The following is a 243,793-nucleotide window of genomic DNA, read 5'->3' as shown; positions in this document are numbered from 1 at the left end:
TGCAGATGATAGCCATACCAGAAGTAGACATTTGTTGAGATAAATATCTATGTTGTACATTGTCCTGCACTGCACCGTTAAGAGGAGGCACTATAAAATCCTTCTATAGACCTTAATGTCTTGAAAACCTCTAGTTTCTGGATAAACAACAGTTGTAAATGCAATTTCATATTCTCCTCTGAAAATCTATCTATGATCTTCCATTCCATACCATATTTTGTGCACCTCAGGCTCGCAGGGAAGGTTACTGGTATCCTATTTTAGATTTCTAGACAGAGAAACATCTGTGGCTTGCCGTTTGCTTCGGTGATAAAATGTAACAGTCCATTAGACAGGATTGACGTTCACCTTTTATTCTACTTTTAAAATCTTGTAGCAGAAGCCATAAAAAGAAACAGTTTCTTACACTGCCTCCTCAGAGTTGCCTGCTCCTAGGCCTGCCGGGCCTGCAAGTTCCCCCCCTGTCTGGTGTGAGGAGGCAGCAGCGTCCCCAAGGGAAGGGCGAGGGCGGGAAGAGGGCAAGTAGCTGGGCCAGGAGAGAGATGTGTAAGGAACTGCAGTTTTCTCCAGCGAGTATAAGGGGGGGGGGGAAACCCCCAAACAGATGGGAACTGCTGTATGGGCAGGTCGAGCAGATCCTCAAGGCATGTGAACCCCCGCCTCCCCGGTTATTTTTGCTCGGGGACTCCACCAGAAGACGTGTCAGCTGCTCCTTGCGCCAGCTGTTTCCTCAGGGACACCTCGGACTTCCCCCCTGCTACCTCGGACCGACCCCCGGCCCAGCCCTCCCGAGGGCACTCCTTCAACTCCCTTCCCCGGCCCGCTGCCCCAGGGCTCCCCCCTGCTGCGCGCTGCGGGCACAAGGCCGGGCCGGGCAGGGGAGGCCGGGAGGGCCGCGCCGCCCGCGGCGGGAGCCGTGACAACACAACCGCCTTAACGCTGCCCCGGGGCCCGCCAGCGGCGCGGGGCGGCGGCAGGGCTCTGCCTGCAGACTTTTCTCCTCACGCTCTCGCCAGGCGCCGCCGGGAACCCGCCCGGCCCATGACACGGCGAGCGGCGGCAGGCAGGTGTCTGCCCGGGCGGGCGGCGAGCGGGACGAAATCGCCGCGCCTCCTCAGAAGGCGGCGGCGGCGGCGGCGGCATCCTTCCCTCGGGGGCAGCGGCGAGGAGGAGACCGATAGCGGAGGCCGATAGCGCATGCCGCCGCCCCCGCCGGCCGGCACTCGACCCCCACCGTCGGGGAGCCCCGATGCCCGCTCCGCTCCGCGCACACGGCGGCCCCTCCTGAGCGGCGGCGGCGGCGGCGGCAGAACCGGCTGCCCTAGCGCGCATGCTCGGCGCGGGCGCCATTTTGGTGGGGCCGGGAGTTATCCAGCGGGAGCGGCGGCGGAGCTCGCTGGGCCCGGCTCGGAGGCAGCGGCGAGTGGGTGCTCGCTGCAGAGATGGCTAACATCGCGGTGCAGAGGATCAAGCGGGAGTTCAAGGAGGTGCTGAAGAGCGAGGAGGTTAGAGCATCTCCCCCCCTTCAACCCCCTCCCCCGGCGTGCCGCCGCCACCCTCCCGTGTGTGTGTGTGTGTGAGAGAGTGAGTGTGGGCAGCGGGGGAAGGTGCGGGCGCCCCGCCGGCCTGCGCGGGGACCCCGCTTCCCCCTCGGCCCCACCTCCCCGCGCTGGGGGTGGGCCCGTCCCACGGCCTCGGGGAGGGGAATGGCGATTCCCGGGGAGACGGGACCCGCCAGCCGCCGGGAGGGGGGGGGAGGAGGGGGGCCGCGGAGCCCCTCCCCCAGCGGGCAGCGGGAGCCGCCGGCGGAACGAGGAGGGGAGCGGGGCCGGCGGGCCGGGCCCAGGAAGTGCAGTGGCGGCGGCGGGGGGCGCGGCCCCAGGAGGCCGGGCAGGCAGGCCCCCGGCGGGGGTCGCCGCCGCCGCCCGCGGCGGGCGGCCGGTGCCCGGGAGCGCGCTGCCGGGCCGGAGGGTGCGGGGCGGGGCGGGGCCTGCCCGGCGCGGGGCTCCCGCGGCCCCCGGCCCGCGCCCTCCCGCGGCCCGCCGCAGGCGCGCGGCCGGGCCCACGCGTCTCTCCGCCGGGGGGAGGCTTCTCCGAGCGGGCCGGGGGGTGATGAGGCGAATCGGTGAGGCTGAGGTGGGGGGGACGTGATCTCGCACGTCCCCTTTAAGTCACCCCTCCGGTCAGCCGGTGCCTGAGGCCGAGAGTGTGGGTTTATTTATTATTTTTTTCAAAGGGTTGCAGGTAAACCCCTGTTTATTTAGGTTACTTCAATACGGAACTTCCTTTATCCCACGGCGGGCTTACTCCCCTTCAGGTGGGTGCTTTGAAAGCCTCACTCATTTCAGTCATGGTACCTCGTTTTCTGAACCGTACGTTCTGAGGTACGTGGTGGTCAGTAAGAGAAGCTGACTGCTTTCAGGGGGACATTAAAGAAGTTCTGATCAGTTTGGGGGAATGTACAGCAGCGTTTGCAGGGTTGCATCAGTACAGCCTTTGCTGTGTCTGTATCCGACTTGGTGGACGTCAGCCAGATAGGTTTTAATGGTTGTGTCGTCATTGTCGTCCTACTTGGGATGATGTTGCAGGTTAGATGCTTGTGAGATGTTAATGTGAATATGTAACTCTTAAAGCTGTCTTTTTAGAAATCTGGACATATTCACAGAGGAAAAATAGAGAGGATAATTTTTGATACATACTAATGACTGATGGAAAATATGTTTGAGGTAGCAGTAGTAGATGTGCTTTTAAATTGTCTACTAACAGCATTGTTGCTATGCAGCTTGAACTAGCCCCTAGAAAAATGTAAGGGCCTTGTTTTACAGCTGCTTTCAGAGCCCAGGCTGATTTTTGCCAAGCTATTGCACAGCAAATACAGAATTGCATGTAAGCTAAGAGAAATTTCTAGGTGGATACCACTATACCAAAGCTAGAAAATCTAGACCTTGTACCCCATATAACCAGCTGATATTGTGGGAACAAAGAAGTCTTTATTTGAAAGTGCTGTCTGAAGGCTTCAAGACCCTTTCCCTTTGCTTTATGTAGAAAAAAGAAACGTTAACTTACATAGGTTTTGGGGGAGATCCATGCTAAATTTTCTTACTGTAAAGGTTGGATCTAGTGAGCACACTTTTCACTATTCCTGTTTGTTTAGTTTATACATTGAAGGGCTCAGTACAGAATCTTGGAAATAAATAACATTATTAAATAGCCTTTAAGCTGCCTAAAGCTTCCCAGAAATCAGATCACAATTCTTATGAAACTAAAATTATGGTATTTTAAGGTTACAACACAGAAGAGTTTGATATTTCTTTTTTCTGCCATTAGCAACTACATATGAGTGTTATACTGATATAGCAATATGTATAAAACTGCTCTTTACAGAATATACTATCTCCCCTGTCTTGAATGCAAAACTTCAGCATTACTCAATGGTTGTCTAAGTTGCAAGCAAAGTTTTTTGTGAATATTTGTACATTCAAAGGCAGTCAAACTACGGTGTTAGTACTACTGAGCATGAAAACATGGAGTGAGGTGGTGAATGGAGCTATAACTAAATACTACAAATCACAGAGAAAAAAAATGTGGGGTTTTTTTCTGTGATTTGTGTACTAAAATGATTATTAAACTTTGTTTCTTTAAAAAAACCAACCCTTTTTTATGAATAGTGATGCTAAATTTGTAATTTAGAAGTTTTAAGTCCCTCTCTGAAGGCAAAGTGGTTCACGTTATCTGCACTTAAATTATTCTTGATTTGATGCTTTGATCTACACCTGAACATGAAGAGCATCCCCTCTGCTTCCTTGCAGACGCTGTATGAGCACAAATGCCTGGGGGAGGGAGCAGGCACACTTGGAAAAAGTACATAGGAAGTTTGTTCTCTGTCTTCTACTACTCACCTTTGGGCTGAAATAGAGTGGTGGAACCAGAAATATTTTTAAAAGGGAGCAGCCGGATGGCAGTTAATTCCTTCTGCATTTGAAGTATGTATTGGAAGCACCAAATTTCACTTCTAAATATCTGTGAAGAAAGAGTTCTGAAAAGGGTGTTTATCCTTGCTATGGATAAGGATCTATGGATCCTTGGACAAGGATGCTATGGATCCTTGCTATGCATGTGACTAAATATACGTTTCGTATTACTTAGCGCTTTCTGTTTCCTTGACTTAAATGACATTTCTGGAAAAATCACTAAAATGTGAATTTTAGACTATCTTGTGGTCTGGTTTACAGATAAGAGATGAAGGATTTTTAATTATTTTTTTTTAAGTTGAGTCTGGGGCTTCTTGTGTATTTTGAAAAAGCATTTAAAGTCTTTTAACTCTTTAGCAACAGAAGCGTTTTTGCTCTGCTTGCTTTATTATTTCTAGTTTTAGTAAAAGCTCTACACATTAACTTAAGAAATGGGATATTGTGTATTTAACAGAGATCTTTGTAACTTTGTATCTCTTTAATATTTGAATGAAATAGATGAATCTAACAACAATTTCTTTGTCAGGAGTGCTCTCCAAAGTATGATTTAAATAAAACTTTTTACCTTTGTGTGTGGAAAAAGCTTTAAAATTCTAGGGTACATGAAGTACTGCATCTTTAACAAAGATGAAGCTGTTAAGTTAGTCTAGGGAGTAACTTGACTGGTTAAATATATGTTAAGGGTACTGTACTATGCTTGTATTAAAATTCTAAAATGAGTAAGCAGTACATTAAATCAGATCATACTCTGAATCGTAGTCTAGGCAAGGCATCAGTTGCTCAACTTTATCTCTTTTCTTGTTCTGCCATTTCATTAATCTGTTATGCCGTTGGTTTTACGGGCTGAAATTCTAAGGCCGCAAAATGTATTTTGAACAAAAGTATGAGGCTGCAGCATGATGGAGAAACCGATAAATAGGTGGAGGGAGAATAGTATCCCACTTTTGGTAAGTGGGAGGAGGCTTTGGTGAAGGTTAGCTGGCATTACTTCAGAATAGAGTTACTGGAATGCTGCAGTGGGTGACCAAATCCTTACCGGCTCTCTGTTTATAAGCAGCTGTCTTGTGAGAGGAAGAATCTGTCTGGCATTTAACAATGAATAGAAACATGTTGAAAAATCTTGTGGTCACTTAGAGTGATGCTGAGAAGCGGTTGTAGTTCATCAGGTATATTAAACAATGTGTGACTTATTTTCATATTTTAGTAGAGCACTGGTGTTATGCTTTAAAGAAATTATGTTATGATAGCATTGAAGGATTCAATGTTTAATTGGCCATCCGGTTTCTTTTATCATGTAGAAATGTAAGGTGTTTTCAGGCCATCTGTAAGTCTGTTTTCAGGCTAATAGATGCCTTATAGTGAAACCACTACTCTGGTACTGAAGGTAACACACTGGGGAAACATAGCTTCCTCCTAGCAAAAAGAGAGTTGCTGGTATCTCTACCACAAAATGTTCTTGTCTTATGATTATCAAGAGTCAGGGGTTTATCTGCATGGGAGGTAAACCCTGATAGAGCTGAGAATAAATTAAACTGAACTGCAGATATGGAATATGAATATCTGCATGTGCAGATATCTGAAGTAGCAGTTAAAATTTGTAACTTGCTTGAATCCAAAATAGCATACAAGCAGAGACAGTAGGTTAATGGCAAAATTTGAAGTACTTAATTTCCAAGAAGGAAGTGGGTATTTGTTTTGGAGTCTGCTATGTGTTTTTGTGATTTACAGGAGAAGGGAAGAAGGGAAAAGTAATGGTAGCCTGCCATATCCTGTCCTTTCTTAGGCTTTTAGAGTTTTAGTGAGTAGCTCTGCTGTTTGCTTTTATCGTTGCCTGTAGTGGTCTTGTGATTTGTGTCAGTTCGTAGTAAGATGCTAAGTGGCATCTCTGAAATTTTTTGCTATTTGGAAAAGCTGTAAGCATTTAATCTTCAGGCTTAGAAAAACTTAATTTGGTTTGTTTGTATTTGGGCAGTCTTGGGTGCTAGAAGTTGAATTCACTAAGATAGAAACTTTTATTAGTGATTGTGCTTTAGTGTAATTAGAAGGGCTTGTTGGAAATTGTGGATGCTTGTTTTTCTTCCCATTTATCATGTAGAACCAATGCAGATAGATAAGAATGAGATGTCTTCTATTATGGCTTCTGAATCAGCAACAGATTTTTTTTAAAGAGTGTCATTTTCTGCTAATACATATGCTTAACTTTTGATTCATAAGAATAGTCTCACTGAAGTCAGTAGAGGTTTAGTGAGTGCAGTGTGAATAAAGCTAGAGCTTGCCTAGTTAATTAAAAGGTGTAAAGTTAGAAAAGGCATAAAGATGAGAACTTCTAAACTGACTCTCGTGGCTTAACACCAGCCAGCAACTAAGCACCATGCAGCCACTCGCTCTTTCCTCCCCCCTCCCACTGGGATGGGGGAGAGAATCAAAAGAAGTAAAACTTGTGGGTTGAGGATAAGAACAGTTTAATAATTAAAGTAAAATAAATAAGAATAATAAATATAATAATAATAGTAATGAAAAGGAATATAACAAAAAAAGAGAGAGAGAAATAAAACCCAAGAAAAGACAAGTGATGCACAGTGCAACTGCTCACCACCCACGGACCGATGCCTGAGCAGCAATCAGCCCCTCCTGTCCGACTTTCCCCGGTTTATATACTGAACATGACATGATGTTCTATGGTATGGAATATCCCTTTGGCTAGTTCAGGTCAGCTATGCTCCCTCCCAGCTTCTTGTAGACCTGCTTGCTGACAGAGCATGGGAAACTGAAAAATCCTTAACTTAGGATAAGCACTACTTAGCAACAGCTGAAACATCAGTGTGTTATCAACATTATTCTCACACTGAATCCAAAACACACTGTACCAGCTACTAAGCAGAAAATTAACTCTATTCCAGCTGAAACCAGGACACTGACATTATATTGGTACCAATCTCTGTTCAGCCTCTTGGAAGGTTTGCACATGATAAAAAAGTGGTGGGGATGGGGGGTGTCAGTGCATTGGAGTGCAGGGCTGCTATGCAAAGGGATCTTAGTAGGCTGGAAAAATGAATGGGCTGACAGGACTCTTTTGAAGTTCAACAGAGGTAGGTAGCAAGTCCTGCATCTGGAAGGAAATAATGCCATGCATCAGTACATACAGACTGGAGACTGACTGGAAACAAAGCAGGCTAGCAGAAAAAGACCTGCATTACCTAGCAGAGAGCAAGCTGAACATGATTCAGCAGTGCTCTTGTGGCAAAGAAGTCCGACCACATACTGGGTTGCATTAGCAAGAATGTAGTCAGTGGTTTGTGAGAAGTGATTCTTCACTTCTGTGCTTATGAGAGCATATTTGGTGTACTGTGTCCAGTTTTGGGCTTTCCAGTGTATGACACATATACTGGAGTGAGTCAAGCTGAACACCATCAAGGTGGTTAAGGGGCTGCAGTACATGATGTGTGAGGAGAGGGTTAGAGAACTGTTCAAAGGGACATCTTCCTGTTATCCACAAACACCTAACGTGAGGCTCTGAAGAAGAGCCAGACTTGTTTCAGAAGTGCCTGGAGATAGGATGAGAGGCAACAGACACAAGCTGAAACATGGGAAATTCTGAGTAGACACTGGGGAAAAAAAATTATAATGATGGTTGTCAGACGTTTAAACAGATTGACCAGCGAGATTGTGGAATCTCTAACCTTGGAGATATTAAAAACTCCAAGTTCTTGAGCAACCTGCTCTCATTGGACCTGCTTTGAACAGGAGGTAGGACTAGAGGCCACCCAGGTGTCTCTTCCTACATGATTTTATATTTCTAGTATAATTTTGTTTTTTCGTTACTGTGTTTTTTCTGTTTGTGAAAGAAAACATACAGACAGGCTCCAACTCTGTTGCCACACCTGGTAAAACTTTCCCCTGTAAACAAATTGAAGAATTTTAAAGTAAACTTTTTAGTTCAGAAGTTTCCACTATTGTAAGACAATAATGAATCCTCTTCCTCTTTAAATCAGAAGCTGGGTTTTTCTGGGAGATGCAAAACTGTCAGGGTATTTAGGTTGAACAAGTTCTGTGTTGGAACCCTGAATATAGAACAGCTAGGAGATCCACAATGCTTCTTTAAGCTGCCTTTCTTCGAAATGTGAAGATTATCTTAACTTTAAAATAGTTGTTTGTGAGATCCTTTGTACGTTGCCAAAAGAACTTTGTCTACTGTGTACTTCAAACCATGCCTACGATTTTAGGCAAGACAAGGTTTATACCCACTTCCTAATTATTATATAAAAGGATACTGAAATGCCATTACTGTGCATCTGGTTTCTTTAATTCTGTCTATGGTGTTTTTGGTTATATCTTCCAGTTTGTACTGGAAAATAATGCAGAATGGATCTGTAGATCTTTGCCTTCAGACGAGTTTGTCCGTAAGTCACTTTTTTGGTAACTAAAGAATAGTTGGCTTAAGCCAAAATGCATTTACTAGGAAGTTTTAAGAAAACTGCTTATTATTCTCACTTCTAAGGTGATCTCTTTGAATTATTAGTTTACTTGTAGTTTTATGTCTGTTTATCTGAACCATGTGGCTGTTTTTCAAGTTCTATGAATATAATACCATTGCACTTTTAAGATCAGTATTGTGCAGATAATAAGCACTAGTATTATAAATATTACTTATATCTGTGACTCGAAATACTTAACATATAATGTTAGTGATCATTTGACTAGACCTATGAGTTGGCCAAGTATTGGTAGTGGGCATTTTTGTACAGGAAAGGCAAAGTCTATTGCTCATTCCTGTATTCAGTTAGTGGCATTTTTTCATGTTAACATGTATCCAGTTTGGTCCAGATCTCTCATGAATGGTCTATGTATGAGTTGGCAGAATCCTAAAGATTTTGGGAGTAAGTGGAAAACAGGAAAAAACCCCCTTTGTCTCCATTGGAGTCAGGGTCATTTGGTTGTCTCTGGTAATCTCTTAAAAACCTGAGGAAAGAGAGCAGTCACTGTTTACAGGACTGGGTTAGTCAGTTTAGGATTAGGGGTTAGGCTGCAGCTACCAGATGGTACCATTTGACCACAACTCTTCATGGACCTAAGGGGGATACTAGGAATGAGCCAATCCTTTAATCTTCCCAGTCTCCCGTTCATTCTTCTATGTTTGTTTCCAGGAGTTTAGCTTTAGTAGGAAAGAAGTGTACAAGTCCCAAGGTTATTTCATGTTATGAAATTTAAATAAAGTTGATGTTTTATCATAGTAAATTTGTGTAACTATAAACTGCAAGAAAGTGCTGGTTAACAGTCCAATTCTGAGTTGTCTAATGGTCTTTCGGTTGCATTAAACTTGTTAAACTAGTGTAAGTACTTAGTGTAGTTCTTTAATTTTTTTTACCTGTTAAATAGTTTCTAGCTTGTTTCATAATCCTAGTAAGGATTGTTGTTGTTACTATACTTCATCACTTTTACACTAATAATTGCTGCTGGCATTAAATTGAGAAAATGCTTTCGGTTAAACCTAATCATTAATATGCAGACTACTTTTTGTCTCTGACAAACTAGGTAAAAATATGCTGCAATTTAGATAAGGAAAATAACCAATTTAGTTCTTTTATGGCAAAGAGTGTGAATTTTGAGAAGTAGTATTCCATAAGGCACTCTAGGGATGTAGTCCACTTTTGCACTCCTGACTTAACCTAGCACTTTCCCTTCAGATTATATCAGTGTTAATACTTGTAATATTTGAAATGAGAGCACTTGAATATGCTTGCCATGAGTACTTAATAAAATACTATCTGCATAATAAATAAAGTATCTCTGTGAGCAGCAAAAATAAACTTGTTTGAGGACCAGATCTGTGTCTGTTATTCTAGTATGTTGTAACAGAATTGTACTAAGGCCATGGATTGCTCCTCTCTAGTCTTCAAAGTGTCTGCACAGGAGAGCAATGTTATGAATATCCCTGACTACAAAAGAAGCTTCATTCAGTGTTTTTGCTTTATTGGACACCATAAAACTCAGTTGTATGGTATAACTCCAATTTGGCTATGCTTAATGTCTAAGAGAGCTGAGCTAATACTGTGTATCATTCTTTTGTTGGAATGCTAATAGGGGCTATCCTGTCTACCTTTGTCTGTTGTCACAAGACGTGTAGGAAACGAATTCGTGTTCATTATTTCATAATTTCTATTCATTATTAGCCAGTAAGATAAACAGTTGATTGGGAAAGGGAAAATTAATGATTGTTTAAGTCTAGTTTAGGAATATGAAGGTTTAAGGTGACATGCCTTCAGATTCTAAATATGTTTGTACAGTGTTTTATGAGGAGGGGGCAGAAACAAACACACAAATGCATTAGTACATGTTTTACTTAAATAGGTAGTTTAGTTCAAGCAAAACATATATAACTTTTTATTTTTAGCTGAAAGTGAGCTGTGAGAAAGTCTTAAATTTTTGCCATGTTAGGATGTGTTTAAGTACAGGAGGCTATTATGAAATAAGGTAGCATATACAAATGGAAATCATAGTAGCTGTTTTGTATTTGCTTCCTTTCTGCAAACTCTTAGAACCTTCATGGTGTTTAGGTAAGCCCTTCCACTTTGGAATAAGGGTGTGTCCGTATGGGAAGCTAGTACAGAAAAACTGTTCGGATCTATTTCTTCAAGTTTTCAATCTCTGGGACTGTGACTGAATTAGCATAATTGATTTAAAATGAGCTGAATCCTGTTGATTCCTTCATAAATAGAATTACTAGCAACCAAGTAGGGTAGACTTACAGAATTGACTGCAGAAGCTGCATCAAATGGTTTTTGTGTTTACAGAATGATTAATTCAAAGTATGGTTCAAACTGATTATTAAAGCATACTTTATCTGCATGGTTTTTCAGTTGTTTTGAGTCAGACAGAACTGTGCATAAAAAGATAAGGAAAATGCATCTTGCATTCCTGCAAAATTGCTTGTCCATTTAGGCTTTCTTGAACAGGGTTATCTGGAACAGGAGTCCCTTACACTATGCCCATTCTGATGTTGAGTATCTCAGTGGCACTCAGATTAGGTTCGGGCAGCTCCTGCCCATGTTTAATGCTCCTGGGTACTGTAAATACCTTGCGTAGTTAGACATAGCCTATGACTGCGTAGGGATACTTAACACCAGCACGGGACTGTAAGTATGCTGTTAATGTACGCAGCTTTCGTGGCATAGCTTTACCAGTTTAACCACACAGACCCTTAGTGAGACAAGCAATGATTGTATAACTGCACTTAGGGCCTATGCCAGCATAGCTGTGTCAGTTACACCTCTGTGTGTCCGTGACTGATGCAAGGATTTTGTCAGAAATAGTTTAGACAGACACTAGAGCTGAAGTTTCAAAATTCTTTTAAGTTGTCCTAAGGTAGTGCCAAGAAGCAGTGTCACGTTCCTCCTGCAGTCTCGTCTCCTCTTCCCACTTTTGTGCTCCTTCTCTTACTTGCAATGTTTGTGGTGAATCAAATTAGGGAGTTGGGTTAAAATAAAAGAACCTTCTTACTAAGATAGTTCTGATTCATATGTTTGCTGTGCAGTTGTATGAACACTTGCACAAAATCCTGCCCCTCCTTTACATTACTTCTAGCAGGACCAGGAGGAAAGTAGGACCTTGGCAGCTGTTAGACTGGCTTAAGTTGCCATGGAAGTACAGTCTTATGTTTTTTTGGTAGAGTGATGTTTTAATAGTGGAACATTAGCAAGAATAGGTATTTAGATACCTTAAATAAAAAAAGTTTTACTAAAACTTGGTGATGCTCCAGGTCTAACTCTTGCAAAATGAAGATGTTTTTAATATTTGAGATGCTTTGTGTTCTGACAGGAAAAAAAAATCCCTCTCAGTATTGTTCTCATATGTAAACACATGTAATAATACAGAATTTTAAGGTTGGCGTGGGTTTACTCCCTTGTTAAGATATTTTATTAAAGAATCTTATCAAGATGCATTTAATATGTATAACTGTGATAAATATAGAAATTCTAGTCTGAGTCCATTACCATTACTATAGAATTCACACAGTATGAATATTTGTAGCTCCTTAGATATATTAAAATACAAGTTACATATTAGTAACATAGTATATTGATCAGTAAATGAAAAAATTAGTATGCAAAAATAATCTCACATTTTTACTAAAACAAGCATAACTCTAGAAAATACATCTGAAGACAGCGAGAGGAAATAGAATGTGAAATGTGGAGAACTTCAAGACTGAAATTGATAGTGGGGTCAAAGAACGTGGGAGCATTTTAAGAAAAGGCATTTCTCTGTATTGACCTTTTCTTATCTAGGGAAACTGCTCTTTATTGTGCCTCAGACAGACTTGTTTTCTCTCTTCTCCTTGCCCTGCCCCAAACATCTGATTGTTTCACAGTTGCTCTGTGCAGTGAAGGTCAGCAAGAGCTCTCTCTGAGAATGCAAATGTGATCTGCTGATCTCAACTGATAGTGCAGTGTGTATACTTAATAGCTGTGACTGTGGTAATTATGTGACATTTCTGCTTTTCTTAATAATAACAAGCTCAGGCTCTGGAGATGCACTTGATTCTGGGTCTTAAGCTGAAGTGAGTCTGAAGGAATACTTCCAAAATATTGAACTATTATTTGCTCTTGCTTTGGTAGCTTCTTGTGACTCGGGGGAGTGGGGAATCAACAATTTTACAGACCTCAATATTTTTGAAGTTGAATTTGCCATTTTGCTGCAGGACAGTGTCCTGTACTTTGTTTCCTAGTAGAGTGATATATCCTGCCTTTTTGCTGTTTTCCTATTTCTTGCAAAAGAGATAAGTGGATGCAATGTACTTATCCTGAGCTACTCTGAGGTAATAACGCGTTAAGAAGGTAGAGTGTTGGTTTCAAAAGAAGTAAGGCCAGGGAGATGAGAGGAGAGGCTGGTAGCTGACTTCTTAGACAGCAGCTTTAGAGGTGAGCTTTTGTTAGGTTCCTCTCTTTCTGGCACACCAGTGGAGAGAGCTGAATCATTTGGACTAAGTTGAGAGAGTTAATGGTCATGTAGCGAAAGATTATAAGAAAACAACGTGGCAATTGTGGCAAAACAAAATTACTTTAAATACTTACCCACAGATTTGCATGGGATTAGTAAATAGGATAAGAATGAACTTGGTTTTGGTTTTTAAGTTATTAAGTCGTTGTTTAATGGAGTAAACTGCTACTGAAAGGTTGGAGTTTTCTGCTCAACACTTATGTTGACTCAGTACTCATGTCCTTTTGCAAAAGTAGCGTATGGATTTCATTATGATAGTTGATCAGATGATCATTTTCTATAACTCTCTTGAGATATGTTCATGCCAGATTTTGGTGTATAGTAGGACTGTTGTGGTAGAATATAAAATGGGGGGGAGGGTGAGAAGAGTTTTATGAGACACTAGTAACTTTGTAGTACCATAGTAGTACCACTAGCATGGCTTCAGACTAGGGTGAAGTATTTCTTACTTAATTTGGCTTATTAAATATCGATCCTTATAGCGTCAGGATAAAATGTTTGTATGTTCAAAAGTACCTACTTTACATTTGTAAATCGTAGCTGTATTAAAGAAGTAACTAAATTTTTATTAATTTTAGGTAGGTTAAAAAGTATTTACTGCCAATTTACTCATAGAGTAATCAAAAAATAATTTAAAAATTCTCTTTGAAAGATAAATAAAAAAAGTAATTTTTCTTGTTGGTGTGATTTGGAAATATTAGTGATAGAAAACATTTTATTTTAAATGCACACCCTTTCTCACAAGTTAGTGGACTTTGTCCTAGGTTGAGAAAATTCTGGAGAAATTTTTCAAATTTATTCCTTAATCTTTGCTGAAATCTTGGCAGGTACATTCTTTAACATTTTTGTAACTTATTAAAACTTTTCCTTAATGTGTAAGTTGCTAGTCCTAAAGCACTGAATGGTTACAGAGTTTTAATACTTAGCTGCTTTTATTGCAACTAGACTTGTTTATCTATACACATAATTTATCATTTATATGTGTGTCTTTTCAGGTTAGGGTTTTTCGTGTTGTTTTTTATATATATATGTTTCTAGAGTTTTCTATGAGTTATCTTCTGTAAAACCAAAATCAATTAACAGAAAATAGTAGTAGTTTATGTGGTACAGAGTATTTTCCCCTTAAGATGGAGGAAGGTCATGTTACAGGACGTATAAAATCACAGACTGCAGATAGTGAATTGCTGTATGGAATAGCAGGATTTTGGGTTTTTGGGTTTTTGGGGTTTTTTTGGGGGGGGAGGGAAGGGTCCGCGCTCCCCCCAGTTACTCAGAAATAACATTGAGTTTTGAATTCCAGATCTAATTCTGTTTAAAATAGGGTGTTTTTCAGTTCTTGTGTGTGTGTTGTATTTTGTTTTTATAAATCCTTATTTACCATCTCAGCATTTATATCCAAAGATACTTGATACAAATTTTGCACGTGGCATCTGAATACGTACGGTGAAACAGATACACTTGGAACATACAAGTAATAAATCATTTTGACACTACTTTATTCTTTTTAAGAAAGTAATGTGCTGAATGGAAGCTATTGATATTGCTAATAAACTTCTTTTTTGTTCTGACCACAACAGTTTAAAACATAGTATGTATACTAATGGATGCATAGTGGAGATTTTGGCCTGTTACATTTCTTTAGAGTAATTTTATTATGCAGGGATCAAAAGTCTAATGTTAAGATAAAATCATGGGGGGGAGTAAGTAGATCTAGTTGGTTCTAGAATAACCTCACTCAAAATTTCTTTTTTGTATGCCATCAGCTGGTAGTAAGTTTTGTAGTCACGGCTGACATGGAAGCGTGAGGGATTTTGGGGGGTTTGGGGTTTGTGGTTTTTTTTCCTTCCACTCAAGAGGGTTCAACATAGATGTCTGTCATGGTTTAACCCCAGCCGGCAACTAAGCACCATGCAGCCGCTCACTTGCTGCCCCCCTGCCCTAGTGGGGTGGGGGAGAGAATTGGAAAAAAGTAAAACTCCTGGGTTGAGATAAAGACAGTTTAATAGAACAGAATGGATTAAATGACAATAGTAATAATAATAATAATAAAAGAATATACAAAACAAGTGATGCACAATGCAGTTGCTCACCACTCGCTGACTGATGCCCAGTTAGTTCCCAAGCAGTGATCTGCCCCTCCCAGCCATCTCCCCCCAGTTTCTATACTGGGCATGATGTCACATGGTGTCCAGTTTGGGTCAGCTGCCCTGGCTGTGTCCTCTCCCAACTTCTTCTGCTCTTCCGGGCTTCTTGCTGGCTGGGCATGAGAAGCTGAAAAATCCTTGACTTAGTCTGAACGCTACTGAGCAACAACTGAAGACATCAGTGTGTTATCAACATTCTCCTCATACCGAATCCAAGATATAACGCTATACCAGCTACTAGAAAGAAAATTAACTCTCTCTCAGCTGAAGCCAGGACAACATCAAAAACTGCTGGCTATTTTTTCTTAATAACAAAAGAAAAATATTTAAAAACCTCTTATTCCTGCATTTTTGGTTAAACCTACCAGTAGCTATCCATACATTAACAGCTCTGATAATAGGCATTTTTATGCTGATTACTTGATTTTTTGATGGCCTACTTATCAAAATAGCTGTAGAATTTGGAGGTTTTTTAGGAAGCATAAAAAATTCCAATGCACTTTTAATTCCTACTTCTAAAAAAAAAAGGTCATTTCATCTGCTGTCAGTCTTCAGGAAATAGACTTATCTCAAGATTGAACTTGGAATATGGTGGTTTGGTTTTTTTTTGTAAATGTAGTAAATAGTATTTTGTATGTGGGAAAGAAATGTTTAGAAGAACAGTGCAATTTTTATCATCTTGTCTTAATGTGCTCCTGTGATGTTGATATGTTATAGTTTTGTCTTGGCTCTCTTTTTGCCTCTTATCTTCTGTGAAGGAAAACTTGATTATTATTTTTTTTAATTTTTTTTTTAAGAGTGGAGGTACTGGACTAGTGAAGAGGATAATAGGCCATGAATAACACATAAATAAGAGTTTTTTAAAGGCAGATTGGAGAAGAAAGGAGATAGCATGGAAGGATCAGGAGAAAGGGTCTATTAACTGCAGAAAGAAGGCAGGCCCCTCTAATGAGGGACTCCTCGTTAAGGCCTGTAGACTATGATGAATAAAAAGAACAGAAGAGCTTGTTGTCTGCTGAGAGTAATATTACAGGGTCCAGAGCTGCTCTCTAAGAGGATTTTAGTGGAAGTGGAGATGATGTGTGCGATAAAGCCTTCACAGTGACAGAACTTCCTCTTCAAAGTTTATGCTGGAGTGGATTGTGTGTTCTATACAAGGAAGATATTCAGATATAAAACTAGGCAGTGTAGTTCTGGATTTTTTTTTTTTTTTTTAAAGAGGAGGCAGGCAAAGACAAATCAAAATATTATCAATCAGTAGCTACTGTGATAAATGTGATCGAGTGTCCAGTCTTCAGGAGATGCTTACAGAATGACTCTTCATGAAGGATTGATTCCTTTGGGTTTCTTTTTAGAGATAAGGCTTTTGTAACAGATGAAAGTGCCTTATATGCATCTTCCCCAACTTTTCTGCCTCATGCTTAGTTTGATCTCAGTGCTTGGTTTTAATCTCCACAAGGCAGAAGAAAATTGGATAAGCATGACCATAGCAATGCCTAAAGAGTCTCACCAGTTGTGATTGTCTAAAAGATGACAAATCTTTTGACTAGAGCCCTAGTGTGAAGCAGGGGATGAATTTAAGAAGAAAAAAAGGCTATGCATAATCCAACTAGAATATGAAGGAAAAAAGATGAGAGAATGGCATCATGCATTGTGTAATATGTTGTATTAACACTCCTTTATCTTTTTTTTTTTCAGTCTTGATCAAAATAATTTTCAGGTGTGGTGATGGGAAGTTCTGCTTGTGTAGTGTTGAACTTTTAGATTCCTAAAAAAGGATTTTGGTGTTGCTGGAGTGTTTTCATGTTGGTGAGAAATGCTGGTAGGAATTATATCGTTACAGAATTTAACTTCTTTGAGATTATGGAAATAAATGTTGCTAGTGATGTCATGACTCATATTTCAGGAATTGCTAGCCCAGTGGTTTAATCACCAAATTGTTACTGAATCAACAGGAGGTGATCCTATTTTAGACTTGGTATGGAAACGTAATGAGGTCTTTGTAGAAAAACTACTTCTGCAAAATCAACTTGAGTTCTGAGATCACAAGTTGATTCATAAATTCTGTGCTAAGATCATTGGTGTCAGAGGCATGCTTTTGGAGAACTCTGGTAACATTTTAGAGACAGCTCAGTTGATCATGGTGGAGGCCAGGGATTTATTCTGTTAGAGCTGCTACAATTAAGTAATTTTATGCTATGTGATCCTCATTAAGGGGAAATATTGTAGGAAAACACTCCAGATTTAATTGGATGAATAATCAGTACAGTTAAATATTAGTTATTGCTCCAGGGATGAAGGAAGAATCAAGAATTGGCAAGGTCAAGCTGAGTTGCACCTTGAAAAAGTCTTATCGGAATAGTGTGAAAAAGGTTCTTCAGCTATGTAAATAAAAAGATGCATTTATTTTATGGAGGGCATGGTAGAATTTAAGCATGAACTTGAAATTAAGTTAATCCTTATGCTGAAACAGTGTAATACAGCCTGCCATTTTTCCTCGAGGTTCTGTACAAAGGAAATAAGGGTATGGAGCTGTAGTAATAAAAGCAGTCATCTCAAATGGGGGAACCAGGATCACTGACTCTTGAAAGAAACTGAGTTTAGCAATAGGGTGTTTGTTTGTTTTGCCAAATTTATGGAGTCAGGAAGGATTTGTTGTGAAAAACAGCTAGTGTGGTACTAATTGAAATTGAATATGAAGGTGAATATCCAGGCTGCCAAACAGTGTGCAGCGCGCTGAAGAAAAACAAAATGCTAAGGAGAAAATTAAGCAAGCTGCAGCATGGGTTAACCATAGATTGTATCATTGAAATTCGTCCCTTTTGCTGTTGCTTCAGTCCTCAAGGTGGAAAGTTGTGGGTTTACTTGCAAAGAACAAGAACTCCTGCAGCCAACTTGGAGTTTACCAGGTGAAGCTGACAGCTTACTAGTTGACAGAGCGAGAGCAGGAGAACCTGAACGACTGCAGTACCTGAGCAGGTAGTTTTGGTGACTCATTAACTGTATTGGTTATTTAAACTAATGTGCTGCTTTGTGATCTAAGAGGTAACACACAGGGGCAGTACCTCTGAGAAGGCACGGTGCAGCCACTAAGAGGACAAAAACTTCCATAGGAAGCCTTGCTGGGACTCTGTTGCTTGATCTAAGCCTCGTGCCTTACCGCCACAGAAGGCGACAAATTAGATCTTGGGTTATGCTGGTTGCGATGTATTTTCAGTGAGTGCAACAGAGTGTTCGTGGCACTGATCCTGAGACTTCCATCTAAATTAGTTTACGAGGGCTAGTTAGGTGATCGTGGGATGAAGAGTGGAAAAATTTAAAAAATAAAAAAATCAGTGTGGCAAGATTAGAATTTCAGCTTGTTTAGAGCAAAATTAAGTCTGAAAAGGGAAATAGGTATAAATACCATATATTTTGTGAGGGCAATACTAGAGATACAAAGAAACTTGTTGAAGCTCTGAAACAGTGCTGTTACAGGTGGGCATAAATAGATTATAACTTTACCTAAACTGTAGTTTAGAAAGCTTTTAACAATTGTAAGGTTGTGGAATAAACTGCCAGTTGGAATAGTGAGAGCAAAAAACGTAAAAGGGGGGGCGGTTGGAAAACTTGCAAGAGGAATGTGTTGCCTATGATCGAGTTTGGATTTGCAGAGGGAATTTCTTACAGTGCCTGGCTGTTGGGGAGGGCTGTCTTGCTGGGATGGGCTGTCATGCTGCTGCTCAGTATTATGGAAACAAAGCTTTGAAAGAAAACTGTTTCAGTTGCTCTCTGGTCAGGCAACTTATATAAACAGTAGCAGGAAAGAAAATAAATCTCAAATATGTTTTAAAAAGTAATTTAATCAATTCTATTAACTTCCTTTCTCTGATGTCCTAGCTAAGGTCATGAAAGATGACACAAGATCTGATGTTAAGCTTAAAATAAAACCATAGTTTATAGATATACATTAGTAAACCAGAACCATTCCATTTAGTATTTAACTGGCTTTTTACTTTGGAGGTGCACGGTGCGTCCTTAATTTGTAGTGTGGTTGAATCTTTGTATTTTGAAGTGCAGTACTTGGCATCAACTATGCAGTTGCAGGTGCTGCCTCATTTGTGTTGGTTGAAGCGTTTTTACCCAAGTTTTAAAGACAAATATGTGTAAATATAGACATAAAAAAAGCTCCCAAATCACCATTGGATTAATTGAGTCTAGCTTCTAATTAGGGTCTTTGGCATGGTGAAGCTTTTACTTAAACTTTGATCTTTGTATCGGTGAGCATCTCTAGTCAGAAAGCACCCTCTTTGGTGCAGGGGGACTGAATCTATAGAACATTTACAGGAAGGAAATAGAGGTGATCTCCCAGCTGTTGTTCAGTGAATTCTGCATCCTTAAGGGTTCACATCATTGGTAGATCCAAGAACCAGTTGATGGCAACCATCAGCTTTATCTGACTTAACTCTTCTGTCATAGCTGTCAGCAACCAGGTTTACTCTGAGGCAGAAGAGAAGCGCAGCTGTACAGAGCTTTTTGGTGTAGAACTAGTTGAAACAATTTAAAAAGATTTGGGAAGATGATACGAGTTCTTGAAAAAAATAACATAGGATTCAAGAAATCTGTGTTGCAGTAAGTGAGCATGGTATACAGAAGTAGCAGAATGGACAAATGTGTAATTACTTACCTCTAAAAACTTTGTGGTATATCTTTCTAAAAGGAGATTCTGCTTTGCATCCCCCTTAGAAAAGTTACTGGCTAGAAGATCTGTGTGATTTTCACTAACATTGCTCCCTGGACTTGGAAAGCAAGTTCAATAGAACGAGTAGCTCCGGCTAAACACTTCTGAGAATCAGGTTCTGGAAAACATATGGTTTTTTCAGTATCAAAATACAGTGTTTTTCTGTTGTAAGCAAGTTGATATGGAGTGTGAAAATGTTGAGGAGGTGACAATGAAATTCAAGTGTATAAATAAATTGTACCTTACACCTAAATATTAAAGATAAACATGATCTTAAGCAAGACTACAGTGTTCTGTTTAGATAATTGTATTGTTTAAAAATAGTGAGCGCTCCATTTGGGGAAGTGTTTCTGTATTCCAGTGAAGGTTACAATCATGTCTATTATTAATTATATTACTCTAAACAAAAAAACCCCCAATGTATAACTCGGTCAATTTAATCTTGTAGTTTAAGATATGTGGAATTAATAGCTGATTTGAAAGCTTGTAGTCTTTTTAAAATGTATTCAGCTTAAAAATATAACTTTAGATATTATATTGCTGGGTTGCTTTGCTTATTTTAATGTTTGTCTAAATAATATTACTGAAGTTTCTAATGCTTCACAAATAGTCTATTTTCAATGAAATAAAATTCCAACTGGAAGATAGCTGTTCACTTTAGGTTACTATATATTTAAAATTCTTATTTGTATATATATTTTAAAACTATTCTAAAAATTTAAAATACCATATTTGTGGGGAAATCTGTATGTCAAATGCTTACTTACGATTCTTTTTCTCTGTTTATTTTTAAGACGAGCAAAAATCAAATTAAAGTAGATCTTGTAGATGAGAATTTTACAGAACTAAGAGGAGAAATAGCAGGACCTCCGGACACACCATATGAAGGCAAGTAATGTTTCTGTGTATGCAGTCATTGTACATTTCAAATCATGTGTCTTGAAATGCTTTGTTTGTAAAATTAAATTACAGCATAAAAATGTAGAGCTAAGTGTTTTAAAATAGCCTGATTTTTTTAAAAATACAAATTTTAAACTTGAAAAATATTTAAATTCAACTTCTGTGTTGCCTGAAGACATATCTGTTCTACAGTAGGACAGACTAACCCATATCTAAGGTTAATTTACAGGTATAAGCTGTGCAGTGTAACTGGTGTAATTCTGACTTTCAGTTGTTTGTTTACCATCTTGAAAGTTTAAGCTCCTGTTGTGGTTTAATCCCAGCTAGCATCTAAGCACCACGCAGCTGCTCACTCACTGCCCCCCACCCCCAGTGGGAGGGGGGAGAAAATGGGGAAAAGAAGTAAAACTCGTGGGTTGAGATAATAAAACAGTTTAGTAACAGAAAAGAAGAAACTAATAATAATAATGATAAAATGACAACAGTAATAATAAAAGGATTGGAATATACAAATGATGCACAGTGCAATTGCTCACCACCTGCCAATTAATGCCCAGTTAGTCCCTGAGCAGCGATCCCCAGGCCCCCACTCCCCACAGTTTACATACTAGGTGTGATGTCACACGGTATGGAATACCTCTTTGGCCACTTTGGGTCAGCTGCCCTGGCTGTGTCCCCTCCCAGCTTCTTGTGCCCCTCCAGCTTTCTCGCTGGCTGGGCATGAGAAGATGAAAAATCCTCTACTATATTTTAAACAACTGAAAACATCAGTGTGTTATCAACATTCTTCTGATACTGAACCCAAAACATAGCACTGTTCCAGCTACTAGAAAGACAATTAACTCTATCCCAGCTGAAACCAGGACAGCTCCTTAGCCATGAAACATCAAAAAACTGTGCTTCAGAATCTAATGTAACTGTACATGTATTTCTGCGATCTAATGTGGTGGTCATTCAAAAACATGTTGTATTTTTCTGTCTCACGGAGAGATGCCATTGCAAGTTAAATTTGGGATTAATCTCCGGCATCTATGTGTCCCAATATTTATCTCTCTTCAATAATTACACCGTATTGACTTTCTTGTTTATTAAAGCTGGTATCAGTAATTGTGCAGCTCTTCAGTCTGTAAAAAGCAAGATAACTTACTACATGTATTAGCTTCTGTTAGAGCTTCTATAGCATAATTCATCAGAGATACCAAATTACTCAATAGCGCTGGTACTTGTAAACTTTCTGTTTGCAGATAATATATGGAGTTGGCCAGAAACTTCTGTTAAAGTTCCTTGATGATAAATGAGGAAGTTTGGGTTTAGGTTTGGTTGGGGTTGTTTTTAAATTTTTGGTTACTTTTAAATGGTGTTTTATTAAAATTTTCCATGACAGGTATCTACTTGGAATTGAATTTGAACTTCCAGTAAAAAAAAAAAAAAAAGCCTTAAGGAATGTTACAGGCAAATAAATTGTTTGTTGGAAATTAAAACAATTTTCCAAGTTTTCAGTTGCTCTAGTTGCTCCATGCATTGGAGCTAAGAGTGGGACTTGAGTATTGTCCAGAGACCAGATGCATGCCATTTGTCATTATTTTGAAAAATAAATTCTCATCAAGTGGGCAAAATACCTGAAAATTGTTGTGTAGATATAGGTGTATACGTACTTGAGAGCGTTAGTGGCTAATGATGAAAATCTGGTTGTTGCATCTTCGCTAAGGAGGACATGTCTTGTGATTTCTTCTCTGGGCTAGGAGCTGCTGGTGCAGCAGCATTGGACTTGAGAGCAGGCGGTCTCCCTAATGCTCACTCCCCCTCACCCCTTCCATGCTGGGGCCCATGACAGGTAAAGGATGAGGAAACAGCCTAACAGAGGTTGACATTGGAGAATATTGGGCAGAGGTAGAAGGTGTCAGAAGCTGAGGAGAAAGGAAATGAGCCTGGAAGGGAGAGGACAGAAGAGTAGAAGCATCTGTACTGGTAAGGATGCTCCCATCCAAAACTTGAGACCCAGAGTTCCTGTGCTGTCTAGCAAATAATGGTGGTTGCGTCCCCCCTGCCGCCTCTATCTTCATCTCATCAGCCACTAGTGTTTAGTTGACAGAAGATAATGTCTGGAAAGAAGATAGTTTCTTCTGGTTATAATACGTGCCTTCAATTTAAAAGGAGAACTATGCTGTGGACCTAAAATACATAGTCGTGCTGGTGATGTATTTGGAAGTGGATCATTCTGTTTAGTGTAATAGTCCCTTTGCAAATATAGTTGGTCTTGTAAAACCAAGTGTTACGTACAGATGTTAAAATGTTGCAAAATTAAGTAATTGCATGCTAGGAAGCATCTGAATGGCACAGGCAGGGTGTTGTTTTGGGGGTGTTTGGTTTTTCTTCCGCTCAAATAGAATTAATCCTCTTTGGGTGAGTTGGTTTGTCACAGCTTGCTTTTTTTTTTTCTTTTCTTTTTTTCCCCTCCCTCTTCCTGGTCAGCATTATCTCTGCTCATAGAATGACCTTTTTTCGAGAATGTATTGGGAGTTACTTGAAATGAAAGATGTATTCATGTGTCACAAAAGTTAAAAACTGTATAGCAGTTCATGAAGAGGGTAAAAAAAGATTGGAATGCCTGTCTGCAGAACTGGGTTCTGTGTGATGCTCAATAATTCAGCTAGACCAAAATTTCAAAAGCTGAGCACTGTGTATTCACATATTCAGCATACACTGCTAATGAAAATCAGCAATATGTGTTTAGTGCAGAATTTATTGATGTGAAATGCATGCATGCATACTTACATACATATGAGTACATTTAATGATGAGGATATAGTAAACATCCCTTTTGGGGGGCTAAAACTATTATGTATTCTGATCTCATGGAAAAGCAATGCGATCGTATGCTTAATTTAATCTAGAAGGCATATGCACCAAGGAGTAAAACAAAAGTTACCGGCAGCCCAATTTCTGGTGTTTCCTGACACTTGAGTAATGTACTTTGGAATGTTAATATTTCTATAACATAGTTTTATGCATTTATTCCCTTATGTAATTACAAAGGGCTTGCCAGTGTGTGTAGTTTCCATTTTATGACTAATGCAGTAATGCATGCTGCATAATTACTGACTGGTCTCCTGTCATCTATAATCTGAACAATGACACAGCAAGAAGTGCTTTATGAAGAAAAACTAATTAATGCAGTAGGTCAGGTCAGACAATTCCATGAAACAGAAGGGAATTCTAGGACCATTGTGAAGTGAAAGAGCAGCAATATTTATTGTTGACCACAGTTAGTGAGGTATCTGAAAACAAACTGCTGCTGCAAAATTCTTCTGTGTGATGTCGGGATATTGGTTTGTATGACTGAGAGGAAGAATGCCATCTATTGTTCATAAATTTTACAGCTTTTTTTTTTTTCTGCCAGTAGTGCCAACTCATATTGATCAATTATCAGAATATTGCAAGACACAGCTTCAGCTGAAACACGTTTGCATCCCACATGAAAACATGTATGTTTGGAGAGAGGACCTTTGAAAGTCTAGATTAATGGCTCCTGGGTTTTACTTGATTCAAGAGCTTTTCAATAGATAGGTTGGGTTTTGGGTTGGTTTTGTGTTTTGTTTTTTTTTTTTAAAGCCTGTGTAACCATGGTATTAATTTCAGGCCAAGTTTGCATGTGAGCCACAGTAAGTGCAAAATTTATAATAGGGTATTTCTTCAAGGAAAATAGTTAAAACTTGCTCTAACTCTATTGTGAGACATATGCTCCAGTAGGAGTACAGAAGGAATATTCTGCCATTACTGTTTAATTTGATCTCAAGTATTACATAGCTATGAAAAAGCCATACATGTGCATACTCCTTTAAAAAAAAATAAATCCACAGAAATATTGGAATGCAGATGTTAGTCACTTGCATTTTAAATGTAGTTTTAAGGAAATTAATATCCCAATTTGTTCAGTTTAAGTCTTCAAGCCTATATTTTTAGTTGTAAACTTCAGTGCACAACAACAAGCTGTATAAATAATATTAACAACTAATTAGTGCCTGCAGTTTTAAAATGTCTTGGACTTGTACATTCCAGGTGGAAAAAATTGGTGGCTGAATAGCCTGTTATGCAGAAGGCTGTAATAGTCTGTCTTTTAAAGGCAAGTTTTAATGGTAAGCAGAAGAAAAGGTAATACCTAAGGATAGGTTTTATATTACCTTACTAAATGATGTGGCAGTAAGATCATGCAGGGACTGATGAATTTTTGCAATCCAGGAACAGTGTAATTGTTCTGTTTCTTAGGAAAAATTGCTGCTGAATTATGCTTCAATTCAGACAAAAGGAAAAGCAAACTTAAGGTCTGTTGTTAATGTATGTGTCTTCAAAAATATTTTGCCTGTGCTGTCCTGTAAACAGACAAGCAAACAACTTAGACATTAACTATTATAATTTTGGAATTTTTGGCCTTTCTTCTATTGTATTTTCTGATAAATTTTCTCAAGTTACTGTAACATTAAGTGAGAAAAAACAGCTGTAGAAAGTATAGTGTAAAATACCAAACTAATATTAACAGGTTTCAGGTGTAGTGTATTAGACTGAATCACATTTTAAAAGTGGGAGGTGTTAGTAGCTGCCAAACTGCATTTTGGCACAGATAAAAAGGTGCCATAGACTATAACTGTTCAGAGTATTCCTCTGAGGTTTTTTCCCTACATGTGAATCTTGCTGCCTATACTGAGACTACTTCAGAGCTGGTTTTGTATAGTGATTTGCAACAGAATAACTCACTCTTGAAATCCCAAAGGAAATAGATTGCAGATACTTCCACTTTAATTCAAGGAAATTTATAAATTGTAACAAAGTATATTGAGGGAGGGAAAAGGTTTGTTTCTGAAAAAACAGCAGTAGGATGAGGAAAAAAATTGCAAGTGAGTAGAAATGCTTTCAGTTTCTATAAAAATTAAATGTCTAAATTGGTGTGTATGTTTTGTTATACTCTGTTCTTTTTGTCATTAAACTGCCTGGCAAATGAGCTTCAGTGGGCAGGCAGAGGTAGTTTGAAATTGCTTCAGAAGACGTAAGTATTGATAGTAAACTTGAATGTTAACAAAACTCTAATTGAAATAGACGTAGGTAGTGACACTGTAACAGGGAGAGAAAAATGAGAAATGTTTGGAAAAGGGCAGTAGAAGGTGGTTCTGTCCGCCAAGCTCATACTATCTGTTATGGCATGCTGTAATCCTGCAAACTATATTAATAGTACTAGTGTGTCAAAGTGTTTGCAGAATTGGAATAGAAGTAACTACTTCAGACAGTAATGCAGAACATAGTGGAAGTAACATTAGAGCCTCCTTTTTTTTTCTTTTTTTTTTTTTTTTTTTTTTTCAAAGTGTGGGCGCTTTTCTTAAATGACTTAGATGAACATTCTTCAGTTCCAGAAAGTTTAAAATGAAATATGGTTAATTTAAATTGTGTAATCTGAAGAAAATTTATTGGCATGAGGTATCAGAAGAGTCAAAATAATGTAATATGCCACGTTCAGCCTATTGTTTCATCTGTTTGGGGGATATTTGGTTCATATTTTGGTATATTTTACTAAAATAGAGCATGGAAATTACAGTGTTTGAAACAAGAAACTATAGGAGAATGTACACATTAAATATACTTAAGATATACAGATTCTGATTTGCACAAGCAAATATGACTTCATTAGATTGACTTTATATGCATTTATTTATAAAATACATGAAATCTAGAAGTATCTTCTAGCTAATACTTCTGAATAAATGTGAATTACTTGAAAATCTGTCCATTCAGAAACATAAGCTTTATTATTGTGAAATACTAAGCTTGAGTAATGTTCTTTTGTTTTAATTTCTAACTGCAGGTGGAAGGTATCAACTAGAGATAAAAATTCCAGAAACATATCCGTTTAATCCTCCTAAGGTACTGTAAACACTTTTTTTGATAAAATAATTCAGCAAACAAGTTGATTTTCAGTATTCTTATTTATTTGCTTGCGTATGTAGTCTCTTTGTAGTAGCCATCTTCCATTTTTTTAGTCTCCTCTAGACAAGCACTGGAGCTGTCGTCTTTAGGTAGAATTAATGCAGGATGCATAGCTGTATCCAATCAGAAATACACTCCGATTATTCCTTAAAGTCCAAACTGGCAAATTCTGGGGACAAGCTTGTGCCTTATTATTGACTCTCATGTCATTTCTTTTTGGCAAGATAAATACAGTTTTCAGATAGCCATACTCTCTACATCAAGTAAAACTGTCTTCCCCCCCTTCTCAGTATCACTGAAGAAATGCTGTAATAGACAATTATTCTTTTAACTTCTTGGGCTCCCTAAGTTATATTTAGTAGAGTCTTGGGTCTAACCTACCAAGTTTCTACTAATAATTAGTGAGGTGTACAGTTGTGTGACTTGAAGAACCAATAGAGAAATATAATGGTCTTGCCGCAACTCTGTTGAAGGAATTCATAAAACGTGCACATGGATGAGACGAGAAATGGCTGTGGTAAAGTCACTCATAAATTTTTCACAACTTACTGCCCGTTCAACTTTACTGTATCTTTCTAGCACTTTAAATTTGTGATTCCACTTCCCTCCAAAATGGATCAATTTCAATAGTGTTCTCCCCAGCCATGTACAGCTGGAACTGTATATTCCTGTGCCCTGATTTAGTCCCTTCTTCAGTGGCTTTTGATGAATCAGCAGACTCCTGAGTTGTCTGACTCAGCTTCTTGATTGGTTTTCTGTTTGTTTGAAAGATGTCTTTGAACTAAGAACGTGTCCTAGATCCTGATTATGTTCATCCTGGTATGTATTACTGGGGAAGAAGAGGAAGGGAGAGATGCCAGTAGCTCATAGCTCCTTGGCTCTTGTCCTTTGAATGACTTCCTTGAGGCTGGAGTGAAAGACACAGAAAGTCTTAATGAAATGTCTGTTGGTTTCAGTTCTTTCATCTGCATGTGTTCTGGCAGGAGCTAAAATGAGAGCTGAAACAGGTTGTAGACACTGAAAGATGGGTCTGTGGACTGTGGTTTAATTGCTGCGTTAGGGCTTGGTGGTTTCCATTTCCAAAGCTTATAGACAGCTGTTAGAAGCTCAGTGCACTGTAGCATAGTACTGCTTATTCTGGAGTCTGTAGTCTTGAACTGGAGGCCTTTTGCTTGTGTTTAGCCCTGCCTTTCATCTGAAAGATTTCTTTATCTTGTTCAGTATGTGCTTTGGCAGCCATTGTTAGTTGTCATTCGCTGTGAGAAATTACCTAGTATTTACGTGGCTTTTTACATTTTCAAAGTGATCTAGAGAGTAGAGCTAGTTAATAAGTGGCTCAGCTGACATGATCTCTTATTTTCTGTCCTGGAAAGCAGAACTGTTATGGTCTTGCCTATTTATACACCATGATTGCACTGATTTTATTATAGCCCTGTATGTACATTCTTTTGCTGTAGTGCCTGACAAATAATGTGTTCTCTGCACTGATGCACTGATGCACTGATTTGCTTGCAGATCAGGGGCAAAAGTTGAAAGATTGCTGTTATATGTAAAATGTTTGCCAGGAGTTTGGGATGAGGAGGTAGAGATGAGAAACAGAGGCAGGTCAAAGTCACTAGAAGGCAGTTAAAGTGCAACCTGAAATAAGGGGTTTGAAGAGAATGAAGGAGAAGTTTCTAAAGGCATGCATATATTCCTTTCAGAGGACAGCTTTGGGTTTTCAGACTTGTAAAAGAAAATGCTGCTTTTAACTTTCTCAGTGTCTTTTTAAAAAAACCAAAACCAAACTGATTTTATTTATGCTTTGTGAGCATGAATATGCTTTAGTGTAAAAACAGGGACTTGATCAATGCGTGAATGTTGGGACTAGATCCTTTCAACAGCAAAGAAAAATAATTGTAAACTCGTTAGGTTTTGGTTTGTTGAAAAGCTTTCTGCGTATGGGTAGTGAGACTGCATGGTTGTAGAAGTAGTATCCACCAAGGAAATTTTTATAATGCTTCTGTAGCTACTAACAATTTAGCTGAACAGTGAGATCCAATGCCTATGTTAAGAGTTCAGGGACTTGGTTCAGTTTATTAAAAGTGGACTTTCTAGCATTTACAATGTTGGAAGCTTTAAGTCTGTATTTGACCATCTGCTTATATCAAAACACTGGTACTACTGGAGGATATTTCTAAATGGCTGTGTGATGCAGGGATGTACGTGCATGCAGTGTATGGGAAAGCAGTTAGGGATGAGCTTGGTGTCCTCAAACAGGCAGTATTCTGTCCTTGAGTAAAGCAAGACACTGTCTAAAAAATGGCCTTGCAAACTTGAAGCCTCCTGAAATAAGTGGTGTCAAATATCTTAGTTCTGTATTTTAGCTTGATACTTCCTAAATTAGTATTTCTTTAAAATATTATTAGAAATGGTGCATTTTAAATGTTTATGCATTTAATAACCATTTTTGTTTTCAAAAATTGTCTTGTCTTCTAGGTGCGGTTTATCACCAAAATATGGCATCCTAATATTAGCTCAGTCACTGGGGCCATTTGTTTGGATATTCTGAAAGATCAATGGTAAGATTCTGTATGGATTTCAATGTGCAAAATCAAATATACCAATAGGAGGCAACAGCTCATGTTGCTTTTCACTTTGCATTTGTAATTTGAGATGTCCTTAAAGCTTACGATATTACAGTATAGTATTTTGAGTTGAAAAGGTGCAAATGAAATGATTGGGTGGTAATTTTGGGAAGTATTAAGAAGATGATATATGCATAGAGAGCTTTTAAAAAAATTTTTACACTGGGGTTAGAGTGAACAGTTTGTTGTTGATGTTTTGGGTGTTTTTGTAGGAGTTAATTTTTTTTTTTTTAGTTCTTTTCCATTTAATAAATGGTATTTATTGCCTCCTGAATTTTGTCCTTTCAGCCTCCTGACGTGTAAGCAGAAAAAACCCAAAGTGTTTATCTTTATTCTGATTCTTGACTTGTGCTTCCAAATAAAAAATGGTTCTGACAGAACTAAAACAATTTATGAAGTGAGTCTGGGAGTATAGAAGGTAACAGGTCAATAACAGGAAAGGGAGAAGAATAGACTGACCATACTGATTTTTGTCTCATAGTTATCACTGATAAAACTTGATTTGCACCTCTGCCATTTGCCTTTTTAGTTGCTGGCCAGTTCCTGACTTTTGATTACTTAATGTTACTGTAAAAGTTTTAATAGCCAAAAATCTGTGGAATAGACCTGTAAGTGTCAAACTATTAACAGCTGAACTCATTGTTGATTTGTTTTTCCAAGTGATAACTTTTCATGTGGTTTGAAGGTCATTTGCACCAATTGTATGGTAGACATGGTATCTAACATGAATGGAATTCATCTTTGTTATTTTCCTCCATGTTTGCCCCAAAAATAAGACTCTAATTCCCCAGCAAATAATATCTAATCCATACAAGCTTCAAATGCTTGTAAATTCAACAACTTCATCAAGACTGCTATTGGCCAAGCAGACATCAGTTGGGTTTGAAAGATAAACTCTAGAGCAGGAAGCTTGAATTGAGGTCTTGCAGGTGACACATCCAGTGTATTCATCTTTTACAGAGTGAGAAGATTATGCAAATCATGTGGCACAGGATAGTGTAAATGACTAAAATGAAATCATAATAATCATAAGTTATTGTCTTGTTCATTTCTGGAACTGCATATATTTTTTTCTTACAGTCTCAAAGCACTTGATATTCTTTCAGGCAGTGGAATCTTTCAACATACGTACTGTGGTACATGGTATAATTTTTCTATCAGTAAAGCTAGTGCACTTTCGTACCTGCACCTAGCTATTCATACCACCCTACAATTATATTGGATGTTAATGACTCTGTGCAAGTACAGTTTCCTGAGAGATCATACTCTAAAACAGATTAGTGAATGGGCATGAGGTTGGCTGGTTGGTTGTGTTGGGATTTTTTTTTTTTTTTTAATTTTTGTTTGTTTGGTTTTGGGTTGTTTGGGTTTTATGGCAAAACAAATTTTGGAGGGTGTTTTTAACGGGGATCACTTCACGATTTGAACTAGAGCACATAAGCCTAGCTGGGAAAGCAGGTTTCACTCGGGACAAGGATTAAGTAGTGAGGATATGGGAAGGCAAAACCTCTTTATTTCTAGCAGCATGGGTACTTAACATGGAAGTGCATCCCAGTGTCATTAACCCTCTCCTGGGAAGAATTTATCCAAAGTTTTTAAGCTCAGGGTTTGTTTTTTTTCTTCCATCTTTTGGTACTGTTTTATGCGCTGTCTAGTTGCTTTACTCATAGTATCAAGGTCTGTGGTTTTTAACAAGTGTCTTCAAGGATAATCTTTCTGTACTGAAGCCCCTAAACATCATGTTTCCCAAAAACAATACTTATCTAGCATTTTCCCCTAGAAGCTTTGAGGAAAGACAGTCCCTAGCAGAAGTCATGCTTATTTATCGCATTCTGAATTAAAACCAAAGTAATGTAACAGCTGTTTTTTTTAAACATTTTCTTGTTATCTTCGTATTTCTTTAATATATTCCCTAATTAGTATTTTCTGTGGAGAAGGATGGGTGATCTTGCTTTTGTAGCAATGGACTGGGATTCAGCAGACCGCATTTTGGTTTCCAGCCCTGGGACAGGTCTTCTGTTGTCTTTCAGCGTTGCCAAACATTGTGACTTGAAACAGTCTCACAAAATTCAGTCACATCCCAAAACTGCCGCTTTGAGTGAAGCAGTTAATAGATTTAAGATGAAAGTTTCTGGCCTTTTCAGTGGCTGATCAAGCTAGAAAATATAAAATACCAAAAGGCAACAAAGACCTAAAGAAATCATGACGTTCAACTTTGTTGTTGTTGTTGTTGTTGTTGTCGTCAAACCATTGAGATTTGGAAGGGAAGAACAGGAGAGGAGATTTGACTTCTGTTCGTGTAATCTTTGAAAGTTAGGTCTTGCACAGATAACTTAATCTGTGTCTTAGTTCTGCCTGACGAAAAAAACCCATTAATACCTTCCTTCACCAAGATGTATAGAAAATAGGAGTATTGGAACAAGAACTTGCCTTCTGTGTATTTAAACTGGCTGGCACATGGAGCATCAGTATTATGCCACTTACATACTGTTAAACTCTTCCTTTTGAAACACTGTCTTCATCTGGAAGCGCTAAGGAAAGAATTTCACAGAACTTGGTGGTGGTGGTGGACGGAGGCTTCCTATATACTATAATTCCTTTTCAAATAATTCTTAATGTAGTGATCCCTTCATTTTCTAGTGGTGGTCTTTGTAAGTTTTGTTTGTTTTTTAATCATAAAATGGTAAATTAAAATCACTTAAGCATTGTTGAAGTGCTTTTCAAAGCCTCTGGTCCTTTGGAGAAGAGGAAACTTGTGGCTACCGCCATCCTTTCGTGTTTGAAGGACTTCAGTATTGTGATAGATAACACTTTTTTCCGAGTAGCTTCCTAAAACTTCCTAAGCCATATGAATGGTTAATATTGTTTAAATGAGTTGTTTATTGTTCTTCAGTATATGCTGGTTTAGTTCTTTAAACTGGGAAATACCAGTGTCACCATGTTTAAGTTTTCTGCACATGTAGGTTGAACAATGTTTTGAATAAAGTGATAGCTTCATTAGAAAACAAACAAACAAAACCCAAGCAACACCTCCCCAACCTTGATAATTTAATGGATTTCACCAGGTATTCAAAGCTAAAAGGGACAAATGCAATTCTGAAATATTCTAATGGCTGTGTTCTAGAAAATATATTTAGTTTTGCAGTCTCTCTTGTCAAATCTTTTAGTAACAAGCTATGTTTCTGAAGTGTCACTTCATTGACTTGTAATGTTCTTAACTGAATAATGCTGCTCTTGTTGCTGTGTTTAAATGTAAGTCTTAAAAACACAGATATGCACTGGAATTTCAGTGAGGTCAGTGGGAGCTGAAGGACAGAATTTGGGCCTGTGGGACTTAGGATTTCTTAGAGTTAATAAATGATAAAATACTCATATATGGTGAATGCAAATACAAAGATTTTAATGTGTTTGTATATTTAAAAAAGAAGTGTCTTCCCTACTTACCCATCCCATGATAATGATTTTCTATTCTAATGAGCATAGTTGAGGTATTGTTCTGCATATTGGCAGGAGGTTTTATCAGTTTGCTAAGTAATGTCTTTAAATGATTTTATTTTTTTAATGAGTTTAATGAAATTCTTTCTCCACAGTATATGCTTGATACTGAAATGCTTGGCAGATGTGGATTTTCATCATGTTTATGCCAGTTTGTTTGCAAAACAGCTACTGTTTGCTGGTAGAATTAAAATAGGGATATGACTTTGTATCAGATCAGCATAAACAGTATTCCTTCTACAACTTTTGTTATGTGGTTTCACTTACTGTAGCCTATATTTATCTTCCAGGCTAGTATTCTGTCTCAAAATTTTATTCTTAAATATAAAATGAATCTAATACTGTTCACTTAAGCCTGAGAACTGAATTACTTGAAAGCTGTTTTGTATAAATCCCTCGAGCAGTGATTATTGAGCAAATGTGTTGTGGCTGTATGTTTGGCTACAAAAAACTCTTGGCTGTTGTGGTTTTGACCATCAAAATAAAAAAGAATATTAAGAATTTTTTTTCATAGTGGCTGTACTGGAGGATTCACACTTCGGTTTTAGTTGAGATGCAGAAATCATTATTATAAGAGAGAATACAATTTTAACAGATAACATAAGCAACAGCCAGCTTGTAGTCATCATCTTCTTGGGCATCTAAAACTGCTGGGTTTTGCGGAGCACTGAGCCTCTTTAAAGCTTTGAGGAAAAATGCAGAGAATATTAACATTGTTTGAGGGAACTCTTCAGCAAACAGGCTGTCTTTCCCCCCTCTGCACTATGTCAGAGCTGTTCTATTATTCTCTTTTATTTCTTTCCCTAATGGGTGCCCAGTCTTGTATTTCTCCTGTAAATAGTGACTATACAATGGGCTTCTACTCAAAGACCTTATTCATTTCCTCCCTCCTTCCAGATTCCATAAGCCCTTGGTACAAGTTCCCAGAGCTTTTCTCTTAGATTAACAAGCTTAGTTATTTCACAAATGGAATAAATATTGCAGATTATTTTTTAAAATATAAATAAATAAAAAAAAAATGTTCCCAGTAGACATGTTTGGTTGACAGAGTGGAGCAGCAATCTGCTGGCTACAGCTGTTCCTGTTGTTCTGCTGGGTTACCTCTTGGAGTAACTAGAGAGATTGTTTCTGGAGAGGAATATATAGAACACAAGTAAAGCTTCCTAAATGGAAAATTACTTAGCCTTTTAAAATGAAGAATTAAAACTGGCAGTGTTTTGTAATCCTCTTAGGACTCTTTCTGCTCATCGAAAGGTAAGAGATTTCTTACCTCAGGCATGCTGGGCACAGCTGGCTTGCCGTGCTGTTTTTATGTTAGCACTATATTCACCCAAACTAGGGGTTTTCTTTTTTTAATGGAAATGCCCTAAGATATTACCTAAAAAAAAAAAAAAAAAAGTGTAAGTGAATAAAATATATATCAGCTTTCTTTGTTCTGATTCACTCCAGGTTTCCCTTGATGTTTAAGAACTGTAATGCCAATAGAAAGCCTGTTTTCTGGTTAGGATGTCCAGAGTGGAGGCTTTTAGTCTGACATTCTCAGAGGGACAGCGCTTCCCTGTAGTCACCTTTCTGCAGCTCACTGGTAGATGTTACTGGCCTTTCCTCCGATTTTGTAGATGTCAAACTTGCATGCCCTGCATAGTAGTTAAGCAGCATTTTGGGATGGAGGCGGGAGTCAAGGGTTATTGTAAACTTCAGGAGAAAACAGGAGCCAGCAATGTCATGGGACAAAGGCAATGTAATGTCATGTGCAAGGTGATTAGGATGCTGGGATGTAGGAACTTTTACCTGCAAAACTCATGATATAAGCTGCCTGCTTTTTATTTATGATTGGTCAGACTTCCATCGGAGTAATGTACCCACTTTGAGTGTTGTATTCCAAGAAAGATGGGAACCATAGGAAAAATCCAGAGTAAAGCAGCAAGAATGATGGTCTAAGCAAATACGACCTACAATGAAAGATTGGAAAGCCATTTTAGCATGCAGAATATCAAGCATGGTGAAGCATTGAAATAGATTTTCCAAGAAACTTGTGAAGCTCCAGTTAAGAACAGATTAGACAGAAGTCTGTCAGGAATGATAAAAACCCTTGCCTTTGGCAAGGAGAGAAAAAACTTAAAACCCCAAGCAGGCAGCTAGCTTGAGTTTCCAAAGGGAATTGCTTGAACTCCATGAGATGTGCATAAATCCACACCTAGAAATAAACCTAAAATATAAGAAAAGTTGGAAATCTTTTTTTTTTCAGGATTCTATTCTGGAAAAATAAACCCTTGAGGAGCACCTGAAAATGCAGAAGACATGTATCTTTCCACTGGAAGTTCATTTTAAGAGAAATACAACTGTTTTTGTAACACATTCTTCTCTAGCTTGTGGGGGGTGTATGTTGAGTTTTTTCAATTTGTGCCCCTATCAGCATAGATTTTCCTCCACAATTGATGGTTAGAATTGTTTTTGCTCTTTGCTGGCAAGGAACAGGTCCTGCCTTACTAGTGTCTGTAAATGTAGTTCTGGGCAGTCATTTCCATTCACTTTATTCTCCCAAAAGAAGGTAACGGGAAGGAAGAAGACCTTTTTAAGGTACTTGGGGAAATGAGAATCTATTTTTAGCTGTCCCTCCAGTTTCTTCTGGGAATCTTAATTTATGTCTGAAAAATTAAGACTAAGCTACTTAGAAAATAACAAGACTTTTTTAACTTTCTTTGATCAGGAAAACTAATTGGTGTCTTAAAAGTAGAAAATATTACATGAGCATACAATAGTTACATGAAGTATGTCAGATTTTCTTTACCTTTAATCACAAACTTTAATTTTCTTTTTTTAATATAAACAGTAGCTGAAGTTGTAACAGGTTTTCTTTTATGATTTAAGGATACCTCTTCTTTAAACATTTGCGTCCAATGAAGACTTTGTCTTATTATGTGTGAGATGTGAAAGCCATTTTGAGATGTGAGGCTTGAAAATAAGTTGTAAACTACATTTTTAAACCTTTTTACATATGTGGCTTAACTAGTCTTGTCTATAAACATTATTATTTTAGAGTTTGAGTTCTCTGAGCATATTGCCATCTGTATATCCAAATGGATGAGGTATTTATTTTTATTACTAATTTTGAAATTGGAATGTCAGAACAGAAGTTCAAGTCCCAGTATGCTTTATATAAAAATGTACAAACGTAACAGATGAACAGGGACTGAAAGGCCCTAGCAGTCTTGAAAGCCGAAGACAGCTGGAGCCAGCACAGAACTTGTGTTCTAGACGTCCATGGCACTTTTGGTCCTTAGTAATGCCCCCTGCTCCCCAAGGTATATTTTCCACTTTTAGAAGGTACAGTGTAAATGGAAGTAAATTGCATGTAAAAGCGGCACAAGTGGCCGCGACCCCTTTCATGTCATTTTCTCTACTTTAAGTAATGGCAGGATTTTCAGATGTCTCTGAAGTAGAAGGATTTCTGTAAAGGAAAGTGCAGAACAGCTTTTATTTGGTGAAAGTAACTACACCATCAGTTACAGTTGATAGATATTTCATGTTTTTAAAGTCTGCCATTAAAACTACAGTAAATAGCATAATAAAATTACTTAAGTGGGAAAAAAGACTTTAGGTTTTATAGCGTGTGGTGGATGTGGTAGTTCCTGAAATTCACTGCATAAAAATAAAAATGGGTAAATTCATTGGAGCATAGTAAGGCCTGAAAGACTTGGCATTTAGGTGTCACAGAATGCTGGAATAGTAAACATGTTGAATTACATTTATTTAATATTAGCAGATACCACTGTGACTTACGTCGTCAATGCATACATTAAATAGATTAATTTCAAGACAGTATAAACCAGTAGAGATCACAAAGAACAGGAAATTATAAGAGTGAAATAGCATAAGTACATGTAAAGCAAAAATATTTCTATGTTCTTTCAGTGAGGTTTTTGTATGTGTGATTTAGGTGTGGAAAAATGATGCTTTTTTGTACTCTTCAGTTTACTATGTTAGCTAGGCTCTAATCATGCAACTGGGGATGTTTCAGTAACTAGGTGTTCTTTATCGTATTAAATATAATCTTACTAGTTAATCTCCAGCTTTGTTAAAGAAACATTCTTTGGCTTGGAAGAAGCATTTAGCTTGGAATCTGAAATACTTAAATTTAACTGGAAGAGAATCTGAAATTCTAAAGAAAAAAATGTTTAGTTAAGAAGGAATAGGTTTGGAAAAGGAGGCTTATATGTTGTGAAGGTTTTGTGATTTGACAGAATTCAGATCTAAAAGCATGAGGGTTTTTTGAAGATGTAAGTCTGCAAAGTTCAGCTTGAGGGACTTCAAGCTGATGTGGCAGTTGGAATGAGACAATATGTGCTAATTAAAATCTCTGTCGCTTGGGATGTTTCTCACTTGCGTTTTGATGTACAACACTGCACTATGAAAGCTCAGTGGTGATTATCAAGCTAAAAAAAAAGTAAGTTTCTAGGAAAAATCTTCTAGAATTAGAAACAATTAAGGAAGAATGCTGTATTTGGATGGTTAGTGACATAGCAGGAAAGCTGTAAATGTGAGCATCTAGGAATATAATATTCATGTGTCACTAATGTAGCTCTGACATTTTACCAGCACCTGTTCTCTGTTCATCAGTACACTCTGCTAGAGTACCTCAGTGCAGTGCCTCAGTGCTGGAAAATACATAAATTTCTGAAATCTGAGACTGGAAATAAACTTGCAGACTGTTTCCTTTTGATTCTGGACCATCAGGTCAAACTCTTCCCCATGCACTCTAACAGACACTCTGCATTTACTTCCAGTCTTCTGAAAAGAAGAAACTATTTTCTCTTGATTGAAAATTGAACAGTTTGTCAGTAAGAAATTGGATGCCTGTGTTTCACAACTTTCCTCTGGCATCTCATGTGCTATAACCATTTTGCTCAAATCCAAGATGTCACATTTTCCCTGCTTACCTTTCTACTAGTACTTAAGCAGAGTAAGCATTTTTGTGTGTTGGCTTGAACATCTGTGTGTGCCTTTGCCACAACAATTAAAAGTCTACTTAACTCTTCAAATCATCTGAAATACTGAACTGTCACAGATTCTGTGGGGTCCTTATTTGGTTTCCAGTGTGTGCCAGCTGAAATGGTAGATCAGAGATGGTATTCATGATCCAAATCTAATTAAACTGTATATTTTAGATGTTACAACTTTCCAGACTTACAGCATGTAACAGTTTCATACTTATACTTTTCTGAGTGTTTATTGCCTTCTATAAACATACCCGGTTTTCCTTACTAAATTATTGAAATCAGTATTCTAAATATACTTGAGAACAGGATAAATGATGAGTACTTAGAACCTTAGAAGTTCCAACTCTAGAATTATGCTACCTTCAACAGGGTTTTTCTACAGGGGCAAAAGAGTGACTTTAAAGCACCATCATGACTACAGAATGTTGTCCTGCTTCTGACAGTCATGTCGGGTTGAAATGAGAGGAAGCTGAGATAATATTTTCAATTGCACATTCTGTACTAGCCAAACCTTTTTATTATTATGGTAGTAATTTGCTATGTAAATTGTTAAATTTTATTGAAAAATGTCATATTAAAACTGATGCAATGCAAAAGATATCTAATGTATAAAATTCCTTATCTGTTACAAGTGTTTGAAATATAGGTCACTATTTCTGTATATGCTATTTCGCTATGAAGAGTGCCAGCAGAGGGAGCACACATGGGCTACCAGTTCAGTACCTAGACCTTATGCAAGGTGCTGTTACTGGTAGTAACTTCAAATTGATTGCCTTTTTTTTTTTTTTTTTTTTTTAGATGAAATTAATTCTGTTAAGTGGGCATGGTCAAATCTGTAGGTCAGTCAAGGACTGTATTTTCCAAAGGCTTAAGAAAGCATTGTTAATAAGAAAGTCCACATTTAAAACCCTATTTAAATATATATATTGAATGGTATTCTATACCTATAAGCTGCAGCAGTTTCAAATTATGATTCTTAGACTTAGAATCTGTATGTGTACTCTTATATCATCTGTTATACTAATGCAGTAGCAAAGATGAGTACAGGTGTGGGATTTGGTATAGTCATTTTCAAATTTTTAATTTTAGGGCAGCAGCAATGACTCTAAGAACAGTGTTGTTATCGCTGCAAGCGTTGTTGGCAGCTGCAGAACCAGATGATCCACAAGATGCAGTAGTGGCAAACCAGGTAAGATCCTCAGTTGACTGTAAATTTGTAACACTTTTGTAACCTTGCTAACTCAGATTAGGTCCTAAACCTTGGGGGAGATGAAGAATTTAAAGAATTTATTGGAAAATTGCCATACACTAAGTGAATTACTATGGTGTTTTGTGCTCTCTACTCTTTGGATTCCAGAGTAAGCAGCAGTTATTTTACAGTGTCAGGAGGTTTATTTTGGTAGTTTTGTTTCTTATGTAGCTTGTCACAAATGTCAGAAGGTAACAGCATAGTAAAATGAATTCCAGTATAACTTGCCTTTTAAAATCAAAGGCTTCTAGTATAAGAAAAACAATGTTGTATTGGTTTAAAATGTGTTTTAACTTGATGGTGTTCATTGGATTTGGCTTGGTGTGCAGCTCCTATTCCAGATTAATATGAATATTGTTGAGCATTGTATTTGTTTCATGTCAAAATTGTATGAATAGTGACTTTAGCTAAATTACTGTTGCATTTAATCCTGAGGACTAATTTATCTGAATGAAGCATCCTATGTATTTTACCTTTGCAAGTACTTGGGATAAATATTTTAATCACTGGTTGAATTGGTATCAGTAGAATTCTGTAATCGGCAGGGTTTTTACTTTTCAGACAGTAGTAGTAACTTATAAAAAGTAATAACAATAAAATGTCAATTGGATCTTATGCCATACCAGGACCGACACGGTTCTATTTAAAGTGTTGATGAAAGATAGGAACAGTCATTCCATAACTTAATAGTCTGACAATTTTCAGCAAAGTCCCAAGTATGTGCATGTTGTTTTCCTTTTTACTCTGGGAGAGAGAGAAGGAGAAAGAGAAGGCTTGTCTTCCCCACTGACTGGTAGTGAGGGTATATTTCACTAACAAAAGACGAAGCAAGTAGAAGGCTCTGCCAGCATCTATATCTACTGTAAGTCAGGACCCTCCGGGATAGGGTGGCAAAGTGTGCACTCCTTCCCTCTCAAAATCTCTGTAGGATGATAGATAAACTGCTTATCAAACCTGTCAGGATTTGGAGGGAAACATGGAGGTCAGAGGTAGCCCAGTGCACTAATGGGTGAGGGAGAGCTGTTTGCTACTAATATACTCAGGAGTAAGTACAGAAGGCTTTCTTGTGGGATTCTGCAATACTGTGAGGCTGCTCTGAACAAACATCCCCAAACAGTTCTGTCAGACTGAATTGCTCTATGCAGGGAGAATTGTTGTAAAGGCCAGCAAGGCCACCAGGCATGTCCCTGCACTGTTTTTTCTTGCCATATGCATGCCCTTGCTGTCACACTCTGTCTTTATTAAACAAAACCACTTTTTCCTTTTTTACAAAGAATAAAAATAGTGTTTCCCTTTCTGGCCCCAGCGGTAGATTTTCATGTGGGAATTGTAACAGTCTTGTAGAAGCATTTGAGCTGGAAAGAGTTTTTTCTCAGGCAAAACCTTCATGAGACTTCCTAGATTCTGCAGAGCAATTTTCCAGGCTGCCTCTCAGGTGCTTGTGGGGATGTGTCCAGTGGGACTGTGGCATGGCTGATACAGGGAGGATTCAGTTTCTCCTGTTCCTTGCAAATACCTGCATGAAAACTATACTGGGGTTTGGCCTTTAGTTACAAGCATGTGTATGTAAGTAGAAAGTGATTATAACATCTTTGAGAGATGTGGCAGTAAACACCCAGTTTCTTCCTGTGTTTTATTTGGTGGCGGTGTCTTTCTTAGTTTGTTTGGTGGTGGTGGTTTTTGTTGGTTTGGTGTTTTGGTGTGGGGTTTTTTCCAAAACAGAAATTCACCAGGAATTAGTTACCCTCCACATTTCATTTTTCATTATGTTACTTTACTAAACTATGTCTTAGACCACTAAGCTGTCCAGGTAAATGGCAGTGTCCTACAAACTCTTGAGCTGAATCCCAGGGAGAACACAGGGAGAAATCCTGTTTGAATAATGGTAGTATTTTGAGACACCAGCTGTCTGGTGTCAAAACTACTTCAACTAGTTGCTGTTTTTTTAAGTACAGCAACATTAACTGCCTCAGATTCCTGTTATAGAGACATCAGTAAAAGGTGCCTTAGGCTTTTCTCAATTCAGTGAAAAGCTAGATTATTTACGGATACCTAAGTAAAGGAATTTTATTTATAGAACACTGAAAGCTAGTTCTGAATAAAATGCAGTTATGCAGTTATGACTAATCCTTTGCACTTCAGCTAGGTGCTTTCTAGGCTTGGCAGTGTTCTCAAAAACATTTAAAAAAAAAACAGTAAAAAAATTGGGGGAAGATCTCTTAAGAGCAGAAGAATGTAGTACTTCAGGATGCTGCTGATGCTTAACTTAATCCTTCCTCTTTTCTAGTCATTACAACGAGATAAATTTATTACAAACCATTGTATTTTTAACACAGTGAGTTATTTCTGACAATAGATTGTCTCCCATGTTTGTTTTAATGCCATTAATAATCGGATAGTAAATACGCAAATTACTTCATGTGGAGAAGAACTAGTGGGAAGTGTACAAAGAACACAATGCACTGTAGTTGGTGTGTGTTGCTGTAGGAGAGGTAGGATAAAAAGTACAGCAGTAAAAAGTATTGTATTCACTTTGACAGTGCTTTATATATTTAATGCATCTAAATATTTGAATAATATATTTCCCAATATGTTGTCTTACTATTTAATGGTAAAATTTATTATATATTTAAAGATGGGAATACCTACTTTTTTAAAGTGTAATGACTAAAGGAAAGAGTCTTCTTTTTTTTAATACAAAACCCTCAACTTGATGTTACATATAAAAGTTGCTAAAATAGGAAGCTCATCTTGCTTTTCGGAGTACAATTTATGACAGATGACCCACTTTCTTGGCTTTTGAGTTCTTGGCGGAGGCTGAAAACTCTGTGATAAGGTCCATTCTGTTGTCTATTAGAAAACTTGTTAGTGATGAGATTGGTGCAAAACAATATTTACAAACCCTGCATGACTTTTTTTTCTGGTAAATAATAGCTTGCACGAAAAGAGTTGCAGCATCCTAGCATTTTGCACATGCTCACCCATTTTTCAGCCCTTCTTTTGTCATATATGCTATCAATATCCTTATTCTCAGGAGGAAGCCTGGTAGTAAAATGTCAGCCCTGACTGAAAAACTGCAGACCTACTTGCAGTGTATAAAGCCAGGCATATTTTTAAGTGATTAGAGAAATACATTAGATTAGTGTGCAGTATGTACATTCAGGAGATGTTAATATAGGGATAATTTGTGCTCTGCCATACTGAATATAAATTTTCAGTAGCTGTGCTAAATATAGCCGCTTTACTTTTGATCAGTGGAATTGAGAGCAGTACCTGATTGTGCACAGGAAATACCTATAGTGCATAATTTAGCCTAAAGGCAAATACATTAAATCAAACGCTTGCATAGGTTTACTCTATGTGTAATCCTCACCTCCAAATTTCATTTAAAAAATAGCAGTATGATCAGTGTGAAAAACTGTTGAAGATACTATAGAAAGAATGATGGATTGGAATCTGCCATATCATCTTGCTTTTTTGGTTGGATTGCTGAGTTGATTTAACATTCCCCTTCTCCCCCCTCTCTCTTTTGTGTAGTACAAACAAAATCCAGAAATGTTTAAACAGACAGCTCGACTTTGGGCACATGTGTATGCTGGAGCACCAGTTTCTAGTCCAGAATACACCAAAAAAATAGAAAACCTTTGTGCTATGGGCTTTGATAGGGTAAGTATATATAACTTAAGTATTTTTTTCAGTAGTGGCAGGGCAAGTGTAAGTGTATAAATACAGGGAGTCATTAGTATACTAAAGCAGACTCGCTACTTCCATGACCTTTAGAAGGTCTAATCATTCTGTTTTGCTAATTATTTTTAAGAATCAGTTTTAAAATACTATGTTATTAGTAAATCTTGTGAGATGCCTATGCCTTTTTGAAACAATTTTTCTATAAATTATTGGTTAGGATTTAACAAATGGTAAACTAACGAGTTCTGATTAGTCTGTGAACTTTTCATTCTGCTTCTCAGAGTTGCCAGTTCACACACTGAAAATATTATTGCTTTTGTTTTCTCATTGCAGAATGCAGTAATAGTGGCCTTGTCTTCAAAATCATGGGATGTAGAGACTGCAACAGAATTACTCCTGAGTAACTGAGCCATGTAGAGAAAGCTGCTTCAGTAGTCCAGCTTGCCCCTTCTGGAGGAGCATCACCATCTGTTATTTTTAGGATTCTATATAGATTCTCTTTTAAAACTGGCACTCTTGCCTGATGATGCTATCTAGGCACTATTGGAGACTGAAAAAAACCGCTCTGTAAATAAAGCTAATTAAACGTCTGTGTAAATTTAAAAAGGGGAAATACTTTAATTTTTTTTCTTACTAAATATTGTAAAAATTCTTTGAGCTCAGCTAAAATAATGGGGGAAAAACATGCCTACTTTAGTGTTTAGCAGTGTGACGAAGACTAGCAGGAACTTGCTTCAGGATTTTGATTTAGTAATTCAGAAAGCAACATTTTTGAGTGTTAGTCATCAAAATTGTTGGTGCCACTCATCACAGCTATCTTACTGTTTTTAACATGGATCCTATGTGCCTGTGGATTGACCTATATTTGCATGCTTGTACTTAATAGACATATTAGGTAGGGTCGCTGAAGAGAGCACCATTGAAATACTCGAGTGTTCTTGTAACTTTTTTTCCTGAAAGACTTTCAAGACTTACCCAAAGTTCCAAATGGTGACCTATTCAGAACCGGTTTCTTTCTAGCTTATTAATTGGGAAACCTGATTCTCCTCTCCCTGACATCATACAGCTGAAAATTCTCACTAGATTATGTTTCATCACCTGTGGGTATTGTGTGTGCCATTTACAGTAGTCTAGGTTGCCCTTTAAAAAATATATTTTGAGTTATCAGTAATGATTTTCATCCATCATGTTTTCTACACAATCTTGTAAGGAGTATGTTTCGATATAGCACAAAAAGATGGAGCTGGTTTTCTTTACTTTTTTTTTGTCTAAAATAGTTGTAAAATGTCCTTTAGTATGTTCTGGATAATATGATTTCACTGGGTTTGAAGGAGAAAAAAGCTGATTCGCTAGCATACTGAGAATTAAAAAAATTTTCTTTGAGTACTTGATATGATGCAATCAGCTGTTTTTTGCAGCGGTTTTCTAGCTTTATTTTGGGCTTCAATTTAAGGATTGCTTACCAGGTACTTTAAAATTCATCCTTGCTTGCATTTTTCTCTAGTTGACACATGGAGGCTGTGTTGGTGTTTTTACTGTACATACTTCAAATGCACATAGAAGTAGAAGTGTGTTCTCAATTTAGCTTTCTTTTGGATTGATGTTTCTGATAAACGAGAACTGAAATCTTATCTTGGCTTGTACATACAGTCAGTCTTTTTATTCGCATTAAAATGACATTTCATCCTGAGTGCAAAAGCTTGAAAATTATTAGTTTTGCAACTTCAAACACTAGTACATCTATTTAAAGAGAGCTGTAATGTCTTTGTGAATATGATGCTAACTTTTGAGAATATATCTGACAAGGAAGTTCAGAGAAATCCTGAGACTATAGAGCGGAGATTGTGGATAACGGAGTACTGTATAAGTCATCTTCTATGACTGTTTTTTCTCCTAAACTGTGGATTAATGGGGTGGGGAAATAGATGTCTGTCTGGGTTTTTTCTGGAGTTAATGAAGTACAAGGTGAAATAGTTTCACACTTCATAGACAGTCTGTTTATAAACCATACTAGAGGAAATCAGGAACATTATTGTATCTGTTAAATATCTGGAGCATAGTGGTAGGGGAACAGAACCGGAAAATAGAGGTGTAGAGACCTAGCTAGTTTAGGGATGTTCCCTATACTGCTCTGTCTGATGTGTCTAAACTTAAAATATTTCAGGCCACAGACAGTAAATACTTCGAACTCATATCAGTGCAATACTAAATGCATTTGCTTAGTCTTTATACTTACTGCTTTATAAGGTGTAGTCAGTGATCAGTTTTCTTGGGTTTTCTTGAGTTAGTGTAAATCATTTGCAATGATGCCAAAGGAAATGAGTTGTTTTTGTCTTTCCTTGTATTTATTTATTATTTTTTTTTAATAAGAAGCTGATACTGTTCGGCTGGTTTGCTAGGTGAAAACCAGGGACGGTAGGAAACTATGGCAGGATGCCACTTGTGTTAATCTCAAGTTGCTGTCTTTTCTGTTATACAGGCTAAGAACTTCTTGATTACATCAACACTTTTTTTTCTTTTTTTTTTTTTTTTTTTTTTACCCTGGTGGTAATTATAAATTACTGACTACTTTCCCTTGTTCTTCGCTGCTATTTATCAAAAGAAGGAAACTTGGAAATCATTGTTGGGGACATAAAACTTCTCAGTTACGGGCTTCTGAACGCATCTTTTGATAAGATTAGTCTCCTAAGAACAGCAGGTTTTTCCAACAGTATGTAAAGGGTAAAGGAAGCCGGGGGGAGGGGGAGAAAAGAGGAAATGGTTCTTAGGTGAGCATGGTCACCTCTGAAACAATGCCCTGTTACGTTTTACTTCTCTCATGAGTTACCTCATTTTCTTCTCTACTGAAAAACGCTCCTCTTCCCCTTTCCCCTTGTGTATAGATGTTGGATACTGGTTTTTGCCCTTCATCCACGTGCTTGGTAGCAAAGATGTCTTGGTGCTAGCTCAGGTGCTGGCAGGAGGGAAGCTTCACCAGAAGTGAGCTGGGAAGGAAACATGACCCAGCATTAAGGAGACATCTGTGGTCTGAAGTCCCTCTGAATTTTGACATGTGAGTCCTTTATAAGGAACGTTTTTGTATTCTTGGTAATTAACAGAGTTGAATATAGGGATAATGTTGTAGGAGGTTAGTTTAACTGCAGCTGGGGCTGAGCCCTAGGAATTTTGCTGTTAGTGTTCAGTTTATCATTGTGAGTTTGTACATACAAAATGGTAGTTCTGTTTTCTGTATGACTGAACATTGCTATATTCAGGGCCCTGTGCATTCACAGATGTGGAGTTGCCATGCAGTCCACTCCAGCTGTGGACTCAGGCTGCACATTTACCATTTTCTTACAACAAGAACATAAAACATGGGTACAGTTGCTTTCTAAGTACAAATAAATCCTGCATTGTCTTCCTCTATCGTGTAAGAAGACAGCTTGAAACAGTAATTTTGAAGTCTAAATGGCCCCATTTTTCTGAACAAGGTATTAGTAATGATGCTTACCGATTGCCAGAGCATCAATCACATTTCACTGCTGAACGTTTTAACATGCATCCAGCAAAGTGGTTTATCCCTTGTTTGTTTTGTTGGTGGGGAAGAAGAAACCCCTCTCTCATCCAGTTCCTCAAAAAGTAAAGTACAGCTTTGTTCAAAGGTAGAGAAATGCCCTTTCCTGTTGCCAAAAGCCTCCATTTTCTCGTGAGTGCCAAAAGCCCCAACTGTATCCTACCCCCACTCGCCAAATTCACAGCTTCCTCCTTTTGCTTCTGCGAACAAGCTGTGTTCTCAGTATGACAAACTGGTACATTTTGGAGACAAAAACTTAGGAACATAGCCTTCTGGAAAGATGTGGCACTTAGTGCTATTCATTCTGCATATTCCAAACTTAGATTTTTTTTTTTTTTTCAAACAAAACAAAAAACACACACACAAAAAAAAAAGCTTGCCACAGAGTACATGGGGCCTTGACTATAATTGCTCAGATAAATACTGCTGAACCAATTAGGTACTAATGGTGCAGGAATATGTCTTGGTTTTGTTTAATTATCATTGTATTTAACTGTTTTCCAAGTAAGTTAGTATTGGAACACTGACATAAGGAATATAGGATCTTTTTTTGTTGTTATCTGAAAGGAGGAATTAAATAGCCAGAAGGAAGCTTACCTTGTAATGCCAAATCTGCATTATATGGTGTGGGTAACAAAAACATTTAAACTATGCAAATTGAAGCTTAACAGCTGTGAATCAGGCTAGGCACTTCAGAGCATATGGATTGCTTATTTAATCGGGGGGAGAAGTGGGGGGTGTGGTGTGGATCAAAACACAGTTTCAAGCAAGAGTTCTTGTTTACTGCATTGGTCATATACTGTGAAGGTGAAGTGTTACATTTTCAGCACCGGGGGAAACCTAACTGTGTGCCTGTCCCTTGTTTCCTTCCTAAATACCAACAAAAGCTAGCTTAGGCTTGGAGGCTTGCCCAAAGGGGGAAACGTTTAATTTAGCAGTGAGTTACTGTCTGTTGGTGAGCAGACACAACAAGAAGATGAGGTGTCCTCTCCTGCCATGTTTTGTTGATAGAGTTGATGAGAGGCATCTCGATGAGCGTGGCCACTGATTTGTGATCAGGTGGTTGGTTTTGTATGGTTTTGATGAGCAATTGGCTCAACAATAGATAGCAAAAGTGCATTTCATCATACTGTCTGTTGCGTCACAGAACTAAAGCGTGAAAGTAAAGATGCTTACTGGGTGCCTAAAGCTTTTTCTGGGAAGACCATATAAATGTTTTCACTGTTACTGTCCACATTTTCCAGGCACAGCTTTCTCCTATGGCTAGGCAAAGTTTTCTGATCTATTCCAAACCCATCAATAAATAAATCATGGAGCTTGCTCTTCCTGTTTGTGGTGTTAGTGTCATCAGCTGATTTCATCATTAGACTCGCAAGACCAACTGTCGTTAATGCATTTTGCTTCTTGCTTGGTTATTCCAGCTGCAGTGCTCTGTAGGTAGCAATTCGACTTCAGATTTGTTCTCACTGGACAAACTCTTGCAAATCATTTGCACTGTACTGTGATGTGATGATGTTCCTTCTCTGCTGTTACCTGCTTTGTAGGCATCAAAATAGCTAGCCGATCGCTTATGGTGCTGAGCCATTCATCGATAATGTAAGTTAAGATATATGACTCAACAGACGAGGAAATGTACTGTGAAAATGCTGTACTTGTCCATTTTACGATTTGCAGCAACTGCTGGTGCTCTGTTGTGGTGTCTGAAGGAGGCTGCCATCATACGAATGCTGATGTCAACTGTTGAAGAACCCTGCTTTTCACTTACCTTTTCCATCCTAAATTCTGACTTTTCTAATTAAAAAAAAAAAAAAAATTACCAATAAAAAAATATTGCAGGAGGTTGGTTCCTGAGCATCAGACTTCCTGTACAGGAGGAGCGGGTGGGCTGGAATGCAGCATCAGTGTTTTTTGTCTTGAAAATAAAAACTACACAAACACTTTTGTACACAAATGATTTTTTAAATAAACACACATTTTAAAAGATGTTGATTTTCACTGGGAATGCTTAACAATAAATGCATGTTTCCCTGAAAACAGTTTTCATTTTATTTCTGGTAATTCAAATTGTTCTGAGATTACAGGGTATATTGCCTCCATGTCAGTAACGAGAGAGAGAAAGGGACAGTCATTTTCATGATGCACATTACAAATTTTTGAAGAAGAAAACTGTGTAAATATAAGCTGTGTAATGAAAGTGTGTGTTATTTCAACTAGGACTGCCTCATGTGATAGCAAGAAAAAAAGTTGGTAATTCATGGAGGAAAAAGTTTTCTTTTGGATTTTTCCAGAACCACTCATGTTCATCTCGTCTTTGTGCATTTTAAACTACATACTTCATATAAACTTATTTGGGGAGGTGGCAGCCTGTTGGGTAGTAACACTGCCCTGTTTCTCAGCTGTAGAAAAAAATCCAGTAGAGATGACGACTATGGATTTGTTTGCTACTATTAACTTTTTTTGGCATTTGTTAAATGGAGTAAAGCAGTTTGAAAGCTAGCGTCTGTCCAGCTGAAGCTATCAGCAGTGAGTTTGCTGTGAAGCTGGTTGTAATACTCTGTTTCGGATCTATGTCCCTTCTTCAGGTGTGTGTTTGTCCATGGGTGGGTTTTACAGGTTTCCAGGCAGGCTCTACCAGATGCAATAGTGCTGCACAGTTTTACAGTGTTAAAACAGCGGTGTAAGGGGGATTTTTTTGGTGGTTGTTTTGTTTAAATTTACTATGACCAAGAGCTATGTTCTATTGTGGTACCTCGTTCATTAAGAGGGAGAGGGAGCACTCCCCAGCCACTCTGCTGCAGCTGGGGGCTGCTTCTCTTTGCCTGCCCATTAATTTAGAAAAATTTAAACAAAAAAATCCATATTCCCATGTTCTTGTAGTTAAGACACTACTATGACATGAGTAACTACGAGCTGCTTTATACTGAAATACTTGCAAAGTTGTCCAACAGCCTTGTCATTTCTTCCAGCACCCCAAAACTGGAAGTGAGTTCACAGCTGAAATGGACCAATAGTGCTTACTGGCTCGACTCCTCCTGTACTTAATTTTCTGTTTCAATAGCTGTAATGCTGGCACGTTTAGCTCTCAGGCAGGTAACTCTGATACTGCCAATACAGCACATCCAGGATTTTAAATTGTTTTAAGGTCAAGTCTGGATCTGGAGCACTCGTGTCTGGTATAATGTCAAATAAATTACATTGCTTCACTTAGTGGCTGCTTTGTGTTGAAATACATGAAGTTTTTAGGTGGGTTTGTGACAGCCTGGTGTAAAATAAAGGGTAACTGGCTGGGATGGTGAGGAAAAAAAATGAGCCTGATGTTGCGGGGGGGGGGGGGGGGAGGTTGGAGAGAAGCTGTTTTGTACTGATGTTATCTGGGCCACCAGCCCCCTTAGCAACCAGAGTCCTTGGCTTACAGCCGCCTTTGTTTGGAAGTGTGGTGCAGGGCACGGGGTCGTGACCCCTTACTCTTACAGCGGGTGGGAAAAGGGACTGTGCACAGCCAGCGCCTTGCTTTCCCTGCCCTGGTCCCTTCCTCCGTCTTTCCCAAAATTCTTCTTCTCCCAGCTGGCAGTTTAAGAACATGATAGGTGGCAAGTCAAGGCTCCTGCTGATCCTGTTGGAGAGGTTTGGGAAGTTGCCCGCAGCTGAGCCATGTTACTGGATCAGGGGAGCAGCCCTTGCCTGTTTCGGGGCAAAGCCGGCTGTCCCAATTTTAAACAACTACCCACTGCCTGGGTGCGGAGTTGAGTATGAGGGTGGCTTCCTTGAAGCAGGAACACCTCACTGGTCACAGCCCAAAAAAAAAGGTGAGCCAGTGACACTCCAAGGTGGATATCGGTTCAAAAAGCACACCTAGACCTGGCAGGTCCCATTTCATGCTGCAGTCAGGAAGTTGCCTGGCAAATAAGGTGGGTTTTTTTTGGTTTTTTTTTTTTAACAAAGAGTGATCACTAGAAATCGTGTCGTTGCCACAGGTTTAAATTTCCCTCAATGCAAGGCTGAAGAACCACCAGACGTGGAGTGGGTCCCAGGCATTCCTGGAAGTGGTAGCAAACGTGTCTTCACGTCAGTGTGAGAAGCTGTGTTGGACGTGAGGTGGTTGATCTGTGTAGAAAGTGGTTTAAAGGATCCAAAGCTGTCGGTTCAAATGGAATGAAAACCCCTCACGTTTATGGCTTTTACTGTCGAAGAGGAAGCTCTGAGAAATTAATCCTGTGTGTGAACTTCAGAGGCGGATGACCTGTTGGGATGGGGGAAGGGGGAGGGATGTTCTCCCTCTTTTGCTTGGCATGCGCATTCCTGGTTATAGCATCTTCCACATTCAAGTCCTGCAATGGTCTGAACCACATCAATACTGCCAGGAGTAAACTGGCTCTAGGCCATACTTGTCAGAAGAGAGCTAGCTGGAAGTAGACACGTACGAACAAAGTAGGAAGTTATCAAAGTTCACCAAGTCAGATGACGCCAATGTGGGGAAAAAAAGAAAAAACCCAAAAGGTTCTTAAGAACAAGGAGGGGAGAGTTTTTCTTTGTATTGTTGTGCCGTTCTCACCCATGCAGAGTTCAGCAAGGCGAAGTGCAGAGTCCTGCACCTGTGGAGGAACAACCCCAGGCACCAGTATGTGCTGGGGCAACTGGAAAGCAGCTTGGCAGAAAAGGACCTGGGGGTTGGGGACCTGGACCAAGTCGAATGTGAGCCACCACCCTGCCCTTGTGGCAAAGGCAGCAAACAGTATCCTGGGCTGCGTTAGGCAAAGTGTTGCCAGCAGGTCAAGGGAGGTGATTCTGCCCCTCTGCCCGGCTCCGGAGAGGCCGCGCACAGCTGGTGTGCTGGGTCCAGATCCGCGGGGCTGTGCCGGAGGCAGACTGCTGTCTGCCCAGGCAATCCTGGACTCGGGGGATCTGTGTCTGTCAGTGTCTCTGCAAAAGAAGGAAATAAACAGACACAAAAGGGCCACAGCCTGTAGGTGTGAAATGACACAGCCCTCTTGAAAGCAAAAAAAAAAAAAAAAAAAAAAAAAAAAAGGTTTTAAAAAAGTGTTTTGGCTTAAAGGTATGATGGCTTGGAAAGAAAGCAGCTCAGTGATGCCGAATCAAATGAAATTCTGGTATCCTCTTGGCCAGCTGCTTTGGGCAGCTTCCAAAACCATCCTTAGGAAATTATGCATGCAAGCAGAAGCCATAAGAGCAGGAACCCTCCCTTGCTCCCCTGGCAGAGGCAACAACTGTCCTCGACGTGTGGTACAACTCCTTGGACGGAGGGTGGCAGGGAGAGGGGGCTCGGGCACAACAGGGTAAGTAAGTAAATAAGTAAATGGTCTTTTGGAGGAAGAACACCCTACCAGGACTGTTGAGGGATGTCAAGGCTGAAGAGTGACCAAATAACAAATGAGACTTGAGTTTTTGAGATCTGAACAAGATGGCAAGTCTGTCTTTCTTACTAAATCTAATAGGAAGGCCCCTATGCCTGCGATCTTAGCTCTGGAGGTGGCGGGTGCTCTCAAAAATGGCCAAACAGTATCTAATACCTGGTGGTTACATGGGAAAGGGTTGTGTTGGTCAGACACAATGTGCTTGGAGAAAGCGTATAAGGAGATGGAGTGAGGCGGTGGGGGACGAAGTGGTGCCACAGCACTGTGGTGGTGCCTGTCCCCCTCCCCACGGGCACGCGAAAAGCCTCAGGGAGCAGCAGCCTGCGGGAGGACGATGAGTCAAGCAGGTGGACGTGGGGCCGGGCGTTCCTCTGTGCCCAGGTCATGTGCAAGGGACATGATCTCAGGCTGGCATTAGTGGGTGAGGGGTAAGTTTGGCCTGGAAACAGGAATGTTTTCCTGGGGCCCCTTCCAGCCCTCTGCTCCCCTGGAAGAGGCACCTCTTCGTGCTTCTGCTGTAGGTTGGGTCAGGTTTTTGCCCCCAGCACGAGGTGGAGGTTCGGGACTGGGGGTCTCAACCAGGCACCCGGCCATTCAGGTGGCTGCGATGCTGAGGTGCGTGCTAAGAGTACCTGTGGCTTAGGGAATAAGCACTTGCCTCTTTAGGCCCTTAAAAACATGCCAAGGTGCACGGCGGGCGTTAGGTGCTTCTCTGCCCCAAGTCGCTCGCGAAGGCGGCACCGGGCTCTTCCTCCCTGCAAGGAGACGAAGCCGGCCAGACGTCCCTCCCGTCCAGCCCCACAGCAGGGGCCGTCCCAGGCAGCGTTGGGCTGCAGACCCAGACAGGCCCCCGGATGGGGTGGGGGGGGGGCGAGTGCCCGCCAAGACGCAGCTGCACGTTGGGCGAGCCTGGCACCTCCGCGCTACATGTCCCTGCAGCACCGCTCTCGCCGGTCCGCAGCATCCCGCCATCTCAGCTCTGCTACTCCAAAAGCTTCTGCCACGCGCGCAGCCGCTTGCACGTTAAGGAAGCTGCTGCCAGCCTGAACTGTAATAAAATAAATATATTGGTTTAATTATTTTTTTTTAAGTAGGTCAAAGCTCCCGCCATTATCCTACTTAGAAGGATTTCAGTAACATCTGCTGCGTCAGTGTATTGGCAGGGTCAGTGCCTGAAGGTTCCAGGAGATTATACAAAAAAGCCTTTGCGTTATTCCCACATGCCGTCCTTACTGGATCCGAGTGCCATCGACACGTTGAACTTGGTGTCACAAACTACTGTCGTGGCAAAAAAACCCAGGACCGGCAGGAAAAGAAAATGAGAGGAAATAGCTCCTACTGTGCCGTGAAGCTCCTGAAAAAACTTTTTATATAGCAGACCAAGTTCAAGTAATGCTCAATGGAAACAATCAATCATCATCGTTTTAGAGGACTCGGAGCCAAATGCTCAAATATATAAATCAACCCCCCATTTCTCTAGGGAATGTACCTCCAAGTACAACTTGATGCGTGTTCATTGAGAAGGGGCTGGCTCCATTTGTTTACCCTCTCCCATTTATGTATTTGTACACATTATACGCTATAGTGGATGACCTTACCAGGAAGATGTCTTTGAAGCTTGGAGAGCCAGAGAAGTGACCATGTCTACCTCACAGTCAAGACAACAGGACTGTAAATGCCACCATGATCTGGTATGTACAGAAACCAGAAAGGATTAAAAATACACACTACTTCTTTTGGGTGGGGGAATGCTGGATCTCCTGGGATAGCTTTTAATAGCCCAGATGACCAGAAAATTTCCCTAAAGCATTTAGAAATTTTGCCATCCAGTGCATGTCGACAGACTCTCAGGCAGCTCCTGAGATGACTGTGTGGCTCACAGACCGGGTGGCATTACAGTGACATACAGGTTACCAGAGCCAGAATCTGCATGGTAGGTGTGCTGTGAGAAACAACTCCCCACTTGATGAAGGGAGCAAGTAACAGCAGCAACCTGTGTTGAATTAGGGAGGACACCTGCTCTGAACACAGAGCATCCTTGTGGGAAAAGCCGAGTTTAAAATCTTGTTACTAAAGCAGAACCTGATAAACTGTGAATGCATCCCCCTCAGAAGCATCCGAAGTTTACCACAGCACAGAGCCCTCTTTCTCCCCAAATCTTTTTATGCTAGAAGCTAAGCTCACGTAGTGGAAAGCGAGAAGGTAACGCAATGTGCAAGCACGGATGGATAACAGCAAAGAGGGCCTTGAAGAACAGCCGGGAAGCAATGTACTGTGGCCGGAAGGTTGAGAAAAGGAGATGGGAAAGGGCACCAAGGGAAGGTACAGGAATCCTGTAGTCCTGTCCACTCCCAGGGTCTGCAGAGTGGCTTCCTTGTCCATGTCCCAGCCCGAATCCTGTCCTAGTGTAATGGCACGAGGAGGGATGAACAGCAGTTACTGCTACCACCATCCAGAATGATTTACCCAGACCACAGATTGTGCTCTCCTTTCATGGGAAAACTCAGGGATGGAAGCAGCCAAGAGGCGACGGCATGAATTACTTGGACAGTGACAACCTCTCCCAATTTCACAGAAAATGGAAAAGAGCATAGCTGCGGGCAGCAGGGAGCAGTGCAGTGTCCGTGCAGGGCACCCTGCACGTGCTCTGGAGATGGCACGTAAACCTGAGAGAAGACTGACGGCTCGGACCTCTGCCACGAGTGTAAGCCCACACCACTTCTGGTTTAGGGACAGTACTGAGATGGACGATGCAGAGGCACCTGAATATATAGCAAAGCAAATCTGAGTTTTCACTCGTACTGCAGGGCAAAATACTCTGAGCATCCCAGCTTTCCTTGCGGTAGGGTGCCAGACTACATGTCCACCGCACAGCCAGATGCTGGCTGTTGCAACTATGCCATGCCAAGGTAAGAAATCAGATTATTGCCTATGAAGTTTCTAGAGCACGCAGTGATAACCCATCTGCTTTACAGCAATCGGACCCCACGCCAAAGCAACTCAGCCATAATCACCCGCCATCTCTTGCTTCAGCAGCTTTGGTGCACCAGGGTCAACATACATCAATCTCCGCTTCCAGGACAATGAGAGGAGAATTAAACTCCTGAACTTAAGGAGCAAAACGTGTATTTCTTGTTCTGGAGCACGCCTGCCTTGCAGCATTACGAACACACATCTGAGCTCTTGTGGCTGGTGAAATAACAGTCTTGTTGTGGGAGGAGGACGCTCAGTGTACGCAAAGCTATTTGGTCATGCTGCCTGCCTCAGCTGACAAGCTGCTGAGACTACACTGCTGCCAGCATGATTCAGTGAATTACAAATTAGCTCGGGTAACTTCTGTGCTCCCACTGAAAAGCAGACATGTCTCCCGATGGCTGTCCCCCCTCACCAAGTAACACAGGACTCGGCTGCGCTGGCTGCCCGTCCGCGTTGCCCCTGGATGTCTCAGCTCTGCTGACTGTGGACCTAGCTGCACAGCTGGTGAGGAATCCACCAGGTTCAAAGTTGAACGGCTTCTTAGAATCATAGAATCATTTCTTGCCAAAGCTGAAGGGGTCACCATGAGTCCCGACTCTTCCTCCTGTTGGCTCGCAACACCCAGCCGTTGCACTGTCAGACAGTTCCCTGATAGAAGTTTGTCATGACTTTCGCTAGGCAGAGAGAAGATGCTCTGCTGCAGGTCAGACAGTCTTTCCATCAGGTTAGCAGGACTTCTTCCAAGGCAATGGTGTGGTGACTGCACGCTGCCAGCTGCAGGCAGTAATTCCAGTAACTCTGTGTGCAGTTTGTGTCAAGCACCCGTGAGCGACACCAAGGAATGCACTCACGTAGTCTTTAGGCACACGTGATGCCAGCTGGGTTCAGGCACAACGCTGCTCCTACCAATTACTGGAGCAAGCACAGCTGCTGCTTCGGCTTTTGTAGCCCGAGTGAGGGGGAGGTTATCTGAACTGGAACAAGCCTGAACCAACCTTTTGCTGTGGTCCCACTCGTTTCTTTACAAGCAGCTGCAAATGCCAAAAACCAAAATGTTCTCATTTCCTTTCAGACCACAGAAAGCAAGACCTGGAACTTGCCTTGAGTGAGAGATGTTCCTACTCTGAATTATTCTAGTAAGTCAGGTTTGTGAAAGCAGTCATCCCGCGGGTCACCACAGTGACTTGGTGCTAAGGAATCTCGGATGGGAGCTGTGGGACTGGCCACCTTCACAGTTAGAAGATCACAGAGTGTGAGATTGAAGGGAGAAACTGGGTCACTCACCCCCTTTGGTCTCTCATGTGGTAAAACTACAGAAATAAGAAATTTTGGATCCACTTTCCTGATCCAGGCTGTGCAGCAGGGAAGGGAGAGGCTGTCAGCCACCGCCTTTGCTTCTGCACCAGGACTTCCAAGTCCCGCTCCTGAGGAAGTCCAGTCTTGCGTGCTGCCTTCCAGGAAGCAAGGTAAATGGATCCAGGGAATGTCGGGCTTAACTCTTTAAGGAATGGAAGCTGCTGTCGGTCTTTGAAGTTCAGGAGTATTTTATCTTACTATTTGAGCTTCCCTCTGACTGTTTTGAGTACCTGGGGTACTCATCAGCAGGATGATTCCCTCCTTGTCAGAAATTTAAGCAGGGGAAGGCTTGAAGGGACGTATCAAGTGCTGCTGTACAGGACTTTGCTAATTGCTGTTTAACACCTTGCTATTCCCTGTGCAAACCTATTCCTGCACTGAAATACAATTCCTTGGGCTGAGACCAACTACTCTGAGTAATGCTTGGTTATCAGCTCTGCACACCTGCAGCCTGGCTGGCACATAGACTTCATGGTCCAGATGCTTTCGTTTGGACTATTTCCTTGAGCATCAATCTGGGACTTGATTTCCACGCACAAACCTATTACTGCTGATAAATAAAATAATGGAACACACATGCAAGTGAACTAGGATCCACATGGATGACCTCTTGAAGCAAATTTCCTGCGTACTGCAAATGTTTGGTGATCCCAGATATTTTCAGATCTTTAGAGGAGACAGTTCAGCTGTGATAGCCCCATCAGTTAACTTGAAACTCAAGAGCCAGTCTGATTTGAACTTGGTCCAACAACATGTGCTAAGTATCTAATGGCTGGAAATACATTTTAGATAAGGATTTGTTATTTATCAGTTCCGAAAATTTAAAGGCTTGTCAGCATGTGCAGAAAAGATTTGTAATGTGTATTATTTTTCCTGTTTAAGATTGCTCTAGAAAACATTATTATTTTGTCTAAAACAACTATTCAGATTTAATTTTGTTGAGCAGTAGAGGTTTAATTTAGTATGTTATAAAGTATGTTCTCAGAACAGCCTTCCTGTCTTACTGTTATGAAAGCTGTGCAGTCCAGGCATCAGAGGACACAAAGAAACAGAAATAAATGTATATCCGCTAAGAAACAAAGCCACACTTTTATGAAGATGGGAACTTAAAGATGATGATAACTTAGCTCTATGTAACTGAACGTGAAACCTCAGCACCTTTAAATCCTACACTGGATAAAAGCCATAAAGACTGGGTTTTATCTGGCTTCCTTTTATTCTTTATCACACATTAACAAGTGAGAAACTGAACATCAGTTTTCTTATTACAATGAGAGAATCCCCATTCTTATGTAAAATATTTTAAAACTCAGAGATGGCCAAATACAAAGCCCCCACCCTCTTTCTCTGGAATAATTTGCCTTCAATTCCACAGTTTTATATTGATTACTCTTTAATAGATTTTATTTTTAAAGCATCAGAAGAAGTACTAGCAATGCATAAATTATGTATATATAAAACTTATGCCTGTACTTCCCTGTATTTGTTATAAAGCCTGACAGTTCACGACTACTTGCTATCACAAGCGAGACTGCTGAAATGGCCCCTGGCCTTTAGGGGATACTGTTCTTACAGAAAGGCATCCATTGCTGAGGCAACTCTAAGCTGTACCATGGGTGCTCTCAGGATTTTGGCAAGGGAGTAGTGGGGGGCAGGCAGAGAAATTCTGTATGTAGCCCCCTCTGGGGCAAGTTCTGAAAAGAAACCAGTGGGCCACCACTAGACCTTTTCTATAGTTTGTATGCTGCATTTTTGCTCAGCCAATTATGCCCAGCATTAAGTTGTTGCACGAATGTACTGATTTTCTTTGACTATGCTGATAATCAACATCCAGAAGTAACTCAAACGTCCCCTTAAAAAAAACAGAAGAAAAAAACTCTACATAACTGTTTGTAGAAAGCCAAGTGAAAACCCTGCGCTGCGCATGGCACCGGACCTCCAGAAACCCCTTCTAACCTAAATTATTCTGATGATTCCTTGAGTAACTTGACATTAACTGATTAAAAACTGACCAAAAAAAGAAAAGGGAAAAAACCCCAACAAACCCCAACAATCATCCACTTCACAAAAATCAAAGCTTTTGGAAACAATTCTGAATATTTGCAAGATTTGTTAAGTCCAGATTTCAAATCATTGTTAGAAGCACACCACTAGGTACCAGAGCTCATTTCTAAAAGAGAATTTGGTTTTTAGGTAGCACCTAAATCTTCCAACAAAAACATTTTAAATTTGGTTTAAACCAAAATACTGTAACTTTTGCATGAGGGAAGTATTGGACCAGAGCACTGAAAAGAAACTGCATTATGATCAGTAAATCCATCTTGTGAAATTATTTCAGTTTTAGAAATCAAAACCCTGATGGAAGTGTAATTAAATGCTTTTAAAATCTCCCAGTCTCCCTCTGTCAAAAGCATTTCAAATCCTTCTAGTCAAAGCATCGCAGATTGCTTTAGAAAAAAAAGAGTTGCATATACTGCTTTGTAAAGAGAGTCCAATTTTCTCTTACAGAGGAAAAATAACTGTTACACCAGTTAAACACTCGATAAGACAGACTTAGTCATTATTCTACAGCACACAACTGCACCCTACCCATTTTAGGAAAGCAAGTAATCTTTATCTAATGTCAACAGTATCCAGCTCTTCTACAATGAATCAAGGGATTTCAAGACAATTTGCAGAAGAGAAATGGGGAACTGAGGCACAGGGAAACAAAGTGAACTGTTCACTGTCACTCTGCAGACCAACCTCCTTCTTCCCATACAACTTTACAAGATAAAGCACTAATTTCACCTAAACCCCCCCTATCTGTTAAACTATGTAACTGTCTGCATTATAACTTCTTTGCTCCATACAATATTTCTATGAACATCCAAGACCATGCACAGATATAGCAAGTAGTTTTCCGTGAAAGAAAATAAATAAATAAATAAAAATTAAAAAGACTGCCACATGACACCTAGAAGCGTTTATTTTATGCAACAAACTTAAATATGATCATGTGTACATAAAAGTGTACACTGTATCTATGCTGAACAATGCCAGGAAACATAATATTGATGCAACAATCTTCTAAAATAAACATTAAAAAATGAGCCTGGACAGGAAGACAAAATGCAAAACAGACTTACTTCCAATCAGCACAATGCTTAAAATTGAGAGCAATCCTAAACATCTCCAACTTTCCTTACAAAGCTGCCAAAGTCCAACTATTTTTAAAAATTGATTTTTTTTTTCTTTACATCAATAATAAAAATCTGGTGACAAACATTATAAAATCAAATGCTGGACTGTCTTTACTCCTTTAAAATTTAGAATATTCCAACAGAACCGCAGGAGTAAAAACACTTAAAAGTGATATATGTTTTTATAAAACAAACATCAATATGTACATTTATTGCAAATTATATTAAACTAAAATGGAGGGAAAATTAAAAAATGAAATGTCTACTTGCGAATTAATAATAATTTTAAGTGATTACTTTCCCACTCTGATAAAAATCAGAAAGCAACATTTATAAAATTGCCACCACATGACTTTTCATAGCAGGGAACTGAAATCTGTACATCTTATTTTTGCAGAAAAGTAGGCAGGCAGAAAGAATTATACATAAAACAGTCTCCAAAAGTAAAGCAAAAAAATTTTTTTGTGATTTTTTTTTTCCTCTCCTCTAGTCTTGTTTAAAATCCATTCAGTAGACTTCTACTTTTTCTGTGAAACATGGGAATACCTGGCTCTAGAATCATAAATTTGCAATGTCAGTGTAAGGACCTCCTCTGACTTTCTTTTAAAAAAAAAAAAAAAAAAAAAAATGCAGCATGAAAATTAATGGTGTAAATACACTTTTAAACTCCAGAATGCAGGAACTGGAACCAAGTGTTAAGCAATTTGCTTAATTATTGACTTTTCATAAAAAAAGTCTCTGGGGAAATAAGTACAGATGCTTTTAGCCTCTTTCTCAAGAGTTTCTGCTTTACATTTCCATTGAGAAGGATTAATTTCACGTGAAAGGGAAGCATAGTTTTCCTTCTGGTTTCAGAGCTGAAAGCTGTGTGTTTTGAAGTAATTTCAGTTCCTGTACAGGAAATTTCTGAATCCTAGTTTTTGCAGAAGCTTGGAGCATGCCTTTATTTGGCCTTCATTTCCTCCCTTTTCGAGCAAGTTTTCTTTTTACCTTTTTGGGGAGGGAGAAAAGGAAATAAAAGTTAATTGTAAGGACATGGAAATTATAATTCATTCTGAATCAAAATCCTACTTGTATCTTTTACATTTTAGCTTTTACACTCTTTATACTGTGATTCTTCCAATTCCATCTTGTATCTTCTCAATAATTACATAATTAATTGAATATAACTGAAATTCCTTATTGTATAGCACAAATTCCTGATAATCTTGGAAATTCACAAGTTGAATAATAATAATAATAATAATAATAATAATAATAATTCCATAACCAAGAAATGTTTTTTCAGCATAAACAGAAATCCATTTATTCCATAGCTTTCACTGGAATCAGAGAATAAGAATGGTAACTTGCTCTAATTAATTGTATTTAATTACCCAGGTTTCTAAAAATAGCCTGTTTTTACTTAAGAACAAGCACCACTTCAAATATTTTTCAAATATTTACAGTAACTTGTACATGTCTACTTAAAAGCAAAAAAACCCCCTATCAGATATTGTTATTTTTACATACATTTTTCTAGAAGATAGACAAACTTATTTGATTCCTTACTGTATAAGCTACAATAAAAACCACAGAATTTTCCTATACAAGATGCCTGCTACACCTTAAGGAAGCCTCCCTCTGCTATCTCTGTATCCTCAGTATCTTCCTGGCTGCTCCCACAGGCCTTAAAAAGATCCATTGCACTTTGGGAATATTCTGGACTTGAGTCTATCTCCAACAGTGAATCTCCATCACTTCCAAGCACCTGGCTTCTGAAAAACGTTAACAAGGTTTTGGTATTTTTTCCAAGAAACACTGAGGTATTACATATTTTAAAGAAGCTGTCTGATACAGGTGGCTTATTAAAGGCTATGGATAGTGCAACTTTTTATGAAGACTTAAAGAAATCTGATGTATAAAACAAGCATTGCATGGCAGTACACATATATTACCCTCTTGAAAGACTGAACAATTTAATAGTGTATGAACCTTGCTGCAAGAGGAAAAGGTAATTCTTTTTGCTCAAGGTTCTCTGTAAGATCTTCAATTTATAAAATCTCTAGCAAAAAATCATTCCAATGATTCTTTCTTCCTTTAGATTAATTTGTGATTTCTTCCAGCACACTGGTTTGCTGACCTTATCTTTTGCTCTACAACTTTGCATATTTGTGCATTAAAATTATTATCATATCAGATTCAGCTAAACAAATTTCTCAGTGTTTACGTGCATTTGTCATTTGTTTATATTGGAAATAAATTATCATCCAAGAGCTGTTTTGTAGTTTACACAGTTCCAAATTCTGCTTTTGATTTACTTAAAATATATTCTTCTTAATATTAAACAAGCACAGACCCAAAACACCAGAAAAGTATTACAGTTAGAATCATAATTTATTCTATTTGTTAAAGATGGTTGGTTTTTAAGCCTTTGTTATCAATGAACTGAAGCAGAGCAGAGCACCTGAATTCCTGTGTACCTAGCATTAACGAATGCACTGAAAACACCCTCAACTCTTTAGTTCTTTTACATAGCAATGCTAGTAAGGGGAACCAGGATGCAACAGACAAAAAAAAATTTGGTGAAAAAGGGCTAGATTATCCTGTTCTGACCAAACAAATTCCCTTCTCCAGTTCCAGCTACCCTGGTATTTACTTTGAATAATAGAACACAACACAATATATGTTGGACCAAGGTGTTTATAAATCACTGTGATTTAGTTGTGCCCTTTAACTATGCTAGATCTGTTACAATTGTAAATTCAGGGTCTTTCTTGAGACAGGAAAGGCCCACCCCACCCATGTGTTATTTTATTTATTTATTTTTACCTTTGTAGATCAATTTGCCTCTGTGCTGCTGCTGGCTTTTTTGCTGTGTCTTGCTGTTTTGGTGCTTTGGCATTACCTGCCTCTAAACTCCCTGGACTTTCTTGACTGACTGCTGCCCTTTTCCTTCCCCTGACAGGTGGTTTACTTGTTTCCTCATTTTTTGCAGTGGCACCCTGAGGTTCAGGTTTGGGTGGACGCCCTCTCCTGGTTTTTGCTGCGAGTGATGGTCCTGTTTCATCTACATTTTTTTCTTCTGGTTTTTGATGAATATTCTCAGTTCCAGATGCTGTTGCTGGTCTTTTTTTCCCACGTTCAGTGCTGTTTCCTTGTGTAGCCTGATCAGAATTAATCTCCTAGAAAATAAAAATCATGAATGTGAAGAAAAAATAGATTCCCAAAGGCAAACTCAAATTGTTACCTCCCTCCAGCAGAAACATGAGTTTATAAAACAGTAAGTGTTCTTATAAAACCACATCACATGGTCTTTGGTCTTAGACCTAGTATAAAGTTTTACTAAATGGGATTTCGGACATTAACCTTGCAAAAAGATTTTCTACACTGTGCATAAGTTTTCCTTTTAGTGTTCCTTTTAGTTGCTTGAAAGTGAGATTACAGTAAAACTAATCATCTCAGCTCCTCCCATGATGGTTCTTCAGGACAAGCTCCTTCTACTGCCTCTCTGCCAACTGACAGAAGAGAACCGAGGAAGAAGTGTAATAATTCTGGTACAGCAAATTATATTTACTTAAATATTTAATAATGACTGCAAATTTTGGGACCGGCCTTCAGTAAAGGTGCAGATTACTAAAGCCCTAAATGCCAGTAAAAGGAAACAAACAAACACCAAAAAAACCACCCCAAAAAAACAATGCTTGCAGGGAATAAAGGGAGTAAGACCTAGTCACAAATGAAACTTGCTATCTTTGTGAATTCTTTGTCATGTCTGAATAGGTATGGCCTACGTGCATGTTCTTCTCAAAATGCTGAACAAGGTAATGGAAGTAATTAAATTTCATGAAGCGGTGTCTGTATACGTGAAACAGAGAAGGTGGTGGCAACATAGGTCTCTACACAGGAAAGTATTCATATGGAAACAACTGGATGCTAGACCTTCATTTGAACACTGGCTTCTGAAACAGTTAGGAAGAGGGGCAGAGAAATGGGTACTGAAGAAGTATGGCTGGGATGACTTAGCAATTTCAAACAAACCAATTAAGGCCACTCACTATTATCAGTGCTGTGTCTGAACGAAGGACTTTTTTTGTTAAATATTCTTAAATGTTTAAATAAGTCTGGCAGCCTCTGTAATCTTTATTACTGTTCTAGCAGCTTCATAGCAGACATTTACAACTGCTATTCATAAGAACTTCACAGATAACCACTCTGAAAATTTCAACTAAAGTCAGGTTTCAAGAACCTAGCAAGCATTTTTGAAGATTTATTTCATAAATGCTTTGTCTAACTTCTCTAACTTTTCAGAAGAACCCTTTTTTGGGGAAAAAGAACCAAAAAAGGAACCATACATTGAAATTTGGGAAAGATTTTTTCTTCTTCATTAGCTCACGGGTGTGAATATCATGTGGATGTTATTTTAGAAGATTAAGAAAAACCTAACTTTTCTATGTGATGATACAAATCCAAACCACCTGCTTATTACTCTGATTTCATCTAATCAGAAAAGACTGAGTAGATATATAGCTTCTTAAAATGCATACAGCATGAACCACCTATGTATCCCTACATTATTACAAAAATCTATTTGATTTTAGAATCACAGAATCATGTAGGTTCGAAGTGACCTCTGGAAATCATCTGGTCAAACCTTCTGTTGAAAGCAGGGCCTCAGGGGTTATCCAGGGCCCTTGACAAGCCCAGCTGTGAACAGCAACATTCCATCACTTTCCAGGCAACCTATTCCAGAGTTTAATTTTCCTCACAATGTTTTTGGTTTTTTTTTGGCTTGCTTGCATCCAGATGGAATTTCCCCTGAAGCAACTTCTGCCTTTAGCCTTTTGTCCTGTCACCATGCAGCCTTGAGAAGAGAGTACTTCCATCTTCTCCGTAAATATGCTTTAGATATTGAAAGACTGAACAGATTCCCCCAAGGCTTCTCTTCTCTAGGCTGAACAAACCCAACGCTCTCAACCTTTCTTCATACGACAACTTCTCCAAGCCTTTATCATCTTGGCAGCCCCCTGCAAAGCTCTCTCCAGTTTTTCAGTATCTGTGTTGAACTGGCGAGGACACAGCAGTCTAGACACAGTATTCCAGGTGTGGCCTAATGAATGCCAAAGAGGATGGAATAATCACATCCCTCAATCTGCTGGCTGTACCCTTGCTGATGCAGCCCAGAACCCAGCTTGCCCTCACTGCTGCCAAGGAACACTGCTGACTCATGCTCCACTGGTCATCCATGGTCCCTCAGGTCCTTCTCAGCTAACCTACACCCCCTGCCAGGTAGATCCCAACATGCTGTACTGCTGCTTGAGTTTAATCTATCCCAGATGCAGGACTTAATATTTACCCTGGTTAACCTTCATGCAATTGTATGGTTTTTAAGTTAAAAAATCACTATGATTTAGGCATGATCCTCTCTCTCTAATGGAAGGGGGGGAAAGCATTAAAAGTCCTCAAAGTTTAAATAATATTTTAGTTGTGACACGATCCAAAAATTAGATGTTTATTTCATGCTAGAGGACCACTTGAAATTTTCCTGGCAATACCTTCAGTTAAAGCCACAGGTGTCAACCTTCACTCTGAATCACAGCCTTACTGGAAAACATAGAATAAAGATGTGAATCTTTTGGAATTTTAGAAAAAAAAGAAGGAATTCCCTTCCAATTTGCCTGTGTTATTTTTGAGCATATGAGCTCTATTAATTACTCACGATAAAATAAATAGTTTTGAAAATAAGGGGCCTTCTGTTGGGCTAGGAAAGTGATATAACTACATGAAATGAAATCGGACATTACCAGTTCCTCAGAGACGATCTGCAGTGATGTGTACTGAATAATCCCCCAATGCCAAGCTTATTATAGAGATATAGTCCATAAAATCCCCAGACATACCTTGTTTTTCACAGGTTCTGTCTTTGCTGGTGTGACTGAAATAATCCTCACGGGATTTTCATCATTTTCACTGACCCCAGTTTCTGATATATCTGAACTTTGTTCCCTGGTAGCATAATTGAAGACAAAATAAAACCAAAATATATCAAACAAAAGAAGAAAAATGTTTGCAATTATTAAAAAAAACAAACACAACCAAACAAACCAAAACAACAATAATAATCATCATCATCGTCAATGCAGGCAAAAAAAGAGTTGAATTTGCCCAAGTTCACACATTTTCTTTCCCACAACTGGAAAAGGTCAGAAAGGGATTGGCTAGTTACTGAGCCAAATCCCTTATCACATGCATAGTGCCATACAATTCTTTTTGCAAACTTATGAACAATGTTCTAAACAAGGTCGTGTTGTTTTTCCAGATAGAAAAAGATGATACTGGCAAAGGTAGTGAAGAAATATAAAGACCAGTAGTGCTCAAACTTCAAGTTAACTTACACAAACATACACTAGTTTTAAAACCAAAATAGTTTTAAAAAAAAAAAAAAACACCAAGATTATTACAGCATATATACCACGCACACTTACAGAACAAATTCTGAAATGACTAATATTTCCCTTCGGCCTTATGAAGTGTAGCAACTACAGTTGACCGTCTCTACTTTCTTTAACCCTTTATCTTAGCCAGTTAATCAATTCTAAAACAAATTAAACAATCTTAAGATGTGAAAGTGTAAGCTGTTTCTCCAGATTTATGACAAATTTAAAAACTCTAGATCCACATAAAAATCACACTTACTATAAAGACCGAATATTACAATCATATGTTGCATCTTTCCACTGAGATCCTGGTCCTCTTCAGCAAGCTCTTTTTAATTGTTCTTAAATAGGTCAGAATATTTCATCTACATGAAAAATGTTTCTTGCTACCAATCAGGATTAATCCTAATTTACACATCAAAAATGTCTAAATTGCAAAATCTGTTTAGTATTAATTATGGCTGGTTTCTTCAATTAATATATTTTCAGATATAAAAGTATTATGAATATTAACCATCAAAATTTCAGACACTATAGTGTCTCTTCTGTTGTATTACATGTTTAGGCCACACCTAAACTTTGTACTGAATTTTTGTCTACTGAAAAAAAAAAACCCAAACCAAAAAGCAAAGACGGAGATTTTACCTATAGAGAACTATTATATTTCTTTAAAACTTAACAAAATAAAGACACTCTTCAAAAACATAGGCACACACCCCAAATAATCTCCTGTCCTAAAACATGCAAGCACACTGGAGAATATGAAGTAAAGAGTTCATGAAAGAAATTTCAAACTCCTGTACCTTGATCTGTTTCCTGCAGAAGAGCTCAGCTCAGAGTTTACACTGATATTGCTTCCAGTCTCTGATCCTGTAGTTCTAATATACGGTCTCCTTCCAGTTGCAGATAATGGTTTGTTTACTGTACCTAGTACACCAGTTGGTTTTGGCTAGAAGAAAATGTTTAAATATTACAAAATGGGAACTACAGATACATATTTAATTTCTACAATATTATCTTTAGTATTTTAAAATACTTCTGGATTAACAGTCTCAATCACGATGCGAACCATTTAGAACTACAGACCTCATCTTCACTTAAAAAACACTGTCTATCCTACTTTAATTTCTCATAATTTAACAGCACTACATCAATTCCCTTCCTCTCTCTCATGTTTTGAAGAGATAGCAGCTGGAGGAGTCTCAATGAAAGCCAGAACATTAGGTAATATTAGAGGACTGAAAGGATGTGGCAATACCCTTTCAGTCTCAATACGGCTGGGAGCCTCTGGGTAAGGACAAAAGGGAAAGCAAATAAAGCGGATGTTGTTGTGGGAGTCTACTACTGATCACCCAGCCAGGATGACAACACTGATTAATCTACAAAGAATTAAGGGATATCTCTAGATCAACTGCCCTTGTCCTTATGGGTGATTTCAGCTTGCCAGACATCAACTGGGAATATACAGAGAAGACAAACAGGTCCAAGAAATTTCTGAAGCATGTTGAAGATAACTTCTTGGTGCAGGTACTAAGGGAGTTGACTAGGAAAGGTGCCCTCCTAGATCTGTTGCTTGTAAACACAAGAGGGACTTGTGGGCAAAGTGGTGACTGGTGGCTGCCTTGGTTACAGTGACCACAAAGTAGTTGAGTTTCAAATCACTGGTGATAGGAGAAAAACTACCAGCAGAACGTTGACCCTGGATATGGGGAAAACAGACTTTGGGCTGCTGAAGGTGCCAATTAGTAAGGTTCCCTGGGAATCTGTTTTTAAAGGTACTGGGGTCCATGAATGCTGGTCACTTTTTAAGAGCCATCTCTTAAAAGTGCAGAAGCAGGCAATTCCAAAGTGTCAGAAGTCAAACAAGTGGGGCAGAAGACCAGCTTGGCTAAGCAGGGATCTTCTTCTAGAACTTAGGCAGAAAAGGAAAGTGTACAGACTTTGGAAGCAAGGACAGGTGACACAGGAGGACTACAGAGATGATGTTAGCCACTGTAGGGAGAAAATTTGTGTGGCCAAAGCTTGATTAGAGTTCAAGCTGGCCAGCACTGTGAAGCACACAAAAAAGGCTTCTTAAAACATGTTAACAGCAAAAGGAGGATCAGAGGTAACAGTGGGCTGTTGCTTGACAAGGTCAGTCACCTCACAAATAGGAGGTGACAGAGCGGAGATATTTAATGCCTTCTTTGCCTCTGTCTTCAACACTGATGATGGGCCCTGGGACCCCCAAAGCCCTGTGTTGGAAGACCATGACTTGGGGGAAGATAAACTCCCAGCCAACCCTGAACTTGTTTGAAACTTGCTATTCCAGCTGGATGTGCACACAGCTATGGGGCCTGATGGGATTCATCCCAGGGTACTGAAAATCTGGCTGATGTCATTGCAGAACCTCTCTCGATTATTTTTCAATGGTCTTGAGGAGCCTGGAGAGGTCTCAGTTTACTGGAAGCTGGCAAATGTCTTCCTTCTCACCCTTCTTGAAAATTGGCACCCTAGTCTAATTACAGGCCTGTCAGTCTCACTTCAGTGCCTGGTAAAATTATGGGGAAAGTTATTGTGAGAGTTATTGAAAAACACTTCAGAGACAACACAGTCACTGGTCATAGCCAGCACGGGTTCATGAGGGCAAAGTCCTGTTTAACCTACTTCATTTCCTTTTATGACAAGGTCACACATCTATTTGACCAAGCAAAGCCAGAAAATGTGGTGGGTTTGAATTTTAGCAAAGCTTTTGATACTGTCTCATGGTATCCTTCTGGATAAACTGTCTAGCACACAGCTAGACAAGTCCATAATATGTTGGGTGAGCAATTCGCTGATGGGTCAGGCTCAAAGGTTTATAGTAAATGGGTTATATCAGGCTGGCAGCCAGTCACCAGTGGGGTTCCCCAGGGCTCAATTTTAGGGCCAGTGCCCTTTAATGTTTTTGTAAATGATCTAGATGCAGGAGTCGAATGTACATTAAGTAAGTTTGCTGACGATATTAAACTGGGAGGAGCTGTGGACTCCCTTGAGGGTAGAGAGGCCTTAGAGAGATCTGGATAGACTAGAGAGCTGGACAATCACCAACTGTGTGAAATACAACAAGAGCAAGTGCCTGATTCTCCACCTGGGATGGGGTAATCCTAGTTATACATACAAACTGGGGGACAAGAGGCTGGAGTGCAGCCCTGTAGAAAGAGATCTGGGGGTTGGGGTTGAGTCAACAGTGTGCCATTGCAGCCAAAAGGGCCAACTGTGTCCTGGGGTTCATCAAGCACAGCACCACTAGCTGGTCAAGGGAGGTGATCGTCCCACTCTACACTGCACTGGTGCGGCCCCGCCTCGAGTACTGTGTGCAGTTTTGGGCACCTCAATATAAGAAGGACATCAAACTACTAGAGTGTGTCCAGAGGAGGGTGACTGAGATGGTGAAAGGCCTTGAGGGCAAGACTTAGGGGGAGGAGCTGAGGTCACTTGGTTTGTTCAGCTTGGAGAACAGAAGGCTGATGTGCGACCTCATCGCAGTCTACAACTTCCTCAAGGGAGGCAGCAGAGGGGGAGGTGCCGACCTCCTCTCTCTGGTGACCAGTGACAGGAAATGAGGAGATGGAATGAAGCTGCTTCAGGGGAAGTTCAAATTGGACATTAGGAAAAGGTTTGTCATTGAGATGGTGGTTGCTCACTGGAACAGGCTCCCCAGGGAAGTGGTCATTGCACCAAGCCTGTCAGAGTTCAAGGACCATCTGGATGACGTTCTTAGTCATATGGTTTAGTTTTAGCTAGTCCTGTGAGGAGCAGGCAGTTGGATGTGATGACCCTTTTAAGTCCCTTCCAACTTGAGATATTCTATGACTCTAACATCCTATATTTGGCAAAGCAAAGCATCTCTGGGAAAGGTTTTCCAAAATGTAATGCAGAATTAGGTTCACAACAACAGTAGGAAACATGTACACGTTTACTACAGAAAGCTACTGTAAAAATATTTAACACCATCTATCTATTCTGGGGTTCTCTGATACAGTGATGGTATTTTGGGTCTTGCTACGGCTGGTGTCTGTTGACTGATTTGGTCAGGATCGGTGGGCAGCAGGAATTTTTTTATTTTGTCTCTGGTGAGGAATCAAGGAAGTTTTCATAACTGGCAAGTCACATTCTTCATGTAGTTTTACATTTCTTCAGAGAAAAAGTTAATTTTTTAAAGCATTCCCACAAGAAAAAGTAATTCCCATGTGTGGAAGTTATGAGGGAGCAGGCAGGACAGAGATACCGCAGATGCTGGCAAACATTTGGCTAGCAAAAAAAAAGCAATGATGGCTGTAGAAACAGCCTGTTACTGAGCACATGTTCAGTAAGTGCATCATCCAGTGCTAATACTGCACAACATTTACTTAAACATATTATTCTTATAATATTTTATTTGCTCAATTTGCTGAGTATTTATAAAAAGTAGGAAGCATTTGGCACAGCTAATAGGAGAGAGAAAATTGTTTAAGAGAGAAAAGAAAGTGCTTCTGCACAACCAGCAGGTTGAAAATTTCTGGCACCTACTGCCATAAGAGGTTGTGAAGGTAGAGCATCAGGATGTCCGAAACCAGAGTGGATAAATTTGGGAACAAGTCCATAAGCAGATACCAAAACCAACAGGCACAGATGCAGAGCCTAACATCCCATTATAAAAATTATGAATGCTGGGGGAGTAAGAAGGGGAATGTACTGCAGAAAGTGGCTGGATTTGCACACTCTCCCTATTCATGTTGTATTGGTCCCTCTGGAAAAACAATACCAGGCCAAAAAGGACTGCTGGTCTGAGTCAGTGGGGTATCCTTATACACCTGTGTTTTCTGAAATGGAAGTAGGCAGAAAAAGAAGCATGTGTTTGTGTATTCTATTAGAGCATGGAATAAATGTTTGTTTTCCCAAAACATTGAAAATTACCTAAATAATATTAGCTTGGTATGGTACATCCCTCCCCCCTAAATCTAACTCTGTTTTAAGAGAATGCAGGAGAGAAGCCTGTCTTATACCAGTAAGACTTTTTTTAGTTAAGACAAAGCTTTAAGCTACGCTGCTGAATGCCTTATCAAAAGATAAATGTAGTACACAGTCAACTTGCTTCAAAAGCTTAATTCATTATATTTGAATGTTGTCAAGGGTGAAACAATTACAGCAGTAGACAGATACCTTCTTCTAAGGATATTTAAAGCACCAGTCTGGTACTGGCTGCTGCTAAAGAACGGTGGTCTTCTATCTGCCTCCTCCCTTCCTGACATAACTCCAACCCAGCTCACTGAGTAGCATCCAGGCTGGTGTCATAGGGTGAATATGAAGCAAGGAGAGGCAGGATTCTGCCAACTGAGCAAACCTCACCCACATGAACTGCTCTGATAGCGGAAACTTTTTGTATGAAAATGAAAAATCAGTGTGAGAAGAAGCAATTTTAAATGATAGGGCTATTTACAGAGTGATCATTTGTCTCTACTCTTAAAATGAACAATTACCACAAAGTCCTGGTCTAACTGGAGACTTTAGAAACTAATGCTGTAACAGTTCATGGAACACAGAATATGAAAATGAATAAATGCACATGAAATTAATATTAAACCCATGGTTTATACTGTTCTCAGGATTTTTATATTTTATGGGTTAACCAGCACTCTTTCACTAAGCTCAAGAAAAAAAAAAAAACCACACCCAACTGCTAATTGTTTGAGCTAGACTAAAAAGCATTCCAACATAGTTTAACCAAAACCTGGGAAAAACAGCTACAGAATCTTAAGAAAGGACAGCTGATGGTAAAAGGTATAAAAATAGGTTCTGGGTTTTTTAGGATTTTTTTGTTGTTGTTGCGTCCATATTGTGTCCTGTCCCTGCCACCCTCCAAGACTCGGTATTTTCTCTCCCCTGTGAAGGTATCAGCCAAATTATGTCTGAAATAAAATGAGATGTTCAAAATGGTGTAGACATTTGCAGTTGAATTTAACAGCATTAACAGCTACATTAAAAACATTAAGACTGAAAATTTAAGACCTCCAATGCTTGAGGTGTCACAATTCAGTATCTGCATCATAATTTCATGCCACGCTTATCTGAATAATGGAAAAACCTGTAGTTAGGTGAAAAATTGTAGTTGGTCAAGAACCTGTGCCTCAGTGCACAGTTAACAATCTTGGTGGTGTGTACTCACCAGGTAGTATGTTAAAGGCATTAATTATGCCATCAAACAAAAGAATCACTAATTATTGTACACAAACTCTTAATATCATTTTTGAACCACAGCGGTCTAGGACGTTTAAAAAAAAAATCACAAGTAACTTCTCAAAATACAGTACCTTTCCTGTCAAAAGAAGAACCCTTGTCTCTTCTGAAATGTAATTCCTGTCATTGCAGAAATCCTGTATAAAAAATTAAAATAAAAATCAGTTTGTGTTTGATCTCTCAATCTTGCTGTTGTTTTTTTATATATACACAAATGACTTCTAAAATTAGATGCCATTATCAAGTGCTTACAGGTATTTCGCACCATGCAACCATGCAACCTGCTGACAAATGAATCAATCTAATAAAGATAGGTCAAACTAGTATTTCGGAGCAGATTTGTAGCGAGCATTACTGAATGACAGTATGCCACACTTGAAGTTGGGATTAACGTTTTTTCTTCTTGAATGACATGAATTGTTTGAAATGAAGCAAAACTGCGTTCCCTATTTTTTCACTTGCATCTTTTTAATGGGAAGTCCAAAGAGAGGAAAAGAGGTGCCATTTTCTCTAAAGTAAGTTGAAACTTGTTACCTTTGTCACTCTGAGTACAGTTTACACAGACCAAAACACTAAATCTGAATGCAGGTAGCTCTCACAGATACCAGGTCCCTGTTACCATGGCATCTCCCATTTCACAATTAAATAAGCAAACTAAATTTTGCTTAAACAGACTCTGGAAAGGCTGTTAATTAACAGTCTAAGATACTGAAAAAATGTGAAATGTATTCTTCAGTACAACCAAACCATCAGGTTTGGTCCAGAAAATTACTCTGGTTCCACTTACACTATTTAGAAGTATGCCTCTTGAAGAACAGTAGTGCTATCGCCGACAGTAGAGCTGTACTCACCAGACTATTACTATGCAGTAAGAGGACTAACTTGTACAGCAAGCAAAATAGCCAAACATCTACTGACAGATATAAACATACCACAGCTAAGATAAAAAATGTTCCCTTTTTCTTTTTTGTCTGCTTTGCTTTCTAATTCATATATAGTCAGAATATACATATAGTCTTATATATGCAGATGCACTTGTAAAACACTTCAATGAAATGATCTAGCAGTACATGCTAATATATCAGTATTTATTCTAATTAGCTCTCACCTGGTAACATTTGGCACACGTTCATAATACATAGATAGCATCGCATACAGCTGATGTTAAAAAAAAATTAATTGCCGAGGATAAAATATATGCACTTTCACCACTCATTATATTGTGTTATGGAGATAACCAGCTTTCAATTATAAAAATCAAAGTACCTCCCCTTATTACTTTGGAAATTAAATTAACAATTTTACCTTTTCAGGTTGTGTAAAAAATTTGGTTGGCAATACAGGGTCCTTCGGTGAATCTGCATTGCACAAAGCACTTTTGCTGTTGATTACACACAGTGCTACATCACACACCGTATAAAGTTTCTGAAGGAAAAAAGAAGTAGTATGTTTTAGGAATTATTTACTGTTTTTACAGAGTACAGAGAACGTAGTTCTTTAAAAAGTTTAATCTATGTGTTAAAATAACCATCACTAAGGACATATTTTGTAATTACATCATTAACCATACTGTTGGCTCTTCAAACACATACAGAAGTCCCCTTTTTTCATATGATACTATATAATAAAAGTTAGTAATACTTTACATGCCTATGCTATACAATAGAAGCTCTTACTCAATCAAATCACCATAAATGGTTTCTCATTTCTGCTAGAAACTAATAGATTTAACAGTAGCCATATAATACAGTATTTCCTCCCCGAACAGCAAAAGATACTTGTATCAGGAAACTACACAGTAGGAGTTAAAATAAGGCAGGCAGGCAGTAACAGGAATATTTAACAAATTTCGTTTATTAACTTCATTAGGTATTGTATGCTGGATAAGGTCAGCAAGGTTCTGAAAGAATGAGATTGGCAACTTGCAGACAATGCTCGCAATTAACACTCCCTCTAAAAGACCATAAAAATGTCTGAGCTAGTGCTTTCAGATTTCCTGCAAATCCTGTTCATCAACTGCTTGTGAAACCCTGAGCCCATCACCCAACACTTATCTGAATTGCATTTCTTACTTCATTGGCCTTTGGCTCATCAGGAGACTGAGCATCTCGGGTAAGCTTGATGTTTTCTGCCATCTTTTTCATGAAGGCATGGCTATTGTTCTCATTCTTTGTCATTAAAACTTCAAGCATGAACCACAGGCACCTAAAAAGCCATAAACCCACAAACAATTACATTCCAGCTTTTATACTGCAGCTCCCACAGATAGCAATGTCTTAAAAATTTTTGTCAGCTGTAGTAGCTTTTTCTTAAGAAACCACAATCAATTTGAAAATATCATAAAGAAATAAAATCATCTAAACGTGTAAACACAGTCTAGACCTTTTACACACAGAGTCTTAATTGTACTCTTCGGAATAAATCTGCCAAATTAGTGTGTTGCTTATTGTAACTGTAAACACTGCCCAACCAATCCAAGTATGAGAAGAAGCAAGTATTCTGGTGCTGCCATCATCTAGATGAAATTCTGTAATCACTACCTTGGGCTATATCTACGTTCCTATCAACAATGTACCATGACCACACTCAAAACAGGCTAAAACAAATCATACTGCTGCTAGACGACTAACCCGCACTACATGGTTTAATACTGGAATTCAAATAAAAGAGGAGATCCAAAGCTGAGCAGGTCAGATTCTTGCTAATGCTCCATATGGAAGGAAAAGAAATCCTTACAATTAGACATAATGGAATTAGCTTTCCCAGTTTTCTTTCTTTCAATCTAGTTTATTTACAGGAAGAACCCATTATATTTTGACTAAAAGTTTGTTTTAAGAATTTTTCAATTATGATATAAAGCACACCTGGTCCATCCACACTATCATTTGCTATCAAGCTTCACAGCTGCATGTGGCTAGATGGTCAACAACAGTCATTAGTATGGTAAAATAAGACTTAGTTGGGAAAGACATATGGGTGGGTCTGAGAAATGCAGACTTTGCCAGTAGCTAATTTAATTCTGAAGCTCTGGAAGAGAGATTACCTTGTAGAAAGAGGCTAGTAAAAAAACTAGAAAAACAGGATGACTGAACATTAGAATTCCCTGTCCACAAAAGACCCAATCTTCTTAACTGATACAAATTAAAGATTGTAACACAAGAGATGAAGGAATATTTCTCTCAAAAACTCAAAGTAAAAGAGGGTTGTGTTCCATCAACATGCTTAAATAGTTCTCTGGTGTTCAAATAAAATAAGACATCTATATTCGGACTTGCGTCAAAGAGCTACAAAGGCTACAGTAAATAAACCTGTTAGATACCTTTACATCCATCTATTCACCATTCTCAAGCACTTAAATGGCACAAATACAGGACTGATAACATACCACACTGACTAAGCTTCTCCAAAACCCTGTGTCGTCCAAAGATTACTAATGAGGACAAATTTTACTCCAGTAATTCCAGTTAACATGTGTTAACTTCAATAGCTTGATTTCCTCACTAAGCCAACAAATTAAATAAATTATTATCAACCCTGAACAAGACCTTTCCAGAGCAACAGTGTGATTTCATGTAGAAAAATATGCATCCAGAGGAACACAGTCACATAAAATAAGTTCATTCTCTGTATCCATTTCGGTATTTTTTGAATATGAATTTGGAAGAAAAAGACAAACCCAGACCCAAACATACCTCTGTAGGACAAGCTTAAAAAACTTCATAAGAATAAATATCACAGATTACGGTTAAGGAACTTGCTAAGCATGTATTTACTTTACGTGACTGTATTTAGGCCATGTAAAACCAAGATGAACTAGAGACACAACCACACAAACACAAAGCCAGTCTGCTTTTCCAAGTTTGCAAGCATTTATGTTAACACTTTAAAGTGAGCACTATGACTTTCAGAACTCTTGAAAGAAACACTGTATTACATTATATGAGAAAAATGTTTTGCATTTATCTCAGGAGACTCTTCAGAGAAGCATTCTTGCCAAAATTCCTGTACAGAGTATTTCTTTGTTTGGAGCAGTCCTCTCTGGCTAGTTCAGCCAGCCTGTGACAAAAATGAGGGAGGAAATTTGACAACAAAGGAAAGCTATACAAGGGGTGTCCAAAAAAGCTCTGTGCCCCAGACAGCACTTCTGATGTATATTGTAGTACACGGTTATACATGCCTTTGTAATACCAACACAACATTGCTCACAGTTCCAACAAAAATAAATACAAGAAAAAATCAAAACACTAAAACCAAAGCTGGCGGCAGAAGGGACACATTAACAATTTTTAAAAGATGTTAAAAATTAACTATTTTTTAAAATTCATTACAAGACACAAAGGAATACAAAAGTTAAATTTAAGGTATGAAAGATTACTGGAGGCATACAAGAAGGTCTCAAACTGGAAACAGTACAGAACAAGCTTCTGTATGACAGGCTTGTGTACAATTATCTGTGCTGAATTCATTAAGCACTAAGCCTGCACTGCAGATGTGCAGTGCAAATGCTAAATCAGCAGCAAACTTAGCATGAATTCTAGTAGGTTTGCATGGGGCGGGGCGGGGGGGAGTTTCCAGTGAAGCAGGACTCTGACCCAGCATCAGTGGCATTATATTTTCAAGTCTTGGAGAAGCTCTACATTTTATAATTTCCAAAATATTTGAACTGACATTACTTGGCATCTCTTAAGTGTGTTGGGAAATTCTACAGATATTCCTAAGCACAAATACAAGAATATAAAATCATTACTTCACTTTAAAAGAAGCCTAGACAACTCACTAATTTGGTATCCTATGAGCTCACTAATTTGGTATCCTATTGTGTGACCTACAGGCTACCATTTGGGCTTTCAGAATATACTAAGCAGTTGTTGATGCCTTCTTCCCCTGGTTAAAGTGTTACACATTTCCAAGACTACTCTTCTGCAAAATACTGTTGCTAAAACAAAGAGTTTCTCTTCCTAATTGTTTTTTTCTAAGCACAGAATAATTCTCAGCATAACAATGCTAAAACCGTTTGACACTTACTCTTTGACATCACGAAGCTGATCAACATCCTGAGGTTTTGTGAAATCTGGATCATGTGCCAGTAAATGAATCATATATGGTACCACATATTCAGGCAGCAAGGATAGCAATTTTTCTACAGTAACAAAAAAATCATAAATAATCTCTATTACACATATGCATCACAAGAAACATTTTTTCAAAGTATTACTTTTTCAAATATGGAATGTAAAATTTCAACTTGCATTTTCTTCCTACAGATTTTACTTTTAATGAATCATTAAAAATAAATGAACGAGTTTTACTACTACAAAACTACTTGGTCTTACTTCAGGAAGGAGGTCATAAAGCCTAAAACATCAGAAAACAAAATTTTATTTTTTGAGCAAAACAACCACCACAATAACAGCACTGTATTTTACATGCATAATTCTCAGTAATGTACAGAGAAGTATTTTATGGTTTATGCTAAACTAAGTAAATTTAGATTTGAATGTGTCTAATATAAAGATGAGAAACAAATTACTTGTCCAGTGTTTCTTTACAAAAGCTATTTCCTTAAGTTTTAATGATTACTCCTTCCAGTTCAGTATTTGACTATTGTATTCTTAACAATTTTACTGAATTACTAACCGTTAGCCATAGGGTTCTGCTTAATGTATTCTCTTCGTATACTGATGTTTTTGAGCAAGCACTGTCTGGCATGTGCTCTTCTCTCTTTCACAGGGTCTTTGGCACACAAAGCAAAGATTGCCATATATTCCAATGGGAGCAGTAATTTCACAAGTGCCTTATGCAGTTTCTGGGCAAATATCTGCCTCACTTGGTAGCACTCATCCTATAGCAACACAAAACATAAGAGTGCAACCATAAAAATCTTGGTCTTAAAAAAAAAAAAAAAAAAGCATTCAGTTGGAATTATGAGGAGACATTTAAAAAATATCAACTGGTGTAGCACAATAAATATTTGAACTTTCAAGAACTCTTTTGAAAGCTGCAGTGAAGAATAGAAAATACACAGTGTAGCAGAAACAAAAGCTCAGATGTAAGGACTGAGCTCAATTAATTAAGAGTCACTTCAACTCAAATCCAGTTACTTACATTAATGACAAGTGCACAGAGCTGGAACTGTTCTGGGGTAATTATTTCATGGTAACAGGGTTCCTGTGCAAGCTTCATTATTGCACTACCAGCAGCTAATCGCAGTCGAGACATATCCGATTTACTATACAAACATGAGAGAAAAAAACCAAAACAAAACACAACTCACCACAACTATCCTTAAATTACTTGCACATCACAATTTCTTCTTTTTACAAGATCAGTGAGCAATTAAGATTTTTCCTCTATCAGATCAGATCACAGTTCTATAGCTTCAGATCAAGCTAAATTAACCCAACCAAATTTGTGAAAATAAAGTGCTCTGCTTTCCCCAATTTCAGTAAAATAGTGAAATGAGAACAGTCAGGTGTCTTGTTTTCATATCACTGTCTAAATGAAAGCACTACTTTTGCCACAGATTTTCTCTTTCCTTCCTTCACCCTCAGAAGGAAGATGAGGTGAAAAGTTACCTCACTGTTGGAATGAAGAAGCTCCACCCAAGATCACTCAACTCTTACATGTATTAAATCTCATCATTCAATTGTTTTCAGAGATACTCCTGCAGGTCTTTTACTCTTTAGAATATCTTTTACTACCAAGATATCTACAGGGTTCTGAGCTAGATTATTAGTAAATTACAAGAAAGAATGTATATCAAGCATATTTTTATACTGCCATTCCACTCCTAATATTAGAACTCCAATCAGATCTGTTTTCTATCATCCCATTAGCCAGATTGAGCTCACCTTGGAATTCTAAAAAAGCTCCAAAAAAATTAATATTCTTTGAAATCCTACAACAAAATTGATAGAAGCCTGAAAAGAACAAAATCTGACCTGATTCGCTTCTGTTCTGTCAAGTCTCCTTCACTGACGAGCATAGCTGATAATAACCGGAGTGTGGAATTTGCGGATTTCGACTGGTTATTTTTCATACCCAACAGCCAGCGTACCAAAAGTTTAATTGCTTGCACCTATCAAAACCGAACAAATCAACAATGAACTTACTTCCTAAAGTTGATAAGGCACTAAAACCTACTGCTGTCAAATTGAAATTTCCATAGACTGCTATTTATTACAGCTGATATTTTTAAAGGAACAGAATGAAGCAGTAAATATTTACAGAGTGAAGAAGTAAGTAGCAGTCTTTGCAACATCAGGACATTTCAACTACAGTTCAGTGTGTTCTCACAAGTGCATCTAAAGGATGCAGGATACTTGCTACATGACTAAAAATAAAAGCAACTAGATAAACATTTCTAGAAATGGCCGTAACTAGAATCACAGTAAATAGCCTATAAAGATGAACGAATAAAATTCATCAGGGTCTCAATTTATTTCAAATCTGTTTACAGTCAGTAAAGTCAAATTACCTTTCTTGTAAAAACAAAAACTTTTGAATCTCTTCATTTTCTCAACATTCAGCATAATTAATATTGATAAGTGAAGACACCAAAATGCATAGTTTCTACCAGTTCTGTAACTGGGTGTATAATCCACAAAAAACTCTAGAACACTGCATATTCTAAGGAGACAAATATATTCTAATACTCTCTGTTGAACAACTTGGAAAAAAGTGAATTTTTAGTCTCAAATATACACATTATTACTGGCAGCAGATTATTCACCTTTGCTAGTACTTCTGGAGAAACTTCTTCATCTGGAGACCACAATTTTCCATTTTTCTCACCTGTTGACTACAGACATTCATTTAAGTTTAAGAACTGGTTCCATCCACACAGAAAATGCAGAAGTAAAAATGGGAAAAAGTCATGGACTAAACTTTCTTCATACAAAGATCTTCTATAATGCAATTATCACTGTACTAGCCATTTATAGAACGTTCTTTTATTGACTCATTGAACAAAAAAGCTTTATTCCCCACAGAGTTAATAACAGGCAAACAGAACTTACCAAAAAAAGAAAATCTTACCCTGTCATTCATTAGCAGATCTTTCACAATGAAATTTGCAACAACAGATTTCATTGGAGAAGCAAACTGGTCTGGAGCCAACATAGAAATATGACCCAATGAGACTAATGGAGTTATAAGTTGTTCTGGTACATCAGCATTCAAACTTCTACTTAGAGGCTGAGGAAGTAGTAAAAAAAAAAAAAAAAAAAAAAAAAAAAATGAACTATAGATAAGTAAGCTAGCATGCCTAGAAATCATTTATTTTACTGCTGGATTGCTTTCACAGCTTTTCCATAAGAATTAATAAAGTTATCAAATCAAAATGGAGAAAGAATGTTATTTCTTAATTAACAGAGTAACCAAAAATCCCACATGAGATAAGGGCAAAACAAATTTTATATTCTCTTCCTGTTTTAATGGTGAAACACATTCAAACCTGAAGACATGGTAAGAACTCTGACTCATTTCTATTCAGGAGTTGTGAAAACCTGAACTGTAACTGCAAATGGCAGAAAACAATAGCAGGTAAGAAAACCTCGGAAACCACCAGGGACTTCTCTATTAGTGATCAGTATTTCCCTTCCAGGTAACAGTCATCAGGATAATTCTGCGCTGCTGTATCACCCAGCACCCTCGTGTCATATTCAGGTATTAGGGAGAGAATGTGCACTCTCACAGAAGTCTAAGCAGAGATCAACTCTGTAAGCTTAATTCGAAGCTTCTCACACTTCTGAATTATGCATAGGTTCAACGACAGGCAAGATTAAGAACTTAAAATATTTTACAAGTACAGATTAATAATGTTATTATTTAAGAGATTACAGTGAAAAGTAATAACCTCTCTGCTCTGTATAAGGTGACCTTTTGCTTTACAACTTGTCTAAGCAAGCAGTAAGTGAGCAGTAAGCTAATGTCTGAGCTTATAGTCATGTAGTTATTCAGCACTAACTTCCTCAGTGAGGAAGTGCTGTGTGTACAAAGACCTTAAAGCATGGTAATTTAATACAGTTTGAAAGTAGAGGATGTTATCTCTCATTTAGCATCTGCTAAGCGTGTTCTCATGGGCTTTAGTGTGGATCATTCCAGCATATTTAGTTTATTTTCCCCTAATTTTTCCCATGTAGACAATAAGGAATACCTTATCTATCAGACATCAGAGTATTACAAAATTGTGATTGTAGGACACAAAAATTAATAATTTGCTATTGTAAAATTAATGACTTATCTCGACTACCATGCACCTGTAGGCTTCCTGACTTCATATATTGTTATCTGTTAATAAACAGTACGAATTAATGTTAATTACTAGTGTCAATTAACAACAACAGAAAAAAATCTTAAAAACAAAAAAGCAAGACATACCTCAAAGATCTGTGCAAGTTGCACTTCTTTATTTGAAAATATGGCATGTATACAGTGAACAGCTTGTTTTGCCTGATGAGGAGTGCCTCTTTTTGCTTTCTGATGCAAAATGGGAATTAGTGTTCTGTGAACATTAAACAAAATACTTCAAAATATAATTCGCAATCTACAAAAAATAAAGCTCTTCACCTATACAAATCTATCCTCACCGTCTTACAAATCAAGCATTCCTTTGAAGTCTTTTCAGGAAAAGATCATAATCATAAAGTGAAAAGCAGGATGGAATTGTATTTAGTAATACTTGTTGAACATCTGACTGTACACATTTACGCAGAAAAAAAGCCCACAGGGGAATATCAAACATGAAAGAAAATAAGGCTGTTTAGGAAGCCAAATATAAGGAGCATGGGGGGGGAACCTGACAGGTTCAGCTAGGGTAAACTCCTGGGCTTGTTATCCAAGCTTGGAAGTGACAAGGCTAAGGAAAATTCATGAAAGGTAGGAATAACCATTAAACATGTGTGTTTATAGGCCTTTACTGCTTTAACTTTGGTCTTTAATGGCAATGTATACTCAGGTGAACAACTGCTTTATTATGAGCTTTTGCATTTGAATCCCCTGAAATCTGTCTCCTGATCAGAGGCCACCAAAGGAAAGAGCAGGGCAGAAGCCACTCCTGAGACCAGGTCGAGGTTGGTCAGACTGTTTGGTTCCACTCCTGAGAGAGTGCTAGAAGGCAGGCCTGTCCCCTGAGAGGTCATTGTCTGAGAAACTAACTCATGAGGTTTACCATGCAACTCACCCAGCAACTGACACAAGAAAATAAAATTGCCTAGAAAGCATCTGACACAGAAACATCTAAAAAACCCTCCTTGCTTTCTCGAAAGGCTCAGTAACTATACAGTATTCAGCACACAGATTATTTTGCACCCAGCCTTCACTGACACATTGTACATAATCAAAATTAGCAACAAGAGGTGGAAGAAGAGCTTGCAGGGTTGAAGGAATGAAGTCTCAAACGTTTTCCTTAAAAACCACACAAAACCCCAAACCAAAGACCCCTAGAAAAATCTTAACAGTATCCTAAAGTAAGATTCCACAAATTGGATTAAATGAGAACCAAAATAGCAAAGAATTCAGTAAAACCTTCAGTTAAAATAAGCTTCAGTGCCTAACCTACAGTTTTCATAGTCTAAGTACATGCATGTTAAAGAGCCTTAGCCAAGCATCAGTGTATCAGTTGCAAACCATACCACATCACACCCCAACTCACATAAATCTGCAAAAGGTGAAACCTGACATGTTTACATGCCTCTTTACTTGTTTACATCTACAGGTTTACACATGGCCCACAGGCTCTCTTTGAGCATGACCAATGCTTCCATCAGACTCGAGTCATATTGCAGTCCTTGTCCATTAACTGGTGCACAAACCTATTCATTTTCCACACGAGGAAGAACTTGGGCTACTGCTGGTGAACACTACTTCAAAGGACAGCAGGCAGCCTGCTCACACAAGTGGTTTTAAAAACAAACAAACAAACAAAAAAACCAAGCAAAAACCAGGTCACTTGAAACAAACTATCTTGCTGATTATATCAAATCTTTCATTTATGAAAAAGATTTCTGAATATATGAGATCTGGAACATCTACTTGTCCTCAGACTTCTTTTTCTTTGTGTCAGTGTAAACAGTGACCTTGTTTTGGCTTTCAGAACGTTAACCTGACTTGCTTGCAAACCATGCCAAGGGCTAAGACCTCCATTTTGACAGTTGTATTTTTGAGACTGTCCGGACTATACTTCAGCAATACCTGGCTACGGCATGAAGCCAAAAGTAACGGCAGCAATACCAGCTCCTTTGACAGAAGACGATATACCCCAGGAATGCAGACTCTTGACTAAACTCCAGTAGAGAGCTGTAGACAATTGGGACTGTACTGACAATGGGGATTGCTGGGCTTTTCCTTCTTTTCACCCCTACAAATGTCTTAAAAGGCACCTCATATGTGAGCTTGTGACATTTTTCTTTTGCCCCAAATCTGATTCAAATCCATAAGAATCGCTGAGGTTATGTCTTCAATTCACTGAGAACTTAAGGTGTACCTTGGTATGCATTTTAGCATGGTAATATCCGAGATGCTATTTCAATATATGAGAACTTGAAACCCGTGCTTTATAATCTGGATTAGTTACTAACAGGCTAATTTTAAGGTTTTAGATGTTACCCACAAGGTTTTAAATAGCCTGTGAATACCTAGTAGATTATGCAGCTTTAATCAGCAGTTAAAGCATGAATTGCATAATGATGACTTATAGACAGCCAATTATTCTTTGTTAGAAATTCATGTCCGCTTTTGGATCTTGTTTCCCAACTTGTTTCATAACAAACAGAGCTGTTAACCATCAGAGATTATATTTTTGTTCCTTACAAAGATAGAAAACTTGCATGAAGGACAGATACGAGTAGAAATGACGCCAAGGAATTACATCTTCACCGTATTTTTGCTGTTGCTTATTTTGTAACCCGGGAAACATGCTACGCGCTGTTTTTAATGTGTCTGTTATAAGAAGATTTTTAAGAAGTACCTAACATCTTCAATAAATACACAAAAATTGTGAGAACATAGAATTTAAAAATGAAGAGATAGAAAGGTAGTGAAAAAATACAAAATGATGGAAGAGAAGCTGTTCATATTTACAAGACTATAAAGTAATTTTAGGGGCAACATATTGAATAAACTATCAAAGGGCAGAATTCCAGGTATGAAAAGCAGCATGTAATGAAATACACTCACGATCTTATCTGTGGCAAGTCTGTTTCTATTTTGTGACCCGTGTTTCTGAAAATCTGTATGGCTGCCTCAGCTACCTTATCATCTTCCATCCTGAGGCACTGCAGCAGAGACTCATAGGTCTCTGCAGAGTGGAACGAGGTAGGATGTGTAAAGGACAGAACCTGTAGATACACATTAAAACAAAGGTGTATTTATTCATGGTAAACAAATCATCAGAAAAACAAATTATGGCTGTTTATGAGCATTACCAACAACATAAAATGCTATTACATGTTCATATGAGATTATTACATTCAATAACTGCATTTTGGAGAAAGTGATACAGGCACTTTCAAATAAATTCATCTATGCTTTGTTCTTCAGGTCCTCCCCTCCTCCAAATATTTTATAAGATAGTACATTAGTTGAATATGTAAACATATTTATTAAAATGAACACTTATTCAAGCATATTCATTTATACTCCAATATACTTAAGAACACTTTTTTTCCAACTTAACTGAACTGATATCTTAATTTCTCCAGAATCTATAGTCCCTGAGCACAAAAGAAATCAAGAAGGTTAAGATCTCTGCAAACAAAATGTAGATTACTGTCCTTCTAATCTAAAGCTAATGAAATACAACACATTCTGTTAAATAGGAGAAATGTCAAATAATTAATGAAGCGTGCGGAGATTCAAGGCAGGACAACAAAGAACAAAAGCAAAACTATGTTAAGTATAGTAAAGTCCAGGTAACATAAGGTAGGCAGAACAATGAGAAGTTGCATGTATTTTGTGTTTTCTTTGGATTTATCTTATCTTGGTTTCTTTGATTAGAGTTGCCTGCTTGCATGAGCATCAATGTATGAAATAATATTCTCAAAGATATCCACCTCACAGCAACAAAATCTTCAACCTTGGCAGATTTCTTTTCTGAGCTACATTAGCAAACAGACATTAATTCCTTGCATACTTCTGTATAACTGTTTCCACCATGGTTGCCATTACAAGATTTGGTGTGATATGCTTCCATAAATTCCACCTCGCTCATTCACACTTCTGAAAAGTCTCACTTTAATTATGTAACCTTCCCCTCCACGCCCTCCTATATTTTATACTGCCCTTTGTAACATATTGAAAATAAAGTCTTATTAGTGAACTGCCAAATCCATTACAGACATTTTCCAGATATTTCAAATCCTTCTTTCTCCCCCAGCCATTTCTCATCACCACTGAGAACACAAGTTCCCCTGTCCCCCCCTTTTTTTTCTCTACAGAACCTGGCTCTTGAATTTATTGCTTTCTTTCCTTCCAGCACCATACAGGCCCCAAAGAACATGCCTCTCCTAATTTCCCCATTTCTCTTCCTCTCACTTTACCTCTGCACCTTCTTCTATATGACTTCCCTAAGCAGAAACCAATTTCTGCTTTAACATGCGTATTTCAACTCTTGGCACCCTTTTCAAAACATACTTCTTCAAAAAAACCATCTCTTTCATTATTCTTTTCTCAAGTGAGTATTAATAACCAAACACTTCATACATTAAAAAAGTAATTATCTAAATAATAACTATTAAAACCATGCTAACATTAATTCGTTAGTCATACCACTTTTGTTGCTTCCATTACAAACTATAGCTGCATTAATGTAGATTACCTTGAGAAGTTCAAGTCCTGCACGAATAGCAGTATCAGGACTTACACCCTCCTCTTCATCATCAGCTGTCCCCTCTATTGATTTATTCATTAGTTTTACTAGTGCACTGAAGTAAGAGACACAAAAAGAAAAAAGCAAATGAATGTGACAATGTACAATGTTAAAGGCTGGAGATATCAGCAAGATTACTTGTTTTTGACAATATATAAAGGGAATGCAATAGTCCATTGGCAGGGAGAGGTGTTGTGGTGTTTGGTTTTTTGTCTTTATTTTGGGGGGTTTTGTTTTGGGGGTTTGGGTTTTTTTTGGTGCTTTTTTGTTTGGTTTTGTGTGGTTTTTTTTTTAAATCAAACCATTCCATTATTGCTTCTCCTTCTAACTTAGCTTTCTGCAAAATTAATTCTTTAGGAAAAAAAAACCCCAAAACACAACCCCCCCCCCCTCCCCCCTCATTGGCAGCATTCAACACATAGTTGCATGAGTTTCAGAATGTAATTAGGTTGCCAGACAAGTCTCAAAAGAAATCCAAACATTCTCTTACACGATCCCACAACAGCTAATTAATTCAACTGCTGTACAGAAGACGGTGTTGCAGTTAACTATGTGAAAATTATGATCATCATTTTCACCTTAAGTCCCACAAATAGCAGTTTCACCAGGAACAACTACTATATTTTTTAAATCATTTGCAGGCAGCACTGCAAAGAAGTATTTAAAAAAAAAAAAATTTGCATTCTCTAGGCTGCTGGAAATGAAGACATCTACATAAAATAAAATAAAATAAAAAAAAAAAAAGCATATTTACTGCCAGGATAGACTAATCTAAATTCCAAGAAAATCCTCCTCCCCCCCCCCCCCCCCCCCATGTACGTGTGTGTCATTTAAATCATCTTTATCATCATTCATGAGTTAGCATGATCTTTCAAACTTACCTAATGGCTTCTGAGTCAATATGTACAGGGGCAATTCTTTCCAAAAGAAATTTGACCATTTCCAGAAAAGGATTTGTTGGCTGCTTAGGATTTGCAAGTTTCCGGGCTATCTCTCTCTATAAGAATGTTAGATACAAACAAGAATTATACTCGTTTTACTTACTTCTTAAGCATGCTGAATGAGCTAAATATAGCCACTTCTTTTAACCACAGAGATTGCCTATATAATCAGTGAAACATATATTTTAAGGGGTGCTGTTGTTATCTCCAAATCTATCTTTATCTCATTATATTGAAAGCAGACATACTTCACTAAACTATTTAAATGTAAGATGAATTTAGGTTTCTAGTGAGAGTTCTTCAGAGTTTCTTAAGGAATTGCAGGCCAGATCCAAAACAGAATCACGGCAGAGCCAAGTGCAATGTAGACAGCATTTAAGTATCTATGTTGACAAGAGTAATTAATAAATCTGTAGGTAACCCCGTGTGAGATTTCATAAGCAACAATGAAAAAATTGCACTAAAAGCTACACTACTGCAGATGTGCAGAAGCACTACACTACCTTGGCTACAACAGATGTTCAGACCCTATGTACTTGCCTATGATGTTTTAGATCCAAAAATCTGTTTTCCCCTCTGAATGCCCCAAATGTCAAGAACATTAAATTCAGCTGCAAACCTAGCAGAAGGGGGATAAGATGATATTTTTTGAACAGAAGTCTAAAAATTTCTCAAAGAAATGACTTCTTGACCTTCCTTCTAAAGGGTTGGATGCTGCAGATCCTACAAACTAGGAAATTGTTCCATCTGTTATGCTAAATTATCTTCAGGAAGAGGGAAGAAACCTTCCTCTTGAAATTGCATCACTGCATTCCCAAAGTGCAAAATTTACTAGTTTAGAAGGAGACATACTCTCTATATCAAGTGGTTAGGACATAGTTCTGAAGGTCATTCCATTCCCTTCCCTGCACAGTTTCAGAGCCACTAGACAAAACCCAAGAAATCTATGTTTGTTTATTGATGTTCTCTGTTGTGATGTCCATCAATGAAATTGCTTACTTTATTTTGGGGCCATAAAGGGGAAAAAAAAAAAAATCTCTGTTGGCACAATCTGTAAATCTCTGGAAAAGCGTGGGGGGGGGGGTGGGGGGGGGGTGGGTGCTGTGTGGGGTGGGGGTGGGGGGGGTGGAGAAAGAGAGACTGATCTCAACATCCTAGGAAGAAAAATAAATTAATAATATCTAGATGGTATAATACTTGGCTTGCTGATACTCAGAAGAAATTTCAGCAGTGTCAGAAGACAGTTTAGGAACCTTACCATAAAAGAGACACTTGAAATAAAATATTAAAAAAAATTAAATTAGTCTTTTAGACTTTATGCTTGATGTTCACAATCCCAAGGAAGAACAAAGCTAATGTTTTCTTAGGAAGCAAGATGATGATAATAAATTATATTTTCCATAATCTCTACAGGTTAAGCAAAAACGGTATTTTATGAAAATCGTAAATATATAAAAATCATGTTAAGGTATCAAAAGAGACTATTAACTCTGAATAACTGTTTCAAGCACAAATATTTAAGGTATAGATGTTTGCTTTTCCATTTCCTTACCACACAGACATCTGCCTGTTTACAAGAACATGTCGGGCTAATTAACAGTTCAAGCTGGGACCGAAGTTTCTCATCGTCACCCAGAACCTGATTGAATTTCTTCACAAAATCTTGTGCTTTTCCAGGATCTGGAAGGTTTTCTGTATGATTAAACACAATTTAACATAAGACAAATTTGCCGCTTCAGTATACCAGGATTCACAGAAATACAATTTTCAGAAAATCCATAACAACAGTTTATAGAACTTACTAACACTTACTTGCTATGGTCATCAGCTTTCCAAACATGGCAGCACTGTTTGCTTCTGACTGAGGACAAGAGCAAAAACAGACAAACAAATCACTGATATCTCCTTTATAAAATATACCTTTAAACTGATTTGTTAGCTCTTCTGCAGCACTACAATCTACTCTGGAATCTTACGGTTTCGTTTTAAGAGTAAACACTAGAATAGTATAACAGTATCATTAGCAGCTACTACACACAGAAAAAGGGGAAAAATCTTCTTGCAATGTCAAGGAACTTCAAAAATTCACTAATTCACATAACAGATCAAAACACATTGTTGGAAAAAGACCTCAAAGAAAACCCCAAACAAACAATTCCCGCAAGCCCACCTCCACACCAAAACCGCAAAGCAATGCCCTTCTATTTAAAGTTTCCGCTAATTTGAAGATATGCTTATAAGTAAAATTCCAGTATAAATACTTTAAAACTTTTTTTTTCAAACAAACAAACAAATCATTGCTTTATGTTACAATATATTCCATTCTCAAAATATGAGAAACAAAAGAGTCTGTCAAAAGCAAACAAAAAACTTGGAATTTTTTTTAAACTTTTTCCAAAGTTATTGACCAGTAATATAAAATAATGGTAAACATAAGGAGGCCATATACCTTTAAGCATTACTGAAAGCAACTTTACTTAATAAGAATAGAACATTGTCTACATATGGAAATCAACAGAATAATAAAGCCACACTGAACAAATAATATAGTATTAAAAAACCCGCAGTAAATTAGTCTAACAGGTCCATTGGATTTAGTATTAGTATTTTCAAAACCGTACAGTGGGCTGCTTATGCAAGTCTAGTAATTCTCGTACGTGACTCCTTAGCATGTTCTGGCACTTCCACATCTCATTCAGTGCTCTGCAAAAGCCAAAACCAAGAAAAGAAGCTTACCAATTCGTTCATGACAAGAACATACTGGATGTATTAGTAAACAAGATTGTTTATTTATTTATCTTACAAGTGTGACATCTGCTAGGTACAATCAAATCCTACCAAGTATTAAAAATAACTGTTCCAAGCAAGGTGGAACTGATTTTCTCTTTTTTACAGACCATCACTTCTCTTATTATTCTACTTGGAACAATTTCACATATGCAGGACAGCAGCAGTATGTCTTACAACCACCCAAATTATCTTGAAAATAACATTTTCAACATAAAAACCAGGCCACTATCAACCAGAATTCAGTTATAGATATCTTCATCATGGACCTGAATATAGAGCAAATCTAGAAGTCATTACTTGCACTTTTTTAACTCTGCATTGTTCTCATTGGATGAAAATGAATAGACAAAACCACTCTTCTCAAATATCAAGGTACCTTTTTGTCTAATGGACATGTAGAGTTTGTATATAAAAGGGAACTGTTTTGAAATACTACTTGCAAATAACATCAATTACTTATATTTTTATTTAAGTCCTGATGATACAAGTAAGATGATATAGATGTTGGAAAAGCCTGAGAAAGCAAGTATTTGCTGAATACAAACTATACTCACTTGACGGCGTTTGGATCCAAGCTAGCATACAAATAGTACAAGCACTTCATTCGCTCTTCTGTTTCCAAATTGTGTGGAACAAGATACTGAGCAAAGATTTTCTCTACCAGTAATCTGCAGGAAAAGAAGAGATAGAAACTACATTTCCGAAACTGGTAATACCTTTCAGACAAGCTGAAAGAACAAGAAATATGAGAAGTCATTGAAACTAGATTTTTCGACAGAGAAGAAAAAAAAAGTGGTGGTCTTTTTCTCATCTGTAAAGATCTCTTTTCACTGTTGATAGAAAGATAAGCAAGAACTGCTTCTTGAGAGCTTTTCCATGTTCTTTCTTTTTCACCTCTAAGAGGGAGTAAATTCTTTATTTGTCATCATCCAAATCCTCCTTTTTCTTCAGGCTCTGAGAATCTCCCTTTGTTCATTCCCATACATATGCGAATACAGACAGTAAAAAGCCCAAATAAAGGAGAAAGAATACAAGATATAACTTGAGGGGGAGGAAAAGTAAAAATCTGAAGTATCCTCAAGGGAAAGGTTAAGATAAAACTTTAGTATTTGAGAAAAAAGCAAAATATTTGAAATTACTTATTATTCTAATACAGAAGCTAAAAGTCAGCATTAAAAAGGTGGAGACAAAGTGACAACAAAACAACAGAAGGCACAAAATGAAAACTAAGTGAGATCAAACTTGACTAGCAAAACCATTCTCCAATTATCTCTTTTTTAAAAAACAATAATACATATTTAAAGTTTTACATAAAATACAAAACTTGACTACAAAATATGACTGTGCAGTTCATCTAATTATAGCCCCTCCCCACCAAGTAAAAGAACATTCAGGCATTAATTTAATCCATAGCAATGAGAGCAGTGCACAATATTCAGCTATACAACTTGATATTTATGGACAAATATTTTGTGTGTTTGAATTTACAAACTTTTTCGCCATGATTCCTAGTAAGTACCCTCAGAATGCCTTGTACAAAGACCATAGAAGGCAGCACAGGTCAAACACACCTTATTTCTGCTCAAAGAAAATTCCAATAGGCAAGGCAAAGGAATAAAAGGATGATCATGAATATGGATACAACTATCCCAAAGCACCCCATTAGTATTAAAGAAAACTTGGCTTTTCCCCTTTAAATGCACATTTTACTACTGATGACTCCAAGAACTAAAATGTTCAGGGAACAGGATCTTCAGATCTCAGGGGGCTCCCTCTCTGTTTAACACACTAGGAGACTGGAGGCATCACAGTTATCTAACTGATTTATGAACATTGCTCTATCCTGTGTCTCTGCAGATACATGTTCTCGAAAAGCTGCTAATACAAATGGTATTCATGCCTTCCCTTGTCCATGTTAGTTAGGGTAAAGATTTACAAATAGGGAATACCTCTGGCACACACTTTTCTCCTGCGAGGAAAGTCACTGACTAGCATATCAGGAGTGGGTAACAGGGCAGTGTTTAAGATGTGGTTATTTAACTCCATTCCCTATGCATTTGTTGTAAAACAAAGCAGCTAAGAGCACACAGGTGATAAGCAGTTCTTATGGTTAAAAGTTCTCAGTCTTGAGTAGACATGCACATCAATAGTCAAGTAACATCAAAAACATTATCAAGTGACAGAGTTAAGGACATGTGGAAAAAAATTGTTCTACTCCTCTTCATGCCTGAATACTGTGTGATACTGTCCTGTTATCTTTTGAAAGAACTAGTGTTGTCCGATGCACACAATGGAAAATACTACAAGGCTCAGAAAGCTGTTCCCTGTTACTTTTTATCCTCCTCCTTCATTATGGAAGGAAAATAGGCCAGAGCTGGCCAATTTTGATCTATGCTTGTGTGTTTAAAGGATTAGATGGACTTGGTCTTAAAAGATCATAGCATTTCTACAGCTCTTCAGGTGCTGAAAGTACTAACTTTATAATTCTGACACAGTTACATTGAAATGCATTTATTCCTCCACTCTGAGATGGGGAAACCAACCCAATGGTGTGACTGAGCAAGATCTTCATTGTCAGCCTTAAAAACTAGTAGAATTTGAATTAAAATTCAGGGTACCCAACTGAACTAGAGGAACACTGAAAATCAAGCCACCAATCTTTCAGTGTGGATACCCACAAAACAAAGAGCAAAGAATCCATACCTACTCATGAAAAGACCAGTTTCAATGGCATAATCGGACTTTCAGAAGAAATCATGTCAGAAAAAGAAACTCAGCTTTGATGACACATTCTTTCCTTAAAATTCCTTGCCTCATTTCCCTGACAGTGTTCTGCATTTCCTGCGAGCAGGAATATTGGAAACATCTGCCCTATTCACTATGGAACTTTGATTAATTCTGTGCTCACTATCAAATCTGTGTACTGTACTAACAGTGAGACATCAACAAGCTAGAAAAAAACACAAATGAACCTCTCAATGCAAATTAAATCATATTTGGTGCATATACATATGCAGAATTAGCTTTGTATAAACTATGTGAAGATTTCCTAATTTTTTACTGTTTGATACTTCTACTTCAGCAGACTTTCACAGTAATTTCTGTGGGTACAATCTCACAACCATATCTATCTTCTTAAAAAAAAAAAAAAAAAGACAGTGACTAATCAAATATGTAAATCTGGCCCACTTATGATCAGCCAGATGAACAAAATGAGAGCATTCACCACTGCAGTGGTAAGAATTCACTATCATAACTGGCAACTGAATGAGCCTATTAGCCCATTCAGACTATTCACTTAGATTACAAAACAATACTAGGTAGCAGACTCCATAAACAAGATGCTAAGAAACACTATAAAGAAATTTCCAAGTCTGCTGAAATTCTATCTTTGTGTGATCTCATAGTTTGGCTCTCCTTGTGAAAGACAAAGAATTAATAGTGAGAGTTGAAAACCATCTTCCAAAACTTTGGCCAAAATACTTTTCTCTAAGCTAAAATGGTATTTCAAAAATTAAAGGGACTGAGTGATAAAACAGGGAAGACTAGAGAACAGTGGAGGCACCCCTGATATTTCTTCAGCTTTTGATCTACCTAAAGGGTCCATTTCTACATATCATGCCAAAAGGAGACGTCTGTGCATGTCCTGTGGTGCATACATACACAATGTTCACAGATCACGGATTTTAACATGCTAGCCTCTGGAAAGTATTAAGGCAAACAAGAACTGGATACAGTAAATGCAAGATTTAACAATTTTTTTTATATGCAGTAGTTATTTAATGACAATCTACTATCATTGCAGATCCAGTTCCATCAGAAAATAGAATGAATACATGAACAGATTATGCAAGCATCCTGAATTTCTTAGTACATGTCTTACTGATTATTAAATATATCATACTTAAAACCACAACTACAGAATGTGATATAACAGCTGTCTTGGGATAAGCACGTATTTTCAGAGTATCTCTTATCACTATACAATTAATATTAGAAAGGCTTAGGTTGACTCACTTGTCATCAATGCTATTTTGATAATATATGTGCAAAAGTTTATCCTTTATCCAGCTCACTTTCTCTGCAGCATCTTTTCCAGCCTCGGCATGAAGACAATACTTCTTGTATAGCTGGGCAAGACCCATCATAGCTTCTTTTCTTACTCGCCACTTGAGGGGGAAGAAATGAAAAGGAGATGGGGAAGTGGTTTTGGTAAATAAATATCAAACATATACAAAATACAGTGAAGATGTAGAAGCGTGAAAGACAAAATGGCCACATTCTGATCTCCTATACTTAGACACTTCAAAAGCTGAAAAATGCTGTTTAAAGCCTCTAAATGAGAATTTCTGAAGCCTACATAAGGGGTTTCTTCCCGGCGCCATGCAGATTAAATATTGTCTGTACAGAGGAATCCAGTACTCTGCTGTGCTGAGTGAAGAAAATCTGGGAACTAGTCAGTATTAAAAAAGTTAAGTACAGCTTAACATGTATATGCTTGAATAAGCACCTTCTTGACCCAGGATTTGGAAGACTTACCTATTCAGAGACAGGCACCAATCAGAGGTGGCAGCTTTGTTTCTCCCCATAGCCTTACACTGCCTTACAGCAGATCTGGACCTTAGGCCTAGCTAAACCTGCTAGGGCTTGAACTCTTAGGCCACTTTCCAGGACAGTGGGAGAGGCCCTTTGTGCTGAAGCCTCAAAGTAATCGCTGTAAGACTCCAGGGACCCAGGAAAGAGCCAGACTACAACATCCACAGATGGAGTTCCTGGGCTCTCATCCTTGCTTTTTGGTGGTCACTACTTTATCCCCTCATGTAAACAGTAAATGTCCCATTATTAAACACTTTAACAGACAAGATCCATAAGCTCTGCTACACTGACTTGTGGAAGGAATCATACCCAAACAGACTGAGGATTCATTTAGAGAGAATAGTGTCTCCCCCTGAATGACTTACACAGAAAGCCTTAGAAGAAACTCGTTTTCCCTCACGATTTAAAAGAAATGCATGAAATTCAAACTGAAAAAGAAATCTTCTTCCAGAACACAGCAGATATCAATTTTGGCCTTGAGCTCCAAGGACTAACAATGCTCAAAACATTTCACCCTATCAAGCATAAATGTAGGTACTACTATTCACACTGTGCATAACTTCTTCAATGTTATTAAACTGAGGGATCGTTTTAATAACAGTGAGATAATGCACATTTAATTTCTTAATAGTTTTACTGAATGACTTCCTCTTCTTGAAGGGCAAAGAAAAGAAAAATCTTGAAGATAATATGGCTTATGTCAGCACAACAGCCTTAGATGCCACTAGCTGTTGGAGTAAGTTATATCAAGAAGGTGGAAAAAATAAAATTGTATTTTGTTACATGTCTTAAATATTAAAACCACAGGTAACAGTTCAATATAGTAATGAGTTTGACAGTATATAGTATAATACTTTGTTTTCACAAAAGAGAAAAAATTTAGATATAAATAGATGTTACTGTTTAACTTCTCTGCAGGTATTTGTTCACACCCATGGTGATCTAAAGCACATTTTAAAGAAAATAAAGGTCTGAAACAGAAACATTTTCAGAAAAAGTATTAGTATTTTTCTGTGTTCAGACATACCCCTCCAACGGAAGTGATAGCTTCATCTGATCTCCTGTATGAGACAGGAAGGATGGCAAAACTATTGTCAGAAGACAATGGAGAAGGATTAAAAAAGATGATTCTAGAAAATTGAAGCCTAAAATGAAAGCAGAGTACTTAACAAGGGGTTATAAGGAAAAGAGGTTTGGATTGTCAATAGATTTCTGATGACTGAAGTTACTGTAGAGTAGAAGTCAGAGCATGCAGAAAAGCAGTTTCAGGCAGAAGGTGGGAGACACTGGACAGAATCCTTTAGAAAATGCTTTGAGACACCACGGAAGCAAGTCACTTAACAGGAGATACCGGTAGAAAAAAAAAAAAAAGAGTAAGGTGCTACTGAGAATTAAAGCTCAAACAGTATACAGTAAGGTAAAACATGAAGGCAAATGAAAACACAGGGGAATGTAATAATCTGTTTCAAAGGGAGCAGATCAATAAACACAGCTAACAGAAGTACTGCCCTGATTTAATTAACAAAAGAATTTTGACAATCTTAGCTTCCTTGGTTAACCAGCATAATTAAACTCCTTCACTGAAGACGGTTGGGCTAGTGAAAAAAACCCTGGTATTGAAAGTTCAAGACAATCCTTTCCCTGTTGGAATAGCTAACCTATTCCTTCCATAGAGTTAAGAATATTAACATCTTAAAACTTTTCTCCTTCATCTGGAAAAAGTTTTTAGTACACACAGAGAAGGAGAAGTTAAAGCTAACATATGCAGAAAAATGCATAAACAGAAATAGAAAACAGGATGATGTGAAAGTCTGTTCGCACCAAGGGACTAAGTTTCTAGACCGCAAAGGCTGTTGGGAGAAATGGGAACCAAAGTCAGCTGTCAAAACTCTCATCTAACTTTTCAGGTTCTTAAGATTAGTCCAGTATAAAGGAAAAGTACCTGAATAATTTTTAGAAGCTTGAGATTTTGATTATTTTAATTTTTTTTTAAAGTCTCCTAAAACTAATTATTCTGAAAAGTGAAGACACTGGAAACACCCTAGAGACAGTGCTGCAATGGAAAATTCCTCAGAACAATTCTTACCGAAGACTGGATTCCAGTTTTTTGGGAAGCATCTGTTCCCAGAGTTATTTTTCCAACTGGACCAATAAAAATGGATTTGAAAACTATAGGTGGTGTTGGTGTTTGTTTGGGGCGGGTTTTTGCCCATAGAGATCAAGTTAGCTAAGGATGTTTTTTAAAAAACACAGTACTGTCTTTTTAGCCAAAAACTTTTACCCTAAAGAAGTAGCAAAGCTATCTTTGCTAACACTGGGACAATTAGAATACAGTTAGGTGAAAAAAGAGATCACATAAATGGTGTAACAGCATGCTTGAAATTTAATTTTTTCACATTGTTTTATAAAGAAAAAAAGGCAGAATTGAAATAACAGATTTGTGTGTTTAAACAATCAGCACTTTACTTCAGTCTGTTGGACAACTGTTCTTTTTCTAGTAATATCTATACTGATTTGATAGATGATTGCAGGCCTAAAAAAGAATTAGATGAAGTCAAGTTGATGAATGATCGCTTAGGGGTTTGCAGTACATTTGTCCAACAGAAACCTGGCTACAAGGGGTAAATACAGTCAGCAGAAAGTAATCAAGTTCTTTAAAGCAAAAGAATAATTAAAATAGGTATAATGCACGATGTCTGGAACTGCAAAAATCCTATACAGAAAATACAAAGACAGGTACATGGACATATCAATGCTCCTCTCCCAGACTGGAGAAAAATCCTAAAAATAAAAAATAAAAATTTAAAAATGCTGAAAATTTAAAATTCCTTGATACTCACTTTATAACTAATTATATTTACAAAGACATGCTATATTGTTAATGTCTACTTCAAATGTTAAGCATTTGTTGTAGCTGTTTCTAGTCAATCCTCCATTTTCATTTCTCTTCAGGACGTATTTTCATTAAAGCTCTCTCCAGAGATTTTTGTAAGAGAAACACCATCTAAAGGTAAAGTTACGTCTTCACTGATGAGTGCCTGAAAAGGCACCTAACCCTGAAATGCAATTTATCATCAAACCTATGACTGGTGTGAAATCACTGAGTCAAACATACTAGGAACATTAAGAAATACCACACCAGGTTTAAGGCTATATGAACTGAAAATCCTTAGCTCTGTAGAAATTAGTATTACAGCTGTACAACTGACTGCCTCTTACTGGTAGCAACATGCTAAAGGAGAACAGAGATGCTATGTAAAAGACACAGTAGCAATCATCCAATTCTGACTAGTTGGAAGTCCCGGTGGGAAGTGGTGGTTACACTAAAAGTTTTTAGACCTCATAAATGACTTTTTGGACATGTTTGTTTAATGGCTGAAAAAGAAGGAAGGTGGTCTTAACCAATCCTTAGAAATGAGCAAGGTCAAGCTGCAGGTACAACTAACTGAAGAGCTGCTTTATAATAGAGAACATACTCAAAATCGGTATTTCTCTTTGAGCAAGGATGACATCCTTTTCTCAGAATCCATTACAGTAACATTCTCATTTAAAAAGGGGACCATAAAAAAGAGAAATTATTTTAAAAGAATTAAAGTAACTAGCTAGAATGACAGAGGTCATAGAAAGGATGTCCTCTATCAAAAGGGAACAACAACAAGAAAAATCAACATGGCTACACAGCACAGTGAACTCTGCTATTAAAACATCACCCTCCAAAGAGCATGGAGCCACATTTGAAAGACTGTAAACAGGAAAGAGTATGAGCTCTGGCAAGTTGAAGGTAAATCCTTGATGAAACATGGCAAAAGTTTCAGAACCAAATTATTAAAATCATACTAATTAAACATCTTCACTAAAAGCCTCCAGAAGCAGGAAGCCTTCCAGACCCTTTTGTAGGGCTGAAAGACAAACAAGATTTCTTCCAGAAGAGAGATCTGAAGAGGTTTCTTAAAGTGTCATTAGAAGACATTTTAAAACAAATTAATAAAATGAGCAGTAACAAAATCATTAAGAACAAGTGGTATCCCATCCATGACTTCTACAGGAATTTAGACATGATACACCAAATACTAACTATTCTGTTATTGCAATCTGTCAATGAACAGATTGAACACAACAAATATGAAAAAAATCAAAAGGGTCCCAAAAGGAACAGAGTGCCACTCACCCTCCAATTTTGAAGGGACAAACATTTTGAAACAAAACAGTAACAACAACAAAGAGTAGAGACTGCTGAAAAAAAGAAGTTATGGGAATGAGTCATTACACTTCACACAATGGGAACTTTTGTCCAAGAAAAAATAAATTTTAGCAGACCCACAAGTATATCAGTAAAATGCATCAGGATCCCCCAAAACTTCTAACAAAGTCTCACACCAGAGGATCTTAAAATAAAAATCCTGTTGTGAATTAATTATTAACTAAAACATAGGGGACAACAGGTAGAAATAAATGACTGGTTTTCACAATGAAGGGAACAAAGGCCACCTATTGATGGGGTCAGAAAGGAATCTATGACACTTCACGTACGACAAATTATTAGAAAATCAACTGAACAGTATGTATAAAATTCACTGAGGTAGTCAGATCTAACATTATAATGAAGAACTGCAGAAAAATGTCAAGCAACTGAATTGTTACGATATGAAAAGAAAGAAATTCAGATTAAGGACAGATTTTCCCACCTGTATTAACTCTGCATGTATAGTATTAGGCAATGTGTCATCTAAAATTATTCAGGAAAGATACTGAAGTCAACATGGATGTTTTCCAAAATTGTCAGCTCAGTGCTCAGAAATAGCATAAAACACAGAATGTTAAAGAACAAGAAAAAAAATTTATCACAAAGTATGTACACAAGACGGTGCACACCTTGAATGCTACGGCTGAGTATGGTTGTCTTGGTTCCAATAGGATGTAAAACAACCAGAGAAGAATGATAAGAAGTATGCAATAATCAATTTGTGTGGAAGTTAATCAGGTGATTCTTTAGCTTGGAAAGCAAAGGCATGGAGAAGATATGGTATACATATTTATTAATCATAAAGGGGTCAAAGAATATTTATTATTTTACATAATGCAAGAACTATGAGATACCCAGTGAAATTATCAGAGAAGTTTAAAACAAACAAGCGAAGTTACTTTTCCACACATGCATTAAACTTGAATTTACTGATGCAGATGCCATGGATGCTTATAAAGTACAAATAAGTTCAAGGAAGAACTTGATAAATAAATGGAATAAAGTTCCATTGAAAGCTATGATGAACATGATCAAGCAGATTTAAGAAATCCTTAAATTACAAATTGCTGAAAGCCGAAACTGACCACCATGGGAATTATACTGGGCTATAGGGACCTTTGGCCTGAACATATGTGGCAGTTCTTATGTTCTTACAATATGATTGTGTTCCTCACAAGTCAATGACCGTTTTTTGCTTGACAACGCTTGATCGGTGCCTCCATCATACAGAATCTACATTAAGACATTTTGGTAAGAAAATTATCCCCCCCCGCCCCCAGCACTCTAGTTGACAGTAAACTCTAAGATTCTCTGTTTCTGTGGCTATTTTTTTTTAATGTTACTTTTACCAAATTATATTAGAAGCAGATATTCCTGAAAATAAACTGTTAACACTTACCCGTTTGTCAAGTGTTCTTTCCCTTACAAAGCCAAGCAGCTGGTCATTGACTAAAGAAAGATCTCTCTTGCCCGCAGTAATAATTGTAACAATAACATCATGTCGAATGGCTTCTTCTGGGTCATGTGATCTAACCTTCAAATATTCTGTTATGATCAGAAACAATTAAAAGCTTGGCTTTTTTATGTAGGCATGACATATTCTGATTTATTAATAATGTTAAAACAATTAAATGTCAGTCACATATCACAACCATATAATCTATGTAACTCCCTATAGGAAATATCTGTTCCAGCATTTTCTATGTTAAATATAAAACAATTATATAACTGTAAACATCAGAAGAATATAAAAGTGAATAGCTTTTACAATAACCTCATTTGCAACAAGCAATGAAATGAAATAAAGCTGATTAGAATATATTGAAAATAAAGGGGGGTGGGGGAGTGAGAAGAAATAAAAAGAGCAGAGACTCTCATTCCCAAAGAGCCAAGAGGGCAAATAATAAATGAAAATTGCTGTAGGTTAGCTTGCATCAAAAAAGAAGAGTATTTTCAGTTAGGTCTGAAATTCTGCTCATAGTTAAAATGATGCTGAAGTAAACTTCATAGTTTAGATCAGCGCAATGGTGTTTTCTAAACTCAGACTACTGGGGAACACACTGTGTTTTTGAAAATAAATCAAGATGTTGCCCCAATATTTGCTTTGACTTGCCAAAAGTATCATTAGAATCTGAAATTACTTTAACACTCATTCAGCAATGGGTAGCTTCTTAAAGACTCACTCTGACAAAGTCCACACAATGTCACACACTCTCCTCTTTTCAATAACTAGTGCTTGTCTTCAGCAGAAAGCAATTACTCAGTAGTGAGCTCTTACATCCAGCATGAAGCACTGGACTTGATACATTTTAGAACTATACTGCTATGTACAGAAATAATTACATTCTTCCTTGCTCATTTCTTAAATTATTCTAAACCCCTGTATGAGCATCTCACCAGTGAGGTCTTTTGCTAAGTCTGGATGGTTCATTAAACAATGACTGGCGAATTTCACACTCTCTAATCTCACAGGGACATGGATATCATTGAACCTAGAGGGATAGAAGATGATGAATGTTAATTTTTAATTAGCCTTGCAAATCAAGATTATTCTCTGTGTAGTAACATGTGTTGATAGTGTGTTCCATTAACTATTAGAATACTTTTATATGGCAAAATAACACAATAGAAATGTTTTGAATTTATATCCATAAAGTACCCCTCATACAAATTTTTATGTTATTTCTCACAAAATTAAGTCAGGACTAAAATTAAAGGATGAATACGCTATATACAGATGAAACGTTGACCCAATGAATCCTAAACATTGACTTTTGAACACAACTCTCCATGCACTGTCAATTGTGTGTTTGTATATATACACATATGAAATGAGAAAAATATGAATTGCCATATAACATGTACCATTTGAAAACATTCACTTTTTAAAAAATTATAAATTTCTATATTTCCTTAAAAGGAAATATCTCTTCACTCAAAAACATAAATACCAAATAAAACAGATATAGTTGCAGGTATAGCTAAACAGTATGAAATTTCAGACAATGCTGGCATATCTATTCTGTAATTTCTGCTATGCATGTAACATGCTATCTATCTAACCCATATTCCATAGCTGACGGCAATATAGCAGCAGTCCTTCAGGCTTCTTCATTCTAAAATATAACTGTATGCAATTCTCTGCTTCGAAGATTTAACGAAGGAACTCATTCAAATATAAACAAACAGTTACATCCTCTAAAAATGCAATGAAAAATGCAATACTATCAGAAAATTCAGAAGAAAAAAAAAAGAACAGAAATTCAGAATGCTATCCCCGTTTCTCTTACCGTCCAAGAAAGCACTGCCAAAGAGGACGATTTTGTGTGGCCAGATCAGAATCTTTGGAGCCAAAGAGTTTAGCAAGAAGTCGAACAACAGCCAAACGTTCTTCTCCATCATTGCTCTAAAATTCAAAACATGGAAAAGGAACTGTAAATCATTATCCGTAATATCGCAATAATAATTTCTGACTTCCTTCTGCTTTTATAAGTTAGATTAAAAAGTGAGTTTGAAATAATTTCTGATAATCCTGTCTCCTAGTTAGATTATTATATGAATATGAGTAAAAATATACAAATACCTACTAAGTTTACGTATTACAGCTATTAAATAGATGGCTGTGCTTTGAAAATTCCTTCTCTTTTTGGAATAAAAACCCGTGCACAGTAGTCTGAATAACATATATCTCTAACAATTTCAACAATGAATGATCTTATTTTTGGTTTAAAACATACTTCAAGACTATTTTATGTGTGTTGAAAAGACGCCAATTAAAGATGTTTTGAATACATGTGTACTAGCAAAAGGTATATGTAATTTCACCAAATACCTATTTGTTGGTTATTTTTGTTTGTTGCCACCATACCCCATATGTACATGCACACACACATAAAACTATTTCTCTTGTCCACCTGCAATCTTATGAAAGACAAGCAGCTTTTTAATTAAAAACAAACCAAATCAGGATAAATTAACTATTTCCAAGGATTCAAAAGAAGTCAGCTTACTTATTAGCTGATTATGACAAATCTGAGAAAATATTTGGAAATACTTCCTCTATTATTAAAACATTATTTCACAAAAAATTTCTGCAAATCAATACTGAAGCCAACACACTTGCATTTCATGAGATAAGCCAACCACAGCCTAATTACTTCATAAATTTCAGGTGAAATCCAAAGATTAAGTATATATAACTTTTGCGTTAGATCATATGAATTTATCATTATAATGATTATATATTTTGTGTGCATAATACAGGTTTGCAAGCACACAAGGCACACAATTGTATACAACATTCCAGTGTCCTTTCTTTAATATTGCATTTATCTTTAAAATAAAGTGATAAATATAAAATTTTTATCCCTCCAGTAGAACACTTACTAAATCTACAGAGCTGCACTTTTAACATCCACACAAACTGTATTACTTGTCCAAAGCTACACTGTAACCTACCTTCAGCTTGAATTCAAGCTGTGGCATGACAGACAGCAGTAAGTGAGGATCTATGGCAAAAAGCTCTTGTATCAAGTCAAACACATGTTCTGATAAGTCACTTACTGAAGACTTTCCCAGTACCAGAACCTGGTTAAAAAACTAGAATACAAACAACATTATTTAGCAGATTTCCCTTCACTAATGCAAACACTATTTTTTAAAAAGTATTTTATTGTAGTATCATTAGTACTTTAATTCTAATGGAAGGTACTCAATGCACATTTTTTCACCACATCAAAGCATTTCACCCTTACAGTTTTGGCTCAAGGAAATTACAAACAAACCTCCTTCACAGTTCCATCAGGATTGGTTAACTCACGGTAATTTGATAGTTTAAAATACAAATAACCATCTCCCCAGCAAAATTAACAGGTAATGAAAGAATTGTTAATTTAAAATGTATATACATCCAGTAGAAGTTGAGAAAAAAATTAGTATCTTATTTTTAATTTTCTTTTAATTTAAAACCAATCCAAATTGAAGATCGTCATATGTTGAAAAAGATGCTTCTCTACTTTTAATCCATTTGAAAGAATGTCAGATGACTTCATGATATGTCTTGTGATACTTGATCATAATGTATCAAGGTTGTTAGTGATCTAACAGAAAAAAACCAAAGTAGCCTAAAATATGAATAATTTCTTTTAGATTAGTTAAATTTTAATATGCTTGATATACTTCCTATTAGATACTGTGGGTTAATATTAATATTATTTGAGCAGTACAAATGCTACAAAGCTATTACACACTTGAGTAAGAAAGTAAGAAGAATAATATTAAATCAACTCAAAGGTCACTCTAGGCACTATCCTGTTTCCAGCTATGACTAATTACAAAAGCTTAAAAAAACCAGGGGAATTGGAAAGTGGTACTTAGTGAGACTCCTTGCGCTTTTAAATACTTACTGATAAATCTTTTATGAAATTGCCTAATTCCCTTTTTAAACTACTCTGACTTTTAAGAATTCTGTTGGCTTCAGCACCAAGGAAAGGCAATAGAATGAACTAGACTACATCCCCCACAAGACTGTAGTGGCTATTTTAATAGGTAGAATGCAGAACACTGACGTTCAACAGAAGGAATTATAGTAGAAGGAAGCCTTTTAAAAACTCAATTCTTTTAGTCTTTATGACCAAAACAAGTTTAAGAAGGAAAAAAAAACATTAGTTAAGTGCTAGTAGTTTGAAATGCTTCATCCTAAAGCTTGGTATGAAATGAGGCTGTCTGGTTGCTGGACATATGAAGTACTAACAATTCCTTTTGTTGCAACAGGATTTTTTGGTGGTCACCTATTTTCACAGCCTAGATTTAGGCTTAACTTTAGACTGACGTGGGTAAAAATTAATTTCCTCTTCACTTATTTGAAACACCTCACATACTTCTTTAACAGCCAAGCTAATAATAGCCTATTCAGAAAATGGTATTCTTGTAGCTGCATTACAAAATGTGACTTTTATAAACAATACTTTTAAACAAACAAACAAATCTCCAATAAATCAAGACAGTAACAAGAACCCTCGTTACTTGTAGGTAATATGGATTAATTCATTTACATACATTGGCAATACATGGTTCAATGGTCTGGACGGTCCTTTTCAACAGGACTTTTGCAAGATCAAACGCTTGTTTATTAAGGTTCTGAAATAAAGAAAAATAATAATAAAATTTTACAGATACGAACTATTTCAGATGACTTTTCTCTCCTAGCCTTGAAAGACCATAACTTTAGAAAGGTACGTTTTATCACCAATCTATTTGTGGTTTTCAAAGCTATCTAAGTTCAATTATGTTAATTCCACAACTACAGACTTAGAAACACCTCAATACTAGTTTTTCACACACTTAAAAGGAATCTAACCCAAACCCATCACTTCCTGCATATTCTTCTAAGACTTTTTCACTCCAGTTGTTACTTTTAGCATTGCATTCATATGTATAAAATTTTTCACATGCAATCACATTAAAAATTTTGAAGAAACATTACCACACCTCCATACTTTGATAATTAACGCGCACCAAATTTTGCCACTGAAAAATGAAGTAGTCTAACTTACTATTTAAATGTGCTTTTGTTTCCCTTTCATATACTCATTAAAGGTACACCCTGTAGCAAAGCTCAGCCTTGTCTAGAGGGTGAAACTGTGCACTGACTTCTCCATGGACTGTACTGTATACTCTGAGACAGTCCACAGAAAGCGCCTACATTTGGGCAGCGTTAGCTGCGAATTTTCCAAGTAAACATTTGATTGCAACATAACAAATCTGAACGTTGTTTTTTATTACACTTGAGCAAGATAAGGAATGTAACTGCACATCTGAAAAATGTGACTGTCCAAATCTGCACAAAATCCAATATGCAGTATCTCATCTCATCTAGGGATTAATGCAGCTTGGAGGGGAAAATAAAAAAAATATAAAAAAAAAAGAAAAGAAAAGAAAAAGAAAAAGGAAGGTGGATTAGCTGATTGCCCTGAAAATTACAAATGACTACAGACAAAATACAGGTAGAGCCTAAGGATAACCGATTCTTGCAAAGACAGTGTTTGGCAAGTCTACAGTGAGAATGACTCCTTCATGTTCTTTTAGCTAATGAGATGACAAACTGAAAGACAGTTCATCAACTGATAGTAAAGAGAAACAAATGGCCAAAGGCTCAAACAAATATCTCCTCAGTCACCACAGCACTAAACTGATGTCTCATTGCAGAAGACAGAAAGGTATGTATAAACTCTTCTCAAATACAAAACAGAACAGTTTCTCTCCAAACCAGACCATGATTAAAATCTCATTGGCAGGTACGTCTGTATTAAACTAAAGGACTGCCAACCTCAGACAGAAAAAATATTTTATTTGGATTTTCAACACAGCTTCAAAGATCTCTTGCAATGAAGTTATGTTAGCTTTTTTCCCCCTAGATGGGCTCACCAAAGCTAAAAACAAAACAAACCAACCAAACCCCCACAAAAAAACCAAACCAACAACCACCCAAACACAAAAAGACCGCAAAAAACCCTCCCAAAGAACCAAACATCAAAACAGCCTAGGAAAGAAATATATATTGATAAAACAAGCAACTATTAATACTTAACAAATAAATAAACAAATAATCAATCTGTTAGGAGAAAGAAAACCCTTGAAGGTCTGGATTGGCCATGCTGTAGAGGATGCAGAAGAAAACATGGATTTTAAAATACATGAAATACATGGTTTTAAGTAATAACCTTGATAATAAGAGCGTGAATAAAAATACTCACTAAGTAGCACTGGTTTTAAAGTTAATAAAAAGAACTACAGCTTGACGCCATAGGTGGCCTGAGCAAAATGACATACCATACTGCTATTGAAAACCTGGATTTACTAGAGGAAAGCCACATTAGCACACACAGAGAGAACAATGTACAGTAAAGCCACTTTACTGATAATGGAGGTACAAATGAATAAAATTTAGATGCTGAGGTAGACTCTACTTCATGTCTAGGTACTGGTATATTTCTCTCTTTTTATTGCAGTATTGTCTTACACAATGTAAGAGATTTAAAACAAAACAAAACACAAACCACCACCGCAACAACAATAACAAAAAACAACCAAAAAGGAATAGAATATATTATTCAAAACATGTATTTCAGCTCTTTTATAAAGATGAACTTTCGTTAAGTGTAGCAGTCTAGCCACACTGATACTTCTATTATGTCATAGCAGAGAAATGACTAGTATTCAATTGCTTTGCACAGACATAGAAGAATTGTTATTAAATGTTCTCTCCAAGAAAATAAACTGTGGGTTTCAAGCTTTTCAAGTTTTACGAGGTATGTAAATCTTTTTTCAAGATTTACATACCTAAGGACAAACAATTAATATAATCACAGAATTTCCTAGGAGATCTGTCCATGAAAGTAGAATGCAATTACCGCAGTCAAACTCTGCTACACAGACCAGAAAAAAGAACTTTCTGTTTTGGGTTGGTTTTGTGGTTTCGGGGGTTGTGGGGTTTTTTTTGTTTGGTTGGTTTTTTTTTAAACTACCATGGTAAAGCAGTACTTTAAGTTCTGTTGTTACAGGAAACAAACAAGTTAAAACAGACCAAAATAGTGACTAAAGTATGATATTGAGCACTGACTACAGCATTACTTGCTCAGTCATGATGGCCAAGAGCCAGTAAGGACTGGGCACTAGTCCTCTAAGAGATATTAAATATGCAGTACAATCCAATATTTGCACCAAGTTTACCTCTCTCTTTGTCAGAGCCTTGCTTGAGAATTTCCTTCACTAGGCAAAACTGTATGATTAAGCTAACAATGTTAATGCTAAAGGATCATATTCACTTTTACTTTGCCTACACCAGCTAGTCACAACACACTGTTAAGTTGTAGAAGGTTTACCAGGTCTTTGCTTCCTTGGAGCAATGCCCACCATTGTTAATAGCATCACCCAGCACCTGACATACACATCTCCACTCTTCTATTTCCACTCCTGATCTCTACTGCCTGTAATGGATTAGAAACAACTTACAAAGAACAGTGTATTTTCAAAAGGACTCTTTTTCTATTGTTATGAATAAGAGGCCTCCCTTCCTGTTAGCAGTTTTAATAAGAAATCATCTCATTGCTGTCAATAAAAATGAGTTGATAGAATGATATTCCCATCTCATGGTCACAACAAAAGGAATGCAAACTGACCTCAGACAATCGATACTTTTATACATCCACTGCTGAGATTTCACAAACAGATGACAATGGCCACGGCTTAGTCACTCCTGTGCTATACATTTCCATGAATTCTCCCTCTTAGGTAACCAAAGGAATAATCCCTGCTTTTATGTGCTAATTTAACTGTAATTATGTAGTCATGGATGGAGCTGCCTTAATTTTGTCATTAAATTAATAAATGAACAAACAGAAACACATACTTGGTAATCAGAGTACACAGTTCATTTACTGTAGCTCATAATTGAAATTTACTGTTCTCCACAGAATTCTCAGTAAGAAGCACAAGTGTTCTAGTAAGGGAATTTTCTTGGTCAATGCAAAGCAACACGAGCCTGCATCTCACTTTCCCTGATGTCACAACTAAGAGAGTTGTGTTTATTCTCCTTTCAACTTTATTTAGCCATTACAGTAAAGGTAGTTCAAAAGCTCAGCTGCAGACCCAGTGACCAGATAGTAAGTCACACAATGAAACCAGGACAGCAGCAGTGACAGTTCACAAAGCCAGCTGTAAAGGGGGAGCCTCTGAAAAACCTGTCAAAGTAGCTGTGGAGATGGCCTAAGACAACATCTGCATGACAGCAGCAATCTGCTAGGAGGGGGTCATGTAAGACTCCTCTAGGAAGGTGTGGGGGTGTGTTTGTGTGTGTGTCAGTTACGAGTTAAAGGGATGCTGAACTCTGCAAAGGGCAGAACAATTATAGAATTCGTAAAATAATATGGAGCACTAAAAGCAACCAAATAACTAAAAAAAAAAATAAAATACTACATTTCAAGTAATAATTAGGTTTTATTAAAATAAAAGTTTAAGGGGGAAAGCCACTGGAGGGGGGACAACTAGGGAGGTGGAGCAGAGTCTGACTGGCAAGCTCAGGCAAGCATCAAGTCACCACAGACATCTTTTTTTTTTTTCTTTTAAAATAAATTAAAAAAACCCAAACAAACAAACAAAAAAAACCAACAAACTTCACATCTTTTCAATTAAAAAACCCTCAACAAACCCCCAAACCAAAAACAACCAACAACCAACAACCCACAACCCGTAAGATCTTATGTTTTTCCATTACGTACTACATTTGCTGGAAAATATTTTATTTCTGTTTCAGTACAGAGCTCCTGAGGTGGCAAGTAGGCAGAATCTCTTGATACTGAATAATATAGACACAGCTAATGAACAGCACCAAATAATTCCCAGAGGAAATTTTCAATCCACTGTTACAAGGCTGGGGGAAAAAAAACCAGTCACGATGGCTAAAGTGTGTGAGGGAGAAACACCAAGCAAAAGGCAATAGAAATTATTGTTACAATGGTATACTGTTATAGTATTTTACTTTGCAGACCTTGTGTGCAGGAATGAGGTTAATCAAAATCGAGTCCAGCAGCTCCTGAGTTACTCCGTCGCCTTCCATGATGATAGAACTCATCAAATCCAGCATATGCATTTGTACCTTCTGGTTGTGGCTATTACTAAGATGATAAAGAATATTATCAATACTAAATTTTCAGACTCTGACAAATATTAACAGTACTGTTAAGAATCACTGTCTAATGCTGTCCAGCTTGCTCTCCCTTACACCCTCCATATCTTTATGTGCCTTTCCTCTCTTATAGAAAGCTTCAAAAACCTAGAAAACTCCAGCTTTGCCTTAAGAACAGAAACAAAACAAAAAGAAGAAAATAACAACCATGGAAATACAAATGTAGATAAATGAGTCAGAATGAAGTATACTGTTGCAACATGGACAAGGAATTTTAAAACATGTCTACTTTTAGACACACACCCCTCCATATTGTCAGTAATTCACACTCATTTGCTTTCCCTGTATCTCCTCATTTGGAGAAACAAAGACTTGTTCTATTCAGAGATATTTTATTTGTAGACCATGCAAGGATTCAGTCTACCCCTGAAACTGTGATATTTTGACAGTTTAATACAATTGAAGCAATTCAACTTACTTGATAACTGAAAAAAGAGTCCTAAAAAGCTGAATAAAAATTTCATTGCAATCTTCCAACTCAAAGCAGATGTTGTAAGATTTAACCCAAGCTAAATTCTAAAACAAAAATAGGATATTCAGGATATTACAACTTCACATTAAGTCACATAAATATAATCGTGTTAGTTACATCTTTTCTATTTAAGGAAAAATATTATACAATAGATTGTAAACCCTTTGGGGAATGAGACTGGATATTTGCTTTGCATATAAAGAGCTCTTAATACAAAGGGGCTTTGCAATATATATGCAGAAAAAAACCTAAATATAGAATAATCTGATTTATGTATAAAAGCAGATGGACAGAAATTGTTAATATAGTAAGTCCATGTTTCTATACTTTTTTCTTCATGCTATGAAACAATGCAGTATTAAACATCAATAAAAGGTTTACAAATAAGATACTATTTCTAAATGCACAGATAAAATGCCCGCACTTCTTGTCAAGAGGTTTTTTTAATCTTTTTAAACCAAAATCTTATATTCCTTTTCCTATCATCAATATAAACAGATTTGCATTTTAATCGGCATTTGAAATTCTCTCTTAATGAGGTGATATAACCTTAAGGGTGCATGATATGAAAAACAACTTATAGAATTGTAAGATAAAGGCTAAATGTTAATAAATACCAATCATTTTAACACGTCCTCAACTATAGGCTGCATGAACTTAGTAAATGCAAACAGAATTATTACTACTAAAATAAGCAATTCATTATTTCCCAGGCATGCTGGCACATCTGGAGAAAGACTGATTACATTTCTTAGGCTTACAGAGCAAATACCATCTACTGAAAGTTACAATTATTGTGTTACCTCTAACAAGTAAAAGTATCTGTTAAATTGAGGGCTCTTCGTGTCCTCCAAGCCTTTTAATTGTCTTGTAATAAACAAGAATATGTCCTGTCAAAAAATGATAGAATGTTTACAAGCTTGATTCAGCAGAGAAAAACACAAGCCTTTAGTAGTGACATCTACCCACATTTACAAACTCATGATATAAGAACATCAAATTGTCTTTTTTAGCACTGACAGGAAGCTATTACTAGCACAGATACTGGTTATCTGGTGTTCCTTTACACATCTCTGGCCCTTGAAGTACTACACTGACTCACAGAACTAAAGCAACATCTCTTTAATAAAACTGAACATCAGTATAAATGCGAGTTAAAAAATTTTCTTTCAGTTGGGTATTTTTTTTTGTTTGCTTTTGGAGTTTTTTTTTCTTGGGGGCGTGGGGGGGTGTGGGTGTGTGCACACACGTGCGTGCTGGTAGTGGGGTGTGTGTGTCCCCTCATCCCCCCACACCAGTAAGAGAACCAGGTAGGAAGAAAGCCTTTATTTTATAAAGCATTTTTACCTTAAGTTTGTCATGGGAAGTATATGGAGCTTCAGGAGCATAGATACGAAAGATATCAGCCAAGCAACATGCTACAAGGAGGCGCACATCTTTATTGGGATTCCTGAGGAAGAATTCAGATGCAAGGTGCAAGGCTAATGGGAGATACTGCTGCTTCTCATCCTCCGAGTCCTGGTCCATATCCATGAAGGTTTTTACCACCATCTGAAAAACACAGGAAAAAAACCCATGAGTGCTTTCTGCTTTTATTCCTAAACAGTACTTTCTAAAAGGATGCAGTGCTATCAATACATGTTCCACTGCATAATCACAGTGCTACAATTTTTTTGTTAGGACAAACATCAGAAAAAGAGAGGTGTTAATCTGATACTTAAAGGCTTATTGAACTTGGTATTTTAAATTAAGACACTGAAAAATGCGTTGCAGGTCTGCTTATTTTGCCAATCTTAACCTGAGGTGCAGCACAGAAACTGCTGCACACCAATAAGGTTGGAGATGGCAGCATCTCTTCATCAAAGCAGTCCCAGACCACTTCAAAGTGAGGACTTGCCTCAGTATAGACAGTACAAAGGGCTGCAAGCCATCTGGCCTAACGTATAGGCCACAGTATAATAATGGCACTGCTTTAAGAGCTATGACAAGACTTGAGAGGACCCTAAGAGGCCAATCTTATGTTCTGCCTGTATCGAGGCACAGAGCTCAAGAACTACTTTACATATGCACAATCCTTTTATCTGGTTTAAACAAACTAGATACCAAGTAAGAATTTAATCCCTCATGTAAAACATGTCTAACGCTGCCCATCTATTCTTCCTGCATACTCAAACCTCCATCTATAGCCTTATCTATATAATGAAAAAAAACCCCAACTACATCGTTTTCTTGTTTCTTCTAGTGCAGCTAAGAACTACTAACTCCTATGAAATGCCACCAAAATTGTTTAAGTATTATACAACCCCAGTTAATTGAAATATCTCAACCTAGTAATTTGGAAAAACTGAAAGTGAAAATTTAATTTGAAGAAATAAAAAGTTGTAGGTTTAACTTTTGGACTATGGTTTGTTAAAGGATGAGGATGACTTGTAGGATGTCAGCACGGAACTGGGAGGCGTGCCACAGATTCTTAGTATGACCTTAGTCAAATTGGTCTTTGTGTCCTATTCCTCCCTATCACTTGAGCATCCTTAGAGTTAGAATTATGAAGGACAGCAATATTGCATACTAGGAGGATTTAGTATACCCATTACACACACAGTATACACGTTAAAGAGATATAAGAGAGAAAACAGAATGACAAATCTTGACGGGTCAAATTTGCCTTTAGAATATTCACAGTAAAACATAAGAGGAGATTGAGCTCATGCAGCTAAACACATCTCTTACTTTCACCACAATTCTTTTGTCATCATGTCATTCAAATGATGCTAAGGGTGCTCCTCAGTTATTAACCATGCCTCTGCTTCCAACATGAAAACATTGCCTTTCAGCTTTACCTGCTCCCTGAGTTTTGTAACCCAGTTTTAAAGTCAGTAGATATTATAAATCAAATGTTTGATACCAATGTTTCCTGCAGTACATTACTTTAAACTCCTCTTCAATTTCTATAAATGTATAAGTATATTCCTTCGTGAAGCAGCTTATAGCAAAACCAAAAATCAAGAGAAGAACAGAGAGAAAAACAAACAGAATAAAAGAGAACTTTACAGCCACAACCCATAAAATTCAAAATTCTACCTGCATTGGCCTGTTTCCCTAAAAATAGTCTTAGGGTTTATTTTGAAGCACTGGCTGAAAGGACAAAACCATCCTTCTATTGACAGCACAGGTCTGTCTGTTACAGTGTCACACATCACCTGTCCTTCCCAGATACCACAATTAAAAAAAACAGATAACATAGTCTTCAAAGCCTACCAGATTCTTCCAATTAGGAAAGTTAAAAACAAACAAACAAACAAACAAACCCCAAAAAAACAACAACCAAAACCCAAACAAAAAAGCAAAACCACCACCAAACCAAAAACCAACATGATGCAAAACCAAAAAAACCACACAACACACTCTCCGCTGATGGCAGGACAAGGAATAATAATGGCCTTGACTTGCAGCATGGGATTCAGATAACCATTACTGAAGGCTTTAAGAACAGGGTAGAAAGGACCAAAAAAATCTGTGGATCCTTCCCTGGAGACTGATGATAAACTGTATCTGTACCATATCAACTTGTCCCACTGAAGTTCCTTCCAGTTGTTTTAATAATTTTATAGATAACCTTTATAAGCAATCTTCTGATCTTTCCCATAAGCCCAGTCTCCTTTCTCCCTACGAGTGTCGTAAGCTTCATAACCAGAATACCCTCCCAGATTCAGATCTCTCTTCGGGTTCTCATATTCATATGACAAGGTGCATAAATCTTGCATATATCCCTTCTCTGGTATGTCAAAAAAAGACAAGCTAAAGCAGCACAGTGCTGTGAAAACTCACACAACTTTCCCATTCAGTAACAAAATGTTAGGATATTGTGGGATTAAAGTAATGAAACTAGTTTTTGGCACTGCCTTACCTGTTTGAAAACACACCCGCGTTATGGATTTTCCTATGTTGCTCTTGTATTCAGCAGGAACTGCCAGCAAATATCCATAAAACTTCATTCCATTTCCCTGCAAAGCACTCCTTGATACTTCTTTTCTATTATAAATCAACACTTGGGCAGTAATTGGGCTATTGGCAAGCTGCAGCTGCTATTTAACATACTGATCTGTGTTTCCTCCATTGTTTCTTTATAGTCCCATATCTGCTTGTATTTGTGTTTTGCCTTTTGTTTTATAATAAAGTCTTTGGTGCATGATGTTCTGTTTATTGCACACACAAAAAATGAACAGAATACTATCTTGGTCTTTATCTAGGATCCCAGATACCAAAGCAAAACAAATAGTACATATGGGGTACACAAAATATATAGTATAACACAAATAATGGAAGTAATATATAAACAAACTACACAGGGCTATACCACGGTTAAAAGCACGATGTAAATTCTTCCTAGTGGCAGGATACATATAAGATTTGGGAAAAATGGAATTAATAAAGACTTGCATTTAAGTACCATCCATAAATTTGTTGGGGACTGTCAGCATAGTTCAACAAAATAATTCTATACATTTCTTAAATATATGCAATTAACTGTATCTAAAATCCTGCAGCCTTGGGAGTAGCCTCTATAGCCAAGCAACTACTGGCACCGATTAAAGGTATTACACAACAGAATTACTTCCAAATGCCTGCTAATCTACATATGAGATTAATTATTAAAATAGAAGAAAAGAAAAGAGGAAAAAAAAAAGTCCAGACATCAAATACAATATATGCTTGGCTCTTCACACTTCCTAGAAAGCCAAGAACTCGCTCAAAATTTCACCTGTTACAGGACTGGTACTCTTTCCTCCTAGTACAACTGAAAAAATAGCTACCAAGCAGCAATCAGGAGAGCAGCTTAAGTCTTTAGAAGTACAAGATATTATAAGTTTTATGAAATCACTTATTCATAACAGAACCACATAACCTTGAGTACAACACACTGATCAACAACAGTTCCATGATTTCCTCGGGTACTCCTGTCTTTCTCTCTGCAGCCATCCATTTTCTTGTTTCCTCTATAACAGTTACTACCTTCCCTTCCTCCCCCCATGTTTATACAGCATCTAATGCAAAGTCTTGATCTAGGACTGTAGTTCACAAATATGTCCATAATACAAAGAAATGAAATGACAACATACTGCAAGTTATTTTCCGTGTTAAGGTGTGACAAAGAAAAGTTACTTCTAATCACCTGGGATTGGTATTACTTGGGATACACAGAATCAATAGAAATATTAACATGTAAAGTTAAGCATACTTATCCAGCCCTTCCTAAAAATCTTTCTTAGACTGTATTGCTGTCATAGTTCCCACTCTTTGTACATGTCCTATAACTCCATTACATTTCCTGTTACAAATTATGGGCTTTCTCAGATGAATTTAAAGAAAAAAAAGCAGTATGCAAATTGCATGATGCCTAATAAATCCTGGTAACATCTTATAAAGAAGTTATAACATCTTATGAAGAACTGCTCATAATTGGTTCAAAAAGATTTTCATAGTTAAAATTTTTTAGCCATACTACTGCAATACCAGTATTAATTGTGACAGCTAGAAATTGATCTATTAAAAGAATCTGCTAAAAAAACCAAAAACCTGAAATAAACTCTACATATACAAAAAGACTAAAAGTCCAAATAACATAATGTTTTAAATTATTTTTAAACCCGAACTGAAAACCACTCGTATAACTAGTGATATACATAAATGCAACAATGAGGGAATATGACAAAGCAAGTAAGCCCCCAAAAATTCAAGGCTGTGGTTAATATTTCATTGAACCAGAGTAAAGAAAAAAATACAACTGGAGAGAGGAGACATGAATTGTTAATGCCCGACAGATTTTAGTACAATTACTTTTTCCAAGAATCTGCATGTTAAAAAAAAAAAAATCTAACTGAAGTTATTCATATTATAGGTACTCTATTAAAGCAAATTACATTCAAGATGTCATCTGATCCAACCTAACTACCCTTATTCTAACTGCAAATAAAGCCCAAACCAAACAAAACCCCACTCCAATTCCTCTTTGTATTAAGGTTTTCATTTTAAGTCTAAAAGGAGTTTCAATTTCCCAAAGTTTCGATTCAACCATCACATAAATATTTCTCTAGAAGAATGCAGTTATTTCAGAGTTAGGTATTAATTATTATCACACTAAGCCAGTTTTCATTCCAGAAAAAGTGATTAAACCATAACAGGAACTCGCTACTTTTTCAAATTACAATACTATTGTCTAACTGAAGTCTTGCTGCACAGTTGAAACAATCCTAGCTAGAGCACTAATATTCATTTATATAAAACCCTACAGACTTAGTAGCTTCCACCACAAAAAATTGTTACTGTCCTCTGTGCAAAAAGCAGGAGACAGAACAGCATTATTTAAACATACTAATGTAACATCATCCATTCTTTTCCAAACAATTAAGCACTCAATTTAAACACTAATTTCTAGCAAATGTAAACAAAATTTAGCTATTCACATCTACTATTAAATTCATTCTGCATTGCTTTTGCTTTAATGCTTCTCCATTAAGTTATCATATACTGGTACTTTAGTTACCTTGCAAAAATAAGTGTTAAAACTATTCTAGAAATTTTCATTATTGTCATTTTTACCATAATACCTCGAAATTTTAGTTATCAAACCAAGATTTTACTCTCCCAGGCTCTACAAACATGTAAGTGAAATGCTCTGATTATAATAACCCTGGAGATGGTACAGAAATGCAAACGCCTTCATTCAAACTAGCAAGAACAGTTAAATTAAGACTGCAAAGTTACTCTTAGCACATTATGAACATACTGAAAATTAAAGCTTTCATGGAGGTGGTCATCCAACAGCATAAAAACACGCACTGTGCAAGTCAGTCACTCTGGGCTACCCTTTCACTGACTGGAGAGAAATGCACAGATGTCTATGATGACATCTACAGACATCAACTCAGTTTTGCCCTGGAATTCTCCATGCTGACCATGAAAGCAGCTCAGTGTGACTAGATGCCTGAAATGAGGTGAGATGAACTCTGCCTGCAGCTTCTTCTGAGACTGTCAGCCTTTCAATTGCATCGAAACACAACAGAGGTTGCCAAAGCGTTGTTCACAGTCTGCCCACACTTCATATGCAGTTTACATGCAGCCTGTTTTCAAAGACAGTAAATCAGCATGGTAGCTTGCCCTTACATGGCTCAGCTGCATGTGGCTCTTGTGCAAGACCTATGCCTCAGACGGGAATACTAACTTTTGCTGTTCAGATCCTGGTTTGTGTTTATTGACCACGTAGATTTAGGTGCATTGTTTGTTGGATCAGGAAACTCAACTACTTCTGAAACATACTGATGATTCCAGTATTACAGGGAGGAGAGCTATAAAAACACAAAGAGAGGACAGGGTAAAAAGGTGTAGATAGAGAAGAGACTCAAAACAGTGCTTGCAGAGAGGAAGAAGCAAGCAGACCTAGGAAAGCCTTGCTGCAGTTGGCAGGACAAACACAAACCTCCAAGCTAGTCACAGCATGGGAAGATGTGTGCAGGCTGCATTTGTTCTACTGTTCTTACAATAGCTTATTCATAGTATTCCAAAGAAGTAACATTTAACCACCCTTGGCTTGAAAAAAGACCAGGGAGAGATACTCAGTATTTAAAAATTCACCTTGCAATCATCAAAAGAAGAAATTTAGCAATTGAGAGAATTTGACACCACTTATTATTATATTCCCCAAACTGATGTGACTCTTCAAGAGCTCGGACAGCTCAGGGAGAGATGCCAAGGGAAGGCTGAAATCAAAGTACATCCAAATGCTGCAATTTTCAACTCTGCCATCAGAGCGTTTTCACTTTTTTTCCTCACATGGTTTAAGCAGTATTATGGGTGACCCTTGCCATTAGCTATTAATAATGTTCTTTGACTGAGACCTAATCATAAACCATAGCAAAATCCACAGACATGTATCCAGAAAAAAAAAATATGTCTACATGGTGCAGATTTAGGATGCGAAGTTTTGGTCTCCCTCAGATATAGTCCTATCTATCAGACAGAACCACCAAACAAACATGGAAAAATGGAAATTACTGTGCAGACAGAAATAAAAATAAAAGATCTCAAAATATTAAAATCAGGATGAACAGTTGATTGTTATTTCAGAATCTTTAAATACCTAACAAATGAAATAATAAACTTTGCAACACAAGTCTTGTTTGCTTTTCTTTAAAAACAAACAAACAAACAAAACCACCACGGAAAAAAAAACCAAAACCCCCCAACAAACAGTCAAACAAGAAGGATACCAACTGGCTAGAAATTCGCAAATATTAACTTAATAATCAAGAAAGGAGATCCTGCCAACACATCCAGCAGGCTGACATCAACAGAATTTTATAATACAAACCTAATCTGGAAAGGCTCAATAAAGACAGAGGTTAAGAAAAACAGAGTAACACATAAAACCAGAATGACTTTGCTAACTCGATAAACTTCCTCTGATAAGCTAATCAACTCTCTAGACAGGGAAGAGCATGACAGGCAATTTGTCTGAGCGTCAAGAACAGCATCACACTGAGCCACACGAAAACTGAAGATGCTGGAAGAGATGAAGCTTAGCCCAACATTGCCTCCTCAGCCCCTTCCTAAGGTGTTAAACTGAAAGGAACTTTGGATATGAATTAATTTTTTGGTGGAGAATGGTGTTATAATTGACCCTATTTGCTATTTCCATACACAACTGTGGTACAAGAAGTACAAATGGAGTGTAATGTCAATGGCTAGGGACTGGCAGTAGAGGACAGGATATTATATGGGAAGAACAGAAATACCAAGAATTAATCATTGCTAAATGATTAGTCCTTAAAACCAAGAACTTACGCTATTAAGAGCTTATCAGCTGGAAACAACAGGAGAGGAGAAAGATGGACATTTATTAAGCAATTGTAAAGAGATTATGAACCAACAACAGGCTATGTGTATGAAAACAATGAAAATGCAATTGCAGGATATGACAAGTAGTATTTCCAGTCAAGGAAAGGAAAAAACAGCAATACAACTCATGAAATGCTAAAAATACTAAATGCTGATTTGAAACACATAATTTAGGTCTGATTACCCTCACTGATTAAAAAAAAAAAATTAAAAATGGGAAAGGTACAGAAAGTGACTACCAAAGAAGTCTCAAAAGCCTTTTCTTATAAGGAGACATTTACAAGGCTGTGGTTTGCTTGATCTACCAAAACAACAGCCAAAGGTCTCTTTTAATATGCCTTAAAAACAGGAGTGCCATTTATGCACTAGAAAAAGACCGCAAGTAGAAGTGAGTAGAAATGGGCCAGCAGCATCTTCAGCCTGAGAACTGGGGCTGCTTTCTGAACACAGAAGAATATACTCTGGAGCACCGTCCTCCCACAGCGTTTTGCTTCACAGCAAACAACTCCTTTTCAGGGCCCACATTTATCAGAGTTGTAGCTAGACAGAAGTAGATGCACAAATTAAGCAAGGGGCATATGTGAATAATAGAAACAATGAACTGGAAAGGAGCTGATGCATTTTTGTTAAGTTTTGCTGTTGTCATTAGTAAAACAAAAAGTAGCATTCCCTTCCCGGTACTGTTAGCAACCCCTGGGAAATAAATTTTATTGCCCAATTTCCACTACAAATTCTACTGTTAGTCTATACTCTCCGACAAGACACTCTACTGGCTCTGAATAACTCAGAAAAACAACCCCAAAGAGTTGAACGAAAGATTATACAAAGCATATTGTACGCTCTTTGGGGCAAAGACTATTTGCTTCCTCTTTATACCCTGCTCACCAATTGAAGCCAATGTCCAGGGTTTCTAGACGTGACTGCAGATGTATCATAGGAGATGTAAAGCTTATGCAGGAAAAGCAACAGTAGCCTGGACAGTAATACCCCTCTGACTAGGCAAACAGTTTAACTGGCTATCCTTCCCCTGGGGACTAACCTACACTGGGCTTTTCTTTGGAGGTCTGGCCAAATGGCAGATCATGTGCAAAGAAGTCATAGACTTGTAATTTACCACTATCTTCACGTTGTTAAAACAGCGTATTCTGTTTTATTTTACTTAATTGATCAACTCAGAGTATTTCCAGGAACCTAGACGTTAAATTAATCTGACATGAAAAAGCAGAAAGACTGACTACTACTTGTAATAAAAACAGTATACTGAGCAGTTCATGAATTATTTGAAGTAACTTTCTTGATACACGTGTTTTTAAATAACTACATAATGGACATAAATATCACACACATACAGCATCATAATCAAAACAGGACACATATTGCTATCAATTTGGGAGAAAAGTTGTACCATTACGCACATGTTGTATCTCCATAATTAACACACAGCAGAATTCCAGTTCTGCTCTAAATCTAGAAGATTCCTCAAGTAACATAAATGCAACACACGGGGGGGGAAAGGCAAATAGAATTAGAAAAATCAGATGCTTTAATCCAAAAATGTCTTTCACAGCACAAATTAGAACATGCTATTTAAATATTGGTGGAATATTTTGCCCTGCAAAATCAGTCACATAACACTGACATCTTGATCACAGTAACTTGTACAGATTGCTGCAAGGAAAGGTTGCAAGAAAAGTATGCTTCCCAAGATTACAACAGCACAAAAGGAAGTAAAATAGTGTCCTTCCTGCCCAGCAGAAGATAATCCTAATACTGTTATCACCGCATGTGATAATCTTGTACTCTTTGGCCATAAACAAGCCCATGGGAAAAATCAGATTCATGATGTGCAAAGAAAATACTACATGCCCTTCCTTATCACTACAACTTTGACAAAATACATCATCTTGCTCAGAACTGAGTATTTTAGTGTAATTGATTTAAAATTTTTATTGTAGTAAGATTTGGAAGAGTCAAAACCATTTTTATATAACCTCAGTTCCTTCACTACTATATGTAATAGCGAGGTGCTTTTTCCTCCAAGACAAATGAAACTTTAAAGCCAAGTGGATTTTTTTTGTCTTTAAGTAGATACCATTATGCTTCATCTAAGAATATCCTGCAAGTTCATTTATATCCACTGCTATTACAATATGAGATCTTTCTCAAGTCTTCTCTCATTTGAAATGAGGACTATTTTAAGCTGTTCAAATTAAAACAACAACAACCTACGTCCCCCCCAAACAACAATGACAACAAACCCCCCGCTCCATCGAAACAGGCTGTACTTTTGTTTGTTCTGAAGATGTTAAAATTTGTCATTAAGGAGAAAGTAGATTATAATAAGCTTTAATGGCCTGGAATTTAACAGAACTTCCCTTGTAACTTGCTGGCTGGAGTACTATCTTTCTTACAATTCTGTACACACTGACAGAGTAAAAAAAAAAAAACCGAAGGAAGATGAAGCACAGACAGAAATTCAGACCTCTTTGCCAACCAGGAGTTACAGCAGTACACAGTTCAAACCCCTCTCCCAGTAGCTATGGTTTTGGCTCCAGTGACACAGCAATCCAGTTTAACCACTTGCTGCCTCTATCTCCTCCCTTACCCATTACTCACCCTGCTTCTGACCATGCAGTGCCACTGCATGTTTTGTGCTGGCCCCAATGCTTGGTGAATAACTCCATGAGTCAATTTAACTTAATAATCTGGCTGAAAACCTCCTCAGAAAAAGTCCTGGATAGTTTTCTGACAGGCATAGTTAGATCATAGACAGATCTGATACATTCCAGAGCCAGTAGAAGGGCAGGTAGGAAGAATTCAATGGCCAAGATCAGGGAGGTAAGAAGAATTTAGCCTTCTGGTACATAAACTCTTAACAGACAACCTAAAAGTGACACAAATTCTTAACCTTAAAGAGTGGCAAGCACATGAAGCCTGAAATGGGCAGCTATATCTGAATCTTACTAGTCCCCCGGAAAATTTACCTTTACCCTTATTCATTAGAAACTGGCATAAGATGCAATCAATGATAATTTTAAATCCAAGGTCTCAGAAACTTGTTACAGTAATTTCCCAAACTTGTATCCAATGTATCAATTGATTTATTGATTTTAATTTAATGATATATTTCCTGGTTTTGTATCATGACCTGAGACAGCAGAGGTTCCCCACTTACCTTTCTAGGCCATCACTTCTAGGTTGCCTTCCAGGTTCTTATTCTCATCACATCCTCATCTCCTACCTTTGGAGGCAAAGGTTCACTAGAACTGCAATATTGCACAGAGTACATTCACAGAGTATTCAAACAAACACACATGCCTAACTCATATAAGGGAAGCATAATATCCATTGTGTTTACCATTTGACTCCTTATCCAATGTTAAGCTCTATTAGATTTTTGGACAGAAGCTGTTCAGTTAAAGATTTCACTGGGCAGCCTAGACTGATGCATCAGTCTTCCCTGACTTAGTCCTTTACAACTTCATGAAGTCAGCAAATAGTTTTGTTTTCTCTCATTATTCCTCACCTTGCTTTTACTGACATTAAGCCTAAAAGCTTCCACTGGATTCACCCCACTTAAATTATTTGACTTAATAGGAATTCTATGAAATCCTCCCAAACAGCTAAAAGGTTTTCAAGCATGCAGAGTACTATCTAACCTTAGGTCACTGTATGGTTTGTCATTAACAAAAATTATTTATTTAAATCTACTTTTTGTTTACAGTCAGCTTTTGATGAATGACAATACTTGGCTACTCAACCCAAGACCTTTTAAAGTAATTTTAACGTAAAAAACGTTGAGAAATATTGTTGGCTTGGCCTTACCATACTTTTACGTACCATACCTTTAAGTGTTTTGTTATCCTAGTTTTAAACTGTTTCACATGATTTTTCTATGACACAAGGTATAATATTGTGGATCAAATCATATGTTTTAACAATATATGTATATTTCTTCTCATAAGAGATCATAATGAGAAGTAAGAGACAGTGCACGTATTTATCAGCACATTATCTCTTCATACTCATGCTACTCACCATCTCTCTCACCCATGATATGAGTGTGGTGCCACAGCACTGATTTTTTTTTAAAGCAATTCAGTCTTCAGCAGTATCTAGTCTTTATTACTGGAAAGATTTGTAATGGGATGCTTTCCAGTTTTCCTGCCAAAGTCTAACAATCATTTAAGTACTCTAGAGAAGGTTAATAAATTAAAACACTGAAAGTCTTCTAAGTTCTTAGAAACTTTGCTTCCACATACATAGATACATAACAAAAGAGTATTTGCAGAGAGACTAAAAAGAGTCTATTCTTCAAACATTCTAATGATAATTCAAGACATCATCGGTTAGAATCATTTCATTAAATAGTCCTTTTCCCCTAGGTATAGTAGCAAGTGTTATATATGGCTGGGGCAAAACCAAAAGATTCTTAAACACATATTCCCCACCGTGAAAAAGTTTCTATTTCCATATGAAGTTTCCAAACTACTTTGATAATAGCCTCCAGATGGGAGAGAGAGGATTCTTTGTAACCAGCTCACTGCTGTGTGATAATTAATTTCCTCTTCTAAAAAGGAGGTGGTGCTGGACAAGAGCAACAATGGCATTTTCATTTCTACTGTGAATTGACTGTAAGGATTCATTTTGAAGTGAATATTTAGGCTCAGTTCTCACAACAAAATCATGTGTTAAGAGTTTCACATTAAAACACAACTAGAGGGCTATGCTTCCAACAATACTGATGTTTTAAAGACTATATCCACACCCATTTCTACACCATGGTGCAGGTGCATCCCATGGTACATCGCACAGTCTTCCTGACTCAGTCATCCAGAAGCAGGGGGTGTATAAAGCACATCATACTCTTTTCTGCTTGTGTTCCAAAACAACAAATAAATGAGACCAAAAAAGAAAATACAGTTTTTCTATTTCAGCAATCTTGTAAATTGTAGCGAGCTGAACACTTGCTATACTTACTGCAGCAGAAAATTATGCAAAATATTTGTACCTTGATCTTTAGCTCTGATTGCACAGTCTGCGACAGTAAGAGAAGAAAGAAATTAAAATTTCTTTCATGGAACTTATTTAATAACTGGCAATTACACATAACACGATCATACTCAGTAACACAAGGAGGTATCAAGGTGAACAAGAAAATACTCCTCAGCCATGGCATTCATTTTCTGGTTTCTTTAGGAGCCAGATTACACTGAGCCTTAGCACTGAACATTAGGAGGCAAATCATGTGAAACCCTAACACGAACCCGTATCTAGTGACAAAACTGTACTGAAGTTTTGTTGATGTGCCTATCATCTACTGGAGCCTTAATACAGGACTGTCATATTAACAACCATTATCTAGAACTGTAAAAAGTTTTGATATTTCACAATCAAAACTAATACTATCAACCAGCAACAACAACAAAAAACCCCTAACCGACGGTACATCACACCAGAACCTCCTCCCCAGAAGGCTCTGGCTGACACAGGCATTCCTGTTCAACTTACTGCAGCAAACTTCAGTCAGCAGCTGGTGGTATACCAGCTACTGCACCTACCAAACCAGATACACTTCTGCAAAGAATTTCTATTCAGACAAATTAGCTTTCTCCAATGAAGCACTATTTTACCAGAAAACTTTGCTACGGGTTGAGCACTATTATCTGTATTAACACACACACACAATTTTTCTCTTTAGGCAGCTACCAAGCTCAAAAATAAGGCATTCTAGAATAGACTGAAGGCAAAATGCAGAAATTTGCTTACTCTGTGTGTGGCTGGTGGTTTCATTTTATTTTTAAGTAGCCCCATTAAAAACAAAGCTTCTAGAAATTCTTAAAGCACAGGAACAAATTGGTGTGTGAAAAATTGGACCTGAAACGTATTTGGAATGGTTTCCTGGCTATAAGTCTTATTTAATTCTTTAATATGGAGGAAGAAAATTATGTATAATTAGTACATGGAAAGTATTGTATCGGTAGAATTCATTTCATAAGTTTAAATTGTTTTACTCTGGATAATAACAAGTATCCCTAGTAATAAATACTGATTTCTGATACATGTTAAAAGAATAAAAATATATTTTTAAGGAATTTTCCATTTTAAAAAATTTCTTTAAAATTATATAAGGATATGAACTTCAAATCCACAGTGCTCAACAACAGGATGATACTACAGACATAATGATTATATGTAGGATATTCAGTTTCTGAGAAATAAGCATGGAAAGGTAGCAAAGAATAATATGAAAGTCTTCAATAAATTCAACTTGTAATATTACCATCATAATTGCCAATATTAAAAGTGTGGAAATATTTCAATTTTAATATATTATTTACAGAAAACATTTTGGAGGACTTTACATGACAGCATTTAAAATGTTATTTTTAATGTTTTTACTCTTCATTTTATGATACAGTATTTCACACAAGAATGTAGACTTTTCCATTTTGGGTATGGGAATGAGGTGCATTTTTACATCCAGGGAAAAAGCAAAACTCAAAAAGGCAAAGGTAGGAGACTGAGGAAAAGAAAGGAAGGTTAAAAAAAAACAAAAGAATTTTGCTCATGCCTGTCTCTCTCATATCTGTTTTTATTTTTTGGATCTTGATGTTTACACCCAATCAGCAGTCACAGGACTATGTTTTCACTTGGTTCTAACTTTGCTAAACAGTTTAATAATATTTTCAAGCCATAGAGCTACAGTGAGCTGATCAGAAACTATGCCCCATCCAAAATATGTATTGTATTTCAAAAACCAAGATTTTTTTTGTCTGCCTAATTAAAGAAAGAAAATCAGCCTCCCAGAGCTGCGGTGGCTTTGTTGATTTTCTGCAGTTATTTTACCTTTGGGCTAATAAAGTCTTGTCTGGGAATCCTTCTCTAATATTTTGAGAACTTTAAGTAACTCCTGATTTCCTCCACAAGAGTTCTGCAACTATTTTGCCTATCGGTTCCATCAAATTCTTGCCTTGTGGATAGCTAGAATATGCCCGTAACTGCTGTACCTGTCCCTCAACATTCCTCGTATGTAATCACAGTTTTAGAGCTACTGATTTTGCCAAGATAAGAAGCAGGCAATATATGAGATTTAAAAAAAAAAAAAAAAAAAAAAAAAAAAGTCTTGCATTAACACTTTGTAAGAATATTTTCAAAACACATCTGACTTTAAGAAGTTCCAATAAGGAGTCGTCTTGTACTAAAACTTTCTTAGTGAAATATGTAAAGATCACTGATGTCCCCCAAATTAGAGAGCACTGCAATTTCCTTTCTTTGCTAGAAACAGAATTCAGAGGAAGAGTTCATGCTATGACCATTCCCACTACAGACATCAGGTACACACTGTTGGACAGATTCCCCAGACCATTCCTTGGTGACTCTACTCGCATCACCTGCATTGCACAGCATTTTCCCATTTTAAACTCTACATTCACTTCTGCTTTATTTTGAAGCTCCCCAGTTAGTATAATAATTCCATTATCTAAGAAAAAAATACGGGATTTTCTGCAGAAAAATCATGTAACTATGCAAGGAAAACTCAAATCAGGCAGACTTCTCAAAGGCTGAAAAGTCATTGTATATGATTTTTATTTAAAAATACACTATTTATATATTTAATTTATATATTTAAATACACTATTTAAATTCAGTCTCAGAGTTAACGATGCTGAATTTAGATGAAAATAACATTTCACTAAACTATGTTGCTGAAATCAGCAACCTGCAAGTACTAAATATCATTTAAATAGCTGCCAGCAACATTCTTATAAAGAATGCCTAAAACAGGAATCACAGAAAATTTCTAAAGGTCCAACATACTTTAAAAGGCATCTGAAGCACAGTAGCTCTTTATTTGCAAAACACTTTGTCATGTTCAACCAGAAAATCACTTATCCTCTACATGACAAAATTTGAGAAATTTCAATGCCAAAAGTACAAAACAATGTAAAAGTCAATCCACTTCTTGAGGTTGTGCCCCTAAAATTACTTTAACACCTAGTTTAATAGTTTATTAGAAGTCAAATATTTTGTTATTACCCACTAAATTTTACAGTTTCTAAGAGTCTCATAGTCCAGTTATTTAAACTTATTCAATAAATTCTACCAATACAACAGTACCACTGTCTCAAGATGGTGCATACACTGCAGCGGCAAGTAACTTTTCCCTTCATTTGAAATAGCTAGAAGATGCGGCTGATGCCCTTTGAAAGAACAGACACCTGAAACAACACTAACCTGTCCCCAAGCACAAACATAAATTTGGTACTCATTGGCAGAGGATTTGGTCATTTCACAAATGTCTGCATCTGTGACGTAGAGACAGTGCCAAAGAGAAATCTGAGAAGCTTACAGAGAAGGCAGCAAGCCTTGGCCTAAAAAATTATGATTGCCCAGAACACATAAGAAAGTGCACACTTCATCAAGAATACTGGATTGAAGTGGCCTGAAGCCACAAGCAAAAATAAGGCCTTGTTGTTTAAAAATGATCTTTGGTTTTGTTTCTCTGACTCAAAAATTGAACAGACTCAACTTCACTTGCTCAGCTGCGGTGACCTCAGAACAGCAGTCTACACGCATGTGCTGGAGATTTAAAAAACAGCTAAAACATAAAAAAATATTATAAAAAACAATGATTGGGAAAATTGAAAAAGGGAAGGGAAATGTTACCTATAAAAAGACACATCAGATCTCTCTCACATACAAACTCTACAGGAGAATGACAACTAGTTGACCAGGTGATTGTCAAAATAAACCACTTGATCTTTCTTAAGCATACATGAGACATTAGGTAAGCACAAAATTTAAGTTTTCTTATCCAAAACCATTCTAGACTGTATAGTTATTGCCTTCAGGTCCTGAACCCCATATAAAATTCTTATGCTTGTCTTAAGCTTGCATATACAAGACTTAAAATACATGAAGTTCCATTGTTTTTACTCTTCAAAAGCCAAAACAGGATGAAACTCAGTTTCATTCATGTTCTGTAGGCTGTTTTTCTGGTTTTTTTGTGTGTTTTGTTATATATTTTTTTAAATCACCCTCATGATCATAGCATACAGGTCAGTAGTATACTGAAATGAGTTACCAAAACTTGTGGAATGTTATCTTGCTATGTTTGTTTTCTCACATTTTCATCCTAAAAAGAAAAATGTAATAGTGCAATATTTTATTCTGATTTAATTGGTGTTGTTGGCTCTTTTGTTTTGCTTTTAAGTCAAAATCAAAACATTCCGCAACACGTCTTCATAGCAAGAAAGGAAGACTTCAGAAGTGCACTTTGGCCTACAGATTGTGGAGGCTTGCAACAGCCTTCAATAGCTGCAGGAGTTCATTGAACATCCTAAAAATGCTGTTGGCTAAGATATATGGTCAGGAAACAAAAGCTGTCAACTATAATCTTTAGGGCCTAAAACTCAGGCATTAAACTGAAGGCATTTAGCATCTTAAAGAAAAGGGTTGAAACCTAATATTTGACTATGAGTTTTACAGGGAAATTAGCGTAGGAGGAGACATCAACAAATTGCTGCCCAGGTAACTTATATTGAGGAAAATAATTCAGTATTTATGTTAGATAGTCCCAAAATACTGATGAGATTAACCACAGAATTCCGTTTCACATGTTGAGAATAAATAACCATAACCTGGATAGGGCTGAAATTCCTACCCAAGTAGAGAGGCCAGAAGGTGTTACTCCCAGATGCTACTATTGGCAGTTTCCTCACCAGTGGTAAGTACTTCCTTGCACTAAGGGCCAAAAAGAATTAAGTACTAAAGGGAAACATCCAGCAAAGGAAACTGAAGGATGGAGAAAAATGCTTCAGGCTGCCCACCTGAAACCACTGCCTTGCTCAGCTTTAAGTCTCTGTCTTTTGCCAGAGCTCTGACTGTTCACACACAGGATTATCGTGACAGTGGTAAAATCATGGGGTAACATTCTAATCAGGTAGTGGCCACCTCCATATGGTTGACAATGTGTCTACAACATTTGTTTTGAATTTGCTTAGGAGCTGCTTTCAGATGTCAAAAGGAGGACTTCAGAAGACTGTTGATTGTTGTGAGAGTCAGGTATTGACAAGCCAAGCAGTAGAATAGTAGTTTTCCATCACTGAATATGCTCTTCCAACTTCAGCATTTTGTATCCTGTATGCTTATCACTTACTTCTTTTGGGTGAGAAAGCAGTATCTCCTAGTCAGCAATCTCAGAGAAGCCCAGGAAAACCAGAACATCTAGCCCCCGCCTTATTTTCGGTGTGACAGTTTTGCATGCATTCTGGTCTGAATTAAGACAGTACAAACTCAGTTTATAGTAAAATTGATATTAGCCTCCATCTGACTTCCCTTTGCAACATGATTATTAACTAGAATCAATGTACCCAAGTTTCTTTGTGTTGGTCAAGCCTCTGAACATTTCATCCATTGGTCATGAATGGTATCAGTTACTCACAGTTTTTTTCACATACCATCATAGCCTTGAAACATAATTAGAGATTTTGAATCAAGACTCAACTAAGGTCTCCAGAATTTATTTACAAACAAAAAGACTGAACCCCAGGAATCCCAATATACTACTGACTGGTGAATATATGCAAAACATATCCACACATTCATTTCTTAAGCATTATTTTGAAGGTTTCTGAACTAGAGATTACAAATAAAGGTTTACTTCAATCATAATACAAAATGAAACAACTAAAACCAACAAGCCACAAACCCACTCAATAACATGAGATGAAATAAAATTATTTCAAAGTGAGGATTTGTATAATCAAAATTATCCATACAACTTCATCCAACAGTTTCTGGCAACATTCCCATGCAGCTATTCTCATAGAAGTTTCCATATACAAACTACTACTAGAAAAATGGGCAAAATTCAGTTCTAAGGTTGGCTGAAGCTTGGCAGCTAGAGAATTTCAATGCATACACCACCACAAAAGTGCTAGCTCCTTGTAAACAGTGTCTCTTCGAAGAATAAACAAAATTATGTTCAAACGTTTTTCAACAGCAGCCAGATTTTCAGCCTATCAAGGAGTCCTTAACAATATATTCTGCACAACTCTCAGACCCTGAAGTGTAAGAAATATCAGTTAAATGAGTAACACTTAAAGAAGAAGGCTCTTCACCTTCTACAAATAATTCTGGAAGAGTTTCATGTGCAACAGTAAACTCGTGGTCTGTCCCTGCTATGAGCCCTGTGGAGTGTTAAAAATGCTGGCTTTGGGATGACACAAAAGAAGATTTTACTACTTGCATTTTACCAGTTCATGCCTGGGGCAGGTGGAGGAAGCTATTTACAGCACCTGTCTGCTGGGTATTACAATTTTTTTTGAATGTGTGATTATCTGGAAAAAAGACATTAATTTCTGTCTATGTGTACATATGCATGCAGATATTACTGTACAGACAGATATACATCCTGTAAGTTAGCACAAGTCTTTGTTTAAAGAACAATCAACTACAGCAGGCACTGGGAGGGGGGGGGGGTTGGGAATGAGAGCTGGCATGAAGAGAAATCTGTTTGCTAGCACTGGCCTGTACCGCCTACTCTAGTTCAAGTCACAGCAGAAGACTCAGTAGTTTGGACTGCAGAACAGGAAAAGACCAGTCTAAACATCAAAGACCACATCTCATAATCATAATACTGGTACAGAACTGTGAGCCATCGGGCTTATGGAGGCCTGAAAGATACTGAAACCTCAAATTCTTTCTTTTGTACAAATGGGAAAGACAGTAAGGGGAAAAAAAGAGGAAACCAAACATCCTAAAGAAAGAAGTGTATGTAAGTACTTCCACCAAATATTGCCACACTAATTCTCAATTCCAATACAAAATCGATTTATTTTGAAGGCAATCATGTATTAGGATGAATGGTATGATCTATTACAGCAGCCAGTCAGCTAAAACATTAGAAAATTCATTGTGGACTCCACAACATTCACATTAGTTCAAAATTACTGCCACCAGCACGATCCGCACATTTGCGTATAAACGCAGCACTGTTTTCAATTGTTTCTAACATTCTCCTCTGTATCTTAATTTCTTTTTCAGATGTGGAAGGGTAGCGCACCATTCACTACACTTTCATTTGCAGCTCTCCAAAACAAGGGACACACTTCATTTTTCATTTTGTATAGAGTGCCTCACCAAATTGGGGGGGGAGGGGGAGGTAACGTCTGTAGAATTTCTTAAGGTGCAGTTTTATGGCAGTGTGGGTGAACCCAAATCTGTCAGACCTATCCCTCCATTACTCTAGCACACATGCAACTGATGAGTGACATTACTGAAAAATCCCTTTCTCTGGCCAGGTTAGATCCACTTCTTGAACCAGGTCACTACATGGCTGTAAAAATGCACAGGGGAAGGTGGGACTGCTTTGGCCCAATCTTGGGGTGCACCTTAATGAATCTTTAAGTTGATTTAATAAGGTCAAACCCAACAAATGCAGTGTTCCAAATTAAGCTGTCACTGGAAGTAACAGTTCTGCCACCCCAAGATTGTCATACAGCTGCTGCCAACACAAGGAGGGGGTAGTAGGCAACTGCGTAAGTCACATTGATCCAAATGAAAACTAACCTGGAAAAAATAAGTGGTTTTGAATCAGATCACTTCCACAATCCAGTATCCTGCAGGCCACAGACACACCTGGGTTGGCACATGGAAAAGGATGGCCCACAAGCAAGCAAGAGTACTTCACCGGCTCAAAGTGCTGGCTTTGGTGTTTGTGCTTCCACACATCCCAGTAGAGTGAGGCACACCAGGGTTTGATTCAGGGCAATCCTCCAGCTACTGGTGCAGCAACTCCATCCTTTCCAACTATTCCACTTTCCCCCTCCCTGCCTACAGTCACTATGCACCTCTATTTTTTACTTTTCTACTCTTATTCACAAACTTGATTTGTTTCTATGACTTTGAGAGTGCTGCTGACTCACATAAGGCAAACAACTTTGAATCATTATTCTCCCTGAACAGCAATGGCAGCAGCAGTAAAGATGTGTAGCTGTTTCCTTCAGTAGCAGTGTCAACTTAAGAGTACTCAAAGTAGTCAGGTGTAACAGTGTCAGGATTACAAGCTTTCAAAACACAATTCTGGCACTCTGTAAAGAGGACTTGCTTTATTTATTTATTTTTTTATTTTTTTATAAACTAACTTGCTTTTCGCTATGTTAAAATACCCGCTATGCAGGTCAACTCAGATTACTGAGCTGACTCGCAATACTCTGCAGAACTAACCTGTCATTACTTACCCCTCCTCCACCTTTTCACCTTCCCAATGAAATTATAGCCTTTAACTCAGTTTTCACTCCCAGTTCAAAGAAGGTTTTTTAACAATTTACTAGGTTTTCTACTGACCTACTTCAAGTTGTACCAATGCATATATATTCTACAAAGATACAGTTTTTCTACTTGGTGAACCTCCCATTTCCTAAAGCAAAATTCTCATATTTTACAGCAGTCTAGACTACCAGTTCCAACTGGAACAAAGCTGAAGTCTTATTTCCAGATTTCCCTTTTTCCCTTAGGCTGTAGAGTTATGCCTACTTTCATATTCTACATACATTTGCTAAGAAAAAACCTCACTAGCAGCTCACAAATACAACTCCTAGACCTTCATTTACTGACTTCACACAAGCAAAAATAGCACTTCTTTTCTTGCCACTGGAATTTTACTGGTGATAGCAGAAGTGGAAGCTTTAGAGAAGAGATGGATTAGAAGTTTTTCAGAAATAGTGACACATGCCAACTACATTTACAAAGGATGACTGAATAAGGTATTTATATAAACATGTATTTTCAGCAAAAAGTTTTAAAGTTCCCTTGCACTTCTTTGTTTTGCTTTGTAAGTGAATGAACGTTAACTCTGCAGCAATTCAGTGCTGAGAACCACCTGTCAAAAACCAAACATATAGGATAACTTTTTCCATACACACCCCAATGCTAATTCTGTTTCTACCATCAAAAGTAAGTACCAAGTTTACTTTATTTCATTCTTATTATTGCAACAGCTTAAGAATTAAACTTCCCTTATTCTATAATACATTGCACCATTGCGCAAACAAAGGGGCATAATTTCTGAATGATTCCTCTTCACTGTTTCATGTAAACAAAGTTTTTAAAGAAAAATTGTATCATTTCTGACTGACTAGGACATCAGGACTAAAGCCCACAGAAAGGCACTGCAGTCAGTGAGAGTTCAGTGATCCAGTATCAGCTTTTACTCTTTTAAATCACAAGAAAAGAACAAATTTCATATTCCTCAAAATTTTATTTCAAATAATTACCTACTAAATTATGAAAATGGTTTGTTTAAATTTCAATAATAAGTTTATTATGGAGAACCATTACTGCATTTTGGATAATTAGGTTCCTGCATATATTTTTGAACAGTAACAGAAGAACAACACAGTTAAAACACAATGATATTAAAATAACAGGTATTACCCTACTTTGACTACTCTATCTAAAGGTAAGAGTAAAAATTTTAAGGGTAAATACCCAACAGCATTTTCCTTCCATTGAATTAGTAAAACAAGTAAAATCAATCAGTTTATCTTTTTCAAGGAACAACTTATACTAACAAAATTCTTTTCACATCCACACTATGGCATCATCATAAGGCTCAAACTGCAAACCTTCTTTATATTAAGCATTTCCTAAGTTCAACTCTACTTTCACTGCACACATTTTGCTTTAGCATTTCTACCATAATCATTATTCTAAGCAGCCACAATAAACAGAAAAAACAGATTGTATAAGAAAAATACTATCAAAAACATTAACTAAAGAACTTAGTGATTGTCTTTTGAGATTTTTAGCTACTTTTGAGTGATTTTTTTTTTTTTTTTTTTTTTTTGCTTTACCCTTTCTGTAATAGCATATCACATAAGTAATTTTCATCAAGATGATCAAGGAATGCAGGTATCATTTTTAGTTGTTAAAAACCCACCACTTCAAGTTAAAAAATTCGTAATATTTTCCAATTACCATGCACAGCCCTCTACCAGTCTGTGGGTGAAGAGAGTATTAAAAAGTTTTTGTGCTTTATTTTAGCTATCTCCTTTACTGCTGCTATGTGAAATTAGTTTTATCATAAGCAGCAAAATTAACCGTGGCCGATTTCCAACAGATCTGTTCCCCATCACTCTCCTCTGAGAGGGGTGCCAGCTTGCTCCCTTCTGCATCCTTCGTTCTCATCCTCCTGCACTACCTGCCCACTTCCCTCTGGGTGCTGTGCCTGGTGACATGGGGAGGGGGCAGCACATCCCCTACAACATTTGTAACAATTAGTTGAATTTATTCCAGCTAGCACACGGGCTGCTGCCTTTTGAAAAGTTTAACAGTGCTGGTCCATTTTCCTTTGCATAAACAGAATTCGGAAGTCTCTATTCTCCTCAGCACCGATTAGACAAATCTTGCATCTCTGAAACCTTTGCCCAACTGCCAGCAAGTTTTGAACTAATGTAACTTCAGGGAAGATCAGTAACAAAGAAATTAGACAGGCTGATCAGATTAAAACCTTATTTCATTAGAAAAGCAAGCTAAAAACATTTGTCCAGACAAAGCACTATCACATACACAAAGTAAACTGAAAAACACAAATATGTTTTACTTCGATTTTTGAGAGAATAATTCTCAGGCGCTTAAAACTACAGTAATAAGATTTTCATAATAAGTACAAGTCTGAAGTTGGTCTTTTGATGGTCTCTCAAGTTAGATGCAGTGATAAAATAGTTTGAAGTTCATTAAGTTACACAATATTAAAAAAAACATTGTAAACCTGCAGCTCTCCTGCAGATCTAAAGCTATTCCCTGATGGTCAATCAGGTTATTTCCTTAGAGAGCCATAAGAAAGACAGAGACTACAATTGCAGCGGAAAGGGAATTCTTTAATGACTGCAAGCAAATGCTAATACTACTAAACCCTAACATAAGTACTTTTTTTTTTAAGCATGTGCATTTTTCAGGTGATGTAGCCAGCAATGAAGGGCGTGGGGGAAGACTCCAGAAATATTTGATTTCTCCAAACTCCTTCTAAAATGTTCTTTCTCCTTCACCTTCAATGTCTGAATCACTTAAAAAAATAATTTGTAAATAGAAAAGACGTTATGTCTCTCTTAATGCTTATGAACATATTTTGCCAGTACAAAACTTTTTCTCTGCTTCAACTGTTTGGAAAGTTTTGATAAATCTCCTGGAGATAGATGTCGTAATTTCTACCATGAGGTATTAAAATACAACACTAAAAACATAATATAAGGCTTAAAATTGCCAATGACTACCAAATAGTGTTTCAGCAAAAAGTGACAGGATCTATTCATGGAAGACTATTTAGAGTACCATTAAGATTAGGTAATATAACTGAACAGCTAGAAAGAAATGGGAACTCACTTGAGAATAACTAAGACATTAAAAAGGCTGACCAGTCTTCACAGTAAATTTGAATGGGATTTTCCCCCACCATGACTGCAAAACTGGTCCTAACACTGCAGCTCCGACATCTCCATCAGATAAGTATGTATCATCTGTCTCACATAAATAAAACATGTTTAGGATATCCCATGCTATCTAGGTACCACAAAGTTTTCAACCTTCATTTCTAAGCAGGAATGTATTTCCTGCCAATTTTATCTTTGTTTACCTTTAACAGTACTTCATCATGCTTAAGACATCTTTGCAACAGCCAAATTCTGATGTCAGCACAGCAGTGGGAATACAGTTCATTAGTTTACTGCAGCTGCAGAGCCAGCAAACACACATTGCTTTGAGTGACACCAATAATAAACATATGTTTTAGATTTCTAAGTAACAATGGTGATTAAGAAGATATTGCAGTCTGGAAAAAATTCATGTATAAAGAACATTTAACATAGATTGGGGACTAGTCAAAAGTTTGGTTTCTTTAACTACCAAAATGTCCATAATATATACTGTGAAAAAATGTTCTGTTAATTATTTTGTCTGTTGTTTTTCTTTTTGGTAGCAAAAGATGCACATAGGCATTAAGCAGACAAAATAATATGAATTGATTCAAGTAGACAAGGAAGAAAAGTAACCTCAGATGATGTTTGATTTCCCTTCCTATCAATCATTACCCTATTACTGTCTGCAAACCAAGGGATAATTTTTCTTTCACTTCATAGTGCAGTTGTGAGATTAACGCTTCATTTATGCGTCTTTGAGCAGAGCTAAGGCTCCTGCTGTTTTGCAAACTTATGGATACAAACTCCTCATAAGAATGCAGTGATATGTCAAGGATTTTGTATCCAAACTTTATTTAAAATATTTGAATACACAAAAAGTCTCCCTCATCATACCATAAAATACATACTGACAGGCACACCCACCTAAAGTAAGTGATTTATATGATTAAAGCATGTCACATACTAAAGACAACATCAGTTCAGCTCTGCTCTGCTGCAATCTTCCAATATGACCTCAAGAAATATTTAGCCTTCAACAATTTTTTAAGTTTCAATTTCAAGGAATGCTTTCTTCAGGAGACGGGGGCAAAACCAGAAAATCCTAATTCACTATCTGTCATTCATTATTTTGTATGTTTTTATCACAGCAGCTCTTATTCATCTCTTTTCCCAGGTAAACAATCCTATAATTCTCAAATCTCTAGTCAGTCTCCTCGATTCTAATGTTAATAAGGTATTTGGTAAGTGATTACATACCTTTTTTTTTCTCTTTTTCTTTAAAAAAAAACAACAACAAAAACCAAAAACCAAACACCAAAAAGAACCACCAAAACCAACCGCCCCCCCAAAAAACCCCAACCAAAAACTTGAAGCCATTACTTGATTCAGTCCACAGAAAGGACCTGCTCTGGAGTTAATCAAGGTGGTTTGGTAGAGGAGTGTATTGCCCAAAGGCCATCTTTCTTATTTATTGAAGCTGAAGACTATAACCGAAGGAAAACATTGCAGGTAAGGAATATTTTATGCCATGTTTTAAAACATTTAAGCCTGAAGAATTGCATGCTAGCCTCCTACTTATTATGAAGTTTCTGTATGATGCTTGTTAAACAGCCTATAACGAAGTTTTCAGAGAAAACATTTGTAATTTTCTAGGTTCTTAAGCAGAGATGATGAGGCTTGGTTTACAGAAGTGCTAGGCACTCAGGTATGTTACTGAAATCAAAGGAACTTGTGGTCTGAACATGTAAAGTGCAACAGAATGCACAGTCACTTCAGAAGCCACATTCTAGAAATGCCGAATCAGGCATATGAAGCCAGCTTGCCTTTCTTGGGTTTGGGTTTTACCCCTCCAGTAGCTCTTCAGTTCCCTATTTTTAAACTGTGATTATCATGTCCTCATCTCACAAAAAAGCATCACCACAAGAATTAAATTAATAATTCCTTGAGGTTTATAATAGGGCATAAGGACTTCTAAACTAGTCTGTCCATTTTGGTAGTCAGTCATCAGAAGTTATCATTCCTAATTCAGCAACTTCTGTTTTTCCCTCCCTTTCAAATTGGGGCTTCGCTTCTTTCACAATATATTTATCTTATTGTTGCCAGGAAACCATTAGAATAATATTGAACATGTGAAATTGCCATTAATTACTGATGCACTTGTAACAAAAGAAAATTATCAGATATAAAGCCAAAGGTTCTCATCATCAATCAATTTGAAATTCAGTAACATCTGGATGAACTGGGTGAGCCTATGTGGTCTATTTCTCTAAGGATTGATAAAATTGGGACATTTACAAAGCAAACAGCTAATATTCCATTGGAAAAAAAAAATTAGAACAAGATTTCTTCTTCTCTGACTAGTGGCCTGTCCTAGTTAATGAAAAACTTGATTGTTACAAGAGTCAAACTAATTAAAAAGATTAAACTATGAGCAAAATCAAATTAGAAATTTGACTTTAGGCTTATGTGACCAGCAATAGCTCAAGATCATTGCAAACTGCAGTCTGCAGTTAAATACAATTAATGGAAGTTTTAAAATTGTTAGAATAATTAACTGCGGATCATTTCTGTAACCTGGCTATATGACCTCCACAGAACTACTTAAAATTCTTAAATATAAGCATGTAAGTACATGCAAGTCAGAGGTCTAAGCAATGAAAATACCCATGTCATTTAAGTCTTGCCAGCAAATAATTAATACAATCCAACACACTTAATATGTATACCTTTTCTCCTCAAACATACCAAATTCTAGTGTATGACACCATAGAAAATAGATTTTCTTCTCCCAGATGATACTCTAATTTGTATTTTTTTAGTTTCCTTCAAAATAACTACTTAAGCATAACCAGGTCAGATCAAAGGCCCATCTAACTATACAATGTCAGAGAGTGGCCATTAACTTATGCAGAAATATCAGGGTGAGTAAAGAACAATTTTTTTTTTTTCCTCTCACATACCTCCAGCCTACTCAAACACTTTTAAGCAGCAAACAAGCAACCTTTCTCAATTTTAACATTACGTAACAGATGCCTAAAAAATCACCTGTACATAATATGATAAATTATTTGCATTAACTATTTCTAGTAATATGAGGATAATCTTCCAAAGATAAAGACACAACAGGCCCAACTACAAAGACGCCAACATCTAATAACCAGAGGAACACGAAGACGACAATGGGAAGAAGGAGAGGGAGTGTCTGTTTCACTCTGGCACAAATACATATCAGATAACTAAGAAATACCATGGGACAAGATAAGGAAGACTTTAAGGCACACTAGGAGCGCTAACTTCTCCAGATCATCGCAAACTAGGCCTTGGGATAGGGTGGCTGGGGGAGAATTGGGGAGAGGATGGAAGGGTGAATGTGTGTGTCAAAATCAAAAGAAACTCTCACAGAAAATGCCTTGCCAGACTGTCACCATGGGAAAAGCAACAAGATTACTGGACTGATCAAAAAACAAAAGGAAAATCACTTCCCCAAACAAAACAAAACCCAACCAACCAACAACAGAAACCAAACACAAAAACAACAAAACAAAACAAAACAAAAAAAACAGAAAACACAATACTAACCCCAGCTATGATAAAGAACAACTACATCGCTGTCAATAAATTCTAACCTATAAAACTCTTGATTTCACAAAACCAGGTTTTTACAGTGCCTTAAACCTTTGTTAAAAATCTCTACGCTGAAACTAATTTATCACTCCTTTTCCATCGGAAGGTTTCAGAATTTTTTTTTTTTTTTTGTACTTTTGTATCTTTAGTGTCTGATTAAATGTGCCTTTTACAGATTTTATGAATTATTATGCTTACATGCTTACACTGTCAAAGGCAAAAGAAAACACTGCACTGTTTTCTTTTTTTCTACAGACTTGTCATACGCTTTACCAAACTATAGTTCTTCGTACAGATATATCTGAACTCCTCATTATGCATTATTTCTCTTACTTAAAAAAATCTAGCAGCTGAGATAGTTTTGCAGTAACAATGCAAAAGTTCCCATCTCTATCTCAAAAGATAACATTTGCAAACTTTCACATTCAGATCGACTCTGAAGTTCCTTCAACACTCTAAGGCAGGACTGCCACAGAAAGAAGTTGCTTTTTCCCCTATGCCAGCACAAGTATTTGTGAGCTCTCATGATAAATCAGGCAAGAAAATGATTCATGCTAAATTAACACAGGTTTAGGTTTGGTTTTTTTCCTCCTAAATTTTAACCCAGATCTGTTCACCCATCCGTTTTGGCATGTGGAAAAAAAAAAAAAAAAAATGCTTGTAGAGAGGGTACAGAACAGAGTTCGGGACAAGCAGTAGAGAGCACCACTTCTTTCAGTGGCAGCTCTGGCTTTGCCTACAAAGGCTGTTTAAGTCAGCCTCTGAGAAAGTTAGGATTTATGCATTTTGGATTGATGGGGCTATTTTTAGTATGTCTGACAATTAAGTACACTAATATCAATCTGATTCATAATGATTACAAAGTTTTATATAAATGACATCAAAATATTCTCTTGTGACCAGAGAAAGTGATACCTGAGATGTAATAGTTTACTGACAACAATATACAAGTCTGGTGTTTGACAAGGCAGTAAAATACAGTCAATTTGGAAAAATTTTGGTAGTCATAGAGAAGCTTTGCAGCAAAGCAGATGCTGAATTTCTAAAACTTCTTTCAACCTTCAGCAGTCTTACGGGAAGAAGTATAATATTGCTAGTGCAGTTGTTCTCAACTTGTATTTAGTTGTTGGCTCGATTTTGGAACTGAAGGAGGACTACTTGGGTGCCTTAGAATTGTTTGTTGCTTTCCACTTCTATCACTTGGTTAAATAAAAGTTACCACCTCTGCCCACAAGCCTTACTAAATTGACAAGCATCTGACTTACAGCCCTAAAGCCAATCACTATATAACTTGAACAGATGCACTGTAAAGAGGAATGTTACCCTAAGAAAAAAAAAAAAAAAATTTTTTTTGGTAGTCAAAGTACAGTAAGCCTCAACTCTCTGTTACATGCTAGCTGCCTAGTTTGGTTAAGCTTAATTGCATCTATTACATGGACACGTATCCCCAGCCATAGCACACCACAGTTAAAATCATCATTTCTTCAATAGCTGAAATTATACATTTTATACCATCCCACTCTAAGAAGGCACCGACCCATCAATGTAATCTAACACACCAGAAGCCACCTTTGACTCCATTAAGCACCTGAACTGGTGTTTCATTCATCATACATATGCAACCTAGAGGCTTTTCCTTTCTACATCACTCAGAAGGCACATGTTCATTTTAAAATTCTCAATACTTCCATTTTCAGGACAGTGCTAATGTTATCATACAGATATATCAAAACACTGTAAAAGAATCTGGTCTACATTTTATTACCCACAACCCCAAGCAGAAGGAGGGAAAGGATAGAAAAACATTCTTTTTAAACGTCCTTGGCACAAAAGCTGCTGCTCAGGCACTCTGGGACAGGTGCCCAGAACGTCTCAAGTTCCAATAATAAGAAAAGCCTTCATTACAAGAGGAGGTCTGGACCCAAAAATGCAGATGTGATATCAGTAAAGTTGCTAATAAGGACACAAATTTGTAACAAATTAAGTTGACCATGACTTCAATAAGCTAAAAGAACAGAAATTTGTAGGAACTGACCCAAAGCCTGGTGGCCAAAACACCAAGCTACACACGCATCTTCTGTAAGAGACACATGAAGCATCTTTATATTATGCATGGCCAAGAAGGCGGCAAAAGCCCTACAGTTTCAAGGACTAATCCATGCCTGAGTTTGTACATTCTGCTAAAGCTGGCTTTATCATTGTCATATTTAAAGTTGTGGAAAGTTATATTTTAACTGAACAAAACTTTTTCAAGCATTTTCATCCCAAGCACTGCAACATCATAATATTCCACATACCCAAATGAATTTGTTTTTACAAATCAAGTTGATATCAAGAAGCATGGATATCATAAATGAAGATTATGTATGTCTATACAAAAACATAAAGAAAAAAATACTTCTTCCCATTTAAAGTTAGTCTACAGTCTTGAGGTCATCTGAATTCATTAACAGTAGTTCATAAGAAAATGACAGAAAAAATATCTGCTGTTAGCCTGAAAATTATGTCCAACACACATGATTCCAGCAAAACATATATGCATGACTTTGAAATTCTATTATTCCTATTATTTAGGAATGGCACAGCTCGCCATTGCAAGTTCTCCAATTGGGACAAAATTAAATACCCATTTCAACAAGCACCTCAAAACTGCACCCCTCCCCATTCCATACAGACTTTGATTCAAGGTCTCTGTCCAAACAATCAAACTCTAGGATCTTCTCCTGTAACTGGCAATACGCCACTGGAGTTTTGAAAATAGTAAGCTGGACTTGTCCATTCGGTAATTTTCAAAACTGTAACTGGACAATAAGACTTGTTTTCAAAGAAACAACTGATGTGCCTTGCTGCTTTGAAAGCAAAGCACAAAGCCTACATTCTCTTCACATCTGTAGGTAAAAGATTTTTCGATGTACTAACTGACTAGCCAAGACCATGATTTCTATTTTTCAATCTTTGTGGGGTCACTGTTGTGATGGAAAACAGATGATCAGATGAGAGAGTATCTCTGACGTCTAAAAAATTATTACTACATTTCCACCCTGGGCATGGGACCAAATCCCAGGTTACGACAACTTTCTGTTCCAAAGACCATGGTGTAACAAATGAGCTGTGTTAATATTTGATCGATGCTCACCTTTATTCTCCATTGTCAGCATAGAGTTAAGAAATAATATTACTGTATCACAGTAGTATTTCATGTTTCCAGTGAAAAAAAAAGGGATTAAAAAAATAAAAACTGGAGATAAGCCTCACAGTCCCCCAGGATGCTGTCAAGCAAGCAGAGAAGATGCTTTTGTAACAGCCCCTTTTGCTTATGAAAATTTAGCAACTTTGCCAAGCACCAGTTATACTGAATAGGAAAGAAACAATATGTATTGTATTAAACTGCAAAATCTGAGGCAGGTTTTACACACGACACGATTTCAAAATACCATCTACAAACTCCAGAAATTCATCTTTGCTGTTTGTGAACAGTGCTACTACCTTTTCAGTCAAGATTACCCTTAACTAGATCTACTTGTTTCCCCTGCTCAAAGTGCTGGAGCCCACAAAAACCTCCTAGCTCATGAGCAAAAATTTTCAGTAACATATATTGCAATTATTACTTATGATTCCACTTCAGATCTCTCCCCAAAAGTGTGGACGTATTTGACATACAAATTAGCAGTTTAATGTATCAACTCTGGCTTTGAGACAACTCGTGAGAGTAAAGTCACAAATTTAAAAAATGCTCCCTCTTTTAAGGAAAAGCAAGGAAGTGATATCCCCATAAAGCTCTGCAGGCAAGAAGGAGACATTTCAATTATGACAAGGGAACTCCGGCAGTTCTTTCCAGTGATGAAATGTTTACCTTGAGAAGCAAAAGTCGCGGGGAAGGGGGTGGTGGTCAGGATTGCTCACCTTTAACCGTTTAACCACCTCATCGTTGGTAATTTTGTCCGTAATCTCCTTCACTCCAGGAGGATAGTAGATGATTTTACCGTCGGCAGCAGGTTTTGGTTGGGTAGCAGGGAAGTCCATCCTGGTGCTGCTGGTTATAAACTTTCCTTCTCCACAGTCCTCTACCGGCCTCTATCGGTCAGAAAACAAAAGTTCAGCAGAATGGAAACGACTTTCTAACCCTCTTTTTCCATTTCTCACCCTCAATTCGCAGAAGGCCCCGGTTATCACCCCGCCGGCTGCGCCCCCCGCCGCTGCCCCCGCTGCATCCCCCGGCCCCGGGCGGCGCTGAGGCGAGGCCCGGCCGCCGCCGCCGCCGCTGCCCTCAACTCCGGCCCCTCCATTCCCCTCCGGCGCCTCCTTTCATTGCGGGGCTGCTCCAGCCCAACACTGTTAGTTCGGAGCCGACGACCTTACAATGAAATTTCCGACTCGATCGAAGGCTGCCCCGGGGCCGAGGGCTCGTTACGGCCCGAGGCGGGGGGCGGGGGGGGGCGATTCCCGGCCCCGGGGCGGGGGGGGAGGCTCGGAGCCGGCACGCCGGCCCCGGAGCCGGGAGACGAGGCCTAAACAGTTAGGCCTCAAAACTATCAGGAGGCAGAGAAACCAACAGGAGAGGGGGAGGGAGGGAGGGAGGCAGGGAGGCGGCGGCGAGCACAAACAAAACACCCCCGCCGGCCCCCCCGCCCGGCGCCGAGCCCCCCGCCCGGCCCCCCCGCGGCGGCCGGAGCCCCCCCCGGGGAGGGGGCCAGGCCACTCTCCACTTTCCATTTGTTCCCGCAACTTCATGCCCCCCCCCCCCCAACCCCTCGCCCCGCAGCCCCTCCTCGCCCCACCGGGCCCACAAAGAGCCCCCCCCCCCCCCCGGCTCCGAGCACACACCCCCGCCGGCCGCGGGCGACGGGGACGGGGGGACGAGGGAGGACGGAGGGAAGCGGGACCCGGAGCCGCCTTTACCTCATGCAGCTCCGGAAGGTGCAGCATTGAGTAGCCTCCGTGCCGGGTGGTCCTCGCCGCTCCGCCGCCACCCCCTCCGGCCGCTGCCCTGGCTGCTCCCGCCGCGTCCCTGCTCCGCGGTGCGGCGGCGGCGGCTCCTGCTCGGGAAGGGGTGGGGGGAGGGGGAGGCTGCTCGGTGGCGGCAGCAGCGGCGGCGGCGGCTGGGGAGAGGGGGAGGCTCCGGCGGAGCGTGCGCCGCGGGGACACAGTGCCGCTCTCCGTCCGGACGGGGAAGAACAGCCCGGGAGGAGGCTCCGCGCCGCCCCCCTCCCCCTGCCCGCCCGCCCTCGGGCCTGGGGCCGGGCCCGCAGCGCCGCCCAGCCAGGATCCCCCAGCCCCAGCCCCGGGGCAGGGGCGAGGCCGGCCAGTAAGTCTCGTAGCCCGCCAAGCCCCGCGCAGGGCGGCGGCGGCGGCGGCGACGGGCAGTACCGGGCGCGGCCGCCGCAGCGCTGCCTCCCGCTTGGCGCCAAAACCCCCGGAGCGGCCGGGCCGGGCCGCGGCCTGAGGGCCGCTCTCCGGCCGAGCCCTGACCCCGCGGGTCTCTCCTCCTGGGCGGCGGGGGGCAACGGCCGGCTCCGAGGGCGAGGCCTGGGCGCCGTGGGGCCGGCTGCCGGGAATGCCGGGGAGGGGGCCGGCGGGTTCCCGGCTGCAGGGCGGCAGCGCCGTGTGCGGGAGGGGGAGAGGCATGTTTGCGCTTCCTCAGGGAGCCGGGCTGCTCATGGCTGCGCGGTCTCCTCTGGCCGGTCCCTCAGGCATCTGGTGCCGGTGGTGAGGCCTGGTCGGCGTGATAAATAAGAAAATGGGGGGGAAACTGTGCGTGGGGTGGCACGGAGAGTGCTGTGGAGGTAGGAGTCAATGGCCCTTCTTCAGGCGGGGAGGGGGAGGTGGGGGAGAGCAGCATCCCCACCTCAACGTCCAAATTTTTCTTCCTCGTTGTTGGCAGATGAGTTTCTCAAACATTAATTCAGTTATAAATCTTCAGGAGAAACTTGAATATGCAGACTGAAGGAGCCCTCGCCAGCCAACTCAGGAAATCCTTCCATGCAAAATGTCTCTGTAATTTAATATTCTTTCATATTTCCAAGAGATGGAGTATGTCTGGAAAGTTAGTAGCAAAGTGGGATATATATCTCTCTGTTTTGAATCTGCATTATGTGCCCTGCATGTCTGAAGTATAGGTGGCTATAAAGTGTTTTCCAGATGCCCACCCTGCTCAAAGAAGGTGCGTGACAGCTGAAAGATGATATTTAGCTGATGAAGAGTAATTTGGGGTCTTCAGCTGACTATTCTTGGTTACTCAAACCAGCTAAAAGTATCATTTTTCTCAGTTTTTAAAATCTCTAATGAGTTTTCTACAGAGCAAGTTAAAGGTGGGAGGCTGGGACCAAGCTGCGTGGAGGGACAGGTTTCTCCCCAGGGGCAGCGCGTGTGCGACAGGGGCCTTGCTGGGCACAGCAGAGGGGCTGGCACGGCCTGCCATCCACACAGGAAAGATGCAGGAGGGTGAGGGGATGGGAAAGGCATAAATAAGTAAGATCATGGTGAAGTACGCCAAATTCCAGATTTACAAGGTGTGGGAGGAAAACATACTGAAGATGACTGAGGAGCTCTCCGGTACTTCTGGTGTAATAGCATGTGGGTAGGAAATTGCTGTCCTACCTGTGTTCCTTGTCTCCCTGCAGTGTTGTCCTAGGGGACTTAAAGCCTTGCATGTCCATAGCCTCTATGAAATCAGCTCAGAAGGATTACAGTGAAAATGGCTGAGAGTTGCAAGGAACACTTAGGAGATCTCAGACAGTGATTTGGAAATCTAGAAGGGTGCCACCAGACAAGACATTTATATCTGGCTGTGAGTCCAGGCTTAGATAAAATTATTCTCTCCAGGCTTAAGGATCGATGGATTTGGGCATTCACAGCAGGCAGGTGACCATAAGAGTGGGATACACCATGCAATTTTAACAAGGTTGTACTGATTTAATAAACAAAGCCAACACCAAGCGTTTAATCTTTTTCCTAATGCAAACTTCAGCGGCCATTTAGATTTGCCTTAGAGCTGAAGTACTCAGACCAGCTATCAACTCTTATTTGTTGTCAATAAAATAATATGTACTGTCAGAACTATTACACTTTTAACAAATTTGGGGGTTTTATCCTTATGTTTGTTACACTAGGTACTTTGCTTCCCAAATCAAATGACTAATATAAACGATTTGGTGTAGATTCCTTATTTTTAATACACTTGTATTAACACAATAAATCAGAAACAAATCCTAGAAAATTATTCTGTAACTAAAAAAAGAAAGCATGCATCAAAAACCTATATAAGCTGTCTTCAATTTAAATAGAAAAAGAGAGAATGTAAGTTAGTAAAGATGATGCAATAAATAAATTCAAAGTGATCTTTGCTGAGGTTTTTTTATGACCCAAGCATAAAGCTAGGAAGATGTTAGGCAGGCTTCTCTTTCAGCAGAATTGAAATGTTATGGGTGTTATAATCTAGAAATTTCACCTAAGTCCCAGAATGTCCGTTTGTTCAATGTTTATTTTCAAGTATTGTTTTATTGTTATTGAAAAGTGGGATTTTATGTATATCATTAATATGACCTACAATGTCATAATGTTTTATTGTAATCTTGTGGTTACAAGTTTTTCACAAACTGACACCATCTTCACCAAGAAATTTTTATACAACAGGTCATGAAGTAGGAATAAGAATGAAAAGGTAGAGTGCTATGCTCCCACAACTTGCTTTTAGTCTAAGTTAAAGACAAACACAGTGCAGAGCCTCTAGTACGCACTTCCAATCACTTTTATTTTCCACTGAAGAATAAGATAAACTCTTGCATTCTAAAGCATATGTGCACTGAAACTAACATGTAGTTAGATATGGCAGTTCAAAGATTTCACTTGAAAGTGCCAGGCAAAGTTTGCTCATTTAATTAAAATTTTATTTCATCTTGAGCAAGTTGTTTGTGAAGCCTCACACTGGAGTACTCTTGGTTGAGGACCAAGATCTCTCTCTGTCTTCTTGCAGACTTCAGACAAAGAATGAAGTTAGCAATTAATTACTGTGGAGTAATTGTTGAAGATTTTTAATTCTCAGGATTTCATATGTGTAGTATAACACTGAAAAAGTCCTGAAATGCATCAGTAGGAAGTTTAGTATCTAGGAGAGGTTCACACTAGATTTCTGCTTTCACAGGTAATGGTTAGTCAGCAGTATGAAAATTTTGACCACCCCTCACTGTCAAAGTTGTTGGAGTCCTAAGCCATCAGGTACAGTTTCTACTGGTAGACTGATCCATTCCTGGTATAATTTGCTGTCTGACTGTAGATTCTGGTATCAACGCAACCTTGCTGACATACCCTAGGTCCACAGTGGGAGTATTTTGCCAGCATACTAGTGTAAAACTGTCAGAGCACTCTTACGATAGCTATTAATTTAGATGCTGTTAGTCAGATACATGATGTTTTGAATGAGCCTTGGACAAATGATGATCAGCAAGGTGGTTGAGAGAGGAGTAGGTGCAGTTCTGTAATCATGGGATGATTAGGCAATGGTCCATCTTGTCTCAGAAGAGAAGCAGGGATTCATACTTCTGCACCATTTGAAGCTCTAAAGGGCTAAAACACAGCGTGTTGTTCTGATATCACACCCAATTAAGGGAGGTATGAATGAACACTTAACTGCCAATTAGCTTGAATATATGCATGGCATTTTCAGAATGTGCAAACATAAAAGCTTCAGATAAACTGACCTGTGGTACTCTTAATCTGAATAGTCCTAAAATCTGGTCCCAGATATGATTACAGCTGCTAGTGTCTGGTTTGTTGCCTTTGCTTGTTTGACCTTCACCCTTCTAATTTCAGCAAGCAGCTGAGATCTGACTTGGACTCTGCTTCTTGTACAGCTGTAGCCAGGTTCACATGATCCCTTGGATTTTAATGGATGGCTCTGTCTAATATTAAGACCCAGTCCTTTAGTCTTTACCCAGATTTTATTGAGTCCCTACCTGGACAAATTTAGATTGGATTTTATTTACTTTTACTCCCTTTATTTTTATTGGAATGCATTTACTCCAATCTGTTGTTTATTTGTTTATTAATATAATTTAGACTACTACTGCAAGTGTAGTCTATAAGCAGACTGAAATAAAGGGAGCTGAACACTCTTGTGGGGTGCTTCTTTCTCTGTATCATGTCAGGAAAGGTTAGAGGAAGGCACCAATAAAAGAAGAATGTGGTGTTTTTACTGGTGAGGGAAATAACACAGCACAAGGTTTTCAGAACAAAACGGCTTTCAGGTGAAACAGAAGAGAGTATGGAGTGATTACTTTAAGCACAGAAAATCCCTTAATTCATGTTGATTAAATTAAGCTATGCGCACATCTTTCCAGGAACAGCTTAACGGTTGTCCTCAGGTCTTTGTTAGTACAGTAAACCTGGATAGTAATAATGATCAAGAACTAAACAGTTGTATCAAGACACAACAGTGTGTCATGAACTGCAGAATAAGTCATACCTGTCAGTCAGTTGGCCAGACAAGTAAGAAATCCTCTCTGGTGGTTTAGGAAAGCACTTGTCTTCCTAATAATAGCTATGCTCTTGAAAGCTCCTGCTTTGCAGAACCAGGTGGTGGAGTGTGGTCCTTCACTATTAAATTTTTTAAGTCACAGTCAAATAGGTCAAGAGGGAAAAAAAAAAAGCTTAATTACTTGTTTTCAAGTCTAGCGTTTAGGCAGTTTTTGATATCTAGCAAGTTGCTTTCTCACAGGTTGCTTCCTAATCATGACTGCCCCCCCCCCCCTTAATGAAAACCTATTTATTTTTTGAATGATACACATTTTTTCCTGCAATACACCAGTTCCTCTGAACTCAGGAAAAATCCAACCCTGGAAAATATTTTTTTGTCCTCAGTTTTGCACTGAAGCTTTCTCCCTTAGCTTTTTGACTTTGGTATTGGTCCTTGCTTCCGGACATCTTTCCTCTTTGTCTGTTGATGCTCTCACATATGCGGTTGCACACAGCTCCTCCAGTTAAAATTATAGCCTCTAAGTTTGCTGCACTGGATCTTCAGTTATCCCTGAGGTTTCTAATTAAACTTTGCTGCATAATGTATCTTGGTAACAGCACCTAATTGTTTTAACTACCTATTTTATAAAAGAATTCATGGGGTTTTACAACTGCTGTAAATTGAGAACAGTGGTTACACTCACCTGAGTCAAAGGTGGGTTTCTTCACAATGTGGGTTGCAATAACAAAAGAGCCGTAAAAGGCGCCCTATTCCAGAGGATATTTGCAGTGAAATTACTCCCATCTAAGAATAGACCAAAAAGCATGTTTGTCCTGAAAACAGGGACTTAATGTGTCTCCCATGATCTACATTGACAAATACATAAAAGGGTGGAGGAGGACTTGTGTGTATTATCTCATGGAGACAAGCAGCTGGAGACAAAAAGAAAAAGAGAAGAGTCCCATGACTCGCTGACTTTTCATGAAGTGCCACTAGTTCTGAATTAAGGGGAGGACCAAATATTGTATGGATGATGCACTCCTTTGAAACGGATCCCTAGCCATAATTGTCTAAATGTTATTTTGCTCTGGTTTTGGTAAGGAGGGCTTTCTCCTGTACTGTCTGAGAATGTCCTTATTCTGAGTCTTACTCGAAGATAGGGCAGTTATACTTGCCACTGGACTTTTGTGGTATCAAGGCACATTCAGAAATGACAAGGATTGTCATTGTCAATATATTTAAGCCATTGTGAAAAAGTGTATACTTGCAAATACACTTGTCATTTACAAAATACTGTATTGACAGAACAGTTGCACTTGTTTCCTTTGCTTGCAAGTGAAGTAAAATCAATTTATTGGCACCTGCATATTGGTGATTTCATAGGAGAATTTTTAGAAGCTTCCTTGATCTGTTGCTAGTTTTGAGCATTCAGAAACTGAAGTCACAGCAGCCTACTGTGTGCCATCTATCCACCTCCTTCCTAGCTGCTCTCTATTATGATGACTTGTCACCATTCACTCCATAATTACATTCTCAAGGTTATTTCCATCTCTGCTCCCGATGTGTCCAAAGCACATACATTTACACCTATTCATTTCTGACAACCAAGTCTACTTTTCTCCAATAATATATTTAATATGAGCATTTATCATCTTTTCTGCCCAGGAGATATGCAAGGGTCTTCACTTGTGCCACATCTCAAAAGCTTCAATTTTCTTCCTGTCACTATCAATAATTTCTCAGAATTCACATTGTTAAGTTGCTACAGCAAAAAATTAAGCATTTCACCAGTCAAATCTTTCTACTTTTTGAGATAAAATATTTTTTTTCAGGCTTTTATAAGGGAAACCATGGATGGATCAACTGTTCTTCAAGTTTTTCTGGTTTCTATTGGACAGGTTCTAATTGGATAAATTTGATCCCAGGTAACTGAATTTATGAACATTCTTTATAGCTAGACCATTAAGCATGAAGTTAGCTTATATTCTCTTTTTATTCATTAAGTAAAGTTATTTTATTTATGAATTTACATTCAAGAATAGCCTGTATTTTTCATTAGCCTTTTATTGGCTCTCTAATACTTGCTGCACAGCAGAAGCTGTTTTGACAAAGAGTGTTATGTCATCAGCCGAAGGTCACTTAAAAGGAGTCCACTTCAAATTCAACTTTTCCATTCTGTAAACTCCTTCCTGGATTATTTTTTTCCCCCAGTGAGGCTGCAAGGAAATCTGCAGTTACCTGCAGTTGTAATGGTAGTGTATGGCTCTTTATGTTTGCTTGCTATTTTTTCAAACAACAAGGCAGATTTGGGGAATTTCTGAGTGAGAACTGGTTACAGGAAAAGCCACCAAGGAAATTGGGGAAGTTTGGTAATATTCTTAGCCCATGGTGGCTGCCTAGTGGAGAGAAGACAGTATGAGCAGAGTCTTTCCCTCAGCCCCATTAGATAAGAACTGTCCTATGATCTGTTGAAAAATGAGACATGTATGGTACTAACAAATTCTGATTAAGAGTCTCCTTCATGAAACGTATCGATGGTGTTTGTGATGCTGCTGTTCCTAATTCTTTCACAGATACATGTCTGCTGCTTGCAGTAAAGAAAAGAATGATATGAACCTTTGCAAATTAATATGAACTTGGAATTTACCATCATGGTCAAAGAAAGATGTCTGATGAATGGATGTGCAGTCTGAGAGCTGTACTGTAATGATGGGGTCATTTCACGATGATGGATAGGTATGTGGTGTACTATTCAGAGGCTTAAAAAGGGGTTGCATTTATCAAACTCAGGGAGGCATCAAAGTGTTTGGGTATGACTCTGTGAGCAGTAGAATCATTACAGTTTGCCTTTGAACAAAGTCAGGAAATATATTGATCATATAGGTTTATGCTGCTAGGAAACAAACTAATGATGATTCAATCCATGTGTTTTGTGAATGACTTGAGGCGACAATCATTAAAACATTACACCACTACACCATTTGGGAACTTGAATATGAAAATTGGAATTTCAAACCCTTGTAAAGAACAATTTGCGTTTGTATTTACAAAATAAAATTACTGCTTTGTATTGTGCAGCTCCAGCCACTTCATACTTATGATTCTACTTCAGTTAATGCACTGGATGTTTGCACCCACACAGGTCATCAGGCAGCATGACAGAGGAGCACACTGACAACATAGTGATCCAGCAGCAGGGAATCTGAGTATCAGTGGAGGAAGATTTTCCTAAATTCAGGATGTGTGGCAGCAGAGAAGGTAACTAAGGTTATTCGAGGCAGTACTTAAATGGGTATTTAACAAAGCAGACAAAGAATTGGTGTCCGAGACAGGACAGAATATCAGGTATTGAGTAGACAAAGCCATAAGTAGGCTAGACAAAGCAAGAGCAAATATAGAAATGAGAAAAGCGTAGTCTTGACAAACATGAATGTTTAGTAATAGAAAAGCTGTATTCACAATAGTCAGATCTCTAACCAAAAATTCTCCATGATGGAATATAAGAAAGTCCATGATGGTAGAGTGATTGCTGAAGGTGATGATATTAAATGCCAGCAGAGGGATTACTGCTTGTAAAGTAGACTGATAAGTATCCACTTACAATTTCACCAACATCTAATACGACTATTTATATCCTATCTGAATTTGGCAAGGCAGCTCATGTGTACTCTGTGTAATATACTATAACTACACTGTATCAAGCACATGAACACTTGCTTTCTGAAGTGTATCTCTGTGTTGTTCTTTTTATTTTCCAGACACTGCGTACTTATACCTAATCATTTATATTTTCAGGGAAGTGCATGCTAAAATTGTAAACTTCCTTTATCTGAGACCGTTAAAGAGTCAGACAAAGACTTTTAGCCAGCATGTGAACATGTAGGTCAGTACTTTAGATGTACTCAGTTTTTGCTTATGGAATGCCATTGATCTATATTTAATCAACATGTTTTAAACTTCCTTAAGATCTGCTCAGCAGCCAACCTCTAATCTAGCACATGGGGAAGAAAACTTGAGTGAACCACTTTTTTCATGCAGTTTTAGTATCATTTACGTTGACACTGCCTGGATGCACTCTGTTAGGCTTGTATCCTTGCTTCAAGAACTGTAACAATATGTTCTCTCACACAGCTTCATAGTAAAAAAGATGTAAATGAAAAAATATGTTGACAAGTCTATCAGATTCTGAATATAGTAAGAGAGAACAGTGTTACTTCCAGGGGAGAAAAAAATTTATCTAGCAATACATCCTTAAACCCCCTAAGGAAGCAGCTTCATATAGTAAGTAAGAAGTAACACTAAAGGAAGTACACAAATGCTGACATAATCTATGAATAAGAAAAACCCAAGGGCTTTATAGTTTCCTGAATTTAAGCAAATTTGCAGTAAAATTTTTTCTGTCTTATCAAACCCTTATTTTGGTGTTTGTCTCTGTGCTCCTTTCTAAAAGGTTTGTCCCTTGGCCTGTTGCCAGATATGAGAAATGGGAATACAAGAAAAGGTATGAATGAACAGGAGAAATGGGAAGAGCAAAGATGAACACGTGGTAGAGAATCTGCAGCTGGCAGAGCATTAAGGAGTTTCACGTGAGCAAGCAAAAAATGCAGAGATAGAAGGTGAAATAAATAGCCCTGAGTGAATTGCAAGTATATTTTAAATATAATTATTTGTGATCAGTAAGTACAATTTTGCCAAATTCAAGGTGAACTGGAGAAGCCAAATTCTGAGAACAATATGATTAAATGTTCTGTTATGTATCTTAAAACTAGTTACACCTACAGTTCATATTTACTTAATATAAAGGCTTCTTTTGAATTAGATTTTGGCTTTGCATGTTTGGAAGCTACAAAAGTAATCTTTTCTGAAATGAGCTGAACAGACTTGCAAGAAGATTTTTAAAAACCAGAGCATACTATTAAAATTCAAAGTTAAAAAGGAGATTGTTGTGGGTTGCTTTTGCCCCTTGTTTACACATGAAGGGGAGTTCCAGGTCAGCTGGAGAGCTACATCAAAATGTATTGGGAGGTTTTGTTTCTGCATGCATATGTCCTGCCTGCTGTTTTGATGCTGCCATGGTTAGCAAATGTCTTCTTATGGAGCCTGGGGAAGAACATACATGTGACAGTGGCTGCAGTTGCACTTGGAGTGATGCAACCTGCCATCCACAAAGGGGTGAACCTGACAGTGTAGCGTGTTGAAAGGTAAATGAAACAAGCTTAAATTATGGAAGTGTTGTTTGTTTTCTATTTCAATCCTAATAATAGGTTTAAACATAATCCAGATAGGGATTTACTTATATGTGCTTTTGATCACTATGGAATTTGAAAAGTAGATGTATAACCAGCAACAATTAGGAGAGTCCAAAAACATTTGCCTTTAAGAGTCTTCAGAGTCACAAACTGCATAATGCTGCTGAGGAAAATAATTACCAACACGTGTATGGGTAAAGGGAAAATTGGCAATTTGTTTTGCTGAGTATTTAACCTTTTCATTTTCTACTCTTTGGTACTGTGTAGTATATATAGATTATTTTTTGTATGTGGAAAATACACAAGTTCATAACACTGATGGAAAGATAAAATTCTTACTTGGTTTTGAGGTACACACTGTTCTCTCCTAACCATCACTGTTGCACAGAAGAAGAAATCATAGCTCAGAAGTTGAAGAACTACATAGAAAATACAAACTATTCACATTTCAATGTTCTTTTAAATTAGTGTGTTCTTTCTTCCAGGTTTTGGGGAATGTAAACAGATGAATAAAGTAATTGAAAGAGTTCAGTGTTTGATCATCTATTTGAGGAAAGCTTAAACATGTTTCCATGCCAGTTGTATCAACTGTTTTCAGGTTTTGGGGTTTTTTTCCTTTAATAAGCTGTCTATTACAGATGGGCCCAGATCCAAATTACACCACCTCTGCTCCATCCTGAATTGTGTGTGTGAGCTAAATCTGGTTACAGATACCAATCTGAATGTCATAAGCTAGGGCAGGGTGGGGTGGAGCTTGTCTTTAGATCTGACTCCCTTGTTCTCTGGACTTGGAATTGGCATGAATTTGGCAGGTCTGAGCTAACTAATTTTTACCTAGTCCTCAAATAAATCGGAAACTGTTGTGACTGTCATTTTATGTCTCTGAAACTGTAAGGTGGTCCTTAGCTGCCTGCGGCTTCCTAAATTTGAGTTTCTTTAGTTGCTGGTGTTATTCACTGGGAAAGAACGTGGCGTGGCCCCATTTCCAGTGACAGAGGGTGTGAAATGTTAAAAAGTAGAAGCGATAGGTGGATTTTAAAGGGACACACACACACAAAAAAAAAAGAGGTCAGAATTTACAGGAAAGCAAAAGAAGGCCTTATTCCCCATTCAGCAGCGACCAAATAGCCATGGAGTCGGCTTCCTAGCTAAATAAATAGGTTCTGTCATGTGACAGTTACAAAGAATCACATACTGAACAAAGGATTTCCTTTAAAAACAAAAGTAGTCTATACAGCTGTTTTTAAATGCTCTTCACTCTCTGCTCCCTTCCCCCATCTCCTTGGCTTCTTGTTTCAGCATAAGACATGCAGCATACAAGTTATTCAAGTTTAGAAACTAGTTAGTGAAATTTAATTAATAAATGAGTGCTAGTGGGTTTAGACCATAACAAGTTTCCTAATTTATTTTTATAAGCAGTTGGAGTAATTTCCAGATATCCATGACAGAGGTCAAGTGCAAGGGTTACTGTAGCTAGCCAGCTTTTGTGTAACAAATGGTGAATGAGGAAAATTGACACTAACCAGGAAACCTGCAAGATACTTGTATATCGTAGAATTTTGAAGCCATTGAGTTGTGGTATCAGAAAACTTTATAAAGTACACAGGTCTGGATAGGATCTGTAATTGGAAATAAGGCCTCTATGAAACTCTTTGGAGAAAGAAAGAAAATAGATTTTTATATTGTTTTAATCTTCTATTAATTGAAGGTCAGTCACTGTGAGGTAAACGGATTCGTAAATCACTTATGATTGGCAAGCAATTAACTTCTGGTAAATGAATTGTACAGACAACAGAGTCGAGTCTGTCTTGACAGGTAAAAGCATTTGTTCATTCAAGTGACATTAATAGATGATTGAAACTTGCCTAAAATTCAGGATCATACTTAACATTAGATCTACTTAGAAATTTCATTCTGCAGCAAGGTCCAATGTTTTAACATTTAAGAATTTCTGAATCGAGGCAAACAATAGACAGGTTTTATTTAGAATCACTGAAAAGTTTTAATGATTTTTTTTTCCAGTATTTTAGTAAGGTGAAATAGACTGATAACCTTTAACATCACAAAACCCATAGAATATGAAAATATATAAACTAAAAGAAGCCAAAATTTTACTTGAAATAATATTACATAGTCAAAAGAAAACAGTAACTTACAGCTTTTTTTCTGTTCTTTATAATGTCAAATTGACTTTTTCAGTAAATGGTTTGTTTTCAAGTGTTTAATTCTATATCTCACCATGACTTGGTCACATTAAGTAAACTTGGGAATTAATGTATTTGAGGAAATGCATCTGTTTTGCTCTAAGGAAAACAGTTACTTTAAGTGATACAGAATACCTTTATGTGATAAAATCCTAATATGAGCAAGGTAGTTTGTCCTTTTACATGCTATAGAGGTTAACGTAAACAGGTAGGAACACAAGATTATTTTAACCCTCTAATACATCTAATATGATCTTGTTCCAACTAAAAGAAACAAACTTATTTCCTTTCCTGCCTCTGCCCTATTTTATCCTTAGTGAAGACAAAGTCCGACATCAGATGATTTGGATTCAGTAGCTATCACTTATGTTAGGGACTTGACTCTAAGATATCCCAGACGAAGCTCAGCTGCCCAAGAAAATAAAACGCTGAAGTCTCACTGCAAATTTCTTGAATTATGTTAGTTCTGTCTTAACCTAGAAAATTTTAGCTCAGTTCAAAATCAGTGCAATTTCTTCTGCAGCCGTGGCCGTCTTAACAACAACTGCCTGGAGGCAGTTATCTTGCATACTGGAAACCTGGAGATTTTCTGTCCCGGGGCAGTTTTGTTCTTACAGCTCTGGCTTTACCAACGAATGGAGGCCATTAATGATACTGTTCCTTGGAAACGCCCTCTTTCTTGATCCCCATACAACAATTGTGTTGTAAAAAACAGTGAGTAAACTTTCATGTCCTGGTCAAATTCCAGTTCAGATAACAGCACCCTGCTTACAGAGTTCTACAATTTCAACTGAATAGTAACTGTCTGTTAACCTGCTCTGTGATACTGAATGGCGCAGTTAAACAGCTGTTGCATTTTGTTTGAGACACGTGGTCTCAGCTAACTGAGGTATAAAGTGGATCCCCCATGATTATTTTGGTTTTTTTACAAGACATTTTGGGGATGGTAAAAGTTACAGAAGTGTCAAACTTTATTCATTTTTTTTCTGTTAAGCTTGGTCTAATTACTGCAGTGACATAAATGAAATCTGATTTTTTAAAATAATACAGATATGCAGTTTTACCGCTAGCCTTGTTCTTAGGCCATGTCTTAAATATACTGATCTCTTAAGATCTCTGATATTAAATTTTGCTATGGGATAGGATCAGTGCAGTTTTTGAAAATAAAGGCAGTGATACTCAATAGATAAAAACATGACAGTTACAATGAAAGTCAGCTTATTACTTTTTATCATGCGCCAAGGAGGCATATTAAGCATCGTTTGTTTTTCCTGTCTGCAGTTTAAACAAATCAGGATGGATTTTTGATAACCATGAAATTTGACATATCAGATTGATAAAAACTGCATAGCAGAGAACATCCAATACAGGAATCAGATTCACCACAAATCAAAACTGAAGTGTGAGCTTATTCCAAATTCAGAAGGTCCTTGTAGCGGTGAGGCTTCTGTCAACTATATACGCATGACCTCATCCTTTGCCTGCAGAGAAGATACAATTAAGTATAATTCTTTACTTCTTGGATTACAGCATTTATTGTCATCATCTCTCTGCATCTTCTTTCCAAAAACCCAGTCATCTTTGTAGTGCACATGTTTTGGCGATGTTTAGTGTATCAGGTATAGTAAGCAAATTTTATTTCTGTTCTGCAATATACTGGAGTATCTCATTAAAGTACAAGTACTTTAACTAAAGACTAGTAATATGCTGCTTTAGAATGCTTTTAAACAAGAATTTGAAAATTTACAACTATTAATGTTCAGTGGTAACCTTATAAATTCCTTTGATAGTTTACTGATGGGCAGGTGAATCAAAGTACTGATTTGTTAAGTAACTTCTCAATTCATTAGTGATAATGCTGGAATTACTGTGACCCACTCACCTGAAAACCTGATCCTATTGAAACCAGCAGAATTTTTGCCGTTTGCCCCATGAGCTAGATTTTTGCTGCTTCTAAATACTATTTTTTCCCTGTTTAAAATAATGCTGAAATAGAACCCTGTATAAAGGGAATTAAGGCATTATTGTAATATAAGTGTAGTAAAAATGTACTGTTTGGAATGAAAAGATATATATGTGAATTAACTAATATTACTGCAGTGATACCAACCTGTTTCTACATTTAACTATGGAATTGTTAGCTATATGGAACAGAAGATCAATATACTTCAAGTATAGAAGCCAGATGTGGCGTACCTTTATGGAGATAAACCACCACAATTCACTATGCATTTGACTTAAATCTGGAGAGGGGTGGAGGAGACAAGACATTTATGTGAGTTATTCTACGAACATTTATTTTTATAAAACTTCTATCCTTCCTCCCCTACCCCTTTTTTTTTTTACTTAAAGAATTAAATTGCTACTTCGGAAATCAAATTCTGGCTGAGGTAGGAGTTATCTTTCGTAAGAACACAAACTCCAAGATCATGGAGAAAAGTAATATTAACTGGAGACACAGACATTTCAAGAAGCCAAGTTAAACATCTTAAATCAGCATTAAGGTAAATCCATTAAAAAAAAGGGGGCGGGGGGGGAGAAAAGCTAATACTTTTTATTTCCCCCAATGGTAAATGAAACCTAAAGCTGGCAACAGAATGTGAAAGGCTCCTTAGGAAGAGGAAGGGTTATAGCATGGAGGGACCGAATCAAATTGTATGAAAATGGTTTCTGCAGGAACTAGATGAGGGCTCTTTTCATCTCTCCTTTCTGAAGAAAGGAAAAACCCATGATAATTTGGGGCTTTGATTGTATATATTAATGGTCCAAAGTAGAATTCTGAATAATGATAAAAACTATACCTTAAGTTCCTGGAAAGATAACTTATTTCAGATTTACTGAAAGCAGTCATGAATTTTTAATGCACTCTAATTTCTCAGGCATTTTCCTACAGTATTTATTATGGTATATTCAACATGTTGCTCTAAGTAAAAATAAGTCTTTAAAACTGACAAAGTTAAACATGTCTTTCATGCCACACCAAAATGTTCTTCACACCCAAAGTTTAGCTGCAAATTGTTCTTGCAAATCAAAATCTAATCTTTTTTAACTATAGACCCTCAAAGACAATTTGAGCATAGAAGAAAGGAACTGACTAGACTTAGGCTGTATATAATCAGAAACATTAAAAGGGACTGACATTTCCTTGTTTTTATGGCCCAACTCTGGTAATAATACTATTTTAATGTGATATATAACATAAGCAAGAACATAGTATTTTTACTTTGAGAAGGCAGCATTGTAGAAACTAAAATGGAAAATCTGTTGTTAAAGCATTCAGTGAAGACCAAACACTTGAGCCAAACGGCACAGATTACATGCTGTATGTTCAAGCCACTCCAAGTAAAAACAAGCCAACTGTAGACATAAGGAGAGACAGAGGAATTAAAAAAAAACCACCCCAAAACAATAGCAGATAATAGGGGATTATGTGTTATGTTTGAAGAAGTTGTGTGAAAACTCAAAAAAAAGGACACACGTACTTGAAAGAACCTCTATTACAGTGATTATAATCGTCTAGATACCAAAATCCCTCCTATTTAAAGTGTTAACTGTGGTAGGAGGAAATCTGCCAGTACCCAAATTAGTCTGGCATTTTCATGGTGTCATACACTGTAATATATACAACTGGCAAAGAACAACATAGTTTTATGCACCAAGTGCCAGCAGCAACACCGCACTAGCAGTGCAGTTTAATGGAGGCTATTAGATTCAAGTGTACTGAAAACCTCTCTTCCTCTTTTTTGGCAACCTTAAAAATATAAAGACACAGTCATTAGACTGGAATTTACATGACCTGTTTTTCCAAACGTATGATTAACACATTACCAGCATCACACCCTTAAAGAAAAATGATTTTTTTTCTGATACTTGTCCAGACGCTGAACACACAAAGTAAGGAAACAGCTCCTGGTACATGCATGAAACCATCACGTGACAGCACACACGCACACAAATTCTGACCAAGGCTTTTCCTCCAGATTTCTGGACATGTACAATATCAGTGTATTGAATAATTATTTATTTTCCTTTTGTGAGTCATAGCAAGAGACAACATTTTTGAAACTTATCAGCACATCCTGTGAATATGTATACGCTTTATGTATTGTATTAGAAATGTAAATGTTTGTCCTTGTTTATTTAAATACTGCACACCATGTAACTACAAGGTAAGCACTAATATAGCAAAGTGACAGGCAAACTCGCAATGCCTTAATCAGTTTAATTCCTAAAACATTGAATGCTTTGAATACCAATTTCAAAATTTCTAACATTACTTTTGTTACAAAATATATAGAATCCTACATATAAAACCTATTTGTCTTCCCGTTGCTGTGCTACCAAATAGGCAGCACTTGGGGACTGTAATCCCTACAAGCTCTAGAGAAATTACTCTGAACACCCTTCTGTAGTTTTCACAGTAATAGTGAGCTACCCATGCATAATTAGTTCACCTTAAAACTAGCTATTATTTTTGCACTTGCTTGTTCTTTATTGGCATTAAAACTAAAGTGACATCTCTAATGCAAACAGGTTGGTCCTGGTGGCAGAGGGAAAGACTCTCCAGGCCCCAGAAGGAAGCAGCAGCAGGAGTGCGAGTGACTTGTGAAGCATGTAAGATTAGGTGCTAAATAAGCAGTGCTGAAGGCCACTTCTTGTTTCCCTCTTTGAAAGAAAATGAAGGACAAGTGAGGCTCAGAGATGCCACCTGGTCCTTGAATGGGATGAATCACAATGTGAGGGATCTTCGGGGCTGGGAGGCAACCTTACCACCCTCGGGGGGGGGGGGGGGGGGGCGGTAAATGCTTTTCCCCTTTCACAGGAGTGTGGTTGCTTCTGTTCCCTAGGAAGAGCACAGTGGGACACCTCCAGCCAACATCTTCCTGAGGCATTGTGCCCTGATGGGGGGGCACTTGAATACAGATGTCGGGGAGGTATCTCGAGACAATAGGGCATAGGAAGGCACCCATCTCCTTCTGGGAATCAGATGAACAAGCAGGAAGCAGTGGAGACCCTGCCTATTATTTTGCTCAGACAGGCAGGGAGACAGAGCTGACAAGGATGCCTATGGCTATGTAATAAAGTCCTATTCTTAGAAATCAGTAATGGGTTAACTTCATCAGTAATTTTCCAACTATATTTTAATGCCCGTTTGTTGACCATGAAATTTCTCAGATCAACAAACTTCTATAAAATTACAGAAAAGTTTCCCAGTAGAACCTCCTCATCTTGAGTGTTGGGTTTGGTTTTTTTGTTGTTGGTGGTGGTTTGTTTGTTCTAAAGAGCTTTGCTCCTTTTCTTGTGTTGCAAAACTTTCGTTCAAGTGCCTAGTTCCCTTCATGGTGGCTTCACAGCAGTTCTCATTTAAGAGCTGCTTATCATCATCTCAGTCTGTCAGGAGCAGGTCTCTCTTCCCTTTCATCTTTCCATCATCTTCCATTGTCCATCTCCATCAAATGCTCGTTCCTTGTTGTAGATAACGAAACCCTCTCCTAATCAGTTGCTCCTCATTTCTGTTGCAGCTCATAAGCTCCACTGCAATCACTGATGTCAGATCCCACCAGACTCTCCTCAGCTTCCTTAAAAACTCTTCATCTCTTGTCTGCCGCATGCATGCCATTTCTCCTCCAGCATCAGTCCGCAAATCCACTGCATCATTCGGGACTGCAGGACCTTTCTCTTCTGCTGCGACGTTAGAAATTGCTTAGTAAAAAAGGGCAGCGGCCCCAGAAATCAAACACTCATCCTTTTTTGTTACAAATTTCAAACCTGCGACTACACGGCTAGTAGGATTTCACCATACTCTTCTCGACCTCCGTCATCTCCAGCTGTTGGCTGAACTCACCTGCGTCCCGTAACCAGCAATATGCCCTCTACAGGCAAGGTCTATCTTTTCACCCTGGTTTTCCCATACCGGCGGAGCATATAGTTACCCTTTTCCAAGCTAAGCACGTGAGGCTGTATCAGCAGTCAAGTTTTACCGGCCACCACTGGAAAAGGTGGCGAGGGCCGCCTCCCGGGGAGGAGAGCTGCCCTCCGCCGGCCCACGGCCCGGCCCTTAGCTGGCAGGAGGCGGCACCCCCTCACGCTCCCGGGTTTCTTCTCCATTTCCTTTTGAAACGGGCCGTTCGCGGAGGGGGGGGGTGTCAGGTGCCGGCGACCCCCCCCCCCCCCCCGCCCCGCCTCGGCACCCGAGGCCGGGAGCGGCCGCTTCCCCCGCCCACCGCAGGCCGGGCCTCTGAGGCGGCCCCTCGCGACGCGGCGGCGGCTGCGGCCGGGCGGCGCTGCGGGCCCCGGGCGGCCAGCGGGGGGGGCAGGGCGGCGCCGAGCCGAGCCTCCTCCCGGGCTGTTCTTCCCCGTCCGGACGGAGAGCGGCACTGTGTCCCCGCGGCGCACGCTCTGCCGGAGCCTCCCCCTCTCCCCAGCCGCCGCCGCCGCGCAGCTCTACAGTCCCTGCGGCCGCCGCTGGCGGAAGCGAGCGAGTCGAGCGGCGGGAGGTAAAGGCCGGCGGGGTCTGGCGCGAAAGCGGCGGGACCGGGGAGGAGCCTCGCCCTCCCCCTGCTCCCGATAGGGCGCGGGCCCCCCGCCGTTTCGGGGGCGGGGAGGCGGCCGCCCCCCGCGGCGGCTGCCCCCCGCGGCGGCTGCGGGCGGCTTCCCCCCCGCCGGTGGGCGTGCGGGGGCCCGCGTCGCCGTGCCGCGGCGGCTCCGGTGGCGCTGAGGGGTCCGTAGCCCCAGCTGGAGAGTTGCCGGCGGATGGGAGGGGATCGGAGGGGAGGCAGCGGGGCGGGTGCTGCGCGGCGGACCCGCCCGGCAGCCGGAGGCTTGGCCGTGGGTCACGGGCCCCCGCTAGCAGCTCCCCCGCGCGGGGAAGGGGCCGGGGCCGGGGGAGCGTTGGCGCAAGCGGCGGGTGGGCGCCGAGGCCGCTGCCCGGGCCCGCCCGCCCCAGGGGCCTTCCTGTGGGCGTCGTGGCTGGAGCTGCGGCTGGGCCCTCGCTCTCCGCCGCTGTGGCGAACGCTACGGGCGCTCCTCGGCGTGAGGTGCAGGCTGCCAGCCCTGCTCCGCCGGTGGCTTTTCCTCGCCCGTCGCCGTGTAAGCGTGCTCGGCGGCGGCCGAGGTGCCCGGTCTTCCTCTCAGAAACACCGACTCCGGCAGCCCCGGAAAGGGCCGCGGCCTGCCCTGCCGGCAGCTGCGGCCTGCGTGGCGGCACCGGGCGCTGGAGGAAGGGTCAGGGCTGGGGAGTCGGTGGAAGCGATTCGCCCGTTTGTCCCGAGCAAACAGTGTGGTGTACCCGTGAACTTTGAAAGCGTTTTGCAAAGAATAGAGCCCCGCAAGATAAATTCACCCAGTGCAAAATGAAATCAAAGGGGTTTTAGTACTTAAAGGGTCTCTTCGTTTTGAACAGTTGAGAGCCTCTGAAATGTCTTTATCGTGTGGTTGGTTGGGTCCTTCGTAGCTTAGCAGTCCCGTGTGCTTTGGACTCGGTCTGCAGTTCGGCTGATCAAGTGCCATAGGGTTACTGGGGCTTTGGAGTAGCCTGACTTCAAAGGAGAAAAAAAATACACATATTTACTATTACTTTTCTTAACTCTTGTTCTACATGGCAAAGAACAGTTTGACTCTCAAGAGACACTTAAAATGATCCTATACAGCATCTTGACAAAGTTCAGTATGCATCTCAAGTCTTTCAGTAGGACCTTGCCGTGAGAAGATGAGAATAATTCACACAGAACTTAAGCAAAAAAAACTCCAAGAGTGTTTTGGATATTTCGGGTAAAGCAAAAGAACAGAGAAAATAATCAGGTTCCTCATTATCCGTTTCACCTTTACTAGAATAAAAACTTCAGATAATACATCTTGGAATGTGATCAGAGAGACGAAGGCTAAGCTATAAACCTGAAGTAAATTATGGAAGGGCAGAAAAATTTAAGTATAGTATACATTTGTAAGCATAAGAGTTTTAGCCCTGATTCATCTGGGTACAGTCACTGTGACTAGGGCAGGGCTTGCTTGTGTCATGTGTTTGCAGCATGTCCAAGTTGCAATAATTTGTGTTCCTATAGATTATGTGAAGCGCTTGTGAAGGAAATTTAACAGCATCAAAGCACATCTTAAAAATCCATTAATTTCTTCTTTATAGGCTTTCTCCTGTTGTGTTTTGGTTTATTTTTAACTGTGGAGTTGCCCTGGGTTTTTTTGTGGTCTTGTTTACACTATTTTTTTTTTTTTTTTTAAGAACCCTCTCTCTATTGTATTAACATTAATGCTTTTTGGCTGGGGAAGGCACTGATGTAGAGGGAAGCGAGGTTCTTAATGTGACCAATGTGAAAGTGCAATAGTACCTGACAAAAATGATAGCCTAGGCACGATGTTAGGAAACATCCATGGTATACTGGCAGCTGTTTCACTTTATGGTGTAGATGGATTGTTACCTGTGACCTTGTCCATTTTACAAAAGAATTATGTTGTCTTGAATTAGTGTATAAATACATTGTAATAGGGGCTTCGGGGGGTCATAGTCCTGAGGTGTTGCATGGGTCTCTTGTTTTTCACTCCTGCCTGTGTACTGATCTGTAGTCTATACTAAATAGCTGACATAATCTGTCTAGTTATTATTTTAAACAGAGTTCTTCTGCATGTGAATTTAGCTCTGGTAAAAGTTTCTGAATTATTAATCCCTGAGTTTTAGGAAGTTGCTGCCTTTGTTTTTCTTACAGAAGCTTTTTACAGAGTTACACTGCCTCTCAAAATTAAGTAAGGCCGTATGTTGGTATTTTTTCCTGAATCGAGCTGTGGTTATGGAAGAGGTTAAGTTTTCTAGCTGTTTCTTCTCACAACTCCACTGGGGATTTGTGATCTACCAGTGGGTTTGTTTATGTAACTGATCCATGTTCCATCTCAAAAAATTGTCTGTTTTAACTCAAACCACCATTTAAAACTATTTAAATGAACCTGGCTGACTTTGTTTACAGTCATATAAGGTGAACTCGTGAGCTACTAAGTCTCTATCAAATAAGTAATGACAGTCATTTGGAGGCCATAAGCTTTTTGTTGATGTACCTAGATCATGATGAGGTCATCTATCTGTGGTTTACATTAAGCTGAGAATAGTTTCTATCTTTTTAGTAGCTGTGTAATGGCTGTGTGTGCTATGTTCAACTGCCCTAGCAGCAATGGAAGCACATTTGAACATAGGAAGTAGATATAATTGCCCTGGTAGGTCTGTGTAATGTAGTTTCCAGCCTAGGACCTGATACGTGATTTTATTTATTTATTTTTTCTCAGAAAATACTTAGGAAATCTACATGAATAAGCTATTCTCATTCCTATCTATCTTTCGTTATGTGATTTGGTTTCTTGCTTTCTTTTTTAAGCTGTAGTTTTATGATGAAACTTGAATCAGTGTGAGTTGGCTAAGTGTATTATGTGTCACTACAGTATGTTTCTCCTTGTGAAACTCCGGAGTGGTTGTCATATTGCTGTTGTATGTGGACCACCAGCAAAGTTCACAGACTGCATTATGTCTCTTTCCAACCTGACTCCTCAGCTTCCTGATGTGGCTGCTACTGTTCTGAGGTCACTGGTTAATAGATAACACCTTGATGAAGAATCTGGCTTATGTTCCAGTGTACCTTGTGCTCTGATGCTCCAGCAGTCATGATCTCATCGGTCTCCCGTTCTGCAAGTGCTTTCTGCAAACCTGTTTTCTGTATTTGAGCCCATGCAGAAGTTCAAAAATTTCTTGTGCTTCAGCTTTGTCCCAGTGTGCAACAAACCTTCATTTAGAGCCACAGAACTGAAAACTGTATGAGTCTGTTACGAGGGAAGTGGTAGCTGGGGATCACCAGAGTGCAGCACTGTATACATCACGGACTTGAAGGTCTTAAGCAGATCTTCAGGTAGGAAGAGCTTATACTGCAGAAGGTTGGCCAGATAGTGCTGCCTTTGAGTTGTTATGTATATCACACGTAAGGGAAAGGTGTGGAGCTGAGAAGCCTTTGTATGTGGAAGCACCAGAACCAAGACCTGGTCACATTGCAGAAGCCCTGTTAGGTGTCTACATAGGTCTGAAGAGTCATGCTCTGGAGTCTGAGTCTTTGACAGGCACTTCCCTTTGTTCCCAGTCACATTAGAGTTGCAACATTGTCTATAAGAAGAACGTAAACTTCATTTGCATCAACAGCTAGAGCAAGCTAAGATTTGGAGAAGTAGCGTTTGCATTTATTGCCAGTCCTGACTGCTGCCAGTGCAGAAAACTCTTAAGTATTCTTTTAATGTTCTGCTTTTGCTTCTTCCATAGTGCCACTTGTGTGTGTGTGCCCATAATAATAAACATCACCTGTGATCTTCAGTAGCACTCCTCTTTTACAGTATCTTCTCATCTTGATGGAACCTGTTCTCACCCTTGCTGGCTTTCCAAGCACTAAAATGAATGCTCATCCTTTGGCCAGATCTCAGTCACAGGAAAAAAACAAAACAAAAACAACAAAGCCCCCAAATCCTTAAGAAACAGGAAAATAATATAGCAGAATACAGCAGTATCAAAATTAACCTCATTAGGAGAGTCTTGCTCAGCTTTATAATGTTATATTTTCCTTTTTTTTCATCAGCCTCAAATATTTTGTGCATTAGACTATATTGTAGCTTCTTAGCTAGATACTGCCAGAGTTGCAATTTATAAAATATTACAAGCTATTTCCAGCAACTCAGAGAGGCACGAAGTCTTCAATTACAAGATGCAGGCACTGCTGTCTGTATGAAGGCTTTTCAGAGACAGGTATGAAAGTTCATCTGGAGGGGATGTGAAAGGAAATTCTGTTGTGCTGAGGAACTATAATTCTGCAGAGACATGTTACTTCTATTCAGTGCCCTTCAGCCTGACTTTTGGACAGAGTTTCTGGAAACGTGTGGGCAAATCGCAGCTCCATCTGGCAGGAGTTCTGTTTTGTCTTTCCAAATAACTCTCTCTCTAGCTGTTTTATAATGTGTAGCAGCAATACAATCTTACGCAGTAGTACTGATGGCAGGTGTGAATGTGAAACTGCAGAAGCACCACCATAACCACAAGTCTGGTCTCCTTTGTTGCAGCCTGTTACGTTGCTCTGGGGGCCGGGCATAGGTCACAGCAAAGCAGCGGATCTATGTGGAGTCTGCACTGGGGACAGCCCAGGAAGTGTGAGAGCTCTGCCTCCTGGAAGATCTCCCCTCGAAGCTGAGTTTGGCATGGGCATGGGTAACCCTTACTTCAGCACGCTCGAGCAGGGCTGTGAGCTGTATGGGAGGCTACCAAAGAACATAGGAGGGAAGGTGTGAAAGGATCCGATATCTCTAAGCTCTCCTTGGGCTGGAAAGGCATTTTGCAGATACTCTTACTACTTTATGAAAGACAAACCAAACAAAAAAAACTCAAGCAACAACCCTCTCCACCTAAACAAGGAAAACAACTGCTTGTTGATTTTTCTAGCTTGTGAGGCTGTGTATCTGCATGCTCCATAATCCCAAGGCCACTTGGGGTTTTTTGCCACATCCCAAGCTTTGACCTTCAGCACGCAGCAAAGGGAAGGTGAGTACAAAAGTACTTCTTACCAAGCAGACCTGATGCTGGAGAATGTGCTTACTGGTGGCTCTCCTCCTCCTACCTCACTGCTTTAATCATGTGCGCCCAGCAGGAGATCTACCTGTGTTTGAGAGAGTGCCTTTCTGGGAGCTTGTGCTCGCCTGTATGGAGGGTCCCTAGCAAGAGCAGCTTCCCGGCTTAAAGGAAACTGTGTGATGTGGAGTTTGACAGCTTCTGTCACCTGTCAGACACCAGCTGACTGTCACTGCAGGTTGATTTCTTATGACATGGCATGTAGAGAAGAGCCTTTAACTCCTTAGCAAACGGGGCTCTGCTCTTCCTGAAAGTTGTATTTACTTCCTAAGCATCTGCTTCAGATGTGTTTGTGCTGGTTTTGTACTCTTGAACTGTGTGTGTAGTTGATGGACAAAGTTTTTGTTTCATACTCAAAGCAAGATTTATTTTTTGCAGCTGCCTCCAAAGAATCTGCCTCTGGTTCAGGCCATACGCAAGGCTTAAAAATCACAAAATTGGAAAAAGCACCTAGTAGAGCAGATTGCATAATGCAAGCGTACTGAGACATATGTATTGGTGTCTTGCACTTCGACACAATTTGATGTGAAAAAGATGACCTTAGTTAAAACTGTGGAAATAGCCAAAGCTCTTGGATCAACCAGTGGGAATAATACTGAGTGGGAGAAGGAAACCAGCAGAAAATATGCTTGAAGGGTTCTTAAAAGTGCTTTGTCTCTAGCTGGGTATAGATTGTCACATTAAATAACAAAGCGTTTGGGTGGCCTGTTATGTTGCTTACTGCTGGCAGAAATCAAAGAACGCAAAAGGCTCCTGGATGGTCTCCTTTGTTACTCTTATGTTTATTGAGAAAAATCTGCTGGAAGGTATTTCCTTTTTTTCTTCCCCTTTTTTACCTTCTGGTTTTTAGAGAGGGGACTTGAACATTGTCTAAAAAGAAAAGCTGCTTGTTTTATAAATACAATTAGAGAGTACAATGATTGGGTCTCAGTTTGATTTCATTGGCTGCTTGTTTGTCTTGTGCTTGTATTTAAATACTTAATTGTTTTGCTCCATTTATGAGACTTCAAAGTGCAAGTGAATGAATGTGGAAATAACCTTTGTGTTTTAGTGCGTGTGTTAGTAGACCCTGATTCAGGAAGCAGAAATCTGAGTAGTGGAAATAACGTAGCATTACACTGTTATCAGGTACATTTCAGCCTTTTTGTTCTGTTCTAGGCTGAATTTATATTCAGAGATGAAATGTTCTGTAAAATTGCTGAATGGCTTTTCAGCCTTTCCTGGTGTGGTTTTTGTGAAGCCTTGTGTTTGAGAGTGGGGTGAATAGCATTCTCTGCCTGCAGCCTGACCTTTACTTTGTAGATTTGGGTTGTCATCAAGTTCTTGCTTATGTGAAGTGCTCTGTATGGTCTGATGGCAATTCTTAGTACTTTGGAGCAGTGGAATGAGGTTAGATGCAAAATGGGAGACGGGTTTCTCCATCTCTTATGAAGACTGCTGTAAAGTAATTGAGCCAGCAACCTGTCATGTTAGGAGTACAACAGGATATTTGTTCCAAATTCTTTACCTGATTTAGGTGTGTACACTCATAGGTTGTTGGGTTTTTGTTGTTTGTTTGTTTTTTAATCTATTTTAATTTGATTGAAAGCACAAGACTGTTGTCAGGGAAGTGAGCTCTAGGCTAATACATAAAGTGGAATTAAGTCAGGCTTTGAGTAGACCTAACATCTTCAGTGTGTACACAGTGGATTAGGAGTTTGCAGCTGCTTCAATGAACAGAAGTGCAGTTTTTTAGCATTGGTAGGGCATTGCAAATTAGTGGTGTAAGTAACATACTCTGATTTTGATGTACCAGGTTTTCTTTCCCTAATTTCCCACATGATGGAACGAATCTTTTCTTGACCAGGATGGATATATAGACCCTTTCAAGATGGTTAAGAACTGTGGTGAAGAGCCACGTGGAATGACAAGTGAGGAAACTTACTTTTATTCCTAACTAATTCTGCTGCCATTATGTTGTTTCTTTACCTGATATAAGTCTGGTTTTTTAGATGAGAATCAGTAGCTGAAATCAAGTAGGTATGCTTATTCTTGGGAAAAACTTCCATTTGAGCTTAACTTGACATGTTGGTTGCTTTGTCAGTAAAACATTAGCTGTGCTTAATCTACTAAAAACAATTATGTGCATCGCTCAGTGTTAAAGTTGTATGGTCTATGAGCAAAATAGCAATTTTAATTTGTGTTCTGATCATTCCTTTGTCAGGAGGGAGCATCCACTTCTGCTGACGTCTAATTTGTATGTTTGAAAGTATGGTTTCCTGACAGAAGAGTGCATTATATTTTTTAACAGCAGATCTTTATTAAATGTGCCATCAGTGGTGGTTTTGGAAAGATGAGAAGGGACCCACTCCAGGGCAACTCAGTGAAGCTTAAAATGTAAGTTCTATGCCATTGCTGTTTTATTTGAATTACAAATACAGATTTTTTTTTTTTTTTTCGGTCTCCAGCATGTCAGTATATATGTGTGTGTTTTTTAAAAGCAAGAAGATTCAAATGAACATTACATGATAAATATTTTATGTAGTTTGAAATTAAAAAATTGTTTAAAAACTCCCCAAACCAAAAGCAAATGAACAAAAAAACCCCCAACCCCCAAACCAACCTCTTTTATATGTATGGGGTTAATTTCCTTAAATTAGAGAAACATTAAAATATACACAAATCAGGCTGCCTTGGTCATATTAGTTGAATGTTACATTGTGTCAAGGCTGGAGACTTCCTTTGTCCTTAAAAAAGGAAGACAAGTAATATTGATAACTATTTGAACTTGATGACAGTTAAACCAGAAATGTCCTGCGCTGCTGAATGCTTTTTGTAACCTTTGAATAGTGATTAGAGTATTTTTCTGGTCTGTTTGCTTAAAAAGTAAGTTCTCCTAATGACTTTGGAAAATTACGTTTACTGCTGATTGTTTCCCAACGCAGTATCTCTGATTTAAAGAGCTTTGTGAATTCTTTTGGTATCAAATTTAGTGTTTTCTTCTTTTATTCTGCGTGTTCTGTCTCTTCTTGAATGCTACCTGTTTCCTTCTCTTCCTATACTTGAGATTGTATGTGTAATAGGACTTGGAGTCAGTCCACGCTACTCTAGAATTTTGACACATCTTGATAATGCAAGCTACCATGTGTGATTTCTAAGAAGACATCTCGGTGTAAAAGACTGATGAGATGCATCAGGCCTTTCATCAGATCTTTACTCAGCAACTGCATATACATTTTCATATTACACTGAAAATGAAACAATAATACATGTCTCAAGCCTAAGACTTACATTGCTTTTCCAGAAATTTTAGAACAGTCACATGGTGCTTAATACTGTTTTATAGTAGCTTTTGTCTGATTTTGTAAAAATACAGTTTTTTAACAATATATAGCAGTTCTTAGAAAGCAGGAGGGAATTTCTAGCTTTTGCTATGGAAAACAAAAGATGTGTAGCTGGATAAATTTAGTGTAGCCTCAGTGTAAACATGACTCATGTCTTTTAGCTTAATTTTAGCAAATGCATTTGTAACCCAATTTTTTTAATTTCTTCAGAGTTCTAGGAGAATTCTTCACAGCGAGTTTGCCGATATGAGTACTGGTTAGCGATGTGATGGCTTGTATACAAGTCTATGTTAGCAATTATTTCCTAACATAAATGAAATCTTAGGTCTTTTAAAAATAACAGATTTGGTTTTGGAGGGTCTTGAGGTTTCCATACCCCCTTAGATTTTTGTATGGCTGGCTTAACTGTTTCGAATTCTTTAGATTATGTGTCATAAGAAAGAGTACACTTTGCATTTTTCTAAGGACAACTTACAACTAAGTTAAAGTAAAGTTACAATTTGCTTTACCTCTGTTGGAAACTGGAGGCGTTTGGGGTTTTTTTACCCATTTTTTCCCCTTAATGTGAGGAGTCTGACCAGAATGACTATTATACTCCTGCTATTTTGGATTAATTTCTTCTATGGACAATTGTATTAATGAAAACAAAATGGAATCTTTTTGAACATGTGTCTGCAAGGGAATTCCTTTGCAGTAACTACGGTGATTTAAATTCACTCAATGCTTTATGGAAGAATTTCCTTATATATTTTCCTAAGACTGTAATGCTTCATCAGTTAGTTTATCAGTTTAGGTTTTGAGTGCAAAAAATGGTGGGGGCGGGGGGTAGAAATTGCATATTTTTCCTCTTCTGTATAACTGATAGACACTTTGTATTTATTGGAAACACTGGTCATTTTCTTTCTTTCCCTTAGGGAATTATAAATACATTCTTGGATCCAGTTTATGAAACAATTGGTTTTCCTTTCACTGGAAAGGAAAGTTGAACGTTCTTAGTAAGATGCTGGGATTGAGACTTGAGATCTTGGTCCATCCTCTTCCTGTGCCAGGTCGGCCACTTCTCTACATTTCATTGTTCTGTCTGTCAAACAGAAAAGAAAAATGTGTTGCATTGGGTTGATTACATTGGTGCTTGCCTGTTTCTGTAGTCACTGGCTTGCCTGTAATGGATGCTGATCTCTGGCTATGTGTGCCTGTGCCTACAGAATGTCTGTGATGCATCCATCCAGCTACTTAGGGGTAGCAATACTGGAACAGACAACACCTGAGGCTCATAATCTACCATTAGAAATAAACTCTGGCCAGCTAGAAAGATGATGATGTTAAAGCACCCTGACCTGACAAGTCTACTTTTTCTCTTCTAGGCTGGTAGAGGTTGAAAATTATGTTATTTTGTAGAGAATGCCAGTATCTTAATATCTCTTATTTGTAAGATTGCCTAATTTGGAAGGTAATTTTCATACAGGCAGATTTTTGTACATATGTTTGTGGTAGTTGAATTACATTGGTAGGAGATCCTTAATGTCAGGAGATGTATATTTCTGAAGAACTATGAGTGAGGAGGTGCTGTGGATTTTGTTTTGCTTTGTTTTTAAAGGTGAAGTTGAGACTGCCACAGGAGTATTGTTTTTCATCAGTGCTGAAATGAAACAGCTGTTTGCTCTAATTGGATGTGTGTCGAATGGCAGTACCCAGAACTGACTAGTGAACCTCTGAGTATATTGCAGTCTCTGGCTAATTGTCTAGAATTCCCTTTCAGTGTGTTCAGCACAACCCTGCTCTTCTAAATCATTATGTTATTACAACTCCATTTTCATCGGGGGCGGGGGGGGGGGGGGGGGGGGGGAGAGGGAATCCCCCTCATCCACAGCAGACTACAGACTGATTCCTGTTATGCTATCCAGAACCAATGGATATAGCTGACCTGCAAGTCTGGCTATTGGGTTATTCAAAATTATTTCCTCTTTCATAGTAAACTAATTTTCAAGAAGAGATACTTGAATATCTGAAAAGGCAAGTCCATAGATAAAATCCTCTGTAAAGTTCAGGGCATGCTCTTAAAAGCAAGAGAAAATTATTCCTTTCAGTTGAGCTGTTAGTGTTCTCTCTTACGTAATACAGTACAGCATGCGTTGTATGTGCACAGGCACCTATTTTTATATACTTTTACTGTGCTTGGTAATATCAACAGAAGGTATTGCCTAGGAATCTGTCCAGGAATTCCATTGAAAATATTGTAAACAAAGGAGATTCTGTCAAAATAGCTGTCTGCAATACTGGCCATGGTAAATACCTTATTTAAATGAAATCCTGGGCAATGCTGATCTATCTTTTGGTAGGTTTAACAATTTCTAGAATTTTACTAAGACTTTAGATGGAGAGATGGGACAAAACGTGGATCCGTGTATTGCCTTAGCATATGTAGATGTAGTGGGAGTCACCGAGGTTTTGACCTGTGTGTAAGTTCGGAGGTGACTGTCTTTTTCCCTTCTGTGATTAATTGTGATAAACAGTTTAGGCCTCAATAATCCTGAAGCAATGTACTGTAAGTTCGCTGATTGAGATTCATGCAAACTGAATTGTGTGACTTCGTTAGGTCATTGGAGTAAGGCATCCTAATACATAGTGGGATACATAGCCTAATGCAGGAAATACATTGGGAAGGGAATAGCCTATATTGAAGTAAGGCAACTGATTGTTAACAGTCCTAGCTACAGAGCATGTTTTTCAGCAGCAGTTTCTTACAGGACTGATCATTATAAGAGAGTTGGATTAAAACATTGACAACACTTGGAATGTTCTGCTTAATGTCTCTTGGTGCTGAGTAATGTCAAGGTGCCGGAGTACCTTTCTCCTTTGCAGGATCTTTTATTTGTCACTGAACCTGTTTTAGTGAGGAACAGTCCCATTTTTTAGCACTGACACATTGTGTGAAGTTAGGTCTCAACCTGTTTTACTGGCTGGAGGATGAATAAATTAGAAATACAAGTTTGAAAAACATGACTTGCTGTAACTTTTTTTTAAAAATTGTTTTGCTTGAATACTTTTCCATGACAGTAAAGAATGGTGTAAGGATGGCTAATTGGAGAGATGAACCAAAAAAAGTGTAATGAAAAAAACAGCTGCAATTGTCCCAGTTCAGTCTGGCTAACTAGCATCTTCCACTGTTAATTTCTCCTTTATTTTTGGAAGTCTGCCTCTTCCTTTTCCTGTATATTCTTTTCCTTGTTGTGCATTCCAGACTCCTTGACCTCTTCATTGTTTCAGACATCCGTCTCATTTGTCTATCTAAGGTCCCTATACATATGGTAGAAACTCCCAGGATTCTGGAGTTATCTGTTTTTCTTACATAAATTTCTATGACTTGGGAATGTAGGAGTCCACCCTCTTCTAAATGATAAGTTCTCTTGGTTGCTGGAAGAGATTGCTAGAGAATAATGGAGAAGTGCTGTCCAAATCTGGCGCTGATTTGGCATTGCCATTTGTGTGCCAACGATCCAGGGAGGGAAGGACTAAGTGAACTTGGAAGTACTGTCATTGCTTTATTTGCACATGTTGAATTGGTCATCACTGGCAAAATAATCTTTATATAGAAAAAAGTATTTTATGGCCTACTCAGTAACTGTTATCGCTAAATAGTGACTCTTTGCTGTAATTAACTTCAGATTCTCAGCCTTACCAAGGTTTGCTAGTCTTCTGAATAATTATTTGTAAAAATTATAAATTAATTTATTATGCGCGTCACTAGAACACAACAGAGCTTTGATGTTACTTGATATAAAGAAAAAAGTGAGACCACACCATACTCTGTGCTTGTACTTCAACTAATAATCACTTTCCTTTCCTATACAAAATTAATGCAGTAATTGCAGTTATTATAGATGCCATAATGTTTTAACTAGACTTATTCAAAGGCTTTATGGCAGAAGTGTGTGTGTGGGTGGACAGAAGCCTCTTCTTGCTTTATGGCTTATAAAGCTGTAAAATGTGTTTAAAAATTAAAAAAAAAACCACACACAGGCTGAGGTTGGAAGGCGCTTCTGGATGTCATCTGGTTCAACCCACCTGCTCAAGCAGGGTCACCCGAGGCAGGTTGCTCAGGGCCGTGTTGGGTCAGCTTCTGAGAATCTGCATGGTTGGAGACTCCACAACCTCTTTGGGCAACCTATGCCAGTGTTTGAACATTGAAGAGCCCCAACTGTTTACTCTTAAAAAAAACGGGGTGGGGGTGGGGGTGGGGCGGAATCATGAAGGACTTCTGGAAGATTGGGAGATGTCTGTTACATTTTCCAGTACTTTTGTAAGAGGAGCAAAATTTCTGAATTTTAACAGAATATAAGAGTTCCATAATGTTAACTGGTCATTAGTAGGTGTTAGCAAAGGAATATTTGTCAACTGGCTGCCTTGCATTGCTTCCTTTGCTTTTCTGGATTTTTCTTTTAAACTCTATTTTACTTGTTTTCTCTTCCAGACACGGATTCAATACCTAGTTAGCTGGAAAAGGCAGCTGCTATTTAGCTGTCAGCCATTTGAAAAGAAGAAAGGCAGCCTTCTAGAAAATGGTTTCGTGGATGCTTACATATTTTTTTTTATCTTTTAGCTATCTAAATAGGAGACATGGAAATGTGACTGTGTATTTTATTAAAATTTCTCTGTCCTCTTTTTTCCAGGTCTGCTATTTCTGTTATGCGTATACCAGTTACGAGAGGGTTTTTGTGATTTCTGAGCTTGGTGCCATCAGCCTCATGTGAACAAATTAAAACGAAAAGCAAGCTGATTTTTAGAAAACAAAATGCCGCGGAGAAGGAAAACTGGTGGGAGTCCTTCTCGGAAGAATGGCAATTCTGACAGAACTGCTGTTGCTGTATTCCAAGGGGACCCAAGCCGCTCAATGTCACAAGCAGTGCATAGTGTCAATAAGGAAGAGCTCTTCAACAGCATGTCAGAGATGTTTTCTGACCTAGATCCTAGTGTGGTTTATATGGTTCTGTCTGAATGTGATTTTAAAGGTAAACAATGTACAGTTGGCATTACAGTTTTGTTCCGTATGCAGACAGATCTTAACGAGGGCAACTCCAGAAAAGTTGGTGTGGGTGTTGCAAGTGTATTTGTGAGTTTAGCTTTTAATGAGTAGGTGAGTCATAATATTTTGAGATTTTATAGCTCTTTCCATGCAAGATTCTTTAAGTTTGATGTTTCTGTGAGGCTGGTAATTTGCAGTAGCAATGTGCTCCATAAATGGAGGTACAGTTTAAGTGGCTTATTCTGTGACACAGAGCAGGTGGTGATAGAGTCGTGAGGAGAATCTGTTTTTTCCAATTAGTTTCTGTGCCACATCTGCTAGATGCATAAACTGTTTCTGCAGGAGGGGTATTTTATGTTCTAGATCACAATTAAGACAGCAGTACACTGTATGTGGTCCTGGCAGTGTTTGCTTTTCCTTAAATATTTGAATTGAGCTTCTGTTTTACTTTGTTTTGCACTGTCATCTTGTCATCTTCACTGAGGATTAGTTTTCACAGGATAAATTCTGTTTGTTGTGTTGAAGTCGCTGCAGCCTCACTTGGGCTGTGTTTCTTCCCCTGTATTCTGCCAAGCCACATACCCACCTCTCTATTTTCATGTTTGCCCAGTCCTTCACATGCTTTTGTAGTTTTGAAATTCTTCTATATATGAGCTCATTCGCTTACAATAAAAGTAGTGGATGAGATGCTGGGTAGCAGCATCTGAGGAGTTATTTGGCAGGGGAATAAGTCATATATGGAGCATTTTAATCAATCTCTATTCATGTGATCAGATGTGATTAGCTGAGATTTTTCCAAGAATATTTGCAAAGAAGACAGAGTTTGAGGTTGGTTTTTTTTATATGTATAAAAGCTAGGTAGCCATTAAAAGGTCTGCTTTTATTGACGTTTTTATCTTACTTAAATTGTACGGAGTTTATAACTTAATAGCTCTCTCATGTTTGTTGCTATGATTGTTGTTCCTTTTAAAATTGAAATTGATGGAATTACTGATGCATGCTTTGAACTCTTAATAAGATTACTTTTACCAAAATAAAAGATTTATCTAGAAGCTTATTGGAGAATTCAGTAAACATGCTGAGTTCATGTTGTACTATTAAGAATGGTTTAAAAATGGAAAGATTAGCGTCTTTTCATATGAGTAATAGTAAGTTGTTCTCATACAGTAGAGAAGGGTGGAAGGACAAGGAAAGTTTTATTTAACATGCAGAAAGAGTTGGACTTTAATGGACATAGACTTTTTGCTACGCTGTTTTTCAGGAAAACAGAAGCTTAGTTTTAGGGCTCAGATGATGCTTGTGCCAGGTTTTCGTTTTGTTCATGTTGATCACAGGCAACCTATACTCCATTTAGTGGCTTTACAAATAATTAAAGCAGATACTGGATTTTCAGGCTATATTAGATATGACATTTTCAATTGGGCCTAGCCATAATAAACATATTTTGCATACTTTTATTTTTTTAGTCCTCAGTAGTGTTTTTCAGTTAATTTTACATTATTTTGCCTGTAGGTGATAGGTTAGAAGTACCCACCCATTTAAACACGCAGTTCTGATATTTTTTCCAGTTAAACTTGATAATTTTTAGACATTATTTCCTTAGTAATTTTTATGCTTATTAGGTTATTCTTTTGCAATATGTCCGTATTGAGTTCTGCCTTTACCTCTTAACAAGAAACAGATCAAGGGGGTTGCAGAAGGCATATTGAAAGATTAATTGGTGAACTGTCTTTTGGTTGTCTCCTTAGCTGTGATAAATCTTCCTTCAAGTAAAAAAATTGCATTCAGATCAGCTTGTGTTTGTTCAGTTGACCATGCTTTATTCTCTTTACCTTATTCAACAGTAGAAAACGCTATGGATTATCTGCTAGAGCTCTCCACCCATGCTAAAGGAGTAGCATCTTCAAAAACCTTGGGTTTTGATTCAGTAGCATCATCACTAGCTCTTGTTAATCAGCAAAGATCTGCTGCAAATGGAAGAATGGGGGAAAGTACTGCAGAACAAAGTAATTCTGAAGAAGAAAAAGAAAAGGCCCTGTCACCTGATGTGCAGCTGACTGAAGAACTGGATTCCTTAATAGAAAATGCCTTTCAGAGATACAGTTTGAGTGATGAATTGCCTGATTCTGCAAATGACCAAATAGTACCCAGGCTCTCTGTGGAACACGATGGCTTTAATGAATTTCCTGAGCAGGAAAAATCCGATTCAGGTTGCAATGTCCTACTTTTTCCACAGCAAGCAGGGACAAATGATGAGGTTTTAGAAAACTGCTGCTGTTCTCAGCCACCAGTGAGTCAGCTGAGCTTCCAGACAAGCTCACCAGCTGCATCAGACACTTTTGCACAAATACCAGAAGATTCTGATTTGTCAGAAATGCATGTTCAACATGATGTAGCTTCAGAAGTTTATAAACAATTGAATGGAGAAATATCATGTGGAAATTCTGATCAGACACAAGATACTGATTTAGATAAAAAAAATGTGACTGCTGTTTCTGGTGAGTCCTCCCAAAGACCTCTAGAACTTGGAGTAGCTGTCACTGGAAATCCTAATTCAAGGTGCCTGGAACAGTGCAAAGAGGCAGTGACTGTCTTTAACAGCCACCAGAGCACTTCTCTTCCAGAGGTGTATGTCTCTCTTGAAACATCCAGTTTCAAAACACCAAAACCTGCAGATTTGCAGCAAACTCAGCAGGGTTATAACTTAAATTTTTCTATGCCATCATGTCAGCCTCAACAACACTGGAATCTCATGGCTCCTGTGTTTTATCCGTCCAGTGGAAGTCACAGCTTTGTAACTCCTGTGGCTGTCAGTCCAGGGCAGTGGAGACCTGTTTCAGACTATAGGACTTTGGAAAAAGGACTTTTTTTTCCCTCTCCAGTGGTTTCAAATGCTTGGGATAGCAACCCTTCTCTGAAGGTATGGGGAAATCAAGATAGAAACTCAAAATTGAACCTCTCGCAAGCACAGCAGCCACCTGTTTGTCACATGATGAGAAAAAAGATGCACCTTATAGGTCAAGTACTTGTTCTTCTCAGAGGTGTTCCAGGATCAGGAAAATCATATTTGGCAAGGTAGAACATCTATATTGTGAGCTTCTAAAAGAAACTGCTTAACTGTGTACAGGATTTAGTGCAGGCAGAGACAATTTTCAGACATTTGTAAATAGTTATGCTTATACCCTAATTGCCAGCTACATGGTACATGCAGCACAATGAGTAATAGTAATTGCAGAGAGCTGAGTTGCTTGCAGCTCCTTGACCTTTAGTGGAAATTGAAATAGGAGGGGTTAGCTTTAAGTTCTCTCACTGGCCAAAGGAGTTTATGTCAGCAGAGGGTCATTGCAGTAGGATTAGGTCAGCTGTGTTCTTCTAGTCCCTGTTCATTTCAGGTGTTTCGTTCTAATAACATCAATGCAAATATGCCAGCTCTTTATAGGCAGAAATTCCTTTTCCACTGTTGGAATTCTTTTGTGTAAGTAGTATGTGTGGAGTTTCTTGGGTTGAATTCTTGATTTCTTTTCTAACTCTCCAAAAGCCTAGATTGAGTTTAGACTCCTTTGGCTGGCACCAGAAGTATTTGGTGCAATTAAGACTGTACGTGGTTTTGACAATGTAAAAGTATGTCACTAGATGTAGATGGAAAAATACCTGCTTGTTGTTTTGAAATGAGACTTGTAGGGAGCCTCTGTCAGCTCTTTCCCCTGGATATCCTCAGCCTTTGGAAAAGGAGGGAAATTATTATAGATCGTCTTTGCCTGGAGGGTGATTCTGCCCCCCCCCCCCCCCCCCCCCGGCCTTACCTAAATTTGCTGCTTCCATTCCAAATAATCTTGGTTTTGTGCAAGAGACTAAATACACAGATGTGTGCTAGCAGATATCAGGGCTGGGGAGGAGAAGGGGGAAAAGCTATTTACTTCTTGATCTTTCACAGGACTTTGCTTGAGGATAACCCAGGTGGAATCATTCTTAGTACTGATGATTACTTTTATAAACATGGACAATACCATTATGATGCTGATTGCTTAGAGGAAGCACATGACTGGAACAGGAAACGAGGTAAGAAATAAATAAGGGATTAGCTTGCTCATGTACAGTTCAATCCTTGTGTGCCATTTAAAAAGCTGCCTGTCTTGTAATGCCCGTGTCGTAGGACAAGCATTTATCCCATCATAGAAGTATTTTTTAATATGTGTGTGGAAAAAGAATATGAGCACAAACTCGAAGTCATCTGTCCATTGTGTGTTTTGCAATTAAAAAGGCCAGTGTCTTTGTCAAAAGATTCTTTTGTCCTCAGATTTTGTCACGGTATGTATTTTTGGATTTTGTCCAATTTCTGGAGTGGTAATCTGTACCATCTTCCAGAAATATTTCTTCTGAGATGAGCCATTATATATGCATGTGCAATAAGTAATGAGGATATTGATACAAATAACACATAGATATTTTCCTGCTGTTGATTATTTTTTTTTCTCTTGAACACTACATTGTTGGCAAATTTAAAATTATAAAAGCAAGACAGAATAAATTATTTTTGTTTTTCTTTCCATAATCGGTGTATTTTTTGATAGTGGCTCCCACTAAGCTCCCCATAGAACAACTCTTTTTAAGCCTTTATTTGCTAAATTTGAACCATGATCACTTTTCTACTGTCAAATTTCTAACCAGTGGAGAAATGAGTTCATAAGGAATGTGTGATTCAACAATAACTTTGATTGTTCAGATGCATTGTAACATAGCTACAGAAACATGGTGCTGTATCTCAAAGCTAGTGATTCTAAACATTTCATTACTGTGTATTTAAATTACAATAATTCTTTTGATTTTTCATATTTTATACAGTTTACAGAGTGGACTAATCTTAAGACTGTTATAAAGCCAAGAATTTTGTATGCAACAAAGAAGTCCACTTTAAGGTGATCATGTAGTTTTTTTTAGTTTAATTTACTGATTGATTAGTCATCTTGGTGCATTTTACATCTGCATTTTCATTCCTTGATTATCATACATATGTTAATGCAAAAGAATAATGCCATATCTGAGTAGCTTTACATGTGAGGGGGGGATTTCTAAAATAAAAGAGGGCCTTGTAACAGATCAACCTGTAGCAAGAGTTCTTTACACAGTGGTTAATCATTATGGATTATCTACTTTAAAAAATACCACAAATTTAGAGAATTAGTATAAATACTACGTGTCAACCCTATTATAATGAAATTAACTATACCACATTCTTTTGTACATGTGTGTCTTTCAGCCAAAGAAGCATTTGAAATGAGAATCTCTCCTATAATAATAGACAACACAAACGTACAAGCATGGGAGATGAAGCCTTACGTTGCTTTGGTTAGTACTACAATTTGATCAATGTGGAAAGGGATTATTGACCAGCATGGTGGCAACATATGTGTCAGAATGAGATTGTCTTTCTCAGTCTAGCTGTTATTCTACAACAAAGTCTGGAGTCAAAAAAGTGTTACGTGGAATCATATTACCCAGTGTCATATTCTGTGTGCGTCTGAGTATTGACCTGGCCTAGTTTCCAAGTGACAAAGCCAAGTGCTTTGCAGTTGGGAGCAAAAGTAAATATTGTTGAGGAAACTAAATTCTGTTCCTGTTTTATATGATTGATAAAATTATAAGCTAAATTTAAAATATAATCAGCACTAATTAATGATTGATGTTTGCTGCTCCATGAAACTTGAAAACTCAGTCATAGTTTCATCCTAAATGTGACATAGAGGCAGACACCAGCTAACCAGCTGGAGGTTTAGTTATTAAATGTTGCTAGCTTGCTTGAAGTTTTGCAGGTTTACTTAATAATTTTTATTGAAGTAATCAAAATAATGCACCTGCACTATTTTATGTTAGTAGTGTAGTGCTTTTATTTAGTGACTGAAAATGACCTGCTTTTATTTAGTACTAAGTAAATGCAATCTACATTTAACTTCCACAGTTATATTTAATGATCTAAATAACTTGGTGAACTCTGTTATAGGTTTCTCGTACTCCAGTTTTCTGGAGCTTCTCACCTTTTCACTTAATAGTTTCTAAATAAGCATCAACACTTTTAGACTCTAGCTCTTACTTTGCTGTTGATCATTCACCATTTTGGTTCGTAGTTTTAATAGGTTTTTTTATGCTTACAGAACTGCATTATTTTATAAAATTGGTTCTGATTAACAGAAATAATACATTGGAAGAAATACTATAAAGTAGATGTGGGATTTCTCCTACCATGGTATAGAAACACATCAGAGAGTGTAGTACATAGAACGGACAGCTTTTGAGCAGATAATCTACATATGCTGCATGTGGTAATGGATTAGTGAACAGTGGGACTTAACACAGATAATTTTTACTAATAAAATTTTTATTTCATTATCCTTGCATTTATTAACAATTGTCAGATTAACAGTTCTTTCACAAATTAAGTCCTTGATTCTGCTGTATGCTGAAATAAAGATACAATAAAAGTTCTTCCAGCAAGTGCACGGTTTGGTAAGGTGACAAGAATTTTTTCAGAAAACGGGAATGGGACGGTATGGCACAGTACTTGCAGCGTTTCTCCTGATTAGGCTTTGGGCTCATGTTCTGTCATGGTGAGACTAGACCATATAAGGACCATTCAGTTGCAGCCTGCCCAAGTTTCCCATATGGCAGGAAGACTGTCCACGGTAGCTGCATTAATGTAACTGAATTGCTCGTTTTGGAACTGGCTCGCATCTGGTCAGCTCTGAATGTAAACAGTGAGCTTTTCTGATGTCTTGAAGAGGCTTTGTAGACATGTGCATGTTATACCTGATATTCTGCAGTCTTGACTCAGAGGAGTTAGAACATATAAAGGGATGATACAGCGATTTTTTTTTTTTTTCTGTGATCATGGCGCAGATTTAATTTTACAGTAAAAGATGCCTATACATGTTTTTAAAAATCTTCATTTGTACAATCAGAAGTGTAACACTGAACAAAAGCATGTTATTTCAAATGTTTAATTGGATTTGAAAAATACAAAAAACAGCTTTAAAGAAGCAGGCTATACATGTATGCTTTTTCATAGAAATAAGAAATGGGTGATGTGGCTTGTTCTGTTTTATATCTGTTTTATTCAGGCTCAGCAGTTCAAATACAAAGTCATGTTCCGAGAACCAGACACTTGGTGGAAGTTTAAACCAAAAGAACTTGAAAGGTAAGAATGTAAAGGAGAATTTCATATTAGATTGTATACTTTTCACAGTCTATAAAGTATGATTTTTAAAAAGGTATCGCTTAGTGCAATAGCTGGTGAAGTAGCAAGATATCAGTCAAGATTTTTGTGATAATAAGTAGCTTTTTAATAATTTTTCTTCTACAATACTAATTTTTATGGGATTTTATATGTATTACAAGGTAATTTTTTTTGTGTCACTTTAATTACATACAAAAGATACTGTTAGCAATAGATATTATGTAATGTTTTCATGATTGCAATTCTTTTGCATTTAAGGTACAGTGGCTGCTTCTTTGAGTTTCTGAGGTTGCAGAATGATGTCAAGTTGGGGCTGGGTTTGCATCCAGCTGGTCTGTTGCCTTACTTGAAATGTTTCTGCTGTCACTGAGTTTAAGGCAGTCAACACTTCATGGCCTGAGAGTGACAAACCCCTGTGCATCACCATTGTTGTTTACCACTGCTTTACCAGGACCTTTCACATAGTCATAGAGCCATTACTTAGAGCCAAAATAGGCAAGACATAAACCCTATGTAAGTGAATAAGGTAGATAGAAAATTGGCTGGATGCCAGGTTCAAAGGGTATGATCAGTGGTTCAGAGTCCAAGAGGAGGCAGATGCCCTCTAGGATAGTGGTTCAGAGTCCAAGAGGAGGCTTTGGCCCTCTAGGATGAATAATACTAGGGCTGCTGCTATTTAATGTCCTTTTTATGACTTGGATGCTGGGGCAGAGTGCACTCTCAGCAGATTTGCAGATGATACCTAATTGAGCAACAGTAGTTTGTTCAGCTTTAAGAGGAGAATGTTAAGGAAGGATCGTATTGTTGTCTTCAGCTAACTTTTGAGAGGTTATAGAGAAGACTAAAAAGATCTCTTCTGAGAATTGTGCAGGGATAGGACAAAACAAACATAAGCAAGTTGGAACTTTGGAAATTTTGATTACATAAAAAAACCCCCAAACTTAATTTGAGGTCAGGCACTGAAATGGTTTGCCCAGAGAGTTTGTAGACTCAGTCATTGGGGATATTAAAAATTTGGCAAGACAAAGCTCTGTACAAGCTCTAAGTAGGAGGTTGGACTATGTGACCTCCAGAGGTCCCTTTCAACATATAAATTATTTTGTGATTTCATAATATCTGTTGTCATCTGAATTTGCATGCTTAGCTTAAGGTTGGCCACTTTTCAAGGAAGGCAAGGAAGATTATTTTCTTTCCTAAAATAGAACTTAAATATTTTCTCCTGTATCCTCAATTTCTGTTTTGCCATCCTTGGCAGGATTCGCTTGTTTTGGGTTGAACTGCTGCAGAGCACATAGCTAGTTGGTGTTGTAACAGAGTCAGAGAAAATTTCTAGCCAAAGGGTGTCCAAATAATAAGTGAACAGGTTTTCCTCAAGGAGTTCTTAGATTAGCAAAACCAGAAAAGAAAGACTGAATTCAGAAATCTTACATACCCAGTTTGATACCCTGCATCACTGTCAAGATCTGATATGGTGTGTTTCTGATACTTACTTGAAGATGATGTGTTATTGGTACAGTTTTAGACTTCAGTATTGAGCAAAACATCCTATTGCAGAACAGGGCCACCAGGTGGGGTGGAGAAGTCAAGTGGAGCAGCGATTTGTCTGGAATGCCTTAGTGCACTGATACAGAAAGAATTACTGTTTCACAGCTTTCGCCCTGGCCCCCTGAATTCTGTGGTTAGCCTTGCTGTAAACTTACTAAATTATTCTCGTCTCTTATTGTAGTATACAAATCTGAAATATTTCTTTTTCAAATTTTTCTTTTTTTAATCATAGGCGAAACATTCATGGTGTATCTAAAGAAAAGATCAAAAGAATGTTGGAACGGTATGAACACTGCCTTACTGTTAATTCAATATTGGATTCTTCAGTCCCAGACAAATCGGAAGCTGCTGGCTGGATTGAAGATCCTTGTCAGGAGGAAAGACATAGGTTAGATCCTTTTAGTAGCTTTGTAGTCTCAACGAGAAGGCTAAAAATTCAAACTTCATAGCAATGGAACCTGGATAATGCTGTTGAACAGTGAATGCATTAAAAAAATTAGTTCAATAATAAAAATAAATACACTACATAGTCTTCTTAATTTTTAAGAATTTCAGGATTTCTAGAAATGAGCAGTGAAGGGATCTAGTAAACTAACTGATGCTTTTTGAAAACCTCCCAATATGGATGTGTGTTATTTTTCAATTAGCCAATCTTGATTGACTTTCTTTTATCTTAGAATGGGCTGTTGGATGTATGTTGCAGATACAAAACACTTAAAATCTATAAAATGCTTGCCAGAAGAATGTGGTCCCAAATACAAGCAAGTTACTATACAAAACACTTAAAATCCATAAAATGCTTTTCAGAAGAACGTAGTCACAACTACAAGCAAGTTTCTATTTCTGTGTGTTGGTATTAAATGACGTCTTTGTGGTTCATGCAGTAGTAACAAGTTATCTAGTTGCTCTTGAGTATATTTAACTTAGACTTGTCTAGATTTGTGTTGGTTGTATACAGGACTGTTTTGTAGTGGTTAATCTGAATAATGCTGCATATGCGTTATAATCATAGGAAATCAGATTTTATTGTAGTTATTTCATTTGGTTTTTGCATGCTTAATGTATTTGAAATGAAGTGGGCACTGATAATTAATGGTATGTAGTTGATTGTGAAAAATGGTATGACAAGAAATGGCACGTCCTCTCCTAGTTAACTTCTAGACCTTCTGTAGCATTGAACCATCAGGAGAGAGCAACAGTCATTAAATAAAAGCATATTCACCAGGTTTGCTGATCTGAAGGAGGCAACGTCTGGCAGCAGAGTGCTTCAGTACATAACAAAATGCTGGGAATGGCAGAAAATAGACTCAAAAGAAAATATTCTTAGCTCTGTGCTGAAGTAAAAAAAAGGATACTTACCAAGGAAAGTTCTGCTTTGCTTAGTTCCTCCTTTTTTAGAAAGGAGTGTTGAGGTTAGGGCTAAGTCATCTTAAATTTGTTTTCCTCTCACTAGAGTTTTCCAGTTGGATGATTAGTGTCCTAAAAGGTGGTTTCTGGTCTGTAATTTGAAACTATTAAATAGCCAAGCCAAAACTAAAAATGTGCACAAGTGCTTAAAGAAGGTTTGAAATGGGTTTATCTTTCATTACAATTTGTCTTTCAGAAAGAGAGAGGCACATTCTGATGTAAAGGAAGAAAAACCTTTTGCTTCTGATGCGGAGCCTCTTGAATTAGCTGAAGATGACAAATCTTTTCCCAGTACTTCTCTAACATTAGAAAGTAACTGTGATTCTGAACATTTTCAGAAAGAGGAAAAAGAAATGGAACATAACTCAGTGGAGCACAATTCTGAGAATAGCATGGTTCAGGATGACTTGAATGTTTATTTATCAGATTGTGTAGTAAAAGAACTGCCCTTGGAGAAGAAAGAAGAAAAGGGAGAAAAAATAGAAGAAAATACTGGAACAGAAATGGACGAGGTTGATGTGACTACAACTGAAGAGACTCTGTGCTTGCATACAGGAGGAGTTGAACACAGTGATAACAACATTCTTGAAGTTCAAACTGAAGTTGAAAAATCTGGCAAAATATGTATGGAACCAAAGTCAACACAAAGTAGTAATGTAGTGGAACCAAGCAGTTCAGCTTTTGACATGTCAGGAAAACCAGAACTACTAAACTTTCTGGGTGACTGGCCTGTAGAACAAACAATGGGACAGAGAGTCAAAAGAGCTAGAAGACTAGAAAAATCTTCTCTGAAAAGCGATAAGGAGGGTAAAACTCCCAGTCAGCAGCATTCTGAGTTAGGTAAAGAGCAAATGGGCCTGCCTGGGACCTGTACTGTTGAAAAAGGACATGAGGAAGAAAATCTAGCCTCTAGCTGTTCCTCTGTTAGTTCAGATAAGGTTACACTGGAATTGCAAATGATAGGACATTGGCCTGCCTCAGGCTCATTAGAACAGAGACAACAAAGGTCAAGGAGAATGAGAAAGACAAGTCTAAATCAGTCCGATGAAGGTAGAAATACTGAAGGTGACATTAATAGAAGTGCTCTTGAGACTGTCGATGTGCTTCGTGGGACACCTGTGAACACTGCAGAGCAACCGGATGCAAAGAGTTTGCATATGCACCAACCTGAAACGGTAGCTAGTGAAGCAGTAGGTGAGAAAAAACCCCAGCAAAATAAGAGAATGAGGAAACATCACAAATTAGCCCTCACTTTTACAAACAACAATTTGCCCCATCCCAAAGAAGAGGAACACTTCTCTATGCTTAACTCAGCAGAAGAGAAACAGGACATATGCTCATGTAGACAAAAAAGTAACCATTCACAGACTGAGTCACAGGACTTTGCTCTCCTGTGGAGATTAGAAAAGAAAATGCTTTTTCCCGAGACTACCAAAGTATTGCATGGCAGACTAGATGGCTTCAAACCCAAAGATGTAGATAATGTCTCAGAGTCTCAGGAAAAAATACCCTATCGAGTTACATATGATAAAAGTACATTTGTGGAAGAGAGTGAACTTACCAATATTGATGAATCTGAAAAGCTAAATATGCTATGTAAGCTCTTTGAGTCTGTTTCCTTTGAAGCTCTGAAAGATCTGTATGAAAGATGTAACAAAGACATAGACTGGGCCACAGGTCTGCTGTTAGACTCTGATGAAAAGTTATGCAAAGGTGTTGATACTGAATGCTTTCAAGTAAGAGAAGCTGAGCCAGTTGTTGCAGACCTTGATTTCAAGGCAAGTACAAACTATGGTGAGAATCTCAAAGACTGCGAACAAATGCCACAAATAATTGGGACTGGTGATATCTCTGAGCCTTCAGAAGACAAAAACTCATCACTCAGCATTGCAGAAAGTAGGGCTACCAAGGCAGCCGTGACAGATGCTGATGTGTCTGACTCATTGACTGCTGCCTCACTGAGTGATTCGGCAGAACTGAAAAATTCTGGAGATGCAGCCCCTAAAACTGATGCAGGCAGCTTAGCGGCAAGTATAGAGCTGTCCATTTCAGGAAAGGAGAAAGTAGAGTCTGAGAGTCCTGTTGAAGAAACTATAAATAAACCATCAGTCTCACAACTTGATGCAGGTTTCTGTATACCCATGACTTTCCCTCATGGTCCTAACACAACTTCTACCAATTTTAAATTTGAATTAAATAACGAAAGTGACAGTAACCCTTCAGAAAGCAATGCAGAGAATTCCAAAGTGACTGCTTTATTACTAGAAATGGATCATGCACATCTGGTTGACCCTAGGAGTGATAAAGAACTAGAGATAGATAAAGAAACCCAGAGGAGTTCCAGGGAGACACCTGGTAAAGAAGAAATCGAAACTCCCTTCAGGCATGAAGCTAAAGTCAAGATACAAAGCCCTATACCAGCATCACGTGCAGCCTTCAATATAGATTGCCTAGAACTAACATTACCTCCTGAACTGGCACTCCAATTGAAAGAAATATTTGGGCCTGTTGGCATTGATGCAGGTATGGGCATAATTATATCCATATTTTTATGAAAAAACTCACTTTGGGTAAGAAAAGTTTTCTTCCTTTGCCTGTGCTTTTTTCCCTGTTGAGTTGTTAATGCAAAAATGGAACTGAACTAGGTGTGGCATAAAATAGAAATGCAGTAGTGCTACCTTCTGCCTTTGTCTTTTTGTACATGCAAATACTTTAAAATAATAAGAAAATATATTGGCTTATTTGCATTTTGAGCCTGTATTCAAACTCTGAAGGGATATTAAGATGATGAGGAAGATGCAAATTATGACTGGTTAGGAAAAAAGGAAAAAAGCTTTAGGCATTGGTTAAATAGGGGAAAGAGATGAGTTGTTTAGAGAGAAGATAAAGTGTAGCTATACTTAAAAGATGAAAACAGACTAGTCTGCTGAGAGACTAGGATGAAGGAAGCTGTAAGCAGCTTGAATGTGCATCACAAAAGTTAAACTGATAGAAAAAAGAAGAAAACACAAGTAATATATAGCTTGTTTGGTTTCTCTTTCTCTCTCTTTTTTTTTTTTCTCCTGAAGATTACTTGATGTGAAACTCTGGATACCTGATTTATTGGTTGGTTTGACTGCTGGCCTCTTTGCCTTCCAAGCTTAGCTCCTCCGAAAAAAAGTTTGGTTTTGTTAGCAGAAAGGTGTTTTATTGTGTCTGAAATACGCCCTGCCTTTTTATTTGATACATAGGTACTTCTGGTCTTTTTATTTTTGAAAGGGTGAGAAACAATACCAGAAAGATATTTTTTTTTTAGGGAAAAGATGTATCATTATGATACCACGATAATTTCTGCCATTTCCTTTAGAATTAGAGGGGATACTCCAAGTTTGCTTCTCTGAGTTCATGTGTGTCATGGTTAACCCCAGCCACCAACTAAGCACCATGCAGCTGCTCACTCACTCCCCCCACCCCCACCCAGTGGGGTGGAGGAGAGAATCGTAAGGAAAAAGGTAAAACTCATGGGTTGAGATAAGAACAGTTTAATAGAACAGAAAGGAAGAAACTAATAATGATAATAACAATAATAAAATGACAATAATAATAATAATAAAAGGATTGGAATATACAAAACAATTGATGCACAATGCAGTTGCTCACCACTTGCCGACTGATGCCCAGTTAGTTCCTGAACAGAGATCCCCCCAGGCCAGCTCCCCCCAGTTTACATACTAGATGTGACGTCACACAGTATGGAATACCCCTTTGTCCAGTTTGGGTCAGCTGTCCTGGCTGTGTCCCCTCCCAACTTCTTGTGCCCCTCCAGCCTTCTTGCTGGCTGGGCATCAGAAGCCGGAAAATCCTTGACTTGTTGCTAAGTAGTGTGTAGACCAACTGAAAACATCAGTGTGTTATCAACATTCTCCTCATACTGAATCCAAAACATAGCACTGTACCAGCTACTAGAAAGAAAATTAACTCTGTCCCAGCTGAAACCAGGACAGTGTGTTTGAAAGGAGGGGTGTGACTGCTGTTGGGCAGTGGCGAGTATGTTGTGTTACGTAAAAGCACTTGCATGTGGATTGCAATAAAATAGGGGGAATCACAGTTTCAGGAATGAAACTGTGGTTGTAGAAAAATGGAAAAAAGGAGGAAAAATGTAGTTGTTCAGGTAATCATATTTCAACAAGATACAATTAATTTTTCCTACCCTTTCTGAGTTTTTGAACACCAGATAATTAATTCTGTGTGGAATGCCTTTTTTTTTTTTTTTTTTTAAACTTGGCAGTTGCTGAAGTTTTTTTCAGGCATGACAGTTTGTGCAAAATCTCTAGAATTCAAATCAATGTCTAGGCTACTGTACTTTAATTGCTTAGATACATTTTTATAGAATGCTTTAATGAATATATTTTCTTTCTTCCGTAAGGATCGCTAACTGTTGAGGATTGTGTGGTTCATATTGATCTGAATTTGGCAAAAGTGATTCATGAAAAATGGAAAGAATCTATTCTGGTTAGTAGATTTCTTGCTTAGGATATGAGATATGGCATGCTTGTGCTTTGTCAGATCATTTGTCTCCTTATGTCTTGGTCTAAATGTGTAAGATGTAAGTATCTTTGCAAGAACAATGATAAAATACAACAGTAGTTTGTAAAACATGTGGAGTATATCAGCATGTCATAATCATCAGAACTGTTGAAAGACATTTTAAGGGATGAAGAAACTGCATGAGTGCCTCATCATAAAACCAAGTTTCTTAAAAAAGGATCATAATGCATAATTTCATTACAAGATTGATCAAAAATTCCACTGGCCAAAAATCGTTACTGGCTTTTGGACATGTAAGAAGAGTTCTTTTATCAATAATAATGTATACAAAACATTTCCTGTATATTAATTGAGAAGAGTTCTCTAACCTCTGTTCCTTCATAGCCTTATGAAACTTGGAATGCTTTTTAGCAAAATTTTTGTTTGGTTTATTTAATTAAGGTTATGAAATCATAGCAGTGGGCCATGTTCCTCTAGTTTGATGTGTTTTTGGAGAGATAGTTCTGTCTTCTAAACTTTACTTCGTAATTATTCTTCTTAAATATATTTCTTTTAAAATATCCAATCTGAGAAATACTGTGATACATTATTTTGGAGCTGGTTTACTCAGAAGCTAACACTTGTGAAGTTTCACTGCAAAATTTATAGCTTACTTGTAACATTCATGGTTTTACTATTTTTATTTAGAAGCGTCAGAGGAGAGATGAATCACGTAAGTTGTCTGCAGAAGGTATGTTACGTATTTCTCTTAACTGTAAAAATATTTAATTCTCATTATAAAAATATTTTATTGTTTGAAACGTCAGTAAGGTTGCAAATATTCTCTCTATTGAAAAATGATGGATTAATTTATTAAGCCAAGCTTTTATTTATTGCCCTTGGTTCCATTTACCATTTTCTTACGGAGGTGTGTGGGGAGAAAGAAGTTAATTATAAGCAGAATCACTAGTTCCAGGTAGATGCAAGCAAAAAGCCTATCATTTTGTGTACTTCAGAGAACTTAAAGAGAAGCTCTGGTTGGATCAGACAGCTGTTTGGCAGGATTTATGTAATCTCTGTGGCAAGTAAAGGTGTGGCCAGAGAATTACTAGCAGTGTATGATTTCTGCAGGTGAGGGAAGGAGGTCAGGAATGCAACATTCACACGTTGTTGTCCTTGTCAGAGAAATTGATTGTAGCAGGAAGATATATGTCCTTGTTCAAAAAGTGTTAACATCTCTGGCAATCTAGTTTTCATTCAGCTTCCAGAAGAAATGTCCCTCTACAGCAGAACCCCACTTCTCTTGCATGGTACCTGGGTGAAGACTTAGATTGCTGTGTGGGTGCAAACTCTCCACGCGAATGACCAAACAGTGCTGTTAGCATTAACTTGTAGAGGAGTAAAACCAGATTGTTAAGCATCTGTCCTTAAGTTGTAGAGGAAAGGCAGGTAAACATGTAAATAAGTCAATAATTCTCTTATAAACGCAAACAAACCTCCCCACTTAACTTACATGCAGTGTAGTTCAGAGCTGTAAGATATGTCTTGGCACTTGAGAATTGGGTGAGGGAGTCTGATGGTTTTACTCTTGTTTTATAAAATAGGCAAAGATAGACAGTCTTTGGAAAACAGAAGTGAGGAAGGTGAAAACAGTGTGTTGTTTTCTGGTTTAGCATTAATAATATTGTTTCAAAAAAACCCAAACCATCTAGTTTGAAAAACTTATCTTAATTATTTTGTCTTTGCTTGTATAAATAAGCTAATAATTGTTTTGTCACCTCATTTTTATTGCTTTTGAAGGTCCTACTGTGATTCAGCAGATAGATACAGATGACTCAGAAATGCTGTTATCTCACAACGCAGACAGTAAAATCCAGAAGAAGAAAATGAGCTGGGTTTCAGGCTCATCTAATGACATACAGACTAGAAAACCAGCAACATCAGACGTTTTTCCTTTTATGGATCACTGGAATGCTCAGATTCAGAAAGTTTCTCTAAGACAAATAATTTCAGAAGAAATAGCTATGCAGGAGAAACAGGATCTGGTATGGATAGCACCAGTTTTTTATGCAGTTTAAATCCATTACTGTTAATGAAACAGAATATGTCTTAGCTGTTGACTCATCTTTGTGCTGCTGATTACAGCCTGAATTTGAGAGACAAATGCATGCCAATTAGTATGGTTGATTACTGTGATACAGGAGTTTGCTTGTGGTAGGTGTTTCTGATATAAAAATATAAATCTCATTTTAAAATGTAATATTTTGATTGTTCACAAACAGATCATGGTGCATTTCACTATACAGGTTAGCGTTTGTGTTTGATTGAATTGCTTTTTGATTGCTTACCTAAAACTAAAGATCAAAATGTGATTTCCCACACTTTTTATTGGGAAAGCAACATCAAAAAAAGTTCTTAATTAGCTCCATGCCTTGTTTGTTTAGAAGTAGATTGAATTGATTTTAGTATTTTTTTTGTAAGGAGAACCCACAACATTCCTAACAGATGAGACATTAAAAGAAGTACTCAAGGTTAATCTCAAAGAGGTTTCTGTAACCTGTCAGAAAATAGTTATTTTAAAATATATTTTTATTAATTCTGTATCTTCCACACAGTTCCCATACTGTGTCTCATCAGTGTGTGCATAATGCTGCCCTCTACTGCCTGGCAGTTGTTCAGAACAGGCATTTTTATTTGTAATTGTGTCTGATAAGTAGCTGTCCTAAAAAAGAGGAGCTTTGTTTCTACTGGTATGGAAAGTTGGATGGATTAGCCTGTACTTTGAAAGAATGGCTTGTGGATTCTTTCTTTGAACTGCATGTATGTGGCTTACTGATAATAACAACTGTGATGTCCGCAGCTTTATTTTCAGTTTGGATTCATGGAGCTTGGCTTTGTTTTGACCGCTTCTCCCCTGCCACCCCCCACCCCCCCTCCCCTGAGCATTGCAATGATCAGTCCAATTTATTCTGGGCTATAATTATGTTTTCTTCTCAGCATGACTTCACAAATATGAATATTTATACACCAAAACAAATTTGTTTACACTGTTTAATAATAAAATGTTGTTTCAGCCCCAGGCCCTCTATAAATAGAGAGTAGAGAGGTGGACTTTGCACAAGCTTAGCATTGGACTAGATAGACTAGCAGGGAATGCATTCCAAAACTTAAATTCCTCCTAAAGAAATCCTCCTGTTGCTTTGTCCAAGTTATGAGGGAGCTCCAGATGAGTCACTTCAAATAATTACAGAGTACTGCAGTGTTGTATAATACAACTCACCTGTCCGTACTTTATTCTCATCAGATCAGTGTGGCAGGCTGATATTGGCATGTTGTCATTGCTGTGGGTGCATACCTACTGAGTAGATATTTTTTGAAATCTTAACTAAGTAAAGTTGGATTGGCTCTGCTGTTACTATATTTTGTTCTAATCAAGAACTTGTAATATTTTTGCTTTGTCTTCTGGGTAGAATCGTGTTCCTTCTATGGTTAGAAAAGACTGTGCTGCTAAACTAAAGGAGAAGCAACTTTTTGAGATGTTTCCAACTATGAATCAAAATTTCTTAATGGATGTCTTCAAGGACAACAAGTAAGAAATCTTTAAAGTTCTTTGAAAAAATGGTACTCGGTAACAGTCTATAGTGCACAGTCACTGTCTTAAATATTGAGTTAAGATACTGCTAAAGAATGGCTTTTTCCAAACTAGCACATTTTTGTAGATCTAAAGGCAAAATTAGGTGGTCTTAAAAGCAAAAAGGACATAAAAACTCTATGTGTAGCCTTGTTTCTTTTTTGGGGAGTAGACAGTTTATCCCATTGGGAGAATGTCTCTGGCTATTGACCTCTGACTGACTGTCAGTGGAACTGCATATTTGCTCTAGAGCTGAGGTTTAAATTAAGTGGGAGAAATTAGGGGGGGTGGTAATACTGGGTTCACAGAAAATGGCATCTGCCCAAGAGGAAAACTACCATCACCTGATGGTAGCTGTGAGTACTTTCCTGGTTAATACAGCAGCTCTGAAGGAGTGAGCCATCTCTCTATATCTTCCTGCTGTGACATTCTCTTTCTCTCTTCTGCATTATATTTCTGGGGTATGTGGCTACCTTCTTAAATCCAAGTTCCCGAGAACTGAGCTTTTTTTTCCAAGAGAAGGTTCTTTTTTCGTGCTTGGCCAATTGAATGTCTGTCTCTCCATATGGGTTTGCATGCCTACTTGTCAGTCTTTCTGCTTGTCCAGGTTGTTATCAAAACCTTTCTTTATGGGATGTTTAAAATACGTCCTTCCTCTGTCTCTATAGCTCAAACATTTCACCATCTCTTGTTTTTTACATTCTAAATTATCTTCATACTGTTGCCTTTCCAAAAATCTATCTTTATTTTGGTCAGTCTTCCTCTTGTCTGCTTAATGAACAGCAAGAAGAATAAAGAAGAAGGAGGGCTTCTTAGAAATCTGATGGCAACTCATGACCTATTCTTATTTCATTAAATTTAATAACAAAGCTTGACTGGAAATACAAGGATTTTCCTGCATAATGGTTTCAGAAAACGGAGCTACTTTTAACCTAGTTTGTACCACCTAACCCTGACCAGAGAAATTTAAGATGAAGTAACTTATCCAGCCCCAATGTTTATTTCTAAACTAATGTCTGTTTGATTAAGGTAGGGTGCAATTTACTTCAGTATTTTGTTGTCCTTTTAATATTCAAGTGCTCCTCAAGTACATTTCAATCAACCAAGACTGCATGTATGTTGATGCCAGTAATGCAGTACAGTGAGTCCGCAAGCCTTTCTGTAATAAGGTGGAAACCTCCATTCCAATGCTTTATTTCCATTGTCATCTATTTCTATAACAATATCAAGGTTTGTAATATGCATTTTAATAAATGTAGCAGCTATTAATGTATTTGTAAAGTCACAGATTTTACTTATCCTTTACAGCTACTCTTTAGAACAAACCGAACAGTTTCTGAACTGTGTTCTGGAGGCAGATCCTGTAAAAACAGTTATAGCTCAAGACAATGTTCAGCAAAATGAAATTGTTTCTTCCTACAGTGCTGCAAAGAACCGTGAGAAGAAGGTATTTTTATTTTTTGAAAATAGTAGTTACTAACATATCCAAAGTTATGTTAATGAAAACACCCTACAATGCATACTTAGCTTCAACATTGCAAATTCCTACAGGCAAAAAAAAGTAAGGAAGAGGATGATCCTTTGTGTGAAAAATTTCAAGAATTTGAGTATCCACAATATGATGACTTAAGAGCAGAAGCTTTTTGTCACCAGCAAAAGAGACAGGAATGTTTGAAAAAGGCTGGGGAGGCCTATCGCATGGGTATGAAGCCTGTGGCAGCATTTTATGCACATCAGGTAAACGTAAATGTTGTGCTTTTTGCCTGGTTTTGGAGAGGTACTTAAATACTGAATAGTAAGTGATAAGAAAAACATTGTGCCTACTAGTTGATTAATTTGCTCAATTACTGTTCCATGTGTGATTGTTATATTGAGAATCACCTTATAAATAAACTCCCTTTCGCTAGTAGTGATGCTGATACAGGAAGCTAGTGTAACCAAATTCAGTGCCAGACCTCATGAAAGATGATATTTAGTGCTTAGTCACACATCACACATGCTTGTTTTCTCATAGATCTCATTCTCGCATCCACATACTTGTAAGGACCAAGATTTGTGTTCGTGTGGTCTGGCCAGGTTCACTCATGTGACATGGACTGTAGCAAACACCAGTATTTGAATCCTCCGTATGACCCTTGGATTCCTCTTAGTTGGTGATGAACTGTTTTTAGACACATCTTTTGTACTTTTTAGGAGTCAGACAAGTATTAAGATGTGAACTTTTGACTCAGGATCATGCTTGCTTCATCCTTGATAAATCTTGGGCAAGATTGCTGCCTGCTGTCTTTACTTCCTCATTCTGACTATCTTTATGGCTACAGTCTGTCTTGGGTTGGGATAAATGAGGTGTGGTATGCCATGCTTTTTGCCATCCATCTGGTTTTGGAGTGTAGATCTGCTGCTGATCAGTGTTGTGTGCTCTGGCCTTGGAGCACAGGCTCTCTGGTCTTGATTCAAGCACATTTCTCGGTATATACCAGTATGATTACTGTTGATCATTGCTGTCGATCGTATTCTTGATTATAAGTATCAACTGTTCTTGTAACTACTCCTGTACATTGGTTTCTCGGTGCCTTTGCATGAGATCCTTCCATTCACGCTACTCTTAAAAATTCTGTTACAAATATCTTCAAAGACTGTAGCTTTTTTTCTGATCTAATAGCATATAAAAATTTGATAAGAATTCACATAGAAGCATTTAATTCTAAACTATGAATTGCATTATGACACAACAAAAATGTAATAACGAATCACTTGAATTTTCTTATCTTAAAAAAGCTTTCATGCAGTTGGTATAATGTATCACTCTAAATGTTTAGATTGTTACTATGCGTGTAGGAAATACTGATTACTGGTCTTTATAATGAACTCTTTATGTTCTTGGTTTATATATTCTTGAAGTTTGGAGAGATTCAACAAAGGTCTCCATGCTTTTAAATAGAAATCTAGTTTCAAGTCCTTACTTTTGTTCTTGGTCAGAAGACAAGTACAGTCTGCAAATTTATTACATATTTTCTTTTAGGTAATAAAAAGGCAAACTAAGCTACCTTTATTCATGAAAAATACTTTATGCTTGGTGGCCTTAGCTGTCTTGGGAGTCCTCTGCAAGTGAGAGTTATGCGGCTGGTGTCTCTGGTCTGCCACTAATATACTTCAGATGATCCGTTTTAAGAAAGACAGGCTGTCACTTCTGTTCTCTTGAGCCTTTGTCAGTCCAATACCTGGAGTTAAGTCTTCCATTCCTTTTCAGACTGTGCCTACAGATCTTCAAAGACATAATTTGTTACTTCAGTCTCTCAGATATTATCACTGCAAGGTTCATGGGAAATGGTACTTGTTCACTGTGTAATGTGAATAACCCTGTACTGTTCCTTACCCCTAATCCAATAGGGACTGTACTGACCTTGTCAGTCATAAAAGATCTGTCAAATGTATTAGGAGAGATAATAGGCAACTATTAAAAAAAAAAAAAAGTTAAAAAAAAAAAGGTAAGTGTTTGTCCTTGGCTTGTGTGATTTTTAGGGAATGTGTTCGGAAGAATTAACCTCAACTGTAACACTCGGCAGGTTTTTCCTGGGCTGTTGGGCAGTTTCTCTTATGTTGTTTCATTAAATTTTAGCAAAATACTTGCAGATAGTAAAATTCTATTGTTAGGATAATAAATCTGAAAATCAGCACGGAGTGTAACTTTTTAGCTTATGTAAAGACCTTATGGTTTTGTGCCCTTTCTGGCTTTTTTTCTTTCTTGTAAGGCTTTTGTTATAATTTCTTCTTTGTGCCAGCTTTGAGTAGTTTCTTAAGAACAGATTTCATGAAATCTCCTTGTGAGTAGGTCTCACTGAGCCTCTTCTAGAAGTTCTGTTGTGATTATAAATTTTACTGCTTCAAACTGTGAGTTAAAAGCACCCTGCCAGTACTGTCATTTTGAACCCAACGACCAGTGTGGAGCTTAGATTATGTCTCGGCATGTAATAGTTGCTGTGCTTCTGAATAAAGGGTCGTCTTCATGAGCAGAAGATGAAAGAAGCTAACCATGCTGCTGCTGTGCAAATCTTTGAGAAAGTAAATACTTCCTTGCTGCCTATGAATGTGTTGGATCTGCATGGTCTCCATGTGGATGAAGCTGTGAATCAGTTGTCCAGAGTGCTGCAGGAAAAAAGTGAAGGTAGGATTAAGCTAATAATTCTTGCCTCCTCAAAGTTATTCTCCTCATTTTCTACTAAGAAATCATGATGTATGGCAATATCAGAGGGAATGAATGTAATTTAATAACATGTAAAAACAACTGACTTGTGTTTTATTTTCAAAGCTCCCCTATGGAATTGTTTTTCTTTGACATGGCAATGATTCTTTTTGCTCACTGTCTTGCCCCCCCTGCCCCATGCCTCTTTGTAAATCCTTCTGGTTTATCCTTTACTTTTTTTTTTTTTTTTTTTAATTGAAGACTTGATTTATCCTTCCTGGCATTTTTAACAGAGGTGGTAATGCAAACATTTGTGTCATCTTTGCATTGTTTTGTCAGAACTACGTTGCTTTTTTAATCTTTAAAGAAAAATGATTATGTTGAAGTTCTAACCACAATGATTATATTGTCTTCAACTTTTACTTGAAAGTGTGTGATTTGAGCTATCTTTCAGAAACTTCCATATCGATTTGTCAGCAGATCTCTTGAGATCAGAATACTGCTGCTTCCATAAATGTCATTTTGTGCAGTTTTGCTTGAGGGCTTGTTTTTTCTCCCAGTGGAGTGTTCAAGTACTTTGTGAGTGTTCTTGCTGTAAAAAGATACATTTTCTGCATTATTAGTTTACCCTATAAATTTAAGCACACTGGGAATGCTGTTATAAGAAATATTTCTTATGCAAGGTACTACTGCACAAAGCTAGTTTTTTGAAACTTCTAGTCCACACAGTAGAAACAAGTGTTCAGTGGGGTCTTAGATAATCCTTTCCTTTCAGTAGACATCAGCGATAATTAAATTGCATCATCTTGTGCTATTCCTAAAATGACATCTGTATACTCTAAGCTGTAACCTAATGCTTTTTAGAGCTAAATTTCCTGAGCTGCACTTAAATCAGGAGTCCTGTAATGATGGTGGGGGCTCTATGTTGAGTCCATTCATCTAAATCTAAAAAAAAGTTAATTTCAATGTGCATACATGGGAAAGGGATCAATACCGGGCACTTAGTGCTGGCAGAATTAACAGTAAACTAATATAAAACCTAAATAAAGTTAAGGAAAAGAGAGAAAGAGAGGGTAGTTGAGGAAAGATGTCACGTGAACTGATAATCTCGAACTGACAAATCTTGGCTTGTTGTGAGAATCCAGTTTAATTAATAATTTTTTGCTCGTTTTCAAATTCTTCATCACTTTAGGTTGCTGTGATCTGTGGGAGAAGAACAATTTCTTTTGTTATCAGGGCTAGATGCCCTAATAAAGCTCATGTAATATATTGATCTGTTGATTCATGCGCTCCAACATACCAGAAGTTAGTCCAAATAAGCGTGACTTAAATGTCAAAAACTGTGTGGATTTATATTTTCCTTCTTCTTCCTTTCTTTATAATAAAATATTATTTCTTTATTCACATTAAGATAAAATGTGAAACAGTAGAGAGAAGTGTCACTTAAAAATTAACTAAATTACACCCACCTCTTTTAATTTTGCAATTTTAATTCACATCACGGGATTCCAAGTGAAGATCAGATGATAGAAACAGTAAAGCTGCTATGAAATTAGAAGAATTTTGTGATGATCACAACATGTGTATTGGAAGCAATCTAGATTTAAAAAGCTTGACTATATTTTTTCAGAATATCTTTTTCCAAAGAGGGGAAAAATGGCTATGTTTATGTAAAAGATGCATAGCCAGCATGGGAAAGCAAAGTTCTAAATCACTGGTGAGAGTTTTCAGAAGAATGGATGGAAAGGTTATACTGAATGCCAAGTCTCTGCTGAGGGAAAATTTTAACCGTTACAATCCCTGCTGTTACAGCGTACCAGCAGACTGGTGGTAAACCATATCTCTGTGTTATCACGGGAAGAGGAAGCCATAGTCAGGGAGGAGTTGCTCGCATCAGACCAGCAGCTATCAGATACCTCACAAGCCACAACTTCAGGTAAGTTTAGATTTTTGTTACTGATATATTTTTTTCTTAACCCACATTTAACTAACTGAAAATTGAAGTTAGTTTTAGAATACTGTTAAACTACTAAAGAGATAAAGGCAGGTCTGCTGTTTCATAAATCCAATGCAATTGTGTGACACAAAACCATCTTATATGCAGCACCTATTAAATGTTAGATCCTTTACTCTGAGATAGATGAAAACACTATGAATGAAACTTATCTAACATAGTTTAATTACATATTTCCATTGAAGGTTGCTAGCTTTACTGCGAAAAGTTGTTAATCCTGCTTTTTATTGGTCTCTAATACCTGCTTTAGCTCTCAGCTGCTTATGTGGGGCAGCAATTTAGCAAGTCTGAGCTGGCATCAGTGTGTTTGCTGCTTTTTCTTTACAGGTTTGTTTGAAGGTGACTGTGAAGGTGGGACTCAGAAATAGCAAAGGCTTCCCTTCCCATTTCCTTCTCACTTGCTACAGAAGACAAGGGAGAACATCTGTTTTGAAAGAAGAGGGAGTGAAAAGGGAGCAGGAATAGAGGAGCAGAATGAATATGACCAGGAATATTGTGGAGTGTTTTTAGTTTTTTTTTTTCTTAAATCTTCCTTTTAGTTCCTGCTGTTTTCCAGCAATTCATCTCTCCAGACCCTGTAAAATCCTCCTTCACTGTCACATCCAGAGGACGTAATGCTGATTTCCTGATCTCACGTGCATGCATACTTGACTGAGAACCTTAGCACTTTCCGTATGTTTGATGAGGGCCGAAGGAGGTGATGGCATTGCACATAGCTTTCATGTTGAAGCTTCTTCTTTTCTCGTTTCACAGGTTCACAGAAATAAAACCAGGCTGCCTGAAAGTCATGCTGAATTGAAGGGTTGTCGAGAAGAGAAGAGGAATATAGAAACTGAAGTGTCAGATTACAGCTTAAAACATTTTGAACAACTCCAATAGTATTTTGTAATCTGTTTTAAAGGACGATATTTTATTAGAAATGGTCTCAATTTACAGCAAGTGGTTTTGTCAGTATGTTTCCAAGAAAATTTTTGTGTGGAATGGATCCTTTTTTGAACGTGCAAAAAGAAGACACAGGATTTGAAGTCTCAGAAATGCAGATTAAGAATTCTGCTGAGCAGTATATGATGTTTTAAAGGGAAGTAAAGGTACAGTTTTTAAATATATCTGTCTTCTCAGCATATTCTATGTCTTTTGACCCTCACACATTTTAATTCCTGTGGATTCTCTGCTTTTAAAACATAGTACCTTCTATGAAGTTATTCTGTGATTCAGAACTTTGTGCTAAACCCTTCAGAAGAGCACAGGGGAGATGGGAACTCAGCAACTACTGGTATTTCAAATTCAGTTACAGCTGAGTGCTGAGTATTTCTAGGTTTCTTCAGAAGTCTGATGTAGTCTTTTTTTAGTGGCTATTTTGTGATGAGTTGACCAGTTCTATTGTCCTTACTCCATTCTAAACTTCTCCCGATATTGATGGAAGTTGCATATAAAGGAGTGTGCATTAAGACCTGCTGTGTGTTTGCTAATTTTGCAGACTTAACTGTGATCTATTAAAGGGCAAAATACAATGCTGTAGTTCAATCTCTACTTACACACAGCTAATACTATAATTTTGCAGGAAATGCCCTTTTTTCAACATCTACTGGATTAAAAGTGTTTCTTCCTTTATGGCTTTTTAAATGGAGCAAATTGAGTACTGTTTCACTTTACAGGTGTCTAATAGTGATGTGTCTTCATTCTGTGTGTATTAAATTTGGTGATTTCCTTGTAGAAAATGATTGTCTATGAGACATTTCAAATGTATTTTTAACATCATAGTGAATGCTAATACGGCAGTAGTAATAGCCTAACTGGAAAATCTGGGAGTATAAAAGTTATTCTGTTGGTGGTGGTGGTGTTGCATCAGCATCTAGAAATACTTCTATAAAAAACCAAAACCAATGCCCCCCCCCCCCCCCCCCAAAATCCCCAACAAAACCTCTCCAAAATTAAATATAAACATCTGTACTTTGGCAAGTGTTTCCAGTAAGCAATCAGAACATTTTTTTAATAGAAGTATCCTCTAGAATGCTTTACTACTTTTAATTATGTCTTTGGCTCTTGAAAGGCCTACAAATTTTTTACTGCAAACCATTTAATATTTGTTCTGGTTTTTTTTCAGAACAGGTGTGAGTTGTGTATGAGGAATAATATTAATAGGTTAAGGATAAATGGGAGGGGGTTTTAATTTTAAGCCTCTTTTGCAGTAAATTTTATCCAGGAACTACATGCACATAGAATTTGTTTATGAATCCATGTGTGTGTGTGCATGTTCTGCCGTTTGTGTGCATGGGTAGTAATAAGCAAGGAACTCTGAGAAAAGCTGTGCACAGAAATAGGTTTCACTTGAGAATGTGTCTGTATAAGTTGCTGACAAACTGAAAGACATGATGTTTCCTGAATACCCATATTTACTGTAATATATACACAGTGAATGCAATGTATGGTAGACTTAAAAATGAGTTTGTCATGCTTCAACAGACACAATAATCTTTTCATGGTGATTTCAAGTAGAAGAATAGCTTGAATAATATTTAATCAAAGGGACTCATACTGGAATAATAGACTGTCATAACAGGTTTTATATTTTTTTGTGGGTACTTAGTTCATCTGAATTGTGTCCCTTCTCTTTTTCTTTCTCTCTGGACTGCTCTGGTAACCAGTGGGTGAAATACAAAAAGATCTGTGCTCCCCAAACATCACTAGCAGAGGTGTTTCTGCCACTGCACAATGTCCTGTGCAGTGAAGCCCACCCTCCATCCTCTATGACAGTGCGTAAAATGGACTGAGATGTCATTTAGGCGCTTAGACTCTAGCCAGCAGTTTAGACTATCAGCTGTCCAGGGTTGCAGATGCTAGAATGCCTCAGCGGAGCTAGGATCTTTCTTTTGAACCAAGGAACTTCCTTCTACTCCTGAAGAAGTTTTCCTTAGTACTACTGTTTATAACGAATGGAGATGCAGCTCTGTGGGGTAGCTCTTTAAAGCGTAGTCCCTGCTGGTTGGCCTGGGTGGCTGAGTTACCCAGCAAAGGTCCCAGTGTATGCTCAGAAGTGTTGTGTGTTGAGCTGCTGAGTGCCCAAGCCCTACAGCAATGTGCTTGTAAACAGGGAAGTGCCAACACTTCTGGTTGTTTTGGGAGGGGGCCTGGTTCGCTCAGCATGTTCATACCATTCCTGACATGGACAAAGACAGCTTAGATTTCAGTCAAAAGACGAGCAGAAAAAGTTGTTGTCTTGCCCATCTGTTCATCATCATCTAGTTGTTGACAAGTTTACCCTGGAGATGAGAAACACAGCTTTTTACCTTCTTCTGGCCTAGCAAGGGGACAACGATTGTGCTTGACTCGCGCTTCCCCAGAAAATGCTCTAACCAGTGTTCTCTTGAACAGGGGTATTCTTGAAGTCGCCACTTCCTGAGCCTCTTTCAAAATCGCCACTGCAAGCTAAAAAATGAAAGATCAAGGGGAGAAAAGAGATTAAAGAATAAAAAATGCATGAACAGTCTCTGGAAGAGGGCTAAGACTCTTCAGAAAATAAGCTGTTCCCACTGAGCTTCAATGTCGCTCCATACTATTTTTTCATCTCTTAGTCCTATTTGGATAAATGCATAAAAAATGCTTAGGGCAATACCTCAGTTCCACCCCTTATTAGGCAAATTTGTTTTCTCCACTCTGTCAAAGTCAGCAGAGGAATACATAGCTTAAGATCAATTTGGAGTACTTCTCTCTCTCCCCCTCTCTCTGTTGCCCCTTTGGGTACAGGTTGAAGTTCACTAAGGTACTCTGAATACCCTATCTGATTAGAGGTTGATCATTTACCTGGTATAAATTGTTTGATTACAGGCTGAACTTTGATGGAAGATGATGATGCGTTAAAATCTTAACACAGGCAGAACCCATCTTGCCTTTATTGAAGTTAGTGACAGAGGTGCTATAAGCTTCAGCAACTCGGAGTGAGGCATTGCAGTTCCAACTCAGAGAAAATATGATGAGCTCAGCCTTTTTCTTCCATAGGAGCTTAAGCATGTGCTTAGAAGCTGTGCTGAGGTGGATACAGAATAGAGCAGAAGATCAGTGCACAGAGAGAAAGAAAGTAGACTTTTATTAGTAAGGATCTCTATGCCTTCAGCTACTTGACAAACAGTCCAGAAAAAAAACCACTGGAATTCTTGTATTTCTTTGACTGTTTTTATAATGTATAGTGGGATGAATTATATCAAATATAATTGTTTCAAAATGGTATTTCAAAGTAGGTCACATTTTAGAACTTCCAGATTTTCTGATGTCTTTTGCAGTTACAGCAGTGAGAATTCTGAGGTATTGTGTAAATTCTGTGTCATCTTATACTTTTAATTAAAGTAGCACTTAGCAGTATTGCCACCAGCACTCTGAAATAATGTGCAACTTAAAATACCTATTTTGTGTACCACTTTTTATTCTATTCTTCAAACAGCATGTGGTTGTGATGACTGATAGCCTTTAATACGTGACTTTTGGTTTCTTTTTTACAAAACATTTTAACATTAATCCCAATTTCTAATTTAGGAAACTTTATCCTTTTTTTAATACAAAATTTAATGCTCGTGCTAGCATAGATGAGTAATCTTGCAGTAAAGAAAAAAAAAAGGCCCAGAGGTGCAATGAAGAAAGTTGTTCTCTGAAGTAATGTGAGTGTTTAAAAATATATTTCAGTTGATTATGAAAGTAGTAGGGCAAAAGTGATTTAAAAAAAAAATATTTCAAGATACCTTCATAATACTTCAATGACTTTGGCTTTTGCATTTAATAGTATGTGGTACAATTTTATTGAAACCATGTTTTTATAGGCCTATTGAAGGACACCTCAGGCAAAGTTTAACTGGCATTTTTTTGTGGCTGTTGGAAACCATTGTGACTTGGGAATCCCCATTTAAACAACGTCCAGATGCTCTAGTCATAACCTAGAACATCACTAGAACTAGAACATCTGGAACATCACTGCTGTGAATATGTACAGTGTCAGAGAAGATCTTTACGTGCTTAGTAGAACATGTATTCTAGAAGGTTTTACTTGAGGAGGTGAAATGTAAGCAATTTGTTACTTAATATTGCCACAAAATATGGTGGGTAGACAAGAGAATAATTGCTGATAATGGCAAAGAAGGATCATCATAAATGTAATATGAGAAATTATACATAGACTTTATGTTACTGATGCTTATGTCTTCAAATGCAGTTCACATTTCCAGAATAATACTGCCCTCTTTGCAGAGCTGAGGAGATGATAGAGTATGACTATAGGAACACTGTAACAAAGAAGAGTTCATTGACTTACCACAATTCCCAAGTCTCATGTTCTCTTAAAAAAACCCAAACAAAACCAACACAAAACCCAACCAAAGCCCAACTGTTCATGCTATTTCAGCTAAATAAACTGTGCAGAGGATTAATGACTTGTATGTGAATATGCATGTGAAAAGACCTAGTGTTGCAGCTACCAGTTGTAAAAGCTGTTAGGACCAGTACATTGGAAGATAGCAATGTCTGTTTTTAAATTAAAATAAAAAATGATTTTTTTATTTGTATAAAGTTGTAATTTTGCTGTTAACTATAACTTTCATTTTTTACTGAAATACAATTTTGTAATTTGCCTTTAGAATTTCTAATGTGAAAAGGAATTTACAAAATCTAGTTTAATAAAGGATTTTTGCCACAAGTATAGCCTTCTGTCTTTCCTTGGAAGACTACATTTCAGCTTGTATCAAATTTTGTCAAATAGTAGCCTTGGAGTTCTGCATGAAAGCTGCTTGCCTTGACTTCAGGATACCATCTGTAGAGAGATGAAGCAACCATCTGCAGGTGTTCAAAGGAACAGATTTGTGGCCTGATTTTAAGTGTTGCAAGTGCGAACTGAATGCTCACATTACTGAAAATGAGGGTCACGGTTTCAGGGTTTTTTTGGCCTTAAGTAGTTGAAGAGATGCTGTTCAGGCCTAGCTTATTTTGTGGGAGAGTGAGGGCAGTGGTGTATGTCAAGGGGAGGGGCAGGTATGACCACTGTAAAGATGACAGTTTGGGGGAGGGAAGTGTTCTGGGTAGACCTCATTAAGATCACTTAGGTCAGGGGCAGTGAGAGGTCTGATCCTGAGGAAGCACAATCGCTGTATCATTGTGGATTCAGAGCTAGTAAGCCCGGCTTTTCCCAAGCCTGCTCTGTGCAGATATTCCTGTGTCATGATCTGGAAGTGTGGAAAGACACCTGAAAGCAAAGTGCTGGCTAGAGTCCAGCCTATTTTATTAGCTCAGGTTCAGGACAAATGGCTTTGACCTGAGTTAACTGTTGCAGAGTCATTCCTATGACTTCATTGCCTTATAGCTTGGATAGACTGCAGAAACAAGCCAGGTTTGTGCACAGCAAAGCCCTAACTAATAAGATGTTAAGAGATCAGGGAAAGTGGGTTTTGGGAACACATGAAAGCTTGGCAGATGCTGGCTTAGATCGGACATGGCTGATTCTGAGTCACAGCTATTAGAGCACAGAATCGGTGTCTGTTTGCATGTGTGCTCCTTACTTACAGGACTCCCTGCTCTGGCAGTGTGGCTCAAGGTCCAAGCTTGGGGATTAGTCTTTCAAATTGTGTTTTTAAGCTGGAGGTACTGCTACTAGACTTGCCTTCTCTTTGGAGGCAGGACAGCTCTTCAACGTGGAGATGCTACTTGACTCCTACCCTTTGCTAAAACAGTCTGTCCTGATTGACCAGCTTCTGTTTCAGTTCATGCCCTTATTTCCTCTGTGTGCTGGGCTGGCTCTGAGCTCCTCTCTGCTTGCAGCTGGGAGTTTTCTCCTCGACAGTGCTCTAGGGGTTTCTGAGAGTCCTCCCTTTTTAAATATGAGAAGTAGAATATTTTAGTCTGTCCTTACTTATGGAAATTATTTGAACTTTAAGGCTGAAAATTGGAAGTGTGGTAAAATAAAAATATTTCTGGAGGCAAACAAATTTTCAGCCCAGATCATGAAAGTACAATCAAAAGGTTTTGTCTGCTGGTGGAATGCATTGGGTAGCTTGACAATAGGTGGTGCCCTTGCCAATGGCATAGGGTGATGGCGGCAGGAGCTTTTACTGTGTCCTTACCAGAGCTGTTGTTTCTCTGTATGACGTGCGCTAAAGGATGTTATTACACATCACGTGCTGTTCGTTTCTTCCTCAGAGGGAGAATACTGTATTTGGAGGATTGTTTTGGTGACTTCTTTTTCTTCTTTACAGATGGGTGGGGTACATTTTGTTTCCAAAATGTACTTGCTTCTCTGTGCTAAAAATGGGCAAGACAAGTTCATTTTTGCACTCAGACTTGAAGATGATAACGTTGGGGTTTTTCCTTTAGCTACCCTCTGTTGTTTTTTGTAGGTTAGTTGTCTGGATGCTTGGACAAATCAGTCTGGAGACTGACACAAAGACATTGTGCTGTTTGGTGAAGTCCTATGCCACTGTGGGTGTTGCTGGTGGCACAGAGTCTTCTTGAAAACCCTGATGGGGAAGGACCATCTTGATGTCGCTTGACTTTCTGCATTTGGCTGGGCTAGCAATGGCCTTCTCATTGGTTGCCATCATTAATTCTGTGGGGTCTGTCAAGAGATAAAGTTCCCCTTTTCCGATAGCCTAAGTGGTTTCTACATGGCATGGACCTGGGAGGTGCTGTCTTTTGAGGACTGGCTCAGAGAGCCTGTCCCATGAACAGGGCCTGTGTTTGTCCCAAATGACAGTTAGGACCTTCAGAGGATTTAGGAGTCTTTACCATCCCCTGGGCCGGTCTGCCCTGTGTCCATGAGTGCTGGAGAGCCCTTGGAATGCTGAATCAGGTCTGCAGCCTTTCTCTCCCACACCTCAGTGGAAAATAAATCAGGGAGATGGTGAGGGAACCTTACAGGGCATGGAGATACCCTGTAAGCTCTAAGAATCTTGTGGGGAAGATCTATGGAGGCATGTAGATGGGCCACATCTAAGGGGCCATGTTGCCAGGTGTGGGCACAGGCCCTGAAAGATCTTTGGGGAAGGCCAGCTACTGGATCCAGACCAGTATCAAGAGACTGCTGCGTTGAAGAAGAAACGCCTATTATAGCATGAGGGGCTTTATGCCAGAGGATGAAGGGTGGCGTGGAGTAGGGGCATGCCAGTGAACTGAGAGGGTGACAAACACTAAAAGGGATCTACAAAAGCTGATAGGGAAAGATGGTGTGCGGTGGGTGGGCAGTTCAGAGGCATCCAGGAGACCATGTAGTAAGGTACCGTGTATGGATGGGGCACTACTTCTGGGGCAGCCCGTTTCCTCCAGCTCCAGCAGAGCAGTGCTGTTATATCCAAACCAGCATCCAAAGCAGACTGTGGCTGGGATGCACCATTTGGAGGTCTTGCTGAATTAAATGTAGTAGACGGGGCTCAACATCCTGTGAGCGACTTGTTTTGCACTGTGTTCAGGTTTTGGGCTTTCTTTTAGCTTCATGTATGTAGCTTTCCTATTTTAAGAATGCTACAGATCTTTTTCTTGACTGAGACAAAAACTGTGTTGCAGACTTTGGGGGTGGGGTGGGGAGGACATGCCGTTTTGGTAGCTTTGGGGTGAACAAATGGGGCTGTTGGTATCCATTCCACGATGGACATTTAGGCAATCCCTGCCACTTCAGGGTTTGAAAAAGGCAGCCATGTATCTATCCCCAGTGCCACCAGAGGTCCCCATGGCCTGAGACCCTTGTGCTGTCGTGCTGTGTGATCTTTAACTCGAGCTGCGGAAACAGAAAGGACTGAGGGAGAGCACAGGATAAAAGCCACCATCTTGCTTTCCTCCCTATCGTCCTAAGCTGTTTTGTGTCCTCTGTCATGGCGTTGGGTCTAAAACAAGATTTGTGTACTCCCTGTGAGTAGGGAACATTTTTTCATATGGCTCAGGAGGCACCTTACATGACTTGGGGAGCGCTAAAATAACAGTAGAAATACTAAATGCTGATACATTTCCTCTGTGTGATGAGGATATAGTATCTGTGACTTTCTTTGGGCAGTAGGACATTTGAGTGTGGCAGTGCTGCAATGACGATGGGTCTTTCTACAGGCTTGGCAAGCAACTGCATGGATGATTATTTATTATTTTCGTGTTATCTTGAGAAACAGGACCCTCCTCCGTCTTACGCATCCATGGCTGGTCGTACACACTGGACAGGAGAGCAAGTGATGGAATCCTCTGCTTGTGCCACAAATTTAATCAATTTGGTCTGTAAATGGAGGAGTGGTAGTCCTGTCAAGACAGGCTGTGGGAGCTCTGCATAATGGCTAACTCACAAGGCATTGCTTCTGATTCCCACCTCGTAAGTCAGGGTAAAAGAAGTCTTTCTCACCTGTGTCCTTCTTGCCATTCCAGATTATCCCCTTTTACTGTCTTGCAGTGCCATACAGGCAAGCCACGGCTGACTGGGAACTTCATCTTTTCAGCATTTATCAAGATAGCCATGTAAAGTGGCTATCTTGATATACTGCAGAGAGAACAGAACATCCCTGAGGGATGATGCACCCTGGCTGGCAGGGGGTTTTCCCCCAGAAGGAGCTTTGGGAGCAGTTCAGGGCACCTATGTCAGGCTCCTGTTCTGAGCCTTCTTCTGGGGAAACATATCCATGTTCACAGACTAGAAAGGAGAAACTGGCTGGTGAAGTGGGGAGCCTGGGACTGCACGGTATGACTATCCCCATCTCCTTCTTCAAAACAGGAGGAAGTGGGAAAAGCACATTCAAAATAAAAACAGCTGCTGCCTTCACCTTGCTGATTATCCCAAGAGGAACAGCTTCTGACTTTGCTGGGGCAGGAGGCCTAGTCTGTGCTGGCATTTCTTTTCCTGACAAGGATAACGTATGGATTGTGGAAATAACGAGGCAGGACAGCGCTGCGGGGTGGGAAGGTGCACAAATGGAGGGGGGGCCAGGGCAGGAGCGGCTGCCGGGGAGAAGGGACAGAGGACCACCTGGTCCCGCTCGCCGCGGGAGGCTGCAGGCGGGGGAGAGCTGTGTGCTTGGCCTTCTCGTTGCTGGTGGCTCTCCCGGGTCTGGGAGCTGAGCTGCCCTGAGCTGCGGTGCCCCTGCCGCTGCACTCGAGGGGCTGCTGGGGAGGCAGGCAAGGGGGAGCCCCGGGGCGGGCAGGCCGCAGGGCCTGGCCTGGGGCTGCCTGGCAGCAGGGCTGGTGAGAAAAGCCGCTTCCTCCGGCACTTCCCTGCTGTGACAGAGGTCAGCTCGTCGCCCTCCTAGGCAGCATGAAAGGAGGAACCAGTGTTTCCTCAGTGCTTCTGGCCTCCGTCAGCCTTTTCTTGCCCGGGCAGCAGCGCTGGGGAGCACCTCGGCCGCTCTGACGCTTGGGCAAGGCCAGGGGGTGAGTGTGGGAAGCTGACCTGGCCCCGAAGCCGTGGAGTAGCCTCAGGTTGGGTGTGATTTCACAGAGAAAACCACTGGAGCCTCCTCCACGGTTTCAGCAAAGCCACTGGGATTATTTTTGCATTAAATCCAGATGAGGGAAGGAAGTGTGAATGTCCCTGGGGAGAGAGAAAATTGCAAAAGTCAGACAATTTACAGAAACAGATGTGGACTTGCACGCTATGCGTGTGGAAGTGTTTGCCGGCAGGAGAGGGCTGCCCCTCAGACCCCCTGAGTGGGGCCTGCCAGCCCCAGCCGGGGCTCTCCTCTGCCTGCCCTGCAGCCCTGGCCACCGCCTCCCTGCCACAGGCAGCCTGCCGGCCCGGCCGCTCTTGCCCTCTCCCTGCCAGCTCCGGGGCTGCACGGCCACTCTGTGCTCCTCAGGGCTGCAAGTAGCTCCTAAGATCTCCAGCAAAAAGCGGCAGTGGGCAAACGTGGAAGAAATCTTGTTCCCTCAGTAGGGCGGGTGGGTATTTTGGGAATTAGTACCTGATTTGGGGGAAGAAGATTGAATTTGTTCTCAGTAGTGTGACTGCTTTTATGCTAGACTCTCTCAGAACAAGAGACGAGGGAATTAAGTAACCTTCATTGCAGTTCCTAAGCACACGTCTCTTTCAAGAAAGGGGAAGTAGGTTTTCATACTGCCCTGGAGGAAAGCACTTCCCATACATTGTCCTGAAAGCCAGTTCTGCACTGGTGTCATGGGAGGAATTGGGCTAGGAAGTTAGCACACCGGTTTCTGCTCATCAGATACCAAGAAAAAAAACCAGGCGTGTAAATGTTAGTTTTGTCACACAGCATACGTTGCTGACATCCCGATCTCAAGAGAAATATCGCAGAGAAATATCTAATCAGTAACCCATACACAGTGGGAAACATATAAAAGTATTAAAGAGCAGTTCTGTAGTTAAGTCTCAGAAAGTGGGGAAATTTCTGCCTGCCTTGTCTGCACAAGTGTAGGGGTTTGATGTGTGGAACGGAGCTGTATCCATTTTGAAAAGAGGCTGGACAAATGTAGATGCGCACACCCAAGTGTTAGTGCCAAACCCAAGTTTGATCATCATTTGCAGAACTCGGGCTTCTCTGGTTTGGGCCTGAAAGGTCTGTGCTGCTCAGGTGTGCCCAGGTCTGAGTCACTCAGTGCCTTGTGCCCATCTCAGCACCGTTTGCACCCAGAAACTAGGTGGCCCGGGGCCAAATGCCCTGGTGCGGGTGTAGCTGGAGGGCTGCTCTGTGGCCACCTGAAGCATAGGGCAAGCCTGTCACTGAAGGCAGTTCCATTTCTGTGTTACAGGGGTGACAGACCTGTTTTTGCAGGGCAGATGGAGGTGCTCCTTGACCAACTCTACCTGCTATATATGCTGGCAGTGCCCAGGCTATGGCTGCCCCATGCTGCCCCTCTGCCTCCTGATGGCCCTCACATGGGATGGCAGCCAGCGGAAAAGGTGGCTGGAGGTGGTACCTAGCTGGCCTGGAGCCCATGCCCACAACAGTGGGGACCTGCAGCTGTGGCCGCAGCTCCCCACTAGCAGCACACCACCTCTCCCTCTGCTCCAGAACTGTGTTGGCTCCTTTGGCATGTCTTAGAAGAGGCAATGGCTCTGGAAGGGGCTCAAGAGCTGAGTTAGTTTAGTCGAGGGTTGAACTTTGTAACTTGCTCTGTAACTCAGGAGGGAGGCGGGAGCGTCGGTGGGGAGGGGGTGGCATTTCAAGCATGCTCCTGCATTTAGGCTTCTCTGTTAGGCATACTCCAGCCTCAGTATGCTGGAGGGCTTTGACTCACCCTCTGAAGACCTCTAGTCCTCCCCACATGATGTGTCAAGAACCCGCCTCATGCCAGGTTTTGAATTCCGTTTTATCACCGCATGCCTCAGTTTGTGACACTGCAATACCAAAACTGAGGGGTGTCTAACCACTGCGTTAGCTTGCTGAGGAACCAGAGCCTAAATTCATCAAGGCAAAGTAATTAATGGTGTGAGAGTTTTACCAAAATCCGTGTAGGAACTGCTTGTGAAACTGCATTTTCATTTCCCCTTTCAGATTTAGTTCTCTGACAATGAGTAATGCTGCAGAAGTTGCTGTGCCCAGTCTACTTCAGAGACTTTAGCAATGCTCTCTGCCACGCTGCGAGGAGGCCTCCCTTTCTCCAAGGTATCTATTCTGGGGAAGGGAGTGCTTTTACCTCCAGATTGAAATGGGTCTGGGCAACCTACCTGATTTCCCCTGTACTGCCCAGGAACTGGAGGGAAAGCAAGTAGCCACATCCCAGTTTTCCCAACACACAGCTGGCATCCTGAACACATACATTTTTCCTGCCTCCCTTTGAAAATTTTAACAAAAAAAAAAATTAGGCTCTTCTTTAACCAAATAAGCACACTTCTTGTGTGTTGTTTATATCTCTGGTGCAGTGCCTAGACTTAAGCAACAGTTAGCTTATTTTGTATAATATAATGATCATCTAGGACAGGAGAAAGGCTTGTAGGGCTGAATACAACGGGTATCGAGAGTGTCATGGTTTACTTCCTGACCATAGCACATACCATACTATTTGAGGCAGACCAAAATCAGAGCTGAGCAAATCTGAGAACAAAAAGGAAATCAGGCAGAGGGGACAGGAATAGCTTCCTTCCTTGATCTCAAACCCCTTCCTAACATCAGCAGCCTGCTGGTATCTCCGAGTGAGACAGATAGCAGTGGATTAAGAGACAAACGTGACCTTTCATTGTAAACTGGCCCATGTCTTTACATGACAAAACCCTGGATAATGTTATTATAAGTAATTTGTCATAAACCCTTAGTTATTTGAGGTTTAAGACTTCATTTTTTGCTGTCAGCTTTTCAATGCAAAAATAATTTGCAACTCTCCACTCCACCCCCATAAATATTTTCCACAACAAAGTGTTTGTTTCTGAAAGTTCCACATAATGACTCATACTGAGTTGAAAAAAATGAAGCAATGTATTTTTTAATGTATTAACAATATTCTCTCACAGCCAGATGTTCCCCTTCATTGCACAGCATGAAGAGGTGAAAAGGAGCAGAAAAATTGCAGTAAGAAAGAAAGAAAAGGAAAAAAAAGGCAAGGACCAAGAGAAACGTGTCAGGCTGCAATATTACACCTAACAGTTGTGGAGCTGAAGGTCTCTTTGTGGAGTTCCAGATCACTAGGAAGTGAAGTCATGGAGCAAGCGCATGAAGCATGTGCATCCCTAAGAAAGGTCTCAAATTTTTATTGAAAAAATCCCAAAAGAAGGAAAAAGCAAAAATAAATGTAACATTCAACTATTTTTGGGAAGTTATTGGGTCAAGATGCTCCAGGAAGCGTGGTGGAGGGAAACGGGTGGAAATCAAGACATGTTAGAACATGTTTCTTATTGTATAGTCTTGTTCTTTTGCTGAACTCACTCGATTCAAAAGTTGTTTATGAAATATTTTACAGATGGATGCGCTCTTTATCCAAAATGCAAACTGCCAGATGGCCTCACATCTGGATTAGTCTGCAGCGCAAACCAGAAAAGAGTAGTTGCATTTAAAGCAGCTGCTATCTGTAGCAGACCTAAAATGGGTGATGATCACCAAAGACATTTATATCAATATAATTTGCGAATGGTATTTATTTTTCTACTTCTGACGAGCCATGGTGTTCTGGTGGAAACATTTCAGAATGTTTGGGTGTCTGATTTTCTTTATCACAATCGCAATGGAAACTTACTGCCTGATTGCATGCACTGGTATTGGGAAACCCAAAGCCGATTAAGAACTGAAGAATAGGTGTTTAATGTGAAAATTAAGTAACACAAGCTCTCACATAAACTGATAATGCACTGAAGTCCCTTATCCAAAATCTCAAACTAAAAGGAAGATTGACGCTTTTAAGAAGATAATATTAAAAAAATGCCTTCTGTAAGCCACCCTTCCTTACCTTCATCCCTGTTGATAATTAACTGAATTTCATTTCATAGGGGAAAGAAACAAGTTGATTCCCCAGCCTAACTGCACAGCACTGCTCCACAAGCTTTGTATCAGCAGGTTTACAGCATGTTTACACAGGTTATGTTCTTTCAGCAGCTATTTATATTTCTGGCACAAACTGCCTTTCATCTACACATAAATTATCTTTTTGTTTCCTTTTTGCTTTATCTTGTAATTTATTCTGTTGGTTTTTAATCATTCTTGGAAGCGGTATCACTTTATCTTGGAATGCATTGTACAGTCATAATGTTAATGTGGACAAATTCGTTAGCTGTCTTCAGAGAGTTCCCATCCTGCAAGGAACACAAAATGCATGGTTTAGATTTGGATCAGGCAGCCTTTTCCTACTGTTTCATGGCTAGAGATGGTCAGAAATGGCTTCACTGAGCCCAAAATGTTTTCTGAAAAGGACTTGGGTTCCATTTCTCTGCCTCTGGGGCCAGTTTCAAGGCTGCTGGGGAACCCAGTGCTCGTGCCTGTGACTGAGGAGCAGAGAGCCCACTGCGCACGCTGGTCACTGGGGCAGCTCGCGTTCAGCTCTGGGGCAGTTCTGCTGTGCCAGGGTTCTTGGGCTGCTTCAGGAGTATGGGACAGGAATGTCCTCCCTGCAGTCTGATTGCCATCATCCAAAGTGGACAACCTTTTGTGCTCACAGCTCCTGGACTATGGACCATTGACCTGGCACTTGAAATTCTGAAATTGTCATCGGAGCTTTGCTTTCGGTGTTGTGGTAGGAAAGGTGGAAGTGATGAGAGTCTGGGCAGCTCAAGCTGTCTATGCTGGGAAAAGTGGGAGTCTCCACGCCTGTGGTCCCTCCTCCTGCTCAGCCTCCTTGTGCTGGTGAAGAGAGGACATGTATGCTGGTCAATCCTAACAAATGCTACTGGGGAATCCTCACTAAATTACGGCAAATCCCTATAAACCAACATTGAATCAGCCCAAAAGTGCCTGCCTTGGGTTTTGCACAAGGTCAACTAAACGTGTACTCTCTTTTTTTAAAGGCAGGACCATATTCCAGCTTGCATAAAAAGTCTCGTTCGTGCTACTGGAGTAGCACTGCCAGGCATTTGTCAATCTGCTCCTTTCCCCCTAGCATGTACAGGAGCTGCTGGGCTGCACTATGCCATTAGCCGCTGTAGCAGAGAGGAGGCGGCTGTAGGAACAGCAGAGTGCAAAGAGAAAGCTTTCTGCAGCCTGGAGGTTTTGCCCCCATCCCCCATCTTCAAGGTTTTTACATCTGCTCCCATAGTCACCAAAGAGAGAAAGACATATACACTCATATACCAACCCACAACAAAACCCACACAGGCAGAGCTGAGGAGCTCTCACCAGGAAGCTGACTTACCCTAAACCACCCTGCTATTTCTCGTCACACTACATCTGGGTCTGCTGTCACGGCTGCCTCCGGATGAGCTAGACCCAGTTGCCAGGACTAATTTGGCCTATATGTGTAGTGGTCTCTGGTTACCTCTTGAGGTTTTGGGTTTTTTTCCTCTCAATAATATAATTGTTTCAATCTGCTAAAAAAGAAGTCCATCTGAAAAAGCCAAGAACACAGAACGCCACACTTCTTCTTTTCTTCACCTATCTCGTCTAGATTAGTTGACTTCCGTAATATTTATTTCCAACAGTCGCTTTCAGCTTCCTGCGTCTGGTGAGTTCTTTGCATTTTCTTTTTTTTCTAGAAGTCTTAATGTGAATTGATATTCTGAACCAAATTCAATATCTTTAGTTTTATTAATAAGTTTGTGAAATTGATTCACGTAATCACTTTTAATACCATCTGTTAAATACTCAGTATTGTGATATCCTGTTAAACAGTGGTCTAGTCCTGCCCCAGGTCATGTATTGTCTGGATTTTCATTTGTTCCAGAGTTTGTTTCCACTTCAGCATAAAAAAGCCTTGTATAAAAGTAAGAAAGAGGGTTGTGGTGAGCTGTGCCATGCCAGTATTTTCCACGTTAACTGATGTAAAAAAAAAGAGAGAAAATGGGAATTACTCTAAAGATGGTGGGTCTGATTCTGATCCCCTTTGCTGTTGTATGAACTATGAACCCAGGATGGCATGTGTAAACCTGCAACACCTCAAAGGACGGCTTTCTTCCCCATTTGTAAAGTACGTCATGGTCATGAGAAAACTGTTCTGCTTCATCTTAGATGTTCCCAAGCAAATTTAGGTGAAGGTTTTATTGTGAGAATTTGACAAAGGTGAAATTTAGGTTCTTAGGACTGAAGTGAGATTCAAAGTAATTTTAATTTGCCAACATATCTGTCACTGGCTCTGGTTCCAGCGACTGCCTGGCCCCGCTGGGTCTAACAAGCGCCTCTGCCACCTTCTGAGATGGAAGGGCATTGTTTGCTGTCTAAATGGCTGTGGCTATAACTCTTTGCTTTCATCTCACCCCCACAGCTTCTTCTCCTCTGCTTTCTGAGCCAACCATGACATACTTATGGTGTGGGATCCCCTTAGAGAGTGGTATGTGTGTGCGTGCATGTGTGCACACCCATTTCTAGACTCTCCTTACCGTACCTGCCTCTTACAATGCTCTAGTGGTGGTGGGATGGTCTTGTCACATTGCCAATGAGAGGTAGTTAATCTAAAACATGAATGAGGAGGGAGCACACAGAGGCCGGAACCATCCCTCTGACACAGGTCCCCACAAAAAATCTGAATGTGGCTTTAAGATTTTCTAACTTCTTCTTTCAGCTGTGTTTCCACTGGTGAATGGGGTGGGAGTGGGGCCGTGGCATCTGGAGGAGGCCAGCTTTAACACAGGATTTATCCTGAAGAAAATACTTGCAGAGGAAAAAGGTAGGATAAATGAGATAAGTTAGTTGTTAGCAGGCACATCTGTCAGCATTTTTTTGGTGTCAGTGCATGCCCATCTGCTGCTGCTGTCAGAATAAGGTGGGATTGTGCATTGCATTGTGCTGCTTTGTATTTTACATTTTCAAAACCCACCATTTAGATCAGTGGTTGTTTACAAATGTTCCTGTAGAAAAGACTATACACGTATGCTTACTTGACTTTAGAACAGGGTTTAATCTAATTTTTCAGAGACAGGTCTGAAGATGTATCATACAAGTGAAGTCCAATTTACCAGAGAAAGTGGGTATAGACTTGATGTGAATACCATGTTTGAGACTTGGGCAGTAACTGCAGGGTAGAAAAGCCCCACGTGCACTTGCTTCCTGCTAAGTTGAGAGAGTAGGCCTTGTGGGGGCATATTACCAAGTGTTATGTTCACTAGATTAGGTGCTGCAAACCAGGAAAAATAGTAGTTTTCTATTTATAGAGAATCTGTGTTTTTGTAAGTAATCTATACTTACTAAGTTCCAGAGCAAAGAATGAAAATTTTAAAAATGGGCTTGATTTTCATCTATAACAAGACACAAATTCATAGTCCATCAGCAGGGCAAAGTGGCTGTAAATTACTGTCATTTAATCCTATTTTAAGGGAATTTTACTGTGTCAAAGCAGTGTGAGATGGTCTCATGAGGCCTCACATGATTGCCTATATCAGAGGACAGTCCCTGTATCTACACACAGCACAATAAAACCATGAAGTTGGAGCTATACTTCCAGAAAGTTGCTAAAAATACATTTCCAGCCTGGTGACCAGCTTTCTCAAAAAAATGTTTGTGTGTGGAACTTGAACAGGTTCTGGCTCAGCTGCTCCGTTGGGAGTGTGAATCTGGGGATGAAATGAAAGCATCCTCCCTGCTGCATACACCCAGCAACTGAGAGACTGATGCTGAAGTCGCATCACCTGGTAACAGCTGCCAGTGCCAGTGGTATCAGGGAGGCAGTCTCTTGTACAGCGAGGGGCAAGCCATAGAAATCCTTAAAGATATAAGAGGATGCTTTGGAGTATACCCAGAGCACACAGGGAATGAGCGGAAATCGTGGTGGCAAGCTGGCAGGCTGCGCCTCTGGCCTCTCTTGCAGAGCAGCAGGTCTGCACCAGTGGAAGCTCCGAGGAGCTTTTCTCGGTGACAGGTTCTGATAACCAGCCAGGACACCCAGGCAGGGAGATGAAATTCTGCTGTTTCTTTTCTTACTTCTGCTGTGCAGGTCTAGATGTATAGCAGCAGCTGGGTTAGGAGCTTTAAATGAAAAGGATTTTCAATGAAAAACACCTCTTCCCTCTAAAGCAAACACCCCCCGTTTTCTTTGTAAAATGTTGGTGCTGTGATTCTATAGTTTTCATTAAGAAACTGTCGAATGTTACTGAATGCACTGTTCAAGTGATTAATTTGATTTGGCATTGACCATACAATGAAAAATTGCAGAATTTTTAGTAATGCTTTTAATTATGGTTTGAAAAGAAACAAAACAAGTAACTGTAAAACTTGCCTTTTTCAAAGTCTTAACGTGACTGATTTCAGGCATCATGCTACACAGCTTAACATCATTTCCAAATTAGGTTCTCACTTTTTGGCCAGCAGTATGTGGTTTTATTAAATCAGCAGTTTTCAAATGTTCCCATGCTATGAGCACAGCTTACAGCTGAAAAATGTCTTGGGATAACCCCAGCGTAGTAATTAAGAAAGGAAGTTGGCTGCAGCTGTCTCAAGCCCATTATTAAAGCATTACGGCTTTAAAATACTGGACAGGATCACACAAATACAACAAAGCGATGTAACAACAAAATTTGTGGGCTGTAGCCTACCATTAGCTCTTCTCTGAAAACCAAATACAGTTTCATTATGCGCTTAGCAGAATTTAATTGTACTTCAATTCTTACGTCAGTGAAGGACTGGAAAACCTTCCTAATCCACCTAAAGCATTGGTCTGCAATGGAAGGGGAGACATTTGGAGTCAGCAAAACCTCTGTAATGCAGCAGTGAGCATGAGCACTGGAAGTCACGGGTACAAAACTTTGGTGTATCGGGTCTAAAACGAGTAGCTGCCAAAGTGGCAGGGAGCAATAGTCCCAGCAGTCACGTTCTGCTGGAGGCTGTGCTGGAGGGTCACCATCACTGGTGGCACGGCAGCCGGAGGATAGCTGAGAGCATGGTCTGAACACTTAAACTGCATGCCTGTGGTCCTCACAGGGTGGGTATGGGAGTATTTGCTTGTGCCTAGCCCTGCTTGTGGCTGTGCCCTGCATTTGTTGCAGATTCTTTGAACTTTCCCACCCTGCACAGTTGCTTGCCACTGTGTCTGTGTTGAATTTTTTTTTGCACAAGAGATCACATTTGGTCTTCAGTTACAGAAGCCAAGGAGAAGTGTAAATTCCAAAGGGGTAAGGGTGGGTCTGAACCGGGCATGCTTGTCTTTACCTGACAAAATGGATGAACCAGCTGGAAACCACACGAGGATTCTTCTATGGTTTGGGGGTTTTCCCAATGGGGGACTGTGGTGACCTGTCACACAGGAAAGACCCAGCATGTGCTGGAAAGGTAACGAACACCTCTCCTGGCAGAAGCTGGCATGAAGGGCTGTGGTTACATATTGTGCACAATGCCGCTTGTCACACCCAAGTGTGTCCGTAGAGTACCAGACTCAATAAATGACACTTGCCCAGGTTGAGGTTGTTGTACCATCTGGTGATATCTCTTTTCCTCATGAGTGACAGTGAGTTGCTTTTGAAGGTTATCCTGGTTTATGTAAAACTACAGATGAGACTGGCTTTCCTCATGTAAGTAGTTAGGGGTCTGTTTTGGTTGTCTCCTGTACACATGGTGATTGAAAGAATATGAAGCCTCTCACTCTTGCAAGAAAACCGTTCTTTCCTTTTGTTGATAGGCATGCCAGTGAACTACACACAGTAGTAAAAAAAGCTTGCCTTTTTTTTCATTAAATGACTGTGCTTAAAAACTGGTAAAGTCCTTAGAGTTCAAAGTTATTGAATTAATGACATACTGAATTACCTATTAATTTCCTCTCATCATCTGTGCACTTGTGCTTTTCTCATTACAAAAATATATCATAAAACATCTGTCTTAAAAATCCCTCATGTAATTTGTTTTGTTTCCATCAATTTAAATGCAGGTTTTTAAATTCATGTATCTTTCAGTGGAGTTTTAATTCTGCATGAAAAGCCGTTGGGTAAAATATCTCTGAGTTTGAATCAAGTCCACCAGGATTCAAAAATAAAGCATGGGAAATATTCTCTTAATGTTTAAATGTAGCTCTCCTAAAATATCTCTCTTTTCATATGTGTGATCATTTTCATGCAAAATATGTAAAAATCAAGAAAATAAAGGAAAAACTTTCTATGCTTCCCACTGGAAGCATAGAAACCCACAGAAACTCTGCATTAAAATTTACTGTAGTGTGGGGATTTGCATGATCTTTAAACCAACTGAAAGCCACATAGATGTCAGCTTTAAGTATCTGAAATGGCTTCTCAAAATACTGAGTGAAGAACGAGTGAGAAGGATTTATGTATTACTTTTGGTGGTAAAGAGTAGAGGCTTTTCTCCTCTCAACCTATTCCATATGACCCAGTGCTGTCTGCAGTATTATATGTCTTATACAAAAGTGACAACAGATTAAGATTATACTGGAATCGGAGAAAAATAAAGGAAAACAGGCCCTGAAATATATATTCTGCTCTGGCATACGGTTGGTGTTAGATATAAATCAATGTACCAGGTATAACTTGTGCTAATTCCAGGAAAAAAAAAGAAATCTTGACAGCATGTTCATTTGAAATTGGGCTTTAATCATAACTATGCATAGGATGTAGGCAATTTGATGTAGGCAAGTATGCATGCCCATTTATTGTGTTTAGGTTAATTTACTACAATTAAGGAATTCTAGAGAGGCTACGTAGTGAGAAAAAATATTTTCCTACCTGTCCTGTAAATACTCTTATTTTATCCTTGTGCCGGGTACAGTGCATGAATACTGAGTTGTGGGATAGATTGTGGAAGACAGCTCCTTTTTTAATTTATAAAACAAAACAAAAGGATAAAGACCTTAAATCAACAAATGCAGGAAAAATCATGATAATTGTATGTTTTGTATGGCACCTTCTACTTGCAAAGTGATTGAAATTATTTCCAAGCAAGCCCTCCAAATTTTTAACATTTTAATGTACATGTGTGCACATACAGAATTTAAGACTGAACTTAAAAAATGGCAGTTTCCCTCGGGCTGAAATCTAGACTATGATTTTAAACAGTCTAATATATACGGAGACAAGGAAAAGCTATTTGTTACTGGCAGTTCTAGGGGGAAAAGCTAAAATTGTCAGCCACTTTCTCAGTGTTATAAAGTAAATAACCAACCAAATTGTTGTTGCTTATTGTTACTAGCTTTGCTCATTAACTCAAGAAATTTAACATTCATCACAGCAAAACTGAACAGTGACATGCAGTAAATATGTCCCCCCCCCAATCAGTATGTTTCAGCAAGAAGTCATTATTGCGAATTGTTTGACAACTGAAGTGTCATTATTTGCCACTCAAAACACTTATACATTCAACACATTTTATTCTTATCACAAAATATGAAAAATAATCTTCCATCAAACATTGGCTAATTCTGTTCTAACTAATATTTTCCTCCTCCATCTTTACCTCCCACTGAAAGAAAACTTATGCAAATATGTAACTTAATGAACATGGAGAACCTCCTTCTTCTCCCCCTGAGGTTAGGGGGAGAAGATCTGGGTTTGAGAGTCTCCTTATTTTGTAGTAGGCATTTTATAAATGCAAAGTTAAACTTGAATAGACCTCTGAAAGTAACCTTGGAGATCTTGCGAGGGATCCATGGAGGGCAGTGGAGAAATGGTAGGACAATTTTTTAAAGATTTTTTAACATTGAGGAGGGTGTTATATCACCTGTATCGTTCATTTATTAGCTTTTAGCTATACTATTAATATTGATTACTTGGTAGTGTTTAAGGGTCCCAGTTAAGAAGATCAGGTACTGTGCAAACAAGGGAGAGGAGTGCAGTCCTACCCCAGATTAGAGCCGAAACACACAGAAGTCAGCCCTTTCCACTGCAGTGGGCTCGACACGGGCTCTGAAAGGGAGGAAGCCCTTTAGCCTGCAAATGCAAGTGTGTATGTGGAGTTGCCAGGTTGTAGTTTTAACATTTTACCATGTTACACATCTGTGGGATTTAATATAAAACCATGCATCTCCTTAACAACAAATCATTTTAACATGTTGTAAAGATGTGTCTAAAAAATTTAATGGCTGCATGTGCAGTAGAAATTGTTTATAATGTGTAACTAAGTAATTTATTTGTATGTGTAAGACTATTATTATCTATCAGTTATTTACCTAGGTTAATGCAAATTCAGATTTAGCACAGCAGTCATTTCTGCTCAGGTGTATATGAATAGACATGAGTACCTATATGTAGAAATAAAGTAATTGAAAGACCACGGTCATTTCAATGATGCATCCATTCTTTGATGCAAAATATGTACGCAGGTTTTCAAACGATGGTAACACATCTTGCCCTGAATATGTGTCTGTTTCATACAGCAATCTGTAGCAAACTCTTCTGCAAATGAATGAATATCAATGTGTATATATATACATGTCTATATATGTATATAGACATACAAACACACATGCATGTGCATATGGATGTCATATTTTTTGTTCATGGATGTATAGAGTCATTATTGAAATAGTTACGTTTTTAAATATACACTGATTTATTTACATTCTTTGTGTGTATATATATTTGCATATACACTTCTATGCATCCAGTCTAGCAAATAATGCATCATTCTGCAAAATATTACAAATGCTTATTTGAAACTAAAAAATATTAGTTGTGTATGAAAGGGAAATGGATACTTCATGATGATTATGCCTCTACCTGCAGATGGTAAAAAAAACCCCAACCAACAGAAATAGGGAAAGGGCTAGGCTTTCCGGAAAGAAAGCACAATCATTGTTGAAGATTGTAAATAAGAGAGTACTTCGCATTTTGTCAGCCAGAAAAATTTGGGAAGATTTTAAAGAGTTAAACCTGTAAAAAGAAATCTACAAAAATATGTTGTTAGTGCCTTTTTGATTTGTCTCAAACTTCAAGAAAGGTGAACTGTGTTAAAAGAGGATGTGGCATGAAAAATTTGAAGTGGTTTGGGGCCCAAAGCTGCAAACTTTTCCACATGTGAATAATTCTACACACACAGTATCATTGAAGTCAATTACTTAAATATTGTGCATTTTATAATATCAGTCCTTCAGTTTGGCCATAATGCAGTTAGACTTGGGTGGAAATTTGCTTTTTAACTCTGAGTCCATTCTGAAAGACAGAGTGACTTTTCATAGGTGTGTGTGATAGCGCTGTAGTCAGCGCATAGCGCTTTATCCATGTTCATCTGCAAGTGTATCTGTATCCCCATCTGGACCTAAAAGTAGCTCTATGTCAGTGGTGAAAATATATATATATATATATACACACGTATTTGTGTGTGTACAAAAACAGAGACTATGAAAGAAGGCAGACGGACAGATGGTTGGCCAACTTCTGTGCTCGAACATACACATGTGTGACATTTGCACACCAGCTGCTCCATGTACGGCTGTATCTGTGGTGAGACTCAAGAAGAATTTCTTCTCTGTTTAAGAGCAAAGAAGAAAAATTATCACAGTGAAGGGTGGGAAAGGAAGGTGACATACCCAGTATCTTGCAGAAGGGAAACACTTGGTAAGCGCAAGGGCACGTGCCATGCTTTGGGCACGACATGCTGCTCCATTTTTACTGACTTTGGAGGATATTGGGTCAGACTGAGAACAGCACATGAGCCAGTCCTCTGTGAAGGGGTTACTTTCCTGCACTTGATTTACCCAAATTTTAATTTGGAGGGGTTGCAACATTTATACTGAAAATGAGTCACTTTTGAAAATGCCCTGTAGTGTCATAAATACCACCATAATTTATCATGTCATGCCATAAACATGGAGAAAAATTACTTCAGACTCATGGCTCAAATTTTGAAGCAGGTACTTAGCACCGCCAGATATCATTGATTTCTATTGAATTTAGGATCTCGGATCAATACATGAGAGTCTTACAGACTTTTTGTTAATTTTTGGAGTGGTTCTAATCATTTGTGTTCATGTTTAATTTGTAAGTAGCTGAATCAAGGTGTGATTAGTCACAGCTAAAGGGTTCTTGAAGATAAAATAACTACTTCTTTTGGCTAATTGGGTAATGAGAATGAGAGTTAAATAGTTTTTGTGAGAGTTAAATAGTGACTATAGTAAACTGAATAGATCTTTAGACATGTCATTATCCATTGCTTATATATATTCATTATGGGTACTATTACTAAAATAATGAGCTAGAAATTTTTTATTTAAGATATCTCATTGTACAGCTTTATATGTATGTGCAGTGTGTAAGCATGTGTGTAAGTATGTACATTTTCTTATACAGAAAGCTTTCATCCGTTTACTAGGACTTCACGTCTCATTTCATCCAGTAAATAACATTGGTCTGTATTTGTCATTATTTTACAGCAAGATTCCCCAGTCTCAATATGAGGGAATTTCCTTTAAATCTGATGACTTATGTTCCCTTGCTAATAATAAGGTTGGCAAGATGACTGAATATTTGATCAGAAATTCTTTTCTTCAGTTTCAGTTGTTAAAACTGCCAAAGAAACTGAGGTTTAAATTTTCAGGTATTGTCTTGATCCAGAAACGATTTTTTGCAAAGGCTCCTAAGAAAGTGGTTGTCCATCTTCTTTAAATTACATAAATTAGAAAAAAATGTTTTATAATTTTTCAAAACAAAGCGCTGAAATTTGAAAACAGGAACAGGATTTCAGTTTTGTGAATAAGGGAGAGAAAGAAAAATTTCTAAGTTGTTATGTCTGCACATTTATTTTTTTTTTAATGCTGGAAGGTTTGTTTTTGAGATAACAAGACATCCTGGCTTTAAAAATGTGTGTTCATTGCTTGTTGCTTGCTCCTCTAATTTTAGGAAGCCATTGCAGGTATGATTGTACTTAAGGATAAAATATCCTCTCAATTCTTTAAAATATAAAAACACATTGAGAGATAGTCTGGCAATTAATCCATCATTTATGCCATAAATATACCAGACAGCTGAAGCATTCTGCCAATAAAATAACCTGCCATTTTGCTCTTGGGCCAAATAATAAAGATGGCCCCTGCAGTAGTCTGCTTGGAAAGTGAATGCGTTGAATGTAGATTTTTTGGTGGAGTAGTTTGGGGAAAAGATGCAGCACCTTGCAAAGGTACAGGCAGTGAGCCAGTTCTCCTTCACGGCAGTGGTACCACCACTGAATGCCACTATGGACTGAAAGCTGGCACTGTCTGAGGCGGCGGGCGGCTGTTTCCTAGACTGGCAAGACAGGGCCACTTAGTGCTATAGATAAAAATCATCTTAAAATGAGTTTAAAAACCAGGAGGCAGCTAACGCAAATGTCAGAGCACCAGCTTAATGAATGCATGACAGGAAACTTTGCAGCAAGGGGCCATTTGCTTGCAGACCAGCTGCAGTCTCCAGACGGACTACAGCTGATGTATTAGTTTTCAGTAGCCCCGTGCTGTGGCAGTAACAGGCTGTGCAGCAGTCTGGAGGTTTGTCTTGGAATGGAGCAAGTCCAGCTCACCCATGGAATTGAAAACAAGGTAGCATGACCTTGGCAACCTAGTGATCTAGTTGGGCGTCCAGACTGGATCCACAATGGCTGTGGTGTCTCCATCATGGGGGCCAATTGTCTCCCTGCTGTATCTTCTGGATGCTGACCCTAACCAGGCAATAGCATCTCTGCCCTGTCTTGATTTCCTGCCAGCCTTCCTCTTCTTCCTCCCTCTCCTGCTCACAGGAGTTGTATCAGGCCCTGTCCGTGCCCTGCACCCACGGAGGTGAAGGTGTAAAGCTGTGCACTGTTCTGGTCGGTGAGGGTAGTCTCCATGTCTCCTTCCTCTCCTCGAAACCCTCTAACTAAGAGATGCAAGGAGAGTTTTTATGTATCTGCGGTGCAGTTAGAAGGAGCAGTGATTACAATCAACACAACAAAGAACTGTAGGCACTGTTTTGCAGACCCCACCTCTGTGTGAGGTGGGACTTATAGGAGTGATGTAGGCAGCCAAAGACAGTATGTGCATCCAAGCATGGCACAGCAAGTGGAAGTCTCTCCAGTGGTTTTCAACTTTTTTTGTTAGTGTAAATATTTCTATTTCCTCGCAATGTCAGGTCTCTTCAAGAGCTAATATACAGTGCTCAAACTAAAAAATTAGCCTGTTCTTATCCTGATATCAACAGGAACTGCACTGAGATGTAATTGCGGTAGGGACCGGATAATGGCAATAATAGTGTGTTAATTGCTTTAACTCTCTGAAGTATTTTGTGACTGCCTGATCTAAAAAGCCTGTTGTCTTGCCTGTGTGGTTTGTTTATGTATGAGCTAATTCCTTTCAAATCCCAGCCTGTCCAAGGGTGCGCTATCAATATCCAAGATAGGTTTTGAAATTAGGTGTTCCTGACTCTTTTTATTCTCCCCTATCATAAGACACTGTCCATCCCCTGCAGATGTTTAGCCATACTAAGCCATGCTCACAATGATCTTATAGTAGATGCCAGAGGCATTCCTGGCATAAACGAAAATCCCATTTGGTTCAGTTGATAAACTTACCCCTTCTGACAGAAGCAGTCCTGCTTTCCTTTGTTGGTAGAATTGTTTTGACAAATATTAGATTAGTTTTTCATGGGTTGTATATTCACTTGAATCCTCCGTGTGCAAAGACCTTGGTGCTGCTGCGCTCCTCTTCCCATCCCATCATGTTACAGATTGATAACACCACTCATGTTCTCCGTATCGTATTCAGCCATGATCAAGCGCGAGGCATTTACTTGCATGACATTGCTGAGGTGCAGGACAGGCAGTGCCCAGAGAGCGGCTGTTGTATGGCTTCTTGTGCTCATGTCGTCAGCGAAGCCCAAGAGCTCTATGACCACACACCAGTGCCAAGGTTCTATATTCCAAAGACAGAGGGAACAAAAATAAGAAAGCAAAGAAAATAAATGTTGCATTAGTTACATAGACAATATGATACAGTTGAAAAAACAATGCTCTATCTAAACCTGTGCAAGGATTTTCTTTGAGGTTAATTCAAATTTTATTAAAGGTCACTATTCAGAATGACTGCATCAGAATTAGACATATTCTTATACTTAATAATATTATAAAAGCTCTCACAATATTCAAATAAAATCTTATATTGTTTCATCACTTCTATGAGTGATGAAAGCATAAACCAAAGTAGTGTAAAAGAAGATATGGGTTTATATCTGGAAATCCAGATCCAAAATGGACTTGATAAAGTTAGTAAAATTTGGAAAACCAAACTGTTGGGGAAAAAAATAATCCGTCAGCAGCTTAGACTCAACCATCTGTGATCAGAAGATTTTGTGCAGTCTTTTAATGTGTGTAGCATGCTGTACTGTCTGACCAAGACCGTAGTATATAATATGACAGAAAGGAACCAAACCTTTTTCAAATATTTACAAAACTGGTTGTATACTGAAGAAGTGCCCAGTACTGACCTGTCCTTTAAAATACATTGTTTTCTGTTGATGTTTAATCTAAAGAGTTTTCCATTAATTGAGGTGAACTTGAGTAATTATTTTAATACACTAATACTGCTCTTAGCCTGAGGCTGCATCATGGACAGGCTATGCGCATAATTAAAAATATATCTTCAATATGCACATATGTTATCCCAACTATATATGGAGGCACATGAACTCCAAATGGCTGTGAACAAAAGTGAGATCAGGACCACTGACAGCAATCTGTCCACAGGACCAGAATATGGACCTTGGTATATACTGTTCATTTTTATTCATCAATGGATTGTAGAACAAGATAATTTGCTTTGAAAACAATTCTGCACTGTTGTGGTAGAATATTTCAGCTTTTGTTATCATGTGTGTCAGCCATATTCCTTAGTCCTTAACATCTTTTTCAGTCTTTAATAATTTATATACTTTCTTTCAAAATCACCAACATGATCAGACCTGGTAATCAACAAGGTGAGACCCAGACCAATCCTTTTATCTGTCTTTCTCTGTTCTGGCATTTAGGAAATAGCAAAAGTCATGCTTCAGATATCCTTATTTTCCCCCACATCCAAATATACAAAAAATAATGAGCCTGAAGGCATTAAGGACTACTTGCACCAAAGAAATGTTTGTTCTGAAAAGGAGACTTGGTACGTGCTAACTTTATCCCGGGAGCATGCAGCTTTCTTGAATCACACACTACTGGCTTGAGGTGAATTTTGGTGTTTTCAAACTGTACTGCTGACAATTTTAAAGTAGAATACCCTGAAGGAAAGATGATGATGCATTTAAGTAATTGGACTGTGTATCCTGCATATACTTCTCAAATTTTTCATGGATGTATTTTGTAAACGCCTTGTTTAATTCCCTTGAGAGCTTGTTTGGGGAATGGAGAAGGTGAGACAGTGGCATTAGACCTACTGAATCTTTAAAAGCAAATTTCCAGCTGCTGCCACTAAAGCTTAAATTCATGGAGCAGCTTGTTTCCCAGCAGCCAGGAATGCCGTGAAGCAGCCTCGGCCTCCATCCCACTTCCTAGAAGTGAGCTGAGATGGCGAGAGCACGGTCGCGCTGGCAGTCCAGGAAGCGCTGTCTGTTGCAATGACTCTTCTAGATACCGGTAACTCAAATACGCACGAGGACTGCCCTGCAGGCTTGGTGCCACCTCTATAAAACGGCGTGCTTGGCCAAGCTGCTGACACACCTTCTTTTGGTCAGTGCATCGGGTGGGAGAGATGCAGGTGTGCCGGCAGCACAAGAGGAGGTAGGGTGCTGCCTCACTGCAAAATGAAAGCTGGGGAGTTGCCAGTAGCAGTTGTCAGTGCCTGTAAAATGTTCTCTCTAAGCTCGTCTAGCGCTTTTCGCTTATTTTCCTTTGTTTTTCCCCTTTGTGGAGTAAGCCAAAGCCTTGAGTGTACTAGAAATGTGGGTGAGGGGTGGTGGTGGTGGGGTTAGGGTGGTGAAACTGGAGAGCATTACAGTAATGGAGAGTATATGCTTTTTGTGGCCATCATTCTTCTCTGTGCAAATAACCTTAAGCTGTGATTTCTCTCTTCATATATGAAGGCGACAGAAATATATTATTTGTGTAACACACAGAGGACATTTTGAAATTATGCAGTGATACTTTCTTTAATTACTTTTGTTGAGCAGAACTAATTTGCCTTCAGTTTTGCAGCTAGTGATTTTCATAGCATCTTGTGTGTCGCCCTGTGTGAGCAGTGAATCTTGCAAACAGCTAGTGGGGAAGAGGCAAATGCTTTCAAAATAGGAAAATTTGACTGAATGCTGGCAGGAGCTCAAAAGCAATTACATACTCTGAAGAGGTACTCTCAGTTCAGTTTTACAACAGAGTAAATGTCAGGGCAGCTGTATCCCCTTCAAATGAAATGGTTTGACTGGGGCAAGCACTGGTGGTGTGGCTAGTGATTTGTAAGAAAAATTTTGAACTTTTTTGTATTTTTGCTGCGAATCCTTCATTGCTTTTGAAAACTGTCAAGGTTTATGTTGCTTGAGATTCACACCTGAAGTCTTTGCTTCCTCATTGTCACAAGTAGTTCTGTGTTACTGTTCATTATGGGATTGCTTAAATAATAGTCAAATTGCTTAATGAAGGGCTTTTTTTCTCTTGACTACCTCTAGAGAGCATGGGTACCTTTTCAAGGGAATCTGAACTGATTGGTTAAGAGGGATTCAGGATTCTGTCAGTCTTGGTGAAAGTCAGAGGCAGGAAATGTCTCACTAAAAGCAGGTTAGTAGCAGTTATATCAAAGTTAAATTGATTTTATTATTTTCGTAGCCAACTGGAGGGAAAAAATAGTTGGTGTCAGTGGAGAATGGCAGAGGTGATAGGACTACTAGCCCCCATGCAGCAGCAAGAAGGTTATTTACATGAATGGCTGTTGCACATGCAGCTGGCTGGGAGGGAACAGCAAGGTTCAGTATCCTCGATGTGGCGTACTCCCCATGGCTGTCCAAAGGCATGTCCAGGCGTCTTTATCTTGATGAATAACGGTCTGTTCTCTGTGGGTTATAAATGTTATATTTTATTTTTACTCTTCCAGAAACATCATTTGACTCACTGAATAATTAAAACCAACAGCATCACAGAGCCGTGTGGGAGAAAAGGGGATTTTAGACTCAAGTGACACAATCAAGTCTTGATAAGTAAAGAGATTTGGATGGTTTCTCACCAAACGGAAGTTATGTAGAAAGCCTCCGAGACCACTGCTTCTCTCCATCCCACTCCTGCTGCCCAGAGACGGTGCTCTTGGCCCCGGACGCTAATAAAATGCTGGATTCAATTAAGTGTGTCCTGGTGGGAGACTCTGCGGTGGGGAAAACTTCTCTCTTGGTACGTTTCACCTCCGAGACTTTTCCAGATGACTACAGACCCACCGTGTATGAAAATACCGGAGTAGACGTCTTCATGGATGGTGTACAGATTAGCCTAGGTCTTTGGGACACATCTGGCAGCGATGCCTTCAAAGGCATTCGCCCCCTCTCATACCAACAGGCAGATGTGGTATTAATGTGCTACTCGGTGGCAAACCACAATTCCTTTCTGAACCTGAGGAACAAGTGGATCGGCGAGATCCGCAGCCATTTGCCCCGCATCCCCGTTCTGGTGGTGGCGACTCAGACTGACCAGCGCGACACGGGGCCCTACCGTTCCTCCTGCATCAGCCCAATAGACGGGAAGCGGCTCGCCCAGGATGTGCGAGCCAAAGGCTATTTGGAGTGCTCTGCCCTCAGCAACCGGGGGGTGCAGCAGGTGTTTGAGTACGCCGTGCGGACAGCAGTCAATCAAGCCAAAAGGCAGAACAGGCGGAAGCTCTTCTCCATTAACGAGTGCAAGATCTTTTGAGGACCGTCAGCAGTGTTTTTGCCCGCGTTCGTTCTTTCTGCCTTCGCACAAAGATACCACAGCAGAGAGAATGGGAGGTGAATCAAAGGAGGACTCCTGGCAGGACCACAGTGCAGGTGCCCCTACTGAGACAGATGTGCACTCTATCCGATCTGCTCCCCCTCAACACACGTGGGCACTATCTTGAAAAGTGAAAGGTGCAGGTACATGCCCTTATTCACAAGCCTGTGTCTGGACTTTGCTAGCCTCGACTGGAGCAGGCCTAGCCCAGAGATCTGCAGATAATAGCTGTGCTGATTTTGTTGTTGTTTCTGTTGATGTTCCTCAGTTGTTGATTCGTCTGCATTTATTTAATGACAAACTTCTGCCTGGATCAACCCTCACCTCTTGCCATATCTGTCCATGTGGAGGTTTTTTTTTACTTTAAGAACTTAGTGTATAAAATCTGACCACTGTGTATTCTATTTAAAAGACTCTTGTATACATTGTTGTAAAATACTGACAGTTTGTTTTCATATTTTGGAGGTTCTTCCTTTAGCTAACCACAGAAGCAAATTGTCCTGTCCTTATAATAAATGGCCTGCAGGCAAGCCTAGCACTTCTTAGACATGCCCGAGTCGCTGCATAACAATAACCAAATCCAGTACGTCCAGCATAGGAATGATCAAAACTTAGTGACATTTGACAGCTGTCCTGTGGGTTTGTGAGATTTATTTTATCTTAGTCTTGTTCCTCAGCAATGTGGTCAAAGATGGGATGAACCAGGAAGAAACTAACCTGATTCTTCCTAGACCTCACCTGGTTACAACCCCAGAAGGACTGACTTGCAATCAGGGCTGGTTTAGACATATGGTTTAGACAGAGATGAATCTATCCCTGCTGTAATTCTGGAAGCAAAAGATTTCAGTCTGCAGGGATAAAAGGTATTTTTTCATGAGCACTAAAATTCTCACATATTTTTAGTACACTTCTTTTCAAAACAGTGGTTTTAGTGAAACCAGTCGCCTACTATAATAAAAATTAAGTACATGGCAATGTTGAATGTGCGTATTTAGAATGGCTAATTAACTTCTTTTTTTTGAGTTTGCATACTAAGTATAACTCCCTGGGTTGTATCAAAATAAGACTGAAACAGGCTTTGCATCCTGGGGAGCCTGACAAAAGTCAAATCCTGATGTACCTGCTTGGGCCAAGTTACCCTCCTGCACAAAAAGCCAGGCTAAAGAGGTGGAAACTCCAGGTGTGTAAGAGAACTCTGCTAGAAGATGGAGTGGGGTCAACACACTGTACATTCCTCGTGAGTTGTGGTGTGCCCCTCCTCCTCAGGTTATCTGTCCCCTCTGCCCCGTAGCATCTCTCAGGTCTTGCAGATCTGTCTCATCCCAAAGTTTCTGCTGCCCCTAGAGGAAATCCCTTGGGGGATTTCTCAGTGCAGCAAGATTTTTTTTTCTCCTTTTCCCTGTCCTTCAGCTAGCTCAGAACTGACCTTTGAGGGGCTTATAGCATGGTGCCATAGAATGTGCACAGTAGGATGATTCTCTCTCCACATGGATCCCGAGAGAATGAACTGTGTTTGTTTTGACTGAGCCCCAACTTGTTTTTCAACAGGAATGAATGCAGTGGCTTGTCTGATTCACATCCAAGGTGGGACTTCAGGAGTTACCCTACTAAGCAAATAAGCTATAGCTCAGGTCTTATCTATCTATAGTTTGTCCCTGAAAAACTGGTTGGGTGCTCTTCTCCATAATTGTTCTACCTCTGAGCTTCTCTGTGAAGAGAAATTCCAAATTAAATCATCCCCCTCCTATGAATCCCAGAGGTGGTCTCACCTGTGATGTAGGTGAGCAAGTATCTGCATTGCAGACATCTTGAATAGCAGCGGTGCACAGGACACTTGATGTTGTGATTGTCCTGCCAGCTCCCAGGCTGGTGAATACTTACCACTCATCAACCTGATTGTAAGGGAGGCTTCTGGTCATAAAAACATACTGGTCTTATGTGAGGTTTTCATATCAGCTTTAAATCTTTACAAACTTCTGCACTTGAGCACACAAGATGAGGGCTCCCATCACCGCTCATCTTTCCTGTACTCTTCTCCTTCCTACTTCTCTTTCTCTTCAGGTGTTGATTGCAAATTCTTTGCCCCCTGAAACACTAAAACTGACATGTTTGTAAAAGAACCTGAATGGCATGATACTTATGCAGAGTTACACAAGTGGCTAGGCATTTGCAGTCCTCGGTTAAAAACGTTTTGGCTTTTGGAAGAAATGTGTTTCTACATCTCAACTCTTGCAATGCCTCTTCACTGAAAGTTTTGGGGTTTGTAACCATAATTTAAAATTAGTCATTGTTACTGTTTGAACATTAAAGATCACATGCAAAATGTCACATTGCGAATCTTCAAATCTGTTGCAAGTGTGGACGTTTTTGTTATGGTCCCCACTCCACTAATGGATTTAATACCTGGTTTCAGCTTTTTCTAAGACATATTTTTGCCAGCATGTTCAATTAAATGGTCTTTTTCCTCTGTGGGTTAAGCTTTATTTACAACAGTTCATGCTGCTGTTTTTATGTGTTGAAGCACAGTAACCACTAGGCCAGGATGCTGTGTTGTGTTATCTGCCACGGGATGCTGGATTCAAGGACCAGAAGGCTCCAGAGAGTTACTGTATCAGACAAAGCCAGATGAAGACGTGCTCCAGAATCACACCGTAACTGAAAATTCCATCTCATCTGTATTTGCTTCACAAGGCTTGTTACGATGTATTACAAAATGAAGAATTCCAAGTTTGCTTGCAATTCAGTCAAGCAAAGTAGATAAGCTTCCCTGAGACACCCGAGCCAACAATACGGGATGCACAGGGAATATAGGGGTGGCTTGACATACTCTGGATTGTGCATCATAGAGCCAGTGCAAAGTGTGAGGCCACCAAAAGCTGGCTGATCTTTAAAATAAAATGGGAGAGAGGATAACGTAACAGGAGGATTTTGATTTGGTGCTATGTGAAAAAAATACCCAGTTTCAGTTTTCACAGCTTGGTTATTTTCAGACTCTCAAAACTAAAAGGCACTTTTCACTGGGAACAAACTGTGAAGCACATTATTGTAGTGTCTAATTATGGAGCTTTCCCTGAGCTGTAGAACTGATGTGCTCAAAAAGTGTGGCAACTCAAATGCAGAGAGTGAAATCTGGACATAGTAGAACTCAGCAGAAGATTCAGCTGAATGGCTTATTGGGATGGGGTTTGTACAACTGCAGCCCAGCTGCATGTGGCGTGCATGGCAAGGAACTGCTGAGGTCAACCGTGAAACCCTACTAGGGTGTTTTTGCTAGTTAGTTGGGCAACCGGGTCCCTGGGTACAGCTCGGTGGTAAAAATCTGGCTCTAATATTCAAACTACATTCAAACGACAGCTGGACGCACATGTTAAGTTTCAGCTTCTTTTGCTCTGAAAAACAGCAGGTTAGGGGAGACAGAAACAATGCCCAGCCTTGCCTCAGTTGGGTGGAGCTGTTCAGCTAAGGAAAGACACCTTGCCCAAATGTTCCCCTTCTATCTTCTCAAACTGATCCCTTTCAGTTTGTTAGTCCGTTGCTAATTTTACTTCCGCTTGCTATCAAAATAGGTTAAAAGTTTAAAAAAAAAAAAGAAAATACTTGGAACTTAAAATGAGAACAGCAATAGCGTTGTTATTTTCGTCAGTGTCTGACTTCTCATTTTGACAGAAAAAGTCATTTTGAGTCACTAATTGTTTTACTGAATTCTGCAATTTGGATAAGAAATTGAACAGATATGCAATTGTGATTAAAACTGTAAACTAGTATTTTCCTTTAGTAATTTGCAAAATGTGATGAGTACACATTATTTTAAATACAGATTTCCCAGCCTTTTTTATACCTACTTGATCTGCAGCATACAATATAAATATTTTCTGAGAATAAATAACAAAAATATGTTTTCGATCCTCCCCTCCACCGCCTGATTTTTCATATGGAAATTATTCCAGCTTGTTAGATATAATTGATACTGTTTTGCCTGATATTTGCAATTAACAGTTTGCAAATATTTGTGCAATTTTTGTGGCTACTCTGTGATTGCTAAGGTGTGTGAACACATACTAGCTTGTGTTGATAAAGAAAATGCATTTAAAGCAGTCTTTTTATATATGGCACCACTATGAAATAAATCACCATAGGGATCAGACATGAAGAAAAAAGAAATGTCGGCACTCTGACATCTCAGCCTTTCCTGTATTACTATTGCATTGGAGTGAATACAGCCATTAAAATAATTTCAAATAAATGGGATAATTCATGTCTCTTAGCACTTTCTCCTAATGCCTGTGCTACACAGGGCTCAGGTTAATATACAAAGAATAAAAAGCTTCATTTCAGAACATCAGAACGGCTTGTCTGCTCTTGCCTTTGTGAGCAAGTTAACTACCTTGATTTAATTAAAAGTCAGTTCAGCCCCTGAAAAAAGCCAGATATGAACACAATCAGGTTAGCCAAACTCCCTTGGTCTGAAACGACAGTAATGAACTTTTGTCTCTGGATGTGAGGAAATACATTTTATGTCTCGGAGGCTTCCTTCACAGATGTAAGTGCAAAAACCGACCAGTTATCGGTGTGGACCTGTCCTAGCTGACCCGCGCGCCCTTCATGTCGTGCTCTGAGCAGCCAGCCGTTGAAAACCAAATTCAGGGAGAAAACAACCTTTGTGCGTATCTAGATGTTTATATTGCTGTAACTGCTTCACTATAGCTATGGTGGCCTTTCCACTGCTCCGGGCCTCTCGCTCCATCGTGGCGCGACCACGCAGCCACCGCGTGCCGGCGTGGTCCGTGTTGCTCAGGAGGCAGGAGAAGAGCGTGGCCACCGGGCAGCCCTGCCCACGCAGCCCGAGGGAGACGGGATTTGAGCAGGACAGAAGAGGTGCTCCTCGGGGCTCCCCTTACCAGGCATCACAGGCAATCGCCCTACTCTGCAAACGGAGTTGGCCCTGCCTCCCCCAGGCTTCTGTCGCTCGCAGGTGCCCTCGCAGTAACGGGTTTATGTGGTGTGCCATTTCTAAAATCGGTGTCTCTCTAAGTCATCACCCAGGCCTGGTTTCTGCAGGCGCTGTCGTGCTGGTAGCACAGGCCGGAGGGCACGTCTCGGCTTTGCTGGGCTCCAGCTGCCGCTTTTTGCGGGGGGTCTCAAGGCACCGAGCCAAACCCTGTGGCACATCCCTTCCTGAGCGCAGGGAGCAGGCCCCCAGCCTTGCGTGAGCCGTGAATTAGTTACTAGCAAACAAAATGACAGCTATGGCTGGTTATGAAGAAGTGAACGAGCGACATGCCTGTCTCGGGTCTTTCACAACCGCCCTACGTAGGGCTGGCCGGGGGGATTTCTGTCCTTTCTCTCTCACCTTGGGCAGCTGTCGGTATGATTCACGCAGGGGTGGAGTAGAAGGGCACAGGCCTGTGTACGGCGGTGGTTGTTTCTGTCTCTGGAAAAGAGGAAGGAAACGACGACCGATGCCTCCGCGCGATGCGAGGTGCTCGCTCACCCACTTCTGCAGCGGTTCCAAGAAGCCTCCGGCGGGTGCTGGCTCCCGCGGGTGCCCTGGCAGCTCCCGGCCGTGCCTCGGAGGACATGAGCCGGCCTGGGGCAGACCTCGTGCCGAGACCCGGGCGTCCCCTCCCGCCCCCCGGGCTGCCTTCCCGAAAGGCTCCATCACTGTTCAGGTACCACAAAAGGGTGAGATTTTTGAAAGTGAAGGCTTTGCTTTGAAAATCATGATCCCTTGCAAACACTGACTGCTCTGGATGTGGTTGAGGGCGTCCGCTAGCCACGGGCAGGGCTGCGGTGGCCGAAGGCGCACAGCCGGCCCCAGGGTGTGAGGGGAGAGACCGAAGACTGATACTCCTCAACTTGGTAGATGAATTAATTATGTAGAAGCAACTGGAGGGAGACTTATGTCTCTTATATGCCAAACCTCTCATAACACATAAGCAACCACTGAATTTTCTCTTTCTCAGAAAACTCTGGTTTTTTAATATATAAAATGCTAAGTGACTTTCTGGCTATTACCTTGACTAAATGCTTGCATTTATCTGCCACCGTGACACCAGATCTGCTGCTTAAAAGCCAGCATCAGCACCATCCTGCTGTGAACGACGCAGTGTTCAACACAGCATCCATCTGCGTAAGGGTAAAAGGTCACAGGATTTCATAAGAGACCGGTTTAGGGCTTCTAATGGATCTTGGCCATTAAAATACATACATATGTTTTAAATTATTATGTAGTATGTGGAATTTGTGCTGATCCATCAGAGAATTACTGACCAACTAAACCAGAGCTGCAGCCTTGGCTCACGGTAAGGGCATTGGCTTAGACAATACACGTTGACGTTTAATCCCTCTCCCATCACACAGAGCTTGGCCAAAGCCAGGTCAGGTCAATGGGGAGCTTTTAAATTTAACCAGGCTCTGGACCAGGCCTGCGTAAGCCTGCACAGGTAACTTTTAGATACTTTTAGGAGTCCAAACTGAGGGCTGGTGTAACCAACCCGTTGGGGATCAGCTTGATCTAAATGGATTCACCTTGCCTAAGCCTGCTCTCCGTGGCTGGCTGGTGAATGGCAGGAGGATGAAGTGCGGACGTGAAATGCTGTTGCACAGACACCCTGCCTGCCCTGGCCCCGCTGCCACAGCTGGGTGACACTGGGTGAGCCACGGCTCCGCCTGCCCCCCATGTGAAATGGGGAGGTGGCAGTGACCTTTTTTCAAAGTACTTTCAGATCGGTTATGAAAGATCTTGGTGCTGGTGGATACTTTTGAGTTTGCCAGGTCCCAGCTCCCCTTCTAAGAAATGTTTCTGCTGATGGGTTTGACTTGCAGAATTTACTCTGAATGGATTTGTAACACAGCTTTATGGGATTTGGGCTTGCCAGCATTTCAATTCACTGCAGGCATAGGGAGGAGGTAAACACAAGAGACAGAAAGAGAAGAGACAATATGTAACGATGCATTAATTACTATTTTAACAGATCGTAATCGTGACTATTAACATAATGCCCTTTTTAATTGTACAAAGCATGGGTATGGGCTGAGCTAACATTTGATTCATCAGTGACATGTTCAGAAATCAAATTCTCCCTGAGGGGGTTATGCTGAGTGCCAGGCGGGTAAAGCAGAGGGAACGTCCCTCCATACTCACCCCTACCCCTCCTTCTGGAGCATGCCCTTGCATTCCCTGTAGTGGCTGGACTCTGGACTGGACTGATCTCGATGTGTGCAATAGGAACATTCTTACAGTAAAGATTTAGTGCCCAGCTGACAGCTCTCACTGAAATGTCATCACCTTGCAAACGTTCCCATTTCCTTTATGGGTGAACAGGAGAGACTGAACACAACCTGAGCAAGAATTTAGGTTTAGCACAACCAGGGAGAGTAGCCATGAGGTGAGCAACTATGGTCTTTTCACCCTTAGAATTTCACCCTTCCATGATAAAATACTGGGGGGATATTACCAATGTTCCCCATATTGTTCCTTTGTGATGGGAAAGAGTTTTTTCTGCAGTGGGAACAGTCAGGGTGTACCCATATGGAGTCTCAGGCTCCTAGTGCAGTACAAGTATAACTCAAGGAGATTAACTGAAGGAGAGGAGCTTCTGACTCTGCTCCACATCTTCCACAACTTTCCACCTGGCTGCCAAGAAAACTGATGCACTGCCTTTGCTCTGGAACATCCTCAGGTTTTTGGCTCTCTAATGTGCAGGGACATGGCTTTGCTATTTTTCCCTAACTGCTAGGAGGCATTTAAAGAAAATGAGGCATCTTTACCCAAGAAATTCCTCTTCTGCTTTCATAGCTGACACATGCTTTTGACTCCCACTGCAGAGATGTCACAATTTAACTTCTAATTTACAGATGAAAGAAATCCTGTGAGCCTTGCCTAGCAAAAAGAATAGTTGAGAAGTTGCCCCCCCCCCCCCCCCCCCCCCGCAAGAATAGCTAGTTCTGGTGGACTTGATCTTTGCAATAGGCATCAGCCAACGCTGCTGGAGTTAACTCTGTGAAAAGGCACAGAAGAGACTGGAGGGATATCACTGCATTGCATATTAAATATGTGAGTGATAGGTCTTTAAGCAGAGAGTACAAATAGCATATGAAAACAGAGATGGGTTTTGGAAAGACCTAAGGCAGAAGGTGTTGGTTAACTGGCTTCCTGAAAAGTTGCTAACTTCTGACTGGGATCTGGGACAAATCGCTCAGGGACACTATTGAGCTATCCAGAATTAACAGGGCATTTGCCAAGTGGAGGAGCGTATCTGTTTGCAGGGTAGTGCTCTGACATTGCACATTCAACAGAAGAACCAAAACGGTGGGAAAACTGAAACCTGAGGCAGGGTGGCATGAAAAAAACCTGCCTTTAACTCCACAAAATCAGTCTGCCGAACTGTGTGTGCTGTGACGAACAAGAGAAGCTACGAGTGTGCCAGGCATGAGGCATGAGATGCAGAAGCAGCAGTGGACCGCATCATGTCTGCAAGCACCAGGAGAAGACACCCAGGGTGGGAAGAAGAGAAGACAAAATCTTGGGACCTCAGAGGTGCTCTTCACAAGAGCAATGGACAAAGCTGCAGCAGGAGATGGGCAGAGTCAGTATGAATGTGAATGGAAATTACATTCATCTCTGTACAGGGCAGAGGTACATAAACAACTGCAGTTCTGAAGATAATTATGTAACACTTTAAAAAAAATGCCTGGGCAGTGGAAAAAAAGCTGTGCCAGGGCCTCTGAGGACTTGCGGGTATATAAGAAGATAGGGAAATAAAAGCTTTGATTGGACCTGGGGCTCCCAAAGCTGCTACTGCTTTGTGAAGGTAATGCTGTGCTTTTCTGGTGGGAAACATAGACAACAGGACTCTGAAGGACGGCCCTGTGCTGGTGTTGCCCTGGCAGGTACATATTACAGAGAAACAAGCCACAATTTCTCTGAAGCCCAAAGGGAAGGAGGTGGTAAATCACCCATTTTGCTGAAATGTCTCTGAGAGGCAGCAACCTGAGAAAGCTGAGCCACAACCGAAACAAAAGAGAGGAGCGATGTCAATATCTGGGGTGGCAGCGATGGGTCTGCAAGGCCACACAGATGTCCCGGGGGCTGTGGCAGGACCATGTCTGATGACAAGGCTGAGTCTAATTCTTACCAACCCCTGGCTTGGCTGGGATGGGAATGAGAGATGTAGGAGACTGGCCTCTGAGGGACATCTGTAGCCCGTGTGGACAGCAGAATTCAGAGGTGCCTGAGTTAAAGCTACTAGTCCCCAAAGTGGGAAGCATGTACCTGTGTTGATGTGGCACCACCACATGGGTTCAACACCATGCCAGGTCTCACTTTGACCTGGGTTTAGCAGGGTGCAATGGGCTTCAGGACTGGGCTGCAAGACAGTGACAGTGGTTGGAACACCAGAATTTCCAAGAGAAGCTTGCCAGGATAATACAGCTATCAGGACCAAGAGGTGCAAAAAAAAAATTAAAGTAAAATAATGACAAGTTCATTGCGTGCCTCTAATGTGTGCACAGCTTTACATGACAGCAAGCAGCTTTGAGGGACATCGCAACGCTGGAAGCATCTTGTAGTCTGATGCTCCCAGTGGGATGTGAGTGAAGGAGCCACAGCTGGAGCAGGCAGTGACCGTGATGGACTGAGGTCTGCTCCTCCTTGATCTCACAAATATTGCACAGGACACAGAGGGCAAACAGGAGACAGAATCAGAGTTGAGCAGGGTCAGACTCAAGTCTGCAAGAATAGCTTTTCTTTCAGTACTTCTTATGGACATTCACTGGCCATATGGAAGTAATTGAAGGGATCTGGTAATGGCTTCAAAACATCAGCTAGATAGGTAGGACTGCCACTTATGGAGGGTGGTGCAGGGACTCAACTTTGCTCCATGGACTGAGGATCAGGGGTTGGGACTGGGGCCAAGGCCAGGTCCAGACCTGTTTGAACTCATCAGAGAGGCAGGAGATGTGGAAAGTACAGTTGTCACGTGTCTCATCAGACCAACTGGAGGTGTAAAGCATCCATGGTATTGACAATGCAGTCATATTTCTGCTTCCCTGTGAGGAACTGAGCTTGGCCAAGGGAGCCAGCCTGTAGGAGCGTGCTTCCTGTTGACCATGCCAAATGCTTGGGGAGCAAATATCCCCTGTGAATTCCTCTGCATCCATCTTCTGAAGGTTGTTTGGGACAAGACCTGCAGGAATAGAAATGTCACCTCCTGATGTGACCACATTCTCAGGTTTTAACTCATTGGCAACACAGTGAAGGAATCAGGGGCTGCCAGTTGTCAAAAGAGCAATGTGTCTCTCTTGTTGCTCCCCATCTGGACAGTTCAGCACAGCAGATTCCCATCTTTTTCAGTCTACAGGCTGTTGATCTTCCCACATGTGCAGTACAACCCTTGCAAAACCATTTTCTTTTCACAGGCTGAGTGCATACATGTGACTGGTCATTGAGAAGCAGGTCTGCATCTTGTGCCTCTTCCCAGCATGGTCCTGGGTCAATGAGAAAGCTCCCTCTCAAGGTAGCAAATGTTGATCAAGCTGCAAAACCACTTGAATGACTGTGACAGAGAAGCTGCTTGGACATAGCAAGGCAAATCCCCTAAGAAGACAAATATAAACCCAAACATTTCTGCAGTGCAAAGGGTGCTGGGGTCACAGAATGAAAAATACTGGCAAGACAAGGGATGGGGACGACGCAGTCTGCAAGAGCTGGCACCAGCTGCGTTTTGTGATCACTGCTCCGTGCTCTTTGCAGGTTAGCACAAGTGCTGCCAGGGTTGCAATAATTTGGTCACGTACCTGTGCTTCAGTTACCTCAGGTCTGACTCAATCACTGAATGATCCAACAATGTACAGATTTAGCATTAACAGCCACAAAATTAAGCCCATGGTAAATGGCACACAGAGAAATCATCTTTTTTCTTTCTTTCTCTGAAGTGTCCAGCAGTTTGTTTAGCTAACTGTTTTTACAGGACCACAAACCTGCCCTGAGTTTCAAATTGATGAAGAGCTTATACTTACTGCAAGGAATAATCTATGGTTTTGAGGTGTGTGTGGTGTAGTTAAGGGGAACATAGTTCAAATATCTAAAATATAGCTTACTGGGAGGGTCTGCACACCTGCAGATAGGAGCATCTGAGGAGCAGTTTAGGTTCAGAGCTGCGCTAGACCACTTGATCAAAAAGTAGTGAAGAGCCGTAACAGCAGCAGTGGTGGAGGCTCTAACAATGAGAGGAACGTAAGGATGTGGTTTGATCTCGAGAAGGTCTTGAAAGAAGGTAGGAGGGGGAAGGAGGAGAGAGAGGTGGGCTGCTGTAAGTAGAACGGTAGGAGCTAAAGCATAGCGAAAGGAAATAGCTGAGGCTGTAGAAAGTGAAAAAGGTTACTGTGAACTGAAGAATCAGAGAGGAGACAATGTGGCTGAAGGGAGCTTTTCCTCAGCTCCGCACTCATGTTTTCAAAAGCTGTTCACTCAGTGTGGTTTGCAGCACAAGGGAGTATTCGGACATCACTCTGATTCTTCTCCTGGCAGAAGAGCAACAAATGTGACAGCCCAAACTAGGAATTCACTGAACAATGGGCAACGTGAGGAATGACCTGCATTTGCTGATCAAATTAAAGGGCTCTCCTGCAAGGTGAGCCTCTGCCATGTGGGAAAGCGTGGAAGCGCAGCTAAGGCCAGCCCCAACCCAGCGCTCTCAGGCAGAGTTAGAGGTGAAGTCTAATACACTCCCTTAAAAAAACAAATTCGCTTTGTACCTGCGCTGCAGCAGGCTGTGACACCAGTGCATGGCCTCAGACTCACCTCCCCAGCACCTGCTCCTCTTCCAAACCTTGCCCAGGGCTCAAGGCGCGTGTCCCTGGCTCAGGGGACTGTGGCACAGGGGATGGAGAGGCTGCCCCTCAGCCAGCGTGGCTCTGCCCAGGGCCAGGGGCTTGGTCCTGTGCCCACGGGAAGAAGTCTGAGCTCAGGAGCGAGTGGGGATGGCTATTTTTGAGGTGCTGCGGCCAGGGTGACCGTGGAAAGAGGACAGAGTATCTGTGAACACCCTGGGGTGGAGGGAGGCACCAGATCTGTGACACCCAGTGACACCAAGTGGCAGCAGGCAGGGTGCAATAGTGTTTGTGGCACTGAAACCTAGGGCTGATATTTTCCTCAGTGCTCGGTGCCTGTGTACTTATTACAAACATCATGAAACTGGTAGGGAAACCCAAGGCTTGGTGGCCTTAGGTTGCTAAAGCAAAGGATTACAAGATACGGCCTCACCCTAAACAAGTTTTGCATCTGACTTCGGAGCTTTTCACTCTGCTGGGACTCAAACTCTGGCACTGATCCTGCCCGGGTTAGCTGCAGACCTCAGGGGAGCTGCCTGCCAAGCATCTATCAGTTTGCACAAACAATCTCATCTGCCAGCTGAATGATTGGGGTAAAAAAAAAAATCACCTTGTGCCTAAGATGAAGTGACACACAAAGCCTTCAGAGCACATGCTGTGGGACCGGCGCTCTGCTGCGAAGTCCTACAGATGCTTGAGAGACCAGGTGGCTTGTGATCATGCATGGTCCTCTTGGGATATGAACTCTACATACCAGTGGGTTTTGGCAGGGTT

The 243,793-nt window shown here is 39.1% G+C and overlaps 4 protein-coding genes and 1 long non-coding RNA gene across 14 annotated transcripts; 4 read left to right on the top strand and 1 right to left on the bottom strand.

Moving 5' to 3' along the window:
* The first annotated feature begins 881 nt into the window (after positions 1–881).
* UBE2K (ubiquitin conjugating enzyme E2 K) lies at positions 882–48,142 on the top strand. Its single transcript, XM_049793971.1, has 7 exons — positions 882–1,505; positions 20,627–20,720; positions 26,584–26,642; positions 29,184–29,266; positions 38,917–39,016; positions 42,614–42,742; positions 43,097–48,142. The coding sequence occupies exons 1-7, from the start codon at positions 1,443–1,445 to the stop codon at positions 43,169–43,171; spliced, it is 603 nt and encodes a 200-aa protein (XP_049649928.1). The 5' UTR covers positions 882–1,442; the 3' UTR covers positions 43,172–48,142.
* Positions 48,143–58,970: 10,828 nt separating this feature from the next.
* Positions 58,971–143,569, bottom strand: PDS5A (PDS5 cohesin associated factor A). 2 transcript variants are annotated; one of them, XM_049793957.1, is made up of 34 exons: positions 143,348–143,569; positions 142,352–142,522; positions 110,856–111,059; positions 110,312–110,398; positions 109,455–109,552; positions 108,839–108,965; positions 104,350–104,430; positions 102,751–102,891; positions 101,583–101,698; positions 100,690–100,784; positions 99,692–99,837; positions 93,471–93,622; positions 90,008–90,121; positions 89,285–89,366; positions 88,476–88,524; positions 88,216–88,355; positions 86,604–86,719; positions 85,672–85,777; positions 84,033–84,193; positions 81,237–81,360; positions 79,893–80,051; positions 79,588–79,656; positions 78,797–78,933; positions 77,961–78,084; positions 77,493–77,697; positions 76,881–76,995; positions 73,928–74,060; positions 73,161–73,280; positions 71,930–71,992; positions 66,422–66,567; positions 65,082–65,187; positions 62,014–62,366; positions 60,809–60,959; positions 58,971–60,192 (listed from the first exon to the last, which is right to left on the bottom strand). In XM_049793957.1, exons 1-34 carry the CDS (start codon positions 143,372–143,374, stop codon positions 60,157–60,159), a joined length of 4,254 nt encoding a protein of 1,417 aa, XP_049649914.1. In that variant the 5' UTR covers positions 143,375–143,569; the 3' UTR covers positions 58,971–60,156. The 2 variants fall into 2 exon arrangements, with proteins under 2 accessions (XP_049649914.1, XP_049649921.1); XM_049793964.1 differs by lacking the exon at positions 60,809–60,959.
* Positions 143,570–143,609: 40 nt separating this feature from the next.
* Positions 143,610–153,647, top strand: LOC126035437 (uncharacterized). Its single transcript, XR_007504933.1, has 6 exons — positions 143,610–143,753; positions 149,732–149,824; positions 150,473–150,635; positions 151,042–151,157; positions 151,658–151,782; positions 152,350–153,647. It is a non-coding gene; the product is annotated as an uncharacterized LOC126035437 (long non-coding RNA).
* An 8,099-nt stretch (positions 153,648–161,746) lies between these two features.
* Positions 161,747–204,053, top strand: N4BP2 (NEDD4 binding protein 2). Of its 5 annotated transcripts, XM_049793933.1 has the most exons (21): positions 161,747–161,849; positions 166,438–166,912; positions 168,795–168,909; positions 169,203–169,375; positions 171,237–171,371; positions 174,993–175,331; positions 177,190–178,420; positions 179,280–179,404; positions 180,603–180,691; positions 182,458–182,534; positions 184,351–184,506; positions 185,722–188,048; positions 189,931–190,016; positions 190,740–190,782; positions 191,832–192,076; positions 193,502–193,620; positions 194,971–195,109; positions 195,190–195,399; positions 197,659–197,827; positions 199,658–199,781; positions 200,613–204,053. In XM_049793933.1, exons 6-21 carry the CDS (start codon positions 175,115–175,117, stop codon positions 200,656–200,658), a joined length of 5,403 nt encoding a protein of 1,800 aa, XP_049649890.1. In that variant the 5' UTR covers positions 161,747–161,849; positions 166,438–166,912; positions 168,795–168,909; positions 169,203–169,375; positions 171,237–171,371; positions 174,993–175,114; the 3' UTR covers positions 200,659–204,053. The 5 variants fall into 5 exon arrangements, with proteins under 5 accessions (XP_049649890.1, XP_049649898.1, XP_049649904.1 ...); XM_049793941.1 differs by lacking the exon at positions 171,237–171,371 and having other exon boundaries at positions 168,846–168,909; XM_049793947.1 differs by lacking the exon at positions 171,237–171,371 and having other exon boundaries at positions 177,193–178,420.
* An 11,504-nt stretch (positions 204,054–215,557) lies between these two features.
* Positions 215,558–233,654, top strand: RHOH (ras homolog family member H). 5 transcript variants are annotated; one of them, XR_007505120.1, is made up of 2 exons: positions 215,558–215,891; positions 216,945–217,043. XR_007505120.1 is itself a non-coding variant. In XM_049795694.1 (2 exons), exon 2 carries the CDS (start codon positions 230,552–230,554, stop codon positions 231,125–231,127), a length of 576 nt encoding a protein of 191 aa, XP_049651651.1. In that variant the 5' UTR covers positions 215,558–215,891; positions 230,325–230,551; the 3' UTR covers positions 231,128–233,654. The 5 variants fall into 5 exon arrangements, 4 of the variants coding, with proteins under 4 accessions (XP_049651651.1, XP_049651676.1, XP_049651660.1 ...); XM_049795694.1 differs by lacking the exon at positions 216,945–217,043 and adding an exon at positions 230,325–233,654; XM_049795719.1 differs by lacking the exons at positions 215,558–215,891; positions 216,945–217,043 and adding exons at positions 221,916–221,983; positions 230,325–233,654.
* The last annotated feature ends 10,139 nt before the right edge of the window (positions 233,655–243,793 follow it).

Source organism: Accipiter gentilis, chromosome 3, assembly GCF_929443795.1.
Source record: "Accipiter gentilis chromosome 3, bAccGen1.1, whole genome shotgun sequence".
NCBI lineage: Eukaryota > Metazoa > Chordata > Aves > Accipitriformes > Accipitridae > Astur > Astur gentilis.
This window is presented reverse-complemented; position numbering and strand designations above follow the sequence as displayed.

Excerpts from the sequence above, each read along its gene's own strand:
- N4BP2 (XM_049793941.1), top strand. The coding sequence starts at position 175,115 with ATGCCGCGGAGAAGGAAAACTGGTGGGAGTCCTTCTCGGAAGAATGGC. Across the intron at positions 178,421-179,279 it reads GGAAAATCATATTTGGCAAG|GACTTTGCTTGAGGATAACC; the intron begins GTAGAACATCTA and ends GATCTTTCACAG. Across the intron at positions 180,692-182,457 it reads TGAAGCCTTACGTTGCTTTG|GCTCAGCAGTTCAAATACAA; the intron begins GTTAGTACTACA and ends TGTTTTATTCAG.
- PDS5A (XM_049793957.1), bottom strand. The coding sequence starts at position 143,374 with ATGCTGCACCTTCCGGAGCTGCATGAG. Across the intron at positions 108,966-109,454 it reads ACTCTTTTTTCAGTTATCAA|TAATAGCCACAACCAGAAGG; the intron begins GTAAGTTGAATT and ends TTATCATCTTAG. Across the intron at positions 60,193-60,808 it reads CAGAGGGAGGCTTCCTTAAG|GTAAAAAGAAAACTTGCTCG; the intron begins GTGTAGCAGGCA and ends CTCCCCAAAAAG.
- RHOH (XM_049795694.1), top strand. The coding sequence starts at position 230,552 with ATGCTGGATTCAATTAAGTGTGTCCTGGTGGGAGACTCTGCGGTGGGG.
- UBE2K (XM_049793971.1), top strand. The coding sequence starts at position 1,443 with ATGGCTAACATCGCGGTGCAGAGGATCAAGCGGGAGTTCAAGGAGGTG. Across the intron at positions 1,506-20,626 it reads AGGTGCTGAAGAGCGAGGAG|ACGAGCAAAAATCAAATTAA; the intron begins GTTAGAGCATCT and ends TTTATTTTTAAG. Across the intron at positions 29,267-38,916 it reads GATATTCTGAAAGATCAATG|GGCAGCAGCAATGACTCTAA; the intron begins GTAAGATTCTGT and ends TTTTAATTTTAG.